General features: G+C 50.8%; 12 protein-coding genes, 3 long non-coding RNA genes and 1 other non-coding gene across 57 annotated transcripts; 6 read left to right on the top strand and 10 right to left on the bottom strand.

The window, feature by feature from the left end:
- Positions 1–10,004: 10,004 nt before the first annotated feature.
- On the bottom strand, positions 10,005–106,785 carry NOP2 (NOP2 nucleolar protein). 3 transcript variants are annotated; one of them, XM_030020454.2, is made up of 19 exons: positions 104,047–106,785; positions 45,624–45,637; positions 15,540–15,670; positions 15,404–15,449; positions 15,277–15,323; positions 15,208–15,228; positions 14,361–14,629; positions 14,021–14,064; positions 13,680–13,858; positions 12,683–12,882; positions 12,492–12,581; positions 12,325–12,412; positions 12,088–12,228; positions 11,767–11,906; positions 11,400–11,489; positions 10,985–11,107; positions 10,803–10,900; positions 10,575–10,705; positions 10,005–10,464 (listed from the first exon to the last, which is right to left on the bottom strand). In XM_030020454.2, exons 3-19 carry the CDS (start codon positions 15,643–15,645, stop codon positions 10,208–10,210), a joined length of 2,070 nt encoding a protein of 689 aa, XP_029876314.1. In that variant the 5' UTR covers positions 15,646–15,670; positions 45,624–45,637; positions 104,047–106,785; the 3' UTR covers positions 10,005–10,207. The 3 variants fall into 3 exon arrangements, with proteins under 3 accessions (XP_029876314.1, XP_029876312.1, XP_029876313.1); XM_030020452.2 differs by having other exon boundaries at positions 15,208–15,323; XM_030020453.2 differs by lacking the exons at positions 45,624–45,637; positions 104,047–106,785 and having other exon boundaries at positions 15,208–15,323; positions 15,540–15,719.
- Positions 15,979–38,098, bottom strand: CHD4 (chromodomain helicase DNA binding protein 4). Its single transcript, XM_030020450.2, is given in 41 exon segments — positions 15,979–16,553; positions 16,676–16,851; positions 16,951–17,146; positions 18,117–18,249; positions 18,577–18,685; positions 18,782–18,919; positions 19,035–19,112; positions 19,372–19,504; positions 19,747–19,856; positions 20,239–20,404; positions 20,580–20,724; positions 21,234–21,367; positions 21,453–21,541; positions 21,712–21,798; positions 21,899–22,079; positions 22,242–22,414; positions 22,585–22,822; positions 23,105–23,229; positions 23,444–23,561; positions 23,672–23,803; positions 24,271–24,412; positions 24,739–24,912; positions 25,023–25,144; positions 27,205–27,342; positions 28,320–28,520; positions 28,608–28,799; positions 29,200–29,296; positions 29,629–29,760; positions 29,997–30,202; positions 30,308–30,451; positions 30,453–30,512; positions 31,454–31,693; positions 31,827–32,008; positions 32,452–32,587; positions 32,720–32,847; positions 32,934–33,175; positions 33,612–33,730; positions 34,124–34,315; positions 34,508–34,635; positions 36,674–36,835; positions 37,914–38,098. Coding segments are annotated over 40 exon segments (5,751 nt in total). The 5' UTR covers positions 36,771–36,835; positions 37,914–38,098; the 3' UTR covers positions 15,979–16,535.
- Positions 20,072–20,211, bottom strand: LOC115344186. The gene has a single exon (XR_003924475.1).
- Positions 58,788–69,132, bottom strand: LPAR5 (lysophosphatidic acid receptor 5). 2 transcript variants are annotated; one of them, XM_030020455.1, is made up of 3 exons: positions 68,969–69,132; positions 67,410–67,507; positions 58,788–60,415 (listed from the first exon to the last, which is right to left on the bottom strand). In XM_030020455.1, exon 3 carries the CDS (start codon positions 60,089–60,091, stop codon positions 58,979–58,981), a length of 1,113 nt encoding a protein of 370 aa, XP_029876315.1. In that variant the 5' UTR covers positions 60,092–60,415; positions 67,410–67,507; positions 68,969–69,132; the 3' UTR covers positions 58,788–58,978. The 2 variants fall into 2 exon arrangements, with proteins under 2 accessions (XP_029876315.1, XP_029876316.1); XM_030020456.1 differs by having other exon boundaries at positions 67,410–67,497; positions 68,969–69,129.
- Positions 69,269–73,800, top strand: LOC115343886 (protein Wnt-4a-like). Its single transcript, XM_030020458.2, has 5 exons — positions 69,269–70,568; positions 70,923–71,161; positions 71,617–71,748; positions 71,907–72,049; positions 72,726–73,800. The coding sequence occupies exons 1-5, from the start codon at positions 70,504–70,506 to the stop codon at positions 73,191–73,193; spliced, it is 1,047 nt and encodes a 348-aa protein (XP_029876318.1). The 5' UTR covers positions 69,269–70,503; the 3' UTR covers positions 73,194–73,800.
- On the bottom strand, positions 73,794–89,878 carry LOC115343923 (acrosin binding protein). The gene is made up of 11 exons (XM_041124959.1): positions 89,789–89,878; positions 88,218–88,430; positions 84,726–84,820; positions 84,511–84,619; positions 83,993–84,390; positions 83,068–83,477; positions 75,670–75,802; positions 75,267–75,446; positions 75,005–75,160; positions 74,846–74,932; positions 73,794–74,303 (listed from the first exon to the last, which is right to left on the bottom strand). The coding sequence occupies exons 1-11, from the start codon at positions 89,793–89,795 to the stop codon at positions 74,190–74,192; spliced, it is 1,902 nt and encodes a 633-aa protein (XP_040980893.1). The 5' UTR covers positions 89,796–89,878; the 3' UTR covers positions 73,794–74,189.
- On the bottom strand, positions 98,456–114,532 carry ING4 (inhibitor of growth family member 4). Of its 4 annotated transcripts, XR_003924318.2 has the most exons (10): positions 114,439–114,510; positions 108,353–108,619; positions 101,582–101,653; positions 101,220–101,386; positions 100,916–101,030; positions 100,485–100,593; positions 100,009–100,156; positions 99,540–99,601; positions 99,146–99,319; positions 98,456–99,052 (listed from the first exon to the last, which is right to left on the bottom strand). XR_003924318.2 is itself a non-coding variant. In XM_030020459.2 (9 exons), the coding sequence occupies exons 2-9, from the start codon at positions 108,390–108,392 to the stop codon at positions 99,280–99,282; spliced, it is 753 nt and encodes a 250-aa protein (XP_029876319.1). In that variant the 5' UTR covers positions 108,393–108,619; positions 114,439–114,510; the 3' UTR covers positions 98,456–99,279. The 4 variants fall into 4 exon arrangements, 3 of the variants coding, with proteins under 3 accessions (XP_029876319.1, XP_029876320.1, XP_029876321.1); XM_030020459.2 differs by having other exon boundaries at positions 98,456–99,319; XM_030020460.2 differs by having other exon boundaries at positions 98,456–99,319; positions 108,353–108,453; positions 114,439–114,485.
- A 7,594-nt stretch (positions 114,533–122,126) lies between these two features.
- ZNF384 (zinc finger protein 384) lies at positions 122,127–145,444 on the bottom strand. 17 transcript variants are annotated; one of them, XM_030020003.2, is made up of 13 exons: positions 145,375–145,444; positions 145,052–145,215; positions 144,461–144,509; positions 143,347–143,536; positions 140,563–140,629; positions 140,170–140,410; positions 139,490–139,820; positions 134,521–134,598; positions 127,098–127,322; positions 126,259–126,441; positions 125,355–125,433; positions 124,326–124,484; positions 122,127–124,157 (listed from the first exon to the last, which is right to left on the bottom strand). In XM_030020003.2, exons 4-13 carry the CDS (start codon positions 143,397–143,399, stop codon positions 123,882–123,884), a joined length of 1,692 nt encoding a protein of 563 aa, XP_029875863.1. In that variant the 5' UTR covers positions 143,400–143,536; positions 144,461–144,509; positions 145,052–145,215; positions 145,375–145,444; the 3' UTR covers positions 122,127–123,881. The 17 variants fall into 17 exon arrangements, with proteins under 17 accessions (XP_029875863.1, XP_029875865.1, XP_029875866.1 ...); XM_030020005.2 differs by having other exon boundaries at positions 145,114–145,215; XM_030020006.2 differs by lacking the exon at positions 143,347–143,536 and having other exon boundaries at positions 140,563–140,633.
- Positions 145,445–151,093: 5,649 nt separating this feature from the next.
- Positions 151,094–159,259, bottom strand: LOC115343946. Its single transcript, XR_003924341.1, has 4 exons — positions 159,190–159,259; positions 152,628–152,702; positions 151,719–151,884; positions 151,094–151,635 (listed from the first exon to the last, which is right to left on the bottom strand). It is a non-coding gene; the product is annotated as an uncharacterized LOC115343946 (long non-coding RNA).
- Positions 159,260–165,991: 6,732 nt separating this feature from the next.
- LOC115343918 (PILR alpha associated neural protein) lies at positions 165,992–178,463 on the bottom strand. 2 transcript variants are annotated; one of them, XM_030020503.1, is made up of 6 exons: positions 178,349–178,463; positions 171,846–171,914; positions 171,134–171,699; positions 170,872–170,953; positions 170,450–170,677; positions 165,992–170,324 (listed from the first exon to the last, which is right to left on the bottom strand). In XM_030020503.1, exons 2-6 carry the CDS (start codon positions 171,860–171,862, stop codon positions 170,303–170,305), a joined length of 915 nt encoding a protein of 304 aa, XP_029876363.1. In that variant the 5' UTR covers positions 171,863–171,914; positions 178,349–178,463; the 3' UTR covers positions 165,992–170,302. The 2 variants fall into 2 exon arrangements, with proteins under 2 accessions (XP_029876363.1, XP_029876364.1); XM_030020504.1 differs by having other exon boundaries at positions 171,134–171,696.
- A 5,559-nt stretch (positions 178,464–184,022) lies between these two features.
- LOC115343920 lies at positions 184,023–185,919 on the top strand. The gene is made up of 2 exons (XR_003924335.1): positions 184,023–185,287; positions 185,372–185,919. It is a non-coding gene; the product is annotated as an uncharacterized LOC115343920 (long non-coding RNA).
- Positions 185,920–187,183: 1,264 nt separating this feature from the next.
- COPS7A (COP9 signalosome subunit 7A) lies at positions 187,184–201,087 on the top strand. 14 transcript variants are annotated; one of them, XR_005932772.1, is made up of 12 exons: positions 187,184–187,448; positions 187,592–187,667; positions 188,235–188,323; positions 188,399–188,601; positions 189,067–189,172; positions 189,515–189,666; positions 190,051–190,116; positions 190,924–191,040; positions 193,621–195,495; positions 198,517–198,862; positions 199,051–199,520; positions 199,778–201,087. XR_005932772.1 is itself a non-coding variant. In XM_030019443.2 (8 exons), the coding sequence occupies exons 1-7, from the start codon at positions 187,287–187,289 to the stop codon at positions 190,088–190,090; spliced, it is 828 nt and encodes a 275-aa protein (XP_029875303.1). In that variant the 5' UTR covers positions 187,184–187,286; the 3' UTR covers positions 190,091–190,116; positions 190,438–190,651. The 14 variants fall into 14 exon arrangements, 2 of the variants coding, with proteins under 2 accessions (XP_029875303.1, XP_029875302.1); XR_005932773.1 differs by having other exon boundaries at positions 198,517–199,238; positions 199,434–199,520; XR_005932776.1 differs by having other exon boundaries at positions 198,517–199,520; positions 199,778–199,886; positions 200,058–201,087.
- A 221-nt stretch (positions 201,088–201,308) lies between these two features.
- MLF2 (myeloid leukemia factor 2) lies at positions 201,309–211,329 on the bottom strand. 5 transcript variants are annotated; one of them, XM_030019445.2, is made up of 10 exons: positions 211,218–211,329; positions 210,687–210,774; positions 207,982–208,055; positions 205,870–205,996; positions 205,368–205,403; positions 203,823–203,876; positions 203,272–203,397; positions 202,759–202,918; positions 202,430–202,670; positions 201,309–201,896 (listed from the first exon to the last, which is right to left on the bottom strand). In XM_030019445.2, the coding sequence occupies exons 2-9, from the start codon at positions 210,708–210,710 to the stop codon at positions 202,492–202,494; spliced, it is 780 nt and encodes a 259-aa protein (XP_029875305.1). In that variant the 5' UTR covers positions 210,711–210,774; positions 211,218–211,329; the 3' UTR covers positions 201,309–201,896; positions 202,430–202,491. The 5 variants fall into 5 exon arrangements, with proteins under 5 accessions (XP_029875305.1, XP_029875309.1, XP_029875308.1 ...); XM_030019449.2 differs by lacking the exons at positions 210,687–210,774; positions 211,218–211,329 and adding an exon at positions 208,757–208,775; XM_030019448.2 differs by lacking the exons at positions 210,687–210,774; positions 211,218–211,329 and adding an exon at positions 208,267–208,399.
- LOC115343504 lies at positions 208,889–211,638 on the top strand. 2 transcript variants are annotated; one of them, XR_003924144.2, is made up of 2 exons: positions 208,889–209,747; positions 210,396–211,638. It is a non-coding gene; the product is annotated as an uncharacterized LOC115343504 (long non-coding RNA). The 2 variants fall into 2 exon arrangements; XR_003924143.2 differs by lacking the exon at positions 210,396–211,638 and adding an exon at positions 209,957–210,363.
- Positions 211,639–215,156: 3,518 nt separating this feature from the next.
- On the top strand, positions 215,157–219,439 carry PTMS (parathymosin). Its single transcript, XM_030019450.2, has 5 exons — positions 215,157–215,908; positions 216,717–216,788; positions 217,565–217,646; positions 217,805–217,869; positions 218,472–219,439. The coding sequence occupies exons 1-5, from the start codon at positions 215,861–215,863 to the stop codon at positions 218,520–218,522; spliced, it is 318 nt and encodes a 105-aa protein (XP_029875310.1). The 5' UTR covers positions 215,157–215,860; the 3' UTR covers positions 218,523–219,439.
- Positions 219,440–235,852: 16,413 nt separating this feature from the next.
- Positions 235,853–241,652, top strand: LAG3 (lymphocyte activating 3). Its single transcript, XM_030020575.2, has 8 exons — positions 235,853–236,122; positions 236,306–236,468; positions 236,633–236,859; positions 237,141–237,398; positions 237,579–237,872; positions 238,216–238,506; positions 238,782–238,897; positions 241,353–241,652. Exons 1-8 carry the CDS (start codon positions 236,068–236,070, stop codon positions 241,461–241,463), a joined length of 1,515 nt encoding a protein of 504 aa, XP_029876435.1. The 5' UTR covers positions 235,853–236,067; the 3' UTR covers positions 241,464–241,652.
- Positions 241,653–243,718: the final 2,066 nt, after the last annotated feature.

Raw genomic sequence — 243,718 nt, 5'->3', positions numbered from 1 at the left:
TCCTCACTGGACATCCCTCCCCCCTTTAAAAGCAGCATTGCTTTCCCTCTGCACCCCCGAAGCCCCCCCCTCGTTATCCTCACTGGACATCCCCCCCCCCCCCTTTAAAAACAGCATCGCTTTCCCTCTGCACCCCCGAAGCCCCCCCCTCGTTATCCTCACTGGACACCCCCCCTCTTTAAAAACGGCATCGCTTTCCCTCTGCACCCCCGAAGCCCCCCTCGTTATCCTCACTGGACATCCCCCCCTCTTTAAAAACGGCATCGCTTTCCCTCTGCACCCCCGCAGCCCCCCTCGTTATCCTCACTGGACATCCCCCCCCCTTTAAAAACAGCATTGCTTTCCCTCTGCACCCCCGAAGCCCCCCCCTCGTTATCCTCACTGGACATCCCCCCCCCCCCCTTTAAAAACAGCATCGCTTTCCCTCTGCACCCCCGAAGCCCCCCTCGTTATCCTCACTGGACATCCCCCCCCCCCCCTTTAAAAACAGCATCGCTTTCCCTCTGCACCCCCAAAGCCCCCCCTCGTTATCCTCACTGGACATCCCCCCCTCTTTAAAACGGCATCGCTTTCCCTCTGCACCCCCGAAGCCCCCCTCGTTATCCTCACTGGACATCCCTCCCCCCTTTAAAAACGGCATCGCTTTCCCTCTGCACCCCCGAAGCCCCCCTCGTTATCCTCACTGGACACCCCCCCCCCCTTTAAAAACGGCATTGCTTTCCCTCTGCACCCCCAAAGCCCCCCCCCCCTCGTTATCCTCACTGGACATCCCCCCCCCCCCCCTTTAAAAACAGCATCGCTTTCCCTCTGCATCCCCAAAGCCCCCCCCTCGTTATCCTCACTGGACATCCCCCCCTCTTTAAAAACGGCATGGCTTTCCCTCTGCACCCCCAAAGCCCCCCCCCGTTATCCTCACTGGACATCCCCCCCCCCCCCCTTTAAAAACAGCATCGCTTTCCCTCTGCACCCCCAAAGCCCCCCCCTCGTTATCCTCACTGGACATCCCCCCCTCTTTAAAAACGGCATCGCTTTCCCTCTGCACCCCCGAAGCCCCCCTCGTTATCCTCACTGGACATCCCCCCCTCTTTAAAAACGGCATCGCTTTCCCTCTGCACCCCCGAAGCCCCCCTCGTTATCCTCACTGGACATCCCTCCCCCCTTTAAAAACAGCATCGCTTTCCCTCTGCACCCCCGAAGCCCCCCCCTCGTTATCCTCACTGGACATCCCTCCCCCCTTTAAAAAACAGCATCGCTTTCCCTCTGCACCCCCCGAAGCCCCCCTCGTTATCCTCACTGGACACCCCCCCCCCCTTTAAAAACGGCATTGCTTTCCCTCTGCACCCCCAAAGCCCCCCCCCGTTATCCTCACTGGACATCCCCCCCCCCCCTTTAAAAACAGCATCGCTTTCCCTCTGCACCCCCAAAGCCCCCCCCTCGTTATCCTCACTGGGCATCCCCCCCTCTTTAAAAACGGCGTGGCTTTCCCTCTGCACCCCCGAAGCCCCCCTCGTTATCCTCACTGGACATCCCCCCCCTCTTTAAAAACGGCATCGCTTTCCCTCTGCACCCCCGAAGCCCCCCTCGTTATCCTCACTGGACATCCCTCCCCCCTTTAAAAACGGCATCGCTTTCCCTCTGCACCCCCGAAGCCCCCCTCGTTATCCTCACTGGACATCCCCCCCCCCCTTTAAAAAACAGCATCGCTTTCCCCTCTGCACCCCCAAAGCCCCCCCCTCGTTATCCTCACTGGACATCCCCCCCTCTTTAAAAACGGCATCGCTTTCCCCTCTGCACCCCCGAAGCCCCCCTCGTTATCCTCACTGGACATCCGTCCCCCCTTTAAAAGCAGCATTGCTTTCCCTCTGCACCCCCAAAGCCCCCCTCGTTATCCTCACTGGACATCCCCCCCCTCTTTAAAAACAGCATCGCTTTCCCTCTGCACCCCCGAAGCCCCCCTCGTTATCCTCACTGGACATCCCTCCCCCCTTTAAAAACAGCATCGCTTTCCCTCTGCACCCCCGAAGCCCCCCTCGTTATCCTCACTGGACATCCCTCCCCCCTTTAAAAACGGCATCGCTTTCCCTCTGCACCCCCGAAGCCCCCCTCGTTATCCTCACTGGACATCCCCCCCTCTTTAAAAACGGCATCGCTTTCCCTCTGCACCCCCGAAACCCCCTCGTTATCCTCACTGGACATCCCCCCCCCTTTAAAAACAGCATTGCTTTCCCTCTGCACCCCCGAAGCCCCCCCCTCGTTATCCTCACTGGACATCCCCCCCCCCCCTTTAAAAACAGCATCGCTTTCCCTCTGCACCCCCGCAGCCCCCCTCGTTATCCTCACTGGACATCCCCCCCCCCCTTTAAAAACAGCATCGCTTTCCCTCTGCACCCCCGCAGCCCCCCTCGTTATCCTCACTGGACATCCCCCCCCCCTTTAAAAACAGCATCGCTTTCCCTCTGCACCCCCGCAGCCCCCCTCGTTATCCTCACTGGACACCCCCCCCCCCTTTAAAAATGGCATGGCTTTCCCTCTGCACCCCCGAAACCCCCTCGTTATCCTCACTGGACACCCCCCAAAGGCAGCCCTGTCCCCGCTCCGTCAGCAGCCCGCCTACGGGGAGCTGCCACCGGACAATGGCGAGCCAGAGGGCAGAGGAGGTTGCGTGGAGGCCGCCAGCCTCCCAAATACCACGCTTGGCTTGCGACCGGCTTTCGCCTTCCTTGTTCACAAAGCGGCCTCAGGTCTTCTTTCCTGCCCCCTATTTTAAGCCTTCTTTACGTCTTTTCCCACTGCCTTTCCCCGATCCCCGACCTCAGCGCCGGGTCAGCGTTGCAGAAGGCACTGGCACGGTCCCTCACCCCGTTACGCGGTGGGAGGAGGCTGCGCACAAATCCCTCGGGACCTCAGCGCTTACGGACGCGGACGCCCGTGTTACCTTGCCGTCTGCGCGCTCGTGGCCCGATCCCCCAGGACTTCCAGCGCGCAGCTGAGCGCGGCGTTTGCGCAAACCGGCCTCCGCGATCTCGGCTGAGCCCGTCGGCAAAGGACGAGCGAGCGAGCAATGGGTTTGAATTAAAGGAGATGCCCAGCGCTGCGCTACATTGAACTCTGTGGCAGGAGCTGGGCAGGCTCCGGTGGGGCGATGCGCTGCAGCCCTTCCCTTGGGATCTGAGGTACGGCTCGGTCCACGCTTCCAGAAACTTCCCGGACCCACTGAGGATGGCCAGCTTTGCTAGTCTTGGCCGGGAATCTGCCTATTGCGTTTTCCCCGCTGCTTCTCTTCCAGGCCTTCAGGGCTCCTCCATCCCTCCACTACTCTTCTGCCTTCCTTGCCTGGGAGCAGACCGAACCAAATTTGTTGCCCTCTCCTGCCTTGCCGTGTCCAGCATCAGTTTTGTCCTGTGACCTGCCCGTCTCTCCTGTCCTGCCCTCGATGCTGGGCTCCCCACAGCGGCCCCCGTTTGCATTTATAACACCTCCTCTCCCACCAGTAACCCGCCTGCATCCTCCCTGGCACACCCATGACCGCTGGAAGTCCTAACTGGATTTCAGTCCCTCCCATACTGGCTAAGGGTGGGAAGCGAAGGGAGCTTTCCTTCTCCTTCCGTCACCTCCTTTTTAACGGTTTTCCTCTTCTTAAGCAGCTGTTCCCTTGCTCGGCCTCTGACCCGAAAGGCTGAGCCATGTCGAGCAGCGTTTCTGTCAAGGGAGAGGAGGGCAGGAGATCCCCATCTTCCAAAAACCCTCGCTGCAACAGCAGCCTGTAGGGAGCCATGTGCCCGGCAGCAATACTACCAAATAAACAGCCAGGGAAAAGGGAAGGACAGATGGCCAAGAGGGATCCCGGTCAAAAAGCTTGTTTTGAAGCAGCAGCAGCAGCTCCAGCTCGGAGACCTCCCAGCACGTGCCCTGGAAACCATCGCTGACTCCCTCCTGCCTGCTGCCACGTTCCTCCACCCACCCTCCCCGCCGCTGCCGCAGCCTGCCGGCACGCACGGCAAGCCGTGGTTTTTTCTGCCAGCATCCTCCCCCCTCGCACCCCCCCCCCCGATTGTAGCCCCCGTACCCGCCAGCCTGTTTGCAATCCCCTCCCGCCGCAGGCGAGCAGGATCGGGCAGCGGGGTGATCTGCTGCTGCGTGCGGCCGGCGGGGAGCACGGGCGAGAGCAACCCCGCAAACCGTGGAGCGAGTGCTTTCCCAAGCTCTGCTTGGCCTGCTTCTGTCCTGCCGGGGAAACCCGGCAAGCAGAGCTGATTAATGACACGCCAGCGGAGGAAGGCATCACCATCCATCAGGAGAAGCTTCTTCACCGGGAGGCCAGCGCCGCGCCGGAGCAGGTGGCGGGATCTCCATCCTCGGCGGTCCTCAGGGCTCAGCTACGCAGAGCCGCAGCGGTGTGACCTCGTGCCGGGACAGTCCTGCTTGCAGCACGGGGCTGGGCTACAGACCCCCAGAGCCTCTTCCCGTCTCCTGGAGAGGACAGGGCAGCCCGGAGCATCCTTTTTTTCCTAGCTTCCCTTCCTCGGGATACTTGCTGGGATAAAGGATTCCTCCTGAGACGGAAGATGGCTGGGGCAAAGGGCCAACCTCTTCTAGTTACCCCTGAGGAAGCCCAGAGCCTAGAGACAATCCTGCTACCCAGGGGACCACAACGCTCCTCCACCTCACCCCAGCACAACTCCTCCTCCTCCTCTTCCTCATCTTCCCTTCTTGGTTCACCAAAACCCCTGGCACTTCTCCAGACCCTCCAACAGCTCCTGCCCGGAGTTTATCAGCTTGGGCTCAGCAGTGGCGCTGCCGGACCCCACCTGCCGACATCCAGAGCTGCAGCTCTTACAATTGTACCCGTAGCCAAGACGCTTATTCGCAAACGTGCCGATATCTATCTTGCTTCCACAGATTTTAAGGCCGAGAAAGCAGCACTGCGTTTTCTGACCCCGTGCAAAACACACGGTGCAAATTTCTGTAGCTCAAGTCAGGTACTCGTGTGGGACTGTGTCTCTAGCTGCTGACAGCACGGGAAAAAGCGATTGAGCCTCTACCATTATCCTTCATAGGCAAATCAAGGTGGATTCCCCAGGTGGCTAACCACCTATTAAAATCGCAGGCATTGCCTCTCATTTGAATTTGCCTGGCTTTAACATCCATTGCCAGTTTGAGATGCTCCCCCTCTCCCCGATCACGGAACCTCTTACTAGCCAACGCGTCCTCCTTGCAAAGGTGCTTCATAGGTGAAACCTGTTCGAATTAGCTCCACAGCTTTCCTCGAGGGTCTTTTTTTAAAGCATAAGTCACAGTAGTAACCCCACCTCCCTGCTCTCCTTCGCTCCGAGTACCCCAGCGCTACCTTCTCCCTTGTACCACACTGCTGGAACATTTCAGCGTAAACTCTCCAGGTATTCCAACTTCCAGGATGCTTCACTAAAGCTGACCCCTAAAATTGCTTCTATCCCCAACCAGAGGCAGGTGCTGCAATGAATATGCAACTTTTGGGCACCTTGCTGCCTAGCAAAGCCGGCAGCCCAGAGTGAGCTGCCTAGTTTTGGGTGCAAATGGGGAGAAACTGGCACAGAGGAGCAGCTGCCAACAGAAGCTGGGCGATCACCACACTAACGCACACACAGGAATGTCCCTGCCTAACAGCAAAGGAGGGAATGGGATTTTCTCTTAAAAAACCCCAAACGCCAGTCCAGGAGGGAGTTTTGTAAGCCAGGTCTTGCATGTGAAGCCAGTTCTAGGTAGCACAGCCAAAAGCCAGGGACCTAACTGACCTTACTCTTCTCAGCAATTCCCCGTTGAGTACATCAGGCAGGCAGGACTCGCAGACATCCTCTTCGGGGGCTCTCCGCGTCCTGGCAGGGATGGACAGCTCGGGGGAGCAAAACCTACTGATGTGAGCTTGGGCGTTTGTGGGTTCAGCCCCTACAAAAGTGTGTATATCTATGGGGTTACGTGCAACAGAGCGTGTGCTCGAGGATCTGAATTTTATACCCAAGTCCCTGAAATGTGCAGTGCAGGATTTCAGTCCCTTCCTCTAGACACAGCCTGACACGAGACGCGGAACAGACGTTACAGCGTATGACATCACTGGAATTAGTGACCGACCCGCACTGCTGCTGGAGTCTCTTCTCTTTCCTTTACGCACTGCTGTCCCCAGAAGTCTCCGGTTTCCCTGCTCTGCCACGCCAAGGGTGCAGCAGCGCAGCGCCCGGCGTCTCCCTCCCGCTTCGCAGAGGTGAGCTGGCAGCGCCCCGGAGCCTGGCAGGCAGGAACGCCCAGCTGGCCGTCTTAATTGTACCCTGATAAGGCTCCTCTGGTAGACTCGTTCCTCTCCGTTTTGGGGAGAAGGGTGTGCAGAATCCCCACCGAATTCAGGATCTTACAACCCACCGCGCTGGCCGTCATTAACGCAGGACCTCACCTCTTCTGTGCACCACGTTTGTTTTGCACCGTTCTGGCCTTGTTTGGCCTAAATAACTTTACAGCACGTGGCAGCTCTATCACAGAATTGCTTACCTTTTTTTTTTTCCTCCAAGACATTAAATACCACCCCAGTCGCATTTGCGCACAGCACGCTGGAACGGATATCATGACACATTACACTGACTTCTCTCAACCAGCTTTTAATTTACGACTGCATTTTTACTCCTCGGATCTGCCTTCAACCCTTGCTTTGCCTCAGTTCTTGCTTTGCTCTGCCTCAGCTCTCGCAAGCCACGTTATCGGCAGCTTTCAGATATTCAAATACGTTAAAGGAAGGTGCTGAAAGATGATCCAGTAGTCACGTTTTCCAAAAATCTCAGCTTTCAGCTAACAAAAAGATTCCCAGGGTAAGAAGGCGGCTGCAAATGCTAGTGTGACCAGCAGCCTCGTACCAGAACGCCGCGGGAAGCCACCAACCTTCGTCCCCAGCTGCTGCGTCCCCAGTACTGCCTCCGAAGCTCGATGGCAGCAGCGTTTCAAAGTCACGCTCAACACTCTCTCCCTGAGCAGCGGTAACTGCCATGGCCGAAATAAAGAGCAGAAGGGGAGCGAACCGCCGAAGAGAGCTGAAAGTTTCCTTTGTCTCTCCCCAGCTGCAGCGCAAGGTTTGCAGGCAAGCAAAGCGAGTGGAACGATGCTCGGTAAGAGAGAGTAGTTTTATTGACGTGGTTAAAGCAGCATCTATTCCCACCTTTCGGAGGGGACTGATGTAATTTGGAGATCCACTAGAAACCAGACGGTTACGTTGGGATCCCAGCCAAGAACTTTCTATCCCTGCCGCTGGGGTTATCGAGATAAACGGGTTGTCAAGCCGAGACTATGCGCTAGCGTAGGAACCTCAATAGGCAGCAGCAGCAAAGCGGGACAGGTTAGCATCGCTCCTGAACGGGCAGGCTCACGGCTTGCCAGAGGTAAAAGCCCTTTTAGGTACAAGTCACCCTACAGCTGGAAGATTGCCGTACGGCTGCAGTTTTGAGTTGTATGCTAAAATCCTGTCTTTCATCACTCCTGGGGAACTCTGCTAGAACTGGAAAAGAAAGAAGACTGGAGGATATATATACACATATATAAAATACAGCTGGGTTTTCAAGCTGCGTAAGCTTCTAGCATCCACCATACCCTGCAGAAAGGAGTTTCACAGCTGCCTACACCTTTGGTGCATTTGGTGGGTCCTATGGTTTTGGGTTTTTGTGTTTACTGGAAAAGAACAAGCAGTTGTTCCTCATTCATCTTCTCCACGCCACTAACAATTTTACACATTGTTATATCACTTCTTTCCCCATGGTCACTTTTTCCAATCTTAGAGAGGCCTAGATTCCAGCTGTTCCCCTCACAGAAACCATCCCATAGCTCAGGATGTATTTGTCCTCCCTGAACATTTCCCAGTTTTACAATCCCTCCTCAGATGGAGGGCACTAGAAACCCAGTATTGAAGTGCACACACAGGGAGGTAATTTTATACAGGGAGGCAATCATTTTCTCCATTTTGCTATCTAATAATTCCTTTCCTAATAGCACCTAGCATTTATTTAATTTTCTGAAAGACCCTGGAAAACTTCCCTTGGGTCCAGGCAATCCAGAGCCCTCACCACACAAGCCTGGAGTGAGACGGTCGCGTTCAGAGGCTCCTCCCTGCCCTAATTCACTGGGAAGCATGGGGAAAAAGTAATTTTCAACTACAAGGATACTTGGTTAATGGCTATTCAACACAAAAAGACAAAGTCAACCCCCCCCAAAACCAGAGTCATAATAAATTAAACACACAGATACATAAGCCCTAAAAAGCAGAAGATAACACGGGTTGTAACAAAGACCAGGACTCCTGAGACACTGACAGATTGAACCATTACAGAAACCACTCAAGCGCAACCCTGAAGAGCTTCAGCCAGAAGCTTCACAACTGATAAGAAAGCAAAATTATCGTGGGCTTCATGGGAAAGAGCAAATTTATTATGGGATGTTTGAGGGGAATTGTGGGACTGCGTAAAGTTCATCATGCAATGTTTCAGGGAAGATTATGGGAGCAAAACTTACTATGGGATGTTTAGGGGAAGGATGGAAGGAGGGGAAAGGGAGGCATGAAGCTAGATCAGGGAGAAGCGAGCATGGGAAATGGAGAGGAGGAATAGAAGGGGCCAGTCACACAGAGACCGGCTGGTGGTCCGTGTGCCTGCCTGGCTAAGCCCCGCACCCCATTACCACCACCTGGCCTGGCCTCGTATTAAACTAATCCTAGCCGTTTCCTCTCCAGGCACACGCATTTGTGATCTGCTAGCAAACAGTGAGCTGGACTAGCCCAGAAATAGGATAAGAGGTCCGCGAGCCAGATACCGGACAGACCACAAGTCTGAGGACCAGCTACCAGCGATCCACGAAAGCGCGTGCGCACGATCCGCTAGCATGCTCTAGGTTCGATGGGCCGGGCAGTAAGAACAGGATTAGGCCTTTTTTGCCATTCACGTTTTGTGAGTGCCGTTTGCGTTTTCCTGGGCACCCGCCACAGCACTTTTCTTCGGATTCTGCTAATCAGTCTGCGGCTGGCTGCATCTATAGTATGCGTGCATGTGTCTGAGGGAGTCGCTGGAGTTCGCACTCAGCCTCGCCACTTGCTGAACCTGGAAACACGGGAAAGCAGCAGCCTCACACGTAGCAGACCGGGACAGAAAGGATTCCCCGGATCCTACAGTCCGCTGCGCTCAGCTGTCCTTAACACCAAACACTGGAATAGCGCATCAAGCTCTCCCATGAACCCAAAGCTTGGCGAGGAAAAAAAATCAAGGCAAAGCCTCACGTCAGCTGGGCCAGCGAGACAACTACAGAAACAAGAGTTATGGCTCAGGTCTGTTACACACCAAACTCCACGCACGCTGTGGTGGAACAGAAGCTGGAGAGCACACTTAGTAGAAAGCTTATTAATGAACGGTCTCTAGAAAAAGATTTATTCACTGGAGAGCAGAACCAAAGAAGAGACTATCAACTCACTCTGACAAGGGAAAAGGACCTGGGCTGACATTTAAACAGAAACAGCCCAGACCACTGCTTGTTAAGTCTCAAGGAGAAGCAACCACATCTAGGTGAACAAAAAGGCAAAAAGAAAGAACGTGATTGTACAGCTCCAGGACCAGCCGCAATCCCTGCTGCAGCCCGGGCGGCCAAGAACCAAGAGGCTGCTGGGGACCAGCACAAGGGTGAAACGGGGACGATCGCAACAGTGACCTGGATTAGCACGCAGTGACAACAGGGAACTAGGGACCAGCACGGGACCGCTGGCCTATGAGCTCCAGCCCTGCCCTGACGAAGCACTCTGCTGACAGGCACCACACAATACGCCCTTCATCCAGGCAGCTAGGATTTCAGCTCCCGCTGCTTCTTCACAAACATCCGTGTTGCAGAGCGTAAGAACAGACACCAGAAATGCCAGAGCATCGGACGGGAACGGACGGGGTTTCTGTTGCGGAGGAGTAAGGGGACATGGCAGAATTCTGTATTCTGTGTTCAAGGGAAGAGGACAAGACCTGAGCGAGAGTATAAAACTTTTAATGGGTCTGTGCGTCAGTCCTTGATGCAGAAGGAAAGGAGCAAATGGGGCTATAGCTGTCCCAGGCGCTCAGTGCTGCAGAGATTATCCGCACAGAGCAGGAAAGACAAGGTGGTAGATGCATAGCTGCAGCAGCCTCCTGCCTTTGCTCTCCGAGGGGACCAACACCCGGAAAAGCAGTTCCTCTCACTGTCCGTTCAGCTTCACTCTATGCTTCTTCTTGGTAGGGACTTGAGGACGCATCATTTTGGGAGAAGGACGGCCAGCCTTCAATGGTCTCCTCTGTGCCTGCAATGAACGTCTCTTCTTCAAAGCAGGCTGTGGCGGCTTCTGCTCTTTGTCAACTTTTGATCCCTCAAGTTTCCTCTTTTTTGTCTGAGGCTCCCTGACGGTGGTATCAGGGACAGCAGACGGAGTTGCTGCTTTCACAGCAGGTTCTTCATCTGAAACGAGAGAGAAAGGTGCTGTAAGAAGAACTTGCATGGCTTCTGCAGGGGAAGCAGCCTGTGAGAGCAGGCCCAGGCAGCTCGGCTGAGCGCCAGCACTAGGTTACCTTTTTGTGCCTGGGGGATGGCATTAGAGAATTTCTTGAACTTGGCAATGAAGAACCCATCCATATTGTGCGTGTGGGGATAGAAACGCCGCGTAGACTTGAGGGAGGGGTGGAAGCGACGGTCCTTGAACCTGGAGGAGGAAGTGGGGTGAGAAGTGACAGAACGCCTTTGCTCAAACCTGGCCACTAAAGGAACAGTCACCTGTGCAGGTGTGACCTGGCACGCACCTGGTGAAGCCTTCCTTGCCAAAGTCCAGGCCTGTGGCCACCAAACGAACGTTGCGTTTCTTCAGGGCATAATCCACAACCCACTCGTTCTCCTCCACCTGCCAGAGACTAAGCATTAGGATCCAAAGCTCACCAGTCCCCTGAGTAGCAGATGATCGCAGCGGAGCGTGGAGGGGACTTACCATGATGGAGCAAGTGCAGTAGACAATGTAGCCCCCCGTCTCTGAGGCAGCATTGACCGAATCAATAGCGCTAAGAATCAGCTCCTTCTGCAGGTGAGCACAGCGCAGGATGTCTTTCTCATCCTGAAAGAGAAAGATAGGTTAGGATGCCAGAGGCACAGGGAAGCACCCCAGACCTCTGTTGTGGATGGGGGAATGACAGGAGAGCAAAGCACATATGATATACAAGGTTCTGGAGTCTTCTGCAGAGCTAACCTTAAAAAACCTAGCCCTGGTACAACATGCAAAATAAAAAAAGAGAAAGAAAAAAAGTGTGTGTCTCTTGCAGGCATCTCTCAAGAACAAAGCTGCCCTGAAGTTCTTCCTCTCATGACATATACTTGAGTCCCCATCTTGTTCCCCACTGGTCACTTACCTTGTTGGTTTTGACAGCAGGATCCTTGGAAATGACACCTGTTCCACTACAAGGAGCATCAAGCAAGACACGGTCAAACCCTCCAAGCACCTACAGGCAGATGTACATTTGGAATTATGCTCACAGGTGGGAACTCAGAACAAGACCAAAACTAGAAGGGGAACCAGAAGACCAGGAAGGCAGGAAAGATCTCTCACTCCTCCCTGTCCACCTTCCTGTCTCCATATCAAATAACAAATACACTCCCCAGCAGCTCTGCTCATCCTCCTGTGACAAATGGCTTTGGAGAACACAGCTTCACTAAAGGGACAGCACAGCAGCTCTAGGTAAGCACGGTAAGGACACCCCAAAGCAGGCAGGAACATACCTTGGGGAACTGGCGTCCATCGCAGTTACTCACTACAGCATTGGTGACTCCCAGCCGATGCAAGTTCCCTACCACGCTACGTAGCCGCTCAGCATTGCTGTCGTTGGCCAAGATCATACCTGTGTTCTTCATAAGCTGAGCTGCCGGAGAGCAAAACACATCAGCAAGGGGCTGAAAACCTCCTGCGCTTTTGCCCGTAGGGACAGCCACCCCCCTCCTTTCCCTGAGCTCAGTCCCCCTCTGTTCCCCCTTTCTGTATAGACCAGTGGAAACCCATCACTTCACAGAACATCCGTCCCTCCCAAGGCTTCAGGGTGGTACCTATGTAGCTGGTCTTTCCTCCCGGGGCACAACACATATCCAGGATGCGTTCGTTTTCCTGCGGAGCCAGAGCCATGACAGGGAGGAGACTGGAGGCTCCTTGCAGCATGTAGTGCCCAGCCAGGTACTCAGGGGTGGCACCTGGGCAGGGAAGGCAGAACAAAAGAAGATGACACATGAAAGAACGGGAGCCAAGAGCGGGTCAGCTCAGCCCTACGACAGGAAGGGTGATCTCACCGATGGGCACAGAGGAGTCATAAATAACAAGTCCCGTTTTTGACCACTTCCCCAAGGGGTCGAGATTCACGCCACGGTTGATTAGAGCCTGCAAGACAAGGAGATGGGACTGAGATGCCGCCCCGTGTGACAGGCGGCGCAGGAGATAACCACGGGTTCCTGCTCACCTGCGCCAGGTCCCGTCGCCGCGTCTTCAGTGTGTTGGTGCGAATGGTCACAGGGCGGGGAACCTCATTGGCTTCCAGAAAGTTTATCAGCTGGATGAAAGAAGGGACAGAGAATAGAGATAAAAATTAAGACCGGGGAGGCAGCCAAATCCTCGTCAGTCAGCAAAGACACGAGCAGGGCAGGATCCTACCTCAGGGAGCGGGAAGATGTCCATGAGCTTCATGAGCAAGAAGTCACTGTAGGAATAGTAGGCAGCCATGTCCCGGCGCAACAACGCGAGGTACTCCTGTCGCGTGCGTCCTTCCTCCCGCTTCACCACAAAGTCCTGCAGCACCTCCATGTTGCCCTTGATGCGCTGGTGAATGATGTGCAGGTCAGGCGGCTCAGCAGGTAGAAAGACCATTAAGGAATCATCAACAGCCAAGACGCTCGCACACAGGCTCTTTACAAGCACAATCAGTCATGCAGGACTCCTGCATCACAACAGCACCCGCAGCAGAAAGGCCTTGTTGGAATATGCTTTCATCAGGGCTCAGCAGAGGGGGGATTCAAAAGGTGGAACCGGACAAAAAAGTTCACAAGGCAGGAGCTACAAGGTACTTAGAAGAATCTGGTTAGTTACTTTAGATAAACAGAAAAAAATAGGAAAGAGAAGACAACAAAATAAGTCTTTTAATACTGAAAGCATTACTTATAGCAGAAAGGAGACTACAAGTTCGCCAAGGGCAACTAAGAGGTACAGAGGAGAACGAGAAGAGGCAGGATTAAATTGTACTGGGGGGCAGGAAATTAAAAATCACCAAAGCCCAATAGCAAACACTTTGGATGCTGGAGTTGCTGTTATCAGAGGCTCTAGGAACGGGTTAGACAAACACCTGCCAGGAAAATCAGGGTAGAGAGGAACGAACTACATGATAAGATATCCATGCGCATTTAGGACCAGAAAGGAAAATGGGGCAGGCTCCAAGCTCCATACAGGGCATAACAGATTTCCTAACTGTGCTGTACAGAAGTGCAGCGTCGTATGCTATCTATTAGGGCAGCTCATCTAAAAATACCTTGTCATGCACAAAACACTCTCGCTAAGCAAAACTCATGATAAAGTCCAAATTAAGCTCTTTGGTTGTATCTAGGCCCCGTGCTGCTGCATGCATATGGCTTACGGGTGTCGCAGATAAAAAGGATATCCTCTCTCTCAATCTGTTCATCAGTTGGCAGTTTAAATTGTTCGTCTATATCCAGGTTGAGCTGCAGATCTGTGCTCTCTTCCTCCTTCTGTCCCATTTTCTGCCTGCTTGCCTCCTCTACTGCTGCCTCCTCTTCCTCCTCCTCCTCCTCTTCACTGTCATCTTCACTGAGGCCTCCCCTAAGGACAAAGAACAGGACGGATGTTTTACGCAAGAACAGTATCACACAGGCACTTCACAATTACTGTTTCTTAGATAGCAGAGAGGACAGAATAATGAACACAGGCTCCTCATCTGACCAGGAAAGACTCTGCGGACTGGCGACGTTCTCGAATCCTCACCTGTCAGACTTCTGCTTCAGGGCAGCTTTTTCAATAGGCAGCAACTAAACAGAGACAAAAGATTAATGAAACAATATCCCCAGGTTCCCCCTTACTTCCCACCATCGGTGAAATTTATCTGCTCTGTTTAAAAAGGACAACAAACAAAAGCACCAAATGTTACACTGGGATCAATTGCTAAACTTGAAATTGTTCTTGTGAAGGAAAGAAGGGGAAAGCTCTCTGCCACCTCACCATCCACCCCCCCACTAAAGTCACCCTTTTTTCCCCAGGCCTGATGGGTCCTTTCAGCCAGCAAAGTCAAGTATTCCTTGCACAATTAAGGGCAAAAAGCTCCTACCTCTTCTTCCTCTGATGATGAGGCACCATAATCATCCACCATCTCGTCGCTGCTCCCATCCTCCTCCTCCTCCTCCATCTCCCAGCTGCCCTCTTCCACCTCACCATCACTAGATAACTCCACGTTGTTTCCTTTAGAGCGGATTTTCTTGGCTTTGGCCGGAGCCAGCAATTTTGAATTGTCATCACTGAAGCCAGACCGGCCACGGGGGGGTTGTCCTGCTGCCTTGAGGGCATGTTTCTCCTTCTGTGAGGATACCTGCTCTTTATCTACAGGCAGAAGAAATGGTTAAAAGTTAGGCATTATTCTCAAAAGCAGCTGCCCTGTTTTTTTCGTCGTTATACAACACAGGCCTTCATCCTAGTCCTGAGCTGCCTGTCCAAGAGAAGGGACTGCTGGCTCTCATCAGTTTTCTTAATCACAAACAAGAACGTATTCTCACCTCTCCTCTGAGGAAACTTTAAAGAGATCTAACTAGAATTACCAAAGAAAAACGCAGCTACAAAATTCTTATGGCATCTGCTCTGACGTATTACGGCACCCTCATTCCCAAATCTTTGTCTATCCTTCCTTTTTCCTACCGCGACAGCTTCCCAGGCTAGGCGGGACGTTAACGCGGGGAGCGTAGAAATCCTCAGCGACCCCACCTCGCTGGGGTAAATCAGAAGCGGCTTTAACATGTGGAAAAGAAACCTTTTACGGGTCTGTTCTTCTGACAGCACCGCAGCGACCAGAAATCAGGAAAAATCCGTTTGAAATAATGACATACGGCTTGTCCCATACCGGAGCTGGGGCGGGGGGGGGGGCAGCAGAACAGGGTGGCTGCCGGCCCCCGCCTGGCACTCACCTGCCGGCTCCGGCCCTCCTGGCCCTCCTCCTCCTCCTCCTCCTCCTGCTCTTCCTCCTCCTCCTCCTCCTCCTCCGAGCAGCCTCCTCCCCGCTCCCAGCCGCCTCTTCGCAGCCCTGGACGGGGAGGAGATGCGGCGGTCAGCCCCAGCCCGGCCCGGTCACCCCCCCCCCCGCCCCGTCCCCGCCACCCTCACCTCTTCCTCCCGTGACTGGAAAGCTTCTTCCTACCGGTCTCCGGTTCTGAGGAAAGACACGCGGTGGGTCAGGCGGCAGCCCCGCACCGGCGGCAGAAAGCGGGAGAGCCTCCGGGCCGGCTCAGACCGGACTTACCTGGCGGCAGAAAGCGGGCCAGCTCCACCTCGGCCCCCCGCTGCTTACGGGCCTTGCGCCCGGGGCCGCGCTTCTCCTTCCTGGCGGGGTCCAGCTTCCGCCCCATGGCGCCGGGCTACCGGGACGGCCGCCGCACGTGCGGAGCGACACACGCACCGGCGCATGCGCGGGGCCTCGGTCCCGCCTCCCTCCCCCCCACCCATTGGCTAACGCCACCCGCTGCTGCTGGCTGAGTGGCTCGGGCGGTGACGTCGGAGGGACGGGGCCGGGCGTCGCGTCAGGGGGAGCGGGGAAGGCGCCCGGTCCGCGCTCCGGCGGGCGGGGGGCAACGGGACGAGGAAGGCGCAATTCCGGGAGAAAGGGAAGCCCCGAACCCGGGAATAGCACAGGGAGGGGTAAGGGATCCCCCTCCCGCTTCTGTTCAAGAGAGGCAACGGAATAAAATACAAGGAAACTTTATTTTTCAGTTTTACCAAGGTTTTGCTCTGTTTTTTTGACTTTTTTTTTTTTGTACAGTTGCTTTTTGTCTTCAAGCTGCTTATTAGTGGACAAGTCCGGTCAGTTTTTGTATTAAAAAGGATCTTGATGGAGGTAGCTTTGTCTCTGTCCTGGCTTTTGCTTGGTCTTGCCTGCGCACTCATCTCGGTAAACAAACTCAAAATAAAATTAAAAAGGAAAACTGGAATTCCAGGCGGAGGCAGCGAGCAACACAGCCAGGTTCTCCGTGTAACAGACATGGCGCTGTGGCCTCCAGTCACTATGTACAGAGTCCATCATACATCCCCCTCTCTCCTAAGCACACTCCTTGCTCCAACGGGCTGGCTGCAGGGGAAGGAGTTTCTCCTCCTCCTCCTCCCCGGAGACCTGCGGCAGCAGCTTCCATGGAGGGAAACAGCACCCAGTCAGGAATGTCAGGCAGAGGGGTAGAGTGTGAAGGGGTGGGGCGGGGGGGTCACTTCAGCTTGGCCGAAAGGTCAACAGCACTGGGCCAGGGACTCACTGCTGCTGGGCCACCTGTAGGGCGAGAGAAGGCGAGCTGAGACTCCAGGGCTGGTCAGCGGACCCCGGCTTTCCCCACGGAGCCCCCCATGCCCCCCCAGGTAGCTCCGCTTATACTGACCAGGGAGGGTACGTACTTGTTGGGGAGGTGGCGGCGGAGGGGGCTCGCTGCTGCGGTTGGCCAGCCGGCTGAGGATGTTGCGCTCGGACATCTGGAGGCGTACTGCCACAGGTGGGATACGGGCGATGGTGGCAGGCAAACGAGTCACATCGGCCTTCATGTCACTCAAAAGCTCCTCCAGCTGCTTCAGAACTGGAAGAGAAAGGGGTATCTGTTCAGAGGGGAAGGGGACACCCCACAGGGAAAAAGACCAGAAGGGGACAGCGATGCAAAAACACCTCTCCCAATTACCTTTGTGCAGCACAGCGTTGGCCGGTTTATTCCCAGCCATTGATTCCTTGGATAGGTGCTGGTGGCTCTCAGCCAGGCATTCCACCTCTGCGAAACGCGTGTTCAGAGCCATAGATGGATGAGATGGGTCCTCGGACATGTTCAGATAGGCGGCTCGCCGCAGCTGCTCCTCGATCACCAGCGCTTGCTCCAGGAGCTGCAAGATGGGGCAGTAATGAGAAAAAGCTTCTTCTCAGCAGTTGCCTGCAAAGCAGCCCGTTTGCACCCCCAGTCTCTCCTGATCCAGTTCTCCACTACCTCAGGCTGCGAGATTCTGCAACTGAACTTCCTTTCACCAGCTTGTTTAGGCTTTACTCTATATTAAGAGCCCAAAACAATTAAGGACTCCATTAAGCTAAGCCAGGTATATAAGAAAAGGAGGCTACATTTAGTTTAACACAAGACTACCATAAATCCTCTAGGATTCTCATTCCTTCTCAGATTCTTTTTAAAGACCAAGTTGTTTGCCATTTTACTCTTTCTTTATGGAGCAAAGTGGATGGAGCTTTCTCTTTGAATCCAAGTGAGAAGTATCCCACACTACTTGTGGGGAGTCCAAAAACCATTAAGCATTTCAGGGGCATTTGGAGAAATCAGTCTGAATCCTGTTAGTGCAGAACTGATCAGCCAGACTACACTGAATTCATGTTTTGCCCCACGACTGAGAACTACATGGCCTTTATTTGGGTTGGTCTTAAATCACTCCCAGAACTAAGCTACAGTCACTCCCAAACAGGTTGAGGCAGAGACTGAAGGCAACCCTTTCACCAATCCATACAGTGTTTCTAAGTTCTGCTTAGGCACTCCGAGTGGGTTGTAGCACACCAGGCAGAAGCTGTGATGCAAACAGCCACTTGAACCTTAAGCATCCCGCATACCAGTTGTTGAATAAACATTTGGAGAGACCATGCTGAACCCAGCTCCCCAGTACTGTTTCTAGAGTAAAGGGAGCTCCTATCATGGAGCTACTGCATGATCCTGAGAGATACTGCTGATTTTTTTCCCCCTAAAATGAAAGGCACTGCAGAAGCCTTCACTTTCTTAGCAGAAACTCACAACAGCAAGCTCTTGTTCTTAAAGGTGCAGCTGGCTGAAAGGCACTTACCACACTGAAGAGAAATCCTTACCTTAAATCTCCTTGCCAAGAACTTATTCTTTATTTCCAGGAAGTTACCCCTGTTCATCTCACCCTTGAAGGGTTCATTGAGGATGGCGTAACGTGGATCATTCTGAATATCCTGCCAACGGGCATAGCCATGACTGAGATGGGATGAGCTCAGGCAAACAAAGGCAGTGAGAACAAGGGAATACACAGCCCAGGCAGATACAGTTCTCAAGAGGGGGTGGGGAAAGGGGGGGTGCAGAGAGGGGAGGAACGGGAGCCAAGGAAAAGGAATGAGAACTATGTCCTGCTAAGTCTTAACTATGCTGGCAGGAAACTCCTCCTCCCACCATCACTTTCACTCTTGTGAAAGAAGGTAAAGCATTCTCTCACTTAATGTACTCCAGTCAGACCCCCAGACGGTCACCTTCACCGTGATAGTTCATGTACAAGGGGAGAGAACTGGTCTGTCAGGGCAAGGATACTTGATAATCCCAGCAAGGAGCCAGTAGTCATGACGCCGATGCCAGATCTCGTAGGTCTTCTTTGTGACAGTTGCAGCCCGCTCTTCATTCTGCCATAGGGAGTGTAGTTCTGGGAAGGCGAGAGACACCAGAACAGTTGAAAGTTATTTCACAAACACAAGCAGGGACACATAAACAAGTTCAAGCATATGAAGACTTCTCGTACCAGTGAAGCCACCATCTGCTATGTTGAACATGAAGCGCTGCTTTACTGCCTTCTTGTGCCTTTCATCTACTGACTCTTTCAGCATCTCTCCATTCTGCAGCATCACCACATCCCTCTTATCATCATCCTTTTTCTCATCTGTACACACAGGAAATTATTAGGAAGAACATGGCAGATACCACAGCAAGCTGGACCCACAAGGGATTCTTGCAAGAGAGGAGTTAAGGAAGAGAATGGAATTGCCATGACTCACCTTTCTCATCCAGAGTGATGATAGGAGGTTCAGGGGGATTCTCAATAGGTGCTCTGTCTTCCACTTTCTCCACATCAGCTGCAGGCGAGAAGGGGAACATGAGATGTAAGAGAACATGGCAAGTCCAAGGTTTTGTTCTTCAGCCTGTGAAACCTAATACTGTTCCCTAACTCCCTGTTCAAAGTTCCTGGAATAGCCCCACTGATTGTCTACATTTACACCTGTTTCTTTACATTGAAGTGCTGAAGCAAAGAAGATACAGCTTTAGGAAAATAGTATTTGAGGCGCAGGGGGAGTTATTGCTGTTCAAGGTATTAAACAACCTCCCTAGAGATACCTTTGCTTTCTACTTCCATTGGCTCATCTGGTCTCTCCTTCATCTCCGGTTCCTCTACTTTTTTTTCATCTGCTTCTGTGGGGTTCACTGGAGATTTTGCTTCCTGTGGTGGCGTCTCCACAGGCTGGGCACACTGCTGAGGACAGAAATCAATGAGAAGCGAGGTAAAGCAGTGCATGGCAACAGAAGACAGTCACAGCAGTCTGGAAAGCAAAGACACACAAAACTGTCAGGCCAATTCTGAGGACCTGAGAATTATCCTTAAATATCATTCCAAGAGCTCACCTCTGTCTCAGCAGCTGAGTGACACAGAAGAAGGGGCAGAAGTAGAGACATTTCCAATTGCATGAGGCAAACAAGCAACCCAACACTCACCTCCATAGGGACCTCTGTTTCAGTAGCAGCAGCACTAAGCTCTTTCTCTGGTTCAGATGACTCTCCTTGCTCCTTAGCACTGGCTCCTTCTTCTACTTTTACTCCTTCTTCTGTGTGTTCCACACCCCAGAGCAGCACAGCAGACAAAAGAAGAAGAGAAGTCACCAGTAGGGTCTTTCCCTCACTGTTGCCAAGCACACATCTCCTTTGCTCCCAGAGACTAGGCCCATCAAAATGGGACCAACACCACTCAAGATGACCCGCCCTTTCCAGCCCACTACAAATGCTGGGCTTCTCCCTGATGTCAGCTCATCCATGGAAAGCTAGTGTCCTCTCTTGCCTTTAAGGGCTTGCACATGTCTTTGGCAGTCCTCCTAACATGAGAGGTAAGTTGATCTGCGTCCACCCCCAGACCCCACCACCACAGCTCCGGTGAGGGGAACAGCCAGGATGAGGTCAGGACGCAGGACTGTACAAGAGGGGAGCTCTCACCGGGTGGAGGGACAGGGGCAGGCGTATTTGGCTGCGTATCGCCTGGTGTCGAAGGCGTTGGAGTTTTGGGAGAGGGCGAGCTTGGCTGCGAAAGTTTCTTGTTCTCCTCTATCTCTGCCAGTTCTGGCATACTCCAACGGCCATTCACATGCTCAAACTCCTGCACCTGCATGAGGAGAGAAAGACATTATCATCAGAGGAGTCACACAAACCTTGTCCTCAAACCACAAGAGACAGACCGCTCAGCACACAACAAAAATAGGTGTGAAAGGAGCTCAGGACCCCAGTGACTACAAGTGGCATGAAAAGCAAAGGCTACATTGCTCTGCTAGGCGCCTTACCTTTTTGCGTATAAGTGACATAACCCCAATGCGAGTAAGGACATGCTGTCGAGAAAGACCTTCCCGTGGGACCCCATCAGCAAAGGTCTCTGCACCATCAGCACCAGGTTCACATAAATGGCGCATGAACAGTGAGACGTAGGCCCTGGAGCAGTTAAGAGACAAGCAGTTAGACTATAAACCAGGTTAGCTGCAGACGTGCATTGTCAGACCCCTTCCAAAACATAAGGGAAACCACTGCAAGACTCCTAACCCAGAGTAACACAAGTTCTGGCATTGGCTTTCAGGCTCCTTTAAGGGAGAAGTTCCTGACAAGAATTACTACATAGATAAAGGACACACAGCTGACTCAGAGTCTTGAGCCAGAAACAACCATAAGCCCAAATAGGACTCAGGGAGAGTATTCGTTACATGCTTGCATGGCCATGCTACTCCTCTAAAAGTATTTGCTTTTGATGACTGATGAGTCCAAGGAAGAGAACTAGGCACAAGCCCCTAGTCTCTTCCAGCTTATACTTCATTCCCCCACATAAAATCAGCTAATACGTCAAGGAAATGTAGTCTCTAAGGAAAGGCCCAAAAGGCCCAATTCTCATTCTTCCCCAAAGGGTCTAGATGTTGCCAGTCTTCCATCCCTGCCTAATGCAGACTCACTTGAACTCTTTCTCTGACTTGCCACGGAGGTCCCGAACAAGCCACTGAGTGGTGAAGGCATCCTGAGGTGGCATTCCATAGCGCATGATAGCATTGAGGAAGGCTTTCCGCTGGCGGGCATTGAAACCCAAGACCTAGAATGGAGGAGACGACAGACAGATACAGCAAGAGCCATACAGAAGCAGCTAGGATGCAAATGCCTACCCTGGTACTACTTACCTCAATGTTCCCTCCCACACGGGCAAGTAAAGGAGGCAGAGGCTTATCCTTATCATTTCTCAGGCCTTTGCGGCTAGGCCGACGAGCTGCTGAAGAGAGAAATGCAGCTAAGGAGGAGAGACAATGCACAGCACATTGTTGTGTGAATATTTCCCTTGCAGAACAGCACCACAAAGTGTATAAATCACCCAAATCAAGTCCCAGCTGTTTCCACACTCAGAGAAAGTGACCCAGGAACTCTGGCTTCACCAGAACTTACCTTCAGACCTCTCATCAAAGTCCTCATCTCCTTCTTCAGAAGCAACTGAATAGTCTGACTGATTATCTGACTGGTCATCCTGCCAGTCTGAAAGAAAAACAGCACGTGAGCCTGAGACGCTACTCCGTTACTTCCCAGCAACATATACTTACACCCATTTTTCCCTCAGGTTCCTGTGGATTTGTACCTCTATCCTCCTGTGAGCCATCATTGTAGTTAACTTGCTTGCGAATACGTTTGCCCTTGCCCAGATTCCTGGCCAGATCCTCCTGTTGCTGTTCATAATGGTGACGCAGCAGCTTCTCCCAGTAATCAGGATCCACTGACTCCTCCTGCTTAATGATCTCCCGTTCAACCTCCTCTTCCTCCTGCCACAGAGAAGTAACAAATTTAGATCCCTATGCTCCAGATCCCAACCTGTCTGAGCAGATGTATGTCTGCTTGCCCTTAAAAGCATCAGACCTCAGTCTGCTTAAATGATCTTCCATCATTCAGCAGAATATACTAGCTGACATCCACCTCATACTTACCCCCATCTCCTCTTCACGAACCACATACTGGGCCACCTTGAAGGAGCTGAGATACTCATTCATGCCCTGAAGTTCTGTATCTTCTGTTTCATCCTGGTTCCGATCCAACAGACGCTCAATTGCTTTATCATCATAGTGGATGACACTGCTGTCCTCACCTTCTTTGTTATCCCCTGAGGCAAGAGCACAGACACAGTTGCTGTGTGGCTCTCAAGGGACTAGGAAAGGGACTGCCACCCTAGACCTCTCTGTAGAGCTATAATCAGCACTGTGCCTACAGTCGCTCGCTAGGTAAGGAGCCAGACCTCCCCAACCTCCTTCAGTTCTACTCCCAGGCACTCACCCCCCTCAGTAGCCTCATCCTTGAAGAGCTCTTCAGTGCCAAATTTGAGAATGTCATCAAGTTCCTGTTTGGACATGGAGCCTGTCTTGGAGCCCAACCCTGGTCTCACTACCAGATGAGTTAGCATCATTTTCTTCTTGGCCACCTGAGTGATACGCTCCTCCACTGAGGCCCTTGTCACAAAGCGGTATATCATCACTTTCTTGTTCTGTCCAATTCTGTGTGCACGACTGAAGGCCTAGAAAAGAGATGCGCTCAGAACAGTCTAGAGCTACACAAGTAGTAGTCTGATACACCCCGCCTACCTCCACAAGTTTCCCAGTTGCCTTCATGGTGGCTCTTAACGTTAGTGAAGGCTGGGCCCTAGAAGAACCCTCCACTATTTCACTTCCCATCCTCACTGCTCTAATTTTGCATCATTTCTAAAGGGGAACTCTCACATTCCTTCACTCCTCCTGATGAGTTCACTTCCCCTCTTCCTCAGGGTTACTCCACAGTGAGTGGTCTCATTCAGACTCACCTGGATATCATTGTGGGGGTTCCAGTCTGAATCATAGATAATCACAGTATCTGCTGTGGCCAAGTTAATACCAAGACCCCCAGCTCGAGTTGAAAGCAGAAAGCAGAACTGCTGAGCACCAGGAGCTTAGATAAAAAGAGAGAACAAAAGTAATCAAGGGAGAGTGCATTACTCAAACAAGGATTTGTATCTGACCCACATCATCTGAGGGGGAATCGCTACTAATTTAAGATTCCAGGAGAGCAATGGAAGACTTGGGCCACAACAACCCCACATTGACCACTAAGCACATACAAGGCAACAGTTTTCATTTTGCAAAGAAAGTAGGAGGATCCATACCATTAAAGCGATCAATAGCTTCCTGACGCATGTTTCCTGTGATTCCTCCATCAATGCGCTCATATTTGTACCCTTCATGTTCCAAAAAGTCTTCTAGAAGGTCCAACATTTTAGTCATCTGCGTAACAAAAACACCACCACAAAAGCGTGAGGGACAAGGTGATACCAGATCAACAGGCTCCTTTATCAGAAAAAGAGTTCCCAGCCTTAAGGTTTTCCCCCATATACCTGAGAGAATATGAGCACCCTGTGACCTCCTTCCTTCAGGTTCTTTAACATCTTCTGGAGCAGCAACAGCTTTCCAGAGGCTCGAATAAGAGCGCTCCCATCATACATGCCATTTGGCATTTTTGGAGCTTCCTGAGAAGAAAGAGAGAAAAGGAGTAAGGGGTGGAGGAAGAAAAAAGCTTGAAGGGATGTAACTTGGTCTTGGTCCCTAGCTGTGTTCATCAGATGCTGACTCACATCTGGTTATTTAGCTTGGCACAACCACAATGTGTACCGCGTGGAACACCAGTGCTACCCTGTGCCTCCTTCTCTTGCAATTTGACTCCTAGATGCCCTCCTCTTCCTTACTGACTTAGTCTCGACTCTTAGCATCTTCACCATCTTGCATGAGTCACAAGGTAGCTCCTACCTGTCATACAAAGATACTGGAAAAGGAAAGGCCTTCCAGAATGTTGGGTCTACAATAAAGACAGGATGAAAAAACACAGAAGCAGAAAGAGAGGAAGGGGAACCCCTCCATGCTTTGCTAGGGAGCTAACTGGATCCCCAGAAACAGCCAGCAGGGAATTTGCTTATACAGAATAAGTGACTGGACATACCATAGCAGCCACAGGAAAGAGGTAGGGGTGGTTACAGCACTTCTTCAAATCCATAACAACATTGAGCAAGGAGACCTGGTTACCACCACCCCGTGCATTCAGTGCCTCAAAGTTTCTTGTCAAAATGTATTTGTAATATTTCCTGAAAAGAAAACAAAACAAAAACCAAGTCAGACACCCCTCATAGAATGACAAACATACTCTCTTGCTAAACTCTGCACAGCTCCTGGCATTACCTGCCAGCTACCTAGGCTCTGCCAGTGGCATTCAGTATCTCTTTATCCCTTACATCAGAGCACAGGATTAGTCCTCCCTCTGCTATAGCAGCAGCAGGAAATCTTCTTCCTATCCACTGTGTAGAAAGCCCTATAGTGAGGATGAGGCTGTTTCTGCATCCTCTTTGAAACAGTAGCAGAACAGAGCAACAGTAGTTTAAACAGCAGGTGCTCTCTTCATCCTCACACTCACTTCTGCATGGGGCTCAACTCCACTCTGACAATGAGTTCAGTCTTAGATGGCATATTCTTGAAAACATCAGCTTTGAGACGCCTCAGCATGTGTGGGCCCAGCATGTCATGCAGCTTCTTGATCTGATCTTCCTTGGCAATATCTGCAAACTCTTCTAGGAAGCCCTCCAAGTTACTGCAGAGAAACAGACACTCAGCAAAAGTGACAAAGGAAAAAGAGCAAAAAAATGAGGAAGGGGATAGAAGTGACAAGACAGGCAGGCTGACTTGCACTGCAAGACATACTGGAATCTCTCTGGCGTCAGGAAGTTCAGCAGGTGGAACAGTTCTTCCAGGTTGTTCTGCAGGGGAGTTCCTGTAAGCAGCAGCTTGTGCTGGAGCGAGTAACCATTCAGCACACGGAAGAACTGGGAAGTAGAGAGCAGGGAAGAAATGGTGGGGAAAAACACCAAAACAACAGATCACACGAACATGTCTAAGGCTTACTAAGTCACAGGCCTACAAAAAAATAATTTCTCCTAGAAAAAAAAAGTTGACACCAAGCTAGGGCTCAATTTAGATCACATCAGCTGTTTAGACAAGAGCTCCAAGTAGTTCACATTCCAGTCAGGGTCACTAGACTGATCTCATTTGGATCATTGTTCTGCATACCTAAAACATGACTGTAGCAAATCCTACAAGCCATCAGGTGCTGGTAGGTTTCCCTTGCTCTTTTAAGTTACAAGCTCTTTCAGACCACCAATAATTTCCAGACTGCTATACTACGTACTTTTTCTTGCTAAATTAGTGTTCCACATTCTTACAACTACTCCGCCTTGAGAATTCTAGAAATAGCTAAGTCACTCTTCCTATTCATATCAATCCTGGCAATGTTCCAGAGCTCTGAACAAGCAGAGGAGAAAAAGAGCTAAGGGTTTGCCAATCTGTCTTTAAAGTAATTTGTGCTGGTTTTCACAACAATGAAGTAATTCCAGACAGAGGTGCTGAGCAGTTAAAGTACTGAACCGAAAAGCACAAGTGTACCATGTTCAGCAGCACAAATTGACAATAAGGCAGTAATTTATTTATTAGCTTGGCCATTTCTTTGCTTATTTTACACTTAGCACGATACAAGGTCAAATTTAATGTAAGTAGCTTGTACAAGGTGGCAAACAAACAAACAAAAAAAAAGAGAAACCCACCACCACTTATGTTTTGGTTATCACAGCAGAAGGATCCTTCTAGTGGCCTCCACAGGTATTTATCTTTCTACATAGTTACAGTCAAAAAAACATTCTCATTTTGAAATCAATTATTATATCTGCAAAACTTTGGTAGATAACCACAATCTGTCAAGAAGCATCTGACCTGTCTTGCAGTCAAACGTCTGAAGCTGTCCTTAGGGGACAGGAAGCTGCTCAAGAAAGAGGTAGATTTAATGGTCTTGGTGGATAACCAATTGTAACTATTAGTCATAGAGCAACCTTGAGCCTTTACATCCTTTTTCAATTAATGAATATTAATAGTAAGCATTCATTACTGCTTCCAATAATTTCAATGCTAAGCATAGAATGGCATCCAGTCTTAGCGCCTACAATAAAAAAGATCTGGAAACTGGACTGCAAGCACAGCTGTGATGTCTCAGAAAGATGCCTCATGTCAAGATCCAAAAAGCTAAAGCCATTTAAACAAAAAAAAAAAAGAGAAAAAGAGAAATCAAGAAGCAATTTTGTCTTACACAGTCTCCAAGAACCTCTAAAACCAGATTTCCAATAACAATTGTTTTTAGCCTAGTCAGCACTAGAACCCAGCTGAAGACAGAAAAATCGATACCAGAATTAAGGCACAAGGTATTAGGGAGGGGCTGGATTAAAAAAGTATAGTCAAGCCTACTGAACTCAAAAAAAGCTTAGTTAAGGTACAGCCTCATATAAAAGCAGCTATATGGCTTTCAGCATCTACTCAGACATTTTTGAACACCTCTGCCCACCTCTCCCATTCCTATAACATCTAATTAGTTCTGCTACAAAGCTAGATGAATGCAGAGAGCAAGCCTACTCTGGAAGCAGGATAATTGTGCTCATGCAGCTTGTTTTATGCTCAGTATAGTAAACCTTTCCAGAACAGAGGCGGTGCAGATATATGATCTGCTTTCAGAGAAGCCAGTCTGTATTTGAGAGCAACAACACCACCCAGGTTTTTCTGTTTTCCAGTCTACACCAACTGCCTATTCACCCAGAGAGAAAGCTGTTTTAACCAGGGATATGTATAAAAGTGAAGTTGTTGCCAATGATAATCAACCTCCAAATGAAGGCTGTTGATTTTTTTTTTGTTAAAGAATGCATCAAATTTACTAATGAACAAATGACTAAGAGTTAGCAGACAAACTTATGTGCTTAGGAACAGCTATCTAAGCTCCTGAACACTCTCTGCCCATGCCCCCCTGCAACATATGCCATGCCTATAAACCACCTATGGTTCTCTGTACCTTAGACTGATTGTTCTTCAGTCTGTGAGCTTCATCCACAATGAGACAGGCCCAGTCAATAGAGCCTAGTATGGCCATATCAATTGTGATCAGTTCATAGGAGGTGAGAAGCACGTGGAACTTCACAGCAGCCTCCTTCTGCAAAGGAAAAGGATGAACATGGTAATGGGATAGGGGAATGCCCCAGGACAAAAGTAGATGCAGTGTTTCTCCAGCAAGTTATTCTGATGAGCCCTGGTCAAACAGCACATCAGAAACTTTTCACACCCACAGTTTCCTGTCACAAGATTCAAAATGCTACCCAAACCATTCTAGCCTTTTAATCCCCCATTTCTCTCTTAACACATATAAGTCTCCTCAACCCCCTCAGTACCTGCTGCTTCTGGACAGTTGCCAAATGTTGTAACAGAGCAGTTTAACAAATAAGCATCAAACAGAGGCATGTTAGGGAAATGAGATTTGGAGAACAGTGGCTCATCAAAAAGCTAAGACTTAAAAAAAGGTAAGTCGTTTATCATGGAACTTTAAATTACTGTCAGTACTTAATGCAGTTCAATTTCAAGGGAAGCAAAGAAGTCCTGGCTATCTCTGCCACTGGAAAAGCTTTAGCTCCCATCTTGCTTTTACCAGGAAGACTGAAGTCCTACAAAAACTAGCCCCCTAGATCAGGCTCTTCCCTCCTGTCAGGTCACAGAACGCAATTTCTCAGATGTCTAGGTATGGCCTCACTGTCAGCCAGTTCCTCAGAGATTACAAAGTTCACACTTCTTCGTATGTTTGTCTTTTTCATACAGTGGCAATTCTGACATTGACTTAGATCCGTAGAAGTGATGCGCAACTTCACAGATTAAGTAGAAGAGATAGAGGGACTTGCCTATGGTCAGTATTACCTTAGTCAACTCTCTTTTCAGTGCTAAATTAGTTCAGACTAGTAGGAGTGTTTAAGCAGTCTAGAACAGGAGCCTAAATGCCCACTAGTCATCAATTTGCAGTTATTTCCCCTTGGAAACCACAAGCATAATCAGTTCCCAGAGTATCTGAATCTCAGCTGCCAAAAGCCAGTCTAGTGCATCTCTTCTTTCAGTTCAGGCTTGCATTACAGCAGAGTTCTCTACCTTCATTCTGGATGCTTTTTTGCCTCCACGTATGGCATTATCCTCAAATGTGAACTCATTCTCACGGATAATGGCTCGGCTGTCTTTGTCCCCAACGTAGGTCACTACATACATATCTGGGGCCCACATCTCAAATTCTCGTTCCCAGTTGATGATTGTGGACAGCGGGGCACTCACCAAGAAGGGACCCTTCGAGTGGCCCTACAAATAGAGTCAGTAAGAGCATTAGATGAATGCAACCACTAACACAGGCAGAATCTCCCTGGGTAGTGATCTCCCAGCTCTCACCTCTTTGTATAAGGAATATAGGAACACAGCTGTCTGCACAGTCTTTCCCAGACCCATTTCATCAGCCAAGATTGTATCTGTGCCCTGGGCCCAGGAGAAGCGCAGCCAGTTCAGTCCTTCCAGTTGGTAGGGATGCAAGGTCCCCCCTGTTACATCGAGGTACTCTGGTTGCCGGTCATATTTCACTGTTGGCTACAGTGAGGAAAAAAAGAAGAGTTGAGATCCTTTATCTTAGCTAGGCAACTACCAAGACTCCCTTCCCAGCCACCCATATATTCCCTAGCACAGATGAGACTTCACAGATGACAACCAGACTAGCACCAGACAAAATTCCCAAATGGCCAAAGGTATCAACCAAAAAGCCCCCCTTTTTTTTTTTTTTGTGAAATCCTTTTGCCAAGAGCCAGCCAGCATCTCACCCAATGGACAAGATGGGCCTTTGTCTGAAGGCTCTATACCCTCTTTGTTCTTTGGGCCAGGAAGGAACTCTAAACCGTATGGCTCTTCACTCTTCAGTTTCCTATTTACCTGCCTCCCTCCCCAAAGTAAGCAGCTGTATCAGGTGGTTCCTAAGCAATAAACAGTAACTTACATCTACTGTGGGAGTCTCAGGGGGCCTTTCCAGTTTCCGCATCTTCACTTTCTTTAACTTCTTACCAGGCCTGCCCTCTTCACCTCTCATCAGCTCCCTATGCAGAGACAGTCCCAAGAACGTGCAAGTTTAATGGCTTTCAGAATCATAGAATCATAGAATTTTGTAACAGATCAAGGGAAAACTACTGCAAAGAACAGGAGGGTGATCACCCAACTCAAATAGGCTCAAGAGAACATGGCTGGAACTTTCATGAACTGGTGGAGAGGCTCAAGGTCCCTGCCCAAAGGAATAAGGAGTCAGCAACAAGAAGATGCTTCTTTGCTATTATCTCCATATATTAATCCAGCCAGTGCTAGGGTCTGACATACTCCAGTGTTTTCTCTTGAGGGAAGGGAAAGGAACACAACCTCTAGATAATTCTCTTACCTGTGATTCCAGTAGGCTTGCTTGTAGAGGTCATAATCTTGGATATCCACATCTTCACTTTCCCAGGATGCCTGGTCATAAGGTAGGTCTCTCCATTTAATCAAATAGTGGACATTCCCCTTCTTATCCACACTGCAGAAGAAACCAGTGAGTCTTAAATACAGTGAAATGACAGTATTCACCCAATCCTCTCAAATGGGAGAGAGGAAAAGGATTCCTTAATGAAGCAACAGAAACAGAAGAACAGCGTCTGTCATACCAAAGGAGCTCCCACTGTTTCCCCCAGTCATATTGCAGTTTACCTTATCCATTCTCCCTTAGCCCTGCTTAAGGTCTTTGCTGAAAATCCTCTTTGCTACTTCCCCTACCTATGGTTAAGAATCCTGTGGATCATCATCCACTCAGGCTTGATCCCATATCGATAGAAGCGCTCCTCCATCTCAGCATATTTGGGGTCCTTGTTTTTTCTCTTTCGGCTTTTCTCCTCTTCCCCTCCAAAGTCCCCTGAGGGTGGCTCATCCATATCATTTTTGCGTTGGTAGTTACGAAACATGACCTGGCAGTGCAGCTCCAGCTGGAGCCAGGACAGAAGCAGTTAGTAGGTGTTTTCCCCTCAACCATCCAACATATCTCCCCACAACTATCCACCCTTATGATGTGGTTAGAGTCCTCCGCTCACCTGCAACTCTGACACCCATGAGCAGTGCCAGTAGGACATGCCCTGCCACTTGACAAAGAACTGCCTTTCAGGCCGACCCTCCAGAGGCTTAGGGGGAGGAGCATTCGGGTCTGCATCAGGTGGACGTGGTGGGGGGGGGGCCAACCGGAGGCTGACCCCATTTCCAGATCAGGATCTTCTGCACCTTTCCTTTCAAAGCTGGGCACTGAAAAGTTAAACAAAGCTTGTTATATCAGAGTGTACATACTCTTAACACACAAGCACCAAGTGGCAGAAACATACAGAGTCACAGTTCTCTTCCTTCATTACAGCTTGGACTTGGAAGCTTTCATCCTCTTATCTCCAGCATTTCTTTGAGCTTTCTCCAGTTTGTCTTTTCTTCCTAGGACTGACAAACCCCAAACTGAATTCTGTATCTCAATTTAGTTGTCTCCCCAGGGCCACACCAATTCAGAAATTCTACAGGAAATACAGAAATTGCTAGGCTTTATGAGCCCAGTAGTCTATCCAACCACAACTCCATTGAAAGTTTGCAGAGAAAATATTTTGCTGTAGAACTAATCAGCCCAGCACAGGGATATGTCCTGAAGCAGCTTCTTCTGTTCATCATCTTAAAAGTCCTTATCACCTAATGAAAGCACCTAACACCATTTATAATACTTCATTTCAAGAACTTCCTGGAAAAGTGTGACATTTCTCCCAATCATCTACTACAAAAGGGCTTGGCATTACAGAGCTTGCAGTGCAAAAAAAAAAAAACTGTTTGGCTCAGCATCAAAGTTGTTTTTTTTTTTTTTAAGCACTGGATTTGCTTGCACTCATTCTCCTGCTTCTACGTACATACAGGATCCAAGAAAATTAAGCCTTTGACATCCTGAACCCAAAACTGCCCAACTACTCAGCACATGGGCAAACCTCTTGAGACTCAATGCTGTAACCCTGTGCTTTCTGCTGTCTGGAGAAAGCAGCCAATCGACAAGGCGCAATCCAGCCACAACAAGTCAGGCCTCGATGTTTCATGACAAAAGTGTGAGAGGAGATAGACTATTCTGAGGACTAAGCATTTCTGGGAAAATATGATGATCCAAAGGGATTAGATCAATCATCTCTTGTAGCAATAGGAGAATGGTACTAGCAGAAACTCACAGTGCAGCGAGGACAGAGCCACTCTCCATTAGGAATCTCTGGCAACGGGGGATTCAGACAGTGGATGTGATAGGATGAAGGACAGGCATCACAGCACAGCAGCTCTCCTCCATCCTTGCAGACTCTACAGAACTCCATATGATGGTCATCCTCTTCCTCAGCATCCCCCACAACATCTTCCAGGATTTCCTCACCTTCAGAGTTATCCTCCTTTGCTTCCCACTGAATGCCCTCTTTTTCCTACAGGAGAGGGAAATCAGAAAACCGAAGTCACACATTTGTGATTATTTTATGACCGCAGAAGAACGGCCCCAAGTCACTTGACATCCCCCTCCATGATCTCTTGCACAGCGTGGAGGAATCCAGTACTTACACAGTGTGGGCAGCTCCATTTGCCCTCTGGGGCTTTCTCCATGTCTGGGTCCAGGCAAACCATGTGGTAGGCACGAGGGCAGGTATCACACAGTATAATTTCTCCTCCCTGCTGGCACACCTCACAGTAGTCCTGGTGATCAGTCTCATAGCCATCCACAGCCACTGTGGAGTCCTCCTCACCTGCAGAGGGTGGTGAGGAGTTACAGCAGTACAAGCCACAGGTACAGGCTTCCTACAGCAAGGGAGGGTACTCTCCCCACAGCCTATGTAGTAATATAGAGATCCAGAATCCAAAACTCTTGCTCCATCTATGTAAGTAAACAGGGCAGGGAGCAAGAGCTGGAACAGGAGTAAAACAAGCCCCTTTGTGCCTCCTTCCACCCATGAAATTAAAGGTGTAGCTGAGGCCAGGAAAACTCAGCACTGTGTCTGTTCCCCTACCAAGGTGAGAAAGAACTCCTGAAAACCTTTTCCTTATTAAAAATAACATCAGGTTCTTCCTTCACAAGCAATTTTCCTCCCTCAAGCATGCTGTTAAATACCCAAATTCTGCACAGACATTCCTCTAACCTTTCTACACACTTAGCTGCGCTTCCAACTCCAGCTGACAGCAAGCATCATACCTTTCTTTTTCTTTTTCCCAGCTTTGAGTTTTTTGCGACTGCGGCTACTACGGCTTGTAGACCCATCTGAAACAGAGTAGCTGTTGATGCTGGCATCATCAAAGTCTGACTCCACATCCAGATCATCATCTTCACTCTGAGGTAGGTAAGAAAAAAAAGCTATGCTACTGAGGCACCCATGCTGAGGGCTGCAATCAGACATGCATCCTAGCATTTCTAGCACATCATCACCTCCTCCTCAGAAGGTCAAGGAAGGAGCATCACTTACTGATGATCTTTTACGCTTGGAACCAAATCCTCCCAGTTTGATTTTCAAAGGTGCCACCTTCTTTGTTTTAGGTTTCTTGATATCAGGAATACGAGGACTGGCCTTTGGCTTCCGCCGGGCATTGGGTCCTGGGAACAGAGGAGCTTGCAGGTCAGAAGGACTACTGCTTTGGCACCACTCACCATCTACCATTCTGTCAGATTCTTCATCTCACCTTTGCCCTCCTTTGTCTTGGCTTTCCTGAGTGGCACATCTACAGGGGGCTGCGGCAGGACAGCATCCACATTTGTCACCATACTCTCCACTACTGCAACAGCTGCAGCTGCAGCAGCTGCCACAGATGCACCTGAACTTCCCTTGAAGGGGTTGTTTGTGCTAAACTCCCTCCATTTGGCTCCCAGTACCATCATCATCTTCGACACTGCTATTTTAGGGTTCTTGGCTGCAATAAGTGGCCTGTGTACAGTTAAGGAAGGAAGAGTTACTGAACCACCAACCTGAAATCTAGATCAGTATTCCTCCCTGCCGCCACCCCCATCAGCACCTCTATCTCAAACTACATTCCTTTCTAATCTCCTATTGCCACAGCCAATGAATCTCTCCACTCCTGTACTTCACTGTGTGGAGGATGCAAATGATCAGGGGCTTGGGAAGTGAAATGGAATTTAGCATACTAGGGAAGAAAGGGGACTGGGAGTGAGGACTTGCATCATCTCAATCACTGCAAACAAGAAAGATAAGGACTGATTATTTTACTGTTGCTTCAGTTTCTGCTCTAGGTAGGATGCTAGTGTCTCTAATGTGCCTTCAGTTTCCAAAACCAAGGAACCTAGTCCTTGTCCCATCTCTTTTTTTGTTGCAGAGTCCTTCCAAGTACAGGCTTGCCGTTCACCTGACAAACTGGCTGAAAGCTTTGTAGTTGGTGAGAGTGCGGTAATCCTCCTCTGTGAAGATATGATCAATATCCTCCATGCCCCAGTCTTCCAGGAGCTGAGCAGATGACTTCGGCTCCTGTGCAAAGAGAATCACAGCAACTCTTGAGAAAAAGCTCTAGTTCTGCTCTAGGAAAGAGCAGAACTTCCACACATCTACAAATGACCCAATGGGTCAGGACCGGGGGATTCCTCCCTCCCCCCCTCCCTGCCATGGGACACAGCCTCAGTAGAACATCAGTGGAAGTGGGAAAGTCTTTGGATTCAATACACATTCTAGGTGTGTTTAAAGCAGAAGAGAGGAAGGAATGCAAGGTGGGAAAACAGTCAAGTCAAGCAGGTCTAGTGGAGGAAGAAGAGACTGAACATCCCCAACTCCATGTGCCATCACAGATGGAGAGCACAATGATCCCCAAAAATCAGATACAAGGGAATGAGGAGCAATCAGTCAGTCAGCAGGGCAGCTTCTCACCTTTGAGTCATCATCTTCTTCCTCTTCTTCCTCTTCCTCCTTCCGCTTGGCTTTGTTTTTCTTTTCCTTCTTGGGCCCTAATTTCTTCTTTTTCTTCTTCCCAGGAGTGTAGTCACTGCCCTCACTGTCAGAGCGCAGAACCTCCTCTTCTTCCTCCACAAACTCATTCCCCTCACCAGAGCTGTCCCCCAGCTGGGGAAGGAGGGAGAGAGAAGATCAGGCAGCTGTGAGAAAACACCCTGGATAAGCACTAAACACCACACTCTCCCCAGGCTCTAGAGGGTTCATACAAAGGATTGCTGCCATAGGCCAACAGCAACAGTAAGCACCCTCACCCCATATATCCGTATTTTAGAGCATGGCCTTAGGCATCCTTTTCCTTACCTCCTTCTTCTGACGCTTGCTGAGCTTGGGCACTTTTGGTTCCTTTAGTTTCTTGGGCTTCTTCTTCTTCTTGATTTTGGGTGTCTCAGCCTCTGACAGAAGCTCTTCTTCTGGCTCTTCTTCAGGCTCTGGAGGGGAAGAGGCGACAGGTCTCATTCAAACTCCATCTGTGCACTACAATATAGCCCACTTCTCACAGAGATCACTCAACTTGTAAACACTTCTATGTTTGTAACTACGTAGCAAAAAGTAGCCAACTGCTTGCTGTGTTACTCTTCACAACAGATACTAGGAAATCATATCATACCTTACCACAGCACATGGTTTTCCCCCTCCCCACAATACCACCTATTTCCACAACATTCCTTCTCCAAGCAGAGCTGCACTCAGATCTTGGGGACCAGAAGTCTGCCATAACCCAAGAAGAGGAGGAAAGAGCACAGAATAGATGGCCATCTCTAAAGGAGACAAAACAGTGAATACATTTGCAAACCTGACTAGGATACTGTTACAGACCATGGGTCTTCAGGAAAGAAACCCGCAACTACCTAGCCTTTTCAGCAGTACAGAGCATCCTACAGCCAGGGGCAAAATACAGGCCAGTAAGCCACTAACTTGTCCTCCTCCTCCATAGGAAAGTTGTTCTTCAGCAACTCTATTCCGATCCACATTTGACACAACCTTCCCCCAACCCCTTCCCTCTGCGCCAACAGCTCGCTGCCCGGCCAGAGGAACCATGCCAGCTCCCCACCACCTCCCCACCACCGCACGCTCCCATCTGTGCGGCTCCCCCCCGCCCGAGGGGCAGGGGCAGCCAGACAGCCCTTCCCTTTGTGGCAGGCTGCGGGAACAGCCCGGCCACCCGCCCTCCCCCTGCCGCCCCGCCCACCGCACACAGCCAGAGTCACTCCTTCTCCCTCCAAGGGAAAATGGCCTCCTGACCACAGGAGCTGGGCAGGATGGAGGAAGCCACAGGTCAGAGGAGCTACCGCAGCCAGGGGTGAAACGGATGAGGTCCGGCGCTCAGAACCTGGGGTCCCGCGCCTGGCCCCTGCCATATTCCCAACCGATGGATACCTCTTCACTCCCGTGGTCCTGCAACACCAGGTCCTTCAGGGATCCCACCTCTTCTTCTCCCCCAAGTTCTGATTTAGAGCCTCTAGGGTCCCAGCCTTCCCAACGTATTACCTAAAGCTCTCCAGTTGGCAGGGATTTTAACAGTTTTTCTTCACCGAGGATCTCCCTACAAGGCTTACTTTCTGCCTAAGATTTCAGAGGTGCCAGAAAACCCTAGAGTCAAAGCTTAAGAAAAACGCCAAAAACAAAAGACCAAAAAGCTCACAACACCATTTTCCCTTTCCAGTTGCAACAGTTCTCTTGTGCGACACTACAACACTACAGCGTGAGTTAGTAGGAAAACTCAAACTTGTCTTGCAATCTGGTGCATCGGGATATACGCTATTCCTTTTCAACAAGGAAGCAGAGAATCCAGATGTAGGCCCACACAGCAAGTCGTCAAGAACAGCAGCAGCAACAAAAAGAAAAACCCAAACCAGAAGAGTACCCGGGGCTCTAAGTCAATTCTCACGTTGGTGATGACGATGAAAACACGAGGGAAAAGGCAAGGTACAAAGACTACAAGAAAAGCAAAGGTGAGCAAGCAGCACAGAGCTAGAACCACATGAAAACTCAATAATTGGGTGTGGTGATGAAGGAAAGTGGGTCACGCAACAGCCCAGGGCAGTTTGCTCTGGACGTCAGCCGGTCTGAACTCCCAGATGAAAGAAAGCCAGGCACCCTGCCCTTTCCCATACTACCCCCCTTCCCTCTCCCCATTCACAAAATATGAAACTCGCAGGCATTTTGGTAGCCCGTCAGAATCAGACACTCTGCCTCCACCCCTTACACCTCCTCAAAGCACTGGCCCCGACAACCTGCAACGGCTTGGAACAGCTCCACCTGACACAAAGCCGCGAGCCTTGCACTTTGAAGTAACACTAGGACTCGGATATCAAAATCAAAAACATATGCGTGACTCGTAGTAAAAAAAAACAAACCCAAACCAAAAAAACCCAGACATTCCCCAGCACATCATGTATTTCACATATTCAGCTTGAGACCAGCATTACCTCCATTCCACACGCATGCCCTGCAGGCTCTCCATACCTGGATGCTGGGGGATAGCGTTGTTCAACAGGATCTCCATCTCATCATCATCGCTGCCCCCTGAGCACGGTGACGGAGATCCAATGCCCGATGCCATGTCCTCCGACGCGGGGGAGGCCTGGGCTTATACAGGGTGTCTTCTTCTTGCCAGTCAAGCCAGTACTTCATCGAAAAGAAGAAGAGAAAGTTATAGCAGACCTGAACTCCGTTTTCCCAAGCAATAGTGCTACCAAGAGGATCCGCGAGAAAGCTTAGACAGCAACTTTACTGGATTTGGAGCCTACAGATAATAGAAACACTGGCAGCAAGTATCAGCTTAGAGTTGTGATGAAGCAGGCTTTGAAGACACTAGATATTAAACTGAGTCAGCAACTCCTCTCTGGCAAGGAAGCCAAAACAGCTGTCCTATAGGAAAATTCTCCAGTCCTCTGCAGCCGGGTGCCCTCGGTTATTTCTACCTTGGGCTGGGAGAAGGTGGCGAGGCAGGGAAGACAGCCGGGCTTCCAAAGGACACCTTGGGCCAGCCGGCAGGCTGTCAACGAGCCGCGGCGGGCAGCAGGCGGTCCCGGCGGTCCCGCCCGGTGCCCGGTACGGCGGACAGCGGCGGAACCGGCAGTTCCCAACTCGCCCGCCCAAACTTGGCGCGCCGGCCCCGGGGCTGACACGGCCGCAGAGGCAGAAAGCCAGCGTCGCCCTCCTCCTCCTCCTGGGCCGCCGGCCCCACACAAAAGGCAGGGCAGGCTCTCGGCGGCGCCGGCAGCCCCGCTCCGCTGCCCGCCGCACCCGCGCCCCCGCCCGGAGCGGGGCTGCGCGGCGCAGGGCGGGGGCGGCGGGAGGGGGCGGAGGGGGGGGGGAGGAGGGGGGGGGGGGGGCAGCGTCTCGTCGGGGCACGGTCTCCCGGGCGGGGGCGCGGGGCGGGGCCGGGGAAGTCCGGCTGGCATGAGGCGAGGGGCCGTTTCTCCTCAGGGACAGGCGCCGGGGCGGGGGCCGAGCGGCAGGGGCCGCGGGGACCGGCGAGGGCGGCCGTTCCCCGGCGCGGTGTCGGGTGGAGGAGGGGGGGGGTGTGGGGGGGGAGAAACGTTCTGCGGCCGCCCGGGCAGGCAGACGGCGCGGCCCCGAGGCGGGGGGGGGGGGGAGGGGAACCCGCGACCGGGGGCCGACAGAGGCGCCCGGCTGCAGGGACGCTCCAAGAGGCGACGGAAGGCCCTTGCCCGCCCTCGTCCCCTGCCCTGCTCCTCACCCGGCTCCGGACCCCGGCTCCTCTCTCGCCGCCGCTGCCGCTGCCGCTGCTGAAGGGAAAATGGCTCCGGCCCCGGCACCGCCTCTTAAAGGGGAAAAAACCCGGCCAGGCCCCGCCCCGCTCCCGCCTCCATCCCATAATATGCCCCCGGACCCCGGCAACAGGCCCCGCCTCCGTCTCCCCGGCAACGGCCCCCCCCACCCCACACACACCCGAGACATCCCATAATACTCGCCCTCCCCTCAGAACTTCCCACTCACTGCCCGGCCCGGCATCCCATAATAATAACCCCTCCCGCCGGGAACATCCCATAATATTCACCACCCCCCCCCCCCCCCCCCCCGAGAAACATCCCATAATACGCCCCGCGCTCGCACCCCTTCGCTCCGGCATCCCATAATACTCGGGACCCCGCGCCGGGGCAGGGCGCCCCCCGCGGCGCGGCCCCGCGCCCGCACGCGCGCCGCCCGGCCCTGCCATCCCATAATAGGCACGTCCCTCACTGCGGGCGGGGGGGGCCCCCCCACACTGTAGTAACCCCCCCCGAAACATCCCATAATAGTCACACCCCGGGCGCACATCCCATAATAGTCACCCCCCCTCCCCGCCCAGGCAGGCATCCCATAATAGTCGCCGGGAGCCACCGTCCAGCCAGGCATCCCATAATACTCGCCGCCCGCCCCGCAGCCCGCGGGGCTCCGCCGCGCCGCCGCCGTCCCCCCCCGTCGTCCCCCCCCCAAGCCCACCCTGGCGCCCGCCCCGCCCCGCCCGCCCCACCTGCCCGCCGTCCCCCGTTCCCTCCCCGCCGCCGTCAACGTCCCGGGGCACCGGGCCAGCCACGCAGCCCCGAGCGCTCTGGCATCGCCCGGCCCCCTGCGCCCGCCCGGCTACCACAGGCCCCAAGCGGCCCGCAGCGGGCAACCACCCTCCCCCCCCGGGCAGAAGGCACCGGGCTCCCCGACGGCCACCGATTACCCCGAGAGGGGCGTACGGCCTCTGCGCCGCGTTTTCGCCTTCGCCCGCGCCCCGTCCCGCACGCTCTGCCCCGCGGGGCTGCCGGGCCCCTCCGAGGCCGGCCGTCCCCGGACCGTGACACCCGGCAGCCGCCACCGCCAGCGTGTCTCTGCGTGGGTGTGCGCGTGGGGAGCCCGCGGTGACTTCCCGTTGCCTCCCCACCGCGCGGGCAGGCCTGCAACGCCAAGCCTCCTCCTCTCCCGACCGCAACTGTCTGCGCCCCGGGGATGCGCGGCGTCTCCGTGTTCACCGTTCCTCCCTCTCACCCCGCACCTCACACCGCGACGCCGCTCCCTGCTGCGGCTCTCCGCCGGGAAACTCGCCGCCGCTTCATATGGACGTGAGCGGTCCATAGGTGTAAATAGACCCCAATTACGCACGTGCAACTGTGTCATTAATTTCTCATTAAACAAAACCACATCCCGTAATGCCGCCTATCCCCCGTTTAGCACTGTCATAACACTATTAATCGCAACAAAGAGGCACAGTCCTGTCCGTCTCTCCCGGTCGCCGGGTGAAAACGTCAACCACGTGGACGTGGGTGTCAACGACCGCGCTCGTTCCTCCTCAAACGAACGCCTCCGCTGTCCCGCGCCTGGTGGCCCACGTGCACGTTTCATCCTGCCGCAGCCAAATATCCCGGAACACGAGTGGAGGATTTTACCGTTACGGACTGCAACAGGCCGTTACAGATCCTGTAACACGATCCGTGCTTTGTCTGCCAAACCACACCAAAACTATGTCCGCGCATACGCCGGGCACGCGGGTATTCCGTAACACCATCCCATCGCCTCTGCCGCCTGCCGGAGCGTATCGGACTATCGGCGAAATCGCCCCTACCTGCACGTGCAGCCCCCGACCGCCCACCTCCTCGCGCCAGCACCTCTCTGCCGAGACACCGCCAAGCTCCGCCATCTCATCCACGTGCCCGTCGCCGCCGCGTGCTCCAGCGTGGTCCTGCCACGCCAAATATGCGTGGAGCCCCTCCACAGCGTGCGTCCTTCCCGCCTTGCCAGCAAAGACCGTACGTCCCGAAATGCTGTTGCGTTATTCACCTTCCTGCACGTACAGAAACCCCCCTAACCCTCCCACCATACCCCCTACGCACGCGGGCGCTGTCCCTGCCTGTATACCTTCGCCTGAATGATGATGACGCTATCATCTACCTCAGCTCCACGGAGGAAAAGCGGTAGGAAAGAGCCACGCTACTATTCCACGGACACTATCCGTCCTCTGCATGGATCAAGCGTAACGGAATATCCAGGGCTACGGAAAACGTATGGTGGGTAACGCCACCGCCAAACTCACGCGGACCCCCGCAGGACTTTTCATTCCCTCTTTTGTGTGCTGAGAGCCGTAATCCTCTCTAAGAGGAGCCAGGCAGACAGCCGCGCCAAATTCCCGTGCTGAGCAGCCCGGCCCCAACCGGTTGCTGCCGGATTCCGCGTGGACCTCTTTTTTTCCGGTGGTTTGGTGGCATGGTGAGAGGTACGACATGGGCGAAGACCCCGCAACGGGAGTTAGTAACCGGGGCTGTCTCTACAGGTGCTCCCCGACGCTCTTGCCGGCAGGGTTATGATCTGGAGAGGGCTGTTCGCTACCGGTTAGGCAGCATCAACCCCAGAGCCTCAGTCACTAAAGCGCCAAGCTTCCCAACGAGCCGCCGCTTCCCTGAAATCTTTCTCTGTATGACACCCAAACACGTTTTTATCATGACTCCCTTTTCTTTGTAACTTGAAGTTTCTCAGTCGGCAGAAGCCTTAATTTTCATGCTAAAAAACATCCGTGCCAGATATAAGCGATTATGATTAAGGTGGTTTTAGTGTTTGTGAGGACAACGTAGATTAAACGGATTTTAAAAAATGAGGCTTCTGAATGTTTTCCTTCGAGGATAACACCACGAGATAGATTTCCAGCTGTTTGGCTGCTTTAAACCTGGGAGTTGCCCTACCTTACTGTGGTCTGATTACTTACCTGGTTTAACTGAGTCTTCTGAGCTGATAGCACTTGGCTTGGAAACGATTACAGCAAGATGTGCGTAATACAACCTTCCCTACCTGCTGATGGGTGCCAATGCCTCGAACAACCCCACAGCGCACCTCCGCTGGGGAAAATACCTGCAACGTCCCCCTCGCTTTGGCGCTGCGCCCGTGTTCGGGAAATCCAAACTAACCAGTGGACCCTCCACGCACCCCTGCCCAGCTCTGCTGCCGAGGACGACGGGGTGAAGTGGGCTCTGCGTCCCCACAGCACTGTGCCGGCGCAGCCTCTCAATTATTTCTGTAGTTTCGTGCATGGTCCGAGTCACTCAGGGTTCAGGTCCCAGCCTGGGGACCCGGGAGAGAGTCCTGCTCCACCTTCCTCCCCCTCGCGGGCAGCCTTTTCTGCCCAGGCTTTTATCAGGCCCACAGCCCTTTCTGGGTTTCACTTTCAAAAGAAATACATTTCTCCAAGGTAACAAGAAGAGCAAAGTATGACATTGTTTCACCCTGGTACTCCTTTGCTGTTTTCACTCGGGCATGGATGGAGGCCAGAAACCTCCATCCAGGGTATTTCAGCGCTGCCCGGTGTGGGAGGCAAGGGGGTGGGATGGGGAAGGGGCTCCAGAGCATTTTGGAAAGAAGGGAGACTTTCCAGGCTAGGGTGAACCGTTCGTGTGTAGGACACAGATAACAGACTATAAGCATGACTTGCTGGTGCTGCAGACAATGTGATCTTGAAGGTCAGTTTATGGTTTCTCAGGGTTTTTTTTGTTAGCTCCTTTCATGTCCAATAACAAAGCCGAGGTTAATGGGTTTAGGTGCTGGACACTGCGATGCTGCCACTGTACTGCTTCATTTGGGTTCTGGAATACAGACGTACTTCTGTTTTACTCTTCTTCATTTTTGCTCTTCCTCTGACTGAGGGTTGCTCTAGCCTGACTGTAATATCTGTTTTGCCAGGTTACGTACAACTAGTAACGTGAAAAATGTCTTTAAGTATCTGTGTAAAACCGGTAACATCTGATGTACCCATAAATGTGATGCTGTTCCTCAAAGGCTGCAGGTACATTTCATTTCCTCCCTTAACCTCGCTGTGACCATCTTCAGCTAATGTGAATGGACTTAACCCTTGTGTTTCCCATTCAGCAGCCCCGTGGGCTCTCCTGATCATATTGATGCTTGCCGTGACTCTGAGCTGAGGTCTTACGGCTTCTGCCAAGTAACCTTGAAGATGTCAGGATTTCTGAGAAGTCTTGCCTTTTGTTTTTCTTTGGTAAGGCAGAGAATTTTGCCCTAGACCATTTTGAGAGGGGAGGGGTATCAAACTCCCAGATAAGTAACTTTTACTTTGAAATTAGTAAGAAATTGGTCCAAACTTTCACTCAATACTCGGTTACTGTCCCACAGTCTGTATCTCTTCACCCCCCCCCGCCCCCATTTTAAACTATCTTGTGAGAATCCTGTCTCCCCAAAGCAATTGTCCTGAATTCTGCAAGTCTTCCCCAACACTACAAAGCTCTTTCCTCTGGCCGAGATACTCTTCTCCACTTCCAGATTTCTGCAAAGTTTCCATGGCAAGCTAAGGAAATATAATGATCCATTTCCATTGTTGCTTTCTTCATCGTGCCCCCCCCCTTCTATTTTTGTTTGTTTGTTTTTTCACTGAGAAGCCTGAACTTACTTGTTTAGCACAATGGAAGTATCTTTGCTTTGGTGTCAGACACGGAAGAAAATGACACAAGAAACAGTCTCCTCATCTTGCGGAGAAGAGACAAGAGCCCCTCCTGTCACGTCCGAGAAGCCGCTCCTGCAGCAAACAAATGCCACGGGAACAAGAGGCAGAGAGAGACTTGCACGCAGAGAATTTGGGAGTATACGACCAGAACAAGATCAAGAACCACTGAACAGGCGACGCGTGCTTCTTTTTTGAGAACATTCTAGTGCCAATGGAGGATCCAGTCTCTCTAACAGCCACCTAGGTGAGGACTGCCCATATGCCAGCATGACTCTGCATCTACTTCCCGTTAGAAGAACAGCAGTTCAGACTTCGCTCGGCACTCGTCATGAGCCTCGTCTCCTGTTTGGCCAGGAGAAGGAGGGGGCAGGGTGAATGGCGCGGCCGTGCAGCCAGAGCCACACCGCGTCAGCCAGACGTGCAGGGTGCATGAGGCAGGGCCAGCGGCGGCGAACTGAGGCGGGGGGAGAGATAGGGAAGATTGGGGACTGCTCAGCCCCCCTGTAAATCTGAACTGTTGATCTCTATCTCTGTATGCTTCGCTAGTTCGCTTGCTTTAAAAAACATCACAGACGTACTTGGTACTGACACCTATAGCTAAGGTTACTCGATATTTTCCATCACAAGTCTGTTTTCAGTTACTCAGAACTTTGCCAGATATCAGACACTCAGATTCGAATTTTCCATGTTTATCTTCACCTTTTTTTCTGAAGATGGAGGCACTTAGTAAGATGTAAGAAACAAATGTTATTTCGCAATCGTAAAAATTTGCCTTTGCAACACTGCCAGTCTTTTAACTAGAACTTTGTATATAATGAATAATGAAAGCTGGAAGCGATACTCAAAAGTTAAGGATGCTTAGTAGTTATCAATTTTAGGTTCCCATTTCCCTGAAGTGCCTCGGATAGAGATGCCCTGCTCCCCTCGTCATGAAACAAACAGTTGTATCCAGTCAGAGAAGAAGCAAGTGGTCTCAAGGGGACTGCAATAACGGCTTACTGGTTCGAGCTGCCTGGATTGCAATTCTGTGATACTTGTTTTTGCATCCTGTACTAAAGCTGGTGCGTGCTGGCAAAAATCACTAACACTGAAACACATCTCCTCTTGAGCTCGGTTAGCAGAAATACTGAAAAAACAGGCTGGGACAGAATTCTCCTTCATCTCCTACCTCCAGCTGGATCTGGGAGAGGCGTTTCCAGCGTTGCACCCAGCAACAACTGTGCTACAGGGAACAGTGCAAACTAGCCCAGAGGTTGTGTATACCCCATTCGGTTGGGTGTGAACCCCACTGTGGCTGAGCAGAGCTGACGGACTGGGGTTTGCTCGAGAGGAGAAGGACGTCCGAGACCCAAATCTCAATGGTGATACCTACTAAGTCACCTTCAGCTCAAAACCAGCCAGAAGTTTGCAAAGCTGCTAGAGCCGCGAGTGTCCGGAGGGGGTTTCTCTGTTGTCCCGTAACAGGCAACAACCGGCCAGGTAACTTTGGGGCTGTGCCCTCGGTGCAGAAACCAACGATCACGTATTAGGTCCTGCTCTGAGGTGAACTACTCGGGGACGGGTCTCGCTTTGTGCCACGCACGTGCACCTTTCTTGAATGTGAAGCTGCCAGCTCCCAGCTTTGCAACACTCGGACTCGCACTGCAAGTTTTTTCCTTAAGAAAAGATAACATTTGTGACCAATGTTTAAGCGCCTTCCTTGCTGCAAGTCATTGGGATGCTCTGGAGCCCCAGCCTGAAGGGCTGTGTGCTTTTTTCCCCCTTCCTCAACTCTGCGGCGAACAGAATTTGCTTTGCGAGCAAGCAGAAGCCCGCAGGCTCCCGGAGGCGGGAGCGCCCAACGGCAGCCTCACCATCCCGGGGACCCGGCCGAGGGTTTCTGTAAGACCCACGTGAAGCTGGCAGCCATGGCCCCCACCGCCGCCTTCTCTCTGCCCGTGCCCGGTGTGTCCCGCGTTTCCATCCTCCCGCCGCCCTCCCCCGCCTCCCTGCCCGCTCCCTCCCCTGAGGAGCGCCAGGGCCAGGGCCCCCAGCACCCCTCCTGGGCAGCCCCACCCTGCCGAGCCGGCCGCATCCCATAATAGTTCACAAAGGCGACTCCATCCCATAATAGCCACCCACGGGAAACGCTCCATAGCAACCACCCCCCATCCCCACACCGTGGAGCAGCCATCCCAGAATACCCTTGCCGGCTTTATTGGTTATGACTGCTGAGAGGCAGCGAAGGCGGGGAGGGGGAGAACCGGGGCGAGGGGCCCCGGGGCGGGTGGGACGGGGACACCGCCAGGAGCCTCCGGGCGAGCGGCGGGACGTGGAGGAGCGGGGTGTGTGTGTGTGTGTGTGTGTGTGTCCCAGCGGGCACCGCCAGGAATCCTGACAGGGGCTGCAGCCTCCCGCCAACCCGCCCCGGGGCTGCACCGACATCCCATAATAACTCCCTTCCCCTCCCCTCCCTCGGTCCGCCGCATCCCATAATATTTCCCAGGCAGGCAGCCCCGCCGTAGGTACTGAGGCATCCCATAATAGCCGGCCCGGTCACACACGCTGGGAATGGTGCCATCCCATAATACTCCTCCCCTCACGCCGGGCTGCGGCGGGCCCTGCCATCCCATAATAGCCGCCCGCCCCCCCCCCCCCTCGTGCCTTATGGGGCATCCTCATCCCATAATACTCCCCCGGCGGCAGGAGGGCCTGCCATCCCATAATACTCCCCGCCACCCACCTGCCCCCCTCCGGTCGCGGGAGGCCTCGCCATCCCATAATAGTCGCGGCTCGCCCTCCCCCGCCGCAGAAGGCCTCGCCATCCCATAATACCCAACGCTTGCCCTCCCCCTCTCCACTCTCCCTCCACCCCCGGGCCTCGCCATCCCATAATAGCCGCGGCTGAAGCCTGACCCCGTGGGCCGGACCCGGCTCGGCTCGGCTCGGCTCGGCTCGGCTCCCGCCCGGCCGGGCCCCCCCCCCCCCCGCACCGCCGCCGCCACCGGGGCCGCCTCACCCCGGCCTCGCCGCCCGGCTCCGGGCTGCCTTCACCCTCACCTGGCGCGCAGGCGGCCCTGCCGGCGTCCTCGGGCCCGCCGCCGCCGCCGCCCTCAGCTCGCCGGGGCTGCCCGCCTCAGCCGCACGCCCTCCCGGGAGCCTGGCCCGGGGTGCCACCGTCCCACGCCGGGCCCCTCGCCCTGGTGCCTTCCCCGCTGGGCCCTCGGTGTCCGCTGCCGGGCCGCCCCCCCCCCCCCCCCCGCAGCCGCCCCTCGAGTCAGCAGAAAAGCACAAAGCCGGAGCGTAGCTCCCGCCTGGTGCCGCTCAACGGCGAGGTGGTCGCGTGCCCGCGCCCGGTCCGGACGGAGCCCGCCGCTGCCGTGGGGCGCCGGCGCGGCGTTGGCACGGCCATTCGTGACCGTCGAGCCCTGACCTAGTTTGCCGGGCGCCGCGCTGCCGGACGGAAGGCCTCCCGCTCCTCGCCCGCCGCCGCCCCGTGCCGCGTTCGGGTCGGCTCGCCAGAAAGCTTTGCTACCCGCTCGCATCTGCGTTATCGCGCGTCTGCTGCGGGAGATGACTCCGCAGCTTGCCCTCCGCTCGCGTGAGCCTATTTTACTTCTGAACGCGTCGTCTTCGGGTTTTGCTTTCAGCCCCATCGCTGCTTTTGTGTCCCCGTTCTACTTAATGTTTATTACGGGCTCGTGGTAGCGTTTCTGGGCTGCTCCCAGTGGTTTTACTGGACGTGCTCATACTGGACACGTTCGTAAGTGCGGGTCCGCGCTTGCAACATTTGCTTCTTGTTAGAGCCAGCAAAAGCGACCCAATATCTAAGGGAGGAATAGAAAGTGCGAACCCCCAAAGCCGAAATGACAGCATGGAAAGGGTTTGCGTGCAGAAAAGAACCAAAACCATGTAATTTCTCACATCCTGTGAATGGAGGCTCCACAAGGATACGTTTTGTGGATTAAAAGTATCTAGGCGGGATGGGAAACAGTAAGACGCGGCGGCAAGGTAGCGAGGTGTTTCCTTGGTGCTACGCAGGGTGGGACGCAGCGAAGGCGCCCGCGTCCGTTCAGTCAGATCCCCGCGGAAAACGCACGGGGACGAGGTTTTAGAGCAGCAGCGGCAGCAAGTTTGGACACCGCTGCGAGGAAAGGTGGGAAGGGTTCTGTTTTCCCAGCGAGAAACCCGCCGCCGCAGGCTCTCCCCCCCCCCCCGGCCTCGTCCCGGTGAAACCGGAGAAGGGGTCTACCGGGTGCACTCCTACGGCCGCGCGCCCACCGGCAGCCCCGGCGCCGGTCACCGTCACTGGCAGTACTGGCGAGGTGTGGTCCCTTTGTCTGGTGGCTTTCCGGCGGCGGATGCAGGAGCCCCCTTTGCAAACTCCGTGTTTTACAGGGAGTCCCCCTGTGGCAGATCTGTTAACGGGGAAAGCGTCTGCAGGGGAGCGCAAGGCGGCGGAGGATGCAGCCTGCAAAGTGCCGCGCGTTTTCTTCTGCCTGTCGTACGTTTTATTCGCGGATGATCTTCTGGCGTCGGTTAGAAACAAGCAAGCAAGCGGACGCACGCAGCGCTCCACTGTCTTGGAGAAGGAGCTCTGGGCTCGGAGCCTGGGAGCACTGAGTCCGTTCGACAATCCTTCCCGCTCGCCGTTTTTCACGTTTCTGTGCACTTGGGCACCCGCTAAGTAGGTGTCAAATCTGCATTCTCGGGAAGAGAGCTGTCTTTTGCTTCTTTTACACAGAGAGTAACTGAAGGGCCGAGTGAGGTCACGTCAGGCTGAGCTAACACAGAGCTTTAGTTTGTAACGTATGGTCCGTACTACGCCATCTGCACGTGACGTGTTTAGATCAAGGTTACATCTGTTTAGTAAAACATCGAGAACGCCTAATGCAGAGGAGGAACTTGAACTGCTCCAAGCCTGGTTTTAATTGGATAGATCTGTGGTTTGGGCACACACTCGGGAAATCTGTCGCGGTTCGGGTGCTCCCGTCCCCTGGCTGTCCTCTACTGACCCACCGCAGTAGAAGTTGCTCCTCTCCCGGCTGTGGCGACAGAGCAGATGTGCATGCTCGCTACCTGCTCCAGCGCGAAGTCCAGCACTTCACGGCACGACGGCTGCAGGAGGAGGTCCGAGCTAAGGAAGCTGGTCCGACCTCAGCGGCCGTGCTTGGACCCCCGCGGGGCATCCCGCTTTTCAGGGCCTGCCTGCTCTGCCAGCAGCCGTGTCCTCCTCTCCCCTGCATGCCCTCCTTCCTCTCCTCCCATCCTCCTCAGCCCCCACAGCAGCTCCCGTGCCGTGCAGCCTTCCCCTCTCTTGCACGTTTCACGGAGAAACGGGGCAACTGCTACGGCTGGGCTGCTGCCCCGGGGAGCAGGAGCCATGTTTCTGCGGGGGCAATAGCTGCCGCTCAGCGCTCGCGAGCTGCAAGCGGGCGCAGGAGGGGCGTTAGCGTCCCGGGCAGCGAGCCACGCCAGCCCGCGGGCTCTCAGTTTGCACTAAGTGAACAGGTGCCTCATCCTTTAGTTTAAGTACTCACCAAATGTAATTATACCACTTGAAAATGTTCCATCTTAGGTGAGGCTTGAACATGTCCACCTTAGCCGTTTTTAGAGGTGTAACGAGGCTGTTTTTAAATGATTTACACTGGTGACACTGCTAACAGACCAACCATCATTTGAAAAACTCCAGGTTTCAGGTTTGCCCTTCTCTCTTTCCAAAGAAATATTGCAGGCTTTGTGCGTGAAGTAGCTGTTTCCAGCTATCAGGCCTCATTTCTCCATCTGCCTCGCAATTCAGACAAAAGCTTCTGAGAAGGCATGACCTATGGCAAAGCAAGTGCTGTATTCCTGCCTTATTCTGAAGCTGCTAGGGACAGCGATGTGGCTGATCCCAGAGTGGCGAGTTCAAGCTGCAGATTTTTGCAAGGAGAAAGTTACCAGCAGAGCTGGAATTAGACTGTCTGGGCATTTCTGCTGTAAACCGTTCAGTTGCTTATAACTTTTACGATTGGAGTTGAAATTTTCCATTCTGGCTGTCTGCCTACACCTGATTCTTTATAATTTTTTTTTTTTCTTTTTAAATATGGCTTCAGCCTGAACATTTAATCTACTCAGGGAAAAAAAAAGCAGAGAAAACCATTTTGGTTTAGACTGTTAAAGTGTACGTTAAAATGAACAGAGCTTTACTATGAACAACTCCATGAATGAACATCCTCATCCGCTCCCTTTCCAGACTCCTTGGTAATGTCACAGAGACTGAACCAAATGAATGAAGACTCATCTGTTTTGAAGTCTTTGGTTAACAAATCCTACACCTTTTTTTTGGGGGGGGGGGGGGGGGGGGGAAGTTAGCAGACCGGATAGAAACCTCTTGATGTAAAAAAGGCAAGGTGCTCCCAAGGTCTGTGCTGTACCTCTTCCTAATTCCTACACGCTCTGCCCGCTTCCCCTTACAATTACCATACCTGCCCTCCACACTGGCCTATTGCCCATGCTGTAAGGGGTTTCACCAGAATTGCTGATGGGGCAGGTGACCGGGATGCCAGACCTGGATGGGGTCCATCCAAAATCTGCTGGAGGCTGTGATTCTTCTCCGTTACCCATCCTCTTCAAAAACCGTGATGCCATGGAGGATAAAGTGGGACAAGCTGAGAGGGACTGAGCCCTACAAGGTGTGCCATTCCCAGACATGTTTCTCTCTCTCCAGCAACACCTGATATGTTTGCTGACAGATGCAGTCACCCAGACTTGAAGTAGAAACAAGGATGGCATTAAGAAAACCCCCAGAGCTGCACATAGGAACAATGTCTGATGTCAAAGTTGGTCTTCAAGTCTTTCTGTTATCATCTTCTTTAAACTGGTTCTTTCGTCAACAGCTGAATAAAATCCACCAGCCAGCCAAAACAAGGATATTGTACCTTACCAAGTTTCCATGCAGTAGTTGTGTGCAGAGCCAAGTGGAATCTCTCTTTCTGTAATTTGACCCCTTTTATGGATGCTCAGGCTTTTTTTTTTTTTTTCTTTCTTCCACTTCCCCCTCCCGAGAAGCTGTGGGAGCAACAAAATATAAGAAAGAGATGCTGACTTTCCTTGACCATCTCTCTCTTCAAAACTGTAGCCTGGGAATCACTCCTCAAGCTATTTGGGGAAGGAACTTGAGCTGGATTTGATGCAGGTTTGGTGCAGGATGAGGAGTATTAACTGGCACTCGTGAGCTACACGAGATGGGGAAGCTGCAAGCTCCAAGTGGCTGCAGGTTCAGGCACAAGCAAAGCCCCATCCCAGACTCCAAAAGCATCCATCACTGTGGCATGTGTCCAAAGAGCCGAGACAAAAGGCAGTTCTGGGCATTTTCCCTGGCATCCAAGCACAGAGACGGTGCTATGAAGATCCTGTGTTATTGGTAGGGTCGCTGTGCTGTCAGTGTCTCAAAGTGTTCCTCTGGCGAGGAGGAGCACAAGCATCTTCTCCGGTAGGTCTCAGAGCCTTTCTTGTTCACTTCAGGCTCTGTTGCAGTGCAGTGCCTGACGTCTCACAGGCAACCCTGGCAATTTGAACTATAAAGCAGGACAACTACCCTCCACAGGACTCAGCCGCTAACGGGAACTCTGCACGGGGAAGAGCTGTCTGTCAGACTCTGAGACCCCCACCCACCACCCCACTCAGCCCGACAGGCAGGAAAAGCGATACAAAGCTCAGACGGATCAAACCATCAGCGCTGAGGAGGTTATTTCTCAGGATCACTAACGCCATCTCCATGCCAAACCTCCGCCACTAGGAAAGACTTTTTTTTTTTTAATTATTTTTTAAATCGGTGAAGGCTACCCCCTACAGAGGGCTACAGAAGTCACCCCGACAGAAAGAGAAGTGGTGGAAAAGGCAGGCACAATCAGCTTCATCTCATGTTTTGGTGTCCCTGGGAAGTTGCTCTCCCAGCTGAATTATGGTTTTGGTGCAAAGTGCCTCAGGTTTTTGGAAGAGAGTAGTTTTTCTTAGTACTTTCAGACTGCATGTCTAGCAAATGACATGAGGAAGGACAGCATGGAGGGAACAGAGTAGCACGGGGTCAGGTTTGAAGAAAGCAAAACGGAGAATTCTGTGTACGACAGGGCCTTCTCAAGCTTCAAAAATAGCTCAAGTGATGAGCCTGACCATTTCCCTCTGAAGCACTGATGTCACCCTGCCTGTGGCAATGATCTACTTATCAGATTGATGATATATTGCTACTGGCAGTTACTCTGAAACAGCTAAAGTCAATAAATACCATTTCTAAATTAAGTAGCCAGAGAATTTTCCTATTGCTTCTCCTATATTTAATTCTTCCTTGTCCAGTAAGTCACAGTGTCTCACCCACTGGCTTTCCTTTCCCTCGCCATTAGAAAGTACAAAGTGCAGAATGACAGAATGACCCGTGTCACCTTTCTGTCTGTCTTACTCTTTTACTTTCTAAATTTCTCATTCGTATTACCTCTGAACTAAGATGGCATTTCCCCCTCGTTGCTTATAGCCGTGAGCTCTTTGGCTAGGTAATAAACTTCGTGCAACCAACTGCCAGATCTCACTGGTATTTTTCTGTCTCTGTGTTTCTTCCCAATTCCCCACATCACTTCCCTCCTCTGGAGGCAGGTCTTTTTGGAGCACCAAGCGTGTGTGTTGGTGGTTCAGGTTACGCTCCAGATGCACACAAAAGGCAACCAGGTCACGAAGACAACCTCCGATTCCCAGGCCAACAACTAATGCCTCGCTACCCATTGCAACGCACCCCAAAATCGAGCCAGCTTGTGGCAGCGCCGGTCCTTTCCCTGCTCACAAATTGTCACCAATAATTTCGGCAAGTGCTAACGAAGCACCCTTACTACGGCTGCAGGAGTCTCTCGCATGTCTCCCGGATTAAGGTCGCCCATAGCACCCAGATTCAGGTCTCCCATAGCATCCCCCCTGCCCCGGCCGCCCCTTCAGCTCCGCAGCCTGCCGGGCACACGGCGATGCTTTCAGCAGCTGCACAGCAGCGACTGCTGTCCCTAAGCCATAGCAGCATGTTTCCCCAACACTTCTTTTTTTTTTTTAACCTCCCTGTCCCCTCTGAATAGGCCCTAACCGGGGGATTCGAGCGCTGCAATCATGCAAATCGTCCCACCGGGTTTTTTTGTAATGCTAATTATATCAAATGCATGCTCGTCAATGAGAATGTCTAATTCCCCTTGCTCATTATCTAGATGTTGCACACCGATATAGAAGCATCTGAAAAAATTCATCTCCTCGCAACACAGCGTTTGTGAACCCCTTGCCGCCACCTTCGCCGCCCCTGCCTCTGCCCCAGAGCCCCCAGGTGATACTGGGCATCAGCACATGCGCCAAATTGTCCCCCAAAGCCACCAATCCTTTGCCCCTTCCTGCAAAGGCTCTCGGCTTGAGACTTTGGCCTTTGATTCGCAGAATTGCTTAGGTCTTGTATTTGTGACTGAAATCAGTCGGAGCGACACAAAGAATGTATATGTGCTATATAGCACTCTGAAAAGTGACATCCAAAGTAATTCAGAACATACATTTCAGCTGCTGTTTCCTGCCTATAAAATAGTAATAATACCATATCGGCTTATGGGCCTCTTGTGAAAGAAGTTAATTCAAATTTATGAAGCTGTTGGATGCAGGGATGATAAATACTACAGAAAAGCATGAGAAGATCAGTAGCCCCGTTTGCAGAATGGAGTTTGGCTATGTGCGTGCAGTAAATAGCTGATGGATTTGTATACTGCATGTGGGGGAAAAAAAAAAAGAAGAAAAATAGCAAATAGCTACTTTTTTTTTCTCTTTCTGAGTGGTTTTCTTCCTACGCGGGGAACAAAGAAGGGACTTCGTGGGGAAAACAATCTGTCATTGTGTAACCAAGGACAACCGTGACACCTATGCACAAGGAGCCCACAAGGAGAAAACTAAGTCTGGCATTTCTGAACCCAAAGTGCAGGGCTTCGAAACCTTTTTTTGGGGGGTGTGTGTTTTCATTTATGGCAGCGCTCCCTAAATGCACGAGTTCAGCATTTGCCAGGCTCTGACCAGGTAAAGCCCTCACGGAAGACACTGCCCTGCGTGATGGGCGAGATGACTTTCAAATCCTTTTATTGGTGTTGCTTCTCTCTTCTTCACCTCGTACTGGGGTGTTGCTGTCCTGACAGCAAAATTAACTCCCCTTCTCCCCCCGCTCCCGGGCAAGAAGCACTCACACCTTTACTTCCTTCTGGTTTACAGCTTCTTCCCTTTATTACCTTTTTTTTTTTTTTTTTAAATTGCTTTTCCCCAAAGGCTGAGAGGAAGACAGAACAAGAAATAGAGCCGTGCCCTGCTGCACGATAACGCAGGGCAATTAGCCTTGATGGCCGCAATCCTGGCGACGAGCCTCCCGGCTGGCAGCCACTACCCGCCCCGGGGGACACTGGGTGTCCCCCCCCGACCCCAGCCCGCCCGGGGAGGCCGGGTACCCGCTCCCCCCCCCCCAGTAAAACCAGTTCCTGCGCCCGCAGGGTCCCCGCTCCCTTACGGCTACATCTCGGAGGGAGCCGGTGCTGCGGGGAGCTGACCCCCCCGCCGATCCTCTTTCCCCTTCGGCCGTCTAAGGGGAGCGCCCCCCCCCATCTTCTCGCCGTCCCCCCCCGGTTGGCCCCGAGTCCCGGAGCCGCCGCCGGGGGCCGCTGTTGGCCGCGGAGAACGCGAGTGGGGCGGGAGCGGCGGGGCGGGGGGGAGCCGTGTATATATATATATGTTGGTTTGGATTTGGACGTTCTTTTGTTGTTTCAGATTAAAAAAAACAACAAACCAACCCGAATCAGAAAGCCAACCGTAACGTTGGTCACGAAGACGTTTTTCGCCGCAAAAACATGCTTTTGTGTGAAAGCGCTCCCCTCGTTTCAGCTCGCCCCGGCTAACGGCTGGCTGGGGGGGTTTTGCCCACGCAGGCACTCCTGGAAGGCGGGGGGTAAGAGACCGCCACCCTGCAGGTGTCCCTCTGAAGCCGGACAGGCTGTTCCAGGTGTCACACCGAGCGGAAGGTTTGGTCCTGTCCTCTCTGTCCGTTCCTGATGCGGCGACAGGTTGCTTTATAGCCCAGTGATGTCTCTACTGGTTTTCTCCTTCGCCCCCCCCCCCCCCCCATCTTTTTTCTTTTTTTTTTCCAGCCAGAGTCAGAAAAGGTCTTTCATCATCACTTTGTGGTGAAAAGTTTGATCCTTTCCCTCCACCCCTTCCCCTCCCGGAGAAAAGTACTTTCTTGTTCCCTTGTATTTCAGGGACTGAAGCGGAGAGTGACTGCCTGCGCTTCAGGCGGTAGTATTTGCAGGGCAGGGAGGTTTTACAGCTGGCATGGAAGACTAGATCACCGCTGCCTTGTCACTGTTACTAGCTGAGTGAACTAGGTTAAAGCAGTGATAGCTATGTCTGGCTCCCAAATATCCTCAAAGAAAATCATCAGCATAGCAGGTTCTTCAGTGATATGACGCTATTTCTTCTTATTTTGCTTGGGAGCCCTTGGAGACCGCTATCTCGCCGTGCAAGGTGCTACGCAAGCCAAACAAAAAATGATCCACGCCCAAAGTTTTCTTCGAGTGTAAGAGCAGAGACAACGGATGACATGGAAATGTGGGAAACCGCAAGGAAACCCTGAGATGATTTTGGTCAGCAGGACGTACAGCGGTATCAGCGCAGCAGCAGCCTGGCCTCTGCCGAGATTCTGTTAGCATTGCAGAACACAAGAGTTTGAAAGAAAGGCTTCAAAAGCAACTCATGAAATGCAAAGCTGAGACTGACCGCTCAGTCACAGGATCAAGGACTCGGGCTGCAGCTGGAAGGCAGGCAGGGTATACAAAGTATAATCCAAGCAAGAACAGCTCTAAGAGGCAATGATAATGAAGAAGCTGGAAAAATGCTTGGGATATCCGATCAGCATCTAAACCACAAGGTCGGAGAATCATACAATTATTTAGGTTGGAAGGACCTCTGGAGGACATCTGTTTCAACTCTCAGCGACTGGGGGTGAGAGGGAATAACCTCCCAAGCTCAAAGCAGGCACAGCTTAAGTTGCTCAGGGCGTTTGTAATCCAAAATACATGTTTCGTTGGAGGGATACATCAAGTGGTGGGAGGCATACAGCCAGCATGTGGTGGAAGGAATACAAACAGTAATAAAAACAATTTGAAGCTTAAGTCTGGCTTGTTCTGGGACTTCTGAAACATCTTTTCAAGCTGACTTACAGAACACAGAGCGTCAGTGGGTTTCTAGAAAGTGTAAAATACATTTAAGATCACGATGAATAGTCGTAACAATATGTTTCGATATCATCCAAATAAGGCACCATTTCCAGAAGTGACTGGCATGTCTGTTCTGGAAGCCAAAAGGCTTGAAATCCTAATGTATTTATGCATTTTTGCAGATATCCTGTCTGATCCATATAGAATAAGCATTCTGTGCTTCTTTGCCATCTCTCTGACCTTTCACTTGTTTAGTCTTACTTGATAGGAAGACATTTTTTTGATGTTCACATCTGTGAATGACACAAGTGCAGGGAAGCAGCAAATGGCATCTTTTACCCCTGACATACTTAGCAGGAATACTAATTCAAGAATGATCGCAGTAGGACGTAGAGGGTCAATTATAGAAGTTGAAAAGGCTTTGCTCAGCTTATATTCTCATTTAACTTTCCTTTCTTGAATACCATTGCTTTACGTAGTTTGTTCCTGTTGTTTTAAACACAGGCTTTAAAGTGGTTCCGTTTTGTAGCAATTGGTATTGTTGGACACCATCATACCCTAGGACTTTCAGATTTGTTTGTTTGGCTTTTTTTATACATACTTGTTAAACAGAAGCTATAAGGCAAGATAGGGTGAGTGGCTCATTTCACTGAGAGACAGTACATGCATGTTCTCTTCTTTATCACTGCGTGATGGAATAAAAAATTCAGGCTAACAAAGGCAAAAACACAGAAGCAGAAGACCTAGCGAACACTGATTCTCTCTGGCAGACATGAAAAATATCCAAAATACCCTCCAGAATCTAAAGTGATTAAATTTGACTAGACTCCTCAAAAATGAAACAAAACCAATGCAAGCTGAAACAGACTGAAAACCCAAAGGACAAAATGCAACAGCCCACACTGGGCACACTATTGCCTATATATAACAATTAAGGAAAGCCTTCAGAAACCCAAAGTCAGGAACTTTTCTGCTGTGTGTGGCATGACCAGTAGCCCCCATTATTGTTAAACTGGTTGATGCGATTCATTAAGAGATGAGCTTTTCAGTTATTTATAATTTTGTCAAAATATTTGAGCTAAAATTTTCTCTGCTGGAGGTGGAATATTTATAAAATGTTCCAGGTAAAAATAGTTCTGCTATTTTCAGGAATTAAACTATAAGAAAAGATGATGTTTTTCTGATGTTCTTTTTGAGAAGTTCTGTGTTGTGTTTTGGCGGGGGGGGGGGGGGGGAGCAGCCTCTTCCAAAAGAGTGGCGTCCGCCACCTGACATTTCATTCATGCTTGCCAAGAGAAGATGGAGCCAGACTCTGCTCGCAGTGGTCCCTGAGAAAGCACAAGAGGCAACAGCCAGAACTTGCAACAAGGGAAATTCCTGCAGAGCGTTAGGAAAAGCCTCTCCCCAGGGCATGTTTCAGCACCGGCTGTGCTGTGCTGTGCGTGCCCCGAGAGACGCTGAGGACTCTCCGTCCTTGGAGGTGCTCAGCAGACACCTGGATGAGGCCCTGACCAACCTGAACTAGCTCGGAGTCCTGAGTGCATCCTCCCCGCTCCTGGGGCTTTGGCTGTGTGAGCTCGGGGCCAGGTCAGAGACAGGGCAGTTGAGGCTGCCCCTTCCCTCTGGTGACTTTGGGGAGAGTTTTCAGAAAGCTCTGCTCCAGCCTCAGCCAGGGCTGATCCCCTGCCCCAGGAGCTGCTTTTAAGCTGGTGCGCTGGCCCTCGCCTCCTGCCTGAGCAGTCTTGCCCGTGCCTGGCCGCGCGCTGTGTCCATCTAGACCCATGGACAGGCTTCCTGGCTTGACCCGAGACCTGCCTTGTCACGATGGACTTGTCTGGCAATCGCCCCGGTTTCTGCCTCCAGACCTGACCCTGATGCTGACTTCTTACTTCAACCTTGGGCCTGCCTCGTCACCACAGGCTTGTCTGGCAATCTAGATTCTCGGCTGAACCCGGCTGTCGTCGCTGTGCCTGCCTTGCTACCCCTTGCTGGGGAAGCCCTTTCCTCTGCCGTTCCTTTGGGGAGCAGCCAGCCCTCACGGACCCCAAGAACCTGCTGTGAGCAGGGAGTTGGGGTGGAGACCTCCAGAGGTCCCTTCCTACCCAAATCTTTCTGTGAATTTATGACAGTGCTCTAGCCAAGTTAAAAGGAAAGAAAAATTCAACCTCTCTGGGCAGGGAGGAAAACATAGCGGTGAAGGCTCTAGGTGCTCAGGTGCGTGGCGTATTAGATCTGAGGAAGGGAGAAAGGACCGGAGGAACAGGGACAAGGAAAGGGGTCTAGGAAATAGGAAGGTGGAGGAAGATGCGGAAATGGACAGCAGTGCAGCTGCTGTAATATGGCTCCACTGCCCCGTAAATCCCGGAACAAAAGGGTAACACCAGACCCTAGCAGAAGGTATGCGCACAGCTCTGCTTCCTCTGCAGCTGCACTATGTCACAAATGACTCACATTCACATGGCAGTCCTGAATTTTCAAAATAGAAATACCTACTGCCCCGCAAGCCCTCCTCCACCTTTCTCACTGCATGTCTCAGACACAATTAAATGTCCTTCGTCTGCAGACATATTTCAAGGCTGGTCTGCTGGTGATGCACGGGCCGAGAAAGGGGACAGAGCTGGACTACCTGGGGTGTGTGTCTCCCAAGGCAGCCTGTGACACAAGGATCTCTCTGTGGAGAGGCTCGTCATCTTCTACAGGTCTTCTCGAAGACCTGCCTCTACAGTCACCTGTAGTAGAGGTCTGCAAGGGAGACTGGAAGATGGATTTAAAACCCTGCATCGCCTAAACGGTATTGTAACACTAAACCATGATGCATTGCAATCCATTTATTCCTGCAGCCGTCATGAAGTAAGGACTTGAAATAAGATTCATTGCTCGTTTAGAAGTCTAAGAACCAGGCCTTTACTCTGAACAGCATTTCTTGTCACTTTCCCTTACCATTCTTTTAACATTTCCAAAAAATTCAAATACACCCTAATGGACCCACTCTGGGATAGCCCGAGTCCTGCTGGAAGCCACAGAGGGGCTGTTTTGCAGTGGAAGTGGAAAGGCAACCCTTGGTCACTAGCAGGAGTGCATAACCGGGGGTTCTGGCACTGCCGGTGTACAGCTCGATCTCTCGCTGCTGGGGAGATTTATAGGGTTTTCCCATACAGTGCAGGCTGAAAAAGCATGTACAAACAGTGCAAGCAAATATATTTCACCGCAGCCTCATTCTGTGACATCATTTCTTTTTAACAGTGCGAATCACTCAGACCTGAAATCAATCACCCTATGGCCAAGTGAGAAGGAAGTCCAAAGCACTACTGTTAATGGGAGCTTCAGAAATGACGACAGTGTTGGTATCCTGTCTTTTTTCTGGGGCCATTACGAATGTCGGGTGTATTTTTAAGTACGCTAGCGTTTCCCAAGATGTTTTGCTTTAGGTAAGTGTATAGCCACTGTGCGGCATGTGTGTGTACAGCTGCACAAGCACATTTGACATACCTCCTAAAGGTTGTTCTGCTAAGGTCTGTGACTTACTATACAATTAGGAACCTCTTTTCTGCAAGAGTACTAAACACTCAGCTATCCTCCTTGACCCCAACAAGGGTTGCTAAATACTTCAACTCTTTCGGAAAACTAAGACACTTATTTAGGCGCCCCAAGCTGGACTTAAGACTCAAATCAAAGCACCTAGTTAAAAAAACAACAAAGTTGCCCTCAGCCGTTAGGACTAAATTCACTCTGTCAGCAGTGAGTACCATAGCTGTGTTCCGATTATCCCCAGAACTGCTTCACACTACAGTGCAGCCAGGAGGTGCTCAGGCAGGATGGACTTGCTCTAGGAATCTATGCTGACCAGAGCTGGACGCACTAGGTTTGCTTCAAGTCCTTGCTCCCCACTATGTTTCCTGTACCAAAAGAGTCGGGTGAGACCATGTCACCAAGACATCTCCGTTTATTCAAAACAACCTTTCATCCTTCAGCTTTGTATCATCACGTTCACCCACGTACAGTCTGCTGCGCTCCCTCAAACAGTTTGCTAAGTTACCCTGAGCTGTTTCCCACAGTCTTGCTGTAATTATTGAATGGGTGACTCTGCAACTCTGCAATGGTGTGACCTTTCTGTGGTTATATTTCCGAGTCCTCCATAGGGCCATTCAAAAATACTGCAGGAGGAAGTGATGGCAAAGATTCACTGGAACAGATGAAGTCCCCCAGTGGGAACTGTTTCTCTTTTGAGACAGTGTGGCCTCGGGTTGACTTACTGTGCCCAACCTGCTTCTTAAGCGTCCCTATCTCTGAGTCCCAGGCTTGTCCCCGCCGCAGTTTCTTAAAGGTGTTACGGAAACCCTCAGTACTGAAGTAGTAGATCAAGGGGTCCAGCGTGCAGTTCATGCTGGCCAACAGCATTGTCATAATTAATACTTGGCGCACGGAGACCTGTGTTTCTTGCTCAGCCTTCACCACCCGGGCCTTTATCATCCCATAAACTGCCAGGGTAGTGTTGTAGGGCACAAAGCAAATGATGAAGATGACCAGATTGACCAAGAGGAGACGGATGGTCTTCTGCTGTCGCAGGGTCTTCGTCTGGCTGTCCTGGCAGAGCTCCTGAAAGATCCGAATCGAGCAGTATGTCACAGAGCTGAGAGGCAGGAGAAAACCCAAGATTTCAGCCAGGACGACGAGGGGGAAGAGGTTGTTCTGCCACATGTTGTCACTAAAGCTTTCAAAGCACAGATAAATGGTCTGGTTCTGCACCTCGCAGTGGTTTTGCTTGTGGACTATGGCTGTGGGGATGGAGCCCATGAAGATCACAACCCAGACGATCAGGCAGAGGAGCTTGGCCACCTTGGGGCGCCGCAGATGCCGCCAGCGAAGCGGGTGGACAATGGCAACGTAGCGGTCCAGGTTGATGCACATGAGGAAGAGGCAGCTACCATACATGTTGATCTGGAAGACAGAGCCAGAGACCTGGCACAGGGTGTTACCAAAAGGCCAGTGGTGGTTGGAATAGTAGTAGAGTCGCAACGGCAGAGGGAGCGTGAAGGTGAGGTCGCTCACGGCCAGGTTGAACATGTAGATCATCACTACAGACTTCAGGCGCAGGTAGCGGATGAATATCCATAGGGCCATCACGTTCAGCATCAAACCTGTAATGAATATCAGGATGTAGCCGGGCAGGAGGAGGTGGTGGTGGAAGCTGTAATCCTTGCATGTCTGAGACATATTGGAAGCTGACATGCCCGGCGGGGATCAGGGGAAGGTCTCAACCAGAGGGTTGAGCCTGCTGGTGGGCTAACGAGGCACTGAGACAAAAGCACTGAGAGAAGTCATTCCCCTCTAAGAAGCGACAGGCAGGTCATTCCCCTCATTTGCAGCTGGGAGGTGGATGGGCACATCTCTCTCTTGACTGGTGCTGCTTTGGATTGCTGGTCCGTGCTCATCTGGCAGGGGTGGTGATGTAGTCACCTAGAGTCAGCTTCTGCCTCTGGTTCAGCAATTCTTTCCGGTGGTTATGGGGATGCTGATGCGATGGAGGGTCATTGCCAGTTGTCAGCACAATTCCTGGTCAGAGTGGAAGACCAAGACAGAAGAGTTTAAGTTAGAGGAGGAAATCTCTTGAAATGTTAAAGTCCCACCATGGTGGCTTCTGCAGCAAGAGTTCACAAAGAAACCAGAAGACTAAGAAAAATGGACAGTAGAAAAGTGAGTAATTATATGGCAGAAGAAGCCAGAGCACAGAGGAGGTAATTGTTGTACAGAATCATTTATCGCTCAGCCCCAGAAAATGCATGTTCCTTTGATCACTGCTGGAAGCACATGTATACAAGAAAGGGACAGCACAAGAGCACACAGGGGAAGTAGTCAAGCCAGCTCTAGAAAAAGAAAGAGAGAGAAAAAGAAAAAGAAGAGAGCAAGCTTTTTGAGGGAAAAATGCTGACTGGAAGGAACTTAAAATAAAAACTGCGTACTATTGTTTTATATCAGAGAAACAGGACTTTGTACATCCATTGCAGATAAAAAGAATTATACTACAGTTAGACTTGACTCCACCCTAGCTCCTTTTCCTAGGTGAAACAACCCACACATACCTGAGTCCCAGCTAGTTGGAATTCCTTACATTTCTTCCATTCATACAGTTCCTTTAGTGTTCTCACCTGCATGGGACCAGTGGTGTTTATTTGGACTGCATGTCCTCAGATCATTTTCCCACTTACAACACCGTAAAGCATGTCGCAGCCCATGTCCCACAAACACCGAGCAGCACAGCCAGGTAAGGGAGCACACAGTAAAGAAGGAAGGGCCATGGGATTCGTGTGGACAAACATACCTGTGACTCCAAAGTAGTGTGAGGCTGGTAACCACTTTAGATACCAATGGTAGCACTGTCCTGCCAAACATTGATCAACTGGAGTGAGTCCAGTGGAAGGCCACCAAAATGGTCTGGGGGCTGGAGCACTTGCCCCGAGAGGAGATGCTGAGAGAACTGGTCTTGTTCTGCTGGAGAAGAGAGGGCTCCAGGGGATATAATAGCAGCCTCCCTGTATTACGTTTGCATGGCAATGTTTTGGTAGCGGCGGGGCTGCAGGGGTGGCTTCTGTAAGATGTCAGAAGCTTCCCCTGTGTCCGATGGAGCCAATGCCAGCCGGCTCCAAGATGGACCTGCTGCTGGCCAAGGCCGAGTCCATCAGCGATGGTGGTAGCACCTCTGGGAGAACAGATTTAAGAAGGGGGATAAAACCTGCTGTGCAATAGCAGCTGGAAGAGAAAGGAGTGAGAATATGTGAAAGAAATCCCTGTGCAGACACCAAGGTCAGTGATGAAGGAGGGGGAGGAGGTGCGCTGGAGGAGGCTGATGCCCCTGCAGCCTGTGGTGAGACGGCAGGCTGTCCACCCCCAGCCCAGGGAGGTCCATGGTGGAGCAGATCTCCACCTGCAGCCTGTGGAGGAGCCCACGCTGGAGCAGGTGGGTGCCCGAAGAAGGCTGGGACCCCGTGGGAAGCCTGTGCTGGAGCAGGCTCCTGGCAGGACCTGTGGCCCCATGGAGAGAGGAGCCCACGCTGGAACAGGTTTGCTGGCAGGGCTTGTGACCCTGTGGGAGACCCACGCTGGAGCAGTCTGTGCCTGAAGGACTGCAGCCCGGGGAAGGGAGCCACGCTGGAGCAGTTCATGAAGAACTGCAGCCCATGGGAAGGACTCACATTGGAGAAGTTTGTGGAGGACTCTGTCCTGTGGGAGGGACCCCACGCTGGAGCAGGGCAAGAGTGTGAGGAGGAAGGAGCGGCAGAGAGAATCTGTGACAAACTGACCGCAACCCCCATTGCCCATCCCTCTGCACTGCTGGCGGGGAGGAGGTAGAGAATTCGGGCGTAAAGTTGAGCCTGGGAAGAAAGGAGGCATGGGGGGAAGTTGTTTTAAGATTTGGTTTTATTTCTCATTATCCTACTCTGATTTGATTGGTAATAAATTATGCTAATTTCCCCAAGTTGAGTCAGTTTTGCCTGTGATGGTAATTGGTGAGTGATCTCTCCCTGTCCTTATCTCGACCCACGAGCCTTTTGTTGTATTTTTCTCACCCTGTCCTGTTGAGGAGGGGGAGGGATAGAGCGGCTTGGTGGGCACCTGGCGTCCAGCCAAGGTCAACCCACCACACTACCCATACCTGCAAGGTGGCTACTGGAAGAGGACAGAGTTAGCTCTTAACAGTGAGGCATGGCAGGGGAACAGGAGGCACTCGGCATAAACTGAAGTAATGGAGACTCAGTCTGGATATAGGGAAAAATGTTTGCACTGTAGGCACAGTCAGTCATTGCAACAGGTTTTCTAGAGAGTTTGTGAAGTCTCCATCTTTGGAAGTTTTCAAGACCAGACTCTGTAAAGTCCAGAGTAACCTCATCTGATCTGCTAGTTGACACTGCTTTGAGTGGGAGGTTGGGCTAGAGACTGCCTTAATTATGCTGTGATTCTGAAATTAGACATCTGCTCTCAAAGCTGTCATGGTGGAGTAGGGGTTGGGAAGTATGACACAGTTCCCCACAGCCGTTTGCAGGGGTTAGATAGACACTCCCTCACAGAGCCCACGTAGATTGTGATTTACTTCAAAAGGAAAGTAGAATTTTCTGTCTAGAGGAAATCTTTATGTAAGGTTGATATTACTGTAAGAGGAAGCTACTCAGCAACTTGACAGGCATGACAAGCGTGTCAGATCTCCTGGATGGCATTGTGGGGCAATGCACAGATCTAGAGGGAGGATCTATTAAAGACAGAAGCGTGTGCTGACCTCACAGGTAGGAAAAGATTCATTCTGGCGCCAATATGTTAAACAATGAAAGTGGAAGTCTAATACGAGAGCAGACAGCTATCAATTTGCCCATTCTTTCGTGGTGTTGGGGAGGTCCATCACCAAGACAGGTTTCTTAGAGGAACTTCTACTGGTTTGTCAAGCTGTTCTGAGTGGATTTCACCCTTCTTGGTGGATGAAAACTTTGTGTGAAGACTTGCATAAGTTTAAAATATAAGATAATCCAGCAAGACAAGGCAAACATGCAAGAATGTTGTTGGTTTCAAGTGAAAAGATTAAATGCCTCAAAAAATCTAAAAGAGGATATGCCCGCTTTTGCTAGAGCCAAACCCCTGCAATGACTGCAGGCTGGACCGGTGAGACCTTTGTCCTGACCGAGGCAGAGTGAGTGAGACTGAGACTCTGAGAGACCATGACCTGCTCTAACACGTGTGCCCAGACCAGCCAGGTGTCAGGTGAAGGTGACTTGTCTCCACAGACAAGCTATTTTTATCAAAAGGTATTCAATAAACACCTCTAGAGAATATAATACGTAAGCACAGTCCACACTGTGTGAGATCAGTAGTCTATCTACAATTCGTATTCCATCTCAAATCATGGATGGTGAAGAGATAATGTAAGAACAGCGCAATCATGTAGTTGTGCTCCCTCAGGTTCTCTTCCTGCTTCCAGCCTATTTCAGCCCAGGCATTTCCCAAGCCAGAGGTGACCTATCTGTATTCAGTAGTCCTCGGGGAACTTTTCCTTCATGACTTTTTCCAGTTGCTTTTTGAGTCGATGTACAATTTACCATCTACAACATCTGGTGCCAGGAGTGTCAATGAGTTCCACAGCTTAATCGCATCTCAGGTGGAGAACCGCTTCCTTGTACTAATTTTTGAATCACCACCTGCTGGATTCAGTTCAGTGCTGGAAGACAAAGTGGAAAAAACATACCTGTTCACCTTCACCTTATCACTGATGACTTTATAAACATCTATCATATCCCCCCTCAGTAACCTTTTTTTTTGAAGCTAAAGGGTCCTTGTCTTCATAGTTATTCCTCACAGAGGAGCTGTTCTGTACTTTTGAACGTCCTTATTGCCCTCCCTAGCACCTTTCCACTTCTGCTACAGCCTTTGTGAGCCCTGCGGTGGGGTGGTCAAAACCCACACAATGTTGATAATGTGGATGCACTGAGCTGAGTAGGCGTAGATCTCATTTGCAAGAGGTAATAATGGTCAGTTCAGTTTGATTTTTCTCATCACTGCTAGATGAAATTTCAGCTGTTATTTTAAGGCCAGTCACTCACACTTCTCTTAATCTCTGCAGTTCTTCACAACCAACCCTCATCTTTTCTAACTTGAATAATTTTGTCTCCAACAGATTTGTTATTTTATTATTCATCCCTCATGAATAAGTCAAACAGTCCAAGCCCCAACACTGGTGTCTTATAACTCCACTGAGAAAACCAACCATCTACCCGCATTCTCTGTCTTGTCTTTTAGGCACCTTTTATCCAGGTAGACACCTTTTCGCTGAATTTCTTTAAGCACCATTGGTGCAAGCCCTTTTGAAAGCCTTTTGGAAATCAACATGGGCCACTGTTCACATGCTTGTTGACTCCTTCAAAGAAGGACTGAGAGACACAGCATCCCTTTATAAAAGCCATGATGACTCTTCCCCAGTAATTAGATGTGACTGCATGCCAATTGATTTTTTCCTTTATTATAGCTTCTACTAATTTGTTCAGCACAGACATCAAGCTCCCTGGTCTGAAATCCCCCAAGAGCCTTTTCTCAAATTGTGTCTGCTAGTGAGCCTTTAAAAGCAGTTTTAAGCTGCCATAAGGAGAGTTTCTGCTGTGGAAATCTCCCAGGCTTTCCTGCCATCAACATCAGTGCAAGAAATCTGTTTAGTTTTTTGCCCATCATCACCTTTTCATTTTTTCTGCGTGGTCTTTCCTGACATACTAGCCCTTCAGCCTTCGAGACATCAAACAGCAGACTTCTAAACTGGCAGCAAAGATCACTGGGACTGGAAAATAGGTTGGGTTTTTTTGAGGGGAATTTTTTTTTTTTTTGGGGGGTGAGTGGATGGAAACACAGAAGTAAGAATCTGCTAACGGTGGTGTTATTGAAGCTAAGCTGATATAGTCTCAAATTTGATGTTACAGATACTGTAATCAAGATCTCAGAGACCTATAATGAGATGCGTACATGCACGGTCCTTGGAAGGTGTGGGAACGGAGCGTTTCTCTGCAGAGCTCTGAAGGTACTGTTTTGACTGTCCCTCGCTGAAGAGGAAAGCTACGGGTAAAGCAGGCTGGTAGCAGGGAGACAGAAGAGCTGAAACTGGTTAGATTATCCTTGTTGGTTAACGTCTGAGAGCCACAGGCCATGTTCTTTGTGGCTGCCTCTAAAAGAACTTCAAGTACTCGTTGTTCTACGCGAAAGCCGCTGAGAGGTCTCAAGTTATCAGCTGCGTAAGGAGGCAGGGGTACCACAGCTGAATCGTCATCCTCCTCATGACGAGATGCTCTCTTGAAATCCTGAAGGAACTTTCTGGTTTGCGACTGACCTTATGTGGCCCAGGAGGTGGAGGAAGCATCTTTTTACCTCTCAGTGAAGACCAATATGAGCCCCTGAAGGCCATCTACCCACACCATGGCCTTTTCCCCAGCAGGGACAGAAAAGAGCAATTCAAACTACAGATGCTACCTAGGCAGATGCTTCTTTCTGGTTTTCAGTTGGAAAATGGATTTGTTGCTAGTATTCTTGCTCTGGGAGGGGGGAATGACACAGACACGACACGTGCATGTGCGTGCACACACACACGCACACTATGAGCACCCGCTGCGGGGACGTGGAGCTGCAGAAACTAGAAGGAAAGGAAAACACCCAAGGAAAACACAGAAGTGAGGGAGGAAGAGGTGCTGGCATAGGTGTGCGACGGGGGCAACATCAGCTCCCGTTGCTGTCTGAGGGGAGAGGAGAACATGATGCTGGAGGACGGGCAGACAACCCCGAAAAAAAACCTAGTTGAAAAGAACGCACCATCCTCCCCTGCCACCCCCCCCCCCTGCTGTGACCACCCCACTCCCCCGAGCGCTCGGGAATTGCCCAGGTCCCTGGCTGGCGCGGGGTGCTGGACTGAGATGAGCCCAAGGTGGGCACCTCTCGCCAGAGGCAGCAAAAGAGCTGCTAGGCAGGGAGGCCCCACGGGACATGCAAAACCCACGGGGATTTTGAGTTTTTTCTTTTGGGGGGGTGGGAAACCCTAGCTGTACTTGCATACAGGGGCTGGAACAGGCAGGCGTGCCCTGAGATGAGATGTGTGCCTGGCATCTCGTTGCCCGGTCCTGGGCGTCTTCTCTCCTGACGCTATCTCACCAACAGGCACTGCCTCCGAGCACCGTAAAAATGACAAAGGAGCACAGCGTGGCGGGATACAGGCTTATGCACGGGGCTGAGAAATGAGGTGGAAAAAGACAGCTAGAAAAGTCTTGCTGAGTATGCCGCAGGGTCAGTGTTTCTGAGAGTGACATATTTAAACTCTGGGGTGCTTTGGGGCTGCCCTGGGGATGCAGACAGAGAATGTGGCATTGGGGTGCAGAGCAGTGCAGCTGAAAAAGCAAACTGCACGAGCTCGCTTAGTAAATCTGAAACTAAGAGGAAATAACATGAGCACACCAAACCTCAAAAAACCCACTCAACTTTGCTTTAGAGATAGAAGGTATATTTTTTCATAAATATGGATGCTTTTTATCTGCTGTAGGTGATATTTAAGCCCCACTTTTCACCTTTTTTATAACCAAGAAATTAGGTTATTGTGATGATTAGAACCGTGAAGACATTAATTCAAGACTTAGGATGGCTCGTTTTTAACGACAGATACATGACATCGAAGCTGAGACCTTTGTATTTAACTCGTGGGATCTGATCACACTGCTGCTGCCTACTGCCTAGAGGTGTCACCCCCCCTTCATCTCCTGAGGGCCTCATGGAAGAGGACTTCCATCGTGGGCGCCTTGGCAAGTAAGTTCTACAGGCTGCCTGTGCTTCTAGTACCACAGGATCCCCAAGAAAGCCTCCGTTCGAACAAATACTGAGATTTACCTTGCACCTCGAGGTTCACTAGGCAACTGAAGAGGCGTAGAAGGTTCCCCCCGGTGCCCCGTGGTCAGGTCTGGCAGCACAAGTGCAGCAGCTCAGGGGGACCAGTGCCCAGTGCGCCCAGTGGACCATCCAGCTCCCCAGATGTTTCCATCTTGCTTACCTCTCTGCTGGTGAGGAGCCAAGGGTGCGCGAGGGCTTGCTGGCTAGCGATCGCCGTCACGGCGGAGGTCTCGATCCAGGCACCGCAACTGCAAGGAGCTTGAATCAAAACAGAACCAGGCGGGCTCTTTGGCTACTTGTTCATCCAAATCACAGCTGTCCCCTACCGCACCATGGCTGGTTCTACGTCTGCCGTGCCGCAGTTCATCTCCCCTCCTTTCTCACTTCCTGATGTGCTTCTGGCTGGCCACAAAGCATGAACTTTGCTATCCAAAGCTGATAAGCTAAAACACATCCTATGAAGGCAAATGTAATCACGAAAGAAGCAACACCCAGGTGTCCTTGCAACTGAAGGAGACCTGCCCTGGGTCATAGTGCCAAATACTTGCTCGTTTTCGCTCCCATGCTAACTCAGCCAACCCCAGGACTGACAGGGGGGAAATTAGAACATCCCCTCCCCAAAATATTGCCAAACAAGAGGTAGAAGTGAAATAGAGGAAGTGAGAGCAAAGTTGGTTTAGTCAGTAGCCAGTGCAAAGGCTCAGAGTCCTCTCAGTCCCCCCACGGGTTTGGGCGCTTTGGGGCTGAGCTCCTGCCCGGGGTCCCAGCTGTGCACTGCTGGCATGTGGCAGGGACCCGAAAAGAACCGAGCTCTGAAGAGGTGCCAGCGCCTGTGGCAGGCAAAGGCATGTGTGCCACAAATGTCAGTCCCTGTCGTTCAATGCTCCAGGAGGCACGATGCTAGGAAAGTACAAGGGCTGATTTAGCAGGACATCTGCAGCCTAGCACTGCCAAGCATAGTTGGGAAGGGATCTGCCCTTCTGCAGAGCCCATCTGGCACTCTGCTGCTTCAAGTCCTGTTTCTGCTTTGCCGGTCCCAGCACACCTGGAAGAAGACATGGGTCATGGGGACACTCCGAATCCTGCTGCTGTCCTTCCCCGGGAGCAGCTGCCCCGAGAAGAAGGCACCGTGCCTGTGGGCTCCCTCTTTCTTCACCGTCCTTGCCCGGCTCCTCCATCTGCTGCCTGTTGCTGCTGGTGTTTGACTTTCTCACTCCCTGCCTGCCTTGTTCTGCCATCACTGCCTTCTCATTCAGGGAGTGACATGCCAAGGGATATATGTTCCCGCTGCTCATAAATCCTTGGAGGGTACAATAGCACCCGAACTACTGATCTCACCCTGCTGCTTTTTAGTGCCTCTCTTTTTTTAACCAGACCCTCTTTCTCACTTCCTAGTTGCTGGGATCTTTGTTCTCACAGCTTTTTGTGTTTCTTCAGTTCCCATCAAGGCTCTGGTACTGATAAAGGCTTGCAGATATACCGGGGGCGGGGTGTCCTTCTTCCTTTGCAAAAGGAGTCTCTGACAGCATCTGTGGGAAATTTCACCCCCCCCCCCCCGCCCGCGGCCCTCGCCCCCCACACCCGTGTGCACGCACCTGGCCGAGCCTGGCAGCCCTGGCTTTACCGAGTGTGTCAGAAAAGGAGGACACGGTGGCACTTAGCCCAGGCAACGAGCCCGCGCTGCCCCGCAGCATCCCTCACCCAGCCAGGTTCACTCACCTCGCTCGGTCTCGGTGCATCAGCCCGCGAATTCTGTCTCCCCCCGCCCAGGCGGGTTCACACCTCTGCCCCTCGCTGTCTCTTGGAGGCTCAGCTTGTGGGGGAAGAGCAGCACAACCCCCGGCATTTCTTCACCGCTCTCTGAGTCGACAGCAGGTAAGACCAGATTACTGGGGTGTGTGTCGGAGGCTACACCCTGATGCTGCAGATCCCAACATGCCTGCCGCCCCGGAGCGCTGACTCCAGAAAGCAGGAGCAAGGACCCAACAGAACGAGGGATGCGGGTAGCTGGGAAGGGAAGGAGAAGGGTGGAAAGCGTGCTACAACGGAGGGGCTGCTCAGGTTTGAAAGGACGATTGATAAAGCCCAATATTCTTCAGCTCGCTCTGTGCAGGGAAATGTGGAAGAGCACAGCAAAGGGGTGAATCCACATGCGGGGCCGTGGTGGAAGAACCATAGCAGGGCCAGGGCAGCCGTATGTCACTTTCCGAATGATTCAGACAGGAGAAGCAGAAACTTCCAGGCTGCGTGAGAAGTTTCACCTTCCAGGGCAGTGGGGACAGCTGACACTTCCCAGGCCTGCTGGGGGAACGGCAGGCTTTCCTCCCAGGACATTTCAGCTCCCCAGTCGCACAACTCACATTTTCCTGGACTCCCAGGGGCTCTTAGGAAAGGGCTAGCCACTGAGAAGAGGGGCAGCCACCCCGTTATGCCTGCTTAGGAGAAGGACAAGGACTGTCCCTCTTGCCATGGGGAAGAAAATGAGGGGGCTGAAGGGAGACCTGCCAGGGAAAGAGTTAAGAGAGCCAGGGAGCAGCCGGGTTGCGTCTGTTTGCCGTAGCTATGTGGGCTGCAGGTTAGAAAAGAAGAATCTCCAGCCCGGAGGAGGCAGATGAGGGAGGGTCCTCAAGGACGGCGGCTGGGGATGAGGGAGGCGGCGGGTCTTCCCCTCTCTGCTCCCATGAGCTATCACCGCAGGGAAACTCTCCGGCTCCCCAAAGGGCTTGGTGAAAAGTGATGACGAGTTGATGGTTCTGCTTGGTGCTGCCAAGTTTTTCTTGTGTGGAAGGATCTGTTTACAGCTGACCGGGTCTTGGGCTGCTCCCTGCTGCTGAAGTGACTTGACTGGGGAAGAAGGCAACCAGATCGTCTGCTGACAGGACTGCAGAGACCGGGGGTCTGACACTGATGCTGTCCCCGGCCATGTGAGCTCGTTCCGACGGATTCCCACCCCAGAGCCCTAGTTCAGAGCTCTCCCACGATGCTGCCCCAGCTGTAGGTGGGGAACAGCACCGGCGCGGATGCCCTCACAGGGCCAACCCGGCAGGTTTCTGCGGGACACCGGGTCTCCGATGCTGGCAGGCACACCAGGGCAGCCCGTGGTCGTTGCCCAGGGCAGGGGCTACGCGTGCTTTGCAGTGCCGGACCGGAGCTGCTGGGAGAGCAACTGTCGGGCAGAGGCAGTGGGAAGTCGCAGGAGGGGATTCAGGCGGCTGCTGCGCCGTGGCTGAACGTGGAGTTTTGCCAGGGACGGGATGGAGATGGTGTGGCTGTACGTGGTGCTGGTCCCGATGCAGCACGTCCTTGCCGTGACCTGGCTGTGAGTATGTTTTGCACTTGTACTGTCTGGATCGGAAAGTCACCTGGGGTGGTGCTGCCTCCCAAGAAAACAGACAGATCTGTGAGAAAAGGGTGGAGGGGGGAACCTGGGCAACCCGAAGGCAGCACATTAGAAGGGGCATCTCTGGGAGCATGACGGGAGAGGGATGGCGAAGCTGAAGAGGCGCAGACCGGGATGGGGAGCAGGAATGTCCAATTCGGCACAGACGAGAGGCGGCACATCCCCTTCCCTGCCCTGTTTCTGCACTAAAATAAGGCTATAGAGGGCTAGCCCCCTGCAGACACGGCCCTGGCTCTAGCCCATCTGCAACTGAATCTCTCCCCTGCCCCACAGGTACCTGGCCAAACAGCCTTCTCTGCGGGCGGTCCTCCGGGACCCCAGTGGCTGCGAGGGTCTGCCGGGGCTGGTGGAAGAGCAGGTCCGCGTTTGCCGGCGGCGGGTGGGAGCCATGGATGCGGTGAAGCGAGGCGCGGAGCTGGCCGTCGAGGAGTGCCAGCACCAGTTTCAGTCTCGCCGGTGGAACTGCTCCATCCTGCAGGGGCTGCAGGTCTTCGGCCAGGTCGCCATCCAAGGTCAGCGAGGGGGAGGTGGCGCAGGCAGAGTTGGCGTGGGGGTCCCTTCAGTATGCCCACGGGGTCCCCTTGACGCATCAGCCTTTCCCGGGCTAGTGTGCAAGTGCCACACTGGGACCAGCCCAAGAGTGGCCAGTGCCTTCCTCCGCATGCTAACAAAGCTGTCAAAACAGAGCAAACTGAACCAAATGCACATGCTGCTACAAATATTAATATTCTGGCTAAACTCCTTCCTCATTTGGCCAGGCTTGGCTCTTTGGTGCCGTCTGGACCATCCTGGGTACCATCTCTGCATACCGATAGATCTTCTCCTCCACCCTGCCACCAGCCCAGCCCTTTGGAGCAGCAGCTCAAATCAAACCTTATTCTCTGAAGCTACAGTCCCTTTTTGTTGCAGGCCAGGGAAAAAGGATTTGCCTGTGCGCCCAAAACAGCCATTTCTCACCCCGCTGCAGGCACGCGGGAGTCTGCTTTCATCCACGCCATCTCCGCCGCCGGCGTTGCCTTTGCTGTCACTCACGCCTGCAGCCGTGGGGAGCTGGAGAAGTGTGGCTGTGACCGCAAGATCCGAGGAGTCAGCGCCGAAGGTGAAGGAGGAGGCCGGTGGCAGGGAGGGGATGGCAGAGGAGAAGATCCCTGGGGAAGACCCTCAGCAGGGGAGGAGACGCCTCCCTTCTCCTCAGCCCTTTGGGAGCTCCTGCCAGGGCTTCTCCTTCTTCATTTCATGGCCGCTTTCCCTCTGCAGGTTTCCAATGGTCGGGCTGCTCTGATAACCTGTCTTACGGGATTGCCTTTTCTCAAGCCTTCGTAGACAACCCTGAGAGGAGCCGCGGCATCTCCTCCAGCCGAGTGCTCATGAACCTGCACAACAATGAGGCTGGGAGGAAGGTAAGTGCAGGAACAAGGGTTGGGAAGCAAGCCCGGCTTCAGGAGCTTCTCCCTGGCTAGGCAGACCTCGGTCCAGCCCCTTTACCCTGAGGAGCAGCTCGGGGCAGCCGTGAGCTCCCGGAGGGGTCCCAGCCTCCCCTACCCACCTCTGTGCAGAGTCCCTTTCTTTACTGAGCCCAGCTGGGATTTACATCCCTTGGCCTTTTCTGCAAAGGAAATGAAATTTCCCCGTTCTGCTCTGAAGGGCTTCCCTGCCCCTCCAGTCCCTCCTTTGCAAAGACACCATCCTCTGCAGGGGCCATTGTCAGGTCTGGTCCCTTCTTTGAGCATCCTCTGGCTCTGGGCAGATCTGTTCCACTCCCCACAGCCCCGTGGGTCAGAGCAGATCCCCGTCTCTTCCCCTGCCTCAGGGATTTCTCTTACAGATGCAAGCCAGCCTGTTTCCCACAGAGTGAATCCCCTTCTGTTTCATACTGGCCTGGCTTAAAAAGACTTTTTTTGCTCCCATCCTTCCCTTCCCTTCCCTTCCCTTCCCTTCCCTTCCCTGGGGCTGATCCTATCCCCCAGCCCCACGGGAGGTGCGGGGGGGAACGGCAGCTGCTGGGGGGCCCGCAGTCGTGGAAGTTGTAGGGCAGGGTGTCCCGGGTCCGGCTGGCAGCTGCCTCCCGTTCCCCAGGCTCTCCTGTCCCACATGAAGGTGGAGTGCAAGTGCCACGGCGTGTCGGGCTCCTGCGAGGTGCGCACGTGCTGGAAGGTCATGCCTCCCTTCCGCAAGGTGGGCAACGTCCTCAAGGAAAAGTTCGAGGGGGCGACGGAGGTTCACCCCAAACAGGTCGGCTCCCGCAAGCTCCTGGTGCCCAAGAGCTCTCGCTTCAAGCCCTACACGGCTCACGACCTGGTCTACCTGATGGCCAGCCCAGACTTCTGCAACCGGGACCCCCGGCGCGGGGTCTTCGGCACCTCTGGCCGCCGGTGCAACCGGACATCCCCGGCCATGGACGGCTGCGAGCTCCTGTGCTGTGGCAGGGGCTTCGACACGGCCCAGGAGGAGGTGGTGGAGCGGTGCAGCTGCAAATTCCGCTGGTGCTGCTCCGTCAAGTGCAAGCAGTGCCGGCACCTCGTGGAGATGCACAGTTGCCGCTGAGGGGGAGCGTGCCGGGGCGGTGGGAGGCTGCCGGGGGGACTGCAAGGTCACAGGGAGAGGGCAGTCCAGGGAAAGACGCGGGGAAGCAGGGGAAGGTGTGGGGGATACGCACAGCCTGAGAAGGAGCGGAGGAGATGTGGGGTTTTGCTGCCCTGCCGGAGAGCAGCCCCTGGCTCCGGGGGTGCCATCGGCTCCTCTGTGCCCCCCACCCAGCACGCTCTCGCCAGCCTCACTGGGCTTTTTGTGGTTTGAATTGTTTTTCCGGACGGAGGGTTGGAGGACACAGGCCCAATAAACCCTTAAACTTTAGAAATAAACCAGCTGCAACGGAAAGCAGAGTGCGTACGTTAGCTCCTTCCTCACACGCTGTGTTTGGGACCTGGAGGGTACCTGGCTGTGCTCCCTCCCGTGGGATGGAAGGGGACGAGGCTGCGCTGGAGTCCCTGTGCTCAGGGGACACATGGGCTGCAGCGAGTGAGAAACACCAGGGCGCGGAGCAGGGGGGCATGGGGACCCACCTCGGACATGAGGGGGGTCACTGAGGGGTCCAATGGAACGACGGCATCAGAGAGAAGGGAGAAAATTAGCTTTGTGGGCCAAATGGGCTCTTTATACATTCAGACTCATCCTTGGGAGAACTACAGAAGGGCGAGAAGATGGCTGGGAATTTCAGACAAGGACGCTTGGGCCAGTGGCTCTAAATCCAGATTCCCAGGGCTGATGCCTTCTCTGGTGTTCAGCTGCTCCTCTGGCTGCAGAAAACGTTTTCAGGAGGAGTTCCAGCAGGTGCCACGGTGAAATGCTGCTGAGCCAGGCTCCCTTCACGCTGCCGCCAGTGCAGAGCGGGTGCTCGGAAGGTGAGATCTGGCCACGATGAGCTGGCTGGCCAGCAAGGGGTCTAGGAAGAGCTGTCCAAGTCTATCCAGGTTCTCTGCCCCACCACGAGAGCCTACTCGGGAGCCCTGTGCTTCCCGCGCACCCACCTGGTTCCGTGCATCACCCCTTGGTGAGGCTGAGGAACCTCTGACGCCAGAGCCGCACCTCCTCCTCTCCCTCCTTCTCACTCAGCACCCGGTACGTCTCGTTTCTGTGGCAGCCGCGGCGAGACACCTACAAGGAGAGACTGAGTTCCTGGGACTGATACCACTGCCCATCCTTCCCCCCCGAGGACGGAGGACTCCCATGACGGCCGGCATCTGGAGGCTGGGATGATGGGGCACCAGAAGGAAGAGGGGAGAACCAGCTGTGAAGTGGGAGGGAGGGGATGACAGCTGAACTGTGTGTTTCCTAAGACACGTGCTAGTCCTCTGTCCTGCTCTGGTGTTTTTGTTTTTTGTTACCACCCAGTAGATGCAGGGATATACAGGGATACCCCGATGGGTGAGAGGCTCCCCACAGCTCCTCTGCCTCAACGTTAGTGGCCGTCTCCGCTGTCATCTCTTACAAATCCCACCGCCTCAATTACATGCCAGCTGTGCTTGGGTCACTATCTGTCACCTCCCCACCCTGCCCCCCATAAACCACATCCAATTCTGTCCTACTGGAGGGAAAAGCAGTGGGCCAGCGAGTCCTGCAGGGACTCGGGGCTGGCTGTGGAGCGACCAGCCACGGAGGAGAAGGCTGTGTAAAGGACAGTGCGGGCTGCTCCTCACCCTCTGGTTGTAGAGGCTCTGCTGGAGACACTGGTGGCTCTTGAACATGCAGTAGTTGGGGTGCCGAAGTCCGTCTGAGTCGCATATCTGTGGAGATGGGAATGAAGGCCAGAGAAAGGAAAGGAGAAGGAGGGATGGGAGCATCCACTGGGCACCCACCTGGCTCGGGGCATCTCCATCCTGGAAGGCAGCGTACTCTGCCTTCAGCCAGAGGGTCACACGAGGGTCCTCGCAGCCGTGGGTGGCAATCCGGCTGCACCAGTACTCCATCCTCAGCCCTCTGCCATAGTACTCCGAGGTCTCCGGGGAGCTGGTCTGCAAAGGGTTGGGATAAAGAGAGCCGTGCTTCTTCCTCCCCTTCCCCACCGCCCAGTCCATCCTCCTCCTCAGAGGCCGGCAGGACACGCGGCGCGCTCGGTACCTCGTTGCCTGCAGCCCGGCGCTGGGCTGAGATCTGGGGGTTGATGTAGGCGGTGAAGCTGCCCGTCTGGCAGCGAACGCGGTCCAGGTTTCTGATGTTCAGACACTGCTCCCTCTTGAGCGAGCAGAAAGCGCAGTCAGGGCACAGGTCCACGTGATGCCGCCCAAGGCTGTCGCACACCTGGGGTGGATGCAGCGGGGACGTCAGGGGCGAAGAAGGAGACCGAGGAGCTCCCATATCCCTGGCTTGGAGCTTGGCTCCCCGGTCACCCAGCTCAGCTTCTCCCGGGAGGGAGCACCCGAAAGGACAGCGCTGACGAGCTCTGGCCGCTGGAGCATCGTGGTCAGCGCTGCAGGGAGCCCTGCACACACTGGGGATCAAAGGTGGACACCGGCATCTTTACCGAATCTCCGAACCCAAGGACTCTTTCTTCCATCTCCTTCCAGGCCTGGGTGACCACCGACGAGAGGCAGTTTCCCTCCAGTATTGCATAGCACAGGATTATCACTGCCTCGTCCTTCTTCAGGGCTAAAAGGCTGACAAAGAAAGGGACAGAGAAAGTCAAGTCTCATCTCTTGTCACAAGCTGGAGATAGACCTTTAGTTAAAAACTGAAAGGGGGAAAAAACAACCCCAAAGCATGGCAAAAAAAACCCTTCCCAAAGAGACCTTGGACTCTTGGCCAAACTGCACGGAGGAACGGGGGCATCTGCGGAGTCTGTACGTGCCGGTGTAACACGGAGGCTACGGGGTTGTGTGTGCATTCAGGAGCATGCGAGAGGGGCTGGACGAGGAGCAGAGCTTGGGGAACGGTCCCAGCGGCCCTGCAGCAGCTGCTGCCTCGTTTTGTCCACCTGAGCGCACAGCAAGGAGATGTTTGTTGGAGGTCTGCTGAGTGTTGACCATGGGGCAGCCCCATTCGCGTCTGGAGCATGTAACTTATGAAACCTCCCTCCTGCTTGAGCCCATGGATTTGACAGAAAGGGGAAAAAAACGGTAACAATGAGTTAACTGTTCATCCAAACCGACATGGGGAGCTAGAGGTAGAAAATTCAAGGACAGTGGGGTAAGGACAATAAGAATATTTTGCATCTCTTAGGAACAGTAGAAATTGTAGACATGGTACAGAACTGTTATTAGACAGCGATGGTGGCAATTATCAGCAATGATGAAGAAGAGGTAAAAATGCTCATTAAATATTTGTCTTCCGTGTCTGGAAACAAAACCAGTGATAAATAAACAAACTTTGATCTGCCAGAAATTCAGAAGAAGATAAGAGCAGCAATTGCTTATGTTAAAATGCTCTTAAAATCCATGCATGGGCTAACCGGTATGAAGTTTTCCTAAGAGTAGCTGAAACTTCTTGGAGACCTTCAGATTAGCATTAAAAAGGTAAAAAAGAGGTGGAGAACCAGGAGGAAGTTCATGAAGATGAGATTTCTTAAGGCCTGGAAAACTTTCACCTAGAGCGAGAAGCTAAAAAAGCTTTACTTAGCTGAGCAAAGACACAGCGGGTGGCCGCTCAGTCCGTCAGTATTTTTACCAAGGTGAGGATCAGCTGGAAGTCTCTCTTCGTCAGCAGGCTTTTGGTGACTAGAATTTGGGGTGAGATCCATTCAAACCAGAAATTATCTACATGTTCCTGACACGAAGGGTATTTAGCATGGGAGCAGCTGATGGGGTGGTTTCTCCGCAGCTTGGAGACTCCAAAAAGTTATCCCAGATTTCTCTTAGGAGAAGGGTTTGTAGCTCAGCCACACCATAGTGTTTTTCCCTCCAGGCTTGCCAGGCATGGCTTCACGTCCTGTGCTGAGCAGGAAAGCCAGCGTGAGTCATCGGAGCAATTGCCAGGCCTGAAGGCTAAAAGAGATCAACCTCCCCACTCTTGCGGTTACACGGCGTGTGAAGAAATCAAGCTGTAAGGACTGGTTGGTGTTCACAGATCCACGGACGCGTGAGAATCATACACCCACCGTATGTACAGGAACGCGCGGCTGCTTGGCATTGGCACTGGGTTTGGATGTGCGCTCACGTAGGACAACATGGGTGAGCGTTAGGGCTACTAATAGGAAGAAGTTTCGTGCAGCTCCTTAACAGATCCCTGGGCCCTGTCCCACACATGGATGAAGGAGCTCGCAGTGGGTCGGACACAAGTGATCCTGTGCCCAAACAGTTCACACCAACCAGCAGCAAGTGAGCACGTCAGGATCTCTGAAGGTATCTGTCTCACTTAGATACTGCAAGAGAACCTGGGAAACCTTAGTCACAGAAAACACGAGTACTAGAATTTTTTTAAAGGCATTACAGTCAAATTTGTCTTATCACAGCGCGGCAGATGCTGCTCTAGCCTGCATCAGGGCAAGCAAAGATGTTCCTTCACCACACCGCCTGTACTGCGCTGCGGACAGGCTGCTAATGGTATTCTGTGCATACAGATGTCTGAACAAATTACTGTGGTGCCGAGCCACAGCACATAACCACGTCCACTGAAAAACCGAGGACAGCTGAAAACCTGGAAGTCTACGTATTGCAAGCCTGTGGGTCTCTTACTGCAATGCACCACAGTGTCACCAACCCGGTTAGAGGTTCGTGGAGGGAAGGTCCGAGTTCAGAGAAGACGAAAGAATGTGAACTGAGGACAGCAGTGACAGACACCAACTCTTTCAGGCAAAGCTGGAAAGAATTAAAATGTGCCAGTAAAAAAAAGAAACAAAGCCCACCTACCCTGCAGAAAGCACTTCCAGAAGCTGTAAGATCCCTCATGTCCACTCCTCCATCCCATGGCTCCACATGATCCTTTTTATTTGGGTTTTTTTTTTTGTTTCCTCTGTAAACATTCAGACCATTTAGGATACCAAGAACAGGAAATTTTAAATTTAGAGCAAAAAGTCTGTGCTCATCCCACTCGAAAATCTTCTCTAAGGTTGTTTGATTCAACCCTCTAGCATTTTTCTGTGACTGGGAGCTGGACACCGCTGAGAGAAGAACCCGTGACAGCCCCCAAGGCACACCTAGCGTTTATCTTCCGTAAAGGATTGCTTTTTGTGTGGGGATTACCTAACACGGACGATTTCTCTCTTAAGCAGTTCTAGCCCAGGAGAACAAGTGTTCGGTCCACTTTGCTGACAAATCTGTGGCAGCCGAAGGGAGTTCTTGTCACCGCTCAGATGTTTGACTGCTTAGGCACAGTTGGATCTTTGCCTTCAAGAGTTGGTAAACTGGCTAGGTCACCCTGATGGGACTCACAGATTTCAATTAATGACCCTGATATTATTCTCCAAACTTATCTGAAAAAATTTATCCACAAATATGTCATTGTTGGCTAGTGTTCCACTACTTGCTTGTTATTCCAGTGGCACATTGTGATTTGATTGCTTCTTCATCACACCAGGATGATCAAGCCAGTAAAGTGAGAGGCACATTAACAGTAATTAAAAATGATATGAATAGCTCTGGTGTTTTCATCACTGAGGTAGAAAAAAGAAGAAAACTGTCCAGCTTGCTGTACTTTTTTAAAAATAGCAAATAAATAACAACCTGAGGCTTAGAAAGCAACTGCTAATAAATGGGTTTAACAGCCTTTGCTTTCTCCAACACATGTACTGGTCCAACAAGTGCAGCCTGAACAAGATGCAAATAGAGGATTACAGGCAAAAAAGGCAGTAAAAGGGAACTTTTCTAAAAAGAGTGCTTTCATAAGTAGCGATAAAACATCTGCTGAGTGTTAATGACCTACTTGTTCAGAGCAGACACAAAGTCAGGTGTGGGCAGGAGCCTCTGCAGCACCACAAACTTCAGAATTGTAGACCACGTTAGATACGATCGGCTCATGCGGATCAAAAAGACCTCGCATCCCTGCGCACCACCTACCAAGGCTTTGCTGTCGGCCGCGTGTGCAGATGTCCCTGGCATCCGCTCGCTCGCCCAGGAAACCACCAGTTGTGCCATCAGCCTGAGGTTACCAAGAAATTCTCTCGCGCGCTCTGCCACATTCATTTCCTCCTCTATCGCTGCTCTCCATCTCTGCTGTGGGGCTTTCTGGCCTCCCAGCTGCAAATGTATGACTCGGTTTACCACCTCTGGGGAAGATACACTTACATCATCCCCGAGGGACAGCTAGAGCCTGAAAGCGGCTGAGAAGTGTCAGGGGAACGGGTCCCATCCTGCACCACCGGAGCCAGGGATGGGTCCTGGGCTGCTCCCTCGCTCGCGGGCACCTGCAGTCCGCCATGCCGCGTCCCTGGTTCCTCTCCCAGTGATTCCCAGCGTCCTGGCACCGCTCTTTGGTGCATCCAGCCACTCTCCCGCTGCTGCTGCCTTACGGCAGTGCTTGGGCTTTGTGTCCCGTCACGGAGGTGTTACAGGGAAATGGTAACGGCACTGGTGCTGGGCCCCTGCACTCGCTGACACGCTGCTGAGCTGTCTGTGGGCGTGCAGAAGTTTCACCGTGCACCAGGGAAAGTGATAGGTCTGTCTAAAGCGATTTCCTGATGCAAATCCCTCCCCCTGCACGTTAATGTCCTAACCGCTGCCCTGGAAAAAAGCCTAACAGGTACTGGGAGGCAATGTTTCAAAGGGAATGTGAAAAAATACAATTAAGAAGAATCTGTGGGCCAAGATCAGTAATTGCTCAAAGGCAAAAGGAGAAAACTTCAGATAAAAGCCTATCTTGCTTTATCATCTCAAGACATGGAGCGACACACATAGAGCCTACTCCAGTGGTATCTCTGAAGTTAACAACATCCACCTCTCCCTCGACGTAAGGACGAGGATTTGGGCCATTAACTTTCAGCTGCTGAACCTCCCAGATATTGGCTGGCTGTGTGAGGTGGAGTGAATACCTGAGGCAAGCAGAAAGCAAGATAAGGAGCAAACAGCAGCTTTCCAGCACTTTGTAACTTCTGATTTAGGGCGGTTGCCGCAGGAAACTAAAACCACTAAGGGAAAAGCCACTCTTAACAGCCTCAGAAAGAACAAGTGATCTCAGCCCAGCAGCTAAGCACCACGCAGCCACTCGCTCACTCCCCGCCCACCCAGCGGGATGGGGAAGTGAATCGGAAAAAAAACCCCTTATGGATTGAGATAAGAAAGGTTTAATAACTAAAGTAAAATAAATTATAGCAATAATAATAAAAAATATAATAATAATAATTGTAATGAAAAGGAATATAACAAAAAAAAAGAGAGAGAAATAAACCCCAAGAAAAGACAAGTGATGCTCAGTATGATTGCTCACCACCCGCTGACCGATACCCAAGCAGCGATCTGCCCCTCCCGGCCAATTCCCTCCCAGTTTATATACTGAGCATGACGTTCTATGGCATGGAATATCCCTTTGGCTAGTTCGGGTCAGCTGTGCTGGCCATGCTCCCTCCCAGCTTCTTGTGCCCCTGCTTGTTGGCAGAGCACGCGGAACTGAAAAATCCTTAGCCTGGGATAAGCACTACTTAGCAACAACTAAAACATCAGTGTGTTACCAACATTATTCTCACACTAAATCCAAAACACACTGTGCCAGCTACTAAGAAGAAAATTAACTGTATCCCAGCCAAAACCAGGACAGTGTGCCGAGAAGGCAGGCAGGCTGGCTAGGTACCTGCACAGATCAAACCCAGCGGGTAACCCAAGGCAGGAGCTATTGGGAGAACGAGAACCTAACACCTGCCCAAGGGCTCGGGGGGCACAGACGGTGCGAAAAACTGTATTTTGTAAATATATCTCTCCTGCTGACCCGCATGATATTGCAGCCTTTTACCTCTGCCCCCCTGGGACACTGAAAGACCCCTGCTTTGAGAGTCCCAAAAGTCTGGGAGCATGTGAACTTCTAGCCTGGTGGCAAGAAGACAACCTGCCTTGTCACGGCTCCCCTTTCACAGCTAGCCGCGCACGGTAGCGATACGGAGACACTAAATTGGGTCCTGGCCTCACTGAAAGTCCAAAAGATACCTCTACATAACCGCCAAGTGACAGCTAGTTCCTGAAAGCAGCTGAGAAATGTCAGGGGAGCGAGTCCCATCCCGCACCACCAGACACAGGGTAAAAAAGGTAACTACGAAGGGGTAGTGAGAATTCAAAGAGAGTTTGGTTTTTTTTTTTCTGGGGACAGTATTTTTAACAAAGGGCCTGATCTTAAAATTAAAGCTGCTGGTGATGAAGGACGTAAGCACCACGAGGACTGTTTGGAGGAGTAAAGCAGGAGGAGGAGGGTGCAGCCACTGGGAGGGCTCAGCTCAGCCTTGCTGGGAAGCTGGGCTCGTGTGAACCACGAGCATCCGCGCGCGAATACCGACGGGATGGGATCTGTATCCGGGATAGCCGTGACGCTGAAAGGGGCGTAGGGGTCACAGCGGACAAACAACGCAACAGCGGGAAGCCCTGGGAAAAAGGGCAAATGCAATTCTCGTGTGCAAACAGAAGAGCAGGGAAGGGAAGGGAGGTTGACCTCCTTCTGTGTACCCAACTGCTGAAGCCCATCGCTGAATGGTGCACGCAGAGCTGGAGCGTGTGGATGTTTTAAAGGGACACTGAAAATTGCCACAGAAAATGAGAGTTGTGCAGGCTTTATAATGTAAGAGCTACAGAGCTCTCTTTAGCTTATTGCGAGACTGAATCGTGGTATATAGGTAACTTAGAGAAGAAGAAACACTGGGAAATAGATGGCTCTTCAATCATGGGGCAGAAAGCACAATAAGGACTAAAAATTGAAAATAAGTGCAATAAGAGACATTTCCCCCCCCCCCCCCCATAATGATTCACTGCTGGCAGAAATACCACAAAAGCGTGCTGCAAATTCTTCACCTTGTTCTATTACTACCTTTGCCCTGTCTCTCTCTAAAGGTCACAGCTAGCTTCGTCAGGTACTATGGAAGCTGGTAGAGCTGCCACAAGCAGGGGTGAGCGAGAAGGGATGGCTGTCCCGCTGGACATAAGACCTAGGGAAGACACGCAGCTCTGGATTCCGTGCCCATCACGACCGCGTGCACCTTGTGTTAAACCAGACGCTGAACGGTACCTGTGCACACCGACCAGTCCCACCCAGCACGGCTCCTCTTGCTGGAATGGAAATGCCTCAAAGCATTTTGCCCCTCATGTTCTGAAGTCCCTTGGAGGGGAGGCGGGATGTGGCGAGCAGCAAAGCTGACAGGCGCGGTCTATCTCGCCTTTTTATCCTCACTTCAGTTTAAGCTTTGCTTAGCGTGATTGATGGGGCTCGGCTGCCAGGTTACAGGCACAGAGTCAGCATTAGTGTCTTTGAGAAACTCTGCAGCAGAATAGCGAGTGTCATCTGCAATCGCAGCAGTCCCTCAATAATCCCAATATAACTAAATCAGAGCAAGGCTCAATTTCAGAGGCAGGGAAAACGAATATATTCTCAATGAAACAGAATTTTGCCTTAGCGTACATACACCAGGAAAAATTTGCCAGGCAGTAAAAGCCTCCTACAATATTAGGAAGGAGGATGACATAAGTTACAGCCTTGCAAGAGAACAGTTATAGCTTTTAACAACATGATGCAATTCATTTTTACGTGCAGAAGTGGGATCTCTGGCTCAACTGTATAGTACGCAGTGTTTTTGATAGAAACCACAGATGTGCAATCATGCACAAAACCTGTGCGCTTACAAGAACATCACTAGCCAGCAACAGAGCGAAGCCAAAATGACTTCTCCGTGAAAACCGCATCTAGACAGCATATTTTTTGCTCTTGGCAAGCAAAATAATCTTCGCATCTCAGTCAAAGCAAGTGGTCCCCAGTCACAAAGTCCTAAAGGACCAAAAAGCAGGTTTGAGTGAAAACACACCATCCTTTTGCAGGTCTATTTCTGTTTGGGCTCACCAGCCCCAGCTGCCTGAGGACAGAGGTGAATGGATCCTGGCAGATCGGCTGAGAAGAGCTCAAGATGCTCGGCAAGCCCCTAAAGCATCCCCAGGCCAGAGGAACTAAGAAGGGCGTGTAAAAGGATTGCGGCAAGCTGGCCTGTCGCGGGGCCCTGTGCTGAACGGGCACGCAGCTGCTTTCAAAGCCCGAACGGGGAACCGCAACCCCCTGGGAAGAGCAATGCACGGATCCGGAGTGCAGAGAGGTGCACGTGCTCGAGGAGACGTAGTGGTCCAGCAGGGCCGGGAGCAAGGCTCTGCGCTCCCGGCTCTGTTTCCTAGCCCAGGGCTGCTTTTGCGCTGCCTGGGTGAGGTTGGAGCATTCCTCGGAGCGCTCCTCAGGTCAGACTATTTTAAGACACATCTGCTTCACGTTGCATGCGGAGAGGCGAGGAGCACGGCGGGACACACGTTTACCCCGGCGTCCCAGGGACCCGTGTTCTCAAGGAAGCTATTTCTGCAGGTCATCCAGATTCCTGGGAGACGCGAGGTGGGAGGAGGATGAGTGGAGAGGTGACGGCACACCGCAGATGGCCGCGGCGTGGGGATACACGTGCGCGGGATAAAGCCCTGCCTACAGCTAAAGCCCAGCCTCAATGCACTTTGCTCAGGACACAGGGACAGTAACATCGTCAGGCGCTAGCGGTGCTGGGTCACCCTCTCCCTGCTCACTCTGTGCCGGGCCGGGGGGTGCCTGAGGGGCTCCCCAGGTACATTCCTGCTCCGTACGGGACGGCTTGCTCCAGAAAGCCTGCCTGCACTCGCCAGCCGCTCGGGGCAGGGACACGAATGCCACGGGGCTACCAGCCGGTGCGCGCGAGGACAGCCCTGCACCGGTCCTCCCCTCACCTGCCGGGGGGGGGCCGTATCCTGCACCCCCTCCTCGGCGCTCCCCGGGTCTGACTTGCCGCCGGAGTCCGGAGAAGAGCCCTCGGACGTCTCCAAGGAGAGGGCCAAGCGGATCAGCCGCCAGACGCCGTTCCGCAGGCGTTGCTCCCAGGTTTGCTCCTCCTGGGCAGGGAATCCCAGCCTGGGAGGAGAGGAGGCAGGGGCAGCCGGCACCGGCAGGGTCGGTGGGAGCGCAGGCAGCCCCCGGCCCCGCGGGGGTCTCGGCACCCCCGGGGTGGGCAGGGGGAGACGCTTCGGCACCGGTTTCTGACCCGACAGCGCGTAGGAGTACTTCAGGAGAGCATCCACGTTGGCGCGCAGCAGGGCATCGGCGGGCAGGAGAGAAGCCTGCCCCGGAGCTGGGGAGAGAGTGGGACGGGGGGGCTGAGGCCAGCCAGAAAGCTGCTGGGGGGGGACGAGTAGCTACGGGAGATCAGCAGGCAAGCAGGGGCACCCAGCGCAGCCCGGTGCAGCCGTACCTTCTTCCTTAGGGGAGCTTTTGCCCCTTGTCCAGAAGACCACGACGCGGGGCCGCTCCGTCGGGAGGAGAAGGTTTTTCGGAGGAGACGAGCTCGGGCACGGGATTCGCTGAGCAGAGGAGAGAGGGAGAAACATGAGTCCCGCTGTGTTACCTTCCCTTCCATCTCCCAAGAGATACTTCCCCCGCCTCCCTGTCCCAAATCCTGCTCCCCACCTTGGTGTAGAACTGGCGTTTGAAGCAGCGGTACTGGGCGAACTGGCAGAAGGTCTGAAACCACGGTGCCTCTGGGAAGTCAGAGCAGACTGGCCCTGGAGAGGGGTGAGGGAGAGATGCAGGATGGGGCCAGGCCGCAAGTTTTGGCATCTGCCCCCTTGGCCCGGGTGCAACAAGAGTCGGGGACCTCTCCGATGGCTGTTTTCAGAGCGGCTTGTGGTTGAAGGGAAAGTCAAAGCCGTCTGTCCCCAAGTGGAGATCACAGCCTTGTGCTGTTACAGCTCCCGATCTCAGGCGCCACATGTACTTTCCCTCCAAACCACCCAGGGTTTCAGTTCATTCTTCTGCCCCTTTTCACACAGTTATCTTCCCTTTTAAAGAGACTCAAACTTCTGGTTTCTAGGATGTGATGAGGACTCTGTTATTAGTCCTTGAAGGGTTTAAAAAAAAAAAGTGACGTGGTGGGTTAAAAAGATGACCAGACCGGGCCTGGGAACACCAGAGGAGACAACCTCTTCAGGGCAAAATAGTTGGACGTTGATTCCAGCCGTGCAGGGGGTGGAGGAAAGTCCACAGGGCTGAGATGCTGCCGGCAAAGCCTGTGCCCGCACGCACGTGCACCACAGTCTTGACCAGCGCTGCCGACACTACTGGCTCAAACGCTGCAGCTCCTCCCGCAGCGATCGCAGGGTAGCCAAAGCCATGCAGGAAAGCCAAAAACCCTGGGAGATCTGGGGAGAGGGGTAATCTCGTGCTCCCTCTGCTCTATGAGTGCCTGGCCCAGCTAGCACAGCCAGCTCTTTGCGCACACCAAACCGGTCAAGCGCTGGCTGAGACGGAGGGGGTTAGCAGTGAAGTCGCACTGCTCTCCTGTTGGTTGCTTGTACACCACCTTTTACACTGTACGCGCTTATTCTCTTGTGCTGAGCACGTGGATTCACCAGCGAAATTAGAATTTCAGATATCTACCAGGATCCCAGCCCAGAAAAATGCCCAACTTACAGGGAACACGCCGGATCCCCGCCCTGTCCTTTGGTGATGCCCTGTGAAATCCCTCCAGAACGTGGGGGACGGACTCGGCCAGCGCAGCGCCCGTGCTCGCAGACCGGGAGCTGCAGAGTTACACTCCATCGCGCAGCCACTACTCGCAAAGGAGCGTTGCTGCCGTCGGGCAGGGGAGGAATCCCAACCGTTCGCCAACGCCAGCGTTAGCCTGGCTCTCCCGGGCCAGGTCTGGAGTATTACAGCTTGCTGTGTGCTGTCACAAACCATTCCTGTGACGATACAGAAACTTCCCATTTCGGGGTGGGGGGAGAAGAAAAGTACATTTTCATTCCAACATCTGGGAAGCGAAGGAAAACTTGGCACAGATGAAGTTTCCTGTGAGCTGTCTTTGCTGGTGTCTTGATTTTCACCACGGCTCAGCTCTCCCACAGCCTGTTGAACACCGATGGCACAGCCTGACGAGCAGCTTGCCTCCTGTAGCGCTGATCCCCGTCTCCTCTTTTCTCTCAGCTCGTCTCCCCTATGGAAATACTCGTCTTTCTTTGAGTCCTCTGACCTTCCTGCCGAGGGGGCCCCTTCCCAGCACTAGCTGCTTAGTTTAATCAATATGATCTCTCGCCTCTTTCCTCTGCTCCTCCTGCCCATGTGTCTGTTGCAAACAGCTACAGCTCCGGCTGGGTGTCGGGAAGGCATCCCTCTGGGCTTTGTGGCCAGCTCCACCCGCAGGAGCTCCCAGCATGGAGGGGGGCAGGCAATTAATTGACAATTGCATCATCACTAAAAGATGGAGCCAGCCAAGATATTTGCATACGCTCATCAGGAAGCATCCTCCTCACTCTCATCTTCCACAACAAAGAGCGTGGAAAGGCTACGTGTAGGCTTCCCTTGTTTAAAACACAAGGTAACTGCTTTCCTCAGCACCACACCTGAAGAGGCACAATTAATGCTCGTGCATATTTGGACGTAGGCAGCACTGCCATTTGTCTGTGAGGACAGTAGAGGCAAAACATGTGAGGGCACGTGCTGTGCCGCGTCCGCTCGGCCTCTCAGCCTGGCCGCAACATCTGCCAAAATAGCCCCAAAACTGGAAAAAAGGGAACATAGAGGCAAATAAAGTCTGCTGGATGGGTCTGTTGGGCAGAGGGATGGAGGAGAAGGCGGCAAAGAGGGCATCCTGCAAAACTGTCCCATCTCCTGCCGTTCCCAGGTGCTCCTGCTCTTGGCAGCTGAGCCTCCGGAGGCAGCAGCAGTGGGAGAGTGGTTGGATATGGCAGAGAGCAGTGCCAGGGCACTGGGCATCACTGGGAGAGGAACCAGGGGCAGCCCCCGGGGGCACCTAGTGCCACGGCATGGTGGACTGCAGGTGCCCGCGAGCGAGGGAGCAGCCCAGGACCCATCCCTGGGTCTGGTGATGTTGGGTGGGACCCGTTCCCCTGACACAGCTGCAGAAACAAGCAAGAAATAGTTGCCCTCAAGCTGCAGTCCAAATGAGCACAGTTGGCTGATCATTCAGTTCATTGACGTTCATAGCTAAATATAAAGACATATTTTTTTATGAGAAAATTGTTCCTATTTTTTTTCCTCTGAAGAAAAATACAACAGAAGTAGTCCCAAGTTTTTCAGCTGCACAGATATAATTATGCCACTTAAATTCTCTGATGCAGGGGTGCAGGGAAAGTATGACTGCAGAGATTTAAAGGGTGCTGTTGCTATGGCGCTTTCTGAACTGGGATGTTTCTTGGCTCCTGAAATGTTAAACACTTAAAAAAGCAGCTTATCAGCTCAAGCTTTCTTAAAGGCCCATGAGAGCCCGCGAGCCAAGTTTCTGCATTAAACCCCAGATCAAGCTGGAAGGAGCCAGTCGGGTCGTAAGATGAACCGTTAGGAAGAGATGATGAGCTTCGGCGAGCTTCAGAAAACTGTGGCCATTTTTTTTCCCCTGCCACCCCGCCAGGGGAGATGCGGAGAAAGTGAAGAGCTCAGTGAAGGGCCACCGAAGTGGCCACGGCTTTCAGCCCGTGACCCGTGGAGAGAGGCCGGGGCAGCTGTGCTTGCTCAGCTGGGCGAAGAGGAGATGGGGAGGTGAGTTGACGGCAGCCCCCAAGGACCCGAAGGAAAGCTGCAAGACGACAAAGTCAAACTCTTCTTGGTGGTGCCAGACAGCACAAGAGGGAAAAAACTGCAGATTCCTGCGTGGGAGGCTAGGGCTGGCCATTAGGAAAAGCTTTTTTTCTCCAGGAAAGCGGTGCGGCCCTGGAAGGGGTGCCCAGAGAGGCCGCAAAACCAAACTCCCTCGCACAAAGCCACGGTGCTCTAGCGCTGGGAACCGTCCCGCTCCAAGCCGACCTTTGGGCTGGAGACCCCAAAGCGACCCATCCCGCCGCCAGCCCCGCCATCCCGCGGCATTCCGGGGCGGAGGAACGGCCGGCACGGCTGCAGCCGGAGCGATGCCCGCCTCTGCCCCCGGCGCTGGGCTGGTGCCCCTACCTCCGGGGACGCGGCCGTGGTTCTCCTCGCGGTCCCGCTGCAGGACGGCGGGGCTGAGGCAGCCGAGCGCCTGGCGCAGCCGGCAGGACAGCTCTGCCTTCCAGGGGGGCCGCAGGCTGGCAAAGAAGAGCCGGTACTCGCCGTCTGACAGGGGGCTGCCCGGAGCCGGAGGCGCCGGCGGAGCGACGGAGGACGTCAGCAAGGTCAGCAGCCCTGGGGGAGAAGGCAGAGAACGGTCAACCCTCCTCAACGGGAGGCAGCGGTGGGTGGAAGCGGAGGAGCAGCTGGTGGGGCGCGGGGATGAGCTGGCCTGAGGGCTCCCTCCATCGCCCCTGGTTGCAGGGCCCTGGGGGAACCAGGAGCTCTGGGGCAAAAGGGGGAAAAAGAGTGAAAAGGCGGGGAAAAAATAAGAAGAGAAAAAAAGGGAAAAAAGAATAAAAAAGAGAAAAGAGAATAAAAAAGAGAAGAAAATAATAAAAAAAAGAAAAAAGAAAAAAGGCAAATAAGAAGAAAATAAGAAAGGATAAAGAAAAAAGAAAAAAGGAAAAAGGAAAATAAGAAGAAAATAAAAAAGGATAAAGAAAAAAGGAAAAGAAGAAAAAATAAAGAAAAATATAAAAAATTAAAAGAAGAAAAAATTAAAATTAAAAAAAGAAAAATAAGAAGAAAAAGTTCAAAAAGAAAAAGAAGAAAAAAGAAGAAAAAATGTAAAAATAGAAAAGAAAAATAAGAAAAAAGAAGAAAAAATAAAAAAGAAAAGAAGAAAAAAGAGGGAAAAAGAAAAAAGAAAAAAGAAAAAGAAGAAAAAATTTTAAAAAATTAAAAGTTGGGGGATTTTTTTGTGGGTTGAGTGACCGTTGTTTGGGCTTGGTTTGGTTTGGGGGAAGGATTTTTTTTTTTTTTTTAGTTGTTTTGGGGGTGTTTTTTTGTTTTTTTTCCCCCCCAAAACCCCAGCCTTACCCACCTGGTAGGCCCCTCTGCCCACCCCTGCGAGCCGTCCCCTCCACCACGCTGGGGGCTGTGCCCCTCCGCAGGGGACGTCCCTCCATCCCCTCCATCCCCTCCAGCTGGGCCCCCTCCTCTCCAGCCTCCCCCCCCCCCCGTGCTCAGCAGCCCCTGAGGTGGCCCCGGGGGGGGCGGTTAGTGGCCACGGGCAGGTGTCTCTCACCCATCAGGCAGGGCAACCTCGCCATGTCCGCCCCAGGCCCAGCAGGGTAGCCCCGGCGGTGGCGGAATGGGGAGGGGATGGCATCACAGTCGGGGTGCCGGGGGGGGCATGGGGGGAGCGGCGGAGGGAGCCGAAGGTGGGTGCCCCGCGAGGAAGGACGAAGCCGGGGCCATGGGAACAGGGCAGGCAGGAGGAGCGGGAGCCGACCTGGGAGCGTGTCCCCCCCGCTCCGGGACACGGCAACAACCCGCAACAGCGTTTGACGCCTTGTCAGGCTACTCCCGGGCTGAGGGTACCCCAAAAGCGGTACCTTTGGGGTACCTTGCGCCCCGAAGCGTTTTGTGCTCTTCTGCGGGGAGAAAGGGGACAAAATCTGTTCCACCCGCAGGGGATCGAGACGCACCCCACATCTCCCCGGGGAGCACCCCAGCACCGGCTTGCTTCAGGACATGGTGGGAAGCTGGTTTGATCTCTCCCGGGCAGCCGTGCCACTTTCCGAACCCCCAGCGAGTCTCGGGAGCACCAGGTGGTCGTCTTCTGCCTCTGGCACGGGCGTCCCGAGCGCCTCTCTCTGCGTGGTAAAGCCTTCCCAGGAAAAACCGGGAATGCTGCCGGCAAAAGAGGCTTTGGGACCACCAGCACGGAGGTACCCAGAGCCCCACAGGGCTGATTTTGAGGGAGACCCCCACACCCACGTGCCCGTGCCCGGTTCTTACTACAGAGACCGAAGCGGGGGGCACGGACTCAGCGACCCACGGGTGCACCCCGCGGATCGCAGCCGACGCAGCGCTTCCCACGGCTGGGCACTTTCTGACGCGAGAGGGAAAGACACGACCATAACCATCACGGGCAAGCAGCTGTCAGGGTGGTTGGAAAGAAAACGCTTGGCACAGCAGCTCCAAGAACTGCAGCCATAAGCAAAACGCAGGGTGGCATAGCGGCTTTGTGTACCCGCCGCATCACCCCACAGCCTCAGCTCGGCTGCGAAACGACACCCTTGCAGAACCGAAGCGGAGCTGCAGGCGAAGGGGACAAAGTTTTTCAACGGCGTAGCAGGACGCGGCTGAAGAGGTCGCGAATCCCGGGAGATTCGACCGGCTCTGCTGTATGCAAGCGCTGCGGAGCGCGCTGCGGATGCGCCGGCTGCGGCTGCGAGGCTGACACGTCGCCTGAGCGGCCGTACAGGCTGTCAAGGTGAAAGCTCAAATCGCTCCAGCCGTGCAGCCTGTTAAAAAGGTGTCGGGCGGCAGAACGTAGCTCTGCCAGTCCTTGCAGGAGACAAGCTGTAGTTTGCTCTAAGATGGCTTGTTGGAAGGTAAGGTTTCTGAGAAGCTTGGAGCCTGAGCATTTAACAGCACTGAATTTTAGGATTTTTTTTTGCAGCTTCTTAGAAAGATAGCGAGCAGCAGACATTTTCCAGCTAGCTCTTGCCACTCACATTAAAACAGGCAACGCTGCTGGGGCTTGCAAATTTTAGCCAATTCCTAGTCTTCCATTGAGACGCATTGAGACGCATTGCTTATTAGCTGATTTTAGACAACTCCAGGGCCTTCAGCTCCCAACTCTGTTAATCCCCTCTGCTCCCCAGTGACCGCGGAGCCCAGGCTGATTTCTGTCATCCTGACTTGAGCAGCTTCCCAGGGGAACTCAGTGCTGACCTCAGTAGCTGATGGAAATGCATGACCTAAGCAAGCACACTGACGTGGCATGTCACGCCGTGGTATTAATGTCTGGCAGGTGCTGGCTACACGGACTGCGTCTACATGTGCCAGCAAGAGATTTATGGGATATGAAAACAGGAAACAAGAGTGAACGGACCAGAATCCCCAGACATACACTGAGACCTCAAACACAAGGTAGGAGACGAAGGAGCTGTTGAAGAAGTCATCCTCGGCTGATGCTCTAGTAGCAACGCCTGTGGGAAGCTGCTGTATATTTGGAAAGAAGGCGGTTAGTGATGTGAGGACAGGTTGGCTACTTAGCACTTCTCATGCACTGTGACATACCCTGGATTTGGCTCAGGTTGTCAAAAATCCTTCAGGGAACTCTTATGGTCCGCAAGCGCGTTGAGAAGCCAGCTCGCTGCAGCCTGCACCCGGCAGGGTCGGGAGACCGAGAGCGCGGGAGACACTGCTGTGCTCTTCGGGTAGGTTTGCGCCAGGTGGTTATGGGGCACCTGTGTTGTACGTTTCCACAAAAAAGAAGTCGTCTTTGGGAAAGGGATGAGGACAGGAGGAGCAGTAGTTTGGACAGGAGGCATCAGTGCGGCAAGCTGCGGGGGGAGTCTACTCCCTGCTGCTGCATCAAGCAATTACGGTGGTCAGTAATGCGCAGCACAGGGGTGATGTTAATTCCAGTATTTTGAGTTCTGAGGGTTAACTTGGCACCTTTAAGGCTGTACCCCTGATGACGCGTTACAAGCTGTATAATTTTTGCAACGAAGCAGATTTGCAACCTTGTTTTCAGAGCCGCCGCAAAACGGCGTTTCCCACAGACGGTGTTCCTGGGCTCGGCGGGCTGACGGACGCAGCGGTAGCCCCCAGGCCCACAGCGTGCCTGACGCCAGCAGTAGGGATGCGTAACAGCAGGATAACAACTTGCTGCTGTTACAAGGAAAGGAGCTGCGTTTTCCACGTTGCTATCCGATTGCCACGTCGATTCTGAGCTTCGGAAGAGCCTGGCTGGTTTGTGAGGGACCACCCTTTGGCAGGCAAGCTCCTCTTCCAAGTTAGTCTCGTTGTTGTCTTCAACATCTCCGTTATTTCTCAGTATTTTCCGCTCTCCGTGTTCCACCACAAACATGACCAGCAAACCCGAAGACCGGCTGCCATCTGGTACTAACGGAAGAGTGGACAGCCCAGCCAAGAGGCCATCAGAGCCATTGCACAGCAGCCAAGTAGAGGTCCTCTTCCAGTTCAGCTCTACGTCGTCCACGAAGCAGAAACCACTTCGAGAGCCCAACGCTGAACACCTTCATCCCGGCAGCTATGGCCCTGTGGGGAGGGCTGTGGGTACCAGCCCGCTCAGAGCAGAGCTGAGGTCTCCACCTCCACAGACAAAAGCATTAGAGAGCGTTCTGATTTAAACCAAAATGATATGAATTGCTGACTTTAATCACAGGTTAAATAATCTTCATTCTGCAGTTGTACTTTATTTTGGTAGGTTTACTGTCACTGGCTGGGAGCTATGCGAGTATGCTGATAAATATAGACTTTACATTAAAATTGGCAGTCGTTTTAACTTGGTGGATATGTTAATCTATTCACATTTATACAAGCACTGTACAGTTATGCATTAATTCAGATACTTCATTTACATTTTATTTTGTTAGGAAGTAGTGAATGAAGCATTTTTTGCTTGTCATTTGGAAAATGGAATATTTAATTGATTGCAAAAACAGCATTTAAAGGTGGTTTCTTGAATTAATAATACAACCTAAAATGAAGTGGATTCATAAAAGCATGCTTGAATGAACTGCTCTAGTCTTTTTAGGCAGGTTTGTTTAGTGCAAGAACAATCTGATTTAACCACAAAGTTATCCCTAGTGCAAGCAGGGGCTAGGACTACAGAGCTCCAGAGGGGTCTCTTCCCACCTGAGTCTTTCTGTGGTAAGTAAATGGGTCCTTCCAATGACTGGGTCCTTCAGGCTTTCGGAACGAGGAAATCTCATGCTCTCACTTCTTTTTCTTGCTGCTTGTCAATGTGTAAAAAATACTTCCAGCCTTTTCTCCTCCCAGCCTGGTTTTCAGCTTTGAATGAGTTCTCCCTTCGATGGCAGCAACCCAAACCTCTGAAATTAAATTGTACATCTGCAAAAACAGACCGAAGTGGGCAATTTGCTGAACGCTTTTTTCACTCCAGGCTTTAGGAGCTTAGTGTTTGTCACAGGTTTGTCTGTCCTTAAGACTTGGGCAAAAATGCCTTTTTTAAACTAACACACACATTTGTTTTATGTATTCAGAAGAATAAACATAAATTAGCATAAATTAATCAAGATGTTTGACTATTTTTATAAATGAAATGCATTTTATTTGATAGAAACAGCTATATTTCTTCTGATACTGTAACTGCTAGGCAACGGAGTTGGAGAAACTTCCTTCAGTTGTCTTTGGAAAGAAAGATAGGACATTTTGTTTCTTTCTACTAGTCTTTAACGCTTTTAATGCTGCAGTCGTCCTTGCCCACTGTCGCTGCTTTAGAGCAGTCAAGGATTGCACGCTCCCCAAATGTTGTCACTCAGCTTGTCAACATCTCCACAGTTTGTCCTCCTGGTTCACGTGGCAGGGAAAAAGTAGAGCCATGGTTGATAATACAAAGGACGACGACTCAGAAACTGTCAAACCAGCCAGGTCTGCTTCGTGCAGGGCCCTCAGCCGAAGCTCGCTCAGAAGTCGGGATAATCACACTGCGTTAAACGATCTGCCGACGAGCGCTTGGTCCACGACCGGTGTGCCTTGCCCTGCTCCAGGAGACGTGACACGTTAGCATTCCTGTTGCCAGTTCGCACAAGACTGTTCACCGTAGCTGGTCGTGGTCGGGTCTCAGTCACCAAAACGTCCTGGTGTGCGTCACTTAGCCAAGTGAACGACTAGATACCCTTCGTATCCCTCCTTGCTGGGACGTGGAAGAAGTGCCACCCGTTTCTCTGTAGATGTCAAAGGGGAGCAATCCTGCTGTCATCTGTAACTACCACTTCTCGACAATGTGTATCTGCAATGAGAAACATCCTGGGAGGACCTGGTCTTATTTTCAGCCAGTATAAGCAAGTTATCTTTTGGAAATGTTTTTCTTCTCCGCTGACAACTTGAGATCTCTGGACTGATTTGGCCAGCATTCGAATTGAGCCTTCAGATCTTCGGCAACATCACCTTTCACCTGGAGCCACGCAACTGCTGCTTCTTATCCTCGCTGCTACAGAGCGTCTTGCTACCCAGCATATATCCGACCTGATTTAGGACAGACAGCAGCCCTGCTTTGAAGGGCAAGCTGAACCAGATGACCTCCAGGCGTCCCTTCCAATCGGTGTTTCCGATTCTAAGATATAGATATTTAACATGCAGTAATTGTCTCCTAAGAATTGATCCCAAATAATCTAAGTGACTATCACCGAAACACACTCTACAATTGAGCCTCAAATAGTCTGCTTAAGCACAGAAGCCTTACATGAACTCTTTGACAGACAGTAAGAGACCGTCTACCACACAGCTCTGAGGGTATAGTTAGGTAAATAATACCTTAAGAGCGCTTAATGAAAGGCTGACCGTTGCCGAGCTATGGGGCTGGCTTAATCGCTTGCTGTGTTTGTAAGAGATGAAGAAGGTCGTCCCGCCGGTGGAAGGCGACGGTCGTTCCCGGGACGGTTTCTGTGCAGGTCACACAGCAGGCGCGGTGGTGGCAGAGCCCCGGCGGCCGGAGCTTGCTGAGCGCGTCTGCTCGCTGGAAAAGGGAATCCTTTGCTGAGCAGCCTCATCGATCACGCTTGCCCAGCGAGCGAGGAGTGATGCCCGCAGCTGAGGCAATCACAGCTGGACAAGATAAACCGGTCATTTGTGTGCATGACCAATTATTATTAACAAATGGGCTGAAAGACTCTGGCAGAAGTCTTCCCTCTTGTCGTGCTGTACGGCTCCAGCTTCCCGAAATTCAGACTTGACTTTACTCATCAACTAGGTTATTTCCAGTCACTCTAAAAGGGCAATTTCTCCAGCTCCATTTTAGAAAGTGTTTATGTTGCACTTACAGCTGTGCCAGGAAATCTGCAAGCTAGCCAGTTCTTTAAAGAAGTTCATGATTACTTTAACTTAGTGTATCCCCCCTTTAAGCACTTTAATTCTAGGAGAAGTAAAATTTTCAGATCCCATTACCACTACAGTAATACAGGTAACTATTAACAGTGATCTTTACAAAAAAAAAAAAAAAAAAAAAAAAAAAAAAAGTCATTTTTGACTGACCTTTTTCTGCTACTTCCAGTCAAACTGATTTTATTTTGTTGCCCTGGATTTCTTGCTAGGTTTAGAGAGAAGCAATTTACTTCTCTGCTGTTTCAGTATTTCACATCTGGACTGCTACGGCAGCCTTCCTGACATCGTTAAGGACCAGCACAGAGCTGGCTTTTTTCCAGCCTTGTAGGCTTTCCCTAGCAGTCCAGAGCCTGACAGAGAGCAGACCACAGACGCCTTCGGGTGGCTTTCACAGGACGACAAACACCATTTACTGAAGGCTGCTGATCAAAAAAGCCTTCGCCCCAATAGATGCTATTTAAAATCCTCCTTACTGTTTGCCTAGGAAGTACATCATCCCCATATGACACCAGCACCAACACAGAATAAATATTTACAGAACACTTCCCCCTCCTCTCATTACAAACAATTCTGCTATCTGCAGTTGGTAATGGACATGTGCCATGCTCAATTATATCAAAAACAAAAGGCATTCTAAAAAAAGCTGCTTATGTTTCTAGCCTTGTCGCTTATAGGCTTTGTTCCCGCTGGCTTCATTTTTGTACTTTGTAATTTCTAGCTTCTACTGTTTCTTTTATTTTCCTCCTTTGGTGATTAAATATTGCACAGTTACTGTCCTTATTCCCTCTCTTCCAAGGTTAGTTTTTAATGTCCTTTCATTTGCATTTATACTTGTAAGCCATTTAAAAATTCTCAGGTTTTATCCCTATTTTTGTCTAAGTTCCCTCTTCCTTTTCAGATCCCATTATCAGTACAGTGATACAGGTAACTATTAAGAGTGATCTTTTAAAAAAAAACAAAAAACCCCACCCCAAAACCCAAGTGATTTTTAACTTTGACTTACTTAATTCAGTTTTACATACATTTTTAAAGACCCAGAATGCAGACTGTTTTTGCTGTCCAGTAAGCATGAAACACCAAGTCAGCTTACTGAACACATTTCTTATGGATAAACTCAGTTTAAAAAAAACCCAAACAACTAACTGTTCACTATTCACTTACCTCAAACCGGGCTAGTCCTGCTTAAACCTGTTAGAACCACTTATACCAAGCCTTTCTTGCAACAGGGATTAAGGACCATTAATTTGCTATTTGTACACCGACAGAATGACGGCAAAAAGATACAAGTCGGAGGATCCCCTCAGCTGCAGCGAATGCCCCCGGCGTGCTCCACGCTGCCGGCTGAACACCCCTTCGTCGGACAGAAGCAGGACGCAACGGCGGAACGGCAAGTGGAGATGCCCACCTAGCACTGCCCGCCGTTTTCTGGCACCGAATCGGAACCCGCCCAGGTGTTTCTCCTGTGTTTTGCATAACCTCGTCAGACTGCTCCAATTCTTGGTGTGCCAAGAGGCACAATGGTAACCCTGCGGCCAAGCTTTAGTCTACAACCAGGAGTATTCCGGTCTCCCTCCCCTTCTCAGCGTCCTACGCCGACCGCAGAAGACCCGAGATTTGTGTTTCCCAAACCAGAGCTACCCTGAACAGAGTTACTGCTGCGCAGTAAGCAGCACCTGAACACTAACAGGCCATCTTCTTTCCTGGTTTGGTGTGCAACACACCCCTGCCCGCTCACACTTCTTTCACATTACACCACATGCATTTATAAGCTACTTATTATCCTTCATCAGCAGTAGCTTCATTACAGGGCCACCACTTCAAACCCCTCTCTAGCCCACAGTTCCTAGAAAGCTTGCTGCCAATGCTGGTCGTTACAATCCAGTGTCCTATCCCATCAAAACCAAACCACTTAAAGGAGCGTTTGCATCCTTCGTCGCTTTGCCCAAAGCCCATTTTCAAGTTCAAACCACATCCTCCATTTGTTCTGTTAGCTGAGCACCCAGCTGCCATCTGGATAAACCCCAGCTGAAGAAATTTGTTCTCCTGCCACAGCCTTCTCAGGCACTGGATGATGGCACAGCATCTCCCACTACGAAGACTGTACCACACACACACAGCCGACACCTTCCAGGATTTATTTCCTCTCTGTTTAAGGAGGGAAGCCCCACGAAAATGGTTTAAGACAATCTGGGGATTGAGATTCAGACCGTGGCAGTGGTACCACAAACCATGCAAGCCACAGCCTGGGTAAGAACTTACCTCTATTTTTTTCTGTGCAAAATGGGAAACCGAGCACCCCTTCTCGAAGCAAAAGCAAAGACTGACTCAATGCTAGCTCACTTGGAACAGAAAACTTAACACCAGCTTCTAAGCTGATGGCTTTGACAGGGTCCCTGTGCAATTACGAGCTGAGAGTAGCATTGCTCTTCACCTAGAGTCCTCTGAATGGTTTTAATAATGATGCCCTAGAAGAGCTTTGGCTTCAGGACTACAAAAACAAAAATGCTCCACTGATCCTCATGCAAGTCATTTGTGTGAGGAAAACATTCCAAGTTTCAGGTGAAAAGCTTAAACCCTCCTGAATAGCAGAGAACAAACAGGAAGAAGAGACTCAAGCTCATTAATCTCCAGGCCATGCCAATGGAATTGATAAAGGGGAGCTTCAGTATGGATCATCTCTTCACAGTTACCTGCAGACACTACAAAGAGAGACACATCTTCAGTAACTGTTTTGGAGCCTAACATTATCTTAGTAACAGCAGCTGGAGTTTCTGGCAACAAGGTGATCCAAGGTGAAAGTGACTCACTGGGAAGCAAGTTATCAGGATAGCTGGAAAACCTATCCACATTCTTGGATGCACGTGGTTTGTCCTGGCGGCTGATTTTCTCAGCTGAGCTGCCCAACAGCCACAGTGAGGGCTGGCCTTCTATAACCTCCACCTCTCCTCATTTAAGAGAAGACAACGGATGTAGTAAATGATCCAATGAAAATGTGAACAAATGTCCACTCTCTTGTGGGGGCACGACTGAAGGGGCAGATATTTTTCACAGCAACTAGAAAGCTTAGTAACCTTTTGCAAGTATGTCAGGTACACTTTCAAGTCTGACTTAGGCAGAACGTCACTTACTAACACTCCTTAAAATTGCTAGAAGAAAAAGCTGTACCACATTCACCATTTAGAATAAAAGCAGAGCCGAGAGAGAAAGAATAACTAAAGAGACCAATTGCCGCAGTTTACTTTGGCGGTGACAGCAAGGCAAACAGAGTATTTGTTTCAATGAACTTTATTTAATTCCGTATTATACAAGCGGGATCGGAATCCCCAAACTTCCCATCATCAACATAATGGAGAAGCACCACCGCACAAAAGGAAGGCAGAATTTGGAGCCGGAAGACAGGCTAGATCAAGCCATTTCTCCCCATGTGGTCAGAAATTCTTCCTCCTTCATACAATGTGCTTCCCAGACCAGCAGGTTTACCCCAGGAATAAGAGAGACAAAGCTAGCTCTAAACACTCCCTCCTCCTCCTCTCCCCAACAAAAGAGGCCACTCAATGCCAGTAGTGGAATGGTTAAAGATAGGGAGTACATTAGGTTTTCAGTCTCTCAACCAGCCCACTAGATTAAGAAGTGGCCTGGTTACTCCCTCTCTCCTGAACAAGATCCAGGAAAATCAAAGACCTAAAATGCTGAAGACTTACCTCCTTTCCTTCCCCCATCCCATAGCCTTGTTCTCTAAGCAGAGAGTAGGCAATGAACTCTGAGGAGGCTGAGGGAAAGCCAAGGAAAATCAGGGGCTACCTGAATCCCTGGGAATCTGGTGGCTACCCTGGTGCCCTCATTCATTCCCTTTGAGGTTCAGAGACCTGTTTGGAATAGTACACAGAGAGGGCCTCCCTTAGGGATTCGGAAGCAACCAGGGACACAGAACACACAGGAACCGCTGTGAGGGTACACACCATTCCAGGGATGGCCCAAACCACAAACAGGGCAAGACTCCCCCCAGCCAAGGCCCCAAGGGCTGGGGGAGCTGGGACGAGGCCCTGGCAGGGGGAAGAGAGCTCCTGCAGCAGTACTGAGGGCTCACGGGATTTTACTTCTTCTTCCTCTCCTGGGAACAGCGAGGGCAGAACCTGGTAGAAAGGCAAGCAAAAAGCCAGCATTTAGGGCCTGACATGAACCTCGAACATACAGTCCCAACAGACCTTTTCCAAGGTCCCAGACAAAGCCTTAATTCAAATTTTCTTTTTTAAGAGGTCTTCCAAGTGTGTATATACAGTACTCTCCCTTCTGCCACCCGGGACCTCCCTTTTCCAAAGACCAATGGGCCCTCCAGGTTGCTTGTTCACTCACCATTTTCCTCTCGGTTTTGTTGTCAGACCCACGCAGGCAAAATGAAACCATTCAATGGAACACTGTTGGGATGGAGAGCAGTCAGTTGAAGAGCAGCTTTCTTTTGAAATCATTGCTTCTGGGCTACCGGAGTTTCCCAACATTTGATCACAAACTCCTAAATCCCTAGCAGCGATCAGGGAATGCAGACTCACACCCAACCTACACATTGTTAGCAAGGAGAACTCCCCTCCTCCCTTGCTAACTGTGGGGGCAAGAAAACAACCTGTCATTTTAAGGAAAACCCTGAAGAACGATGCACTTAACAGGCCCTAGCAAGCCACCCCTCTGCCCTTCCAAACTATTGGAGGTAAGCCGCCTTCTTGTCACTGCTTGCTATATCAGGCCCCACCCAAGCAGGACAAGAATTTCCGTACCAAGGCTCCCTCCACTCCCTTCTCCCCCATTTTCATCAAGTGCAGGCTCTTACATCTGGGTTGTCGCAGCCAATCATCTCCCCATAGGAGACCTGGTGGCAGAGGCAGTAAGTAGGCTCATTGGGGTCCACGGGCATATCCAATACATCCGAAGGGTGCACGTTTCCAAAGGTGACCGAAGGCATCCCATACTCTGTGCTACTGCAGGACAGGAATAAAGTAGGTCAGCAAAATAACTGGCTTCAAGTCCCTTCGTGTCTCCCAAGACAATGCCCTTGTTTGCCAGAGACAGCTGCCCCTCTTTTTTTTAAGCACATACACCCCACTGAAGTGACCTGCTTTCCCCTTCATGCCACACTCCCCTGAAAGAATTAAAAGGTCTCCTTCCCCTTGCTTCCCAAGAAGGGACAGGGGGGACACCATCTAGGCTGCGTGGGGATCAGATCCTTCGCAGGGAAGCCCGGCTAGGCCTCCCTTGGTCTGATTTGTAGTGCTGCTCCTCATTCCCACAAATCTCGTAAACACTTACGTGCGGACAAGCTTCAGCTTCTTCTGGGCAGTTTTTGGTGCCTCCTCATCAGAGTTCTTCCCTTTCGAACGAGCACGGGCAGCTTTCTTCTCTTTTTGGGCTCGGCCCTCTGGTAAGAAGAGAAAAAGGTGTTGCATCTGCCACCCCATCAAAACAGACACCTGATAGTAACAACCTCTCCAGCACTAAAATACACTCCTACTTCGGAGTGTATATTGGCTTTGGGCCATGCACCCCATCTTAATTTTATCTAGCGGCCTTGAATATGCTCACACAAGAAGAGCCCAGGTCACCATCTTTTTACCTGTCCTTCAGATTCCAGCGTAACAGTCTTTGATCTGTACCACTCCAGTGCCTGCCTTCATCCCCACCACTTCCATAGTCACTTGGCTGCCTCCTGTATCAATCTGCAGCCCAGTGGTGGTACTCACTCTTCTTGCCCTTGCTGGAAGAACTGTCATAGTCACTCGACTCTATCTGCTTCTCCTTCAGGTCTGCTTCAAAGCGAGCGAGGTCTGTGTCCAGCCGACGGATGTGCTTATCAACCTGCAAAGATGACAGTGACCAGGAGTTACCACAGAACAGAGCCCAAGAGGGCAAAGAGGAGAGGGCACGGGGCTTGCGCGCTGAGAAGCAAGAGTGGATAAGGCCTAAAAAGAGGGATCGGGGCCTTCCAAAACTGGGGGCTTTAGTACAGCCTTTCATGCGATAAGCACTAGACACTTCCCTTCATACCATCTCGTAGGTCTGCATAGCCAGCTGAACCTTGTCGTCGCCAAACTCCTTGCATTTCCCATAGGCCTCCTGGATTTGCTTGAGAAGCCCCAGTTTCTCCTCCGAAGACAAAGTCCGCGCATTGCTGATATACTCCGTGGCCAACTTATCGATCTCTGACTTGAGGTCTGAAACAAGTTTACCATTAAATACATAAACACACATACATATACACACACACTACAGTGCCCTCCATTAAGAGAGACTGAAGGATCAGAGCTTCCTCCCCTGTCCCGAGATCCCCGCGATAAAGGCAAAGGAAAGAAAAGCTGGTCAAGCTGCATCCTTCCTGTCTCGTCAACAAAACCATCTTTAATCCTCACCTTCCGTCCTCTGATCCAGATCTCGCATGAGCTGGAAGTTTCTCTGCAATTCAAACGGCAGGTTCTCAATACCTGCAGGGAAAGGAGGATACATGGAGAAGTCAGGCTCCTGTCCACGATGCCAAGGCAGGAACAAAGCTAACCGGTAACACCACTCCAGCGATTCCCAACGCCCTTTCCTGGTGCACATCAACGTGCTTCCATTTGTTGTCAACTCCAAAGGAGACAGACTATAAAAACGCGATATATTTAATCCAGAAGCATAGTTCTATAATACATACTAGTTAACAGAAAACTGCTGCCATGCAGAAAGGCCTACATTAAGAAAGCAGAAAACCAAAATTTGTAATAAAGTCAGTCATTATAATACAACATATCCATCCAAGAACTCCATTCAGTAATGAAAAAATAGTACAACAGCTGGTAAATAATGCCATTTAGTTACTTCTATACAAGGATGTAAAAATTAAATTTGATCAAATGCTAATTCACTGAAAAGTGAGTCTGTTTTACTGCATCCATTTTGCATATAAAGGACAGGAGACGCTTTGTGCAGAGCCAAAGAGCAAGTCTGAGACAGGACAGCAAGCAGTCAACAGCAGTCTTAACCCCCGTCACGTGTTCCTTGTTCTGCCTTCTGCACCGTAATCTCAGTGTGGTCTGGCCAACACCTGGAAGGATGCTATACATCATGAATAATAAACATTTGTAGGGCTCTGAATGAGCAATGTGAAGTTGATAGTCAATTAATTTTCAATGCACTATGCTACTCACCCCCTAGGCATCACCAGATGCTCAACTGACAAAGCTGATAAAAACAATTCTCATTTTTCCATGCCTGTCTAATCAAACTGAGATCTAGTGTCACTGCATTAACCTGAAGTCCACCTTTATACCTTATAAAAAAATATATCTCTCTTGCAGGTTTAAAAAAAAGGGTGGGTAGAAAAGCTCTTCAGAAACACACCATAAGCATGTCTGCTTCCTGAACCCACTCTCCAACACACAGGAGTGTAAATGAAGGTGTGCCTACCCAAAATCAAAACTGTCTAACACATGAGTCCCGGCAGCAGCCTCTCTTTTCAGTGCCACATGTTTCTACAGCAGAGACATTTCCCTGAAAAGCAACCAGCCAGCAGGGAAGGCCTGTGTGCAAGAGGCAGCTTTTAACAAGTACTACACACGGGCCATGAAATTAATTCCTATAAGAGGTAAAAACAACTGTGGGCCTTACTGTGCTCTGGTGCTGTTCCTTTAACTTTTTTTTTTTTTTTTCACAAACAGAATATAGGAAGTTACATACAGAACCCTTATAAGTAACCAAGCTATTGCTTCAATAGATTTCTGTTGCTGTTTCTAATTTAAGTATCTGAGAAATGCTCAGATGGTAGGTGTCCTTGAGTACCTAGATACATAATCACACAGCACACACACATCGCCCCCCTGCATTCAAGGACAGTTAACAGGGCAAAATCAAATTCTCAAAAAATGAGTAAGTGGCAAAATTAAGGCTGCCTGCACATTCCTGAATTTGATACTTCCATGTTTGTCCAGCATGACGGACTTCACACAAGGTTCAAGCAGCCGACTACCAGATTACATCCCTACGGCTCAAAAAAGCATGTCAGAAGACAACCGGGACACATTGCTGAAAATTATCGTTGCTTACAAAGGGAACTTAGGGCAGGGATGAAATCCAGCTTGGGAATCTCAAGACCATGCCTTTTTCCTTCCTGCAATCCCCAGCCTTGTCAAATCCAAACCTTTCAATTTATACAGCAAATGAAACACAGGTCATACTGCAGCACGCTACTTTTCATTCCTCTCCAAAGCATTGCCTGCAGAAGATAAAGACAGGTATCCTCCAGAGGAAAATAGTATCTGTTCTTGCACTGCACACAATATGTCAAATTTACACCAAGTTTCCTAATCCTGGAAGATCTCGACTTCTAAATTCTTGACTTTGTAGTTTTAAAAAAAGATTAACGTACTTTCTTTTTCTCTTCTAAAAAGGAAAGTCGGTAAAAGCACAAAATCCACCGGGTACAGTCAGTTTTGCCTCAGCAGGGCTAGAAACCTTTAGATAGAGTGAGTACCTGAGCTAGCACAAAAACCAGTAGGATGCTATTCTCTGGGCAGAACAACCCCACACGAGGTTACGGCCACATTTCATGGCAATGTTCTCGCAGCAGGAGAAACTCGGGCGGGAGTTTGCTTCTGCTACAGAACCTGAAAGGAACTGTGCTCTAGTTTTTACAGCCGTTACTGTAAAAATCTGCCACTACCGCTAATGCCAGCGCGTGCCCTGCTCTGGAAAGCCTCTCTCTTCCCTTTGCCTCTACGTGCCTGGTCTCACCTTTTCAGCCCGTGCCATCTATCCTTCGGAAGGTCTCTCTTCCCAGTGCCTCCTCCCCTCAATGCCAGCCCCTCAGCCAGGTCAGCAGCTCGCCTGCCTCGTTACCTGCCTCCGCACGTGCGGAGCTCCCTGCTCCCGGCAGCGCAGGGAGAAGCGTTATCCAGCTCTGGCGCTGGCCTAGCAGATGCTCAGCACAGACACGATCGGCAAATTGTTTACCAGTCAAGCACGTATGAGCAATGATCTTCCAGAGGCTCATTAGCTGGGCAGGTTTCCACCGGGACTGACGAGACAAGCCCCTGTCGTTTGAATTCCTTCCCTGCTAAAACCAGCAAAATAATTTCTTAAAACCCCAGCAAAATGTTTCACTCTGCAAATCTATTATCGGACCAACATTCTCCAATTGCTTTGTTAATAAATCGGAAGAAAATGAAACAAGTGACAGTACAATGACTTTATAATCAGAACTGTTATAAAGATGCTTTATCTATTCAACTGAAAGTGGAAAGAAGCTGAGTACACCATTACAAATTATGACCCAGAGAGAGTTTGGCAAGAATACATAACAGATAAAGCTGCAGCTAAGCAAATTTTAACTGAGCAACCAACTATTTGTATGGTATGTAGTTTAATCTAACTATGGGGAAGTTTTCTACTATCTGCAGCTTAACTCAAAAACTCTGGCGTACCCTTAAACAAAAGTGATGCTTTGGATCACAGAATTTATTGCAGTAGTCAGAACACCTGCTGAAATTGCTTGGCCTGTGCTATGCTGGCTATCAGACATCACCACCCTGAGAGTCCCGTTTAAAAAAAAAAAAAAAAATATCTAAGATTTAAGTTTCCATTTCCTCATTCCTACCAACACAACACACTTTCCCTCAGTCTTTCTAAAAATGTTCATGTTATTTATGTAACTTCGTTTCCTCCTGAATTTCTCTTTTTTCCTTTATACTTCACTTGCTCTTTCTTCTTACTGTAAGATGCACCTAAACTTTTCACAATGAAATGCTATCTGTTGTAAAATACCCAAATAATTCTCAGATTCTGAAATGGACCATAGTAAAGAAAAAACACCCTAGAAGCATCCTCGAACACTAGAGAAGAGGGCAGTGAATGGCAGTCACTCTGTCCCAGACAGGCAGTAGTCTGACTGAAAAACAAGGAAAAAGCAAGGGCCTCTTTTGACACAAATGGCATAGCAGAAAGAGAGGAAGAGGAGGATGGTGAAGATGTACAGTGAAGAAAGTGCTAGCAAGGCCAGCAGCTTGGCCCAAAGCATGGGCTGGCATTAACACAACTGTGTCCATCTGCACAGATCCACTCAGAGCCATGTGCAGCCCCACCGTGCCCCATTTGTTCCTGTCACAGTACCATCACCCTGGAAATCATCGGCACAGGTCTCTCATTAAGGTTTTCCCACCGCTTCCTCTTCTTACCTTGTTTTCATTTCTTATCACAAGTTAAAAGTCTACCTACCTTCGTCTTTCCTTTCCTCAATTCTTATCCCTTCTTCTTTCATCTCTTCTATTCTCCTCTTCCCTTTTAATTCCTTCCCACAATCATGCCGTCTTGTCCCTTAAGAACCATGCACTCTCACTCTCCGAAAGTCAGAATCCATCACCACCTTTCTTCCCCTCCAATTATTATAATTTTATTTATTTCTTTTTAGAAACACATGTGGGGTGCCAAGTGTAGGCAACTGATATCTAAACTTCAGCTACTGTAACAATGTCCAAATTCCTAGAAGGAGATCCATTGCACCAAGCACCATACAAACACACGCTGCCTTTCCTGAGAAAAATGTTCACCTACCATGTTCAGATGCATGTTTAAATTTATTAAAAAAAAAGTGAAAATACATTTTGAAACTTAACCATGGTTGCTTTATTGAACGGTACAGATTTCAGCAAACACTTTAAACATCACATTGCTGAAGGTAATTAAAAAAAAAATCCTGCTTGTGCCAGGGACTGCCACGATCAGAGGGTAAGTTCCTTGCTCCCTGAGATAGGAAATTGGCTGGGATCTTACAGGGGAAGTGCATAGGACTTTTTGGTACTCCATGATTCTCATAATTCTGTAGCATTTGAAGTATACTGCAGGACAACTGACATACAGCAGTCTTCAGGCGCTTCCTTATTAGGGGGAAGGATGTCTTTTATAACCCTCCATCCCTCCTTTTAGAGGGTATAACCCTTTTAAACTGCTGCTTCTACTCAGTCCTTTGTTCTCAGCTAATTATTTATCTTCCTACACAGTTTATTGAAATTGGTGCATGAGCATAATATATACCTTTCTCTCTATTCCTATATGGCTCAGCCCTACTGCATTATATGCATCCTAACCTGTAACATTATCCTCACAACAGCTCTGTAAGGGATAATACTACCTACATTTTTACAAATGGGGTACTCGGGTGCGTGGTAGGCTGATTTAGCCGCAGGCACCCAGAAATTCTGTGCCCACGTCATATACCCCCAAGCCCTGGGCCAGTGCACTGCACACTAGTCCACCCAGGCACATCTACTTCAGGTACTGTCCAAAGAAACAGACATCAGTCAGCAACGACAGTCAATGTAACAGCCACAGAAACCTAATACTCCCCTGAAGAGTGGACCCTTTTCTTGGGGAGGGAGGGCTCTTTTTGTCTTCTTATTACATTAGTTCAGTGCTACAGCATCCACAGCCAAGATAGTAGGCAATGTAGTTAAGTCTCAGAAAAGGGATCTTTATTGCTGCATTAAAGATCAACCCTGATTTCAGAAGCTTGGAGGACTTGTGTCCAGGTTTCAGCTGGGATAGAGTTAATTTTCTTCTTAGTAGCTGGTACAGTGTGTTTTGGATTTAATACCAGACGAATGTTGATAACACACTGAAGTTTTCAGTTGTTGCTAAGCAGTGTTTATACCAAGTCAAGGATTTTTCAGCTCCTCATGCCCAGCCAGCAAGAAGGCTGGAGAGGCACAAGAAGTTGGGAGGGGACACAGCCAGGGCAGCTGACCCAAACTGGCCAGAGGAATATTCCATACCACGTGATGTCATGCCCAGTATATAAACTGGGGGGAGCTGGCTGGCGGGGGCGGATCGCTGCTCGGGGACTAACTGGGCATTGGTTGGTGAGTGGTGAGCAATTGCATCATGCATCACTTGTTTTGTATATTCCAATTCTTTTATTCTTGTCATATTATTATTATTATCATCATCATCATCATTATTTTCTTCCTTTCTGTCCTATTAAACTGGCTTTATTTTCTGATTTTCTCCCCCATCCCACTGGGTGGGTGGGGAGTGAGCGAGCAGCTGTGTGGTGCTTAGTTGCTGGCTGAGGTTAAACCATGACAACTTGGAAGACAGACATATCAAATGATACTCGCACCACTCCAGGCATTTTGAGCCTGTCACAGGTCTTCAAAGGCAGGGACCACCACCAAAGAGATCACAGGGCTGTTTGCCAAAAAGGTCACACCAGATTTGCTGTTGGGTAAGTGAAGAAATGTGGAGAAAATGCAGTATGCTTTGTCTTGTAAAGCCATCTTGTATCAACTCTGATAAAAATACTGGTCAACAACAAAATCAATTCTAAATGAACTGGTCATTAATAATAATAAATGTATTAGCTTAGTGTGGGCTGTGCCAGCAGCTATCACACAGGAACAAATGATGCCTATGAATCACCAAATTCTCTCCCCTGCATGAGATCTGTTGTAATTTTCCACAGATCACGTGTGCTGCATCACAGATGCAACTAATCCAAAGTCCCAGTGAGGTGAAAGGCATCTTTCGCTACACTAAAATGGCACTGAATATAGAAATAATTTTTTAAGAGATTTGTGTATCTGAAGTATGACATGAGAAACTTTAGAGGCAAGAACAGGAGGGTATGGCTGCATGCTACATTGGGGACAGGATAAGAGTAATCATGGTAGGTAAAGTGAGAGATAAAAGAACTGCTGGGGAATGTGGAATGCAGCCAGGACTGAGAAGAAATCATGGGCTAGCCTACAGCAAGTTCTGACATCACACCCATGCCCTCTCAGAGTATTAAGATGTCAATACACATCATACCCTCATTTGATGAAACTATACAGAGGAAAATCCAGACAGATGTAGCTATTCCAAAAGAATAATCCTATTTTACTGGGTTAGCTAATGTTATCAAGGAACGAAAGGACATTCTCATGTCAGTTGTAGGAGAAAGATGACTTTCAAGAGGGCATATGCTGCTTCCATTGCTCTGTGTTTATGCTGGCATAAGTTTTCTAGTATTGACAAACCCTCAACTGGTGCAACTCTATGTGCCTACTGACATATGCAAATAGAAGGAGAAAAGGAAACTTCATGCCTCCCTAATCAGTATAAAAAAGGGGAAAAACCCAAAAGAAAACAACTACACCAGTACCATGTTAACTTACCAGCTGAAGACTCCTCATCTAAGTCTGTTGTCTCCATCATCCTCTTCACTGAGGCAGATATGTCCTAGTGTCTGCTCCTGGAACAGGTCCTGACTGGTGGCTTCCAAGACAATGGAATTAATATCAAGCAGCCATCTGAGTAGACAGGCCAGTGACATCCTTCTACCTCTCAAGATCACCAAGGTTACTAGCCCTCTGCTGATGAGTCTCCCAAGCGTTTAGGTCTAATTTAGACCAAATGTTGGCAGAATCTAGTTCCTCAGAGGTCTGGGGTGGGGGAAGATGGAAACACTTTTTATTGTTTTGTTACCATTCCTTGCCAACATTTTATGCTGACATTTATTCAGTAACAGACCAGTTCAACCACATGGAAATCCGAACTTCCTTCCAGTCTGGCACACACTTCCCAAATGGAACAACGTGTGCTCCCCATTCAGCAAGACAAATAAAGCAACAGCTTCATCAGTCCAGGCAGGAACATACACAGTGGACAGTGATAGCAAGAACCAGCAGGGAAGGTGCTGTCTGATTGCTTCAGAAAGCACACCCGCAAACATGACCCTTCCATTCACCTCAGCCAGCTGAGCAACAGGGCAGACATGTCCTCACCAGTAAAGCATAGGTAGGTGAGCAGAGAGGCCATTTCATAATAAATTCAGGCACCAGAGAGTTGAGGAGAGGCACATGCCTTGGTTCCGTTGCCATAAAAGATAAATTTGCGTGTTGTCACTAAGTATACTTACTTTATTCTGATACCCACTAGGTGGGTAAACAGGGAAGCACTGACGGTAGAAAATACACGTGGTTGCCCAGCAGTTCCCTCTACTATAAAGACAATCCCTACACTCATGGCACATTCACATATAAACAGATACTTGTAGAAAACTATTTGGGACTGTTTTCTAAATACGTGTACTTCAATGATGCCTATTGCAAAGAAGCTCTGCAATCCTCTCGAAAATTCCAAACATGAAGAAGACTCAGTGTTTGCATCTCATCTGCTGGAAAATCTGTATTAGTCACCCTTCCTTTCTCCCCCTCAAAGCCTCCACTACAGTATTTCTAACCCAGTACAAGTGCAAATACTGAGCCAAGCACAGTAACTCAAGTTTGAGCAAGCACAAACTCCTCTAATGAGTCTTCATGCACATTCAATGTTCTCATCGCAAAACACTATGTTTTCTTCCTTCTTATTCTTCCCCCATTCCTTGCTACATCTCTAACTCCTTTGCACCTGTAGTTTTTTCCCTACTAAAGCTGCACGGCTTTCTTGGCATGAGGGAAAGCACTTCAGTATCTTGCTCTCTCCCCTCAGAAGCAGGCATAAAATGGTTGAGAGACCAGGAGGAGGACAGTATTTGAAGAGATGGAAATCTTTTCATGCTTAACTTCAGCCACTGGAGAGAACTGAGGAAAGAGCCATGCTCAAAGTAGAACACTTGGGAAGAAGAGAACTGGAACAAGAAATATTCCTCTTCTTCCCCTTCCCCGAATCCTTTGGCTCAGTAGTCATTGAAGGGGCAGCTTCAGTTGGATGAAAGAAGGAAGGTGATCAGTAGACAAGATATGGAGTTCCTCTGTCAGGACGTTCAGCACAGAAGGAACGTGCGTATTTTTCTGCTGCAAAAACATCTGCTAGGAGCATAACACATTTCAGACAGATATGCTTTCCAGTTAACAGCTTAGAGCAAAGGCAAGGGCATGTCTAATCTTAGGTCTAAACCCAGTTTCAAATTACAGCAAGGACTTGAAAGCTACTGAAATACCAGACCTAAGAAGCTGCCTGACACTTCTTACTAAGAGAACTGTTGTTAACTTGGCTATTCCACAAAAATCTCCTGGAAAAGAACTTTAGATGTCCAAAGCAGAGGACTGAAAATTCATGAAGCAAAACAACTGAGGCTGTATGCATAGCTTTGTCAGACTGCTCGTGCATTTTAACACACAGTTTTTAATTACCTAACCGCATGAGATTTTGATACAATGCGTTTCTCATTCCCAGTGACTGAGCAGTGATTCAAAGTTTTATTTTCTTCTCTTTGCTCAATACAGAGTCACACATAACGACCCAAAACCCGATCTGAAAAATTGACTTGGTAATCAGCTTTTCAGGGTGTTCATTACTGTGACATTAGAATGCTTCTTCACAATGCTGCTGTGGAGTAGCCCACTTCCCTTACCAATAAAATGAAGGTCAAGAGATTTACTGAGGCAAAGAGATTAAAGCCAAGAAGACCAGCTAATTACAAACACATCTCTTGAAATGTCTAAAAATGCTACATAGCCTGACTTTTCAGAATTATCTGTTCAAAGCAGACTTCCTTTACAGCTATGAGCGTTCTGCACATCTGCTCCTCTGACTACAAATTTTTACTCATTATTTGAGGAAAGCACAATCTGTGCAAGGAGAACCTGTAAAAAGTGCGACCCCCAAAATAAACAGAAACATCAAATTCACTTTGTCAGAGTGGTATTCAACTGCCTCAAACATGAGGCCACCTTTTTTCTTCCTACAATCTTCACTTAATTCATTATACACCTTCCTTTCTTCAAAGACATGAAGAGGTCCTACAAACAACTGCCCTCTTTCATCACACACTCCTCATTCATTCCCTGAGCAGATCCAGCCAGTAAACCATATGAAAGAGAATCTCTGTGGGAGGAAAAAAAAAATTCAACTGAAAACCGTGTCTGCATTAGCACTATAATATGAAAAGAATTCCATTCCAAGAAGCAAATGTAAATATTAGACATTTTTAAAACAGCTGACCAAAGCTTCTGGACTATTTATTTGTATAAATTTTCAGGAAGTTTTGGAACATTAGTGAACTACTTCAAAAATGAACTGAATGTTTTTAAAATACTGAAATAATGTTAAAAAAAAAAAAGCGGGGGGGAGGAAGGAGTGAGGGGAAAACTGAATGCTGTCAGGCATGAACAGAAATGGAATAGCTGATCTGAGATAATCTCAAAGAATTAAATGAGGGTGAAAATATAGATTAAGTGTTAAACTTGCCGGACTGGACATTTTTTGGTAAGAGTATACACTTCATTAGTGAAAATAATTTTTTGAAGTGATTAAACTACAACTTGCACCAAATACTCGGTGTAGTATCAGAAAGTATCTTGTGTAACAAGCTAGAATAAGGAAAAAGCAAACACAAGATATATTAAAAGTACTTTAACGGCTACATAAGGCTTTAGAATGCAATATAGAGAACTATCAGCAGTGGCTGCACCACTCATGCAAATCGCACAGAAGCCGTTCTCGATCCAACAAAAGAAAAGTTAGTCACTTGGAAGTGAGATGCAGACTGGAAGAATGAGAGCAGAAGGAACAGACCACTGGGACAGCAAGAGACAACCTGATGGCAAACTGATACTCTCCACCAGGTCTTACAGAGTGTAATACATTTAGGAATGAGCAATATAAGTGATGGATAAAGGATGCCGGACCGTATTTCTAAGAAACAGAAAGACTGTATCATATCAGTATCATGGTAGAGAGTTACCTGAATATGAGCTCCCAGCTGAAATGCAATGGCAAACAGGGATAAGGGCACACCCAACACAAGAACGATAACCTGACTTCTTTAGTTAGTACCATGAAGAAGACTGGTTACTAAAGGACTGTATGCATTTTCAGAGAGTCAGAAGTTCAAGTAGGATGTCAAAAGATTAGAGCAGGCTTAGAGAAGAACAATATGGGTAATGAGAAAATTGAAAAATATGTTATCACAGGGCTTTTTTTTTTTTTTTTGCTAAGTTACCAGAAAGAAGGTTAAGATTTAATCAATTACAATCTACAGAGGGAAGAAACTTTTAATAAGGGGACACTTCAACATGGCAGGTAAGAGGTATTATAGGTGCAATGACTAAATATTGGAACTGTGAAAATTAACCACAGACAAAAGTCACAAAACCAAGACAGGAAAGCCTATCAGCAAACTAACTTACCGAAGACTGAGATGGATGCTCTTTGACTGTAAGTATTACAATTCATATGATGTGCTTTTCTGAAAGAAATTCTAGATTAAGCACAGCAACTGTCTTACAATTAGCTAACAAAGGGAAGTAATGTTGCATATACTATACAGGACACCAGACAAAATTGAAGAAGGCTGTAAGAGCTCTCAGAGTATGCACAAAAGGCTAAACCATCACAGCCAAGATTGCTTTGTTCTTCCTAACAACTTTGTAGCCAGATTTAAGTACTTTTAGATTGTGCACATTACTTTTTTTTAAGCAAGATACCTTAAAAATGACAGTCTACACCACCATATTAATATCTACCTTCAACAGGATGAGAATGTCTAATTGGACCACACACCTCAGCTGAGAGAGAAAATAAAGAGTTTGTCATTTTCTCTGCACACTTGTACTAGAGGGGAACAGAGGAGTTTCATTGATTTTAGCTGACAGTGACAACAAGATCCAGAAGTGTCTGACTTTGGTGGGAGCACTCTCTAGCCACCAAGCTCTTGTACAGCTTCCTTTCTCTCCAACTTAGTATCTACCATACCTTTCCACACTCAGTACTGCATCTTTCTCATCTTTGCCTACCATCTGCAAATCCCAGTCTTTCACTCCTTCATCTTCACACTGCAGCTCTTACGCAAAATACACTTGTGCTCTCCCAGTAGGAAAACCCTGCATCCTTCCCCATGCACTTACTCCTTGTCCATCTGCTTCTTTCTCCTCTTGTCTAGCCCCCATCCTCCCAACTCTCGGCCATCTTTGCTGAGGAGCCTCAGTCAACTGCAGTCTCCCACAACGGAATGAGAAGAGCAGAACATACATCTTTGCTCAGCAATCCTTGCTCCTCTCTAACAACCTGCCTCCTCATCCAACTCTTCTTCCTGGCTTTTGCATCGTCCTTCCTCACAGCTCCTAGATCCTTGCCAGTTCACTTCCAGCTTCTTTCCAGCTTTCGCTGAAATTTATTATGGTTCTTGAACTTTGTTAATTTAATTCACAAGAGGTTTCCTTTCCTACTGACAAAAGGAGCACTGCAGACACGAGGAATGAGACCCCTTGTCTCCATATCAACACCTTATCAGCTCTGTGCTGGAGGAAACCTAGTGCAGCAAAACTGCTGAAGAACCAAGCTCCAATGTTTCCAAGCATATGCAAACAGAGACCATGAGATTTAACTCGGCCAGGTATAGTGAAGTAAAAGACATGTTACCAGAACTACCATGCTTTAAACACACCACCCCATCAACATGCTCCCCCGCCTCTAGTGCTGACACCAGATCAAAAGGAACACACGAAGAGAGCATTCACAAAAGAACAGCTTACTACATCTTAACTCATTAGTACATTCTTTCAAAAACAACCCTTCTGATTAGTCTACTTGGCTGTTTTAAGCACGCAGGGGTAAAACACACATTGAAAGTCTTATCCCCGAAGGGCAGAGTTTGACCAAGTTATAAGCACCTTAAGGCAGGCCAATATCATAGGAGGGTTCCGATAACGTTACCAGCTCCGTTAGTATTTACAGAGCTCTTCTTCGACCAGCAAAACAGGACCGCATTTGTAAAACGACAGCAAAGGAAGCTATCGAAACCACCTCCCTACAGATACAAAAAGTCATCTCCAGCTTTATTTTACCAGCCCCACCGTTCATCCCGGGAAAGCCACCGACAGCCAAGCTGCCGCTCCCCAAAGGCGGCTGGACCAGCACCGGCCTCCTTCTCCCGGGGACAACCGGCCGGGAGCCGGGCTCCCGGCAGGAGATCCCACGGCGGAGGGTCAGCCCGTTACTGGCGCTCCACCGCAGACCGCCGCCACCGCCGTTTCTAAACGGCCCCGAGACGCCTTCTACGCGGCGGACGGGGCCTCCCAGCACGGCCCCAGGACCGGGCGGCGACGGGACCCCTCACGGCCGGGCCGGGGGACAAGCGGGCAAGGCTGCCGCCCGAGAGGCTGGGAACAGGCCGCGGGTTCCCCGGGGACCGGTCGGTCCCCGGGCAGAGCTCGGTCCCCGGGCAGAGCTCGGTCCCCGCGGGGACCCGCCCCTAGCTGCCGACGGTCGGTCGGTCCGTCCGTGACCGCGCCGGCCCCCCGTCCCCGTCGGCTCTTACTATCCAGGTAGTGCTCCAGGTACATCCCCGCCGCCATCTTGGGCCCCGCACACACGGGCGCTTCCGGCGGGAGCCGGAAGTGGCGCTGCCAGGCTGCGGAAGCCGCTTCCGCCCGCCTTCCCGCTTCCTGCCGCCATTTTGGGCTCTGAGGGGGCCGTCCGCGTCCTCGGAGAAGGAGGGCGGCGGGCGGGGCTGTCTCTTCTCCTGCCCGCCCGCCGCCTCAGGTCCCTCAGCGGCACCGGCCCCCGGGCTGACGGAGGCAGGGTGCCCTGAGGGATCGATGCGGGCCGTTCCGCTGCTGGTTGCGGGGAGGAGGCGGCTGGAGGAGGGCCCCGGCCGCAGGGCACGGGGGGAGCAGGCCCCGGGGCTGCTTGGGTCCGAGTCCCTGAGCTGCGGGAGGGTTAAATACCTGCTGCCTTCATCTCCGCGCCAAAAGAAACGGGCTTCGTCTCTCCTGACTTCACAGAATTTTCAGCAGCCTGGCTGGGCACTCCCGCCAGATAGTGTAGGTGAAGACGTGCTGTTTAGTTTGTTACGGCACCGTGTCTTTCCATTCGCCCTGTAATTTGCCAGCGACGAGTAGCTGCTGCTGTGCTACACGCTCTTTACTGTAAAATGGTTGTGGCACAAACTTAACATCGCTAACAAACCAACAAAGCAATGAAGTTAAACGTGGGACCGTGCTCTCTTTTCTCCATCTTGCCAGACCCTCTTCCGTGACCGTATACCACAAGTCACCTCGAGGTTAAGAGATCCTCTTCCTACAAAGTTCAGGAGCCCTTCCCCAGACTGTCCTTCGCTAGGGATTGCACCTGACACGATATGATATTGCACTAGGTCAAGAGAGTGAGGTCACCTGTGCGATTACAAAGGAACTGAGACAAAATTACCTTATTTTTGTTGATCCTTATGGTCTATAATAATATTCAGGATCATGGATTCAAGAGGTCAGCATTAATTTAGCATCCTATACTGTTGAGGAAGCAGTGGGTTGGTTTGGCAAATGTTATATTTCATCCGCCTTTCCCCTGCCCACTCACCTACCTCGTTCTGTTTTTTCCTGATAGACTGTATAATAACAGTCATTGCTCAGGACAGCGTGCTGGTAGATTCTGGCCATGAGGAGAAGTGATCAGAGTTGTTTCTTCTCTTCCTCCCAAAGATCTTCTAAGACACCATGCCTTTATTTATATAGCTACACTCAGATTAAGTCTTCCAGCAGCCTGCAGTGTTTTCCAGTCCTATTCCTATAGTAATTTAAGTTATTTATGACATATTTTTAATTATTCAAAACACATTTCTTATTCTTTTCAGTTCCCATGTGAAGCAGCTGGCTTCAGTTAGCTGCACATTATTGTTAAGCCTCAGTTTGTTTTTAAAGTACTTCAAAATTCTTGTATAAATCACCTTACACTCTTAATTAAGGGGAAGGATGTGGCTGTTACAAAAAAAAAATAAAATTCTGCTCCCTGTACCCTGTCACAGTATTAATCCAGAATCCCCCAAATGCATCCTGCTTGGAGCTACCAGGCTGAATGGAGCTGATGTTAAGAAACAGGCATCCTTAGAGATCGCCAATTTGGTTAACAGACCACCTGAGAATCCTATCTTATCCTCCAAGCCCAGGCTAGGGAGATGTCAAAATACTAGACCACTGAGATGGAAAGACAAGCTCCTTCTGGACTTGTTGCCACTGCTGATACAAAAGACAGTGAAAAGAGGAGACACTTGCCCAAAATCTAAATGGTAAACCTTATTAAAGTGTACAATTGTATCTTCATTAACTGCCACTGTGAAGTTGGAAAACAAAGGGGAGAGGCAGTTTTGTGTACCTGTGCTGACTCACGGCAGTAGCAACTCTTCCAATCCAGCAAAAACCACTCCTGAGCTCGATCTAGAAAAGTTTGCTGTCTCTATTTTTGCTTTCTTTAGAAAGCCGAGGCACTGAGGTTCATGGAGAAGTGCATCACTCAGGGTTCCAGAAGCATCCTCACCTGCAGATGGAGTGTTACCTCGGTAGTTATTTGGTGAGAGGTGTAATATTTTTCAGAGTAAACACTTCTGCAAGTAAAGTCCTAGCGTGGGTGCAGATGATTTTACAGGAAGATGCTTCCCCAACTGGAATATGCTCTAGAGGTACATGAGTGTTTCTGTCTATCCCCCACCCAGCCTCATATATTGATACTCTGGTAACTATTGTAGTAACAAAGCCACATATGCTAACCCCAATGGTTATCACACACCACCCGCCCACCCCGGAGTTTGCTACTTGCATTACATCCTATCGTTAAACTGGTAAATACCTCCTAGTTAGATGAAGGACCTGACTGATGAGCAGGCGTACTGCCCAGAAGGCCTACGCATCTTGCAAAGGGAAGCTAAACAGCCTACTGAAGTAGTCTAGAGCAGTGGTTCTCAACCTTTATTGATCTACAGATGCCTGTGTATTTTCCCTTGGAAATGTAAACATCTGCATAACCGAATTTAAGCCTCCAGCTTTTCAGTTACCTTACAGTTACCTCTTAAAAGTTGTCTGAGGACCACAAGGTGAAGGCCAGTGCTTGAGAAGGATCCTTATGCATACCCGAGCAGGAGGCCTACAACTTCAGAGTCTTGTTTGGTTCCCTTTTTGCTGTAGAGGTACACATTCAGCTCTTCTCACTCCTTAACATCCTCAGTTCAGAGGTCCCTGCTCTGCATTTCCTTCTCTTCAGGAAAGACTAGATGTACCCACACTTCATTCTCTCAAACATCAAACAATTGATCTGCAGCACTTGCCCCCCCAGTTAATCAGCTTTACAAATGAAAGAGGATGCCAAAGGCCCCCGATTATAGCTGTGTCCGCGTTCCAAAAACATACCCTAATTCAGCAGCAAAACTAGGCATAGACTCTAGTTCTTTGGTGTCATGATTTCTTTTCTTGCAGGTTGGTTTTTTTTTTTTTTTTCATTCATTACATAGACACTACATGAAATCGAAATGTTTGTTGGACCAAGTTACTACATCTCTCTAGTATTTTGGTGTTCTACTATACAGAAACAAGAAACCATGCACACAAATTTAATCTGTTGTACCTGAAATGACGATTGAACAGGTACCTATCTTGTAGTTAAGGAAGTGTACAGAGCAATTTCATTCTATGTTCTGAAACTGCACTAGTAAACTTGGGCAGCTTTCAGGTACATTACCTGCAAAATATTAGAAGAAAATCCTAAACATGATATATATCCTTTAGTTGATATAAAGATGATAAAATAATCAATAAAAATATAGAAGACAAGCAGAATCTCATAATTATATTCTATATTAGGAAGAAAGTTGGATGATGTAGACAAATCTGTGAAGTAACAAAATATCACCTATTGCCAATGAGATTTAGGAAGATGTTTAGTTCTACCCATTAAATAAAACATCCTAGAAGTTGCATAGCTAGAAACTGACAATCAATAGTTTTAAAAGAATTATCTGGCAAGCAGACTGAAGCAATGGGCTTTCTTTTCCAAACAACTTGGGAGGTCTGAATGTGTTCCAGAAGACCAGCAAATACTTTTACTTAAAAAGTATTTGAAAAGTAAATGGGATCATCCAGGTTGCTGTAAGGCAGTTAACCTAACACTGATTTGGCAAAATCACAGTGTATTTGATACGGGTTGCACTCAGCTAAGAGAAGAAACATAATGCTATTTGTTTTAATTTAAAGAAAAAGATCTCATTAAAAGAACTACATACCGTTTTATGGCAATGTCAGTTTGGTAGCGCAAGATAACTGTCTAGGCCTAATGTAGCAAGACTTGTAACTGCACACTACACAGCCTGGTCATTCATAAAGGAAAAAGAAAGGCAAAAGATAAGTACTACATGATGGAGCCAAGCCTTATTGTGAGACACCTAAACCAGCTCAGTTTAATTTAGCTGTTTGGAAAGATGAATACAGTGACTTGATCATGGTCTGTAATTCATTACAAAAGAAAAAAGACTTCTTGCAGCAGAAGACTTTAGTGTACTGAACAAAGGCATAACAAGACCCTATGGATTTAAAAAAAAAAAAAAAGTAGTAAAATAGAGTGGCAGTTTTGATGGCAGTGATAACCAACAAAAAATTCTAATAAGGGACATGGCTGATTAACCATAAGGCTTTAAATTATGAAAATCTTAAATCTTTCTTGAAGATTTAACTGAATTATAGACCAGCAATACTATCATTAGTCATGGCTGAGATTTAGTTACTGTTTGTGGGTGACTCTTCTAAATGATTTCCAGCCTACATGTTGTTTCCTTTTAAAGCAACAATAATTTGCAAAATCGAGCTAAGAACAGACATCCAATTCAGTAAAAGACAAGAAGAAAAAGTGCTACCGCCTTCCAGCAAAGGTACAAGATGCAACCTAATACAGAACTTCAGAGTCATTGTCAAGTCTTCTTGGGTACAGACATAGAGAAACAAATGGATTGGCATCACAAAGAAAATGCAGGGTCAAAGAATTCAGGGAGCTGAAGAGGTAGGACCATGGGATCTTGTTAGAGAATCTTCCACTCTTGTGAGTGGGAGTTAAATAATTGCACTGTTGTTGGCTTGAGTGCACAAAGCTGAAAAGCTGCAGACTGGAACCTGAGGCTTCATCTCAACAGGGAAAAATTTTGTATAGATGTTACATTTTGTGTCCTGCAGGTAGCAACTATACTTTTTAAACCACCTGAAGCACTTTGAATATGTTAAACAGCCTTGGGAATCCAAAGAGGAAGACCTAATCCAAACTCAAATAAGTGACAAAGATAATGAGAGTAAGGTATCTTCAATTATTTCTACACCAGCAACAGCACTCTGGGTAAACAGAGAAGTAAGAAATTCTCATTGATGAGAAAAAAAGAGGCCTGCGATAAAGTGGCATTTCTGAAACTTGATAGGAAAGTCCCTCAGTGAAAAATCATTAGTTTCTTCCTGGGCAACAGTAAAAGCTATAGGAGCAGCAGCAAACTGCACAAACACAAGCAATAATACCTCTGAAATAACTGGTAATGCAGGAATTGTACAGCCTTAAATACATATGGATCCCCATGCTAGGTAGTAGATTCCAAGAAGGGGAAGGATAGCAGACATTAGAAAACAACACATCGAACCAGGGACCAGGAAAGGTGATTTCAAGCACCTTTAACATGTAAAATGAAAAAACACTGCAAGGAATTTTAGCTTGTGAGCCATTCCCCAGGGATTTCAAGCAGTCAGCAAAACATCTTTCCAACTTTTAAAACTGTAGCTTTCTTAATACAAGACACTGCACCCAAAACATCAATTTTTCAGCCTTCAAGGTGATGCACACAAGACAAGATAATAACTTGAGTGAAACTGGCAATTTTGTCCTGTTCATATGGAATATGGACATGCAGAGGAGAGCCACAAGCAGTAATAAACTGCTGAGTCTGTGCGAATTTCCAAGGTGAGCAAAACTATAAACTGAGTTGTCCATGAGAAAAAAGAAATAAGGCAGAAAAATGTGAATGAAACTCTTCTGTCAGAAAAATTTATTATGTGGCCAAAAAAGCCCGAATTCCACAATCAAGAAAGAGGAAAACTTTTGGTAAAAGCTCATCCTGGGTTCAGTGAGAAAGTCTGTGAGAAAGAAGAAACATTAAAAAAACCCAAACCAAAACCTGAAACATAACACACGGAAAAGGGGAAGGCCAGACAGCAACTGACATAAATTAGACATTATAAAATAGAGAAAACTGTTAAGGAAGGCTTTGTGGCTAGCAAAACTACTGGTAATAGGAAAGGGATTTTGAATCTTTCATTCCTTTCTTTAAACAAAAAATAAAGAAATCTTACTAATAGTACTGGTCCATGCTAGATAAAAATGGTGAAAATGCTAGTGACACAGAACAGGGGAAATCAGTCAACAAATACTTCCAATTCCATATTCAGAAAGAAACAGGATGTGGCAGTCATATGAAAATAGCAACATCTATCCTTAGTACCTTAGTATCAAAGTAGGAGATTAGACAACACCTGCTAGGGATGTATATTTTTTAAGTCAGCAAAGAAACAGGAGTCCTAAAAGAGTTTACTAACAAGCTCTCTAGCCCATTGATTCCAATTTTAATTAAACTTGGGAATATTAGAGAAATACCTTAAGACACTCATGACAGTATTCCCAAAAGGCAAATGAAATGACTCAATGTCAAAATTATGGAAAAGCTGTTGAGATGAAGAATTAGTGAATGAAAAATAAAACCTGTAACCCAAAGGTTTTATGAAATACAGATTTCGTAGAAAAAAGAAAAGAAAAAACCCAAACCCTAATTTCATTCTTCGATGACATCATTATACATTTGGTTTAACAAAGGGGACTGCATAGGTGCAACATACTTAAATTTTTGTAAGGCATTGACCTAGCACCACAAGTCAAAAAGATTTACTGTACATTATCACATACTAAGAGGATTAAGAAATGCCTAGCCTGCAAGTCTCAAAAAGAAGCTAATAAAAAGTTGCACTGAATGATGCTTTTCAAGTTAGTGTAGGTCAGATGCAATATAGCATTTTCAACCTGGATCTGAAAGTAAAAAACAACAACTGATACAGTTTGTGGGTGACAAAACTGGGAAAGCGGCGAGTAACCTGGTCCATCAGTAAGCCAGGTCCATTCACACAAACTGGACTTCGATGCAGCCTCACGTTAAGCATCTAGGAAATAAGAAGTAAGACCATACCTGTAGAAAGGGGGAAACACTATCACGGAAAGCTGAGACTTCGGATGATCTAGGGGTCACACTAGACAAGCAGCTACTGTGAGCTCCCGTTATAATGCTGCGAGAAAAGGGCAAACGCAATCCTCTGCAGACTTAAGGCAAAGGGCAGGGGAACCGTGTCCATGGCATTGGGGCTTGAACACTCAATTCTGAAAGGAACATTTTTACAAGATACTGAAAAATTTGACAAGATGTAGAAAGGAAAGACAAGAATAATTCATGGGCTGGAGGAAATCCCTTACAGTGGAAGATCTAAGAAGTTCCATCTATTTAGCTTGTCAAAAAGCAGACTGAGAAGTGGCATTACAGTGTTTAAATACCAGTCCAGGGGAAAAAGCCCCACTGTGCTCTAAGGCTCTCTGAATCAGCGGGATGGATGTATCCAGAACTAGTAACTGGAAGCCAAAGCCAAACAGATGCAAAGGAGAAACTGGGCTTAAATATTTAAACAGTGAGAACACGAAGCCCTTGCAGCAGGCTACCAATGGAAGGGATTCTCAGTGTCCCAGTGCCTCAAAATCAAGCCAATGCATTTTTGTCAACACATACTTCAAATACACATTAGTTCTTGGGGCTCAATACAGGATAAATGGGTTGAAATGTCACCTGTGAAATGCAAGAGTCAAATCAGACAGCTTCTTCTAGCCTAACCTATGGATCTACAAAACACTCCAACCGTTTGCAGCCAACCCTCGTGACCATTAACGCGGAGCAAAAGGTTTCTGCCACAGGCTCCGCAGCTGCAGAGCACAGAGGGCCGAGCTCCTCACTTTCCCTGTGCGAACCGCAAGGCTGCCCAAAGGCAGGGGATGTGCTACCCTCGCGTCCGCCCGCACAGCCGCTCGGGACTCACAGTGGCAAGATGCTCGTGCAGTGGTCTGGTGCAGGGGGAAGGAACACACGTCACAGGGGCAAGGTGCTCGCAGCAGCACCTTCAAGGAGCCTTTTACACCAATTTATTTCTATACAAGGTGGTTAAAAAAAAAAAAAAAAAAAAGAAGCCCCTATTGGTTGTTCATACAGAAGTCTGGGATTCTATAGGCTTTGGGTGGGTGATTGATTTTAAATCCCAACAACACATGCTTTTTTCCCTTGCCTTCTCATTCTCTTCCGAGTCAGCCTCCACGATCCAAAGAAACTAACAAGTGACACACAAGACTAGTAGTCATGTGGACCAATTAAAAAAAAAAAAAAAAAAAAAAAAGGTAAGGAGAATTGAAGACGAAGAGAAAGGGAAAAACAAACGAAGATTGAAAATAAAAATTCGCCAGGATAATGCGTTTTATAAACACAGAGATAGAAACAGTTACAGCAAGGACAGAGCGGGCCGGGGTGGGGAATAGATATTTATATATATATATATATATAAATTCAAGGGGCCTTCAGTTTATTTTTGTTGGCTCCCCCTTCTCATTAGATTGGTCTCTCTGTGGGGATCTTCATCCCCTTCTCTCCACTGTCCACCTTTTGGGGATTCTCTCCCATGACCAGGGTCCAGAAGAGGCCACCACTGCCATGTGAGTCCAGCCCGTCTTGGCAAGAGGGAGCCTGGGAGAGCGCTCTGACGGGAGGTGAGCAGGAGAAGCTAGCCTTTCCCTGCCTCCTGCCGGCTCCTTGAAAAGACCGGTCTATTCCTCCTCCTCCTTCCCTTTGGGAAACTGGGGGCAGGACAGGCGTGTGAGAGTCAGAACTGCTGTCGTTCCGCCTTTCGGGAAAGGGAGTAGAGAGAAGGGTGATGATTATTTTGGCAGTCTCTTACCCTCCCTCCAGTTGCTTTTTGGTTTGTTGTTGATGCCTGCAGGCTTTTCTGAGGAGGTGGGGGGGGGAAGCAGGAGGGAGAGGAGGAGGAGTACAAGCTGCTAGGACATCATCCACAACGGGCAGGAAGAGCAATGAGCAGGAACCCACATTCCTACGGGGCCTTGGCCATTGTGCTGCTCAGACAGCTGGGAGAGAGAGGCAGCAGCCAGTTCAGACAGACTCCTCTCTATTGCTCTCCACCAGGGGAGGAGAAAGAGTGCAATACTCCACAGCCCTCGGGCAGCGTGGGCACCTGTCCGGCCCAGAGAACATGCCTCACCTCTCCCCCCGCACTGGTCTCACCTTCCACTGGGGAGAAAGTTTCTCCCATCCAGTCCTTGGGGCAGGACGAGCGACCCCTCCTCCCTTTCACAAGCAGGAGGGACAGGAATGGATATTTCTCTCTTAGACACTCAAGGAAATCCTCAAAGAACCCCATCCAGCTGTGAACCCTGCCACATTCTTCTGCGGCCTGCTGAAAACATGTGTCCGAGCCCCTGTACGTACAAGGACCGTCTCTCCATCCCATCCACCATGCATGTCTCAACACGCACCCCCCCTTCATACGCATCCTACAGTGAGAGAGAAGGCAAAACGGGGGCCTTTCTTTGGGTTTGAAAGGAGGGGCTCTTGCATGAGGAAGTGATCCCAGCACAGGAAAGGGGCTCTTGCACAAGGAAGCATCCTCCTACCAGGCAGGCTGTTGCACAGAAGGAGCACCCCCTTGAGACAGGCTGTTGTTCAAGGGGCTGCCATGAACAGGGTTACACGGCCAGAAGAGGCTGTTGCAGGAGGAGAGGCCGGAGACTGTTGCACGAGGAGGGCCGCTGCACAAGCGGTGCCCCTGGGCGCAGGCTATGCACAAGAGGCTTTCTGCTCCCTGGGTTGAGGTCTCTCTAGGAGCTGGAGAGGTGCTCCACTTGGATGGCGCTGGTGCTGACAGTGAGGCAGATGTCCTTGTGATGCTCTGAAGTCTTGTAAGGAGTCAGGTCAAAGGAGCACTGGGGGGGAGGGTTGGGTTGGTTAGTGTCTCCAGAAGGGCCCCCTGCTGCCCCCCCACCCTGCGGCTGGAAGTGCTGCTGCTGCTGAGAGGCCTGGGCTTGTGCCTGAACCACCTGCTGCTGTGGGTCAGGGATGTTGTGTTTCCGCATGTGCTTCATCAGGTACGTCTCCTGCAACGGGAAGAATGGCGTGAGAGAGGAGGGGACAGCATTTGCAAAAGCCGAAGCCCGACGGGGAGGAACGCGACAGCTCAGGGGGCTGCTCCCGTTGGATCCGGAGGAGCTACTCCCCGGGAAGCATGTCTGCTTCTGCTACCCCCCACGGCGGCAAACACTCACCGAGGTGTAGGCCCGGCTGCAGATGGAGCAGGTGTAGACCTTGGCGTGTTTCACCGTGTGCGTAGCCAGGTGTACCTCCAAGGAGGCAGCATCCGTGTACGCACGGTGGCAGTTGTGGCACTTGAAAGGTTTGTCTTTGTTGTGCTGCCGTCTGTGGGACTGGGGGGCAGCAGCGGGGTGGACGAAAAAGAAAGCAAGCATTAGTACTGCAGAAGGCTTTATCTCCAACACCCCCTTCCAGCCAGGCCCCCAGCACCCTAGGCCCCCGCCTGCTGAGGGAGGTACGCCTGGCTCCTAGCGTAGGGGACAGAGCTTCTCCCTCCAGCCCACCACATCTTCCCCACAGATGCCCTTATTTTCTCAGGCATACTAGGCATTCGAAGAGCAGAGTCTCCTAACTCTCCACAGCTCTCATCTTCTCAAGTCTCCACACAACTCTCTCTCAGTCTTTTCCTTTTCTCTTCTGCCTCACGACACATTTGCTCCCTGCATCTGTCACTGCCCTTCAGGGCAGGATCTGCTTCAACTGCTCGCAGGCATTTACAGCTCTCTGCCATTTGGCACACCCTACAGTTCCCCTCCTCCAGGATACCGCAACAGGGACACACCACCTCCGCTTCCCTAAATCCCTACTCTTATGCCCTCCATTTCGTTGTAAAACAAACAAAAAACTCAATCAGATACACAGAATAAAACCTGCGTGACATTTAGCAAAAGTCTTGCCCCACGTAAGTTAGAAAACTCTGCAGAAGGGATGGGAGGAACTTTACCAAGGTCTCACCGCTTTCAAGTCAAGTTTACGATTTCACAGGATGTGACTGTTTATGTGACTTCTTTGGGTCACTAGTGCCACAAAAGCCAGGAATCTCTCCCCCACCCAGGGCTTCAACAGCTTTTCTGTGTTCTGCACTCTCCTCCCAGCTGCCCCAATTTCTCCATCTCCTCCACCACAGGCAAGTAGCCTCTCCTCCCACTCGACAGCTGCCCTCGCCACCCCCACTGGCGAGCAGGACAAGCCCAGACCCTTACCTGCAGGTTGGAAAGCTGGGTGAAAGCCTTTTCACACCCAGGGTGAGCGCATTTGTAGGGTCGGTCCCCGGTGTGGATACTGTTGAGGAGGAAGAGCACAAACGGGAGGCAGTGAGCAGGCAGGCAGGGCAGACTGCCAGGGCCTGATGCTGTGATCACATCTCACAGCCACTCCGGAGAGCAGGGAAGGGGATGATGTTGCCTCCAGATGCTGTTCTATCTGGACAAAGAGAGCTCTGCCCAGCTCCTGTGTCCAGCTAGAAGTTAGAGAACATAGGCAGTCAAGCAGGTTTCAGAGAGTGACTAGGACTGGGGAGCAAGAGCTTATGAATGCCTGGCCGGCTCGGCATGTGGGCCACCCGAAAACGGGTTGGGAAGGGCTCTGGAGGTCCAGGCTCCCTGCTCCAAGGAGTCCCACATGACCAAGAGGAGTCTGTTCTCTTGCTTCCGCAGTACCAAGAAAGCAGCTCCGTTCCTTCTCAGGATAGGCACTCCGACACTTTTCCCTTTACGTTATCAGGCTGAGATCACCTACAGCGTTCATCCGTCCCTGTCCCCCTGCAATGCCAGGAGAAGCTTCCACACACTCAGTGCAACCCCCGTGGTGCCAGGCTGGGATCCCCTACGGCCAATGCCTCTCTCTCTATCGCTCTCTCTCTCTGTGCCCCCCGCGGTGCAAGACCAAGGATCCCCAGGGACAGCGCGTGCCCGCCTCAGCCCTGGCGTGGTCAGTGTCTCCTGCGCAGCCTCCACTCCGTCCACTCTGGTGGGTCACCTCCTTCCGAGGGCGCAGCCGGCCGCATTCCCCGCCCGCCCCCCGCATGCTTGGCGCGCGTGCTCCACAGGTGCATGCCGGCAGCGCGGGGGGGCCAGGGCCGGGCCCCCAGCCTCCTCTGGCCCTTACCGTGTGTGCTGCTGCAGGTGGGAGAGCTGGCGGAAGGCCTTCTGGCAGTAGCGGCAGGTGTAGGGCTTGGCCCCCGAGTGGATGCGGAGGTGCTGGGCCAGGTAGGATGTGTTGGCGAAGCTCTTGGAGCAGTGAGGACACTTGTGCGGCTTGACAATCGCCGTGTGGAGCTTGGAGTGGATCCTGCCGAAGAGGAGGAGGAGCAGCAGCAGTTGGACATGACCGCCATCTGGCTAGCGCTGATGGAATGAGGGCACAAAGGGGGTGGGACGGCACCACGCTATCTGCTACGCGGAGAGGAACTCCAGACACGGCACGAGCTCGCTCGGTCTCGAGCCGTGCTCCCCTTGGATTCAAGAGACCATGGTCTGTCCGCACCGGGGGAGGATCCAGAGAGAGGAACTATAGAGTTTGGACTGAGGGGCATTGGCAAAGCTGTGTGTGGGAAGCCTGCGGCTGAAATAGCAGGGGGGGCTGCGAGCCTGGACTGACACGTTTGGCAGAACTACGCTGGGGTGACAGGGAACAGTCCTCCCTACGCCCACTCTACTCTCGCTCTGGCACAACCAGCCCTACCTGCCGTCAGAAAGCGTCACTCCGTTGCAGACGCCCCTCGGGGTGAGCAGCGCTAACCTCCGCGCACACCCAAGCCCCTCGCGGCAAGCGACAAGCCTCACGTGTTGGACGCCGCCGCTGCCGGTTTGTCGTGTACGAGACCCGACCGGCCTGCGGAAAACAGCGAGGTCTCCCCAGGCAGTCGCCCGCCGAGGGTGCTCACAGCATGCTGGGACGACGGCAACATGCAGCGCGGAGGGCCCCCAGCCTCCGCCGGCCCTTACCGTGTGTGCTGCTGCAGGTGGGAGAGCTGGCGGAAGGCCTTCTGGCAGTAGCTGCACGTGTAGGGCTTGGCCCCTGAGTGGATGCGAATGTGCTGGGCCAGGTACGAGCTGTTGGCGAAGCTCTTGGAGCAGTGAGGACACTTGTGTGGCTTTGTCTCCGTATGGGACTTGGAGTGGATCTGCATCTCCGACTTGGAGTAGAAGGTCAGCGAACACATCCGGCACCTGGGACCGGGGCGAGGGGAAGAGACAGCGTCACACGGGGGCAAGCCCCAACATGGATCAGCTCTAACTGGATGGGGTCTTCCACACCGAGCGAAGAAGGGACGTTTTTCTCGCTATGTGGTTCTGGGGAGGTCTCGCCCGGGACACTGGGCTCGGCTGCGAGTACTCCAGTCCCAGGGGGACAAGCTTAATCTCGGAACTGGCAGAAGAGACCAAACGACACCTTGCAGCCGGACAGGTAAAGGTCTTGGAAGACTCAAAGAGGTTAATTTGTAAGGCTTACAAGGGAGACGGGGCAGCACTTTGGAAATTTTCCAACAGCAGTCTGAAGGGGACAGGAATAATAATTCCCAGACAAAAAACACTTTGTTCATCTACGATTTATTTCAGTCAAAAAAAGGTTGGAAAACCCGGAAATCCCAGGTTAAGGTTCACCTTCATAATAAAAGTTAATTCCATGTACTGCAAAGTCTGCAAAAGCAGTTATGACCAAACCCACTTAACTCTGCTCCAATTTTTGGAGAAGACATTCGAGTATTTAGAATACAAAATGCTGAGAATAACAACAGTGCTGCTTTCCTAGTGGGTCTCACAAAGATACTCTGGATATCAAACGTGGTATTTCACTGGTCTAATGGGCTTTCATCATTTCAACCTTACTGATGTGATGCAAAATGTTTTGTCTAGGAGTTCGGATCCATCTGTTCCCATAATGATCAGAAACGTATTTGGTAACACACAGACTCTTTGAACAGGAAGAAGCAGTTGGCATCTATCTGCTATGGATGCTGCTGTTAAAAACTGTTCCTCCATCATGACACCAGGCTGTTAAGAGAAGCTTGCACTGTTTTACAATTCAAGATGGTAAAAGCTTTTGTGGTTGGTAATTTGACAGAGAGATAGAAGCTGCATCCAAGTTACTGGACTTTTTTTTTTTTTCCCCCAAAGGTGTGCCAACCAAGGGGCAGAGTTAAGGTTTCTCTGAACTTAGTTTTTCCATTTGCAGACTTTTCAATTAAACAAGACAAAATTGAACCTGCACTTGGAACTTCCAGGGTCACAGCTGAGAGAAAAAATGCCACCCAGAAGAAGTCTGGCTAACATGAATTCAACCTTCACAGCAGGCTGACTTATGTTTTTGTCTGGGAATTTCCTCAAATTTTACAAGTGTTCACAAAACTGCTCAGTGACAGCAGTCTCTGCGGGTCTTACAAGTCACAGAGTTGATCCTGCTCTTCCCCATATCCATCTCCTCCCAGGAGGATACTTCATTACATCTACTATTGTGACTATTTACATTGGAGCCAGAAGCTTTATGAAGTGTGCAGTCTGATTAGCGTATGTAACGTAGGCAATATTTATCCAGCACCTACCTTAACTTCCACAGGCCCTTCCAAGCTACAGCTTGATTTTAAGCCATTTAACTGGAAGCCATGCCTCCCTAGCAAGCACTCTACCACACACCTGCCGTAACGTCTTTTCCTCCCCATCATTCGTTATCACCTCTAACAGTTTTTCCCACGTTTCCTACCTTCATCTTTCTCTTAATCCACTTTAATTGCAAACCCTAACAGAACATGCAAGCTAAATACATCCTTACATAAATTTCACCTCACACACACAACAATCTCTTCTGGAATCAACAAACAGGAGCAATTTGGCTGTTTATCCCTAGGTCTATTAGAGGTACGAGGAGTAAAAAGGAACATCAGAATAATCTTTTTTAAAAAGTAGCTCTTGGTTCAATAAACCCAACTATCTCCAAACACTTGTGCAGCTTGTTCCAGACTTTCTGAAATGTTTAAAGCTAGGCTTGAATACAGCATATGCATTTTGCAGTTATCAAGTCATACTTACAGGATGAGGATTGTATCCTTGAAAGCAGCAACACTAGAAAGATCTTTGAGGTGAATACTGAACTGAAAAATGCCTCTGAGTCGCCAAATCCACCTCCCTGCTAATGCAAGCAATTACGGCATAATCCCATGCATGACTTTTATCAAGCTCCTTCTCACCAGATGCTTACTTCCATTACTCTCAATTGAACCCTGTTACACAACATCAGTCCTCTGATAAGGAACCGTTCAATTGAGAACAAGCTCCCAGTGCGATGCTGTGCTAATATGGCTAACCAAAACAAAGGGGAATAGCAGGTATCATTTTTGTAAACAGGAATGGTGTGACTATTCTCACAACAGCACGTCTAATTCTGAAGTCCACGTACTCAACAATTATTGAAAAACTCAGGCAAGTTCAGCAAACTTAAAGAATGATGGCATGTGGAAAATCGGCTTCGCAGTAAAGATTCACTGAGCCCAGTCTATCTAGGTTTGGAGAAAAGCTTAAAAGATGGCTTGGTCAATACCCATATAAATCTATGTAGGCAGAAAAATACCAATTACTAGGGGCTTGTTTTGTGAGCAAAGAAAGGTACAATGAGAAACAATAACTGACAGTTAAAAAAATCCAAGAGGAGATAGGATCTTTCCAACCATGAGAATAATGCATCTTTGGAAGCTCGGAGCCTGTAGTACGGTCTCAATCACCTGGCCCCTACAATCAATATTTTGAGAATCCAGCTACCTTTCTGAGAGAAACACCTTTCTAAAAGTTTTGCTTTAGTTTAACTACAATGCTGGGCACTAAACTCTTCTGTGCTGTACACATGACTACATATTTTAAACAGCCTATTCTGTTCTGAAAAATTCATGAAACTTTACTATGTCATCAAGTCTAAGTAGTCCCACGCATTAAACCTGTAGTGCCATAAAGCCATCTACTTAATTTTCCGTAACTTCTGTGCATCCTTTCCTTTACTTATTTGCTTTGTCAGATATCTGCCTTCAGGTCAGAAATGCCCTAAAATAACTTTAATGAAGAGACACAGACTCAACGTCCTTTTCCATTTTAAAAATAAAATTGTAAAGAAGGTGTTTCAAAACCTCTCCGGCACTTGCATAAAAATGGAAGATAAATCTGACGGTTAGCAAAAACACGCAACCACATCCCCACAAAAAAACCCCCTAAACTCCTCTTGTCTGAATTTAGCAGCTATAGACATTCCAGTATTGTTTTACAAACAATATTTAAAAAGAAAGGCTTGCAAGGACTCATTTTCCAATCATCTAACTAGCATCAGCCCTGAGAGGGCAAGAATGTTATGTAGCATTAACAAATTCATGAGCCTTATGAGTTAAAAAAAGCCCTGGAATATAGCAGAAAGCTGCATTTCAGAGAGTCTTGTATCGTGTGGTATCAGGCATTTTCAAGGGAACAAATGATCCATTTAATTAAGGGCTTCGCATTCTGCCTCAGACAACATCAAATATTAAAGGGGAAGATGCAATCAGCCCTCTAGTGGGCAAATATGGATTAAAAAAAAATGTTAAATCTATATGGATAATGAGAACATCACATCTGACACTAGCAGCGTTTCAGTATTCTACTTCAGTGAAATTCTCCTGGCTGGGGAGAGGAAAAGTTGGGAGTGCTCCTTGCTAAGCAAGAACAAAACACTATATGAAAGAATTAATTATTTTTTTCCCCTCTGTTTAATATCCATTTTTAATCTTGTCTTCCCACTGTGCTTCTAAACTACCACTACTTTGACTGTATTCTTTCTGAGAGCAAGTAACAGCAATGACTGCAGCATTCCCATTGACAGTGTGACACAACATCCCCTACAGCTGCTTGTTATGGCTCTGCAAATTTAGACAGCCTAGGAGAACATAGTCTTAATAACACAGAGGTTCATATAAATAGTTAATTTAGTACCCAGCCATATACCAGAGATCAAAAGTAACCCCTTCCAATGTTTATAATCCTTTTTTTTATAGGGAATCTGCAGGGAAATAAAGTGAGACGTTCAGAGAATATTCCTGTTAGACAGAAACACCCTCAAAAATAATGAAATGCCAGTAAAAGGTGGATGTACAATTCTAATTCTGCTCCCATATGAAAGTCATCATGATGAGTCATAAACAAAATGATGCTTATAGCAACTAGACTACAACTCTGTGGCACAGAGTGCCATATTTTTTTCCACTTTTCATGGAATGTTCCACCTCATTCATCAGATGCTGTTATGAGATAAAATACCATCTGAAATACCAGCTCATAGTAAAATTTGCCTAACATGGATTAACAGCATTTTTCAATCAAGTGCTTAATTAATCAGTATCACAGTTGTGAAAACTATGTAAGCTTTTACATGGCTTTGAGAATTCAAATTCCTAGTATCTACTGAGATTAGTCTTAGAAGATAATTGAGCCTTTGCTCCTTCTGTTAGGCTACAAATATAAGTCAGACCACAAGCTTAAAAAAAAAAAATTTAAAAAAATCATCACATCAGGAAGGTCTGAAGTTAAACTAGATGGTAAGAGTAAGTTTAGGCTGTCAGAGTCAGCAGTTCATTTAGCAAGGAAAGAAACGTACTTACTGCCTTTGCAATGCAGAGTTAATGAAGTAAGTAATGCAAGCATAGCATAATAATGGATGCACAGTTCATGATAAATACTAATTTAACCCTTGCATTCCCCAATTTTTTTAAAGCTGAAGTTAAACATTTTCTTACTAATATTTTGTAAGAGGCAGGGGAAAGGAGACAGAACTAACACCCAAGATACACAGCTAGAAAACTCGTGTAAGACCTAAATAAAGCCAGTGAGTATGAAGATGCCAAATGAAAGCATACAAATTGTACTTCTGCTTCCACACTTCTACACCCAGCATCAACTCCTATTCAGAAGTTAACATTACTCTTCCATTTACCAATTTACACTACTGGCACATATACCATCAAATCTATCAGCTACACCCAGAGATCTTAGTCAACTTATTTCCACCATCCTTCAGTCACTTGGTGGCTTGATAAGGCTACAGAAAAGCATACTCTCCTGGCAAGGCAGCAAGTGTTTTTAAATGCTTTCACCATATAGCACTTTTCCAGTTCTCAGATTTGAGGGCATTCCTGCATTTTGTCCATTTTTCCAAATGATCTTAAAATTCCAGACCCAGAATTTTGTGGTATTTCAGCATGCTTCACAGGCTGCCTGTCTTCTTTTAATGACTCCAGCATTTATGCTTTCAACAGTTGCATTTACCCTCTTCTGTCACAGCCTCGCACTGGGAGCTCACATGATGTCACTTAATTCCTAAAAGTCTTTCAGAGTCATTGCTTTCCAGGATACTGTTTCCCCATGTTCCTTACCTTTAGACCAAAGGCATTCAATAGCATCCAACAGGACAATTCTGTCTGATACTGTTTTCCACTGTGTCCAAACAGCTAGGACTCAATCCCTGACTGCTGCAGAAGTCACACAGTATTACCCAAAAGGCTAAGCCTTCCATTAGACTGTATTAAAACACATTTTGCTTGAATAGTTCCAGTTTAACAACCACATAAAGCTTCCCTATTTTTATTTTTTTTTTGCCATCCACCAGCATTGCTTCTATCTGTAAATTATCAGCTGCGACTTTCTGTTGACCTCCAAATCATTGAACAACATCAAGCCTAAGACCTTGTCTACCAATTTGTGAAATCGGTCACCATTAGCATAAAAGACCAGCAAAACAATAAAACACAATACGGTGTTTCCTAGTATAGTGATAACATGCAAAAGCTAAAATTAAAAGAATACGAAAGGCCCATGAGATAGCACTAGTAAATTTGGAAAAGCCAGAATTAAGGTCATCTATGTCACCATAATTTGGCTCCGCAATGCAGGTGCGTTCTGATACAGCCTTATTGACTGTTTCCACAGAACTGCATCCTTATTATGTTGCACAGACAGATACTTAACAAGCAAGTGTTCATTTTTTTTCATCACCACTCTGTGTACAGCCTCAAGCCTCATCGACCGCATGCAATTCCAACCTCATGAAGCAGAATCACTCATCTGTTGTGCCCACCACAGAAGTATCAGTGCTCCATAAGCACTCATCTATCCCCACAATGTCCCTGTTTTATTTTTTCTAAGGGAAGGGAGTGACAAAAGACAGGAGTGAAACACAGCAAGACAGACATACCCACTAATTCCAAGTGGCCAAACTGATACCTGTGACCACTTTTTTCCTTTAAAGGAAAGTTATTATTATATACATTCAAATCACAGCTCCTATAGACTTCTATGTTACAGCTACGAGATGCAATGCTTCTGCAAAGCAAAACAGGGTCTGACATGTAACAGAGGACTATTCAATGATAACTGAGAAGAGATTACGGTTTTGGGAACACCAAATGTTAATTATTTCAGGATAACTGTCTGTGGTCATTTTTAGCCTGCGGCAAATGCAAATCCATTGAAGACTAGACCTAACTCATATTTGCACAGGCTTCAAGGCAAGATTATCTGCAGGCCTGAACTACACAGCTGTAGGACACCATAACAAATCTGTGGCAGAGGCAAGCATAATCTACAGTTCTTCAGACTAGCAGTCAAATTCTTCCCCAAATCATTCTTCTCAATTCTGCAACCCCACATAATTTTTTTTTTTTTTTTTTTTTTTTTTTTAAAAATAAAACACTCCTTTCAGGTTCTCCGAGTAAACATGCAGGACTCTTGACAGGCCATCACGTACACGATAACTACAATCACATAATCAAGGATGGTATCAAAGTGCATTGACTCAATCGGGCCAAATTAAGGTGTGATCAGATAAGATGTATGACAGAATAGTTTTGAAGTTCTCTCTCCCCAGTTGAAACTGTAACTGCCCCCCCATTCCTTTGCACACACTCAATCCACTGACACGCAAGTAACGTGCTAAAATTAAAACTCATGACTGCAGAACCTTTACTGTTAGTGCCTTCTGCTTGGCACTATGATGAACTGAGAGCACGCACGTGCACACACAGAGTTACATCTCAGCAGAAGGGAGAGAACTTACCATAACCTAAGTTTTTACCTTATTATATCCTGAGGCATGTGGTCAGTCTTAATTCTGACATTTTCTAACCTCCCAGCACAGCATTCATATACAAAGCAAAGCTTATGTGTACAAACTGTGTGTGTATATATGGATGTGCATGTGCACCTGTCCTCCTTAAGAGTTTTGAGATCATAAGCCAATTGCAACCAAATCTGGAAAAGGGGTAAGGATCTTAATGTCACCAGAAGTTTCATAAAAATATGCAGCTGGGGAAAGAAAAGAGACCCTCTTGGAGCCCCCTGCTGAGGGAAAGGCTAGTAAGCTCACCCTTGATTAGACATCAGAGAATCCACACAGGAGAGAGCCGCTGGAAACCAGGCTTCATTAGTTCCGCTGCTCACGGAACTACTTGTTAAAAAAAGCAAACAGAAATTCCAACATGTGGCATCATACTGACACCCACGTTGGTCATCAGCAATCTTAAGATCCACTGCACAGACCTCTGCCACTGCAGCTAGGATGATAAATGATAGCAACGGTAGCTTGTCACCTTTTTCTAGCCTTAAGAGGGGGATGAGGTTCTTTGCCAGAGGACGTCACATTCTTGTGCTGACATGAAAGACATGGCAAAATTTAGAAATATTGGGTTTAATATTTCTAGGCTTTGGAGGGAATGTGGTCAAACTTTCTGCCTGATGCTTCAAACTTAATTCCCGCTTTGCCCTTAGCCTTCTAGCCTGTTGCAATCCCCTCTCTCCTGCACCAAGCCCCAGGGCCAAGCTCTTTACCCACATGCCCCAGCCTCTTTATCCTCTGCTGCAGTGACTCTTCCCTACTTCATTCCCTCAATTACCTAACATTTGTCTCATCTCCCCCACACTTCTCTTTGTCTGTCCACATCCCATGCTCTTGACCCCATCTGTTCTGCTAATTCTAGGTATCTCCTCATTTTCTAGCCCCTAGCAGATCTGGTGCTTTCTTCCTCCCCCCAGCCTTGGCCCTTCATAGCTTATCTCTGTGCCATCCCGCCCTTGCAAATAGGCTCCCCATCACATCCCCTGCTGCATTCCCTAGTTTGTAGGCTCTTGACTTTTCTCTCTCCTCCTTTCCGATTCCCATCTCTGCTCTACCAAATTTTCGGACTTCCTGGACACAATCAGCTCCATGGGCCCAGCCCATATCTCATTCTCGTCCCTATTACATTTGAACCAAGCAGTGTCTTCTCGCACGTTGCCTTTGTGCCCATCAGAGGGGGGAGGTTACTGTCAACACCGGGCACAAAAGACTGCCTTCTGAAGCAGAAGGAGGAATAGCTGTGACTAAAGGAAAAGCATGCTTGGCCCTTCAGCGCTGGTCTAGAAGATGCTTATTGCTGCAGAGAGAGTACACATGTAGTCCAGCTCATATAGAAAATGAGAGAGGTTAGAATGTATTTATCTCTTCTGTGGAGACACTCAGTCTGGTCAGTGCCTGGAGTCATGCAAGCCTCAGGAAACATCAAAGAGGATATAATCTTCGCATATTTCAACTAACAAACTATAAAGCATCTCAGAGCATGCTTAACAGATTTTTTGCAAGCTTACAACTTGGCCAAATTTGACCATATTTTCACAGATATACATGGCTTACAAAATCCATAGCCACCAGATTTCAAATCTATTCAGAACCATGGGAAGTTCAAACAGCAATGCTAAATCCAGTACAGGGCAGAAAAAAAAGGCTTAAAATGAGATATGCCCACCTGCTGTATTCAAACCACTGGCACCCCTTGTGTACCTAATTTCCTCACTGAAGGGGGCCTTCATCCAGCTTCTTCACCTCCTACAGCTCAACTCTGCTTCTTGCTAAGCCTTCTAAGGCTTCTGTACACTTTTGCACCCTGGATTCATTTCAGAAGCTTCCCATTCCTCAGCTGCTTACTGTCTCCCAAACCCCTGCTGTTCCCACAACCTAGTGAAAGCAGGGAAACTCAGAACTAGCGGTGGGGAACACAGAGCTTGTTGGTTACAGTGTGATGGCAAGGCCCTTCTCAAGGCTACAACCTTTCTGTTGGTATCCTAGGTTCCAAAGCACAGCTTGTAAAACCATTCTAGACTATAAACTGGTATTTGTCCCAACCTTTACAAACATAATACTGGAACCAAGCAACACCTATAGAGAGTTCTCTTCCTCTTGCAAAGAAGAAACTATTTAGAGGACTGTTTGTCAGAGAGATAGCACTCATGATCTCGCCCAGAGAGGCTGAACCACTTCATCAGCCTTGTCCACTGATCACATCACACCAGACTTCTAAAAGTGCACAGGTACAGGCACCAAAACAGTCCTAAGAAACAATACTACTGTCTCCAGGATCCATGCTCGCTCTCTCTTCCTCAGGACCTTTTAAAGTACTGAGAAGCAGCCATGTGCTTCACACTGCCAGCACTGAGAGCAAGACTCTTGATGCCAATCTCATTTTCCACGGAAAAAGTAAATTCCACAAAGATGTCAGGAAAGATTAACAAAGAGCTGACAATGAATCCAGACAAGACTGAAGTGACATTACTCATGAAGGAAAATGCTTCACAGGACTGGGTTAGATGCTGTCCCCTCCAGGTGCAAGCATTCTTCTTATAGCACAAAGCAAAGCACCAAGGACTCTGCCAGACTGATCCTAAGGCTAGATTTCCAAGATCTGCAAGCAACACCATCATTGGCAAAAGCCTTGCACCTTTTCTTACAAGGAAAAACCTAAACACAAAGATTCTTGCACCACTTTCTCAGCAGACTACTAATTCACTTTTAGAGATGATACAGCAGCAGAGCAGCTGCCGTTTGCTGGAGCATGAATCTCTACATTTGGTAGCGAACAGGATGAGCTGCAATACGCGTATCACCTTTGTGCTCCAACTCCTTCCAAGTCTGCCTTGCTGTGCTATCTGTTCAAGGCCTTACTCTGTCTTCACCAACACACTAGGAGTCAGGAATTATGAAAATGAGCCACCTGCCCAGGCACTCAGGACAAGAGAGCTCACAGACCTCAAAAAGAAAGTTAAAACCAAAAAATAATTTGACAAAATAATCCCAGGCTTCAGGAATTGGGTATTAAAAAAAAGTCATGTTGATCGATATAGTACAACTCCTTCCAGGCATCTGACTAGATCATCCTCAGTGTACCATCGGAAGAATCAGTGAAATCATACAAACGTAGACATATGAATACCACAAGCAACTCCTCCTCCAGCCTGAGAAGGGAGCAGATGAACCTCACCCAGTCTTAATTTAGCTGGGATGTATCTGCATACCGTAGTAACGGGAACTACCCAAATCATCCTCTAGAATACAGAAGAAATCCAGGAGTCCTCAAAGTTTTAACTTGCAGGTTTTAACTGAAGTTTTAACTATTCATATGCATATTATGGAGAAACAATTTTACTGTATTTCACAAAGGTTTTCTCTCCCACAGCTCCAAGAAAAGATAGCATTTTCCTTTATTTTTTCAACAATCATTTTTAGTTCCAAACTTGCACATCAAAAGCATCCACCAAAGAGGAGATCCCAAGGAGGGCAGAAGTACTCCTTGGTGGTCTTCAATAAATCTCAATTTAGCTATCTTGCACCTTAGCACTGCTCAGAGGAAGGCTTGCTTGTGATGGGGGCTGGAGGAGGAGGCAGAGGTACCACACTCGGACAAAACATGAAGACAGGAAATCTTCCTGATTACATGTTCCTACATATAAACTCCTTTGGTTTTTCCTGCAAAGTCTTTTTCATGAGCTGTTACACAGACTATGCGTGTTCATAAAGTTTCTGCTGAGTCACTCCACCTGGTCTTGGGCATTTTTTTCCAAACTTACAAGTAAACAAGGAGCTATAATTAAAGCCTTGGTTCAGCTTTAATTCTAGCGTTCACTGCCAATTGTGTCCCCTGTAAATACATATTTAACAACCTAATTAGCAACCCAGACTGTAAGCAGCTTGAGTAGTGTGGAATTGTGGCTAAGGCCCAAAATAAATGGTGGGATTACAAATAGCAAGCTACCTAACACTCCCACCCCTCTTCACCATACGCTGATTATTTTCAAAGTGGAAGAACTGGGACATTGGGTAAGAGAATAAAAAGGCTGATCCAAGCTCTGGTTTTGTACCCATTTAGCTGTATTGATTTAAAAATGTAAACATTTTAAAAATGCTATAGTTAATAATGAAACAGTGCCTGGGGTGGGTGCACTGATTCTGTATAGATGCCTTCATATTGTTATGACTTAATTCCAGAAACATAACTAAATCTGTACAAAAAAAAGAGGGTCTAAGATGGTAAAAGGGGAACTGTTTGAGACAGGGTGATGTACACATAGTAGGGAAGTGAGAAGAGCTAGGGACCATCTTCTGTTTCCATCTGGCTACTACTTTGCCTCTTAATGATCTTAATCATCCCTGAGACACACCTATCACTAGGTCACCCATCTGTGCTCCTGCTTCCCAACTAAGACAGACCATCACATTTCCGCCCTAGCACTTGCCTGCTCTGTCCAGTCCCCACCTTCTCTAAAACACCCATGCTCCTTATCCTCTGGTTTAAGTATCCCCTCCTAGTTAATCTCTCCCTTTTGCACCACTTACTTGTAAACTCAGGCCACATCCCTCCAAGCTCAGAAACCCAACCTCAGGGCTCAGAACTCTCCCCCCTCTTATCTGATACCCTTAGGGCTCAGAAACACCCTTACACCTAATTCAGAAACACACTTTTTTTTTTTTCCTGTTTTGTTGGGAATGCTGAATAGGAGGAGATCACAAGGGGCAATGCGCACAGGAGCGGACACTATCACCACAGTTCACTTCCTGCTCTGTGTGCCTCCAGTCTGTAGTCTTTACACTGGACGGACTGGAGTCCTAATTCGGAGCACCCAGGTACACTAGGGCTCTCAGCTGCATCAGAAGTGCTCTAGCTGCACCAGGTAGTACTGCATTCTGCAGTACACCAGCCATACTACCCGGCTGTGGCATCAAGGATACACTTTAGCCTCCGTAACACCCTGGTCATCAGCTAACCTAGTAAGATTAACATTTGTATATTCAGGAAATCAAGGCTGTCCACTAAGAAGGAGATCCTTAGTTTTGGGTCAACCCACCAGCTTGCAAACACTCCTGATTAGAGAGAAAACTCAACTCTTTCTGCAGCTGAAAGATTCACTACTCAGGGACTCTACAGGGAAAAGGCAGAGATCTCTTCTTCCCCATGTAACCCTCTGAAGGGTTAAATACACCCCCATCCCCATGCAATGTTTAACAGTCAAGGTTTAACCCCGCTCCCCACCTGTATGTCTTGCCATCCTTGTGCTGGTCCTCATCATCCTCGTTTGACAGCACAAAGGGGTCGCTCATCTCTGGCAGCCCCGACTCCTGCAATCGTTTCTTCTTCCGGCCCCGGGGCGGTTTGGGGGCAACTCCCCCACCCCCGCCACCCCCACCACCTTCGGAGAGGGTGGTTGTCCCTTTCTTGGACAGGTCAGGAACCACCTGGAGGGCTGCCTGGGAGCCAGGGGGTAGCGCAGAGACAATCATGGGAGCTGAGATGGGAAAGGTTTGGGCAGAGGCGGCTGTGGTCACCAAGGAACCTGACGGGGAAGTTATCACTAGACCAGGACCTGCAAACAAAGAAAGATGCAGGAAGTCAGTTATTACATCTCTAATTATGTCCAACCTCCTTATCCCACATAAGCAAGCTTTATACACCTACTTTTGACTACAACGCAAACAGAAGAGTAGCTTACCCTCCCCAACACACTCCCAGTCTCCGCTGCTGGAAGTCAGACTTCCATAAAGAGCGTGGATGTATGGAGTGCCTAGAGATTCACAGTGAAACCATGGCAAGGCAGTCCAAGCCACCAGTAAGACTAGGAATAATCTACAGCCCGAAAAGGATTCTCCAGAACCCCCTGTCCCCCCTTCCCAGAGTTTCCTTCGTATGTTGCCAAAGCCCTTGGAGTCCCCTACCTGCTGTCATGAGCCCTGCAGACTGCACCGGTACCACGGTGATGTTCTGAGTCACAGGGGCTTGGCTGTGTGGTGTCAGCTGCTCTGGCTTGGTGTCCGAGTCCATGGAGATACCAGTGGGTAGGGCCACAGAGGTGGGTACTGTCAGCAAGGCAGGGTAGTGGGGGGGAGCCAGGCTGCAGCCCTTCTCTGCGGGCAATAGCTGCTCCTTCATCTTGTTAATAAACATGGTGTTCTCAATCTAAATGGGTGGGAAGAACAGCTTTTAGAATACTCTGGCACAGCTGCTCCCAGCAGTTGGCTGAGCAAGAAATGCAACAGAAACACGAACCATGCATCAACTTCTAACAGGAAGCAAGACCAGCATAATAGGTTGGAAGACAAAGATCTTACCTGTCCCGAGACGGTGGGCACTGCTGGCCAGAAGTACGGGGAGGAGTTGAAATGAGATTCTTCCATCCTAGCTGGGCACAGGGGGGAAGAGGAAGGGGGAAGGGAAGAGGAATGGAGGAGAAGGAAGACAGACAGACAGACACACACACACACAAGAAGAACATTAAACCCAAAGAGACTCCAACATGGAACTGACTCAGTCCAATGCTGTGACAGTTCCTTAATCTCCCCTGTCTTACTTGAGCAACTTCTCCCCACTTTTGAGCTATCTGCCCAAATCCAAAAATTATTTCCAGGGGAAAAAGGTGCCTGCTATTCCCCCAGGCTTGGGTCCATCTCAAACGCCTCTTGCCCAAGAGTCCTCCATGCAAAAAAAAAGGACTGACTACGAACCCAGAACACCTCCAGCATTCCCCAATTATCATCCACCCAAGTACATGGCATAAATGATGAAGTCTGTGCATCTGCAACCAGGCAAATACAGCTGAAAACCATTTTTCACTGTCACAGACAGTCTGACCCCACAAGCAGTGAAAATTTTGAACCTTGCCTGTCCCTCCACCCCAGCTCAACGCTAAGGACCCAGATGCAGCAAGGGGACATTAGCATTATGTTACACAGGAAGAAAGACAGGCAGAGAGAGGGAAACAGACTTGCCCAAGATAACAGACAGCCACAGCAGACCAAGAAGTCAAACTTAGGGCTCCTAACTTCCTGCTGCCCACCGCTCTGACCACCCCATCCCCGCTCTCGAAAGAAACCCGGAAATATCATTCAATATTCCTGACAGACAAGATCCTCTGCTCTCACCCAATGAGACTAGGCAGCGGGAAAATAACCCAACTACCCTGCTCCTGAGACACCCTATTTCCAAGTGAGATCATGTCATGGCTCTCTATTGCCCATTTCATTCCCTTCCTTGGGACAAGATTCTGTAGGACTCCGTCCCCAGTCAAGCGCCCACTGCTCCATCTCGACTCTCCATGCAGTCAGAGGACCAGTCGGACACTAAAAGATAGCCCTCTGAAGAGAAGGGCGTAATCTCTTTAGGAACGCCTGGCTGAAGAAGCCCTTTCCATTCTAAGCCTTACACTCCTCTGTGTAGTAACATTAGCGGACAAAGCTTGTTACACTCATGAAAATGCTATTCAAATCCTAAAGAAACTAACAAAAGAGTATTTCCTGAAGCAGAAGATACACCTATTCCTGAACAAATATGGCAAAACTGGTAGGTAACATACGTGTGATAAAAACCATGCTCAGAGAACATCTGGCCGAGCAAGCTGCTTAGAGAAAGCAAGCACTGTGGGTTTCTCATGCTGCTACCTGCAAATTGTCCCACTCCTATTTCTGTTATGATATGGCAGTAGTCTAATTAATGAGTAAATATTGTTTCTGAAGGGCCTATCTCAATCATCAGATAAGCTGAGGAGCATGCCCCAAGTAGCATGAAACACTTACTTTCCAGAAGTATATTAGGGCAGAATAAATACATGTGGAATTGCTGTGTGTGAGCCAAAATGCAAAGATAATTTTCCTCTATGTAGAGAAGCAGTATGTAAATGAACCAAATTACCTGATAATTTTGTTTTTATGAATTGCTCAGGCAACAGCAAAGCCAAGTATTCCTGCCTCACTCGCTCACTACAAATCAACCAATAAACACACTTAAGGATGAATTATTTACCTTGCGTCAGTGGCATGCAGTCAGACGGCTAGCTGCCTGACTGAATTACGCTGGGTTTACACTGCTGTGATTCAATCAGAATCTGATGGGGCAAGACTCGTACCTTCCTTCCTCTGCTTTCTTTTCTGAGCCAAATTAATTATTAAGTACACTGCCCACAGCAAGGCCCTACGTATGTAACGCTTAATTACATGACTTTTTTTTCTTCCACAGGATGGGCACGCACGAAGAGATAACGCATTCTTGGCAACTGAGCCCCGCCTGAATCAAGAGGGGGTTTTTGTCTGGAATGTCAAGTTTGGGTTTGGGGTTTTTGGGGGTTTTGTTTGTTTGGTTTTGTTTTTAAAATACGTAAGCCCTTATTTGCTTAGCTTCCACATCAAAAACATCAAAGTGAACCTGATTCTGTAAAAAAATAAAGTCTCATAAAATAATCAGATGCATTTTCCAAATAAACTTCGTAATCGTCCAAGACTCCCTTGGATTCTCAACTGCAAACTTCAGGAGTTAAACAGAAAGATGCCAATTTAAACAAAAATCTCACAACAGCTTGCTTATTTAAAGAGTACAAGGAATGAAAGGCAACTCCATTTCCAGATTCTAAAGTCCAGATTAGCACAGGTCAGGGCACTCAGTGGCTGCCTGTCTCCATCTAGTCCCCTACCAGAACTTCACAGAGCACCTAACTTTTGTTTGCTCAGTTTACAAAGCGTGCAAGTCAAAATAAAGCTTATTGATTCTCAAAAGATGACTACACTGTTATCGTTAAACTCTTTTAGAATCCACCTCCCCATCCAGAAATCTTCATGCTTGAGCTGCTATCAGGCCTCAAAACTTTTGGCTTGAAAGGCTGAAGTGTGATGAAGTTATAAGAATGTGGAGGAAAAGGAGAAACGGTGTAAGAGTTGAAGCTTTCATGCAATCTCACTAGCAAGCCAGTCTTCCAAAGGGAGAAAACAAAGGTAAGATTCCTCCACCAAACTACTGCCCTAATAAGCCCCAAGCTGTCCCTCCCCTACCCCGCTTTTAGGCTAAAGGGTATTTGGAAAACATGCACCCCTATTTGCAGCCCCCGCTTTAAAGCTGCTCACACTTACTTTACCAGAACTCTGCACGTAACCCTTCCAATTGCTCTATAACTACCAGACATGGGCTGGAGCTTCAACCCTGTACCACAGCACGTTCCCACTGCAGTGCCTTCATCATCCCAGCTTCCACAAACAGGCCAGAGATGGGACCTTCTTCCTATTCACCAGTCTAGTATCAGACAGATGTCAACGTACCCTCCTGATATAAACCAAAAACACCTTCTATGTACAGACCACAAATGTACATACACCAAATAAACAACCGAGTGAACCACAGAACTCACAAGGGACAAGGAATCTGGAGTTTAGATCTCAGAGTACTTCACAGAATCACATACTTAACGTGCTGGACTTAAACTTCTTTGCAGGTCATCACTTTAATCATAAACAGACAGATAAAAGCACGTGCAAGTACACGGTGAGGTAGAAGCTGTGTTTCTGGAAGGCACAATCAAGGTTGGATAGGCAAGTGTTTAGAGGTTGGCTTTTAATATGGTTTTCTTTATTCTCCAGATACCTAGCTTTTATGTTCTATTCAGTGTAGAGTTTTCAGTTGACAAAAGGCCCTGAGCATGACACTCGGGAATGATTTACAATGCCGTTTCATGTCTGCCCAAGATCTTTGTTCAATAACAAGGAGCTTTTAGGCTTAATTGCTGCAAAATACTAAGGATGCTGAAGGCCACGCAGGCTGTTAGCTCGAATGCAAAAATGCTTCCACGAAGCTCGTAAGCACCAAAAAGCTCAAAGCGCCACTACGTCTTTATAACGAGCACATCTGGATGCACATCAGGAACACCCCAAACATGCCGGACAAAGTCCCGAACCCCAATCCCGCGCACCAGAGCCAGAACAACTTTGGTGCCGCTCCCCGAACGCGTGCACACCCTCTGCCCCAACCGACCGAGCCCCTGTCGGGACAGATACCTGGCAGGGGACGTAGGAGCAGTCGATCCCCTCTCTCCCGCTCCCTGGAGCTCAAGTGACTTCAAACCCCCCAACGCCGGGACCGGCAGCCCACCCTGTTCACCCCCACCCCTCCCAACCAGTGTGGCCGGTGGTGGGACCCCCCCCCCTCCCGGGGGGCGAGGGGGTCACTCACGCAGCTCCGGGAGCTCCTTACCCCTCTCACTCTCCCTCCTCTTGCATTTCTCCTCCTTCCAAGGCCGTCTCTGCAAACAAACCGCCAGGGTTACGGGACCACCCGGGGGGGCCCTGTATGACAGTGGACGATGTAACGCGGGACCCCCGGACCCCCCGGCCACGTCCAGCCCCCGGAGGAGCGGCCATGGGCGGGGGAAGGAGCTCCCCGCGGGGACCGGCCGCGATGGGAGAGGGGGCCCGGACCCACCTCCCCCCGCGGGGGCCCGCACACACACGGCGGCGGTGGCGGCGGCCGAGGACGGGGCGCGCCGCCCGGTCGCCCCCCGCCCCTTCCTCCTCCTCCTCCTCCTCCTCCTCTCCCCGCGGCGGCGGCGAAGCGGGGCCGGGCCCGGAGCGCGGCTCTCCCGCTGCGGAACCCCCGGGAGCGTCCGACAGCCGACAGCGGGACGGAGGAGCGGGCGGGCGGACGGGCGAGCAGACAGACCAGACAGACAGACAGACAGACAGAACCTCCTCCGTTTCCGCTTCCGGATCGCTTCCGACCCGGAAGTACCGCTCTCCCCTCGTCTCCCCCCCCCTCGCCCCCACACCCGCCACCCGGTAAATTTACCGGGCACCAACCCCCAGCGGCGACCCCGACCCCGACTCCAGCGGCGGCAGCGGCCTCCTCACCGGAAAGAGGAGCGGCGAGTCGCTTCCGGATCAAGGGGCGGAGCACTAATCAAGCTCTTCCGGGGCACCGACCGGAGCGGAACGGCGTCATCGGCGGCTTCTCTTTTAAAAAAAAAAAAAAAAAAAAATTAAAAAAAAAATTAAAAAAAAGAGGCGGAGCGGCGGCAGCCGCGCGGCACGTTTTCCCTCAGCGGCGTCACCGCGGGCGGCCGGGACGGAAGCGGGAAGAAGGCGGGAACCGGGCGGCGGGCGGGCGCTTACCGGAAATGCGGGGTGCCGGCGCGCGGGGAAACCCGGGCTGGGCGGAAGTGGCGGGGGGGGGGGGGGCGGGTGCCGTTTCCCTCCCCCCCCCCGCCCCAGCCCAGCTGGCGGCCCAAGCGGCCCTCCCGGCGTAACGTGCGGGAGGGGGGGAAAACAGCCGCCCTGATGAATATTCATGAGGCCTCATGAATAATAACGCACACCGCCAGCCCCCCCCTCCTGCCCCCCCCCATGCGGGCCCGTGGTTCATTCCTAGAGTGAGGCGTGAGGGTGTGCCCGCGGCCTGCTCCTCCGTCAGGAGAGCGCCCGCCTGCGCCTCGGGCCCCTTCCCCTCAGCCTGAGGGCCCCGGCCGGAGCCACGGCGGCTGGCAGCGCGGGAAGCGATACCAAAAAGCCGGTCGAAGAAACTCTCTTAAGACTCGTTTTGGGAGTTTTAGAAAGCGGGCGTTCTTCATTGCAGCGCTGGGTGCACGGGGGATAGTTCCGCCTAGCATGCGTGCCACAGCTTTAGCACTAACAGGTTATAGAGAATAACTAATTGCATGTTAATCAGATCGGTATACATATACATAAAAATAATTGCAACTGATTATCTTAGTACTGCCTACATCCGGTCGTGTGCCGTGAAGGATCCGTTTGAGTCGAAGGGCTGCTTTTGTGACCACCGACCCATTCGAAGTTCTTGCTGGCTGTCCTTGAAGTCTTTATTCTTGTCCTTGTTCTTTGATCTTGAAGCTTAATGCAGCTTCAGTCACATGTGGTCAGTTTCAGCATTGTTCTCATCTAGCGTACAGGAACATCTAGTCATAAGAGCAAAGAACTGCAAAACTGATGAGTAACTATCTCTACTAGTTAATTGCTTGGCTATACTTTTGTCTATTGTTTCAATCATAGTGTTAGTGTCAGATTTCTAATAATTATTTACCAAATCTCACTTTTACAGTCACCTAGCAGCAAACCAGTTTCCACGGCTGGTACAAAATATTAAAACCATCAAAATATTTAGACATACCATACAGAATGTATGGAAATATGCTATCAGGAGGAGTTCACTGGGTCAGGTCGGGTGGCCGCGCCAGGCCAGGGAGATGATGGGGCGGCTTGGGGATGACCCAAACGTTTTCTGCCACCACCTCGGGCGGTCCCTGCCTGCCCCTTTGCGTGTGCTGGGTTCTGGTGCTTCACTGGCCAAACGCTAAATGCATTTTTGTCGCGCTAACCCGACAGGAAGGGCTTCTGGCGAGATGGTTTTCTGCCAGGTCGGCAAACTGGACCATCTCGGTCGGCTAAGTGCTGTAGGGAACAGGAGAGCAAGGCCAGGCGTGGAGGGGAGCGGGGTAACCCTCTCTCCGCAGTTGCAAGCCACTGGCTCAATATAACCACACCCAAATACTGATTTATTTATTTATTTTATTTTATTTCATTTGTAACCGTTCACAGCTTGACCCCAGAGGGGGCTGCAACTCACCCTCGTTCTCACTCATTGAGAATTCAGTTTCACAGATCCAACCCACCTAAGTTTTGGCTGGCGGTTTCCCGCTGCCTTCCGTGTGCTGGCACTGTTGCTGTGCAGCGTGAGTTACTGCGCTCGAAGCAGCAGCTGGTCCCTTGAGCCTTGGCGATGGCGCAGGAGAGGGCACGAGGCTGTCCCTGCAGAAGGTGACACGGAGGCATTCCACAAGAGCCCTAAGCCAGGCTGGCTGACCGCCCCCACGCCAAATTGCAGACACCCCACAAGATCACCAAGCCAAGCTGGCTGTTGCAGCCCTGCCCTGGGTTACACTCTTACAATTTCGGTGGAAAGAGGCTTTTAGATACCACTACTTCATTCCACCGCTCGTAGCAGGGCTAACTTTGGCACTGGACCCGCTTCCCAGCTCGGGTTAGGTTACCTTTCTCACCTGCGGTGTTGCTCACTGGGCATTTGGCCGAGCCCTTTCAGTGCTCTGACTTGGGAGAAATCTTTTTTTTTTTTTTTTTAATTGTTGCATGAGTTTTCTGCCAGCTTGGCATGCTGGAACAGCTTTTCACAGCCAGCATGAGTAAGAGGGTGGGACCAGGGAGAGCACGACTGTAGCAGCCAGCGGTTAGATTGGCTCGGGTGATCGTGAAACCGCAATATCCGGAGCAGTGGGCAAAGGGGAATCTCCTGGCAGATGAGAGGCAGGCGGCTGGAGCCGCAGCGCCCGCTTGTCCCCAGGAGGTGCTGGGGTATTGGTCATCCCAGGCAGCACAAAACTTCCTCCTGGGAGGAGCCAGGATTAGCTGCGCGTTCTTCAGCAGGAGTCACATGAAGGCAATTGTTGATTTATTTAAATAAAAGGAGTTGGCAGCCTAATCAGTTTGGAAATTAATTTCCCTGTTAATTTGGGGGTTTTGACTTGCTCATGAATATTCACCAATGCTCATCTCTTTTTTTTTCCTCCCCCCCCCCTCCTCCCCTACATAATTTATTTTTGTGATTGTCAGATCACCTCTGAAGGTGACATTTCTCTCCTCATTCTGCAACGCGGCAAATGTATTCAATCTTATGCCTTGGAAAAGGAGCTATGACCTGGCACTGCTGACTTTTTTGCCTCTTCTTTGCCCCAGAGTCCCCTGTAGCCTCTCGGCTCTCCTCCTTCCTCTCTGCATGCTGCCTAGAAAGAAATAAGACCAAGAGTCTCCTCCAAGAAGAGGCCTGGCCTGGGCTTGGAAACCGGGAGAGCTTCTCAAAACGCCCTATAGTGGACAAGGAAAAGTCGTAATTGCCAGCCGAGGAGTGGGACAAAGCGGTTAATTTTTCTTGCCGTGCCTAGTTTTCTGCTCCCCCTCCCGCCCCGCACTGCCGAGCACCCTTCAGTAGCACGTGAGGCAGCGTGACTAACATCTGTCACAGACACTTGATTTCTCTTATCTCCTTTCCTTAGGAGGAGGCAAAATCAGAGAAACGCGGGTGTGCGTCTCTGGAGAGTACAGCTGATCGCTTCACCTTCTTTCCTAGCTCTCTGTTGCTGCCCTTCACTTATCCTGCCTGCCCTTGTTCCTTCTCTGCAACAGGGAAGAGCATCCCGGCCAGCACCGCAGGTTTCTCCCCAGTGAGGTGTGCCCGTGTCCCACACGTACGTGTTTAGGGCTTCTGGCATTTCATAACGTCTACCAGCTGGGCTTGACAGGACAGCGGTTAAAAACCCGGGTGTAATTGCTGGTGCTGTTGGCGGGAGGAGCAGTGTGGGCAGCAGGGGGGTGAAGAGCTGGTGCCCTCCTCACTCCATGCTCGTGCACAGGGGCAAGCTTGGCCAAGAGCCGGCCCCTGGGCAAGTAGCATGATGCATTGTAGTGGAGACCCCCAGGCCCAGTGGCTGCTTCCAGACCGGCTCATTTCTTTAGCAAAGTCAGCTGTGGTACAGTCTCCATCTATACAACTTCTTGTTGTTCGGAGCGTGCCATCTCAGGGCTTGGAGCTGTGTGAGGAGAGGCGGCCACGCTGCACCAGCCGTGGGGTTCACTCAGCGGCACTGCCAGCCCGGGCTGGTAGCTGGAAAGGGGACGACTGAGAGAGGTTTACAATTGTGCAGCAAAGAAAATGAGCCAGCAGCAAGGTAAAAGCGACTGCAGGAGGTAACTGAGCTCTGGAGGGGGGGTAGGTGGAAGTTAGTGCTCCCTCCTGGGAGCAGAAGCATGCAAATAGCACAGCTGGGTGCTCACCTCCTGCTGAGGGCACCAGCTCCTGACAAACTCAGAAAAGAAAATCCGCGGCGAAAACCAGCTCAGCCCAAAGTTACCACGTCAGTTGCTCTCTCACAACCTTTGTAACAAGCTCTTTTACACAGCTTTGACCCAGGAGAGTGGCAAACACCTCCATGCTGGCTGCCTGTTCCATCTCCCATCCTTGTTACCTCCTCCACAGTCATATCTGACTGTCACGTTCCCATCTCAGCTCTTCCCTTCTTTTTCCGCTCGCCTGATTTCTTCACCTCTCTCCTTCCTCGACACCTTAACGCAAGGCACCCACCCCTGGACCTTCAATAATGATTACAGACCATCTGCCTGTGGTGCCACTGTATGCTCTGAGCTTGAACATCTTTTGTCTGCTGTCTGTGTGTAAACTGCACCGTTCACGGTGGCTGTCCTAATAATATAGGTGGTACTTTGTGTCCTGGGATCCTGCTTGGCTGGCTTCTAGGCCAGTAGACCTGGCCTGACGTGTTCAGTAAGTGGTATCTGAATTTGTTGGGGGTACCTGAGCAGTAGGCAGAGATGGACAGATGGGCTTGGAAGGTGTGATGATGTAGTGACACACGTTTTAAGGATGGAGGCTGTTCATTCTTGCCCAAATTTTCATCTCCTTGTGGGACAATATTAGGTTTATCCTGAAGCTGGTAGTTTAATCTTGCGAGTACATTTCTCAGCAAGGCGTGTTGTCCTCACTCTTTCAGGGAACTGACATCTCTTTGGCAATCGGCTGATTAAATCCCCTGGCAGCACACAGCAGAGAGCATTTCAGCACGTCATTCCTGGCTTTTTTTCCGCTGCATGGAAATAGATTGCATCTTCCCCTGCATGGTAACTTCTCTGGTTAGTGTTGTTTAAGGTTTGAGAAACACAAGGTAACAGAGAATTATAGTGTGTGTTATCCTGCACATGCTTGCTTGCCTGAATCATTGCATTTTAGTGGTATCTACTCTCTTACGGGCAAGGAGGAGAACCACACATGTGGGGTACCCTTTGGAATTAGGAGCATATGTGACAACGATCCGCTGCTTTTTCACTGAAAGAAGTGGGCTCTGGAACCGGGGGCGTGGGGGTCCCTGTTGGGCAGCAACGTGGTAACCCGGGATTGATCCACCTTAGCTACAGACTGAGTTCATTTGGCCACTGTAGTAAGGGCAGTTAGTTACCGAACGAACCTTCTGGCCAATGTGCCACAAATACAAATCCCATAATTTGGAAGGAGGAAAAAGTATCACTGTATGTGTCAAGAAAGCCAGAGGGGCCGTGCCTGAGGACCTTCTGCACGGGGCAAAAATCACAGTCACATCAGAAGTGCCTGAGGGGGATCTCTCTTGCATGGTCACAGCCAAAGCACACTGAACGTGCACAGGCAAAACTTGTTCCAGTGGGGTGATAGCTTCTCTGTGGCAATAACCCCAAGAGGCTCAAACTACAATGGATTTTATTAGGTCACCACAAAAAGTCTCAAGGAGCATTTTGAACATGATTCAGCAGTAAGCCCTTCAAGCAATGAAGGATCCCTGCAGCCTAGGCTGCGTTAGCAAAAGTGTCGTCAGCAGATCAAGGGAAATTATTATTCCCATCCACTTGAGAAGTCCGAGGCCTCATCTGGAAGATTATGCCCAGGACTGGCTCCTCAGTACAAGGTGGATGTTGACAAACTGCAGCATGGCCAGCAAAAGGGCCCCACAGTGGGGGGGGACCGCACAATGCACAAGGAGAAGGCTGGGGGGCTGGGTTTGTTGAAGAGAGAAGGCCAAGGGGGCATCTAATTGCTGTCCGCTCCTACCTAGAGGAAAGTTGTAGAGAAAAATGGAGCCAGACTCTGAGAAGGCAGCATAGTGAAAGGACAAGAAACAACGGGCACAAGTTGCAATAAGGGAAGTTCTGAACTTATATAAAGGAAAATTTCTCCCCCTTGAGAGCAGTTCAGCAGTGGAACAGGTGCCCAGAAAGACTGGGGAATCTCCAGCCTTGGAGACGTTCAGAGGTTGTGTGAGCAAGGCCCTGAGCAACCTGGTCTAGCTTTGGAGTTACCCTGCTGTGAGTGGGGAATTGGACTAGAGACTTCTGGAGGTCCCTTCCCACCTGATTTTTTCTGTGGGTCAGTGTTTTTGCACTGCTGATCTGCCATGAGCCCATGTTCAGTGTCTTCATAACGCTGGAAGCCAAGAGGGTAGTACGCTTGCTTGGCCCTGTGGAAATGCATCTATGTTGACAGCAGCGTTAGCATCTGCAAAGCCCTTCCGCATGAACATCTCTTCTCCAGCTGGCTTGCCACCCTCTGTAGCCCTACTTGACCCATCTGATTCTGTTCCAAAATGAATCTCCTAACAGCAGGACCTGGTTGGTTTGGGGGTGACTCCTTAAGCTGTGACATCCATGTTCTGAACAGCAGCAGTCACCAAAATGTTGTTTAAAACTATATTGCAGCATATAAGTTCCCCCCCCACATACCACCTTCACCTCTTCAGAAGCAGAGAAACTTTAATAACTCCTCTACATTCTTGGCTTAGGCGTCTGCGTTTTTCTGTGCAGCCAGAGAACCTGTAACGAGTTTCAGGGGATCGCTGTTCTCATTCAGAAGTTATGCAGTCACTTCGCAAGTTCCCCCTTTTTGAGCAACTCACCTCTCCGCTAGCTTAAGCTACAGCATTTAGTCCACCAGGAGAGCTTAGCGGTGGGTGCTTGGCTGATGCACTGCTCACACCACCTTCAGTGCTCACCACAGTGCTGCTAAAGCACCTCTGGGTCTTTACAGCTGCCTCGTATCGTTTCTCAATAAGAAGGATGATGCTGAAAAAGGTAGAAGAGGATAGAAGAAAGAGTGGAGAACAGTAAATTATTGTATTAAGGCAGAAGCAAAACTCGAGAAGCTCTATTGCAGCAAGACTGGAGCTCACCAGCTCACCTCCATATTTGTGTTTTTTCAAAACTGGCTGAGGAAACGGCAGTTTTGGGAGCAAAGATTTGCAGCATATCCATCAAATTCAGGGTAAGCATGCCAGGGCTGGAAAAAGGGAGCTATATTTCAGGAAGAGAGAAAACAAAGTACTCTGGGCAGCTGCAAACCCATTAGTCTAGTCTCAATAGAGCATAAGGTTAAGAACAAATTACAGAAGGAAAACAAAATTAAAACTATAGCAGTAAGTGGGAAATGGGATCAAATACAGATTGGGTTTATCAACAAAAGCACTGTGTGCCCTTAACTTGATCCTTTTCTTTACCTCTTCTCCCTTAACTGGATAAAAAAAAGAAATCAGTAAATCTAATCTAGCTGGATTTCAGTAGGGCATTTGATACAGTAAAGGCTGGAAGGCAGCTAGATAAGCTGAAGTGAAAGGAATTAGTAGGAGAATTTTAGGTGGGTAAAATGCTGGGGAAAGGCAGATGATGTGTGGAGTCAAAAGGGAACTGCCACCATGGAGGAATGTTACTGGCCTTGGGAATAATTCTGCTTGCAGTAATGGCTCTAGCTCAGCAAAAAGCAGCATGAAAAGGAAGTTTGCTGATTAAATGCATTTAGAAGAATTACTCACAGTCTGGAGCGGAGAAGTGTGAGGTCCTGTTCTTCGCGCCTGCTAACAGGACTGTCTTTTACACACAGAGATTCACTGGTTAGAAATGACAGAAGAAAAGAGAGATCTGGGTGCATTCATCATTCACGAGATGATTATGAAGCTCCGATGCGACATGATCGCAAAGACAACAGCCTTAAAGAGATCGTTACGCTAATCTTATTTAGGATGCTATATACAATTTGTCACCCATATTCGGAAGTGGGCTGGGGGCTGGCAGCAGCGTGGGGGAGCCGGAATAACAGAGTCTGTCTCCGTGCCTCCCCCTGTTCTCCGTGTGAGTGGCTGTGGAGAGGGGCTGGCTTCTTTAGCTTAGCGAAAGGCTGAAACGGGTGAACTTCTCTCTAGAAATCCATTTTGTACATGGGATGTGCCCACTGAAATGAGCCATCATAGAAGGGAATGAGCTCAGCCATGATTGAGTCGGGCAGTCCCTTTCTCTTCAGAGTTTGGCTCTTTTTAAGGCTGCACAGATTTACCTCTCCCTGCGATTTGCTGTGCTTCCTTGGCAGGCAGAGTATGTTAGCACGAGAAGCACAGCATTATAGGAAAAGAGGTGCTAAACACAGGCCCGCAAGCCCACATTTTCCTGCTCCATCCCCCAAAGAGTTTTTCCTTAAAGGGTAAGAGAACAGCCCAAAGTCTTGTGTTCTCTATGCAGGCGACTGCTTGCTGTTTCTCCCACGTAACGCCCGCTCCCGTAAGCCCTCTGCGGAACGAAATTTAAAACCCAGCGTCTCAGAAAAGGCTTGGTTCTTTGGAGAAATACACAAAAGCCCGTCTGAACTAAACGTACCACACATGCCTGTGCAGACAGCAGAGCCGAAAGGGTATCATCGTGCTGGTTTTCTGCATCAGGGGGACAAGTGATAGGTCCCGAACCTGGTTTACACCTGGATGGGGTTAGTGCTGATCTAACACCTGACTCGGGGGGGGGGACGCAGTGAGCACAGCTTGCTGCAGCTTGATTCTGCCAATGATTTCTGAGGTTTATTTAATTTAATTGGGGGAAATGAAATTGGGACGAGACCTCGGGCAATCATTTAATTCATCCTCCTGACCCAGCGACAAGATTAAGTAAGCACAACTCATCCCTGACAGATATTTGTTGAACCTGTTCTCAACAGCCTCCAGTGACAGGGTTCCCTTGGCCAATCTAGTCCAGCCTTTTATTGCTCGATACTTAAAAAGCTTTTCCTACCACACAGCTTAAGCTTCCACTGATGAAAATGAATCTGCCGATTTCCACAGCCCCGTTGGAAAGTGCCTTTCCACTCTGACAGTGCAATCTCCCCAAACCAGCTGCATATACTTTTTGGCAATTGCATGCACCTTTTGGCAATTCCAACTGTGGGTTTTTTCCATAGTTTGTTTATGAGAGCTTCGTGCCTTTCACTCTATCAAAAGCCTTGAAGTCAAGACGTATCACATCTACTACACCCCGCCGAGTCTGCTAGGGCAGTTACCCTGTCAGACAGTGAGGTTAGATGGGCTTGACGTGATCTTCCTGATGAATTGACATTGGAGGGGTTTTTTCAGGTTTGAAGCACACATTGGAGGAGAAGCTAGTTCATATGTTCGGCTGCTGCCTGACGGGGATGAGAAAGGGGCTGGGGGAGAAGGGCTTGGGGCTGTGGCAAGCTGAAGGGGCAGCAGGCAAATCCAGCCAGGATGAAATGCGGTGCCGGACAAGTAGTCTGCTGTTGGGGTTCTGGGGATAACCGGGTCTGCCGTGAGCCCCTTGGGTAAGCGCCAAAAGCCTGGAAGGATAGTCTGCTACAAGTGTTTTAACAGCCTGTAACATCAGGGATGCATCAAGCCTGTGCACCGTGAACCCCTCTGGAATTCATTACAGACTCAGACACACTGAGAGGTTTTCGGAGTAACAGGCTTGGGCTGCGTCACTCTGGGCGGCTTTTCAGGTTTCAGCAGCTCTTGCCCCTTTATTGTATCCCAGAGCTTCCCCAGCATGTGGAGCCGATCCCTTTGGGCAGGGTTCCCAAGTTTCAGGTAAACATAATGTTCAAGGAAGTAATTTTTCAGATGCGTTTACAACATCATCAGGGAAAATTCCCCAGCTGCCTTGCTTCCTCTCACCGTACTGCAGACAGCTTATCTGTCTCCCAGGATTACTTCATCTTCCTCCTCATGCTGTAGTTCCCGAAGAGCTAAGCTCAGCAGCAGTAGTGTTACCTAGTCACAGCACATCTTGCAAGCTTTCCACTCTTTCTCAACCCATATCACATACGCGGACACTTCTTTTTCCCCAGCAGGCAAGGCCTGTAGCCATATGGCAAGAGGGGAGAGTTCCTGACGAGAAACAGAGCAAGTTACAGACGGTTTTCCCGCCATCGTGTCCTTCTTCCCCGTACCAGCTCCATCCTTCCCTCGTTCCACCTCCACCTGGGATGGAGAAGCCACCCTGCCCTTGTTGCAAAAGTCACAACTGCAGACAGCCCCAGCCCGCCGCCTCCCGCGGTTGATCTCCCAGCAGCCGTGACTGTGTTTGTGCTGCAGAGTACGCAGCCCCGGGACACAGGGCTGAGCGGGGACCGGCGACCACCCGCCCGGTCACACCGCTGGGGCAGTTTTAGCCCAATCCCGCTACCACTGCTACTGCCTGAGACAAAGCCCAGGCACGGCTGGGGGTGGCACGCTTCAGGGACCATTCCCAGTGAGCGGTTTCACAGAATCACAGAGTGGCTGAGGTGGAACGGAGCTCTGGAGGTCATCTGGTCCAACCTCCCCCTGCTCAAGCTGGGTCACCCAGAGCCAGTTGCCCAGGACCATGTCCAGATGGCTTTTGAGTATCTCCAAGGACGGAGGCTCTGCAACCTCCCTGGGCAACCTGTGCCAGTGCTTGGTCACCCTCAGTGTAAAAAAGGCTTTCCTGAAGTTCAGAGGGAGCCTCCTGTGTTTCAGTTTGTGCCCATCGCCTCTGGGCCTTTCACTGGGTTTTCGCCACGGAGAAGAGCCCGGCTCTGTCTCCTTTGGACCCTCCTTTCACGTGGGCATTGATAAGATCCCTCTGAGCCCTCTCTGCTCCAGGCTGAGCAGTCCCAGCTCTCTCAGCCTTTCCTCATAGGAGAGACGCTCCAGTACCTTAATCACCTTAGCAGCTCTTCGTTGGACTCTCTCCAGTATCTCCATGTCTCTCTTGTACTGGGGAGCCCAGAACTGGACAGAGGACTCCAGATGTGGCTTCACCAGTGCTGACTAGAGGGGAAGGATCACCTCCCTTGTCCTGCTGGCAATAATTTATCTAATTCATCCCAGGATACCATTTGCCTTCTCTGTGTCAAGAGCACGCTGCTGGCTCCTGTTCAACTCGGTGTCCACCAGGACCCCCAGGTCCTTTTCTGCAAAGCTGCTTCCCAGCTGGGTGGCACCCCAGCATACATTGGTGCATGGAGTTGTTCCTCCCCAGGTGCAGGACTGTGCACTTCTCCTTGTTGAACTTCATGAGGTTCCTGTCAGCCCATTTCTCCAGCCTGTAGAGGTCCTTCTGGATGGCAGGACAACCCTCTGGTGTATCTGCTACTCCTCCCAGTTTGGTGTCATCAGCAAACTTGTTGAGGGTAGGCTCTGCCTCATCATCCACGTCATTAATGAAGATGTTGAACAGGTCTAGACCCAGTTATTGACCCCTGGGTTAAAGGGGATCAATACTAAGTACTGACCTCCAACTAGACTTTGCACCACTGATTACCACCCTCTGGGCCCAGCCATTCAGCCAGGTTTCACCCCACCGCACTGTCTGCTTATCCAGCCCATACATCAACAGCTTGTCTGTGAGGATCTTATGGGAGACAGTGTCAAAGGCCCTACTGAAGTCGAGGTAAGCAAATCCCCAGCTCTCCCCTTGTCTCCCAGGCCAGTCATTTCATTGTAGAAGGTTATCAAGCTGGTCAAGCATGACTTCGCCTTGGTGAACCCATGCCAACTATGCCTGATGATTTTCTTGTAGTCCATGTGCCTGCAAATGGTTTCCAGGGTTAGCTGTTCCATCACCTTCCCAGGAGTCAAGGTGAGACTGATTGGCCTGTAGTTCCCTGGGTCCTCCTTCTTGCCCTTCTTGAAGATAAGAGTGATGTTTGCTTTCCTCCAGTCTTCAGGTACTTCTCCCAGGTGTTATGATCAATCAAAGATTATCGAGAGTGGCCTCGCAATGATATCTGCCAGCTCCCTCAGCACTTGTGGGTGCATCCCGTCAGGATTTGATACGGTTCTTCTGTTTTGCAGGCAAGCAGATCCAGCTGCCTGCATCTATAAGTGTGTTCTGTCTATTTGACAGAGCGCTGTCCTTTTCTCATTTTGTGCACTCCATCTTTATGTTCCTCACACTGCACAATGCGGTCTGGTTTCTGGGTAGTTTTCCACTCTTCAAGCTGAGCACACAATAGTTGTGATCTTGTTCCTGGGGCCTCTTGAGAGACCTGAAAGCTGAGCTCCTGGATTATTGACTGTTCCTCCAGGTGGAAGCACCTCTAACTTTCAATACAACTTTAGGGAATCCAGAAGCTGCCAGGTATTCCACCTGGAGGGATGTGGGACCCAGGGCCACAGTTTTCCTGCCCTATCTCTCATCAGAAGCAGCGAGTCCCTGGGTCAGGGCAGGTGAGTCCAGAGCTGCAGCAGGTAGCGGTCTGCAGGTTCAGGTGCCTCCTTCCCACCCGGCTGGCTGAGCTCCTCCTCCGAGGCAGACTGGCATGATGATCTTCACATCCTCACGGCAGTTCTCCGTCTCACCTAGCTGCTCAAGAGTTCCTAGAAAATCTTTTGCATCATTGCTGGGCCTCGTTTTAGCAAAGATGCTTGTGTTTTCCAGGGACTCCCTCAGCACCGCGGTCACCTGGGGCTTTGTTTCCTCCAGCCTCGCAGGCAGAGCGAGCATCTGTCACAGAAGCCTTTGGCTCTGTCTGGGGAGCAGCTGCCACCTGAGAAATCGCGCTGTGCTCATTCCGCCTCTCCATTTTCTGGAGTGGAGCCCTTCAGACCTGCCAGCTGACAGCCCTAGCTTCCCCCACATCAGCTCCCATCGTCTGCATGTCCTTGCCACGGCAGGCACGGCCAGCTGCCCTTCTGGGTCAGCGAGGGGACCATTCTAGGCAGAGGACAGGTCCTGCACACAATCCACATGTAAAAAACTATGGAAAGTAGGCGATAAATTTAAGAAATGCAGCTTGACACCCCAAAACTGCTGGAGATCTGGAGCCCAGCACAAAGCCTGGCTGGACAGAAGGACACTGAGCAGCCTGTCTAGGGCAGAACCTGATTTGTGGCTGTACTTCATACTGAACCTCCTGTAAGGCACTGCTTAGGAAACACATACCCAGCAGCAAAGACCATAGGAAACTTTTTTAAACATTAGGAGTTTCTAAAGCACTAATGGTTTAATGCAGTGGGGAAGGTCAGCTGGAAATGGCAGCAGCATGGATAATTGGGGAGGGGTGTAGAGAGGGAGTCCCTCTGGCCATTCTTTGCTTCTGTGCTTGAAGCTTCTGCAATCACCACATAAAACTGCCAAAATTTTCAGCCCTGGCTCTTGGGTGCTGCGCATCTCTGTGGCCCTGCTGTCAATCCTGGCCTGAATGCCCTGCTCTTAATACGGCGAGCCCAGGATGGGGCTGAAGCTCATGGCAACCTCCTAGCATCCTTCACCTTAGACACAGCAGCCTCTGTGGTAGAAACAGCATGACTGCAACTGCACAAAAGAGCAAACAGCTTGCTGCTGCCAGGAATCGCGCGAGTCCTCCCCAGCTGTGGTAGAGCCAAATCTGCTGGGATAGCTAAACTTGCTGCTGGGGGTGGCTCTCCCCCACCCCAGTGACTTTGCCGTGCAGTGGGTCGAGGCGTTCTGTCTCGGTGAACACTGGTGGTGTTTTTCCCAGAGCACTGATGCCACACGGCTGCGTTTTTATGAGCTGACGCCTGCCAGAAAGTTTTTCCTTTCAGTGCTGTTGCAGAATGGAGTGCCTGGTGAAATCTTTACCCCAGGATGTCCTAATCGCATATTGTCTCCTTCTGTCCTTGAAAGTGCCTAGGTATCCCATGGGCAGAAACACTTTGCGTTTCGTCACAGAGACGGGAGTCAGGCATGGCCCCCTGCCTGCCCCCAAGGGACTGGCTATCCCCTCCTTGCTCACCCCCTCTGGTGCTCACAGCCTTGCAACGTGTCCCAGGTAATGCTCCCTCCGGTCATTGCAGAACGCTTTATACTTGACGCAGTGAATGCAGATGGAGAGCTGGCAGTCCCTCTGGCAGCTGCCAGCTCAGAAGGAGCAGAAGTAAGGTTGCCTGGGCATGTACTTTAACTCTAAATGTCCTGTTTTTCCACAAGTTTGCGTTTTGATGAACATAATGTTCTGAGAAGGAATGAGCTATCACCAAGCAACATTAACTCTGTGTTAACAAAGGGTTCTGACATTGAATTTAAGCCTGAGGACAATGCTGGCACAAGAATGAATTATCACAGGCTGGGCCATGGGTACGCTGAGGTTGGAAATTAGAAGGAGCTTCCTACCTGCCAGTGCAAGGATCTGGAACAGCTTTGAACAGCAGCAGCGAGGCCAGGAGACTGAACTTGTTTTGGGACTGGAAGTCTCTGAGCGAGAGTATGCAATGGGGCTGCCTGCCACCGGCCAGGAGATCTCTGCCAGTCCTCTCTTCTTATGCAATTGCAGGACATTTTCACAACGACTTTGCTCTTAAAGCGGCATGAGCCAAGCAGGGTGCCCAGGGCTCGCCTGGAAATGGTGCTGGCTGCTTGGGACTGCGGGGCCGGTGTCCCGGGGACACTGCAGAGAGTGCCGTAGGGCTGCGATTACCCAGGGAGCGCGGGATGCGCATCCCGGCCGCCTCCGGCGGGTAGGGAGCCAGCACAGAAATTGGAGGGGACAGCACGCGACAGGCAGGTCCAGGACAGATTGCCTCAGGTGACGGCTGGGTGTCTTGCAGATCTGGGGGCATTTCTGACGAGCAGAAGAGGGCTCCTCCGCACCGCAGCCCAGGGGAGCGCGCACCCTTGTGAGCTGGGCGCTGAGGGGCTTTGAGGCCAGCTCTTCCACCGTCTTTGCTCGTCTGCGTTAACCAAGGCTTGGTCAGGGCCCGTCGTTCACCCCTTTCCCAGAGAGGGCAGTCAGGCGGAGGAGACCAGCTCGGCACAGGACGGCAAAACGGGACGAGAGAAGGCGATGCCCCCGGGAGCGGCTGTCAAGGGGAAAGATGACAGCATCTTTCCCAAGGGAGCCGCAGGCTGGGTGCTACAGTGAACCGGCGGCATCTGCCTTGGAGCAGCTCCTGCCTCGCTCCCTCCTGCTGCCAGCCCTGAACACCAGCAGCCCTGGACACCAGCAGCCCTGGGACACGGCACGCGGGTCCCGGCCACCCCTGCCTCCAGGCGCCCGTCTGCGCTCAGCCGCCCAAAGCAGAAATGCTTGCATGAAATACTCCACTGCCAGGTCACAAGCTAGGGATAAAATGGGAGTTACGGCAAACTTGGTGGTTGACTGTCTCTTTTCTGTTTTTTAGCAGAGGATTAAGGCGTTGCCAGAGTCACGTCTGCATCCTCCTCAGTGATGAAGGTTAGGGGTTTCAAGCCTAGCTGCTGACTCATAACCAGGCAGAAGAAAAAAGGGAAAATTAGCATGAAGAACGTTGCTGAAATGGCTTGTATGTGTTCGGAGATTAGTGCAGGTATTGTATTGCTGCCTGTGTTATGGCTGGTGTGTTTAGTAGATGTTTTTAATGGAATCTGATCTTTTTAAGAATACGGGGCACCTGCATGTAGAGCATTTGCTTGTATCTGCAGATCCATTGCCATAACGGGCAGATCTTTGAGAAAAAAGCTCCTCCAGAAAGCAGCTTTAATTCCTGGCGTTGTAGCACCAGCACTTTTTTTCTAAGCCTAGATGCCTTTGGACATTTTAGTGAGCTATTGAACCGCTGGATGTCATGTCAGCGTCCAGAGTCTAGCCTGGTTCTGCAGGGATTAAAGTCGCTCCCTGTGAGTGCGTGTCTGCGGACCCTTCTGGGACATGAGTTTGGTGTTCCAGCTTCCCAGCTTAAATACTCGCTCTGTGACTGCACTAACTGGCAAACTCAGCAGAGGCCTGGAATGTGACCTTCATCTAAGCCGCGTCACCTCCAGCACACGTTGCCTCTGGATCAAGGCTGATGCAGGCGGGGGAGGCTCAGGCTGCTGCTCCTGAGATAACTGGAAGGATCAGGGGAGCTGGGTGAGTGCTCAGTCTAAACAATGGCTTCAGAGTCAGAGTTGTGATCGTACTCAAATTAATTTCAAATGTGCACAGTAACACAAGGAGCAATTTGCATAAGACGTCACATGGAGTTGCATACAATTTCGCATATTTAAACAAAATACAATAAAGCACAGCTCAGGCGGGTACGTGAAATCATTTGTGCAGCGAACCGTGCAGAGAAACGACGTACAATTATCACAGAAGAAGAAAACAAATGGCAGCAACCACCCAGGATGCAAAGTCAGCTCAGAAGTAGTGAAACACCAGGCTCTTCCTTCATCCAACATCCTGATAGATGCTTGGATTCACATTATCATTACACGAGCATGCGCTACTTTTCCACCAGGCCCTTCTGGTGCAGAGGATGGTGCTCGCTGTATCATGCCACTACTCACTCCTTCACATTTGCATCCTTGGCTTCATCTTTGCAAAACACTTTCCTCATGCGTCATCCTTTCTGGGCTTTCTAGCGCATTCATCTCCGAGTCTGAGGGACTCCTCTCTCACCATGCACCGCTCCAGGTGGTACTGTTCTTGCCCTTTAGTGGTAGAGGCCAGAGGCCGAAATACTGGCTCTGGGAGCCCAAGGACAGACGCTGACAGCCTCATTTTTGGTGGTCTCAGTGCTGTGCGTGTTCAGAGTGCAATCCCTATGGCTTAGTTCTTAGTGACCCTGTAGATCAGATGATGTGGCCTCCATCTCAGCTCCTGGAAAATGATGACCGAAGAATTAACATTAGAAAAGAAAGCTGGCAAGAAGAGGGAACAACATCCCTTAAGTGGGAATGCATCATCCTTCGTCGGGAACGTCGGGAGGGCTGAGACCTTTAAACCTGCAAAAAGGACTTTCACCCCCTGACCTACATTTTATGACAAACCTGCATCTCTGACACGTGGGCCGGGTCCGCACTGCAGCAGCGAGGCTGAGCTCTGAGGGCTGAACCATGAGTACGTACAATCACGTCTGCTTCCCCTTCCCTCCCCAGGAGGCAGGCGGGGGGGGAGCCGGTTGCTGCTCCTGAGACAGCTGGAAGGATCAGGGGAGCCGGGACACAGGGATCCGGCTAAACAAAGGCTTCGGCATCAGCAGCACCCTGACGCCCGTGAGCTTCCAGACCCCTGCTTCACCCATCTTGTCTTCATCTACCCAGCTCTTTTAAAGGCCCCTAGCTCTAAATTTCCATCCCGATCCCTTCCTCTGACCCTACTTCCCCTTCCTGCCCCATCTTTTAATCCTAGCCACAATTTCTGGTTCTGCCCACTCTCTCCTCACCCTGCCTTCTCCTGTCCTCCCTCATAACTCTCTTCTTTAAGGTCTGTGCTTGACAGCTTCAGTTCCTTGTATTTTAGTTAGGAAATTTGTTTCTCTCCCCAGGACTGCCTGAGCATCAGCAGAGAACTGTCACCAAAACCCTGGAAGAGGCAGTGTTCTGCTTAGTCACCATTTTGTCCCAGCCCTCCTCTAACTTGCAGGTACCAGGGAAAAACCTGTCTCTTCCTCATTTGCTGTACTTAGAATTACTGCACCGTGTTGTAAGCTGGCCAACGTGAGTAGCTACAAGAAACCCCCATTTAGCCAGGACTTTTCTGGTCTTCAGTTTTGCCGTGAAGGCCCTGATGCTTGGAATAAGGGAAATCTCTGCCACCTCTTACAGCTCCGGCTGCGCATCCAGCCAACGCAGGGTAAAGCTGAGCTGAGCCTCGGACCTCATTTGCGTGACATTCACTCACATGCAATATGTCACACAAGAAAGGAACTGGCAAAGCAGAAAAAGGCATCAGAGAGAAACCATTTCAGGCTTAAATAACTCATCCTGGTGTCACCAAATGGGTCTGAATCGATGTAATGGGGGTGCCACAAGCCTCCACTGTAGGTGCGTTTAACCATTGCACTCATGTTTTGGTTAATGAACACATTGAACCAAAGCTGTGTGCGTTCACAGTGCACTAGCCTGGCTAGACTGATTCCCCTGACACTAGCAGGGGACACCCACCACTGACTGCCCCTTGGTTTAGGAAGGGTTCAAAAAGCTCCTACTTTCTGGGTCACTTTACCAAGGCTCAGATGGTACCTGAGGGAATCACGATGCCTGTCCAAGCATCCTTCCTTAGGCAAACTAACTGGGAAACCAACCATCTCTTCAGCCAGGCCAGGCTGTAATGCAGATTTGACCAGTGCATGCTGTAGACATCACACAATGTTCCTCTGACATTCAGAAAATGAGTCACCCCAGGCTTGTTTGCTTGCTTGTTTGTTGAACCCTCGCGGTATGTCCAGCCGTCGATGGGCTTCAAACTAGACTGGCTGCCCTAGAGCATCTGCTCTCCTGCCACTGGAGCTCTAACTAGGAGCCACAGAGATGCAGGACAGGTCCCTGGAGCAGAGACTGGCCTTTGTTTCCCTGCCAGATCCCTCGTGGGGATTGATCTGAAGTTGAAGATGGTTTTGCTTGTATTCTGGTCACTCCCAGAGAAAGCTGGGCTTTGGATCAATGTGGAATGCGTCACTGAATGGTCTATTATTCACTGAGTGCAATGTGCACTCGGAGACACAGCAGCCCTCAATAAAGATTCAATTCTGCCTCCGAGGATCAAAGCAGGACTGAACCAAGGGAACTACTCAACTCTTTTACATGACGCTGAAATGAGTGGTTGCTTGTTTCAGGGCGATTCTTCATGGCAGTTTCAAGTTGCGCATTGCTCCTAATTAAATGGCCATCTACACAGCCACGTCCATTTAGCAGGGTGCAGAGCTACCTCTAACCTAAGCTGTCCGTCCCTTCTGCGCCGAGGCTTACACTTGAGTTAGCACAGCCCATCCGTGCTGCTGTGCCCAGCCCACACCATGGCCCTGGGAAGCAGAGCGGTGCCCACAGCTCCATTTCCCACCGCTACCCTCGCGCCCATAGCGTCGGGCTGGCTCTCTCGCAGGGCGAACGGTGAAGGCACGCGAAGTGGCGATAACCAACAGGACAGGCCCGGGGAGCAGGGCAGAGCCGAAGCACATGGAGTCCTAACTTCCAGCCCCAACTCTGGAGAAGCTCCTTGAGCAGGGGAGGCAAGTGAGCGCTCGAGCTCGCTGCCAAATCCCTACATTGACAGGCGGTTCCAGCTGACAGTTGCCTGATTTTTTTTATTTTTTTTTTTTCATGATGGGATAATTTATTGCAGGTTATAGAAGGCACTCAGCTGGAGGGAATCCCAGCTTTGGGAGATGTTTTCATAATCTTTTTCAGAAGTACTTTCTTTCCTGGGAAATCACAGTGGTCAGCAATACCTCATGCTTGTTTTTGACCACTTGTTGGGGTGATTTTCATGTGTCTTGATGTGGTCGTACAGTTTTTAGATGTTCTTCTTTGATTTAAATGATCGCATCCATTCCTCCCCTCTCTGCTGTCCTCGTTCAGCATGCAGCTGCCCATTCTAGCTCCCTGTCAGCGAACAGGATGCTGGGCAGATGCTGGGGAAGGAGGCAAGGCTGGAGACTGGGAAGGAAAGGAGATGCTGGGGAAGGAGGCAGGGCTGGGACCAGACTGGAAAGGTGGGAAGTCAACATGGGCAGGTGGGCAAGAGGCTTGTAGTGGGGAGTGGTGATGGGAAGGGACTGGACCAGGGAGTCCGTGTTTCAGGAAGCCAGAAGAAAAAGGGGCAGCTGATGGAGCTTCTCCTGTGAGGCAGAGAGCGAGTCCTGGTAAAGAAAGGGAACGTTCGACTGAGCTCCTGCAGCCGCAGGCTGTGCCAAGAGGACACCGGAAAAAAAGCATGTGATGACAGAGAAGTCAGCAAGAAGGGCTGAAGCTCTGGCTGGAAACCGATGAGGTTTGTGCAAGGCGTTTCACTGCACCGATGAGTACGTGAGTCTGTAATTTCAGCACACTGAGAATCTATCGCCTCCTCCGTCAAGTCTCTGCAGCCTGCCCAGCCCCGGAGCCGCTGCATGCGGTTGACTGGAGACGATCAGCTGGCGGGGGGGGCAGGTGACCACCCACCTAAATCAACAGGGGCGAGGGACTCCGTCCCCCCACGCTCGGCACGGGGCAGAAGAGGTGCCGTTCAGCCTCTCACGCGTGCGTGCCCCGGGACAGCCAGCGCAGGCGTGCGTCTGCTCTCTGATCGGCCTGGGGACACCTCCAGCCCACAGAGATTCCGTCCGGGGCACGGGGTGCCATGTGGAGGGGTCTGGCCCCACGGCAGGAGGTGGTCCTGGGTCCTTCCAGTGGGCAGAGACCCCAGGACAGAGTCCAAGGTCAGGTCTGGTCTGGGGAGCCCGCTCCTTCCTCCGACAGCAAAGCAACAGATCAGGGACACCTCCGGTGCCCGACGGACTCGGATAGCAAGCGGGCAGAGGCAGCAGAGGCCAGGGACCGTCCCCAGCACCCAGCAATCGTCCTCCCATTGCTGGGGAGCGGCCCTTTGGGGTGGCCACCGTGTCCGGTGCTGGTCTCCAGCACCCCCTCCGCGCCCACCCCAGCACCGATCGCCACCGGGGCTTGCGAAGTGGGGGAGTTGCAGGAGGCAAGGATGCTTAATTACAGAGCAGCCCTGGAAACCAGCAACAGCAGCGGCACTGTGGCCAGGAGGGGAGGCAGCAGGGCTGTAAATAGAAATTGCGGAGGCAGCCGCGGGGAACAGAGTGAGGGAAGCTTCTGCGCCTGCATCGCTCTGTCTCCCTCCCTTCCCCTCAGCTTCTCTCACCTCTCCGGGCCACCCTGGCTCCCAGCACGAACTGGTGTGCCAGAAGCAGCCCCATGGTGTGGCTGGGAGGCAGCAGCTCCAGAGGCAGAAGAGCCACTCTGGGTGGAGAAGGCGGTGTGCAAGGTCTCCTCCATCAGGGGCCACCTCCCCTGGAAATGTGCGAGGGTCAAAGGGCCTCTTTGGCCAGCAAGGAGACCAAGGCAAGATGGACGTGGGGCCAAATCACCCCGTCTACCCCCCCTCGGAGGAGGCTGTGGGATGCCAGATGTCTGAGACCCTGTGCCACAGGGGTCTGCCCGGGATGAAGTCCCTGTCGTCCCCCCCCCGACATCTCCGTTACGGCCTCTTCCACGGCAGCAAGAGCTCTGCTTTCAGTATTTTGCAAAGGTTTATTTAAAAATGTTGAAACTAACATCCCACAAGAATTGAATATTTCACCACGAGGAGAAGATAAATCCTACAAAAATATATATCACAGCGCACAAGGGCAGGGGAGGGAGAAGAGCGAGACTGAGCGGGGAAGCAGGAGGGAGGACGGAGGGGAGGATGGGAGCCGCGGCAGAACGAGACCGAGTGGCAAAGGGAGAACAAGAGAGGAGTGGGGAGAGCGAAACAGCAGGAGGGGAGAGATAACTGGGAGGGAGACCATGGTACAGGACAGGAGTGGGAAGCGGGAAAACAGTGGGAGAGGGAAAACAACAGGAAAAAAGGAGTAGAGAGCCAGCAGTCGGTGAAGGAATGGGCCCCCCCTCTATGGTCTTGCCAAGGTAGGGCCAGGACTACAGTGAGACATCAGCGGGGTTGCGATCGGGGAGCTGGAGTTTGGCCCAGGGCTTTTGTGCTGCAGGACTCGGCTCTAAGGCTGTGCCACCGTTTAACTCAGAGCAGTCTGAAGGCGATCGCGTCTGAGAACTTGTGGGGAATGAACAAACCGCTCCTTTCCAAGCATTTTTGCTTGTGGGGAATGAAGGGACCAAATTTGCAAGGGCACTTAGGTGCCGTTGAGGAAGAGGTAGATAGCCCTCTCTGAAGCTGTGGGATGCTTGGCTGGATGCGAGTCCCCGTAAACTGGACCGGAGGAGCGCTGTGGAAGCACACACCGGAGGTCTGCGCCCCTGCCTACCAGTCGCAACCGACCAGATGGAGAAGCCCGAGCAGGATTTGGCCTTGGCACAGTCGTGCCACTGTGCCGGGTGAGCAGAGGGAGACTCCAGTTCCTGCCCTGAAGCACTACAGGGCGGAGGGGAGAGGTTCTCCCCAGACCTTCCCATGCGCTCACAGAGAGACCACCCTTGCCTTAACAAAGCCACGAACCTCCAGGAGCTCAGCGCAGACACGGTGCCTTCAACCCACCCAGCCCACCTGGACGTTCCCTTTTAATGGCACAGAAACAGGCTCAGCCCAAGGCTACGAACATTGTCAGTCATTTTCCCCGCACACATTTCTTTCCATAAAATTTCCACTGGAAAAAATGAATCCAGATCTTTCTCCTCCAGTCACCTAGAAGACAGGGAAACCTGGTGGGCCGTGACTGAGAAGGTGCTGGCCTCTGCCCTGGCTTGGTACTCGGTGCTGTCAATCCGTCCGTGTGTGCGTCTCACGGACTCTTAGCCTGGGCCAGGGAAGAGACTGCAGGCACGCTCTGGCTCCAGTCTGCGTAGGGGAAGATGGTTTATAAGGCTCCAGCCATGGAGAAAACAGATCCGGTGGGATTATTTATTGACTGGAAGAAGCTTATGTGTCCACACGTGCTTTGAATGTTTTGTTCCAGGGACAAAATGTAGCAATGAAAGTTTGGGCAGGACAATGAAGTTGTTTCCCATATCTAACCTGTTTTGTGTGAGAGAGTGAATGACTGTCATAGAAACGTATTTGGCTAGAAAAATTGGTCTTGGAAAAGATGTTCAGCATATCCAAGCTTCTGTCACTGTAAGAGTTTTCTCAGCTGCATTCCCCAGCTTCCCCCTTACCACAGCACCTGTGAAAGGCCTCGTTCCCTGGAGATACTTTTAACAAAACCGGAGACACGTTAAAGGAGGAAAAAAAAAACAACGCAGTTTGATTTGTTTGTAGAGTTTACAAAAGCCTGGCCAGCAGAGCGCAGGGCTTCCCTGCATCATACGCCTCCCGTGGTGCCCTGCCACCTTCTTACAGACCTTCTCTCCACGAGGCATGTGGAAAGGGAAAGTCCAAGGACAGCCCTTGAAGTAGTGGAGTCTAAACCCTAGCCTTGTTTCAACAAGCGCTATTGATCAAAGAGCAATCTAATTAATCCGGTCTGGAAAATTACTTAAACCGGTTGAAGGCATTATATCGTAAACTGCCAGCAATAAGCCGCGCAGCCTCTTGCCGACTGCGTGCAGATGGCCTCCCCCAGCGCTGACGTGCCAGCGAGCGGGGGACCGGCCCCGAGCTGCCCTCGGTTGGAGGGGGCCGTGGGAGCGGGGCAGGAACAGCCATCTGCCCCCTTCTCCGTCCTGTCCATCCGCAGCTTGACTGTCCACCAAAGCCTTGAACGGAGCCTGAGTAAGGAAAAGGCTCGGTAAGGGATCGATCTAGGATAAAGCAATAATATCCCCTGCTGTAAGCGGAGACTCAACCTGTGCTTAGACTAGAGACCTCCAGAGTCCTTTTCCAGCTACATCTTTCAGCCATTCTGTGCTTTTAATAAGCCAGTAATTTTATTTGACCTGTCATTTTCTCCAAATCTCTACTGTTTTTTGCAAAGCTTATTGCAATTTACACTCTCATTTAAATGTCCTTCACGGTGAGTCAGATGGGACCCGAGATCACCTAATAGTTCAGCTAGGTAAATGGGCAGAACCAGGCCTCTTATGAAATACTCTGTGCTTTGTCCTATAAAGAATAGGCTTTTACTGCAGAGATAAAGGATGAAAGGGCCATTTCCTTTTCTCCAAGACAACTTTTGTCAGAGACCTTGTATGGTGCATTAGGGCCTTCTAATTGTGGGCGAGTTTCCCTTCTCCGGCCACATCAGTCCAGCAGCTGAAGGTGTTTGTACAGTATAGGGGCAACCTTACCTAAATCTGCATCATTTCAGCTCAGTGGCTGTCAACGTGGGGTCTGTGAATTACTTTGAAGGTGTCCACAAAAGCCAAGGGAGAGCAACTATTGTCATTGAGCTGAAATTTGCCATTTCACACTTCCTCAAAGTGACACCCATGGGTCCACGCACAGGAAGAGCTTGAGACGCACCGATCGTGCCCACGCAAGCAACTGTCAGCGTGGCTGCCTGCCCTACAGACCACCACAGCCCCGAAGTACATGCTCAGGCAACCGGTTTGCACCGATACCTGTGCCATTGGTTTCGGTCCCCCACCAGCTGGGACAGTACACTTACGAAGGTTGGCACCCCAGATATCCCCTCTCCCATGCTCTTGGTGAGCATTGCCTCGTGGGTCTCCAGTCACCTCGTGTTCCAGGAGAGACCTACCAGCAGCACAGGGCAACCCTCCCAATGCTCCCAAGGTCAACTCCAAATTGCTCTTTGTCATCCCAGGCACAGAGAGTCACGTCTGCTGCTTGTTGCCCATAGCGTGAGTGTCTGAAAGCAGTTCCCTACCTCAGCCTGGCAAAACTCAAGTTCCTCGTGCCCAGCTAAATCTGCATGCCATGCTTTAGCTGCTTCGGCAGTACCGCAACAGGACGCTTGCTAAATAACGCGATGGGCAGAGGGCTTCGCCTCAGGTTTTCTGAAGAACATCACCATAGACCGATGCTCTTCAGAGAAACCTTGCTGAAGGAGGCTGAGGGAGAGGAGGGGGACAGCGAGGAGGCTTCCAAGAGATCAAAACATTTGGAAAGCTAAAGGAACCTTTTCCAATTTTAACTGGCAAGAGAAGTGGCAGGGGGAGGAACTGAGAGAAAAAAAACTGAGGACGGAGAGATGAAGAAAGATACAAGCTGAAGAGAAAAAAAACAGAGGAGTGTTAGGCAGAAAGAAAAACGGAAAGATGGGAGTATCTTCCATCTAGGGGCGAGGTAATGTTTCCTTCAAGGACATGGGTTGCTGGGGGGGGGCCCAGGTGCTGTGTGAGCCTCTTCTGCCCAACCTTCGCCCACCCTTGGGACCCTCGGGAGGGCCAAGGCCTCGGGAGCAGAAGAACCTGCCACCACCCGAGTCGCGGCTCAGGGGAGACCGAGCCCCGGCAGGCAACCCCGCGGCCGCCGAACTCCAGACGTTCACTTCAAAGCGCACGACGTGTGGGGAGGGGACACACAGAGGGGTCAGGGCCCACGGGGACAGGGGTACGCCTTTCCACCTCGCCTACCCCCGACGTCAGGCATGCACCGGTGAGAGAGTCACGGAGATCCAAGCGTGTGTGTGTGTGTGTGTGTGCTAGGAGAGGGGCCGGGGAGGCCAAAATTTCACGCCACCACCAGCTGTCTTCCCTCCCACCACCCCGCTCTCTCATCACCCTGTCCTGCGTGGGCGGGGGGGGGGTCCCCAACCTTCCCCCAGCAGGACACTAAGGAGGCCCGGCTCGTCCTTTTGCCCAGGCACGTCCTGGCGGAGTTAATTAATAATGGTGGTGGCGGGCCGTGGCACAAGGAGGTCGTTTTTTTTTTTTCCTGGGGTAGCAGAGGCGGCGGGAGTCTGCGCTCGCCGGCTGTGACGGGAGGGTGGGGGGGGAGCCAGCTCTGCTTCTTCCGTGAGCGTCACAGGTTCACCAGTGGGATTCTGGGAGGAAAAAGGAATTGGAAAATCAATTAGCGACGGGCGCCTACGCTGTCCCACCGACCGGAGCCTTCGCCCCTGCCTGTCCCCCCGGTCCCCCGCCACCGCCTCCCTCCCCGGCCACTCACCGGTTGAGTTGGAAGGCCGTGCTCTTCCCGTGGCCCCCCAGTTTCTCCAAGCCCTCCTGGCCCTGCCTGGACTCCTCCGCCTCGGGCGTGGGGGCCAGGGAGTCGCTGTAGGGTCCCAAGATGCTGACGGTGGTGGGGGAGAGGTCCGCGAGGGGCTGCTGGCTCTCCTGCTGCCTCCCGCCGCTCTGCTGCCCCGAGTGACGCCGGCGTTTCTGGTTGCGGTCCCAGCTTCGGAGAGAGACAAGGGGCGAGGTAGGACGTGCCCCCTCAGACAAGCCCTGGCCCTCCATGACAGAAGGTTTTGTGGGACCCCGCTTGCGGCACCGGACCCGCACCCTTGGGACAAACGGGTCCCAAGCCCGCAGTCCTCCCGCCCACCCACCCGCCCGGTGACAGCCTCCGTCGGCCCAAATCCCACTCACCAGAACTTGAATATGATCCCCGTGGCGACCAGGACAATGATGATGGAGATGGTGATGGTGACGTACAGCTGGGGGTCCACACCTGCGAGACAGAGGAGGCGGGGGGGGGGGGGGGGGGTTGCGTGTGATGGCCACCCCCACCGGTCCCCGGCGGGCAGCAGTGCAAAGGGAGGTTCCCGCTGGAGAACCTCGTGAATTTTGCAGAAGGAGCTGCTCCTGCGGGGACGGGGAGGGGCGCGAAAGGAGCGGAGGGCAGATCTACCTTCCCCCCGGGGCCCAAACAAGAAGGGCCGCAGGGTGGCCGGGGTCTCGCGCAGGTTGAGCCCCGCGTTGTGCAGGAGCGAGTGGGAGTTGGGCTGCGCCGTCGCCATGCCGTGGGGCGAGACGAAGGTGTAACCCAGCGGCGGGAAGCCTGGGTTGGCCGAGTTGGCGTCCCCTCCGTCCTCATCCGACACCGTGGGGCCCCACACGATGGCCCAGGGGTACTGGGAGGAGGGCATGCCGTCCTCGAATCCGGAGGGGGTGGCGGGACGGGCCCCCGCCGCCTGGCGCCTCAGCCGCACGACGTGCCGCAGCTCTCCCCCCCGGGGTGCCGGGGCCCGCTGGCGCGGCAGGGCGAAGCGAGAATCCCTCTCCGGCAGCGAGGTCCTGTCCCAGATGCAAATGGGTCGCGGGGCCGAGGGGCTCCGACGGGTGCAAAGAGGCCGAGCGGCCGCCGGGCCCCGAGAGCGAAGAGACCAGACGCCAGGAGGAGGGACGGCCGAGACCAGGAGGAGGAGGTGCCACAGCTGCAGGGAGTGGATGCGGGAGACGAGCGGAGGCATCCTGCTGCGGGACCGGGGTCGGGGGGGAGAAAGAAGAAAGCCTTATCTGACACGTCCCTCCTGTCGAAAGCCCAAGCCCGGAGCAGCCCGCCACCCGCGCTCCCGTCATCCTCCCGCGTCGCCGGCGAACGTGGGAAGCTGCGAACCTACCAGGCACCGGGCTCCATCTCAGATGCAACAGCGTCTTTGCTCAGCGAGGATCCTGTCTCATCTTCTTCACTGGGAACCAAAAGGGAGAGGTGTTAGCGTCCCCGCGCCCAGCGGCGACCGCTCTCTCCCTGGAGGCAGCGGGTGCCACCGCGGCGAGCCCCCGGCGCCGGCGGGGAGGGCAACGGGCCGCCCGTGCACCCACGCGGGCACCCGCTCCCGCTCTCGCGCTCCCCACGCCTGCGTGCTCTCCTGCGCGGAGGTGCGCCGTCCCCCCCGACCCCAACGCCGCGCAGAAACACGCGCGTTAGCATACGCACGCGAAAGCAAGGAGCAATCTCCGGAGCACACGTGCGGAGGCACATGCGCAGCTTCCCCGGGGACTCTCCCGTCTGAGGGCCGAGGAGGGGGATTCGGCATCTTTGTTTGCTTATCGCAGGAACAAGTTGGAATCTTAATTCCTGTGTTTATTTATAGTGTAGAGCGTGTAATCCATTTATTAAAGAAGAGCCTCTTCATTGTGTGCCAGAGTGAGGGAGAGAGAGGGGAAGCACGAGAGTGATAAACCAAGAAGACCGAGAAAGAGAGAGTGAATCAGCGAGAAAAGTCCAGCCTTACTAAAGAATTTAGGAGAAAAAATATGCCTATCAAATATTTAGTGTTTACGTTCCTCTTAGCTAACACGGAATATACCTTCCCACACTCCTTGTCCTAGTGTCCTCTGCGCTGTCCCGTCCCTCCCTCCCCCCCCTATTCCTCCCCTTTCTCTCCCACCTCCCGCGGCCGAGCAGCACTAGGCAGCAGCGGTAACACGGAGTAAGGGCTGGTCCCTCCAGCTGGATTTCTGCACCGGCCGCACACCCCCTCTGGCATCAGCCCAGCGGCAGCACGGCCGCCCTTCATGCCGTCTGTCCCTTCCCTTGGCTGGGCACAGCGCGGTGCCGGCCCTTCCCCGGCGAGCCGTTCTGTGCCTGACCCGGGATCCTCTCCGCAACAAAGACCGCACGCACGCACACGCACGAAAAAAAAAAAAAAATCATTCGGGATGCTCGGCTCGCTCCTTCGTCGCGAAGGGGAAAGCGTGAATGCCGACAGCCCGCGGTCACGCCCTTCCGCGGCCGCCGGCGTGGAGAAACGGGGACGTTTGGCCGAGGGAGTCAACTCTGAGGCCATCCCTGCACCTCCAGCCCTGAGCCAGCTGCGTTGCTCCCAAGGGGTTACTGCCATCCCCTCCTGCTCCCTCCATGCCCTGAGCCAAAACTGCAGCCCCTCCGGAACGGGAGGCTTCCTCTTGCTGAGGGAAAAGCCCGGTGCTTGCTGTGGGAAGGGGACTCACGGCCCTGATGAACACCTGAGGAGAGGGGCTGGGAGGAAGGGCACCCAAGAGTGAGTAGCTGTCTAGCTCCTGCTGCATTAACTGGGGATATTTTTAGTTTCCTTCTGTTAAATATTTAAACAAAGTTCACAGAAAAAAAGGAATTGTCGGCTAGTGCCCTGCCCTTCCCTCCGGGGCAAGATCAGTCTCTGGAGGGATCCTGAGATGAAGATGAGGAGAAAAGAGTAGCTATTCTCAGCATTTCTTTGTACTTTGCTCCTGAACCTCTAAGCCTCGGAGGGGACTCAGTATTAAAATGCAGCTCTGCAGAGAAGCAGCAGAACGGAGCAAGTTTCTTCCGAAACCAGAGGCTGGCGAGATCTCGGCCATCTGGATTACGATCACGATGCCGCGGAAGATCATGTCTGGCAACACAAATCCGTGACAGAATTTCTTTTGGACTTTGGAAAGGGAGGGAATTCCAAGCGTCGGGGACCTCCTCGTGTGAGCCCCCGGGCTAGAGGGCACGCAAACTGCCTGGGTGGTTTCAAGGTGGCCTGGAGTGCCTGGGGCCATGCCTGGGACTCCCCACAGGACAGTAGATCCCTGGGGTGAAGAGCCTGTGGCACAGCAGTCTCAGTTACAGCTCTGGTCTTCGGGTTCTGCGGGCCGTTTTGCATCAGGCAGCGGGAGATGTGGATCTGGACGGTGCTGTGCCAGGAGTGGACATCTTCTCCAGGCGCAGGTCGACCTCGGTGCCTCCAGTTTGGTGGGGGAGCGTGGTACGTTAGGGGTGCGCGTGTAACCGCTAGCACTCCTCCTAACACAGGTGGCTCTACTGGCAGAAACGTGCCTGGATGCGGGTGCACCGTGTGCGGGGTCACCCAGCTCGCTGCGCTCTTCTCACTTGTTGGGATGTCTTACAGCGGAGTTCTCGGCTGAGATTGTGAGCTCCGGTAACTGCACCCCAGACCATGGATTCCCAGGGTCTAAAGCCTGGGAATAAGAAACCCTACAGAGCCAAATCCTGAATTGCTTTCACACCCGGTAGTCTGAATTTCAGCCCTATGGAGCAGAAAATAGCTGTAGCTGGAGCTGAGGGGAAGGAGTGAGCCCCAGCACTGGCCTCTTCGTGTACACATCATGCTGCGGGAGCGACAGCCCGGACATCGGGTGTAAGCCTCAGACCTGAGACACTGTTGTGCACAGGTCCTGCTGCCAACGGTGAAGAGCCCTAAAGGTGGCTCCAGGTGAGCGCAGGAATGAGGCAACGTCGGTTGGTCTCAGTCAACACCTTCTGGTTTGCTCATCGTATCGTGGCCGGAGCCTGAGAGCGTGTCCTGCCCTAGCACACCCAGGCATGGCTGCGGAGGAGCCGGGAGGAGCACAGAGGTGCCTCCCATAGCATGAATGCCGTGAGAGCAAAGGAAGGCTTGGGATGGAAATGCCACCCGGTGAGGGCTGGACTCTACTGCGCATGGAGCGCTCATGTTCAAAACAGAGCATTGGAGGTCCCTGTGGCTTCTTGACAAAGCGGCAGATAAAGCGTGCCTGCGGCACTCTGCGGTTAGCCACCGGCAGCGGGGATAGTGTCCCGGGCACAGACCCTGCTGCGTTGGAGGGCAAGTGTAACAAATGCCCTTCGTTCAGCTCTGTATGCAGCTCCCGGCGCGGATGCTGAATAAACTGGAAGATCTTCAGAGAGGAGGAGGAGGGGACGCCAATGCTCTTACTACCTGGACGTACAAATCCCAGTATCCACGCAGCTTGCACCATCCAAGAGGCCTTTGCGTGCCAGAGCAGAGAGACTGGATTTCTGCACCAGTACCACATGGCGTGGCTCTCGCTTTCAGATCTGCCTTCCAGGTCTAATTGTGATAAAAACGGACAGGGCTACTCCCAGGGTCCAAAGATGGACCTGTGTATTTTCACTCTAGGTACATAGCCTCCATCGCAGCGTTCCAGTCCTGTGATGCACAGATGACAGAGTGTGAATGACAAAGCTATTTCCCCAGGGCACTTCACTGAGCTCAGTTTGTGAATCTTGGTGCTTGAAAGCTGTGAGTAAGAATTACACTGCTCTTTGCTACTGCATATGGACCCCACTACTGGTCCAGACCCGAGATCCCTGGGGCTAATGTATTAGGAGCTGCTCTCATTGCATTTGCCGGATGGAAGCACGAATCCTGCTGCTGTTCCCCAGCGTCAGGGACCCAGCTGTGCTTCCTTCCTCTTTGTAAGTCTCCTGCAGCACGGACCCACCGCTGCTGCTGGGACGTGAGAGATCAGATCTCGGTAGCCGTGCCCCAGAGCATGTATCCCAGTTCACCAAGGGGGCTGGGAATTTACATCCTAACTAATGGCTAGGAGCAAAGCCTGCTGGCACTCCTGCTCTGAGCAGGGAGCACAGACTAAACGCTGAATGTGACACCCTGAGCTCCAGAGTTCAGATGCTACTGCGCCCCGGGGAAGCCCTAGGATTCGCTGCCAATAACTCCTTCTCCGTGTCCGGGATTCACGTACACCGTGGTCCCAAAGATAAATCCTATCCAAATATAAAAGCCATCACAGGAATAAAAGGGCCAAGGTGCCAGCCGTGCGCAGGCAATACCCGTGCTGTAGCTCCCTCCCATCAAATGCAATCTGTAACCTTCTGTTAGAAAATGCTGAAGTTTGACAAATTCAAATGAGGAACAATACTATTAATAAAGAGGGTCACACACCAGCACAATTCACCTAGGCAGGTGGTGTATTCCCTACTGCCTGGAGCCTCCGCGTGGCTGTATTTCTAAAAGAGACGCTACGGTTCAATCAGAAGTTATGGGCTTGACGCAGGAAATGAAATTGGTGAAATTCTCTGGCCTGTGCTCTGCTGTAGGTCAGACTCGATGATCAAAATGGTCCCTCTGGCCTTAAAATTTGAGAATCTCACAGCTTTCTCAATGCCTGGCTGAGATCAGCTCTGACTGAAGAGCAATTGGATGAAGCCGAGCACATACAAGCCGTGTTAGTGGGAAGCGGGTAGAGTCTCCTTCCATCCGGGGATGGGAAAAGAGTTGCACCCGATTCTGTCTGGCTCGGCTGGCAGATGATGATCTATCTGTATTTTTGTAACATCTCGAGCTTGACTGCTGTGATACTGTGCCTCTAGGAATGAAGCCGTCTGCTCTCAGAGCGCTCCAGCTAGTTCAGAATGCAGCAGTCTGTTTGCTCGGCGACTCAAGCTGCTGGGAATGCATCACCGTGCCCCTCTGCACCCCACATCGCCTCGCCTCTGAGCACCGAGTCCGGTTCAAGGTCTCCAAGCCAGCATTCAAAGCCCAGCATGGGACAGGCCCCAGTGACCTAAGCAATCAATCACCTCTCCTTATGCAGCGATGACCTCACATGACGGATATATTCCACTGGAACAATGAAATTGCCAACCAGTTTGGGGAGAGGGGGGAAGGGATGGAAGAAGGGGGAAGAGGCTCATGACCCTGAGGAACGGAACATTCACAGGAGCTGGGCCAAGATTATGAAACTTACTGCCGGCTGAAATAACGCTCGCCATTAGCAACCCCGCAGCACCGAGAGCTTCATGCAAATCCTTCCTTCGCCCAGCTCCCCCACGGCAACGATCCCACTCGAAATAGTGATTAAAAAAAACCAAAACAAACCTGAGGAGGACCCAGCCCTCCTCGCAGAGGAAGAACGCCAGGTTGGCTGTCATTTTTTAACTCCTAGCCAGCATCAAGGGCTACGGTGACAGCTACTGATACGAGACTGTGATCTGGGACCGTGGAACCCAGCAGCTATCTCCAAGCATTGAGCAGAGCGAGTTCAGACACTGGCAGCGAGACCCCCCCCACACACACTGCCTGGTGCCCCAGGCGCCCCACGCCTATATTTTTCTCAGTGGCCATGGACATCCCGGAGTTCGTGGTCCAAGAGGCAGAGATGCAGTCATTACTGGCTTGGTAGCAGGAAGCATGAACCTGGTGCTGGCGAAAAGGGGTTATATATATGTCCTGCTGTATCTGGCTGGGTGGGGACGGGGAACGGGAGGAATCCCTGAGCAGCCGCCCCAGGGGAGGTAATTCTGCTGCACTCGGAGGAGTTTCGGCAGCCGGGAGCCTGAATCCGAATGCTGGTACGCCGGGGTGGGAGATGCCAAGGCCGTCTGGGGAAGGAGTTCCCGCTGCGCGCGGGGCCGGGGGCGACAGCTCGCGGAGCGGGCTGAATTTGGGGGCTGGCGGTCTGAATGCGGTGGCTCACGTCAGGCTGCTCTACCCGGCGTCTGAGCCTGAGAGGGTTGGTGGCAGCGCCTGGCAGGATCTGGCAGGACCGCGGAGGGGCTGCCACTGCTCGCCCTGTGTCAGTGCGGGTCCTGCAGCGGTCGGTGAGTGCCGGTGGGAATTCCTGTGCCAGGGCGAGCGCTTACGGGCTGGGTATAGGGATCCTAGGCTGGGGCGGAATCCGGGGCTGGAAGGGTGATGGTGCATTTGGACATTTCGGTAGCTAGGGAATGGGCGTGTGAAGCCCCTCGGTGGTCCTCTGAGCTTAAGTCTCCCCGCATTTGGGAACTGTGAGTGTGGCCCCATTCCAAGCAGCACTCTAGGATGCCGGTCCCCTGCCATCTAGTGCCTGCCTGCAATACATGTCGTGAGTCTGCCAATCTTCTGCCTCCCAGTTTCCTACTGTTCCCGGGCATCCGAGTGCTTCAGGTGCTGAGTCCCCACGTCCGAATTGCTCTCTCCGGCATGGTGCACCCTTGGCCAGGCAGGAGGAGGGATTGACCCCTCCGTTCCCTTTCTCCAGCTGCGCCAATTTGGCTGAAGTCGCCTTCCTCAGCGCAGGCTCCAGTGCTCCAGCACAACAGGTCTGTGATGGAGCCCAGAGCTGGAGGGCGAGAGGCAGCGATGCCTCGGCTGTGCCCCCTCCCTCCCAGCCCCTCGGGCGTCCCCTGCCCCAGACTGAAAGGGGAGGAGGAGAAGGCGGCGGGGGGAGGAAGGAGACGGCCGGCTGGAAGGAGACAGAGCACCTAGATGGGGAGAGGGGAAAGGAAAAGGGGGAGAAAGGACACAGGGAAGGAGACGGGGAGAGGCGACTTGGAGACGGGCGCGCATCCCTCCCTGCCCCTCGCCCCTGCAGCCCCATCCCCACCCCGTGTGTCCCCCCCCCCGAGCCCGGGCTGCGAGGATGAACTTACCTTGCGGGGAGACGAGTGGGGAGCAGCCGGGGCGGCGGAGCAGGGGGCTGGGGGAGCACAGCTGCTGCTGCCGGTGCCTCTCATGGCCAGGACGAAGGAAGGAGAGGAGGAGGAAGGTTTGACGAGGCTGAGCCCTGGCTGAGGGAGAGGGAGCGAGAGATGCCTTGAAATAAACAGCTGCCGAGTGCTGGTCCAGCCCCTCTTTCTCTCTCTCTGTCTCTGTCTCTCTCGCTCGCTGCCTCCCGTTAACCCCATGGCTGCTGGCACCGGCGCGTCCGGTACCGTCGCCCCCGCTGCAGCCCGAGGGGCGAGCCGGGGAGGTGGGGGGGGGGGGGGCACCGCCTCCGTGTGTGTGTGTGTGTGTGTGTGTGTGTGTCCCCTGCCCCTCCGCCCCGGCCCGGGACCCCCCCCCTGCCCCGGCGGCCGGTTGCGAAGGCTCCTCCCGCTCCCTGCCCGCCCGCCGGACCTGCCCCCCCCCCCGCCGCCGCCGCCGCTGCCCGCTCCGCTCGGCTCCGCTCGGCTCCGCTCCGCTCCGCTCCCCCGTCTCGTCGGTTATTTCGGGATCTTCGCAGGAAGCGATTAGGTTGCCATGGAGAGAGGTGTCTCCAAGGGACCCGGCGCTCCAGCTCGCTCCCGGCGAATGCCACCCCCGGACCGGTCCGTCCTTGGGGGCGGAGGCCCCCCCCATCCCACCCACCCCCCCCCCCCCCCCCGGGATCCCCCTCCCCCGGGCTCACCCCCGCCGCCCCCCCCCCCCCGCCTCTCCGCCCCGCAGCGGTTCCCTCGGGGAAATGCCCCCCCCCCGCATCCCCGGGCCCCCCCGGTACCGGAGAGGGGCGGGGGGGGGGGGGTCCCGGCGGGTCGCTGCTCGGGTGGGTGGGCGGGCGGCGGGGTCCGGTGGAAGCTCCCGGGCAGAGCCGAGCAGCCCACGCGTGGGTCGGGTGGGACACAGGGGTGCTGGGGGAGCAATTTTTGGGGGGGGGACGGGGCGGGGTCCCGTCCAAGGTGGGTTTCCCCGTTGAGGGATCACCCGGGTCGTTTAGGCGTGTCCCCAAGTGTGTTTCTGCCAGGGATGGACGGGATGAGTCTGGAAATGGTAGGGATGTGACAGCGAAATTAAAGAAAGAAGCTGATGTGCCTTTGAGGGGCCGGGCGTTTTACAGGGAAAATCTCCCTCCACCATCAAGTACCAAAGAGAAAGCACAGTCCAAATCAGAAGGGAGCAGCTGAGCAACCGATGGGCGAGAGAAGAAAGTCAATGACAGAAAGACAGTTTCCACTCCAAGGTCTGAAATATGAGGAAGCAAGAAAGTAATTTCCTCAGATCCTCAGAAACAATCAAACTTTTCATCATAAAGCGATGAGGAAAGACTGTGACTGACCCTGGGAAAAAACAGAAGGAAAGAGCAGAGGCAGCACTGAGCAGTAAAGCAACCTGCCACTGCATCAGGAATGGACACGGATGACAAACGGACACACGGTACCAAACCTGAGCACGGCGGGATGCCCGGAACAGGTCGTGCCAACTTTGGACAGGCACCTGAGTGGGCTGAGTCTGTTGTTCTTCGTCAGGCCTCCCGTGAGCTCCCACGCTAACGAACCAGGCTGATCCCAGCTTCCCCGTGTCGGAACGTTTGAGCCTTGCGCGTGCTCTTGTAAGCGTGTTTGGGAGAGTCAACAGGTGTTTCGCGTGTTTGGGAGTAACGTCGGTGTGTGTTTGGGCGTATCGGCGCGGGGCTGCGGTCGTGTTAAGGCTTATGGTCGCTGGGAGGTCGGGGCGTGGGAGGACGGCGCTGCCGGGGGTCTGGGTTTGTGTGAGATGCAGTGCCATTGTGTGTCAACAGGCGTGCGCACGGCTGAGCCCCCCGGCTTTTGTCCCCTTCACGTACACGGGGCTTTATGTCAGAGATTATCCAGGCTTCCGTCACGTTCTCCAGCCTTTTCATCTCTAGCCCTCCCGGGACTGGTACAAATGATCTGTGCAAAGCTCGCTCAGCGAGCCCTCGCACACGCATCCCAAGAAACCACCTGTACAGACGTGGCCGGGGACACGGCGGTGCGGCACGAGCCGGCGTGCGGCTTGCCTTGCTCTCTGCGCTTCTCCTCCTGCCTTCTCACCCTGGGGGCAGCGGAGGGTGGAAAGCTCTGGAAGGGGCTACATCAGCCACATGGGCTCTTTCTGACCTTTTCAAATCCTGACGAATGTGTTTAGTATAATTGGGAAGCACAAAACAGATGAGAAATTTCAACCGGGGAAAGGTCAGTTAAAGGGCGAAAATCCAAATGACGCAAACACTGAAAATCCCCCTGAAGAGCAAAACTATGGAAGGAAGCAAAAGGAGCCGGAGATAGGCAAGAGGACAAGGAGGAGGATGTCGTAGGGACCAGGGAAACCCTGGGAGATGGGGGGGGGGGGGAGTCAGGAAAGCCATCGAGGTGATGGGAACAGCGAGCGCAAGGCCTGATGTCACTCTCTTACGTGATAGAAAGGGAACAGCTTGTTTGGAGCACAGGTTTAGACAAGCAGAGCGGGAACTGGAGGTACTCTGGATGGGGTGGGCTCAAAGGAAAGCTAACGTAAAATTACAGGGAAATTTGAGGGGAGAGATGGAATCAGGTGGGCTGATGGAGGAGCAGTTGGGTAGCTGTGGAAAGATGACATGAGAGTGACGCTCAGTCTAAAGTATTACTCTGAAGGTGTTAAGACGAGGGTGATGTGGTGATGGAAAGAAGATGGAAATGTAAAAATTATCTCAGTTTGGCCAGGATTTGGACCAGGATCTGTGTATGTCATGTGAGGACAATGAAGTACCTCCTTGCCTGGCCATACCTGGGAAGGGTATGAGGCTTTTATTTCTGTCTGGCAGAGTCACTTTTAAATCATCACGTACAGATCATTTACACCCAAGAGTCCTGAGGCCAAGCAGCCCACTGCTGCTGTTTTTAGCATTGTTTCCTAAGGGCAGAGAGACCCATGTGGTTGCCCTGCTATCTGCAGAACTTTGTCTGTCTGTCTGTCTGCTAGTTGCCATAGGTTTGACAAAAGAACCAGAGTCTAAAAGGTAAATAAGCTCCAGTAAGTTGTATAAAAACCGACAGCCTGACAGAGGAGAGAGATGCTCTCGGTGCCTGTACTGGAAGAGAGCCCGCAGCCATGCTGCTGGGCAAAACCCCACAGGTCGGAGCAGGACAGCCAGCAGGCCAAAAGAATTAAGCAGAAAATATTGGGAAAGCTGTGCATGTTAGAGAGGGGTGGAGGAGGAGCCCAGCGACATAGGGTATAGACCAAGGGGAAGGGACTCACGGATGCGGCAGACTGTGGAAAGCGTGTCATGAAGATACCCTGGTTGAAGGTACAGTCGTGGGAAGTACAGAACATATAGGAAACAAGTCCATAGAGAACCCGATTTCCTCAGCCCTGTTGCTCACTGAACAACTGGTTAATAAGCTCTGGAATATCAGAGACATCCCAGAAGACTGGAAGAGAGCTATGCCCTGCCAGTATTTGTAAAGAGCAAACAGAAGACCTGAAAGTTTCTAGGCAAAGCAACAAAGAGCTGATATGAGATTCTCCAGTTAATGCCAATCAGCCCGATTTGGAGGAAACCGATTTTGCTGCATAAACTTGTTTTGTTCTTGTCAGTCTTTGATGTGACTACAGGTTTGTTTGGAAAAGGTGACGCCTTAGATCTATCCAGGCTTCTGGAAGCATTAATACCCCAAAGCATGCTGATGAGAGAAAAATAGCATTATGCAATATTAACAGAGCAGGAGGTTAAGTGAGCTGGTTAACTCCTTTTAACGACCTGCAAACACAAAGGAGGTCATCCCTGGAAGCCCACCGTTGAGTGGCAGTGTTTCTATGTGGATGCCCAGGAACAAGTCCTGGGTCAGGTATGACTCACCATTTTATTCAGTGCTTGATGAGCAGATATAGCTCATTCTGACACAATTTACTGGGGACACAAATATTGTTAGAGTGTTAAAAATAATGAGGATGGGACCAGCACAGAATGACCTACTGCATTTGGTAAGGTGGTCGTTCTCATGAAACTTCTTACAGGATAGTCGAGAGCTCATTGTACAGGCATGAGCAGGAAAAAACGTCCGAATCTACAAAGAACAACTTCCAGTCCTGAAAAGAGGTGATCTGAAAAGGATTTAGGGACCGTAACGGGCAGAAAACCCAACATAAGGCCAGTGGGCCAGGCTGCAGCAATGGATCTGGAGTGATCCCTGGCTGTGCAAAGACAGAAGTAAGGAAGCAAAGTGAGGAGATGATTAAACCTCTCTCTGTGTCTGGGTAAGTCCCATGCTGGAAAACTGTACACTGCTTCATGCTCCATATTTTAAAAATAACTTTGAATCAAAGGTGATCCGAAGGCTGGAGATCTCAGTAATTTAAAGAGGTCAACCTGTTTAATGTATCAAAAAGCAGAATGAGACATGATTTGCTTGCAGTATCACTTCCTTCCTAGGGGAAAGTCTACCAGGTATTCTGGCAGAGAATAACACGAGCCAGTCACTGGAGAGTGATTAATCACAGGAACAAACTACCAAGTGAAGTGCAAGATCCTCTCTCTTCTGGAGTCTTTGAATCACGACCAAAGGCCTGTCTGGAAGACAGTTCCTGGTCTGCAAAATCCTGAGGGCTGTGAGAGCAGATCGGAGGAAGAGTTACCGTGCAGTTACTCACTTTTTAATCTCCTCTGTAAGCGGCTGATATTGGGCTGTCTTTAGGCATAACCAGGTATGGGTCTTAGGACCCTGTGTGCATTAGCCCAGCACAAGTTCTAGGGTTAAAAGCCTTCTGGATCGTGTTGGTATCCAAGCGATTCACCCCAGCCTCCTTTGTCCTTACAGTGTTTTTGTCTCGGAGTCTGTGTTACACACAGTTGTGAAAAATCAGAAGATGTGACCCTAGCTATGTTTGGAGAAGGGCTGGGGAAAAAATATCATCAGCGCTTTGACAAGTTATTTGGATTCTGCGGTGGTGAAGAGAGAAACAACCTAGAATGAGACAGTACAGCTCTCCAGGCTTTAAAGTGGGACAGTGAGCGCATAGGAAAGAAGGTGGATCTACAGTACAAAGAGAATGGAGGTTTCTTTCTGGAAAGATCAGAGCGAGATCAGAAGAAAGAGATGGTGCCAGGGGTGGTTACAGTGAGAATTAGAAATCCCAAACATTCAGAAATAACAACGCAGAACCTCCCCGTGTCACGAGATTTATCGTAAAATTATGAAATGTTGTAAAGCCTTGCTTTCATCTGCATTCTTCGCCTCCTACTTCCGACTCTTTAGGTTACATGAAAATCACATTTCACAGTCTCCCTGTGACCATAAAGGTAGGCGTTTGCTTTGTGAACAAAGTGAAAGCATGGGAGTTAATGACTCCAGGAGTCTGGAATTTAATCTCAACACCCGGCACCCCGATCTAGGGACGAGGCAGAGACTTTGCTAAGTTATGGGGATGTCACTGTGCACTCTCACAGGGGTTTGCGTCTTTTAGGAAGACGATGACCTTCTCATTCGGATCGCTCAGGATCCGATTCATTCAAAGAACTTTCTGGTCTTTGCCCTTGTTTTAGCTCTATGCAGGACAAAGAAGGAGCAGACAAAAACGTGGGGACTCGGCACAGAGGATGTAGGACCTCAGGATCGGAGTGGAGGAGGAGGACAGAGAGAGCACCATGTAGCTAGGATGCTCCGGCTGCCTGGCTTTATCTGGCTAATAATGAAAGGCAGCAAGCGTGTCAGAGAGTGTGAGAGAAACAGATCGATAGAGAGATAAAACTGAGATGGAAGGAGCTGGCGAGGGGGTGGGGAAGAGAGTAATAAAACACTACGAATCAGCAGGGTTACGTCTGAACTTGATTTGAATGCGCTCTGCGCTGGTGTAAGTGAATACAGCAGGTGTAAGGCTATGGTGAATCAGACCTAAATACAGAAACAGAGAGGGAAAAGTAGGAAGGAGATACTCCTCTTATTAATACTGCCCTGTAACCTGCCTTCACAGCTCTGACCCAACCTTACAAGCCCTGCTTCTCCTTTAATCCTGATATATGAAGAAGCCCAGGCTTTGCTAGCTCTGAGAATACAGATTCATAGCCTTTCCCTGCTTCCCTGGGCCACCGTGATCTTCAGCCTGTCCTGAAGACGTGTCTGTTGGGTAAAATGTGTCTCGGTCACGTTTTACCTGACCGAGTGCAGGAGATGCTCCTTACCACCTCCTTCACCGAGGACCCGGGGCAGGACAGCTTCTGACAATGCCCTGAACCGGTGGCTCCGGGGCACTTTTCTAGGAGAGATGATTGACTGCGCCCACGCCAACGGAAGCTGACCAGAGAAACCTCTTTGTTCAGCTCCAGATTTCTGAGCCAAATGAGACTGAGACATCCCAAAGCTAAGGGGACATCAGAGCACGTGAATGAAAACGTGCTCTACCGGCACAGGACTGAGGGTCTGGGTGCCTTCCCCTGTCAGGGCACCTCTTTGCCTCCCTGGCCCAGGCACTCAGAGGTGTTTGGCTCCTTCTGCCTGGAATTAGTTTTGAGTGACGTCCACTTAATTCTAGTGGCATGGCCACTAGCGTTAGAAGTTCAGTTTTCCACACCGACCACCGCTGTCTGCACTGCTCCCTCCTTCTGTCAGTAGCCTCAGCGTGGAGACCAAGCACTGAAGGGTCTCAGGGACTGAAGGGACCCTGAGAAGGGGTAGGGACAATACATGTGGCTGTTCAAATGAGCTCGGAGCAGCCTCTCACTGGGAGACGCCATGACCTAACTCCCCAGGGCAGCCACGGGTTGTATCTTCCAGCTCTACAATTGCGTTTGGAGCAGTACAGTACCCCAAAGGAGCCTTCTCCACGACTCAGCCACAGCAGCTGCGTGAGAAGAACTGGAGTCAAAGCAAGTGATGAGAAGAGAGCTGCTGATACTGGTAAGTAAAACCTTAACAAACTTAGACTTTACCCAGACAAAGATTTCAAGATGTTATGTTTATTTCAAGATGTTATGCTTACAGAAGCCTGGCAAGGTGCAAGTCAACTGCCTTTAATACCTGCGAAACTGACCGAGCTGAAGACCGATTCCCTTGCGGGCAACCACGTGCTGGAGTGCAAACTTACCTTGACAGCGCTAAGATTTTAACACGCTAAAACTGTGTTGCCTGCACAGACTATATTGGGCTCCCATCAATTTGTTGCCTCCTTTGCTTTCAGGGAAAAACCTCCCTGACTTCGAAAGAAGCCAGCCATGAGGAAGTTGGTGCCGGATTGGAAACTCTTGGCCAAAGAGCTTAATGCTGCTTATTGAAAGGAGTGTTTGCGGACTGCGCTCCTCCCAGTCCCCCTCGCAACTCACCTCCACCCTCCACATGATTTATACAAGACAAGAAGAGCGATGAAGGTTTTTTCCAAAATGACCCTCACTTTTTAGTCCCATCGTCATAAAAACAGCTCTTTCACCTAAAACGGGGAAGCGTGCCCTCGGTGATGCCTCCTGATCGCATTACACTGACTCATTTGCCCACGAATTGATACTTAAAGCATACCATAAACATTTCTATCCTTGTGGAGTGTTTAAACTACCTTTTTATGGCCATACCCTGCCTGCATCAGGGACGCATTTCTTGACAAGTGCGATGGTTAATGATTCAGCAGATAGTAAAGCAATTTTTTTCGTCAAAATTAATGCAGTAGAGGAGGGGGTGCACACAGGGATTTAAAAAATGCATAGTTTAAATACATAAGTACGGTGCTTTGCAACATAAGATTTCTTACATTTACATATCCCCCAAACGCCGCCCAAAATAGCGAGATCTTAATGGTGTGAAAGCCGAGCAAAGACGAGAGCGACGTGTAGGCACACGCAAGGTATTCTGTGCACCTCTTTTAATTCTGGAGTGGTCCTTACAGAACATAATACTGAAATACGAAGAACGCTGTGCCATATAGCGGCGTTATGTTTTCTCACCAGTTATTTTGACGTAAACTTTGCAGGGGTAAAGAGTATTCACTGAAATGTACGGGAAGAGCCATAAATACGTGGATATTCGCGTGGCGCCCGTCACTGTTAGGCACATTTTGCGGGGAGTTTTTGATGGAAGGCGGGTGGCAAAAGAAGACGAGACCAGCGCGTAGGTGCCGTCGGCGAGCAGGACGAGGCTGGAAAAAAAGCGGTGGGAAAAGGCGAAGGCGAGGGCTGGCCGTTGACCTGTGACCAGCGTGGCCGGAGCCGGTGACGAACCGGTGGCCACCGTTAACCCCGGGGCCGGCTGCACCCCAAGGCCCGAGGCCCGACCGGCCGCTGGAGGCCCATGGACCCGAACCCCCGGGGTCTGCGGGCCCTACCCGGGGCCCCGCGGGACGGGGACGACGGGGACACACCGAGGCTGGGCCCCGGGCGGGTGAGGTAATGGCCGCCGCGCCGGGCCTCAGCACCACCTGCCGGGTCAGGTCAGGCCAAGCCGGGCCACGGCGGGCACCCGGCGTGGGCCTGCCTCCCGCCTGCCGGGCCCGGGAGAGCCCGGTGCCGGTCCCGGTCTCGGTCCCGGTCCCGGTGCCGGTGCCGGTGCCGGTGCCGGTGCCGGTCCGGGCGCTCGGCCGGCGGGGAAAGCGGCGGCAGGCCGCTCCCGCCCGGCCACGCACACCCCAACCGGCTGGGGGCGCCCTGGCGGCAAACCCTGCCCCGCCGCTGGTCTCTCTAACCGGCCAATAGGGAAAGAGGCGGAGGCGGGTGTTAGCGCCGCCTCCCCCAATCCGGTAGGAAGGCGCGGCGGAGTCGGGTAGTTAACGCTACCCGGAAGCCGCCGCTCTAGCGACGGCGGTGCCATAGAGAAGCTGTGGCGGGGCGGGGTGGCGGCTGAGGCGGCCGGCGGCGGGGCCGGGGTCTCCGTGGGGGTCCGTGGGTGGGTGGGCGGGCGAGCGCGGCGCGGTCCCATGGCGGCCGAGGGGAAGGTGACGGGGCAGAGCCAGGAGCAGTTCCTGCTGCTGGCCAAGGCGGCCCGCGGCGCCGCCCTCGCCAGCCTCATCCACCAAGTGCTGGAGGCCCCGGGCATCTACGTCTTCGGGGAGCTGCTGGACATGCCCGCCGTCCGGGAGGTGAGACCGGCCCCGGGACCGGGCCCCGGCCCCCGCGGCCTCCCACCCCTCTCCCACCCCGCCCCGGGGTCGGTAGGCCCGCCGGGCCCTGCCCGCGGCCCCGGGGCCGGGGGGTGATGGAGCCTGACCCTGTGTCCCCGCAGCTGGCCGACGGCGAATTTTCCCCCGTCTTTCGGCTCCTGACCATCTTCGCCTACGGTACCTACGCGGACTACTTGGGTGAGACCGGGCCCCGGGGATGGAAGGCGGTTCGGGGACCCCTTTCCCCTCCCCGTGACGGCGGTCCCTCGGTGCTGGAGCCCCGAGATGTTGCAGACCCTCACCCAAACTGCCCGCAGCCCCCTTTTGCAGCAAGAGCCGTGCCTCCGTCGCTACGGCCCGACAGATGCGTAATTGCGCTTTGGGGCCGAGACCGCTGGAGTACCTGGCAGTAATTAATGCTGCCATTTGCCGGCTGCGTGGGGCATTTCCAAGAACATCTTGACAGAGACGTTTTTGAGGGGCGAGGGGAAAGACTTAGGTATCCACTGGGACCTGCAGACCTGCATAAATAAGGCGCGGGACAGCTAGAGAGGATGACTTGAGGCCGAGGGGAGGAAAGGCTGCTCAGAAAAGGTCCTTTAAGCTGAGAATTGATGGGGATGGCTTGGCAAGACGAAGCATCGCTTGGGGGATTGGTGTGCAGACGCTTTAAGAAACGGGCATGGCGCAGATGGTGCTGCGCGGGGATGGGAAATGGAAAATGAGGCGTAAATCCTTATACCCTGTTCTTTCCCCTGACGACAGCTGAAGCAGCAAACCTCCCTCCCTTGACAGAGGCTCAGAAGAACAAGCTGAGGCACCTGTCAGTCGTCACTCTGGCTGCCAAGATCAAGGTAGTGGCCCTATTTTTCCCCAAGTTCTCCTTCCGCTGGGATTACCTCGTGCTAGTTACCGTCGTGTTTCCACAGTGCATCCCCTACTCAGTGCTGCTGGAGCAGTTACAGCTGAAGAACGTCCGGCAACTGGAGGACCTCGTGATTGAGGCTGTGTATGCAGATGTGCTGCGAGGGAGCTTGGATCAGCGGAACCAGCGCCTGGAGGTGGATTACAGCATTGGGAGGGACATCCGGAGGGAGGAGCTAAGCACCATCACCCGCACATTGCAGGAGTGGTGAGGAGGAAGCCCCCAATACTAACACCCAAAAAAGGTTGCAGGAGCGGCCGGTGGCTTCCCCGGATCCTCTGTGTGTCGCCGGGGGGTAGCGTTGTGAGGTGGCCTACTCGATCCCCTTTCCCAAACTCCAGCGGAAAGTAGTTTTCCAAAATAATTTTCCAAATTCCCCTCTTTGTTGCTGGAAGGGTGACGGGACCGCAGCAATGTTTGCACGGTCCTCACTGCTGGCAGGAGGCTTGCTGAGTATGTATCTGTAGTTCCTAACCTAGTATCGCTCTGTTATTTGTCCCCCTCCCATCACTACGTTATTACATTGGACTCCTGCTCCTGTGTGTTCCCTGCCTGGTGTAGCTGTCACCTTCCGGTCTTTTTGGCTGCTAGAGTTGAAATCTGTCATCTTTCACATTTCTTTCTATGCTGTGTAAATTACCTGGCCTGTTCAGTTCTGCGTTTTGTCTCCAGGTGCCAGGGCTGCGAGGTTGTCTTGTCGGGCATTGAAGAACAGGTTAGCAGAGCCAACCAACATAAAGAGCAACAGCTGGCACTTAAGCAGCAGATAGAGAGCGAGGTGAGTGGGTTGAGGAGGCAGCAGCCAGTGCCCCTCACTTTAAAATAACTAGAACCAGTACCCTGTGGTTGTTACAGTCTGTGCTCAAGTGAGGCATTACCTTTTCCCTAGGCCAGACCCCCCCAGGGGGCTGTGCCTGAAGAAGAGTCCTAAATCAGCTTAACGCTCCCCTGCAGCGCAGGGGGCTGGACAGCTGTTAGCTCTCTTGTTTGACCTGAGCTTGCAGCTCTTCACTCCAGGGCTTGCTTTTAAAAAAAAAAAAAAAAAAAAAACCCACCACAAAATGAAAACGAACTAAAAACGTTGGGAAATCTCTTGGTTCTTGCTTTTCTGCTGTTGCAGGTGGCAAACCTGAAGAAGACCATTAAAGTGACAACAGCAGCCGCTGCAGCAGCCACATCCCAAGACCCGGAACAGCACCTAACAGAGCTCAGGGAGCCGGCCCCTGGCACCAACCAGCGCCAGGCGAGCAAGAAAACTTCCAAAGCCAAAGGGTGAGGAGTGGGGGCAAACGAAAAGAGCCCCTCTGTGTGTGTGTGTGTGTGTGTGTGTGTTCAGGAGATGAACTGAGGGGAGCCCTGTTTTGGAGCAATGAGGTTACTGAGTGCAGGGGTCTGCTCCCTGGACAGGGGGTGGTCAGAGATGTAGTCCCAGCTGAGCATTTCTGCTGTGAATGTGAGGGGAAATCTCTGCGGCTCTTGGTCTGAAGCAGAGTTCATAAGCCTTCCTTGTGTTCCCCTCTTGCAAAGAATGTCGGCCACTCTTCTTTGTCTTTGTGCGTGTTTAGAAAAGGAAGTCGGGGATGAGCCTGAGTGCCCACTCTGAATTGGGTTTGTTTCTTCCCCCCCCCCCCCCCCCCCCCCCCCCTCTCTCCACAGGCTCCGGGGCAGTGCGAAGATTTGGTCTAAATCAAACTAGTTGGATCTCCCTTCACAACTGGGAGGGTGAGAGGAAGAGATCTGGGGGATGGAGGGGTAGCAAGGGTCCCAAGTGTGATGCTTCTGAGCTCTTCCCCAAGATCCATCTTGCCACCTAATTCTCCTGCATGTTTGTTCTCTTTCCCATCTTCATTACTGACTTTCCAGGCAGTGTCTCCCTCCTTTTCATCAAAGCATTTCACACTCTAAGCTTCCAGCTGTATGCGTTGCCGTTTCCCCTACTGCTCAAGCCCCCATCGCCACGGCCATGTCTTTCTCTCTCCCTGTCTACTGACAGGTCAATTTAAAGAGCCATAAAACTGTTGTCAGTCACCTTTGCACCCACAGGGCATCACAGAAGCTTGGGAAAAGTGCGCTGGTGCTCAGCAATCATTTTGGCTCTATGAGACCCCTGGGATACTTTGCTCCAGGATGCAGCTGCCATCTTTGATTGTTTAATCTTTGTTTTGCTAGGTGGGAGGGTAGTTTTTGAAGGGATTCTTTTAAAAATATATAAATATATTATAAATATATATAAACAATAAAAGTACAGATCTATGGACATATCTATACAAACTTGTGCTCCTGTGGTGGTGTCTCTTTGTCTGATATACCGATTCTGGATGTTCTAAAGTAAGTCGTGATATTGAGAGCCTCTGTCCCGTTTCTGGGTGGAATAACCTCAAAATACTCACTTCCTTTTCCAGAGGGTAGTGCCACGGTAGCTCTATGGGGACGAGAGTCCATAAAGCAGGAAAGAATGATAAATCTTACTTAAAGAGTTTCTTGTGTGATTGATTTGCATCTGGAACATTCAAAAGAGGTGCTTTTCAGGTAGTCTCAGAGGAAGGTGCAGAGACTGAGGAAAAAGTTCACATTTGTGTCAATACTACGTGCCCGTGATCCTGGACAAAACGGAAAGTGATGTGGGGACTTGTCTGACAGTTAAAGGTAAGAGAGTCAATGCCCATCTGGGTGAGTTTTCATAGTATAGACACTGCTTGAGCCATTCTTGGGTGATGTTGGAGTCTGGTCAAAAAAAAAAAAAAAAAAATTTAATGAAATTGACTCCTGCGAGATGCCCAGAAAACACCCTCAGATTCTTCAGAGGATGCATCCTCAAGGCTGGCTTGAAGCCGAGTCAGATGGATGTGAGTGTCACACTGCTGTTCCACGGTGCTGTACGCTGATGTAAATGTAGATTGACACCGTGACTCCCACCCCCGCTTAGTTCTGTCTCTTTCCTTGTGCCAATGCTAAAATTTGATTCCCTGAACCTGGGTTTCTGGGCATAAGCAAACTGCCAAAAAATTAATCCAGCAAGGGAAAGTCCTGATCTTTGTCTACATGGAGGCTTTTTCAACTCCCTGGCCTGGGTGAATTTTGTTCTGGGTCAGACGAGAGCTGGAGCTGAGGCAGTGTAGGTGGGAGCAAGCTTTGTTGGCGGGGGGGTGAGGCCGTGCTTGTTTTAGTGGTAGGGAGGTGCGATGTCATCTCCATACTTGAACACCACAAAATGCTGGTTTGTGCAATATTGCTGTCTTGCTAATTCTGGACTGCTGTAATGCAGCACTAACTTTCAGTGGGAAACCCCTGTCACCTGAATCCATGGATTCATAAAACTTTCAAGCAGCTTCCTTCCCTGTGCGTAAGGTCACAGGGCAGGGATGTGCCGAGGTGTGCCGGGGAGACTGCTGTCACTGGCTGAGGTCTCCAAGAGCTAGGGCAGCCCCACACCTTTCCCCTATCCTGTGCCCTGAGGCATCAAGCCCCTTAGCTGTAGTCGTCTGGCAACAGAAGTTCCGAAAAGGAGAGGTTTGGCATGAAGTTGTCCAGAGGAGAGATGCAAATCTGGCTGCAGGAGCGCATAAGGGGCCAGCTGAGCCAGGCTTGTCTCAACCCACCGAGGGAGGTCTGACTAATTTGCAGCAATAGGAAATCTACTTGACGAGTCCCGTTTTCTGTAAGTTGCAGGGAGGGGTTGTGACAACGCTTCCAGCTTATGTTTAAATTACCTTGAGCCTTCCTCCCGCTGCATCACATCACCTTCATCTGTCTCTCGGTGAGGAAAGTCACTGCGCTCGCTGCGTTTGCGGTTGCGCAAAGCAATGATGTCTGTGCGCATCAAGATTCTCCCGCTCCCTGGGAAGAGCTAGTCTGGGACCGAGATGCCAACAGGGGAGGTGATACCTGGCAAGTCCTGAGCACCTGCCAAATGTCTGGCACCTCACGCCCTTGGAAAGAGGAGCCGCTTGCAAAGCTGTTGGGGTGTGAGGCAAAGGAGTGGGGACGGGCTCAGGATGGAGCTGAGCAGCCGGACAAAGCGTGTGTCCTAACAGCCGGCCGAGGTCCGGCGGGAGCTGGGCTGGACCGGCGTCCCCTCCAGGGAGAGCTGAAGTGACCAGTAATGGAGGAGGGTATTTGTGCCCTGCAAGAGTCCCGCTGTCGCTTAGGAAGAGCAGCCGCAACAGCTCTTTGTCCCAAGTGTCTTGGCTCCTCTCTGACCTGTTGGGTTTTACTCTCTTTAACCATGTTGTGGCTATTGGGCACAAAGGGTCTTTTTAAACACCCTGAAGCCACAGTTTAAAGCCAGGCTGCAGATCCCGGGAGCGGAGTTGGAAGCATCCCTGAGCCGGCACTGGGAGCTCCACGCGGGTCGAAGGTGATGCACTTGTGTGAGCATCCTGCGCGGCACACGGCAAGGCAGAGCAGCGCCTGACCTCCGTACACACGCTGGCATCGGTCTTGTGGGCAAAAAAACCCCATGCATGGGTGACAGCAACCAGAGTGTGGACCAACACGGGGTCCCGGGGGGGCTCACCACAGCAGCCCTAGGCTGTGCTGAAGCCCCGGGCTTGGATCCTCACGGCTAAATCACAGCCGGTGCGAGTCTGCCTGTGTCGTGCCATAACTTTTTGTGGCATCGGGCTTGCCCCCCTCTCCGAGGCTCAGCTCAATTCTCTGGTAGCGGCGTTTGCCAAGCGGAGCTGTAGGCCTTGCTTCCCCCTTCCCATTCTCTTATTTGTCCCTCTTGAGGCCAGTTGTGTTGTGGATTACAGAAGAGCTTGGGATTAAGCGTATTTGATCAAGGGGCGCCTGCACAGCTCTGAAAGTGTTCTGTTTTGTTTACTTTTCAAAGGGAACACCTTTTAAGACCTCCATTAAGAAAAAAGAAGCAGAAGGTAGCAGATAAAATTACTTCAGACCTTTGGTATGACTGAAAAATAAATGAGAGGTGTGCAGCGCAGAATGAAAATACTGCTACAAATTGCCTTGCTGGATGGCAAACAGCGGGCAGGAGCATAGGTTTCCCTTTGCCCTTCACCTGAAAACCATGCTTTTTATTTTCCTGCTCACTTCAGCCGTGACTCTGAATTTCAGTCAGAGAGGATGTGAAGATTAATTAATTAGTTAACATTTGTAAATCACTTTGAAGATGGCAAGCGTGAGATAAGTACTGAGCATTCTTATTATAAATTTTCATTTTAATTTTAAATGTCTTTGTGTTTTAACCCTGTTTTTTCCCCAAAGAAAAGACTGAGAAAACAGACCCTGAGTAGAGCAGAACAGAAATACCTGGACACACAACACCCTAAGCCTTGACAAAGGAATGAGGTTTAGGGGATTGTAGAAGAGAGGGTATGGAGAAGTGTTCGTCCCGTCTTGAGGAGCAGGAGATCTGCCAGCCCTAGCATGGGAAATGTAATGACTCTTGCACAGTGATTCATTGCAATCCCTCTTTGGGTCTCACATGTGGGGCTTGGACATCTGGATTCAGGAAAGGGAGGAGGAAGGACAGGACCTGAATGGCTCTGTCGCTGATGTCTGACTTTTGCCAGCCGCCCTGTGCTGAGACGTAACCATGGATTCTTATTGGGAATTGGGGTTAATGATGGTAATTCTTCTTATTGCATTACTAGGAGCACGATTTCTTGTGGGGAGCTTACTGCTCCCCTTCTTGAAGGTGGTGGGGGCGTCAGACAGCATGGTGCCAGCAGCCCAGTGTCTGTGGTGGTGCCTGTCGGTACCTGGTGAGTGGGGAGAAGCGTAACAGCCAGGCAAGCGCCCTGCAGGACTTGTCCGAGGTTCTCCCCATCCTCCAGTGGTTTGTGCTGGAGGACCTGTGAAGGTAGAGGTGGTCTTTCTGCTTAGGGCCCTCAGCAGGGCTCCCCTCAAAGGGAGCCAACATTTTGTTTATGGGGGTTGCTGAGGCCACCCTTGCCTCTGTCCCCCCAAATGAGGCATATAAGGGCTTGGTTTTTGTTTGTTTGGGGGTTTTTTTGACAAACAGGAGGGCTGGTGCGTATGAGAGTATCTGTGCGTGGGGCCGTGTGCTTCCCCGAGCTTCATGTGGGGGTGCCTCGCCTCTGCTCGATGGGGCATTCGCTCGCCTCCCCTCCCCTCCCCTCCGAAGGCTTTTTTGTGGAAGGTGGGTGCCTGACAGCCTGGTCTGTTGGGTGAACTGACCCAGATGGATGGGTGTCCCGGTCTGCTTCCCGCAGGGCCGTACCTTCTTGCACAGGCTCTCTGCCGACAGCAGCCACGGAGGGTTGTGCCTGCCTCTTGCCACGGCTGGACCAGCCCCCCCGGGATGAGGGCCTGGCTCTGCAGAGGAAGGTAGAGTAGTTGGAAGAATCCCACAGTCCATGTCAGCAGCTGCAAGCGCATCTCTCAGATCTCTGACATCCTTCTTGTCTCCTTTATATGCCCTAGAATAGCTGCTCATTTTCCTTCTGTGACCCCTTTCCCTCTCTGCCATCCTCTCCATGGGCGTCTGTCTGTGTTCCCACCTGCAGGGCTCTTCTTTCCTCATCCCATTCCCTAGTACTAGTCACTGCTTAGCTGCAATACTCGGAAAAAACCACCTGCTTTCTCTACCAGTTCCTCAGCCACCCACCTCTTGGGTGTTTCTTTTCAGGGCTGCTCCAGTTTTCCGGGAGCATCCCTGCCGGTGCAGTGCAGAACTGGGCTGGATTTCTGTCTGCCTTCTCTGCTGGTGGCAGGCTCTGTCACTCCTGGTGAAAGGAGTTCATTTGCAAAAATTCTTTGTGCAATGTGCAATTATATTCATGTTGCGATGAATTCAATAGGTACCGAAATGTCAGCTGGATTCAAGAGCCGTGACCCTTATATGGGTAACAAGAATGTCCAAAATTACTGCAGCACTTGTGCATGAGTTAAAAGCAATTCTACGCCCTCCTGCTCTGAGGCACAAGTGAAGCCACAGCCCCTTCGGATCAAGAGAAAATGTTTCTGGAGAGGCTTTGCCCTGTCTCCTGCAGGTTTCCCTGCATCTGCTGCTGAAGCATTTAGCACTGGCTTTGGAATGTGGGAAGATGGATGATCTGTTTGGTGGGAGCAGAAGTGAGAAGGAGGCTTCTGGTGACTGAGTGTGATCTCTTACCGGTACTGTCTCATAATCCCTTGTGAAAGCTTCTCAAGTACCAACCAAAAACTGGTTAATTTTATTGTCCCCACTAGTCCCCTTGGCAGGCTGCCCTAGAACCTGACTGCTGTAGTGGTTAGAAAGTTTTTCTAATTTCCAGTTTAAATGGATTCACAGCTAGTTTATATTCTCTTGTGCCTGTGCCAGCGTGGCTTTAGCTGAAGCTGTTCTTCCTCCCTGGTGTTTATTTCCCTTGAGTGTAGACTTCACTTTGCTTAACTAATCAAACCAGCCCCCTCATACGTTGTGAGCTCTCTGTAGCTTGTAGGCTATCCTGGAAGCTTGCTCTTATTTGCACTTCGAATTAAGCTTTCTTGGCTAGAAATTGAGCCCAGTTCTCTTCCCACAGGTGAAATCTGATCAGCATCTTGCATAGTAACAGTACCGCATACCTATAGCTACTACAAATGCCTCCCGACAACGTGTGTCTTCTCGATGCCTCGGTAGGTGCTTACAGTGACTGTACGATTCACTGGTGATCCTGAGTCTGTCGTCTTTTCTGCTGCTTATAATCAAAGAGGGTCCAGTTTACAGCTAAGAAAGTCTTGATTTTAGTCCCTTTGTGCTTCTGATTTTAGTCCCTTTGTGCTTCTAACTTTAGTCCCTTTGCTTTTACTGACACCTTCAAGGCCACCTACATCCTCCTGCGCAATACTCTCATCCAATGTGTCTGGGTTTTATTTATTTACTCACGTATTTATTTTTTGCAACCTTTGATCTCCTTTTCTCTTATTAGTGAGGGATGGGTATTGTGAGGCTAGTATCTCTACTTCCAGCTTATCTCTGATCGTTATGGCATCAACAGTTGGAGATAGGTAGTGTCTATTCTATTCCCTTTCCTTTGTATCTCCTCCCCCCCCCGCCAAGTTTGTATTAAGTGCTCTCATGATTTATAAACCCAGCCAGCCAAAACAGCCAGATGTGAGGAGATAGGGGAAGTAATAATAACCTAAGTCGAGTTTCCCCATGGGGACACTTTTTGAAGTGTTGTCTTTAAAAAAAAAAAGAAAATTCCCAGGAGGAAAAAAATAGTTACATTTAAGACAGGGCTGAAAAAGTCCTTTTTTAAGAGTGTTTTGGAAAGCAGAAAGATGTTGCGAAATCAAACAAGTGATTTTTAACCTCAGCCCTGTATTGAGGTCTATTTTAATTCCTGTTGTCCTCTTACACTGGAGTCAGTGCCACAGGAGTGGCATTTGCCTGTGGAATTTTACACTCCTGCCCCATGGAAGTGCACGTTTGTTTCCCAAACAAACCCTTGTCCCTATGGACCACTCCGTTTCCTGCAGCTCGCTCTGTGGTCCCATGTGCTTTGATGTCCCTGTCAAGTCACCAGGTCTCTTCCCCTTCCCACCCTCCCCTGCAGTCCAGCACTGTGCCAGTCTGCTTTCCTTTCCAATTCATAGATTTTTAATCCTGAAGGGACAGGTATAATCACATCTTCTGGCTTCTCAAGTGGCCAAGAGCTACCTCACCCCGTTCCTGTGCCCGCTCTCCAACTTCTCTTTGAGACACCCCCATCTCGCTTTGGAGTAGCGAGAGCTGGAAACCCCAGGTATGCTCTAATGATCACGCTCTCCTGTGAAGGTCTGCATCTCATTTCCAGTTCCATCATCAGGTAGCTGCAGGTTTTCTGCTAGGTTGAAGAGCCCTCTACTGTCAAAAGCCTCAGTCCCATAGAGGTAATGCCAGCCCTTGCTGGAGCGGGATGAGCTCAGACACAAGAGTCTTGAGCTCGTGATATCTTGTAGTGCCAGTCAGCGGCTCCAGGCTTCAAGTCATCCTTGTTGCTCCCTTCGTGAGTCCTCCTAATCTTTGGTGTCCTTTTTAGTGTCATATACTCAGATTTCACACAATGGGTTCACTATTCTGATATAGGGGACAAACTTTACCTCCCTTTTTGGTGAATGCAGGCTAATGCATCCCAGTGTAACCCATCTCCACAGATGAAGAATTATGCAAGTGCCATTCATGTACTTGGTTGTCTCCCGATCCCCTAATTCTTTTTGGAGTCCCCCCAGAGTCTCCAGAAAACAGTCCTCCATCTTGAAAGAGCACAGACCACCTTTATGTTCCCGGATGAATGTCTTTCTGCCTTCAGTGCAGCCAGAAATACTTATTGTTTATAAATAACCACCACACCAATAGTTACGGACTGCTCTGCGCATCTCATCTTTTTCCATCATTTATCACTTTCATCGTTCCTTGGGTCCTCTGAAAGCTTCATCAGCACTGGTTTAATATCTTCTTTCAGATCATTAATCAAGTTACTAATGAGCATTTGTTTCAGAACAGCATCCTACTCGAAATAATTTTGTATTCTGGGGTCTCTTTTTCCCCTCATTACTTGAAATCTATCAGTGAACTAAAATGTGTAAAACCAGCCCTTTTGTTGTTTGAATGATTAATTTATCTCAAATCAGAGCATGGTCTTGTGTGGCTAAGTAAGATACCTTGTGCTGGTTTAACCTTTAACTTTAGGTTGCTGTAGTGCCTTTGTTAACCCAACTCATGATTTAATCGGAAAATACTACATTACGTGTTATTGTTGGACAGGAACAATTTCAAGAAAGTGAGATTGAGAACATTATGAAAACCGATACATCCTTTTTTATTTTTAAATTTAATGCATTTTCCATCTCTTAGCTTGACTTTATGTCAGTTTACCTGGTTTACAGCTGGCAGATAGCATCTCATTTACTGTTTACAAATATGGGCACAAGGTTAACTTTCCCAGGCTCATTGTATTTCCCCAGTGTTCACTCTCCAAAGCTTTAAAAAGTACAGCGAAAGGTGCACAGAGCTTCCGACAAAACTAGTTAAGGACAAAGTTCCCACTAGCTCTAATGGCTCTTACTTTCATGATAAATTTTCAAATATGGAAAACTGAATATACAGCAAACCAACCCCCTTACGTTTCTATTCTATTTGTGTGTAGCTAATGCACTCTCATCCGAGGTTCTGTCATGTCTTTCCACCAGTGTTTCCAGCCTCTCTCCACCTCATTCTGCCCACCTCCCCTTCCTCACCCCCCCTTTTAAGCACAGCAGCTCCCTCCGTCTCACTCCAGATGCTCTACTTACGCCTTAGCAAGATGCCGAAGTACCACTGAACTGCATTGCTTTGGTGCTTCAACTAGTCCCATCTGAAGGTGACAGCTGTGGGAGAAGGAGTGAGAACGGATTTTGTCTCCATCGGATGGATAAGGACGACTTGGAACCATGCCCTGCGCATCTTAAACGAATGCCATTTGACTTCCATGTTGGGAACATCCAACCTTCTCTTTCTCCATCCTGCTGGAAGAGCTGTCACAGACATCTCAGAAACGTAAGAGACTCATCCCAGGCCTTCCCCTTGCCCCCATACAGCAGGTGGTCTACTTTTAACAGGAAACCATTTCACTTGGAACTGTAATGGGAAAAAAATTAACCAGACATAGGTGTGGTCTAAATGCTGAAGTCAGGGTGGTGTAACAGAGGTGGGCTTTCTGATTGCGCCGGTGTTCTTGTTTTCAGGCAGCTCAGTTAGAGCAGTGCTGCATGTACAGACTCGGGCACCTGCTTACAACTTGGAGCTTCTCACAGCTTGTCTAAAGACAGAGGAAGAGGAGTAAAGCACTGGTTGTGCGCACATACCTTCTTGTGGCCTCTGTGCAATTCTCTGCATGCTCTGCCATTGGATTAATAACCTCCGTCGGTGATCAGTAAGTGAATTTTTGTCAAACCACGGTATTGGTGAAAGGGAGAGCCCCCCCCCCCCCCCCCCCCCCCCCCCGCCCCGCCCAGCACAACTCGCAATTGCTCAGCAAAAGGCACCGGTGGCAGTGCATCTTACTCCTGCTGGGGTACAGATCTGCCCTCCCTCTCCTTGCCTTCACATTCTCTCCTCTTCTTTAAAGTCCCTCAAGCCACTGACCGAAAAGCACCGTCGTGCCCGGAGCCTGGAGCAGCTGAGAAGGCTCCTTCAGCAGAACCCTGAGCGGCAGGTGAAGATCAGCCCCCCAGGACTGGAGGAGCCAAGGGAGGTTCCCTTCTTTAGGGAAAAAAACCTCCTGCTCTCTGAAGTTGGAGGTTAACACACCGTCTCAGCCTCGGGACTAGCAAAGGGGAGACCCTCCCAATACACTTCCCTTACTTGTTTTTTGGTTTGGAATCTCCAAAACTCTCTCTTGGGCTCCTGTCTCTGCTTCCCAGCCTTAACACAAGGTCCTCCTCTAACTGAACCTCTTTTCTGTTTCCCTAGACCACCAGAGCCTTGTCATGCCTGGAGAAGGCTGAGATCTTGGAAACAGCAACTGGGTAGACTGCACCCCCCGCCCCAGAGTGCAAGAGCATCCAAGGCTCCCAGATCTGTAAGCAGGATGGCACCCAACAGGGTGCAGAGGCTGAATCCAGATAAAAGGATTAGGGATTAGATCAAGATGAGGAATTCCATGCCCAAAAAGGAATGGATCCTCACATCTTAAAGGTTAAAGTTAATCCCCACCACCACCATGCCCCCATCTCCCCGTTTTCTTTCTCAGACATCGCCTTAAAGCATGGCCAGGACTTCGCAGCTGGTTACCACCACCCTCTCGATGCAGCACCTTTTTGAGCTCAGTTGGTTCTTCGCTGGATCAAAACACCACTTCCCACATCTCGCACCAGCTCAAGACTACCACTGAGATGAGGGCTGCCATTGCTCCGGTTCCTTCTTTCAAAGTTTGGCAACCCCAAGAGGACTCGTCTTCCACTAAACCCCTCCCAAGCCCTGCTTTTTTCTGTGTAGCTCCTCCTTCAGCCTTGCTCTCTTCAGGGCCTGCCCTGACTAGGACATCTCCAGAAACTTGGTCCACTCCCAGGAGCAGCTGGCTTATCCCCCTCCAACTTCACCGTCTCAACCGAGGTCCCTCCCTTCACTCTCCCAGATGCTGGGGAGACCTCTCCAACTGAGGAGCCACTACCTGAAGACCAGGACCTCTACTGGGGTTTGCTATGCGACAAAACAGGGCTGGGAAGCGGGGACAGAGCCTGCCATCAGCTAAGGCTCTGCCCTGCGCTTCCTTGAGGGTGGAACACATGCAAACTCTGCCCTAAGCTTTCCAGGGCTGGATTCTGCATCCCTTTTTTTCAGGGCAAGATAGTCCTCAGCGAGGTGTCTGTCCCTCTGTTAGGGCCCATACGTACAACACGGCAAGATCCCGGCACACCACTTCCAGGTGTACGTCATGCTTCAATTTCCTGCCTTCTGTTCTGAACAAGCTGATGAAAAGGTTTACGTAAGGGTGCGTGCTGGACCAGGAAACCGGCCCAAGAACCCAGGAGATCTTCCCTGTCCTGTACTCCTAATGCCTCTCAAGTTTCACCTAATACTGAAGAAGTTAAGGTCATTTGCAACAACATTGGCCTCAGTTGCAGAGAAATAATATGAAAATAATGGAAACGTTCCCTGGCTGTGCAGGAACCCCAGAGGCCCAATTCAGGGCTGCAGAGATGACCAAGCAGCAAGAAAGACCAACCAATCTCCCTTGAGCGCACAGCAAAACTACAGCAATTAAAGGGTATTTTTGCAAACAGTGGGTTCTTGGGTCATCTTTCACAATTTCCATGTTAAGCATTATCTCACTTTGTAACTATATGGGAAGGCTATAAGGCTATTTCCTGTAAGAAAACAAAGCCTTAGAATTAAACACCAAGTTTCTCCTGAGCACTTTCCCAAGGGTATGAAAGAGGTTACTTAATTCCATGGCAGGCACAATTAGGTCAGCTGAAGGTAAAGACTGATCCAACAATCCTTTACAGTTTGTTTCTTTATTCAGTAAACATCTAGTTACAAGTTTCACAAATTAAAAAAGTGGGGGAGCTGACTGAAGAGGGGTCAGGGGGGGCCCACAGGCTGATCCAGCTTTTGTTCTGCTCCTCCCTTCTCTAACGCACACATCCTTCTGCTTCTCCATAGCTGCACCAAGGAGCAGGAGGGGAATCGAAGCCTCTGTCCCGGTGAGGGGACCGACACAGGGTTCTAGCAGAATTCCCTCATCTTTCTTTCCCAGGGGACTAAACACAAACTTCAGAACCAGCCCAACCCAGCACAGAAAGAGTGGAAAGGATGGAAGAGGCAAGGTGGCAGCTCCTCACGCCCACCACTACTGGCAGAAAGAACAGAACCAAGGGAGAGCAGAAAGGGAATGGGCAATTAATGCGTTCCTTGCACATCAGTGAGATTCCCCACGCCCCACTGCAGCACCCAAATGGGGCAAAAAAGAGCAATGCAGAAGATTAGTTGCTTTGTTTCAATTCTTAAGTGGGAGGGAGGTTAATACTAAATTTGAGGAGGGTCCAGGTGGTGCTTTGAAGGGGCTTCAGAGTTTCACCGTCTGTACCTGGGCGGAAGGGAAACAGAGAACATACATAAAAAGAGTAAGCAGTGACTAGAAAGCAGCACAGAAGACAGATAGAGGCATGTTTAAACCTGATGTCTAGACATCAAAAAAAAAGGAAAAAAGGCCCTTTTCAAGCACTAGATCGCATCCTAGTGAACCCTATTCAAAACAGAGGAGAGCAGACACCAGGATTGACAGCAAATGGTCTCTAAGTTCTATACAGTGACAGTATAAACACTCTACAGATTGCAATCCCACATCATTTCATACCATCTCAACCAGCAGTTAAGGCTGACACCACACCTCTTTGTTGATGACAAAACTAACTTAAACAGCTTCCACCTTCCCCTTCGGAACAGTGTTTTCTCAAAATTCACATCCTCCCCTGCTCTCTAGATTAAGTGGGAAAACCCATTTCCAACCGACACTTCAAAATAATACAAGATTGGGGCAATGAAAAAAAAAAAATAATCATACAGCTAAGAGGCAACCGCGCAGTAGAAGATGAGGAAAAAAAACCTGTTAAGACTTACAAGAGCGTGTAGGTAGATTTGGGGGTGGCCACGCTGCACCCCCCACAAGGTCTGCTCTGGGTTCACCAGTCATACCGACGGGACTGTCTGGAGGGAGAATCCTCAGGGCCCTGGATCGCAAGACGAGTCCCTTCAGCCCGCCGGCCGCTGCTGCCTTCATGACGTCGGTAATCCAGGCCCCGCTGCGGTCGGAAACGGGACGTCTCTCGCCTCCACTCATCGTCGAATGCGGCTGCATCGCCTGTGTAAGGAAAGAACAAGCTCAGAGCGGGAGGAGGTGGGGAAGCGGCACCGGGGTTTGCTGGGAGGAGGACACGGGCGGTACTCACTCTCATCCATGTTGATGTAGTCCTGCCTCTCCTCCTGGTCCCCCGTGCGATGGTTCCGGGACCGCTGCATGATGTGGGCCCGCTCCCTGATGTGGTGTCCAATCGACATTTGTTCCAAGCCACTGTCCGAGTCCCTTACGGTCCGTCTAGTCTCACGGATCTGAGGGCAGATTCCCGTGTAGGATCAACATTTTAATTCATTCTCCCAGCCCCATAAGGCACTCCGATTCTTGCCTGCAGTATTTCAGTCATGTTGCACTGCCACCACTCCCAGGATGTCAGACGCAACATAATGAAGAGGGAAAAATGGATTTCCCCCTGCCAGCACTTCCCATCCCCTCCCAGTGGCCCTCAGCATGGTTCAGTGAGTCACAACGCGCTCCTCGAACCGCAACTGACTGCAAAGCAGAAGTGCTGTGGGTGGCCAGCACTGAGCCACCAAGCGAAGTCTATCCACCCACAGCAAAACCAGCAGCCTCGTGCTGGGAAGACGCACTGCAGTCTCCTCCTTACCCCGCCAGGTGCTGAACGCATCTCCGAGGTCTCTTGATAGACTTTGGGCCCGTCACCCAGGTTGGAATAGGAGATGACAGTTGAGGAGGTAAATGTCTGGCAGTTAGCACCACTTGTCATATGCTCCTGCAAGAAGAAAAGGGGAACAGTATAAAGAAGGAATGGGAGGGAAGGAGAGATGGCAGTCAATTCTCTCTCTATACAACAAAGTAGGAAGAAATTGCAATAGGAAGAATATAATCCCCATGGGTCCATCTTTCTGGAGAATACATCTTCCTGTTAAATTAATTCTTGTTTCTTGCTAAACAAGTCTTCCCCCACGCTTCCTTCCTCACCCATCTCTCCTCCCTGCCCTCAGAGGGTACGCCTCAGGAACAAGCTCTCTATCACCGAATCCTGGTCGTGAAGCAAGGCTTACAGCCTCAGCCACCTCGGCAGCCTGAGCACAGCCCATGCCAAAGGAGCACAATAAGGTGGGAGACGATAGAGGGGATGGCAGAAGCACCCTCAGTACTCCCCTCAATGCAGACTGGTTTATGGAGGGTTCTTACCATGTTTCCAATCATGTCGTTCATCATCCCAAACATATCTATAAAGCCACCTGCCTGATAAAAAGGAAAAGAGAACACAAGAATAGTCAGTTTGGAAAGATACAGGAGAAAAGAACAACAAACTATCTGCAAGGGACAAAAAAAATGCCACCTAAGAAGAAAAGCCTTGTTCTTTTCCCTTTCGTTCAGTAGTGCAGGAAAAAAACCAGAATTTGGGGTTGCCGTTCTCTCTATTCTCTCAGGCTGCGTTGCCCACGTGTTCTGGCTCTCCAGATCTCTGGATACAGCAAAGGTTGTTCTTTTAGTTTGGGCCTGACTCCCAATGCACGGGGGTTCGCGAGTCCGGGCACTCAGCAAAGCTCAGAGAAGAAATCTCAGGATGTGCACCAACAGTGATCTTAACCGTAAGACAGTAGTCCTCGATGATGTTTTCACCTCATCACTGTCAAGTCTTAATTTAAACCACAAGGAAGTTTCCATTGATTGTATTCTTTCTAACATAATAACAAGTTTTCTTATTTTCCCTACAAACACCTGACTTTTTAATCTTGTAAACCTAAGGCTGCAGTAATATACTGGGCCAGCAGGTCCCACAGGTTAATTGTGCAATATGTAAACAAAATTACTATGTCAGTTTAAACTTGCTGATTTTTTTGTTTCCTTGAGTAGCCTCTTGTTCTCGTTTCCAGCACAGCAGTACTCACGCAGCATTATTATCCTTTGAAGTCTATCTGTTTGTATTCTTAATCCTTCCCTGAGCTACAACAATTCCAGGATGCTTAGTCTCTTTCACTGAGGCAATCCTGCAGAGTAAGGCAGCTAAAGTTGCTGGATCTGGAATAACCTATTTCCACTGCATTATTTTAGTAGATGACGGAGATCAGCACGCTCCAAGCACAGTGTTTCTCACATACACACAGCCATTCTCATTCCAGTCCTGTTCACTTGAAGTATTCTGTTGGCTTCTCCATTCGCCACCACTGGCAAAGGAGGCTGAATAATAACCTCTGCCTACCGATGTCCAAGTCTTTTCCTCACGTCATCACCGTTCCTCCATTACCTCCAAACAGATCCGCAGCTTCTTTTCAGACATATGAGGTTATTAAGAGACTATCTGCTCTTCCCGGGTATTAACTGTCCCAATTCCTATGAAATATTGTGCTGTAACAGCTTTAGAGCTCTTCTCTGGTCAAGCTGCAAATACAACCTCCCCCCCTCTCTCCTCTAAACAGCCCACAGACTAGATTAGAACATTAGAGGGCAAACAAGGGAAAGGCCTGAAGTCATATAGCAATGAGAGAGGTCCAAGAGAAACCAGCTGCCTCCAGTTCCAGTTCAATGCCCTCTTCCGTATTCCGCTTACTATAAATCTAGTGCTCATTCTGGTCTCTTCACACCTTCCCACCCTCACTACCCGTCAGGATAGATGGTCTTGCTCACAGATGGCTACATTTTAGCACCAACTGCACAGAGCCCTGATGAATATCTGTATGGAGCCACTACTTGGAAAGCCTCTAATTTGACCCAGACAAACAGAGAACTTACCATGCCGAGCATCCCAAAGGGTGAAACAGCTCCTGCCTGCCAGGACAACAGAAAAACAGAACAGAGAATGACCTTGCAAGAGCCAAACACTAGATCCTCCTCAGAATACCCTCATCCTTCTCAGAAACAGAACTGAGAACACTCAGGCCCAACAAACAGATCAAGAAAGTGCCCCACAGACTCATGGCGGTTCAAACGGTATCATCCTTAACAAACCAGACAGAAGGTGATGCTCCTAAGTTTCTCCCAGTTATAGTGATTTATGCCCTTGAGAAATAACACGTATTTCTTCCCCTCCGCCCATTCAACCTTGAATGGAGTTGCGTTCAATGTATTAATGCAGGCAGAATAAAGAAAAGGACAAGACCATCACTGTTTCAGAGATTAATTCTGCACCCACCATCTGTGTGAAGGCAAGGGGCATGCCCAACCCAGTAATGGTGCAAGACAAAAGCTATCAAGGCAGTTTAAGAAATCCTATCCTGTACTCAGCCCCTCTTACCTGCATCCTACGGCCAGCCTGGCGCGCCCCAGGTGTGGTCCCATCAGTGATGCCAAGGAGCGGGCCGAACCCGAAACTTCCAGAAAGCATGCGGTTCATGTGCTGCCGGTGGATGGCAAAAGGGTCCCTTTCAGAAAGGTTGAGAGAACGGTGAGGAAGGAATGACAGAAGACAAAGCCCCACATAATCCACCCATTCTGACTTTGAGTTTCTCTTATGTAACTGTACATTCCTTTCCAAGCTGAAAATCCAGAATGCCAAGAACTCAGTGTTGCTTATGGTGATCCTTGGGGCTGGAAGGGACCTCTGGATCCCATCTGAGTTCTTGTAATAGAAGGTAGGTACTACACCACAGAATCCCTCTCAGGCACTAACTGATGTCTGCTCAGAAGTAGTTTGGTGTTCTGCTCCCACTAATGCTTTAGGGCCAAGCACGGCCAAGGCTGTTCCAGAACCTCACTGCTCTAACAGATGAAAGCCACTTCTCAGATCTGCTGTCCATGTACCCTCATCATTTCATACTCATTTCCTCTTGTGCCATCAAAACCCTTAACATTAACAGCTCTGCAAAACAATCAAACCCTTCTAGAAGAGCAGTTCTTTATTTTGCAGGGAGGTGCTCAAAGACCCTCCTGGCTGCAAAGAGAGGACTACACTTAATGGCATCAGAGAGCATGCGATCCTAGATACCGTCCTCTTGCCCCTCCATGTACCCATGCACAAACACACTCAAATGCAAGACTGAAGCCTCCACAATGGACTGTATGGCCTGACACTGTGTGACATCCCTTTGCCCCAAGTAATCTTCAGCTGCTGTTTTCCTACAATGGTACGTGTACACCTGTCAAGAGGCTGAGACCACATACAGCTTTTGCAGATCTGAGAGGGAAAGGGAACAATAACTGGGGTCCCTAACTGGTTTTCCTTTCTTTCCTTCTTTTGCAGCCTCCACTTTGAGGGCTGTACGCATTCACACATGCTGGAGGAGCAAGGAGAGAAAAAAGGAGAATAAGGACAAACGGTCACAAGACACAGCGGCCACAGTACAAAAAGTCTGGGAAATACCATAGCATTTTTCGGCACATCTTATAGTCTGCACTTATCCCTCCTGAGCGTGAATAACCTCAACAGCACAGAATAATCCTGAGATCACAAAAGTACCTACTACAAACCAATACTTTTCTGCCTCTACTGGAAATGCTTCCCGTAATAAAAGCTAGGCTCGTACCCGCCACATCAATGAGAACACAAGTCATTCTGTGACTAACTGGGACATCAAGGTCTCCTCTCCTGCTAATCTGTTTACAGCTGATAAAGTTCTTGCTTATTACCAATTTTACAAGGAAAAACTTGACTTTATTCTTCTACGTAAATTAATTCCACCAAATTTCTAGTAGTGCCATGCTTAACATAATCAAATTCTTACTGTATTACAGTCTATTCCTTATCTGCTTTGGCAAGGACTGCCAACATAGCTTCACTGCCAAAATTTATCAATAGCATCCAATTTCTGGACTGTGGACAGAAACAAAAACATTCAGTAAAAGGAATCCCAGGAAGAGTTCTTGGGGCCTTTGCTAGATTTCAAGACTCGTATTTCAAAACTACTTGTTGCCGTCTCTTTACTCATTTCCTCGCAACTTGACAACTGCTTTAGCAGTCTTCTCCAGCTCCATTAATGATTTCCTGTGCAGCACAGCAACAAACACTGGACGGAACAGTAGATATTATCTATCTGAACTGAAATCCTACTTTGCATAAGAAAAAAAAAAAAAATCCTTACGCAACAAAAAAGATCAGGTATTCCAGCTCTCTCTTCCTCAGACAGTTGCAATGCTTTCTGGCCTACTTTATTTAATTATGCTTTCCTCCAAGACCATGCTCTAGTATTGCAGAAATCAGACCGACGCGAACCAGGTTATTCCCTGCGCTGCCCCTGAAGGGAATGTTTGTTATTTTTCTCCAGACAGCTGCGTTGCGCTATTTCCCGCAGCCCAGAAGGCCCTTTGCCCGCCTATTCGGACGGGAGGGTAGCCCCCCCCCCCCCCCCCCCCAGGGGATAATCTGTGTCCCCCCACCCACCCCCCCGGGAGGATGCCCAGCTCGACTCACATGGCAAACATGGGGTCCTCCGGCTCGCCATCCCTCATCAGCCGGAACATGCTTCCCTCGGTCGGGGGCGGCCTCTGCGGAGGGGAGAGGGGGGGAGTGAGCACAGCCCAGGCCGAGGGCGGCGAGGGGGCGAGCAGCGGAACCTGCCGCCATCCGCCCCTCCCTCCGCATCGCCCCCATCCCGGGCAGGTGATGGCAGCGCTCCCCCCCGCCGCACCATAGGCCGCGACTCCCCCCCGCCTCCCCCGTCGCGGCCCTCCCGGTCCCGGTCCCAGGCCCCTTCCCCTGCCTGCCTGCCGGTGGGTGCCGAGCGGCGGGCGCAGCCCCTTCCCCTTCCTTCGGCGGCAGGAGGCGGCCTGCGGACCGATCACGCCTCCGCTCCCATCGCGGCCTGGGACCGCGCTCGTCCCCGCCGCCCCGCCCGCGCCAGCCGGCTGGCTCCGCGCATGCGCGACCGGTCCGGGCGAGGAGGTGCTTACCGAGGGAGGGGGGGAAGGAGACGGGGGAGCCCCGCCCCTCGCCGACGTCACCGCGCGCCCCGAGAGCCGGGAAGGGCGGCTCGGCAGAGCGCCCCCTGGCGGCACCCCCGCGGCGGGGTCCGCCAGACCGGCCCCGGTCGGTGCGGGAGCGGCGGGGCGCAGCGAACGCCACCCGGCCCGGCGTGACCGAGAGAGCACGGAACGGCGCACGGGCAGTTATTAAACGGGGAGGGTGCTTTGTTAAACTGGGTTGCGGGTCGTCGCTGACCCCGGGGGGAAGCCGCCGGGAATCGTACCCGGTGCGCCTACACCACCCATCCGTGGGGTGCCGGTTGCCTCCGGGTACCGCCGGCTGGAAGAGAGCGGACTGAGTCATTCCAGCCCGAGACCAGGGGCACGCTTCCGCAGGGATGTTTTTGTCGACTGTCGCATCCTGCCCGCTGCGTGCGGGAGCCAGGCGAAACCCATGGCCAGAGGACTGGAAAGAGCAGGTTGCAAGATGTGGTTGAGAAATCGGAACTCCCGAGTTGTGGCAGGAGCCACGTCCTTGGATTTCGGAGTCTGACGGAGGAAAACGACCCGGTGGCGTGCTTTACGTGGTGGGATGAGTAGGGGACTTGGCAACAGTTCTTGCTACAGCAGGTCTCAAAACCGCTTGGTGTCCAGAAAGAACAGAAGACCTCTCGGTGGAGGCCCGTGCCTGGGCGTACGCAGAAGGCTCTTCAGATGTCCCCCCTTGTATCCAGTATGTGCGTTCTTCGGAGGCTGAAACTCATGTCCACGACGACAGGGAAGCTGTGGATAGCACCATGGTGCAGGATCGCGGGGTGGAGACGGATCCCAGGCAGGGCGCAGGCAAAGCAGCGACAAACCGCTCGGGCAGTGCTCCTTAGGGAGGCCGTTCGTGGGTGAGCTGCTGAAACGCGCTCCTGTCACCGGCTCAGAGCTGGTCTGTGAGCACGGGAGTTCATACAGAGCCTCTGCTGACGCCGCCTCAGCCTCTCTGCCGCTTCTTCTGCAACCCTGAATCATCCTTCAGAGACCTCCGGTCCGGAAAGCCTTTCCTGATCGGTGTGTTTTCCTTTTGCTCTGAGGCTCTCCTGATGTTTGAGTGTGTGGAGTTGACCTCGAGTGGCAGGATTCCAAGGCAGGTAAAGAGCTTCTTGGGCAAGAACGTAAGCATCTCTTTTTTTTTCTTTTTCTTTTTTTCCCCCAAATCTGTGATAAAATGACTTGCTGTCCCCCAGACGCCAGTGATCCTCCCACTCCTGAAACATCCTAGAGATGGTAAGACTCCCTCAGTTTTTTCCAAATACTCAAGTCAGGCATTGCTGCCTTCCAAACACAGAGATAGGGAAGGAATAGAACAGAGTCTGGAACAAGTACTGCTTTGCAGATCCTGTTTCTGTCCCTAATGCTGCTCCTCCGCAGGTGGCCTGCGACCCAAAGGGCTGACTTTATGAGACTGGAGGCTGAGGCTGTGGGTATTTCTGTAGCCTTACAGGCAGTTCTTACACCTGATGAACCTACGTTACCAAAGACCACGTTACCAGTGGTATTGCCAGCTCAGCAAATCATGAGGGAATCTAGCTTGCAAAGAATCGTGCTGGTGGCAAATGCTGGGCGAAACCCTGGAAGGAGGAATTGGAAACGCAACCCTTTTCTGGAACACGGACAAGCCCACAGTTCCGAGGAATGGAGAAGCTGCCTTACAGCACTGTTTGTAGGAGAGGTTTCTTGCCACGCTATGTCTAACGTGCACCAAGGGGATGGCCATTTGCTACGTTAAGAATAACGAAGCACGTGGGGGCATGAATGAGAAGCAAGACTCCCATCTTGCTCCTCTCCCACTCTCTATTTAGGCTGCTTCTGTTTTTGTCACGAATAAAAGCTGTTAACTACGGCTCTCCATTTCCTTTTTTTTTTTTTTTTAAGCTGCCCAGGTTGTGCTGGAGGCGGTGGGGGATGCGGGGGGAAGGGGAGGATGAAGGAGCTCAGCAGGCAGCCAGGAGGAGCTGAGCGAAGGGCAAAATGGAAGAGGGGTGAATGGCACCCGCTGCCATCAACTCCACCTTCTCCCACCTACCGCCGGCTGCTGCCAGGCAGCCTCCCCCCAGCGGCACCGTCGGCCAAAGGGGCAGCCACGGTGGAAGCGTTTTAAAAGCAAACTGAGTATCACGTGGTGAACGTAAATAAACAGTACGCTGAAAAATCATGCCTTGTTACCTGCTGCTTCCAGGGACCGATCATTTTGGCCAACGAGAGAGAAAGAGCTTCTTAATGTGTCCAAACGTTCCAGGGCCCCTGTGGACGCCTGTAAGACAAAGAAATGCTCGTTATCAGAAGTCAGAGCTACCCACAGCCATTTCCTCATTGGTTCCCTTCATCTGTGCCTCTTACGTAATCCTCACCCAACAACTAACTCTGACCTCAGATGAAGGGCACCCTGAGTGAAGGACAGCTCTGATTTGATCCTCAAACGTGACAATTCGTATTTGGGATGCTAGAGCCAGCTTGTGGTGGCTGCAGCTTGTGTTGCGCGGCAGCGATTACTTTCAGAATATTTTGCTCGTGTTAAGAATGTGTCTGTCACGCTGTGACTGAGAACCACGACCTCCATCTGTGCTGTGTTAGCAAAGAGAGGTTCACAAAAATCACGATTGAAAACCTCCCTCCCCTTTCTGGTCTTCTGACAGGCTGTGTCACCCCTCGTCACTCCCTTCTACTCCTCTTGCTTCCTCTCGTCACGTTACCTACCCTGCTTCCCAGCCCTCCGCAGTGCTTATTTAAATGTGTTGCCTCTCAGGAAGCCATTTCCCTATGCAAAGTTGGCTGGTGATTGAATTCTTGGGTACTTCCTCTTGACTTCAGGATACAGCATCATGAAAGAAGAAGAAAACTGATTATCTGCCTGGATTTTTAATGGACACAGGGCAGAAAGATGAACAGTGTGGATTAAATACATAAATGCATCCAAACACATGCCCTCCGCACATTGAGATTTTGGTAGTTTCACTGTAAGTGAAAGGACAGATACTCTCTGTGTCTGAATTTATGTAAATCTAAGAAAAGTTAATGCAAATACACAACCTTCCGCTCTTTTGTTGTTCAGCAAACAGTTTGGAAGAGTTTCGGAACCACTTATGAGTTAGTTCAGAAAATAAAATTCTTGAAATAACCAGTATTGTGTTTTGCTTTTGCTCAGAAAATGGCTCATAGTTAGTTCAGCCTTCAAAATAAACAAAAAGTCCCGTCCCCCCACAACAGAATACAGTGACAAGACTAGCAAGGTATTAAAACAAAATGCATAAATATTTGCTTCTAGGTGCATGCATCCTTCATGTGCTAGAAACAGAAAAAAACATGCCATGCATGAAAGCCCAGACACATATGCAAGCACACGGTCACAAATGAAGACATGCACATGCAAGTTTAACACATGCCTCGGTAGAGAAGTACCATACTTTCTATACTTACCAAAGCGAATGCATGTAACAGAGTGAAAATATCACCACCATACACAAATAGGTAGGTACTGCATCTAAACACATGCACACACCTGCATAAACACAAAGCACAAACAGAGTGCAGCACAAAAACTGTAACTTTTTGTACCAAGAAAGTTACATTCATGTTGTTGTTGGGGCTGCAGACAGGCAGGCATATTGTCTGTCTATGTTCCCAAACAATGATATATCATGTAACTTCTGCACCTCCCTCATTTTTGTCTTTTGGAGGCCATTAAGACTCCGAAAAGGATGGAATGTATTCTGCTGAGTTAGCAAAGCAACTTGAGGCAAAGATTACAGCACATACTGAAAAGGGACTCGCATCCGCAGACCGCACAATGAGTATACTCACATTTGCAACGAAGGGGAAAACACAGATGGGAGAGGGAAGCAGAGAAAAGATGCAAATTGATCCGGCAGACGAAATGCAGAGTGGCACAAATCAGATGGAGGAGCAGAAGACAGGGGGAAGAGTTAGGTGAGACAGTTAAGGGATGCCCTCGGGGCTTGAGCGAAGCAGCTGCACACTAGAAGGCAAGAGAATCTCACCATCAAGATCTGAAGGGCAAGAAGAGTTGGGATGCAGAAACGGGCATGTCACAGGGCACGAGGAAGAGTTTCACATCAGATTTGAGGGGAAAAATATAGTTGATACAGGCATGCAGGGCAAAATGGGACAGGTGGAAAAAGGCTGGGGGGGCATGAGATGAATTTTGTAGCTGGGATAAAGGATGTCACAAAGAGAAGCCAGGGTGAGGGCCACGGGAAGAATGCTGCCAAGAACACAGGTAGGAGGCAAAAGTCGAGAAGCAACAGATGAGGTTAACAATTGCAAAGAGGATATGGTGGGGAGCGTGGAAGGGAAAACGTGAGGCTGCACACTGCAGGTGCTGGGGTGGAAGGGAGAGGTCACAGGCAGCACACCAGTTTGCAGAGCTGACCAAACAGCCCCATCCTACAGGTTGCTGGAAACACGCTTCCCTTACACAAACAGGTGTTTGTCTATTTGCATCTGTGGGTGCGCTGTGTCAAGAAGGCGCGTTGGGCACAGCAACATCGCTGAATACAATCCTTGCTTTCTCCGCTCTAGGATGTTGTGTCAAAGCCTGTTTGGGCATTAACGTGAAAATGTCTCTGCCAGGGGATGCGTGTTGGTGTAGTTTTGCATTTTCAGTAGTTGAGCCTCTGAAGGAAAAAGAATAAAAAACCTGGATTGGTGAAGAGAACAGCAGAGCCACGAGCCACGCATCTCCTGACAAGCAGAAGCAGAGAGGAAGAACATCTGGCCACTTTATAGATTTTTTTGGCTCATATTTTTGGGTGTAGCTCCAGAAATTACGATTTTCCTCTTGCAGAAGAGAGGGATAAAAAAGGGGTACTTGAACACTGATAGCAGCTAGACCTGAGAAACTGGCCAGAGGGGCTTTGTGAAACGGTAGGGAAAAAAAAATAATTAATGCATGCATTTTCATGATTTGTTATTTCGGTACTAGCCTAGATCTGTGTGTCTGGGTTACATGACAATTTCTTTGGAGCAGGCACTATGCACTGTGTGTAGCTAGGAAGAATGTAGATTTAGATCATGAGAGAAACAGCCATAGCTGCAGGGGAGACGGGATGACAAGGTGGGGACTTCCTACCTCCCTGTCACACAGATTACAATTTATCCAATCTCTTTCATACTTTCCTTCAGGAGATACGTACTTATCACTCTCCCTGTTCTGCAAGTACCAATTGCTTTTTCTATTAAATGCTCAAACTGAAACACATTCCATTAAACTCAGAGCACCAGTTTTAAATCCTGACTTTCCACAGTGGCTTACTGAGTTTGTATCAGAAGGACAAGAAGGGCTTGTGTGCCTAAACACATTTTCCAACCAGATGGCTTAATAACCTTGCCTTGTACCTGTGAGAATGGCTGCGTACACGTGTACATCCATATGTACTCATGTGCATGCTTAGTTTTGTATGTAGGCTTGCAAATGCATGCAGATTTTTTGTGCGTGCCTGTGACTAAGAGTGGGACAACATAAATCTTCTGGGAAAGGTAAAGGGAATTTAGTCATCCCGGTCTGCTCAAGCTGATAAACAATGGTCTGAAGTGCGGCTATAGGAACATCTGTTTAGTTAACAAATCCCCGCGGCTGCAAGACACAACCTGCCGTTCTGCAGAAAGGACTTGTGCTTAAAAGGAGACTCAAGAGCTGGGTGGTGATCCTTCTCAGCAGGCTCCCCCCCTGCCCGGAGGCAACCACCAACGCCTCCGCAGCCGGCGGGGGCCGGGAAGGGCCCCGTTTCCCAGGCAGGCGTCAGGCGTCAGTATTGCACGCTGTAAGCTGCCTGGCCGCGCCACCGCTCACCGCCGGAGCCAGGAGGCCAAACCGGCAGCGGGCAGTTGGAGCTGCCCTCACCAAAGAGCGTCAGCAGGCCATCACGGCAGCGCCGGGGAGTGGTGAGCTCACCGGTGCCCCGGCCCTAACACCTGCCGTGCTACCGCGGAGTAGCACACAGGGCTGAGAACACCGAGGCACGGCCCCGCTCACGCCACCGAGGCCTCCCCGCTTTAAGCGCCGGAGGCAGGCGACGCCTGCACCCCACGCTGCCTGGCTGCTTCAAAACAGTCTGCTTCAGGCCCGTCTCCTCACAAACCACCCCGGACTCCAGCCAGGACCCCCCAAAAAGGGAGGACCCACGGAAGGGGAGGCCGAACCCAGCAGAGCCCCACAGGCCGCAGCGCTGCCCCCCACCGCCTCACGCCCTCGCCTGCCCCACCGCCCCACGTGCCAGCGGCCCCTCCCTCCTCACTGCAGCAACCGTCCCTGCAACCCCCCCTCTACACACACCCCGCCAGCGGGCTTACCCCCGGCAGCCAATAGGAAACCTGTTGCCAGGCGGACGGCTCATTTGAATAGCCCAATCGGGCGCCCACCCATTAGTCCCTCCTTATATGGGGAACGGGGATGCGCTCTCTTAACCCTCCCCGCCGCCTCGCCGACGCGCGCAGGAGCCGGGCCCCGCCCTCTTCCCTCCGCCGCGCGCCTAGAGCGCGGGAAAAGTCAGCCTTCGCCCCGCCCCCAACGCGGCGGGTTCCCGGGGGGAGGGGGAGGGAGGGCCGCGGGGCGGGAGCGGGAGCAGCAGCCCCGCCGCCGGGAGCGCTTCCAGCGGGCGGGCGGGCAGCTGGAGTGGAAAATTCCAGGCAGGAGGCCGCGTGAGCCCGGCCGTCGCCAGCCCTGCCCTCCCACACGGCCCCGTAAGCACCGCTCCTCGCCCATCCCCGGGTTCCTCCGGGAAGGGGCGGCTTCCCACCCACCACCCCTTCACTCCTCCGCCCGGCCGTGCTGCAGGGGCGGCGGGGCAGAGGGGCTCGGTTCTCCCTCCCCCTCATCCCCAGGCAGTGCCTGGTACCGCTGCCTAGCGGTTCGGCGGCAAGAAGGGAGCGGGGATTTCGTCCTTCGCGCCCCCGCCTGGCCTCGACGGGCCGGGCGGCGCCGCAAGGGGAAGCGGCACCTTCGCGGGGGGTTGCGGTGAGCCCCCGGGCGGGCGCCTGCTCTCGTGAAGCGCCGAGCGCGCATTGTTCTGGCGGCCGCGCTCCCCGCGGCGCGGCCCGTCCCTCTCCCCTCCCTCCTCCTCCCTCCGCCTCCCGTCCCTCTCCCCTCCCTCCCCAGGTCCCTCCTTCCCTCGTCACCGGGCGGTGTATAAATCCCCTTCCCCGGCGTATACCCCCACCGCGGGAGACCCTGGTACTTTGGCCCCCGGGGCGGGAACCCGCCGCCTCCGCATCGCCGGGACTTTGCGCTCCCGCCGCTTAACACTCAACCCTTCCACCCCGGCTCCTCACTCTTCTTTCCCGCGGGGCTCCCTCGCACCGGCCTCTTCCCTTCGCTACCCGGGATGTCGGAAAAACGCGTCGAGGAGGTACCGGCGGAGCTGAGCGCTAAGGTGAGGCACCCTCCGCCGCCGCCTATCCCCTCCTTTCGCCACAGCCGCCCCGTTCCTGACAGGGACGGGGGGGGTGTGTGAGGGGCACCGATCGCCTCACGGCTGGGGCCGCGCGCGAACGGCGTCTGAGGTACCCGGCCGGCGGGGGGAGCGCGCGCGCGGGCCGCCCGGCCAATGGGGGGGGAGGCGGGGGGCGGGGCGGGGGGCGCGAGCGCCCCCCGCCCCGCTCCCCGCCTCCCCCCCCCATTGGCCGGGCGGCCCGCGCGCCGGGCTCGGCTCGACTCGGCTCGGCTCGGCTCGACTCGGCTCGGCTCGGCGGGGGGGGGAAAGGGCGGGAATCGCGCCGGCGGGTCTCCCGTCAGGGCGGGAGGACGGCAGAACCGTTTAAGGGGAAACGGTTTAACGGCGGCGGAGGGGGGGGGGGGGGGCCGTGGGGGGCGGAAAGTTGTGTGGACACAAAGCGCGGGTCCCGCGGAGGGGGGGGGAGGGGGTGGAAGGGCCGGAAACGCCTCGATCTTACGGACAAGGTTCTTTTTTTAAAAAAAAAAAAAAAACACAAAAAAAAACAAACCACCATTAAAACTCTTCCGTACTTCTGGTTTCCACATGCGCGTGGTCTAAAAGTAGCTCTGACGCGTTTTCGTTGCTTTTTTCCTTTGTCAGGGCGGGCAGATTTAATGCCTAATACGTTTTCTCTCCTCACCGTTAACTCTGCATTTCCTCTAAACCCTCTTTGTTTAAGCATCCCCGTCTTTTTTATTTTCTTGCCGCTGACCACCGGAGTGGTTTTTTCTCATCTCGTGTGTAGGAAATGAAAGAAAAGAAGGAAAAACTTGAGGAGAAAACAGTCCACAAAGAAAAGAAGAAGGAGGTAGTAGAGGTGAGGCCCTTCTGAGGGATTTAGAGGCGTCAGGGAGGGTTTTATAAGAGGTGGTTAGCCTGGCTCGCTTTGGGTAATGAATACGAAGGGAATACGGGAGATTAAGAAAGAGGGCAGGCCAAGGGAGCTCATAAAGGAGAGGGGCAAATGAAGAGCGAGCTATAGGATAATTGCGGAGAATGAGCCTTGAAGGACTTGGCGTAGTCAGCATGGCCCAGCGAGAAGAAAAAAGCTCAAAGAAGGAAGGGAATGGAGACAAGATCAAGTAGGAGTTAGGAGAAGGTGGCACAGGAGACGTGGTCCTGCGCCCACTGAAGTATCCTGAGGTCCGTCAGGGGTGTAAGTTGAAGAAGGTGGGGGGGAGGAGCAGTGACGAAGTGCACAGACAGATGAAGGTCAGAAGGGGATCTGGAAGCAGATGTACTACGAGCATAGGCTAAGTCATTAGCCTGTAACCAGAGAGATGTTCTGATTGTTGGGATGGGATGGCAGCAGCTTGTCGGGATGTAAGCTTGTGGAAGTCAAGGGGGTTCATATTGGTGGGGAGGGACTGGAAGGATTGGGTTTGTAAAGAAGGCCGGTTGGGAGGAGGGTTTCAGCTGGGATGGTGGGAAGAACGGTGTCTGAGTAACAGTGCAGAGGTCACTCGATGCACATCTGAGACTGGAGCCTGAAGTGGCTGGAGCTGTGGAGATTGGTCTTGCACTTGCAGCAAAGAGCATATGGAAGCATCATCCTGATGCCCATTTCTGCTCTGCCCAATTTCTTTCATTCAGGATGAGGAAAATGGAGCTGAAGAGGATGAGGAAGAGAATCCTGATGATGTGGATGAAGAAGAAGGTGGTGATGAGGATGAAGGTAGGAATAATTGGTATAGGGAAGATGGGGGGAATCAGGCTGCGGGGAACAGAAGATCATGGAGGGAGATTCCTTCTCTGAGCCCTCTGACTGCGAGATTACATTCCCTTAAATGCTACTTCAATTAACCTGCGATTTCCTCTCTTGCTTGTGCTTAGAAGGGGACGAGAATGGGCAAGAGCAGGATGGTCATGCAGAAAAACGATCTGCAGAGGAGGAAGAGGTGAGTGATAGTGTGAGAGTACTGGCAGTGAGAAGGAACTAGGTTACCTGCTGATCAAATCCATGTGGATGCCGCTGCCGAGCATCTCAAATTGGCCTTGGGTCTTATTGCTTCAGCAGCAGATGGGTAAACAAATCTGATGTGGCAAGGGGATAATGAACCCCTGTAGACTCCTTGTAGGATCCTGGTCCTTCCGCTAGCAGTCACGGTGCTGGGTGTTTGAGATTCAAGGTGCTTGAGGTTGTGCTGGGCGATGACCCCTCAACACCCGTGACTTCTGGGCTTCAGGCCAGCAGATGGACTTGCAAGGGTGGATCTCGGGGTGTGTCGGAAGCGATGTGAGCCTGGGCTTCTTAGACCTCCCAAAAGTAACAGCGCGGGTATCCCTCCAAATGGAGCTGTCCCCATCTTAACCGTGAGCGTCAACAGAACAGTTGTGTCAGGCACTCAAGGGTGCTTTAAAGAGGAGTGGATTTAGGGCGGGCCAAACAGATTTCCATATGGAGGAAGGAGCAGCAGTAAGAATTTTGTGGAGAAATGACGTGCCTCGGTGTGGTGACTGATGGTAACTCCTTTTTTTTTCCTCTCTCTGTCCTACGTAGGATGAAGTGGATCCAAAGAGACAGAAGACAGAAAACGGGTCTTCAGCCTGAGTCCTCCCCTCCCATCTCCTCTGTTCCGTCCATCTCTCCTCCTCCATTCCAGCCTGTGCTTGCACTGTCCGTTAGCCTCTGGCTTCACACAATCTCAGATGAGGAAAGATTAGAAATGCTCTCAAACAGGGAAGACAGCAGTTTCCTCCTCACCCGAAGACCTAGCCCATCTGTGACATTCCCCAGCTGAAATTGTTCCAGTCCCCCACATCCCTTCAGCTGTGCCCCACTTACAAATGATCCTCCTCCCTCAAGAATCTCATCGTTTCCTGGGGCCCAGTACGTAAACTTGCCAGGCCCGTGTGCCAGGCTTCTCACGTGGCAAGCACCTCTCCTTCCCTTTTCACTCGCCCTCCTTTTTTTGTCACTAGTACGACTGAGATTCTTGACAGCTTCTGCTCCCCAGACCTGCTGTCAGATTGTCCTCCCTGAGTCCAGGAGGCTGCGGGCACAGATCTCATGGTGCATTTTCCAGTCCTAGGCCTCCTCTCATCTGCTTTCCCACTGAACCCCAAGAGACGAAGAAAAAGAATATTACAAGCAAATAATGGTTTTATTAAGCCACATACGGAGACAGAATTTATTTTAAGCTTTCTTTTTTTTTTTTTGGTCAAGTTTACATGACAGCAAGCTGGCCCTCATGAATTTTTCAGAAGGGTTGTTTTTATATACAAACTTCATCTGAACTGCGTATTTTTTTAATTTGGAGGCTTTTTTAAAAACAAACCAAGAGAGAAACAATTGGGGACCAAACTTTGATTTCCATTTTTTCCCCTTCAGATTTTATGGTGACCATTTTTGTAAATTAAAGGCAATATAGCCACGGCATTTTCTATGGCACAGACATCACGAGGATGATAGATATAAATATATATATTGTTTTCAACTAGCACTGTAAATAAAAGCGTTTAAAAATATTTCAAACAGCTCGTGTGGACGGTTGTGTCTGTACATCTTGGGTTACGTTCCGATCGGGTCGGTAGAAGTTAGTTTGCGGAAAGACGGGGTGGCTTGACCGGCAGCGGGTAGAGAGGGGAACCCTAAGTTAGTCAGAAGACCTGTCTTAGTTATTCGAATGTCCCCCGCGTGCTGGAGACAGGGGTGCCTGGGTCCTGTTCCCTCTGCCAGGCGAGGGCACGGCACAAACGCAACGTAAAGCTCCGGGGCTATCGTGAAGCCCTCAAAACCAAAATGGGGCCTCGGCACCAGATGACGGAGGTTCAGAAAGGGAACCCGAGCCGCGGCGGTTAGACGCGGCCAAGCGCTGCCCTAACCGTACGCTGCCCTGGCTGGCTTCGGGCATGGCCCGCGCACTATCAGTCGCAGCAACGGGGAAGCGTTTTAAGAGGCAAGAGCTTCAGTTCTTTGTCCCACCAGCTGCCTGGGAGAGACCTGTCAAGCATTTGTCTTTTTTTATCTTTGCAGACCTTGAAAGCTGCTGTTAGCGTTTCTTCCTTTTTAAACTCGTACTTTGGCAATCGCGCAATGAGCCACCGAGACTGGGAGCTGTAAATAATACCAACTTTTGTCTGAGCGTCAGTGGCTTTGTGCTTGTCCGACTGCAGCAAGAGATCGGATACTGGGAGCGCCAACAGTTGCTTGTCTCTGGAGGGGCAAAGCGTCGACTGTTGTTTTCTCCAAACGTCTCCGTTTGGCTGCAGGACTGGCCCCGGGGCGCAGAGGGACACAAGCGTGGTGCAAAGGACGGGGCTGCTGCCAAGCCCCTTCCCACCTACGAAGGTCTCTGGGGGCACGTGCCTGCCCGGTGGGATCTCACAGCACTGCAGGGTGCGGGTGCACCGCTGCCCCGGCACCCATTTTCTGGCGGACCCTCTGCTGGGTCTGGACCCATCTCGGTCCAAGGGCCACCACAGCCCTGGCGCTCCCGCCCCAGCCCCTTCACTCCTTTCCACCTCAGTGTCAAGGAGGGGATTTGGGTCCTTCTCCTCCAGCGGCGATGGACCTGGTTCAAACAGGTCCTGGGACATCCCCGTCTCCAGCTGGAGCCACGCGCTGGGCTCTGCCTGCGCTGGGGGCCTTTGCAGCACAGTCGTTGCAGCCATGCCCTCTCTGCCGCGCTCGCCGCGGCCCCGTCCCGCTCCGCGGAGCTCCCTCGGCAGCTGGAGCCACGGCCGGTTCGGGTGCCTTCCCCCCGTGACCAGCGTTTCAAAAGCAGGTAGCTGCTGCCTGGGACTGACTTGCAACGCCTTCCCCTGCTCCTGCCCGCCTTGGGCAGTGCGATCAACGCGCTGCTTCAACCTGCACCTATCTTCTAGCTGCGCTTCTGCAATTTTGTACTCCTACTATTGCTCCATTTTGAAAAACGATGGATTCTAGTCTCTGTTCAAGATACTTTCACATTGGAGCAAGTCCTCAGGACTCCCCCAAACTTTCTGCTGACCAGTCATCTTTTACTGTTCGGTACCGAAGATAAGTTCTTAGCGGATGATACAATCTCTGCAGAGGCTGACTACAGTTTTCACACTTCATCCCCACCACTGCAGCAGTGCCTGACCATGTGTAGTGAAGAATGTACTTGCCAATGAGATAATGCCATCTCTGCTTTCTGTGTGGATGCAACACCAGTACCTCTGGCTCTATCCAGCCGGTCATCCAGAAGGAGGTGAGGCAGCACCCGATCGTTAGGTCAGCACTAGCAATGTGAGCAGCCATCCCTCATCTCCTCTGAGCGAAACACTGCAGGACAGAAAGAAGTGACAAAGGGCTGCCAGCCAGGTTCCCCATGTCTCTATGGACCCCTTCACTCCACAGCTTCTACTAGTTCTTCTCTCTTACTCAGATTTATTGAACACCTTTGTCATCATCTATGCAGAGTTAGAAGATACAGCTACAGATGCAGAAACAGTTAGAAGAATATCTGCTTTGGTATTTTTTCATCTCAGTGACCTGCAGGACACCATCACTGACTTGAGTTGAGGGCTACAGATAACATAATGGGAAGCTGCACGGTTTCTTCCCTTTCCTTAGACCTGCAAAGATCCGTGCTGTATCTGGTGGTATTTTAGCTGACAAGGCGATCACAGCAAGAAGTTGCATAGACTTCCAGAAAAAGTTGAGGATACAGCGTTCTGCACTGCAGTTCATCTCAAGCCTGCCTGTGTGCTTGATTGGCATCCAAACTTGAAGATGCTTTTTGTCATTCAGTCTAATTCTTCTTCCACAGTGAGATCAATGGTGTCGTGCTGGTGTCATCAAGGTAAGAACAAAGCCCATCTTCACCGGTGATTCCTCAGAAGTAATGATACCATTCAGGGGCCCTATTCACCTTTCTTGGCTCTGTGCTAATTCTCCGTTCATCTAATTTGATTCCTCTGACCATCTGTTAACCTCATCAGCTGGGGGCAGAACTCCCCGAACACTATCAGTTCTGCTAAGAGCTACACTAGAAGTCAGTGCATGCTGGCATGAAGCTGCAAGAGACTGTCTGCACAGAAGTGCGTACCGGCTGAACCTAACTGTCTTTTCATCAGGTCTTACCACGGGGTCAAGCGTGACTGTAGACCAGACCTTAGGTTGCAATAAGCACGCAACAAAGTCCTCAGTGGTTCCACCTGGGTGAGGTTTTGGTGTCAGGAGGCCCTTCCTAAGCAACTTGTCTGGTGCTTATGATCCCTTCCTTGCTTCCGATGGCACCTGCTCCAACCTTCTAGCAGCTCTGGTCCTGCCAACCGAGCGGCACCAGAGATTTCCTTCTTTCTCATCCTGCTCCGGGGCTGCTTGCTTTGAGAGGCTTGTGGTGGTAGCATAGTCATGCTCTTGCAGGCTCTGCTAGACTTCCCTCTAGACCGACAATTTCTGCTTCTGACGGCCCTTTTCTGTGGTTTAGAAAAGCAAACGCAGACGCCAGTGCAAAGAGCAGGTAGAGCCGCCTACCTGGTCTTAGCTGGGTCCCTGTCCCAGCTCGGATGAGCGAGTGACCAGGAGGGATCACTGGACGGTTGGGACCTGGACCCACCGGGGCGGCGAGCCCGCCACCTGAAGGCTGTGGCTGTGGTGGGGGGTGCCAAGCCTGCCAGGACAGCACTGGTGGGATGCGAGCTGCTCCTCGTTGGGCGACCATGCAGGCACGGCCTCCTGAAGAGAACAGCTGCGGCTGCGGTGGTGAGCTGCAGGCGGCAAGCATGAGAGGAGGCAGCTGAACTCCCTGTTGATGGAATAAAACCAGTTGACGCTTCTGGTTAGGCAGAGCAACCTGACCTAGCTGTGGAGTCAGCTCTGCTGCAGCCAAGTGGGTTGGGCTAGAGATCTCCAGAGGTGCCTTCCCATCTACATCTTTCTGTGATATATGAAGAAACAGAGGCCTGCCACGGAAAGTTTGAACTGAGTCTGAAGGTATTTTGAAGTGCTGAGCCCAGAAACGAATGCTCTTTGCATCTTACAGCTGTCACCTCCTCATTTCCCCCTTAGGCAAATTATTCCCTCCGCCCAGCCTCTTTGGTCTTTCACACCAGTTTTGAGCCAATAAATGAAGCAAGACCAGCATAATCAAAACCATTGCACGGGCAGAATCATGAACCCTCCTTCAGACCTGGAAAAAGTGAGCCCTCCAGCCACTGCTGGTCTGGGAGGAAAACCCTTCTTGCTTCAGGAAAGTCCATAATCACCCTGTCATATTAGCTTAAAAAAAATAGTGAAGATGAATTACTTCTCTCCCCCACCTCTTCCTCTGGGATCAGGGGCTTCTTTAGGCCCTCCGGTTAGGAGACACATTGCTCACCCGCTTCCCATACACCATATGGGAAACTGAAACAACTTGCCTTCCCAGATCCTTAAGAAGCCCATGTACTTTTCCCTCCCACCACTCTCCCTTATTTCAAGAGCGGAGTCAAAGACAGACACGCTCGTGGCTGATCCAGTCTGTGTGTTTTCTCAGGGAAGAAGTCTGTGTTTACATGTGTGGGCTCAGACTGGGGACATATTGCAGATGGACAGGACTGGAGCGCTGCCTATCAGTGGATGAGTTTGGGGTTTGTTTCTTGGTGAGCTCTTACGGTTTTAGCAGAGCATGGCCAGTCACAGGGGGGAGGAGAGACCTAAGGTGTTTGTCTTCAAGGGTCTCAGCCACACAAGATGGCTCATGGACCAAGCGTGGTGCCATCAGGTACAGCTTCGCTCTTGTGGGAGGCATTTTCTATCAGACACAGAAGAGGATGCTTTCCCACCTCAGGCTGTTCAGGAAGCCTGAGTCACAGCTGGAAGTATCTGCACAACAGTAGATCCTTAGCTGAGCTTCAGGGAACTGGGATATCAGAGCAGACACCTTGTCAGGTGTACCTGTGCAGGCAGGCTATGACAGATGACTAGGTGACTTGCTGCAAATCACCCGTTAAAGAGGCTGGAAGAGCACGCGACCCATGTATGTGCTGTGGGTGATATCTAGCTGATGCTACTTGTCATCAGGGGGCTGTAGGAGCCACACATTCTACAGATCTCCAGCATTTTTTATAATGACATTGTTCCCATTTTCTACTGCCTATCTTAAACACTTTATCTCAACAAGTCCAGCTGAACGTTTCCAATGTCCTAGTGGGGTTCAAGATGCTTTATTCTCAATCGCTTAATCCATGAAGCGGTGTCATTATGTCGGCAGGGTGTTTGGCCACATGTCCTGCAACGAAGAATCTTGTCCCTAGGTCTGAAATGCTACTGGGGCTTCATGCATCCAAGATGGAAGAGCCTAAAACCAGTAAAGGCTGTAAGATGTAGCAAAAATAGTCAGCTTCCAGAGCTCTGTGATTACGTAGGTCTGCCAATACCTCTCTAGCAGCTCAGGTAGAGCCATGTCTTAGACTTTCCCAGATCTTACAGCAATTCACCCATCATTTTAGGATGCATTTATTAGGCTGCAAAATTTGTAATAAAAATTTTCAAAGACCCTTGCCTGAAGCATCCTTCAACAGCTTTTCTGTTGTTGCACATCCAAATAACTTCACAAAAGGGCCTTCGCTGGACAGCACTCCACAAGTATGAACTCAGGTAGCGCTCTGTTAGGCTCGTCCATAAACACACCAGAAGTCCCATCTGAAAACTCAGAGCTAGTTGCTGTTTTCCTGTGTGAAGGACAGTTTCTTAAATGGTACTTCAAAATTTTTTCCTATGCCAGATCCAGTTTTGAAAACAGCTGAGGCTGTCGTATATGGCTCCAACAAACCTCCCGTGCTTCCAGGATAGCAGCATGGTAGATATGGACCCAGATTTGAGCTGGGAATTTGCCAGTTCTCCACAAGGTAAATTTCACAGAAGGTTCAGTAGAGAAGTTTGGGAAAGCCAACCTTGTAATTCAAATGAGTCATGAGGTTTTGATCATAACTAAAGAAAATACAGACTGCTTCAGGGTCTGTGAATCCCTTTTCATAGCTGTAGAAATAAGCATTCTTGTAAAGCACTGCTAACAGTGTGCCATGTTGACTGCAGTTTCTCAGTGGGAGAGGATCCTGTTCCACCTCAGTTTCTCTATGTTTTAAAGGGTTTCCAGATCAAATCCTGACTTAAGGTCTCCCATCTGTGGCAGGATTCCTGTAGGTGGCCCAGTATTCCCCAGTGCTGCTCTGGCTTTTACTTCCAAGGGTAAAAAGCTTACAGAGAGCTGATGGGATCCCAGACTGCAGACAAGAAGGAAGACTGCTGTCATGGAATTGGGATATAGTGGTGACACCTGCGGTTTTCTAATTGCCGTACAGCAGAACATCTCAGCGCTGTACGTGCTCCCATCGCTGAAGATTCCAGCAAGACCCAGTCCTCCTGCGTTACCTGGGATGCAAAGGCTAAGCCCCAATCTCTTCTTTCAAGACCGCTGCTTGTGCTGAAAAGGAGCACCACTCTGGGATAATAAGCAGCACAACCAACTGTAGCTCAAACGGATACCTCTCTCAGCTTGGAGGGTGGACCTTGTATTGCTGTCCTTGATCCTCTCAAACGGGTTTATTACTGGGAGAGGAATCGCTGGAGTCCTTTCAGCATAGGTCTACAGCTTTCCTGTCTCCTCAAGGGCCCTCTGGTGGCACCGAACTTGACATGTCTGTAAATACTTGACTGAAAAGATGGTGAGCAGTCTTCCGAGTTTCTCTGTACCCAAAATGCCAGGCACAGAGCATGCCGTGAGCTGTCTCTCAGAGTGGAGGAACCAGGAATGCCTCGGATCACACCGCCGGTGTTATGAGAGGCCTAACTCAAACCTGGAGAACTGAGGAGTCCCTGTGTGGTCAATCAGCATCAGATTTGTCTTGCCTGGGTGTCCGCAGGTTGATTTGAACATGCACAGGTGTCTCTCTGGCTTCCAGGAGAAATGGACCTTTGCCTAGAGAGTCCAGGGCAGGTCTAGGGGACCTCCACTAGAAAGGCACGTATACATTCACGTCACTTACAGCCTTCTCAGCTGTAGCTGATTCTGGACCCTTTCCCAGTAGCGTTCCCTCCCTTATTGCATCCCCCAGATAGAGCTTTGGAGTTTGATTTTCCCCCCTTAGGAAGTTATGGCCCTATTTTTCTCATTGTCTACAACTCCAGTTGGTTATCAAGAACCTATATTGGCTGCCCAACAGCAGAGCCAGTACCTGAGATCACTGCAACTTTCTGGAGAACCTCTTTTAGAGCTGTCAGTTGCAGAATTGTCTTGGGGAAACAAACTTCTGGGTTTAGCTGGCAGGTCTACACATCCCCAAGTGACCACAGCAACTGCCCCAGGTATCTTAAAATCTGTCAGTGCTGCACTGTCAGCTGGGTTTAGGACACTGCTTGGATAGTCCACTTCTCCCAGAGCCATTTACAGATATCAGCCAGCCATCCAGAGTGTAATTCCATGTGACAGCAATGGCATTTTAAAAGTTTTCTATCCTTTCCACTCCTCAGTACAGTTTCTCATCTGCTCAGTTGTGCTAGGGCAGCTGCCTGGGGGAACTTGCCATGGAAGTAATTTGAAATATTCCCTATCCTAATTACACACTCACTTTTTCTTCTTCTCTTCCTTTTAAACCTAATGGTTACATCGGTCTGGCCTACAGCCCCATGAAGGGCCATATTATCACAAACTGTGCATGGGGGGTGAGTATGTAGCCAGGGGCAGTCATTCCCAGTGGCATTGAGACAGAAGGCAAACTTGGAAGAGAGTCTCTTGGATCAGTTTCCTCATGAGAGCAGCTGCAAGGTGGAATCCCACCCTCAAGCACCTGGGAAGGTTTCCAGATCATCTTCCGACCCTTCAATGAGCACGCCCCTTCGTTTTGAGAGTTTTCTGTTTTTTATATCCACGCCAAACATTTGTTTTTCACAGACCAGGGCAGGAAATGCTGTTAGTCTTGGGTTTTGTTTTTTTTTTTCTTCTTTTGAGTAACTACTCCTGACCCAGTATTTTGACTGTAGCCTCCTTTTCCATTCTTAAGGCTTCTGAACTTTACCTTGGCTCATGACTGGACCATTTTGTCCGTATTTCTTTCTCTGCACAAGCTGATCTGGTCTTACAGTTCAGAGAGGGGGCCCACAGAACCCTTGAGGTTACCAGTCTTTCAGAGTGACTTTTATTTTGACTTAATAAGCAACACAGAGAAGAAAACGATAGTAATAAAAAAAAAACCACAAAAAAAAGACAAACCCCTATCTCTCCTTCAAGTCTGGAACAAGTGAGCCCTCTGACCACCTGTAGCTAGGGAAAAAACAGCAGGTCCCTGCTAAACTCAGGGGAAAGTCCCCACACCCACATGCCACCACCACCTCAGTTTGAGTCCAGGAGCCTTTTCCTTCCTTTTCCCTATAGCTTATGTGCCTCAGCTCAGCAGTCATGCTCCTCTGCAGTTTCCCAGCTCTGCGCTGGAGTTTTCTTGCAGAGCAAGCCCAGCTGGCTTTTTTCCTGAGTCTTAAAAAGGGCCCACATGCACTCTTAGGGAAGCCCTCCAGTCAGGGCTGTGAGTGAGGGAAAAGCCTGGGGAAATATGAATAGATAGTGTTTTATTCTCATGATGGTGATCAGCTGGCTTGGCTTCCTTGTTCCTGCAGAGAGCCCCATATCCTAGGGCTGAGCAAGAGGATGCCGTCAACCATTTTTCACGTCAACAGTCTGCAGGTGGTGAAGAGGCCACCACAAGAGTTCTTCCCATGTCAGAGCCTTGCTCTGGAAAACATGTGCTTCATTTCCAGGCAGATTTTGGGTTTAATTTTGAGCCACTAGTCATCCTTATGCTCCTCTGTTGGAGTAGAGAACCTGCCTCTACTTCACATCTTCTCCTCATGGGGAGAAAATGTCAAAGATAGATTGCGAATAGATCAGAGAGAGATTGTGAGCGTAAAAATGGTCGTACCAATGGTCTCTCTAGCCTAGTGCTCTGCTATGGCCGATACAGGATCCCTAAGGAAAGGCACCGAGAGCCAAGGCATCATATAGAAGCTTCCTGTAAACAAGAGTCAAGGACATCCTGAGCTGGCAGTCATACCCAGGCTGTCAGATTCAAAAGCCAGTGAGGAATTGATCCTCCACAAATTACCTAATCCCTGTTTGAACTCATTTATGCTCCTGGTCTCCACAACATTCTCTAACAATAATTCTACCGTCTTTGTGACACGTAAAACGAATTTCCTTTTGTTTGCAGTAAAGTTGCTTCCTGAGCTCACCACTGTTTCCTTCGGATTAGGTAAAATAGATCAAACACCTCAGGTTCTGTACATTCGAAAGCAAAATCTCCAGGCGACAAGTCAGGGGTTTTTGTACCACTCTTCTAAACCCTTCTCCATTTTTCCACATCCTTTTTTGAATCATGGACATGTTCCAGTACCTTGTGCTGTAAACAGAGGTAACACAATCTGTTCGCTCTTTGAGATCCCATTTTATACAGCATGCGATCATGTATCTGCCTCCCTGGGGTCTTGTCTTCCCAGGATACTGTATTCTGTTCTGGAACTGTGATCCACATACTTTGTTCCTCAACATATAACCTTATGTTTTAATTCTAAGTGTGATTTTACCAGGGGTCTTAGGAGGCAGTTGCCTCCCATTAACCTTGCCAAATATGAAGTGTGCACCATGCCAGGAGAGACAGTCACACCTGCAGAGCTGTGAAGCCCTCCTAACCACATTCTGGCAGCATAAGACAGCCATGGACATCAGAAAGCAGTTGGATGTTGAAGAAATCATGTGGCAGCCTAGCACTGGAAGCTCACGGAGTCTGAATTTCTAGGATGCTTTAATCTCATCAACAAAGGGGCTGAAGTATTTACACAGGACACAAAAGCATTAGCTGCTTTATCTTCTACTCTCATGCACACCGTACAGCTAGAGAGGGTCCTTTGGTCTTTTGTGGCTTTCTGAGAAAAACCTGGCAGAGAAGCCTGTTACAGTGGAGAGAACGCTGCTCAGCGTGGCCTGTTCACCTCCTGGAGAATGGGACCTGACACCTGCAAACAAAAACTTCTTAGAACCAGGAAAAATTATAAACAGCACCAAACCAAAAAAATTTAGCTTAAACCCATGTTTTCCCCATGTGGCCTTAATTGCACGCCAGTGACAGACTCCTGGCAGAACTTCCTAATATTTAGTTTGTTGGGTCTCCGTCTTGGGAACCCAGATCTCTCCCAGCCCTCACCATGACACGGGAGGTCCCACCCCTTCTTAGGAACTTTAAAGCCCCTTTACACAGAAGAATCGTTCCATCTCTTTTGTCCCAGCCTCCTTTGAGGGTAAATAAGAGTCAGTCCTTACACCAACAAAGCCTGTTGTATGTGCCATAATGATAGCCAGTTATCTTCCAGTGTGGTGAGAATGGGGGTACCTCCAGAGCCAGCAGGGTCTCTTTGCAGTGATGAAGGCTAGTCAAATGCCAGACTTCATTAGCAAGAACACAGCAAGCAGCAATTAATCCCATCTTCATGGCACATGAAAAGCCACATCTGCAATACTGTGGGACGTTGACACACTGGAGCAAGTCCAGCAAAAGGTCCTAAGATGTCTGTGGGGTGGAGGACATGACGCATGACAAGGAGCGTTTGTTCAGCCTGAAGAAGAGCCGGGAGCTAACTGCTGCCTGCTGTTACCCAAAGGGGCTTAGAGAGAAGATAGAGCCAGACTCCTCTCACAGGGGCACAGAGAAAGGACACGAGACAAGCAGCACAGGTTGCAACAAATGGACTTCCTATGGGACATAAGGAAAAGCCTATCCTATGAGGGTGCTTCAGCAGTGGAACAGGTTTTCAGAGAGGCTGGAGAATCTCCACAATTGGAGGTGTTCAGGATTTGCCTGGGCCAGGCCCTGAGCAACTCAGCCTAGTTTGAGAGTCTGCTGGGAGCAGAGGGATGGAGTGGAGACCCCAGAGGTCCCTTTCCGCATGAGTCTTCCTGTGGTGCTGTGACCAACAAGTGGGTTCATTTGGTTTTGCATTTTTTTCTTAGTGGGGCAGTAGAAGCTATCTTACAACACAATGCAGGCTGCTACCTGCCATGAGGTGCCAAATGAAGAGGAAATTGAAAAAAAAAGCTCAGCTGCCACCACACTCTAAATTGCAGCGTGTCACACAATCCAGCACAAATGAATAGTGTTGCAGAAAGGGGCAATCCCATCTTCCCTTTCATCTCTCCTGCTGCCTCTCTTTTGTCAACACTGATGAGCATCAGAGTATTGATCCAGCTGAAAACTAAACTGTAAAGAAATAAATCCATTTTGATTTACAATGAGCCCTTTCAGTTTAAAAATGCACCATCTCCCTCCCTAGCAATTTTTGTTCAAAGCAAAGTGGTTGGGGATCACCAAATCAGAGACTTCATTCTCTTCAGAAGTATTCTGGAGCGCTGCTCTCCCCTTCCTTGCTGCGCCATCATCCACATGAACCTTCCCAGGGATTGTATTCTTCTGCAAATGATTTCTCATAGCATCAAATGCTCCTTTAGTTACCCTCTACTTTTTTATATCTAGCTTTCCCACTAAGAAAGAAATAACATATTCTTTAGTAATAAGTATTTGCCTGTAGCTTCCAGAGCTCCAGTGTACCGTAAGATATGGGCTCATGTTCTCCTGCCATGATGCACCATAAAAACACAGCACATGGACCAGGCCTACTTTTTCACAGCTCCCGAGGACACATGCAAGTAAGCCTGGAGCCAGACCCCTCTGTGCCCGGGGCAATGCTCATCCCCCAGCATCTGAAACATGTCCGAGGTGCCTCTTCTGTGTCAGAGAGACCCACGCTGCTGCCAAGAGTAAGACACAGAAAGGATTCGAGCCCCCTGCGCAGAAGGCACATCCTTCTGAGGCAGTTTTTCTTTGAGGGGATACTTGCTGTATCGTCTGTCAGTTGAGACAAACAGCAGCAATGGGGATCTGATCCTGGCATATGTGGATCAGCCTATCTCCCTCTTGGCACCCAGGAGACCATCGATATTCCCCTGGATCAGCTGCTGGAAGGTCTCACACCAGCCAACAGAACCCACATCTGTTCTGGAGATCCCCCAGGCCAAAACAACCCTCAGGAAAAATCAGTCATACAGTCTGCCTGCAAAACTGTCAAGAGAACGGCAAACCGAAGAAGCCACACCTAGGAAGGGGCTTGTGTGTAATCTGATGAGGAAATCTGGGTGCCCTGGTTTCACTACATGTCCGGCATCATCCTCCCAGCCTATCCTGACACCAGTCTTGGTGCTGACAGCTCTTTCAGAGGTCTTGTTTGCTGGCCATTTCTGCCAGTGCTCACCTGCTTTCTGGACTACCCCTGATGTCCAGTGCTAGTCTGTCATCCAGCTCTGCTGTCGGCACTGGAGCTTCCAGCCCTCCGGGGCCCAAGGACCCTGCAGATGGTCAGACTCTTTCTCTCCAGCTACCCCTGGGAGAACCAGGTTTTGGGAATCCCACTCTCAGACCAAGGTTCGGCTCCTATCAGAGTGCCCCTCAGCTCCTTTCAGCCCATACCTGAGTCGAAGGAATCTTTTAGGACCATTCTGCTACCGCCCCAGTCACTCAGCGACACATGGCACATTGGGTCAAAGCCCGATTCCTTCACCTCAGTGTCAGGTCACTGTAACCGAGACCTTTCTGCTCACAGCTGGCATGCTTCTCCCATCCCTTGCATGTGTTGGGCTCCTGGGTACCTCTTCACTCTTGAGAAAAATTACTGCAGCCCTGGGACCTTTGGGAGGCTATCACATATTTTTCCAGTGGATTAAAAGCGTGGCATGAATGCTGCATTGGGAAGTGAGTCAAAATGTAACCTAGCTTGCTGCATGTATTTTTGTAGTTGATCCACCTCACCCTCTGTGTTGCAAAACACAGAAGCTGTGGCATCAAAGACATCCTGTGACATCAAAGACATCGCTTAACTAGATATTGGCCAAGGCACCGATATCCATCACCATCTCCACAGGTAGTTGTGGATGTCCAAAGAGGATCCTCCAGCATCCCATCTCTCCCCCAGGAAGGATCTGGAGGCCTTTTGAAAGAGAACAGTTCCACACTTCTCCTCAGCTGATGCTGGCCAGATACAAGATGCTAGCTGCCAAATGTCTATGAATGCTGCAGATTCTCTTCAGTGATTAAATCACTCAGGTTTTTTTAGCAGAAAAGCAGCCCACAGGTTTGGTCAGCACCCCCAATGTTGTTCCTGACTTTCTAATTCATGTTTCTCTGGGATATTCAGCTATCTGCTGAGGATTGTCATACAAAGGTGACTCACCTTTTAGCACTGTAAAGAAAGAAGCTGCAAATTTGTCCAGACTCCATAAAGCTATGCTTTCCTAAAACTGTTCCCATGGGATTCTGGGAAGCAGGCCACCGCTAGACTCTCCTCAGCTCCACATCACAGACCTGTGGTGACTCAGGCACTGCCCATTCAGCAAATCCTCTAAAAAGGACCTTTTCAAAAGAGCCTGCCGATAAAGGTCAGGCAGCCAGCCACTCTTCCTCCTCCTAGCACTTCTGCAGAGGCACATTTTGGTTTTGCCCAGATCTACTGGGAGTTGTGAACTTTCTCTTTTCTAATCCTCTTCTCCTCACCCCTTTTTGGGATCTGTCACCTCAGATAAATGGGTCCCTTCTCCAAGACCACTCTGACGCGTGGCGTACCCTGGCCATGGGAAGATAACGTGCTGCTTCCAGGCATTGCAGAGGGACAGAAGTCTGGAGCAACCGCTTCCTCCCGTGAGAAAGGAAGCGCATTTGGTACCCACCCCGGACTGAGAGAAGCTGAGCAATTTCATATACAGAATGGATCCCAGGTTGGCACCTTGGTAGAAACCATCATGGCCCTTTGTGGAGGAGGAGTGGCTTGCATCCCTCTACCTCAGGGGTGCCTATTTCGATGCATTTCCACATTGTGCATCTGACACAAAGCCTGTCAAGCCGTGGGCACCGACTTTTTCCAGTTTAGGGTTCTGCTGCTTGGTCCCTCCGCACCCACTCCAGAACCACTGCGTCTGTCCTGAGCACCCAGAGAAGGGCAGCTCCACTACTTCGCTTCTGGAGCTGAGCTTAGATCTCTTTTAGCTCCCTGAGCTTCCCAGTCAGTGCCAGAAGTCTCACAGTTAATCCCAGTCTCACCCCTGGAAAGCCCATTGCCCATCCAGGCGCCTGTTGAGTACCAACCTGCCCAGCTGCTTTTGCTCACACTACATCCCCTGCCAGACCCTCCCTTCTGTCTCCCCAGGCATGGCTGCTTTCTGTTTACAGTCCCTCACCACAAAGTTATTAGTTATCTCTTATTAGTAAGCAACTTCTTTTTGCTTGTTATGTTTGCTTTAGCTCTGGGCAAACAGCAATCAGGACGTTTTACATGAGGTCTTTTTGGTGAGCGCTCTATCTCAGGAACACCCAAACCGGCTGATCTCAAGTTGCACGGCTGATAACCCAGTCTTCAAGTCACAGCGCAATTTCTTCGGTCAGTTAAAAGTCTGCAAATAAATTATAGAGCACCTCAGAAAGTCAGCATAAAGCAGAAGATTGTGACTAGCTTCAGACTTGATGCTGCAAGGACCAAAACATGAAAGTGGAATCACTCAGAGAAAAACATTGTATCACAGAAATCTGGAAACGCAATGGAAAATTCCTTCAGCAAGACTAACTCAATGATACTGCAGAATAGTGTTTTCTATTCCTATTTTTCGCGGTAAGTGTAGTTTGCACCCATAAGACGTGCCAAAAGAGACAAGAAGAGCAATGTATTAAGGTTCTGAGCAAGGTGACTGCTGCAGGTAAGTCTGGAACCTGGCTGAAGCTAGCTAATGCCTAACACGGACAAAGGAGTATTTAGTGAGCTGGGCTTCTGTATCCCTGTCCTGGGCTACTCTCGTTGTAGCCTGCCCCTCATTCCCCATGGCTCTGCCAGAGTCCCACACGTCCCCGTCAGCCCCTCTGCCCGAGGGACCCACGCAGGCTGTTCTGAGAAGATGCCCCTATGCTGATCTTGCTCCCGTCATTGTTATTTCTGCGGCGGGGTCCTGTTCTGGGAGATGACGAAAATGCCATTCAAGGGAGTCAGCATTTAAAATGGGTCGTTAGAGAGAAACGTCACAGGTGTCTTTGCTAAAGATAGCCTGGTGCTGAGTAAAACAGTGCCTCCAGAACCTTCATTTCACAACATGCTCACTCAGCATAATAACCCCTCGGCCCCAAATGCCCCCTCCCAGTGCTAGACAGCTCCTGTCACTTTCCTGCGCTCTCCATCAGTCCCTCGTGACTGCCTCTCGGGAAGCGGCAGCAGGATGGGAATCTATCTCTCTCCTTTGCCAGTTCTTACAAGAAAGAAGCATTTTCTAGAGCAGGGATTCAGTTAAGGGTGGTTTTGGGGACTAGAGGGGAATAGGGCCAGGGCGCCGAGGTTAAGAGTGCGGAGCGGGTTGGGATGGAGGGGGAGAGCAGCGAGCTCGATGTGTCGCCCGGGTGAAGCCAGAGGAGGGGGAGCAGATGACACCGGGCTGCGGAGCCGTACGTGTCTCCACACCACGGTTCCATCTCTCTACTCTGTCTCTTGTCTTCACCCACACACTCACACCATTCTCGCACTGCTGATTCAGGGGAAAGAGAGGTTGATGCTTTCTGCTTGGACTGGGCACCACAAACTGTTTTTCTCGAACAGGAGGAAAAAACACGTCCTGCCAACCGTCACAAGTTCTCACCCAACTTCTCTCCTCTCTTCCTCTCTCATGAGATCCCATGGGCTGTGTAACACAGAGGGCACAAAGGACACTACAATGTCTCCACTACCCTGGGGACATTGAGGCACACAAGTTCACACCAGGTGCCTGTACACCGATCCCACTCCCCAGGAGGCTGAAGAGCCTCCTGATAAAAGAGAGGAGAGCGGTCACCACAACAGGGAGCTGTTGAAGTGAGGTGTACCACTTGCTCTCTTTTATCCTCCACCTTCACCACACAGCTGATCCTTCTACAGTGAAGAAGCGGCCGCTCTGAGTCACCTCCCTTCCTTCACCCCCAGGAAAAGCCCCAGCCCTCGGGGATGAGCCGCCGAGGGGCTTGGGTGTCTGACACCCATCATGAAGGGCTGATTAAGTCCGAAAGAGTCAGAGCCAGTGGGTTGCTGGAAAGTGTGAGCCACAACAGTGGGGGTTCTCTGAGGCAAAAGGGGCCTGAGGATGAGGCACACGGATGGAAATGTATTGCCCTATGCAAAGCTTAGCAGCTACATGGGAGCTATGACAAGCCCCCTCAGCGCATGAGCTCGGGTGGGTTTTCCCCAGCGCTGCTGGAGGGCGAGGGTCCCTTCCTCGTACCCCTCGCAGTGCCACAGCATGCAGCCCCTCTTCTCGGTGCTGGTCGCTTCTCTTGGATGGTCCTCTCTGTCCCCTCAGACCACCTCAGCTTTGTGCCATATTGCCCCTGGACTCTGGATTGATGGGTCACATGTGCCCTGGTTGGAGCTCACCATAGACCCTTTCCTCATGCTGCCTGTGAACTGGCCAATGAGAAAAAGCCAAGAAATCAGTGTATTTTAAGGATTAAAGAAGGAAAAAAAAAAGAAAAAACAACAACAACAACAAAAGAACAGCGAAAAGAAGACCAACGTGTTCTCAAAAGCCCTGAAACAAGTAGACAGAAACTATAAGAGGCGGAAAGATCAAACCAAAAAAGGTAAGAGATGAAAGAAAAACATGAAGGGCACTTGCTGGGAAGTGTCTTCTACACTTTTTCCACTGTCTATGTAGAAGCGAAACTTGTAAGAAAAACAACAGCGACTCAAAGAATTTCCACTAAAAGATGCTTAGAACAGTGTCTCTGGTCCCTCCCTCCTCTCTCTCACTGGCTCCAGCTCTGACTTCACGTGCCTCAGAATTATGCTGGTTTCTTGGTCATGACGCATCTTCTTACTGATATGAGGAAATTAGCTGCCCACCTGCAATATAAGAGCATCTAGGGAAATAATTTGATCAGAGAGAGAAACAGCATGATAGCAAGCACATCCAGCTGACCCCCCTTGGTTCCTCCATGCACTCTAGCATCTTCTTTGCCCATGCTCATTTTTGCTGATCTCTTAAAGCTTTGGACCTGATCAAGTACGGACCCAAGTGGGAAGACGCTGCCCCTCGCCTCTCCTGGATGCCACCATGAAGCTGATGTCCCTGGTGCTGTTCCTCACCTTCACTCTGCTGGCTTTCAATGGTAAGAGGGGCTGAACGTATCAGGGAGGGCAGAGGAGCTCGGAAAGTTGAGTCTGGGTGTTACTTGGTCCCTGACAGGTATAGAAAGGAGAATTTGTGCCCTTCTAACCCCACCGAAGATGGCCAGATATTGCCCTCTGCTCCATGAGTCCCACCCTTTGCTCAACCCTCCATCTCCTTACAGCTGGCCACATCCTACCAGGAGTAGCAGAAGGGGAAAGCAGGGAGCAGAAAGTGTGGGCCAGAGCGGGGAGTTCAGCCGTGCTGCCTTGCCACCTGAGCCCCAAAAAGATGTGGAAGCAGCTGCCTGACAAGACATCCGTGCTGTGGAAGCGGCATGGGGGAAGGTACGCCAGGGCCAAGACAGATCCGTGTCCTCATGGGGGGGACTGGGGAGGATGGGAGACACTCTGAGCCCCCTTTATCCTTCCCCACATTCCCCCCATCCTGCCCCTCTGCCTCGATCTCACCTTTGCCTCTGGCACGAGCCGCTCACTTGTCCCACTCCCAGCGCCCGCCAGGAGCCACACGTGGTGCTGGAGGTGGGGTACTCGGGCCTTCGGAAGACGGCACTGCCCATGAAGCCCCGGGTGTCAGTCCAGGATTCCGCCTTACGCAATGGCAATTTCTCCCTGCGAATCGACCCGGTCCGGAGCGAGGACGTCGGGCTGTATGAGGCTCAGGTGACATACGGCACGGAGGTCAGGAGCTGCCAGGTGGAGCTGGGTGTAATTACAGGTAGGAGAAGATGGAAACCGTGGAGAACGCTGATTGTAGGACCAGGGAGGTTGTAAGGGTGGGACGGGGTGGGCATGCCATGTTTGCCAGGGCAGGTTAGAGTACAGGCAGCAGCCTCCTGAAAGCGCACAGCTTCCCGCTGTCTGCTCTCAGCTCTGGAGAGAGGACTGCCTGAGGGACAAAGCTAGGACAGGAGAGGCACAAAGGGATGGTTTGGTAGTCCCCCTGTGATCTTAACTCCCCCCGCTCCCCCCCCCCCCCCCGCTTCCTTTTTCTTGCAGTAACCCTCAGTCCACCCAGCCCTGTGGTAGAAAATGAACCGCTTTTGTTGAGCTGCAACTCTAGCCACCGGGCCAACCTTGTGGAGACGTGCTGGTTCCACAACGGGCGCCTGGTCCCCACCTCCGGGACCTTCTGCTCCTCGCATGGCGCTCTCTCCATCCTCCGGCCAGCCATGAGTGATGCGGGCTCCTGGCGCTGCCAGCTCAGATACTCCGATAACGAGATCATTTCTGCCACGTACAACCTGCAAATTCTAGGTGAGCTCAGCTTCTGTGTTGCTACACCAGCATCCCCAAGTTGCTCCCTTTGATGTGACTGACCAACCCCAGTGGCTCCAGCTTCCCAGCTCCCACCCTGTCCTCACTTCCCAGGCCAGTCACCTTCCTGCAGAGCTCTTCCCAGCCACCACCCCACATTGTCCTCTCTCTCTGGCTCAGGTTTTGATGGCCCAACCAACCCTGTGGTCTATGCTGCAGCTGGGTCTGCAGCTGATCTGCCGTGTACCCTGAGCTACCTTCCCAGTGCCTTTGGGATCAACCTGGTGACAGCCCACTGGAGCCGTCTTGCAGGAGGACTCTTGCAAGACTGGGGCATCTCCCAGAATTCGAGCAGCAGAAGCTTCCCCCTTCACCTCCCTGCGGTGGGGCCGGGTGATGCAGGGCAGTACCACTGTGCTGTCTCTGTTGGCAGCAAGAAAATCAGCAGGGACGTGACCTTGGCAGTGGTTACAGGTGAGAGGAGAGACGGGGAGGTGCATCACTTCTCTGGGATCCCCCACTGCTTGCAGATAAACCTCCCCGCATGTCGGTCTGGTGAGCATGGGTTGCTTCTGCTCATAGGTTCCCACCCCAGGGTGGGAAACAAGGTCTCTATTCAGGGCATTACACTGCACTGGACTCTGCTGAAAGCAGGAGTTTTCCTGGGTAACTTGATTATTCTTCTTAAGACTGAGGAAGACAAAATAAACTAGAGAAAGTAGTAAAGGAGGGGTGTAACAGAAGAAGGAGGGATGAGGAAGAGATGTGGACCTGCCTGTAGTCTTTCCTGAAAGTATTTTTTTTTCCTTTGCTGCAGTTACTCCAAGCATCCAAGGACCAGTTTCTGAGGGGTCTCGCTTGCTGCTCATCTGCAGCCTCACACACCCCCGGGGACATGAACGTTTCCAGTGGAAGCACCTCGACTCAGCCCCCACTAACAGCAAGCTGGCTGTGGCCACCTCCCATAACCTGGAGGGCCACAGACCCCAGATGGGCCCTACCTTGGAAATACCCCAAGTGTCACAAAAGGATACGGGCACGTGGGAATGCAGTGTATATGGCCCAGAAGGCAAACTGGGAGCAGTGGAGTACGGGCTGCAGATCACAGGTACTGTCCCCCATGGATCTGTAACCGATCCCTTCTTCTCTCCCTATTCACTTCCCTGGTGCCTCTTCGTCTCCCAGCCTCACCCTGTCCTTCTCCCCTTTGACCGCTTCGATCCCATCTTGTTGTCATCCTGTCTTAGCTCTCACCAGTTCCTCCTGTTGCTCCTTCCAGTTCCCTGCACCCTTTTCCAGTCTGCCCATCTTTGTGCAGTCTCAGCCTTGCCCCAGTGCAAAATCAACCTTCCCCTCCTTCCTAACTGTGGTTCCTCCTCACAGGTGCCCAGGTCTCCAGCCCTCCCACCATCTTCAGTGGGCAGGTTACTTTTGGGCTCACACTCACCCTCTTCCTCCTGCTCACGGCCTGTGTTCTGGCTCTGGCCCTGCAAAAAAGGGTAAGTGTCCATCACCCCATTTCTGTTAGTTTTCCTGTACATCAGCCCTTATTTGACCTTCCCCTGGGTACCCTAGAGACAGCAGTGAAATGTCTCGGGGACACAGCAGCCAGAGGAAGAATGGGGCTTGGGCAGCCTGCTGAGGGTCTCATGGACATGTAGTGAAAGCTGTATCCTGGGCAGCGGCAGGTCTGGCTCACCATGGCACTCGTCTGGCGGCAGGTCAGACACTTCAGAGGAGGGGTAAAACCTCCTAGGAGACAGTCACAGCCCAGCCTTGAAAAGCTTCTTGTTTATTCTCCCAGAGATCAAGCCACGCTGTAATAGACGAAGGTTAATTTCCAGGCTTTTGTAGGTGCCCTCCCTCTTATTCCTTATCGGGATGGTTTGATGTAACAGAGTCTCCTGTTTCATACAAATGCCTGCTGGTCCCCAGACACTGATCTCGATGCAGGTCTGTTGTTGCTGGCTCAGCCCTCACACCTCGGCTGTCTGCTTCCAGCAACTTGCTGCGTGTCGTTTGCTCAGCTTGTTCCAGTATCTCGTCTTCTGAAAATTCTGCCTTGCCTTTATGATCCCAAAGACCAGGCCAGGACTGATTCCTCCCCAGCACGTCACTGGGAAAAAACGTGCAAACAAGTCAGACCATTTCTCTGCAGTTTTCAGACTGTTTCTCTGCAAATTCATTACATGGCAAATTCTTCCTTCAGGGTTTCCCTTTGCTGACAAGGGACACCTTTCATTAGTAGCTGTGATGTAGTTGCCTTCTACTTAGCTTCTCGGAAAGGGCCCACAGTGAAAATCCCCTTCCAGTGAAGAAGGGGCCAGTGGCTCAGAGAGATCTCAGGTTGGGAGAGCTTGCCCTGGCAAAAGAGCTGAGTGCCTTGAACCTGCCTTGAGCTGAAGACGAGGGATGTGACAGCATTGATGCAAATTCTTAGCAAATCCCAGTGGCTGGAGGCTGAAGACAGGCAGCATCGGAACAGAAGCAAGATGGGCATTTTTAAAAAAAGCACTGCGGGTAGCGCTGGAGCGACTCGTGACTGGTTCTTCATCATCAGTCCGTAATCAGCACTGATGGTAATGGATAATCTGAGGCAGAAATCTACAGTTTCTGGGTGACTTTCTCGACTGTGCAAGTCCAGGACAAGATGATCAGAACCACCCTTTCTGGCCCAAAACCTTGGACAGGAACCCCTTGACAGTGTAACTGTAAAGCCTCAGCTAGCAGGAAATAGGATATGTGGGTGTCCAGCTGTTAGCTTAGACAGCTCTAATCCAGCCAGGATATTTACCACCTCAAAGCATTTGTATATGCCCTCACAGCCTTGCTTTGCCAAGTAAGGAAAGCTCCTCTGTTGCAGCACAGGTCCTCCATCCATGGATGGTCCTCATGCCCTTCTCTGCAGAGTCTCCCCGGTGGGCTGAGCCTTTGTGAGAGTGCAGATGAAGTGCCTTGAGCAGAGATATTAGCTCTTCTCTTGTTCTCTCCCTCTCTCTGCTGGCATTCTGTGAGATTACATTTGCTCTTCTTCCGTCGGTTGAACACTGGCTGCTCACTGGTATCCCTTGATGGGCTATTGCCCACACGTTAGGAATTCCTGTTCCGATCCCCTGAGCCTACCAACGTGCGGTTGGTAGTTGCATTTCATTCACCCTGTCATTCAGTTTACTGCTCCATTCTCCTAAAATATCTGGGTCTTGGGTGACATTTTCATCCTCTTTCTTCCAAATGAGGCTCCTCAACTTTACCAGCTAGATAACTTGTTAGCACTTTCACACTCTCTGAGTGGTCCAAGCATTAATGATTGTGGGACCAACTGATCTTTGAAAACTTGTGCTTACCATTTCTCTGCAGCCTGACAGAAACCTGCCAGCAAAATCCCAGTCCCTTCCTCTTAGCTGAGATCACACCTACCATGCCATTCTTTTACTAATCTCATCTTTCTTGCTGTATTGATTGTCTGTGTGTCACCATATACTTTACCGTTATCAGGAGTCCTGAGATCTACTTCTTTTCCATTGCCTAGAAAGTCACATGTTAAAGCAAGATGTGAAAGTGGTTCTGTCTTTAATTTGTTCTTATCTCATTTTGGGTGAACCTTCATGCCTTTAATTAGTCTCTCTGAAAAGGTGTTGTAAAATCTGGCATACCATTGAACCTGACAGTGGCCTGACCATTGCCCAGATCATTCTTTGCTCTCTCTTAAGCATGTCCTGTCTTTGTTATTCCTTACACCCATGACACCACCGAGGATAGTGCTGAGCTAGCCTTCCCCAGAAGATACTGCATGTCTCAGAGAGTGGGACTGGGGCTTTTCCCTGGCTCTAGGAGGGAATGGGAGCCTCGTGGTTGCAAGCAGTAGGACCATGTCTTCCATGGCAGGGAGAAGCCCAGACTTGTGCCATTCAGTCTCCCTCCCATGCCTGATATTGCCCCTTTCTTCCCTTTCAGGCACGGTCTCCTGCCTTCCCAGCGCTGGAAGGGATGGTTGCAGTCACTGTGCCGAGGAAGAAGGAGATGGAGGAAAACCAGAAAGAGAAGATCCAGCAAACTGAGTGCTGATGGGAGCAGGGACACTGGGCCCAGTCTGCATGGGAGGATGAAACTCTGTGTGCCATGCTGCAGAGAGATGGGCACCATGCAGACCTCTCAGGAGGGTCTAGGGATGGCATGAACATAGCAGGAGGCCGTGGGAACTCTGTACTTGAAGAGGGGCTGGAAGTTGCGTACCAGAGCAAGACAGGACTCGCCGCTGCAGTAAGGCGGCAGGCAGCGCAGACGCTTTGGAGCTGTTGGGAGTATTTGAGCCAGTAGCTATTCCCTGCTTCAGTGCCACTTCTCTCTCCCACCCTTTGCCCCTCCTTCACAGCCTCTCTCACAACCTTTCACTGGTGGGACACTTACATGCCGGAGATGGCTGGAACCCAGCTCCCCTGCAGCCTGATGGCGTTTTCTCCTCCCTGCCCGCTTTCTTCTCCCTCTCCCCGCTCTGCCCTTCTCTTAAGCTCATTCAGTGGCAGAGGGTACCCCACAGAGGACTGTACATGTTGCACATTTTGAGCATTTTATTTTATTAGAAACTCATTTTAGAACCTAAAATAAATCTGTCTGACAAAAAACCTGCTGGCTTCTGCGTGTGCTCGTAGAGGATTGCGCCTATTGATGGTGCCGGGTGTACCTCTGCCTGTGAGAAGCAACTTCTAAGGACTTTGCTGCCTTCTCTTTCAGTTCTGTTTTACTGAAGTTGCCAGTTAATTGCTGACATTTTCACAGTGGGGAAGGGGAAATTAAATGCCACTAGAGAAGAAAGAATCACAGATTCAGTCTCTCCTTTTTGCTGTGCTTCAGAGCCTTTTTTTTTTCTCCTGTCTGGCTGTCCCTGTTCATTCCTTCATTTATTCCTTTAGTCCTCACATTTTCCTGATAGATCTTCAACTGATGTTAGGGCTCTCTGTCACTTTCCTCCTGCTAAAGATGTACTTAGTAACGTAAGCGTGAGTCCGCCAGGTCCCTTCTCTCAAGACTTTCAAAGTGTTTAGGTTTCATGTAGTCAGAGAATGCTCTTCACCTCCTCTCCAAAGAGCCATGGAGGACTGCGGTATTGCTTTTGAACAGTCATTGCATGCCACCCCAGAAGAAAGCCTCACTAGTAAAGAGAGTCACACAAGTAATTTCTCCCATATGTGTCCCCAGGCTGTAGCTGCTCAAGGAGGTGGTGGTACAAAAATTAAGCTCTCAATATTTAGGATGGAAGATTCTCTTGACTTGAGTAGAGGGCTTCACTAGCAGGCCAGCTTTTCATTATTTCAGTAGGCACATGAAGAGGCCTTCTTGCTGTGTGGCTCTCACCTTCCCCCCGACAAGAGGTTCAGGCACAAAGGTAATGAATGTACTCTGGGATCCTCAGACTGCAGGTAGTGGAGAAGCACCCAAAAAGTCCCAGCTAGCCCACTCTGGGAAGCATGTATGGACTCCACAGCTCTTTAGCTACTCAGCTAGCCATGTATTTTATTGAAAATGATACCCATTTCTCAACTGAGTCCTAGAGAAATGCAGCAGAGGTGCAAGGTATGCTTGTCTGCTTCAACTGTCCCATGCAATTTCAGGCAGACATTGAAACAGAACCAACATAAGGCAGGGCAGTCCAGCCTGGTACCAGGCATCTTCCTAGGCAAATGATAATGCTGCAATTTTTTCAGGTTGGAGTGATCTGTCTAGCTCAGTCTCCTCTCTCTGCCAGATGCTTTGGAGATAGAGAAAAGGTGGGTTAGCCCCAGTGGGGCTAAGGGGCAATCCAATATTCAGCAGAACCACATCATATTCTCTCAGTGCCTGACAGCGATTTGCTCTCTCTTCTCATACACAGTGGGATGCTCTCTCCTCCTGTAGGTAATACTTTCAGGATTGTTTGTTGCCAGCCTGGATGTTCTCATTGCTCAGGTATGTGCCTGGTCTGTCTTTAAATCTTGCTGTTTTCTTGTACTTTCTGACTTCCTCTGGCAATCAGTCCTTGGGCCTGCTTATTCATTGTGTGAAAACTGTTCCTCTTTATCGGTTTTGAATTCGAAGCTTTCCGCTTTCATCATCTGTTTTCTTTTCTCCAGTCACAAAGGCTGGAAGAAGAGGGACTCCCAATCTATCGTCTCTTGGACAGTCATTATTCTACTGCCTTTTATCACATCTCTTTTTCCTTATTTCCCCATCCCCTCCTGGCTCATTGCTTTTCAGGTAACAAACCCCAGATTTTGGGGACCTTCTCCCTGACAGTTTTCTCAGGCCCATCTCTATGCATGGTCAACTCTCCCTGAATCCTTTGT

Source organism: Aquila chrysaetos, chromosome 7 (genome assembly GCF_900496995.4).
Source record: "Aquila chrysaetos chrysaetos chromosome 7, bAquChr1.4, whole genome shotgun sequence".
Taxonomy (NCBI): domain Eukaryota; kingdom Metazoa; phylum Chordata; class Aves; order Accipitriformes; family Accipitridae; genus Aquila; species Aquila chrysaetos.
This window is presented reverse-complemented; position numbering and strand designations above follow the sequence as displayed.

Excerpts from the sequence above, each read along its gene's own strand:
- LOC115343886 (XM_030020458.2), top strand. The coding sequence starts at position 70,504 with ATGGAGATGGTGTGGCTGTACGTGGTGCTGGTCCCGATGCAGCACGTC. Across the intron at positions 70,569-70,922 it reads GTCCTTGCCGTGACCTGGCT|GTACCTGGCCAAACAGCCTT; the intron begins GTGAGTATGTTT and ends CCTGCCCCACAG. Across the intron at positions 71,749-71,906 it reads CCGAGGAGTCAGCGCCGAAG|GTTTCCAATGGTCGGGCTGC; the intron begins GTGAAGGAGGAG and ends TTCCCTCTGCAG.
- LPAR5 (XM_030020455.1), bottom strand. The coding sequence starts at position 60,091 with ATGTCAGCTTCCAATATGTCTCAGACATGCAAGGATTACAGCTTCCAC.
- LAG3 (XM_030020575.2), top strand. The coding sequence starts at position 236,068 with ATGAAGCTGATGTCCCTGGTGCTGTTCCTCACCTTCACTCTGCTGGCT. Across the intron at positions 236,123-236,305 it reads CACTCTGCTGGCTTTCAATG|CTGGCCACATCCTACCAGGA; the intron begins GTAAGAGGGGCT and ends ATCTCCTTACAG. Across the intron at positions 238,507-238,781 it reads GTACGGGCTGCAGATCACAG|GTGCCCAGGTCTCCAGCCCT; the intron begins GTACTGTCCCCC and ends TCCTCCTCACAG.
- ING4 (XM_030020459.2), bottom strand. The coding sequence starts at position 108,392 with ATGATGGAGACAACAGACTTAGATGAGGAGTCTTCAGCTG. Across the intron at positions 99,602-100,008 it reads TTGGCTGCGACAACCCAGAT|TGTTCCATTGAATGGTTTCA; the intron begins GTAAGAGCCTGC and ends CCATCCCAACAG. Across the intron at positions 99,320-99,539 it reads ACAAAACCGAGAGGAAAATG|GTTCTGCCCTCGCTGTTCCC; the intron begins GTGAGTGAACAA and ends CCTTTCTACCAG.
- MLF2 (XM_030019445.2), bottom strand. The coding sequence starts at position 210,710 with ATGATCGGTCCCTGGAAGCAGCAG. Across the intron at positions 203,877-205,367 it reads CCTTTGGGATGCTCGGCATG|GCAGGTGGCTTTATAGATAT; the intron begins GTAAGTTCTCTG and ends CCTTTTTATCAG. Across the intron at positions 203,398-203,822 it reads ACGACATGATTGGAAACATG|GAGCATATGACAAGTGGTGC; the intron begins GTAAGAACCCTC and ends TTCTTCTTGCAG.
- LOC115343923 (XM_041124959.1), bottom strand. Across the intron at positions 75,803-83,067 it reads AATAGACCTGCAAAAGGATG|CCTTTTAGCCCTGAAGAAGG; the intron begins GTGTGTTTTCAC and ends TTTCTTTGTCAG. Across the intron at positions 75,161-75,266 it reads GCCGGGCTGCAGGCAACGAG|ACCAGCTCCCCGGAGACCTC; the intron begins GTACCGAGCGCG and ends AACCCTTTGCAG.
- LOC115343918 (XM_030020503.1), bottom strand. Across the intron at positions 170,954-171,133 it reads GTTTGGGCCCCGGGGGGAAG|GTGTGGACCCCCAGCTGTAC; the intron begins GTAGATCTGCCC and ends TCTGTCTCGCAG. Across the intron at positions 170,678-170,871 it reads GGGATCATATTCAAGTTCTG|CTGGGACCGCAACCAGAAAC; the intron begins GTGAGTGGGATT and ends CTCTCTCCGAAG.
- NOP2 (XM_030020452.2), bottom strand. The coding sequence starts at position 15,645 with ATGGGGCGGAAGCTGGACCCCGCCAGGAAGGAGAAGCGCGGCCCCGGG. Across the intron at positions 14,630-15,207 it reads AGGAGGGCCGGAGCCGGCAG|ATAAAGAGCAGGTATCCTCA; the intron begins GTGAGTGCCAGG and ends TTCTGCCTGTAG. Across the intron at positions 10,465-10,574 it reads CATCCCCCAGGCACAAAAAG|ATGAAGAACCTGCTGTGAAA; the intron begins GTAACCTAGTGC and ends CTCTCGTTTCAG.
- COPS7A (XM_030019443.2), top strand. The coding sequence starts at position 187,287 with ATGGCGGCCGAGGGGAAGGTGACGGGGCAGAGCCAGGAGCAGTTCCTG. Across the intron at positions 187,449-187,591 it reads ACATGCCCGCCGTCCGGGAG|CTGGCCGACGGCGAATTTTC; the intron begins GTGAGACCGGCC and ends GTGTCCCCGCAG. Across the intron at positions 189,667-190,050 it reads AAAACTTCCAAAGCCAAAGG|GCTCCGGGGCAGTGCGAAGA; the intron begins GTGAGGAGTGGG and ends CTCTCTCCACAG.
- PTMS (XM_030019450.2), top strand. The coding sequence starts at position 215,861 with ATGTCGGAAAAACGCGTCGAGGAGGTACCGGCGGAGCTGAGCGCTAAG. Across the intron at positions 215,909-216,716 it reads CGGCGGAGCTGAGCGCTAAG|GAAATGAAAGAAAAGAAGGA; the intron begins GTGAGGCACCCT and ends TCTCGTGTGTAG. Across the intron at positions 217,870-218,471 it reads GATCTGCAGAGGAGGAAGAG|GATGAAGTGGATCCAAAGAG; the intron begins GTGAGTGATAGT and ends TGTCCTACGTAG.
- ZNF384 (XM_030020003.2), bottom strand. The coding sequence starts at position 143,399 with ATGTCTGGTAGTTATAGAGCAATTGGAAGGGTTACGTGCAGAGTTCTG. Across the intron at positions 134,599-139,489 it reads AAGGATGGCAAGACATACAG|TTCCGTGAGCAGCGGAACTA; the intron begins GTGGGGAGCGGG and ends TTTAACAAGTAG. Across the intron at positions 125,434-126,258 it reads CACCTGCAGCAGCACACACG|TATCCACACCGGGGACCGAC; the intron begins GTAAGGGCCAGA and ends CCTCCTCAACAG.